The following is a 272013-nucleotide window of genomic DNA, read 5'->3' as shown; positions in this document are numbered from 1 at the left end:
CAGTGTCTCGCTCTCCATGTCCCTCTCGCAGCTGGATAGGACACACACAGGGCTGTAATGAGAGCTCACAATGATGTCCGCAGGAGGCACGCTTTCATAGGCCATCCTGATCACTGTAACCATGGAAATAAGTACTGCACACACACGCACACACATACACACACACACACACACACACACACACACAAGACATTCACTCTGAAAATCTTCACTCTGAACTATTTGTCTCAGCTCGGGCTCCTGAGAACATGTTAATGTCTCGAGGGACAAAAATGGCAACAACAACAACAACAACCTGTCAGACTAATGTTGTATTTATAATTTATGCATAAACAAAGAAGACAAATCTGGGAAAATACAAACAGAACGTACAACGCAGCTTTAAAGGTTAAACAGAAGACGACCTGGAGGTTTCAGACGTCGACCGTGAACCACAACACGGATGATTTACGTCCGGATGACTCACATGAGGTCTCTGTGACCTTTGACCACTTAAACATAATCAGTTAATCCATGAGACGAAGATTTGTGGTTTAAGTAAGACGGTACTACAGATCGTGGTTATATATCCACAGATGTCAGCATGGCTACGCCAAGTCCGACGCATCATGTACGATGGGGGGGGGACGTAAAGTTACTCCTCACATCTGAGAATCAACCCTTTCATTTAATCTCATGTGTCGCTCATGGCTGAAACACCTTAAAATCAAATATTTAAATTCTAAAAGAAATAAAAGTTAAAGGTTGGAATTGATCGGGTTTGGTGCCATTATTGATTTTACTTGTATGTTCGATTCTTAATTGATTCCTCTAACATGTGGTAACAAGAGTCTTCTCATCACTCATGTGATTTAATTCAAGCTCTGAGTAAAAGAAAGAATTGACATATTTCTATGACATGGGATCATTTCCCTCAGTAACAAGCTGCTCGGCCGGTAAAACTGGCTCTTGAATTTCCTCCTCGACTCCTCAAGCTGCTTTCAGACATGAACTGAACTCTGCAGTTCCTCTGTAGTTTCTCTGGAGGAGGTGCACGTGTGAAAGCTAATGTCAGAATGAGACGCTCTGGACTTTCTCCTCCTGACCTCCTCGTATAAAGACGATGTTGGTAAACTCTGTAACCAATTCTCCGGATTTTACCCCCAGGTCTGAAAAACTGCTTTGATGCACGAGTTGGACGTTGATTTTATGCTTCCTTTTATACATCGATAAAAGGAATCAATAAACTCGGAGACAAACGTTTTCCTGAATGTTCGGACGAGTTGACGTCGAGTCTCAGCTGGAACTGGCTCGATTCTGGATGCGGGGAAAAGAAATTGAGAAAAAAAAAGACCCTTCTGGCAATTTATTGAAAGTTTCTATTGGAGGTAAATTGCAGCGCGTGACGAGAATATGAGGCTGACGTGCACTGCTGCACAGCTAATGGTTTAGTGCGACAATGTTGTGGGTCACGCCGTATACGAATTTCAATTACATCGGGTGAGGACACATTCGAGCGCACGCGCACACACACACACACACACACACACACTCTTTCTCTATTGGCCTCTTGGGGATCTCAGGTGTGCAATAAGACTATTTGCATTCACCCCAGTTTCATGCTTCACAAGCTCCAGACCAAAGTAGCTCTAACACAGAGCTCAGATAAGACCCCACTTCTCTCAGTGAGGGAGGAAACGGCTCCAAACAAATTACCAAACACACGCACGCACACACACACACACACACACGCACACACGTATGTTCATGAATGGACACATGCATGAAAATCCACAGATTCACGTTTCCCAGACACAAATTGCTCCGGGTTCTTAGGGGCAGAGCAGTCGCCTCCAGTCATCTCTGTTACACAGTCGCTCCATGTTATTGACTTTAATGAGACGTCTAGACGAGACGTCCTCCAGCAAGGAAGCGGGAAATATAGTGACAGACAGAAAAAAGGAGATGTTAGAGAGACCAAGCAGAGGACATGGAGACGGTCATTCTTCTGACTGCTGCTCAGGCCCTGTGCACATTTCAATCTTTAGCCACAGCTTATTTTGTCACGAGCATTAGTGAGCAACTTGTTAATCTAGGTTTATATCAGGGGATTTGTTTTTGTGCTTTTTGTGCTTTTGCAGGATGAAGAAATCGAAGCAGCATCGACTGAGGTTAACGGAAACGTTTTAATCATTTCTACGGCGCACTGACACAGTTAAATGATTCCATTCAGGGTAAATTACTTTTTATCATTGTTTGTTCCGCTGAACAACTCAAACAATTCTTGCAAATAAAATCTCAATAAGTTCAGTTCTCATCATTTGCAAGTAACCAGACGTAAAGAATGAGGTGGATTCAATTTGGAAAGAAAACTTTCAGATGAAACATGTCGCTGCCACCAGCTGCTGGAAGAAAAAATAATCGTCTCTCTGATGATAAGACACGAAACAGCAGAGATCAAATAGTAAAACTACTTCAAGTACACAGCCGTGACACAAACTGACGAATATAGAGCGATTCTTTGCACCTTTATTCTAAATACGAGTTAATCATGTGAAAGACGCACACAGAGAATCAAACGTGTGTGTGTACACTACAGAGAGTGAACCATACTTTACTGTGAGAGCAGCTGAGAGGACACCATGATGGACAGAGTGGAAGAGGAGGGAGAACAGAGAGAGAGAGAGGGGGAGAAACTCCTGATAAGATAAAGCAGACAGAGTGGTGGGACACACAATGGCAACCGGACAGGAAGAGAGATGGAGTGAAGATGGACGAGAAGAGACAGTCCAGTGTATGTTTGTGTACGTGTGTGTGTGTGTGTGTGTGTTTGTGTACGTGTGTGTGTGTGTGTTTGTGTGCGTGTGTGTGTGTGTGTTTGTGTGCGTCTGTGCCGGGCGGCGCTGTGAGCGAGCAGTGGTGACAGGCAGAGACGGAGATGGAGGGGACAGCTTTGTGCGCTGGCAGACACAGAGCAGCGCTCAATAAATGAGCCAGCGCTGCAACTAAGTGTGACTGAAATGTTTACGATACGGCAGCATAATGGAGAGACGGGGCGAGAGACAGAGAGAGAGAGAGAGAGAAAGAGCGAGAGAGAGCGAGGGGAGGCCCACCTGTCATCGGAGAACGAGAGAGAGAGGAAGAAGAGTATGTGGGTGTTTAATGTGTGAGGCAGACAAAAGAACAGGTTGAGTTAAGAGCTCGTCTCGGAGTCGTATAGACCCACGCAGATCATTTTCCCACACATTAGAGATGTAGAGGTGCAGAGACGTAGAGGTGCAGAGATGTAGAGGTGCAGAGGTGTAGAGATGTAGAGGTGCAGAGATGTGGAGGTGCAGAGATGTAGAGGTGCAGAGACGTAGAGGTGCAGAGATGTAGAGGTGTAGAGATGTAGAGGTGTAGAGATGTGGAGGTGCAGAGATGTAGAGGTGTAGAGATATAGAGGTGCAGAGGTGCAGATATGTAGAGTGTAGAGACACAGAGATGTAGAGGTGTAGATATGTAGAGTGTAGAGACACAGAGATGTAGAGGTGTAGAGCTGTAGAGATATAGAGGTACAGAGATGTAGAGCTGTAGAGATGTAGAGGTGTAGAGGTGTAGATATGTAGAGTGTAGAGACACAGAGATGTAGAGGTGTAGAGATGTAGAGCTGTAGAGATATAGAGGTACAGAGATGTAGAGCTGTAGAGATATAGAGGTACAGAGATGTAGAGCTGTAGAGCTGTAGAGCTGTAGAGATGTAGAGGTGTAGAGGTGTAGATCATTTCAGGAGAATATCCAGAGTTCAGGTCTGAAAGCAGCTTTAACGTCTTGAAGAGACAAAGTCTCGGAGCTCTCTAGGTATTTGACTGAATTTCCAGGGAGACAAACTTCAGACACAACTTGAAGTCATACTTTATAAACTTTATAAAAATCCTCGTCAGGTTTCAGAACAGCAGCAGGATTACATTTCACAAACACAATCAGATAAAAACTTCAACTTTACTTTAACGGTGAAACATTCTGTAGTGAAAACAGACTGATCTTCAGTGAGGATTCACTAAAACACTGTTTCTTTAATTCCGGGACTTCCGACTCGCCACGAATCCGTCCCACGCGGTGCAGGTGGCGAGGTAAACAATGTGATGCGGCCCTGCGGCGCCAAGGTGCAACAGTCACACACCAGCCGGCTAATTAAACTAATTGGTGACAGAATGTCGCTAACTGTTGCGGTTTTGATTTTTTGACCTTAACTCTCTGTGTCATCAATGTTTAAATTTATCCCAATTAGTGTCCGTGGTCAGTGGAAGAACTAAGAACCTCAGGATGAGAAAAGACGAGCTGGGATTTATAAACATGATCTGCTTTAAACCAGGTCCGATAGTTCAGGAGGTTTCTGCCGTCTTTTTTAAGACTCGGCTATTTTCAGTGTCACTCTGAGCTGAATGTTGCCTCAGGTCATCAACAGACAACCACAGCTACTGATCATCGATATTTCATTATTGATTCATCTGTAATTAGTTTCCATCTCTGTCCGACACAGTGAAAAAAATACTACAGATACAACCTGACATTTACTATTTTAAAAAAGACTTTATTTTATTATTAGTGTATTTTTACATCATATATATATATATATATTTTTTATTATTGTATTTTTAATTTCTCTATGACATTTGATTTGATCTTTATTCTCTTTTAGTATTTCATCTTTCTTTGTTTATTTCTGCCTTTGTTCCTTTTTCAAATGTAGAATATTTAAGTTGTTTATATTGTTTTGCCTTATTTAAGAATGGTTTTAATTGTTTTATTTACGTTAGATGTATGAAAAGTGAATTGTTTGATTTGCTTTAAATAATTTATTAAATAATTATATGATGATTCCACAGATTTCTCATCAGAAATATTGACATTCGTAAAATTAAAAACAAGCGTCGCGTGTGTTCAGGTTTGACCGACTCTGACACGGAGCACGATGCTTGTGCACGTTTCAAACACAATAGAATCATAATTGCCTCCATTAGCTGCTCGACACAGCTGCTGCTGACTGAGTCCAAATCAACAGGAGAAAACATAGAACATGTCGTTTACAGATGTTTTCAGAACACTGGGATACACCTGATGATGGATGAAGGATACGTGCTTGATTCATTAATTTGTTTTCTTTTATTAATATAGTGTGAATCTGACCATTATGGTAAATTAATTAAATTCAGATCTAATATTTACGAAGGAATGACTCCGAGGTACTGACGGCTGCTCTCTCTCCGTTTATCTCTTCAGTTTTCTGAAACGTGCTTGCGGCAGAAGAACCTCGTTAATGCGGAGAAACACGTCACATGTTTCTTACATGTGTGGAAACATAACAGACGACAACCTGCAATTTAAAATAACTACTAAGAGCGAAAAGCGTGTTTTCTGCTGCCTGATGGAGCGGAGGCCTCTCACACCATGCCACATTCCTCGAATCGGAATAAGAAGGTATGCAAAGTGAATAGATGAACTTAGCCCGCGTCTCTTTGTAATCCTGTCAGAGTTAGCTGCAGCAGATTATCTCTGGGACACCATGACGAATCATCAAATCATGCTCACTGCTCCTCAGGTCAAAGTGTCAGGACAGGAGACTAATAGGATTGAAAAGTCACGGACTGCCGCCTCGTTTAGAGCAAACGACCGACATAGCACGAAGGCTCGCTAATGTAGAAGCTGTAATGACAGAGCCCCGTTACAATGAAGCACCGAGACACCAGCTTGTATCTGAAATCACTTCGTGTCCCCACAGCAATGTTTCCACTGGTGTCTGATCTGACCTCAGCTGGTTTCACTGACGGATGAATCCTCGTGTCCATTAATCTGACACACACACACACACACACAGTGAGCTATAATAGGAAACTGTGTGTGTGTGTGTGTGTGTGTTGTATCATCCAGTATTGTGACCATCCTGTCAATGCTGCTCGTCAATAAGTCACATGTGATTTGAAACCTTTCTGTTACTTGTGTTCATTTCACACAGCGTTGTAATTATCTTCCTCTCTGACGAGTCTGAACGGTTACCTTAGCGACGTGCTTCTGATTGGACCACCACTCCGGTCCACGATAAATATTTATATATATATATATATATTATTGGATGAATTTCTATGCATGATGGAGTATTAGGGTCATAACTACCAAACTAAATTGCAGATTTCGAGAATAACCTCAACATTAGGAGAATGAAGTCGTGATATGAGAAGAATAAAGACGTAGTTGAGAACAAAGATCTAATATCAGGAGAATAAAGTGGTGATTGTAAATAAAGTCGTAACATTTTGAGAAGAAAGTAATATTATGAGAAAGTGGTAATTGGTTGCTAACAGTGAGGAATTCAATCACGTGTGCAAGGAAGTGTTTGTTTTTGATCTGAGATGTTGATGCTGTAGTGAGACATCTAGTGGCAGTGAATATCTAATCATCAATGAATGAGGTTTATATGGAGACACCTGAACTTGATGTGTATTTCTGTACGACTCGCTCAACAAAAACTGCTGAAGAGTTTCCGTTCAAAACATTTTTCCTTCCTGAAAATATCTGAAATGTCGACATTTAAACATTGAGACGCGTCAAGAATTTAAACGATTCTAGTTGTCGATGGAGTTACAGAACAAACTATTCTCCTCAGGGTCAATGTCATACTGGAGAACAAAATATATATATATATATTTTTTTTTTCTGCAAATTGAATTCCTCCACCTTGAAAATATAACGAGAGTTTGTACAACGAAAGAGGCAGAAGTGACCACAGAGGCCAATGTCAGCAATTATGACTTAATGAGAGGACTGAAAATCTGGCAGGAGAGAGAGAGAGCTCGAATTGAGCGATCAAGCTCCTAATGAAGCCTCGGCTCCTGCAGCAGAAACAAAAAAACAGCAGAGGGAAGATTTCATGCAGGAGAAGTGGTGATTATTTTAATTAGCCCTTGTTCAAATGTGAATAGTTTGCAGCAAAGACGTGGGGTTCACGTGTGTGTGTGTGTGTGTGTCTCACTATCCCCAAGTGGAATCCCTGCTTTGAAAAGAGTGTGTTTACGCCCGGCCACCGAGTGGACCAGCCGGGCTCCCCGTCTCCGTGCTCATTAACAAACCTGCTAACGTGACGCCAGCTCCGTCCATCACTAAGAAAATGTCCCGAGTGAATCCCGATGATGAAAAGCAGGAAAAACTGTTTTAGCTTCCTTTCTATTCAAGACTTGGGGAAAACTTTCAAAGGTTTAAGTTTCCTCTGCTGCAGATTGTTGGGCAGCTGTGACTGAGGCAAAGCGGGTTGTGGTTCCATCCCCAGCTCGTCCAAGTTTGCGGGAAAGATACTGACGACTGTGCCGAACAGCAAATCAACATCAGAGACATTATAATTCATTATTCCAGAGATAATTAATAAACATTTGTGTTTTATCGATGCACCGAATGTTTCCACCTCAGCCAAACAAAAAAAACAATCGATAAAAATGTCCACTCTCGGTTTCTTAAGCAGGAAACTGAAACCAGGTGGAAGTTAACGCATTCATCATGTTCTCCAATGAAATCCTCGGCTTCCTGCATCCACAGAGGAACTCGCTCGGCTGAAAGCCTCCACAAACCGGCCAAGACTTTAAAAAGGGGCGCGGGTATGAAAAGAGGAGCCAGATGGAGGAGTCGCAGAAGCCAGGATTTTTCTCTTCTTTTCCCTTCTCAGTAGCCAAGGAAACCAACTGAAAAGACGTCCTCACCCAAGGTCAGAGGTCACGGGTGGCGTCCAGCAAATGGCTGCTGGAGCTCAGAGGAGCTGATGGAGAGAGAGGGAGTCTTTTACATTTCGGTGACGGAGACGAGGAGGAAAGTCTGAGCCAGAGTCTTAACGAGGAGGTTTTTATGGCGTATGTGATGTGTCCACCCACTGGGACCAAGATGACCTCACCATCTAAATCCAGAGACTGATGTGAGCAGCGGTGAGGACAGTCCGCTGCAGCCGGACTGAACATCTGTTTACCCAGATCACACACAGATGAAAAATAAATATCCCATTTAAGTCCTTATGGTATCGACTCGTGCATCATTTCTACTTCGTGTAGGTTTTGTCGCTGAAACTTTTCGAGGGCTGGAGCGCGCGCTGTAAATAAAGATGGACGACACGACACCACTCAAATGTGAATGGCTGCAGTGTAGGTCATAAATCCTCCATGTTAGCAGATGGGACATGAAAAACACTGAACGTCCTGCTGCACAAGTTACATCTCCGGGTGACTTTACTCAGCAGCATCCTCATTGTCCTCCAGAGGAGAAACAGTCCGCATGAGAAGTCTAAATTTAATGTCCACTCACATGACCACCTAGCACAGGAGCATTCTGGGTAAACCTGTACTTGTGATACACAGACAGGCCTCTCCGTCGCAGCTCACAGCACAAATAAAACCACGTTGGCCGTGTGTCAGTTTTCCACAAACTGTACATGATGTCACGCAGCAGCTCAACATGTGGAGAGGTTTTATATAGAAATTATAAATCATGCAACACAAGTCATGGGCGGGAAATGGCGAATTCTTGCATGCGATGTCATAGGAGGCGGATTAAAGACGACAGAGAGCAGCAGAACATCCCATCAGTGCTGAGGGCAGCAAACACAACACACAGGATGAATATTTCAACGTAGAGACGGAGGATCGGAGGACGTTTGAACCTTTAAATGAAGCTGTAAACACCGAGCACCAGGAGGCAATTAGAGAATTATTCTGCTTCTGAAGTGATGAGGATTATGAATTGTTCAGTTTATGGGAAACAGCAGAAAAAGAGAGAAGACAAGAAGCAGATTATTATTTAACAGAATAAAGCAGAGTGCAGCGTCGCTTCTTGTTTTTCTGTTTCTACATTTTTTTGCTCATCGTATTCTGCTCTCGTCTTTTTTCCTCTTTCGCTTCCTCCGCATGATGATTCACAGCGACTCGGTGCCTTCAGAAGCACCTGACTGTCCCTCTCCACTTATGTCACGCTCACTCTGGATCCACCACCCTCCGCGTCACTATCAGCGCCCCGCACCTCTCCCGCTCTCCGACGATTCGTTGTGCGAGCCTGAATAAAGGTGGCGACGGGGCGGATGACACAGGGAGAGATAACGAGAGCACTGGTGCTGTAACTTCAATAATATCTGAAATCATTTCTTCACATTTCCTGGGATAAAACGTTGAGAAATTACATATCATACTGGGAGGCGGGACAACTTCAGACACGCCCACCCTCTCGTCTCCAGACGATGTCGATTTTCTTTGTAAACTTAATTAGATGAACGTGACATTAAATCCAGCTGAAATATATTTAAAGAAATATTTAGAAATGTAAAGTTTGCAGCTGAAAAAGCAGATTGAAGCGTTCGGAGGCTCTTTAAACTACGACAGTGTCTCTCCTGCACAGTGAAGACGTCGTGAAGCTCGTTTTGCCGTCGCTCATCACGACTCTCATCACAGCAGATATGAAATCTTCCTGTTCCTCTGTTACTTCCTCTGTTTTCATATCAGTGGTGTTTGCACCACAGGAGGAGACGAAAAACCCCACCAGCTCTTTATCTGTCAGAAGACTCTCTGTATTTACTCGTGTATTCACTCGTGTCTGTTGTTTTCAGGGGACGCTTCCTCCGCTGGTGCAGCAGTTAATGTGAATAACTGCTGTTTTATTTTATGAAGCACATTATGCATTTTAATAGACTGTAAGAAATAAAGCAGAGCCCTGCTGTGTTTCCTCTTTCAGACACGGTGACATTGTTAAATTAATAGTTAAATATAATCTTAAAATAACTTCCTGCAGCACATTTACTGGAGATTCCTCAGGATAATGTAAGATCGTGTTTTGGCTTTATGAATAAATTAAATCAAATGTTGTGTGTCGTCCTCTGCGGAACATAAACTCACCCGTCTGAAGCGACTTCTGATCGTTCAGATCATAATCACAACCACAAGATTTCACAAAAGGTGACTTTTTTCATCTCTCAGCATCTGCTGCTGTGTATTCATCACGTTTATTCACTTTCATTTCATCATTTATTCCTCAGCTGCAGAACTGTGCAGGAAGCTTTTAGTCACTTTACGTAAATTATTGCAGAAATAAAACCATGACCAGTTTTTAAGTATGAATTTACTGTTTCCTCTCATTCACAAAAAAAAAACTAAATGTTAAGTCAAAGTGCAGAGTTTCAAAGAATCTTCATCAGCATGAACATGTAAAATGAATCATTTGGGAAATGATGATGTCACAGTTTACGTTACACATGCCAACTGTTGCTCTGTGTCAAGAGCCAGAGTCGACGACAGTGACAGCTTTACGCTTCAGATGAAACAGACTCTGCAGTTAAAGAACTTTGAGCTGAAACTTTCGGATAATTTATGATCCCAGAGGGTGAGAGAGAGAGAAACCAGACCAGGGACAGACAGATGTTGGACAGATGTTTGTCCCTAAAGGACGTCAGCGATGATAAGTGCAGTAATCTTGTTAGCGACCACTGATGGCTGCATCCAGGAACCACACCTGCCTGTGTGTGTGTGTGTGTGGGTGTGTGCGTGTGCGGAGGGGATGAATAAAAACAATGAAACTACTATTAAAGGAATAATTCAACATTTAAAGAAACTGGTTTATTGTATTTCTTTCTCAAAGCTTGTAGGTGCACTAATTACATTTAGAGTTAATCTTTAATTGTCAATCAATTAATCAATTAACTGTGGTTTTATGGGTCACTTGCAGGGAATCCAGCTCTGATGCAAATATAAAATAAGCTAAAATAAGATAAGCTAATCTGCAGCAGCTTCATACGTAGCATGAGACGCTGAACCACAACTTTAATATTTTTCTACCGCCCGTGTTGATTTTGGAATCCGTCGAGGTGGAAATCTGCAACAAGCCACCGAATAATAAGGCATGATCATTTGTTACCATGGAAACACACGTGAGCGTCAGCACAGAGAGAGAGAGAGAGAGAGAGAGAGAGAGAGGTTTTCCCTGATCATGAGAAAAAGACGTGGTTAAAACCGAGCGGCGTCGTGTTGGTGTGTATCACCTGATGGTCGAAGCACCACACCCAGTGATTATTCAGCACGAGGCCTCAGGCTACACTCACAAACACAATACGACGATGACAAAGAGAAACAGTCACGTTGAAAGAAATGTTGCTCGTCTGAAAACTCCTCATTGAATCACAATTTAATCTAGAATCCGTTCTTCATTCAAAACCAACTCCTGGTGGAATAAAGAGACAAGACTTCATCAGACTCTTGTTCCGCTGAAAGAACACAGCATCCTCAACGTGCATCTCCGAACCTCGCAGAGCTGATTGTGAAGTTACTGAATCCAAAATGTGCACACACCTTAACTAAAAACATTTCTACATGTGTCTGTGTTTCGTCATTGCGGGATAGAGAGAGAGAGAGAGAGAGAGAGAGAGAGAGAGAATGTCATTTCAGTCGTCTGTGACCTGTTTTCACTTCAGATCCAAGTTACTTTATGAAAACAGTGCAGGGCTGGGATGGGGACGGGGGTGGAGGGGTGAGGGGTAGTCAAGGCGGGTCTTGTATGTGGTTGTCATGGTAACAGGTGTGTGCATCTGCGGTGCCAGGCATCTCCTCTATAGTCCCGATGAAGTCAGAGCAGCCGACTCTGGCAGCTGCACAGCATTCCTGCTCCCTGCCCCCCCCACCCCCCCCCCACCCCACACACACACACACACACACACGCAGCGACACACACACACACACACTCAGCAGCTCATAGCTACCTTTAGTGTGTGTGTGTATTGTAATAGACGATAACACCACACAGGCCGACACACCCGGCGGCTTCAGAAACCACCATGTCGGCTGCAGCGGAGCCGGCTCATAACTGATGCAGGACGTCTGCAGAAGAAGTTCAGATAAGAGCTTCACCTGAAACATGGTCATTCAAAGGTCGAGGCTGCGTTAACCACCTGAGAGAGGCCTGGTCATAAGCTGCAGCTGAACTATCGTCCGTAAGAAGAGAATTCACGAGTGCACGTCATGATAACATCGTTAGTGACATTCCTGTGCAGCAGCAGAGATAAAAATGCCTCAGTGCCCAACGTGATAACACAACATTTTTCTAGTGGGATCGTAGAGGACGATCTTTTTTTAACTTCATTCCTCTGCTGACCTCTTTTAAACAAAGACCCAGGAACAGACGTGTTTTAAAACCGATGAATTTCACAATAAAAGCTCTTTTCATCATCAACGATGAGTCAATCAGCAGCAAAAACACTGAATGTTTCATGTTTTATTTTGGTTTTGGACAGTTGATCAGACAAAACAAGATATTTAATAATGAGTTTTTTTCACCGTTTAATTAATTAGTCAATCAATCAAGACAACAACTGGCAGATTAATCGATCGTGAAACACTTGGAGCCGCTGTGCTTCAGTCATGAGAGCGGAGTTAATGTTTCGTGTCGTGTTCAGGTCATCGATCAGTCGCAAACCGTCTCGACAGAGCTGACGGAGCAAAGGGCGGCGAAGACGAGAGTCCAAAACATAACAAACCACTCATTTGCACCAAACTTTAAACTGCTGCTCAGGTGAGAACAGACGATGGATTTTCATATCGGAACAAAAAGTTAAACCCTGAAAAGAAGAAGACAAAAAGAATGTGAAGGAAAAACCTGAAAATAACCAGAGAGGAGCTCAGCAGCACCCTGAAGAAGCTAAAAAACAAACAACCAAAAAGTGGAAGATATATCCACCCTGAGTTTAGCTCCACGTGCCGGTGACCTCTCACACAAACACAGAGTCTGCCTCCATCACGTCTTCTCTCTCGTCTGCACTTCACTTCACTACAACCTGTCCAAACACATTCCTCCATTCAGGGGAGGCAAAAAAAAAAAAAAAAGGGCTGGCGGCGATATTAAACAGCTGTGTGACACAGAGCTGTGTTAATACTGATGTATGTGTGTGGGTGTGTGTGTGTGTGGGGGGGGGGGTACAACAGGAAGTGATTTGTAAATATAAACGGCGTGCACCCTACCCCCCCCCCCATCCCTCCCTCTCTCCTCCGCCCCTGCCACAGTCGCCCTGGCAGCCTCTCGACTTTAAACTACTTTGTGTGTTTTCAGTTATTCATTTAAAAAATGCGCCTGTGTGCTCGGGTGTTTTAATTCCCGCGCTGGTGAACTTGCCGCCTCTGGAGTGAAGGTCACGGTTTAAATCCCACATCAGTCGCATTAACTCTAATAACAGACATGAACTCTCTCTCTCTCTCTCTCTCACACATGCTTTAAATGAGTGTCTCTCCCTCTCTCTCTCTCTCTCTCTCTCTCTGTGCAGCAGCAGCAGCTGTGATGAGGTGGTGCGTTCCCGCAGAGACGTGGCACCAGCAGCAGAGTGACACTGGAGACAGAGGACCCTCAGTGGCCCTAATGGCTCTGCATGCTCATGCACACACACGCACAACAACAACAGAAAATCACAAGGGAAAACGTTTGTCATTTCTCTTGACCCGTTTCCAGGAGAACGTTGCGAACAGATCATTGTTCACTTCTCGGCACAGCGGGGAGTCAGACGGACGATTGTAGCGAGCGGAGCAGAGCGAGAACAATAAAATGAAGGAACACGACGGAAAAAACATCAAAGTGGAGCTGAATGGAAGAGAAGGAGGGATCGGAGAGGAGCAACAACACAATGTGGAGTTTGAGTGCAGCTGGTGGAGGAGGCAGAGAGGGATAAGATACCCACGTGGCTCGGTGTCTGAGAACAGACCAAAATAAACTCACTCACATCAAACATAAACAGAGATCCACCGAGGCCTGCTCAGGAGTTTTCATCACTTTCAGACAACAGGAGGCTCATCTGTGCACTTTTCATTTTAAAACTAGTTCAGGTGTTTAACGTGAGCGCCGGCAGCATCAGTCAGAGGGTCGGTCCAACGCACTGGACCAGAGGGAGCAACAGCATCTCAAGAGGGAGAAGAGCTTCTGCATCTTTGGAGAATGAATCCTGATGATTTTAATAAATCTGTAACTTCGGCTCCAGTTCGACTGCAGCGTTAATGGTGTTCATGTTCTTCGCTTTAAAGTCGAGGCTGTGAGCCTCCGTCTCTGTGAGGAAACATCGGCCTCTGCTTTACGTAGCTTCGTTAGGGGGGGGGGGGCGTGTCAGATCATACAATTGGTGACGTCACGATGACGGGGGAAGTATCAGCAACTCTCCCGACGAGATGTTTCAGTGTTTCCTTCAGACTTTTTAAATCTGCAAAACTTCTACATCCACAAAAAATGTCAATGAGCCTCATAATGACATCATCAAATTCATCACAACACAAAAGCATCCAAACACACATTCGTCACGCTGCGACACCGCAACAAGAGGAGACACGATAGTTTCCGTCGTGATCGTTTCCAATACTTTAATCTCATGGATCTGTTGCTTCACCATCACGCCCTCATATTTCACATCCAGCCTCACTCGGCTGCTTCGGGTCTGAATTCATCCTCCAGGTCTTGTTTCTGTGACTCATGCGAAGGTTTTGATAAAACCAGATCGATTCACCGACCCGAAGGACCAGTGGAGACTCTGCACCGATGCGTCATGGCTCTACACAAAAGCTGGAGAGACAGCGAGCAGTCAGGCAACGCACAGAGCTGTCAGGGACACGTCCAACCATGGCCGTCCCCCGAGCCTCATCCTGGAAAACCTGTCCGTGTGTGTGTGTGTGTGTGTGTTTGTGTGTGTGTTTTCCTCCACTTGTGTGCAGGCTCGACTGTTAATCCCACTCCGGCGTGTCTGCGGCGAGCCGGGTGTTTGCCTTCTGGCCTGTTACGCAGTAATGCTGTAAGCTAATTGCTGGTGGTTTGCTGGTGGAAAATTAATATAACAGCCTGACCCTAATGTGTTTAACTTGATTGAGATTAACGTCCCTTTAACTGGCGTTTAATATGAGATGAGGCGGCCGCTGCAGCTCATCCATGCAGAAGTGGCTGCGGCCTGAATAACAATGCATGAATGAGGGAAACGATCCTGAATGAGGAAATGCAGTTCGAGGTTTTTCATTTAGTTTTGAAGCATTTGTAGGAGCAGAAATGGGAGAAACCGCCCAACAGAATATACACGAGTCCATTAGAAAGATATCCCCAGAGTCACAGATCAATTTTTATTAGCTACAGAGAAAATGGGAGTTTGAAACTATTCACTCTGCTGCAGCTCGACGGTTTTCTCTGCTTGCCGTGCATCCTCCAGGATTTCCAGAGGGCCTTTCTCCAAAGCCGGAGTACATATAATTGTTTTCTTATTAAACTGGAGAAGGAGGAAGAGTTATTTCTGGCAGAGCGGGTCAGGGGGTGACTCTGCTGCTGGAGCATTCTCAAGTCTCGGACTGACATGAAACTTTCCCGCATGAATCATCAGTACAAAAGATCACCAAACTCACAGAAAACTTTTGGTTTGGTTTAATATAAAGTTTCAGACACAAAGTTTGTGAAATAAAGTGCATGAATTAATGCACGCTGCTGTTTGAATCCAGTCAGATCCTGGGTCAGTTTGATTCTCTAGACGCTCAGTCTGGTTTTTCCACCATAACAGCATCAGTCTCGTCACCAGAGGCTCCACCACCAAACAGACAAACTGCCCTCGAACCCCCGTGGTTCGTCCCTCTCACTCACTGTGGCCACGATGAGTTTAAAGAAGAACGTCAAGTGATCGTTCTGCAAATCATCCAACCAACTTTTTATCATTTCCTCCCTCGAAAACAAAAAATAACTGATGCAACTGATCAATCGTCAGTTACAGATGAATCCACGACGTGCAGGATGTGACTTGAATCTTTTCCATTTCCACGAACTTCCATGACGAACACACGAACGGTGACTCGTCTCTGTGTGCGTGTCCCGCATGTGCGTGTGTGCCGACGCGTTCTCAGGTTCAGGTGACTCTGCGATTATCAGCTCCACCGTGTCAGTGATTAACGTCCAAACTGTCTCACATTCCTTTCAGAACTGTAAATAAAATGTTATCTGCTCTCGCTGGTATTTCAACACACAGTCAAGAAACTATTAGCGATTATCATTTCTAACCAAGTCTGTCTCGTCCACGCACAGGAGATCCACAAACATTATTCAAAACGTCAGGTTGAATTTGAGGAAATGTGCATAAAACAAGGAGAAAGTCTTGGGCATGAACACCATGAGGAGCTGGGACAGAATGATCCAGAGACTCAGACAGTGTGGAACAATAAGATTTGAAAAACCTTGAAGTGGAAACAAACAGTATGAAAGTATGATGATGATGAGGAGAGACTTCTTCTTCATCACACCCACTCTACATGCAGACTCTTGCTAAATATGCAATTATTACCTTCGTGCAACAGTTGAGAGCTTGCAGACTGAACAAGGACGGCCTTAACTGCCTGCATGTGTGTGTGTGTGTGTGTGTGTGTGCAGTAGGTAACGTGTTGTCTTAGTAATCTGAGCTGTGCAGGAGCAAACCTCTCCCTCTCAACTGGGAACCTCCAAACGAATCCCCCTAAACGGAGACGTTTAATCTCAAACCATCTCATCCTCCGTCACCAGGGCTCCACACTGATCGAGTGACAGTCAAACTCACTGAAGGTGCCTGAACATGGATTTCCAAGAAACCTGGTGGAACATTTTTTTGTGATTTTCTCTAAAACAGAAGTCAATACAACTATTATCTGCGCAACGTCCCTTTAAAGTCTTATGAATTCAACCGGGCTGCGACAAACTGCACAGATTCATCTGAATATGTCGTCTCTCTCTCGTGAACCTGAAAGTTTCCATGTGATCTGGTTGGTTTTGGTTTGACGTTGTAATTTAGGGAGCAAACTGAAGAATTGGTTTGTAGACGTGGGCGTGTTGACAGTTGGTTTTTTTTATGTAGCGTTTCTGTTCGAATGGAGAAAATGACTGAAGCTTCATGTGGTTGCCATGGTAACATCCTGGTGGTATTAGTAGCAGCGTCAGGTGCAGTACTCCGCAGTACTACAGTACTCCACGGTACTACAATACTCCACACTAGTTCAAATGCACCAACTGAACGTCCCTCGTGGTTTCAAACATTATATATCGTCGGAGGTGAGGACTGCAGCTGTTTCCTCTTCTGTGTCTTCTTCTATTGTTTAATGCCGTCTCTACTTCCTGTGACTGGTCCAAAGGTCCAATCTGTCCACTCTGCAAACCAACAGAACCATGGTTCAGTTTGATCCAGACCCAGAACACCTCCTCTTCTGGTCTGGCTAGATTTGGTCTGGACGTGGTTCACAACACTGGTGGAGTTATTAGGAAAGGAATTGTTGTTACAGATTATATTTTTAATAATGACTAAAATGACTTAATCACTTAAATTCAACCTAATGATCTGACTTGAGATTCTCAGACTCTCAAGTCAGATTCTGAAAGTTACGGAGGTTCGACTCCGAGCCCCGGCTGTCACCGCTCACCGGCGCCTGTCAGAGACATCGCTCCCCTCATCTGCTCGGTCTCTCACTCACTTCCTCCCCCGGCCGCAGTCAAAGGACTCTCTGTTCCGTCTGGTTCTCCCAGATGAGGCTCGCTGGGCTGAATCACCAGCCGCACACGGAGAACAAGACCTCGGTGAGAACCACAACCTTCCCTGTGACCTGAGCTGAGAGCTGGAGCCTGATATCAGCGTCAGATGTGAGACGGACTGAGAAGGTCATGAACCTCCGTCAGCTGCTTTTAACGTCGCATGAATCGGATGACCTCAAAGTCAGGGTCCTATCGAGTGCTCGGATCATCTACTCAAGTAAAAGTACTGATAACAGAGAGTACAAATACTCCGTACAACTTTTGGCATATACCTACTGTTATACCTTCATAAAGTATTTTTCTGCTGTAGCGGCTCGAGATGGAACAACTTTCACATTAAGTTGATTTATCACCTTGCTCGCCCCCTGGTGGCTGGCTGCAGTATAGATCATAAACCACGCCTCCTCCGTGTCAGTGGATGGAACAATGACAAAACCTTAAAGTCAAATACATTCTGTGAGACGGTTTCTGTCATTTCAGTTGGTTCTTATCGGACTGATGTTTGTTCAAGTGTTCATGTTTCTGATAAGTTTGGTTTTAATTCGTTATTTGAAGAAAGGAACACAAGGCGGAAGATCGTGATTGACAGCTGACAGCGACTTGTGATTGGTCGCACCGGGGTATGGGTGGGACCTCGACACCACGCCACATTCACCAAAGTTGGCAGCACCTGTATCTGGGATATTATGGCTTCATTTTTGTCGAATGCAGGGAAGTGGAGACATGTCCTCCAGCTTAGAGAAACAAGTCGTCAACATGGCGGACTGATCAAATAAAAATGTCTCATTCTGTGGTGATCAGGTGATTATTCCCTCATGAAAACATCACTGTCGTCAATGGATCCTCCTAAACCCTCGTAACTACAGCCGTGAGACATAGCACAGGAAAAACTACGACAGCAAAGTACAGATACTTTGATTTTACTCAAGTGCAGCACTTGAGTGAATGTACTTGGCCACATTCCACCACAGCGGCCGGTGGGAAAGGTGATAACCTGAGGTGGAGAGGCTGATCCCCAAACATGATCCTCCATGTCCAGTGACCTGCAACCTGAGCACAGGTGAGGAGGCTGGAAAACTACAGTATGACACCACAACGCTCAGTATGTGAGAAACTAAACTATCAAGATAAATCCAGTTACAGGAGTCACTGTTTTTTTCAGAGACTTCACTGCCATGGTGCTAAATCCTTGAAAAAAAATGTCTGGAAGCTCAGTGTTGTAAAAGAGAAAAAGCTTTAATCCTTTAAGATGGTTTTAATTTGAGGTGTCACACAGAGGCCAGAGTTTCCTCTCACTAACACAGTTATCCTGTCATCTGAGAATGCGGTGAGGCCACTTTCAACAGGACAAAGGCATTCGAACCTTACGCACATGTGATGCGCGTCACTGGAGGAGAGGGGACGAGTTATCAGCTGCTGTCACACATCTGCTGCGTAAAACCAGAGTGGCCTCGGAGGACGCAGGTGTGGACTGGTCTCACTGTCCCTCCTATGTTTACTCCAGATTCTTTAAGAGACACTTTATTCCACTTGTTGCATCATTTGTCAAAAACGATATTATCACTATTTTGGCATCATTTCTCCCAATGCACTTTTTTTCTGTTACACCATTATTTGGCTATTTGAGGGGATGGATGGCTCCAGCAGGAGTTTGGAGGGTTCACGTGCAGGATTCAAAGTGGTTTAAAAAGCAGTTTGGTTTCTTTACCTTTATGATGCTGCTCCGGCGCGGTGCTGCCTTCACCGACTCCAGGAGGATGGTGTCGGTGTCCTGGCCGCCGCCGCCTCCGGGGAGGACGACTCCGCTCCGCCGGCCCCGGGACGCTCTCGGCGGGATGAACTCCGGAGCTCCGTCCCCGCACAGCGCGTCTCCGTTTCCATCTCGCTCAGACATGTCGATGAGGAGAAGCGGCTCGACGAGGAAGAAGAGAAATGATGATGATGAAGAAGCAGAAAGTGACTCTAATGAAGTCGGATCTGATAAAGTTTGACTTGGCAGAGAGTCGGTGCCATTTACAGGAGGAACTGGCTCCGTCACACTGAGGGAAACTAATCAAACCAGATTTGGTTTGTTATGATCGGATGTTCTCATCGTCACCGGGCGCCGAGAGGAGCTGGGTTCAGGCTGCGACTCCGAGCTGCTCTCGGTCCCTTCCAGCGCCGCGTAAACGTGTCCGTGCTCAAATCAAAGCATCGCAGGTACAGAAACCACTTGGATGAACTGGCGCGCTCCGCCGAATTACGCGCAACAAGTCTCCAGCGTTCCCCGGCGTTGCTCGTCTGGGAGGCGGGCTGGACTTCTGGGTAATCCCGCTCCAGCGGCTCCAGCGGCTCCGGGAGGTGATGGGATGGAGGTGAGGCGGTGGGAGAATGTTTGGAGACACTCAGGCGTGTGTGGCTGCAGCTCCCGGTGGATCCCCGCTTCTTCCGCTTCTCCCCCCAAAAACACGTCGATGTTAAAGTGCAGGAGTCAAGTTGCGCGCGTCAGAGAGAGGATCCGCTCCTGTGGCACCGCGGGGCGCGCGGCTCGGACTGGACTCCTGCAGCCTCCGGTCGCGTTTAAGAGCAACAACAGACGAGTTTTGACGAGGACATGGAAGACGACTGACAGCAGCGCCGCCTCACACCCGCCGCCCGGCTCCTCCTACACGCTGCCCCCCCACCCTCACTTGGAATCGTGACTGACGCGCGGAGCGGCCAATGCGCGCGGCTGCTGGGAGATTTGGAGGCAGCCGGAGCCTCTGATTGGTGGAGCAGCGAGTCCCTCAGGTGAAGAGGTAGCCGCCCACTGGTGTATTAACGACCACAGGCCAGAAACTGTGAGATCAGGGGGTGAAATGGAGTTTAAACTATTTCTAAAAAATAATCTAGAGACATCAGACTCCTGAACTCCATTTAAATGACTCCCCCACTACACACACACACACACACACACACACACACACACACACACTAACACACACACCCTACCTGGATATATTTATTTCATCCATTATGCACAAAAACTCTCTCGTCTGCTTAACATCTCATGTTTCCTGTTTCTGCCACTTCATTTATTAATAACTTTGAAACCACAGATTTCTAAATCTGATCATCGAATGTAATTCTACGCTAATTAAAAAGGAAATAAATAGAGAAGAACGACATCCCAACGTTTAAAACACACAACCCTCCTCTCTGTAGTGAGTCTGTGTCACATTCCCATGATGCACCTGCCTCTAGACACACGTGGTGCGCGGCTGACCTCTGACCTTTGATTATTGTCCAGTTGGAGTGACAGGCCGAACAGTAAAGATTGGTGGTCAGCGTGGAGCTACAATAAACCTGCGATACATTATTCATCGCTCGGACACAATTGCCTTTTCTCCTCGTGGGCTCCAGAGGTCGGGGGGGGGGGTCAGGGTCAGGGAGACAGCGGCGCCTCTGGAGCTCGCAGCGATTTAGTGACTTGCACAAGGACGCGTGTGCAGGGTGGCCGGTTGAACTCTGCTCGTCTTGATGATGTAAACGGTAAATGCTTTTATTGAGAATCACTCAAAACCCATTGACACAACGCACAACCTCACAGAGCGATGGTAGAGCAGCAGCGTCTTTGTCTGGAGGTGATGATTCATCCTGAGCTGCAGCAAACAGCACCTCCATTCATCCTGGATACTTCCTGCAAAGATAATGCACCGTCTCATCGGTAATTCAGAAAGTACTCAAACATTTCACTTAGGTAAAAGTACAAATACCTCGTTAACTTTTTGTACTTGACAATGTCACTTAGTTTTTACAGAGACGATGATGAGATTAGATCCAAGTTTATAAATATAATATAATTTTATATAATATAATTAACGCATATATCTTCAAAATACTACAGCACATAGAGGCTCCCACAGTAAGTCAGTACCTGCTTTTAAAAATACTTCAGGTACTTCAAGTAAGTACTTGCTGAGTGTCGCCTATCCCATAATGCAACATCATAATGTATTTACTGCACTTAGTTATTTTACACACTTTAATTATACGGTCTGACAAATATCTTGTGTTTCTATTTCCTGTTATTGTCGTGGTTTGTATCTATTCAGATTCAAATCATGTAAAAACATGAGGCAGAAACTTAAAGGAAAGTTTCAGACGGAATCTTTGACTTGAAGAACTGAGGCAGTTTAACAGCAAAGGGAGGAAGTACAGAGCATTAGTGTGGTGTTCCTAATAAACTGCTCTGTGTTCAGCTCAGTCGTACGTTCAGGTCGAACTCTGGTGTTTTCACAGGACACGACTCCCATCATGTTGTAAAACCTAAAAACCACTCGCTGCAGTCGAGATTTCAGTAAAATAATTAAACGCATGAGCAGTTTAATAGTAAATGTGATGATGAAATAAACCATGGACTGTAAATTAAAATGGACAAAGACTCAAGGTCCAGATGAGAATTAACTGTTGAATTAATTAAATTAGCTTAAACTCTAATCCTGGTGTTGATGAAATGGTGACTGACGGAGGAACTGTCAGGTAGAAAATAAGAACAGACCGAATTCTCAAATCACAGAGAAAGAATTCTCATTAAATCTCAAGTGAAGTAAAAAAAAAACACTTTCATCCATTAAAGTTTGAACGAAGTTTAGTCTCAAATCTCTCGTGAACTTTGAGTCACACTGAGAGAAGAAAAGACTTTGAAGGTAAAGAGGCTTAAACTCCCTGTGTGTGTGTGTGTGTGCGTGTGTGTGTGTGTGTGTGTGTGTGTATGTGTGTGTGTGTGGACCTTGAGCCACACAGCTGTGGAATGTGGTCAGCTGGTGACGCCTATTAACGTGCGGAGCTCACCAGCCTCACCTCACCGTCAGAATTTGTGAAACTCATGTTCATTCGCAGGAAGAAAGAATCTGACGCGTGTTTTTCATTTCTCATAACGAGTCAAGAATAAGACGTGAAGCCAGAAGTTCATACAACTTGTTACTTTACACACATAAATACTTTTACTGTTTACAGGTACATAGTATTACATTTAAATCCACTGTTGCGAGTGAACAGCCTTTTTATTTAAGAGATGCAGAAACAGCCTGATTCTGAATACCATGTCATTTACTATGATTCTTATCATGTTGCGTACTAATATGTTTTTTCTACTTGTATCTTCACACAGAGAGAATCAGAGAGAAACAGAATTTAAATCCTGTCCTGTACATGTTGACAGTTCTTTGTGCTACGCTAATTTGTTAGCTGGCTGCGGACTGTGGCTCCTCACAGCACCGATAGAAAAGTGCTGTTGATCTGCACAGATTTTTAAAAACTGAGGAAGACTCTGGGTCCAGAAAGTGAAGCTGATACTGTGAGAAACTTGCATTCTGTCCTTTGACCAGCAGAGGGCGACTCCACTGGTAGTTCCTATTGAATCCTATGAGAAAATTACACTTTATAACGTCAGGAAACATTTTCCGAAGGAGTTCATGTCTCGATCTCTATTTTTCAAACAGCTGATGTTCATTCAGTAAATTACGATCAATAGACCGTCCGATGGATGCAGGTGGGCGTGTCCTGCAGCTCAACACGTTTCCTGAAAACTTTTCCTTGAAGGTGTTTTTTTCCATTTATTTCACATGAGTCTCTAAACAAATCTCACCGACGTCAGTTTATCGGAGGAAGAACCTCGAACTGCTCGTAATGGTTCATGCACAGTATCATTGTGAATAACGTGGATTCCTGTTGCCTTTAAATCCTTGACTGTTTATTAAATGTCTGTGTACAAAGCAAATGAATGTCCCTCAGGATTACAAATACAAATATCAAAGTTTCTTCTGTTTAAACTGGAGATAAACTGAGCTTCCTGTTTATTTCTTGGAGATATTCTGCTCTTATCTTTGACATTTTAACACCAGGTCACAATCCACCGCTGCTGCAGAGCAATAAATAGATTCCAGGATGAATAAAGGACTAAAATAACTGCTGTTTTGATCTCAGGGTGAAAGAGAGTCCCTCTGCTGAAAGTCGTGTGTTCCCGCGATGCTGCCACCACGGTGCAAGAAGGCCTTCCAGAGGTCTGTGTGTGTGTGTGTGTGTGTGGTCGTGCACGTGTGTGTGTGCCAGTGTGTAAAATGTGGTCAGCACACAGGTGCACGATGTTCTCTTGTCGTCTGCTCGTCTCGTCAGGACCTTGAAAAACAAACGGCTCATTCTCTTCTCCACGCTCCTCCCTGCAAACACACGTTTATCCTCTGTTTACTTCACAGTTATTTTTATTGGAGCGCATCAAACATATTAAGAGAAGCTACTTTCCCTCTGCTCACACGAGGATTTCTCACTGTGCTGTGAAAAACATTTATCTGTAGAACAGGCCTCAGGAATCCTCTGCCCTTTGTTTCCCTTGAATTTACAGCAGCCGAGAGAACTCTGAGCCGAGTCACAGATATAAATCAACAGGATTGTCAGCAGCGGCATTGAGGAGAGATTTTTAAATTCTCTGTAAAACCACAAACGTGTTGGACGCCTCTTATCCTTTGTCCATCAGATTATGTTCCACTCTGCAGGTCGACTCGTGCAACAACTACAGGAGATTCAGAGAAGCAACCAAAGACTTGATCAAACTCCCACCACATTCAAATGAAACAAAATTCTGTTATCTAACAACTGCTCAACACTCTTTTCTTTTATCCTTTAACCCCTCTATACAAATCTATTTGTCTTATGTTCTGCTGTAAAACCTCTGTTCTATGTAAAACACACAGAGAAACGTTCTATATAAAGAAAGTTTATTGTTGCGTCGTCTCCTCTCGTGTTTGTAGCTCCTGTTTCTCTGCAGATGTTTGTTTGCAGATCCGACACTTGTCAGCACACACACTCCGAAAGTGTGTGGTTATGCATGTTAGCATGTGGCAGGTGTGTGTGAGGAGTAGTTGTGCGTTCAGGATGTAAAGAAGAACATGTGCCGTGCACTGGTCCCACACACGTCCCGTGGTTTGTGAGTCTGGGTCAATGGGACAGAGACATCTCACACCTGCACTGGAAAAGCTCCAAATGTCTAAAGTACTCCTCGTTCACTGAACTGATCAAAACACAGAACACTTCCTTCATTCTTGGGTCCGGGTCTCATTTCAGACAATATTTCCCATATAAGGTCAGAGTTACACCAAGGACTCATACGTTCATACAAGGTTGTACAGTCATAAAATATCACTGGGGTCAAATGATGCAATAAATCATCTCCGGTAAACACAGACCTGAACATACACATATAATGATATAATGATATGATAATATGATGATATGATAATATAATGATATAATAATATAATATTATGATAATATAATAATATGATAATATAATAATATAATAATATGATAATATGATAATATGATAATATGATAATATGATAATATGATAATAATAATTTACATGACAACATTGTTCTGTTCATGACACCTTCAGTGTCAAAGGAGTAAAACTATTTTTTTAAATCACACAAATCTTTTTTAATGCAAATATGAATATTTCATATTTGTGTTTATTTGTATTTTCATATTTGTATTTTTATATTGATTTTTTTTTTATTTAAGATTTAGCCTTTTTTAACTTCAGTGGATTTTTATTTAGCATTACCATGATTCCTCAACTTTGACATGGATCACCACTAGATGACGCCATCACCAAACAAATCTACACAGACGAGAGGGAGAGGGAGAGAGAGAGAGAGAGAGAGAGAGAGAGAGAGAGAGAGAGAGAGAGGGATAGATGGATGGATGGATAGGCAGACAGACAGACAGACAGATAGATAGATAGATAGATAGATAGATAGATAGATAGATAGATAGATAGATAGACAGATAGACAGACAGACAGATAGACAGATAGATAGATAGATAGATAGATAGATAGATAGATAGATAGATAGATAGATGGATGGATAGATAAATAGATCCTCTGAGGATCCATCCAGATACAAATCCCAAAACTCCAAACCTTTGTTGAGATGAGTTTGTTTGAGTTTGTTTGAGTTTGTTGAATTCGTTTGTGTGAGACGTCAGTGTGTGTTTGTTTTGTCTCTGTGTTTGTTTGTGTGTGTTTGAGTTTGTTTGGGTGTTTCCTTCCATTGTTTTAGAACCTAAATCATTTATATAAATGCTGCGAGACATGTGAACAGAATGAAAGTCACCTGAGAATCTCCTGTGATGTGATGGTGGTGCTGGAGACACAGGAAGTGAGGTCAGAGGTCGCCCTCAGTGTTCAATGCTCTGTTGAATAAACGCTGCAGTTCCTTCCAGCTCTGTGTTTAGTGAAGAAGGGCCCCGGGTTTCCTCCCCAGCGCGTCTGTGCCCGGGTGGAGCTCCTGCATGTCGGTGGTTTCCTGTCGGAGCCTCGGTCGAGTTTAAAACGTTTGCAGTTATTTTCATGTGCAGGGCCCACGTGTGTGTGTGTGTGTGTGTGTGTTGTCTTTTATGATGTGATGTTCATCCTGTCAAATGTCAAGACTTGGTTTATGTTCTATCTTAAAATATAGAAATAATATTTGTAGAGATTCTACCTTGTGACACACTGTACGAAAATAGAAATGCAGTTCTAGAGAAGAGTGAAGAAACGCCTCCTCCTTGAAGAGCTCCTCCAGGAGTTTGGTCCTTCAGTTTCTTTCATGCTCTCCTCTTGATCTTTCTTCTCTTCCTCCATTTGTTTCCTTTCTTTCTGTTGCTCTTCTAGTTCGGTCTTGTTTTTATTTAGTTCCTCCTTCTCCTCCTCCATCTTTCTTAATTTCATATTCCCGTTCTTTCTCGGTGAATTCTGCTCTGCCGTCTTCAACGAGGCTGAAAATAAGTTTGAATTGTTTCCTGTTGTTTGCCTCCGTTCTTTATTTTTAACTTGTGAAGCATCTTTTTATAAGGTGCTATATAAATAAAGTTCATTATTATTATTATTACAAATGAAGAGTTTATAGACAGTAAATATTTTTTAAAGGATTTCCCTCGTTCCGCTAATAACCTGTCTCATCCACCCAGCTGCTTCCTTCCTTCACCTCCTTCCTTCCTTCCTTCCTTCCTTTCATTCATTCATTCAGACAAAAGATGGTGGTTAAAAAACATCTCACAGGAAAATGTCTCCGCTCATTACTCAGATAAATCACAGCAGAATAGTGAAGTTTAAACCCTCTGATGTCATTTAATCACTTTAATCATCCTCTTATATATTAAATTACTTCGTGAGGTCAGAGTCAGGTTCAAGAACAATGAGAGCAGAGGAGCGATGACTGGAAACTGAACTGGATCCACTTTGTGTTTGACAGGCAGCAGCTGTGGATTGTGTTTGAGGACGTGAAGCTTCTGTTGCTGCCACTTTTAATTCACCTCCGCTCATAAACGTATTATTTCATCTTGTTTTATATCCTAAAGAAACAGATTCACATTAATAATAGTAATGTTGACTGGCCCTTCCTTCCTGTCGCTGTCTGTGAAGCTATATTATATTATTAGCTATTTAACTATATTATCAAATGTTTTTTATATCACACCTGTAATCATCAGTGTGAACATATGTAACCCCCCCCCGAGTCCAGATGCAGCGCTGGGCCGACCGCTGCGCCTCCATCTGACACTCCGAGCTCATTATGGCCTAAAGAGGAAATCAGTGAGGGACGGAGGTCAGAGGTCAGTGGTGTAAGTGTGTCACAGGTTCGACTCCGCCGTTTGATGCCACATGTAGCCTCGTGTTCCCCCCCCACCCCCCGGCTCTGCTCCGGATGTCATTGACGTTAGAACATGAAGAGCCAGCCGTCAGGGTTCGAGTTTCAAGAGCCGCAAGTCAAGAAAGTTCATCTGCTGAGCCACGCTGAGAATCGGTCGGTGATTGAATTACTCACTGGTAATTAAGTCAGAGAAGAAGAAGAGAAATGGACAGATGGTGGGGGCACACTGAAGAAAGATGGGGGGGCAGGAGGGAAACAGTGAACAGTTGTTCTCAGGGAAGTTGAAGACGTTCTGACCAACTCTTTAACCTTTGACCTTCAGAGGATGCGAGGAGACATATTGGATATCAAGCAGTGTGGTTGTGATCATAGTCCACGATCAGCTGCCTCCACCACCAGGATCAGGATCCATCATCTGGATCCACCATCAGGATCCACCACCAGGATCAGGATCCATCATCTGGATCCACCATCAGGATCCACCACCAGGATCAGGATCCATCATCTGGATCCACCACCAGGATCCACCACCAGGATCAGGATCCACCACCAGGATCAGGATCAACCACCAGGATCAGGATCCACCATCAGGATCAGGATCCACCATCAGGATCAGGATCCACCATCACCATCTCTCTCTCTCTCTAACTAACTTTTCTTCCTCTGAAAACTTCAACAACATCAAGTTGACGGTCGTTAGTCACTTTGAGACCGGACGTAAAATGAGACTTCAAAATAAAGGTCTAAATTTACAGTAATATTGGTTAAAACCATGCTGTGAAGAATAATTGCATATTATCGTCTATTAAACTGAAATATAAGTAATTGGTGCTGTACCATGGAAATGCACAATGACGCAAAATGTCCACAAAGAGATTCAAAACATGAAAAGTGACAAGTACAACAACCATTAAGAGACAAAATATGAAAACACACAACAACCCCAAAGAGACATTTCAGAGAGACAATGACCAAACAGAGATGCACAACTATCATAAATACATCTAATCATGTATAAAGACATGAGAGACAACAAAGAGACACAGAATGTCCACAGATACATGCAGAGTGATGTAAAACCAGCCAGAGAGAAGATATAATACATACAACTATAATTTAGAATATATAGAATATCAGGTGAATGTTTTTTATTCAGTGTTTTATCTCTGAGTGTCTGGAGGAAGTTGTGTAGCTCGATGATGGAGGAAACTTTCCTCCAGGGAGCGCTCCTCCTCCTCTTCCTCCTCCTCCTCCTCCTCCTCCTCTCCACGCTCCAGACTTGCAGTCTCTCCAGCGGGACACTCTCACAGCAAACACCCCGCCGGTGGTGAACCATCCTCCGGGCTCCTCTGCTGCCGCTCACCGGCCTCCGTGTGTCCCTCATCCCGCCTTTCGAACGACTCTCCCCGGCCGCGTGTGAGGAACCAGAGGCGGGGACGACAGGGATGGAGCTGTCCCGGTAAAAGTTGGTTTAAGTCTCGCACCGACCGGAGCCAGCGGCCGTGCCCGCCTCAGAGGCCATGGGCTGCGGCTTGAGGAAACTGGAGGACCCGGAGGACAGCAGCCCCGGGAAGATCTACTCCACCCTGAAGAGAGCCCAGGTGGAGACGAAGACAGACACCGTGCTGGAGTATGTGCTGCTGGACTTCAGCCTGGAAGGTCAGACACGTCCTCCATTGCTTTCTACGGTGTTGTGGATAATCACGATTATTAGAGATTCACCGGTTTATCAATTATCGGACTTCACCAACCGAACCAAACTTTAAATATATATTCATTTCATTCTCATATGAACTGAACAGAATATTCTATTTCTTCAGCTGGAACCAGAAAATATTTGGTAAAACTAAACTCAACTTTTCTGTTAATGAACCCTTCGATGAATCGACCGATCGCTGAGTCAAACTGTTTTAATGTGTGACTCCTGAATCAACAGCTGATCCACTGATTGGTCACTGGACAGGAAATAGATCTACACAGTTAGTTATATTGATCAATTGGTGATTATTTTTATGATCAGTTAATTGATCTGGTTCCATCTTCTCCAGAGTGAACTTTTGATCCTTTTCTTTAGTGCGTATGAGGGTGTTTTTCTAGTTTTTTGTGGCTTTTTCTTGATCAACAAAATGATCAATCATCAATCAATGTAGACTGAATGATCATGTAAATAGGCTTTTATTGATCAATCAAGTCATTCATCGTGCAAAGAATCCCACACTCGATCTTTGTTAATTAAATACATTTCACTTTTGTCACAGATAACAGCTTGAATTAACTTACTCATTAAATGGATGAATGATCAGATGATATATTGATATTTTCAGTCATTTTGATTCCTCTTTAATTAAATAATGATTAATGAAATAAAATAATCAGTAGATTAAGTCAATTATCAGCCGTCTAGTGTCTGATTGACGATCATATCCATCATAGAAATCTCTTTTCTTTTTAAAAAATGACTCAAAACAACTGACTGATGTTATTTTTCTGTGACAGACCAGTGCCGCTGTAGATGTGTGAGCATTAAAAGATATAATTAGTTGCTCCAGTTTATTTATGACTCTATCTGCAGAATCACAGACCTGTTTGTCATAAAGGAAACTGTTGTTCCTCGTGAAATCTTAATGCAGATAAAGGCTCTTGAGTTTTATTCAGTTTTTCCGATCCCTCACTTTAAAATAGACTCGTCTTGTTTCCTCATCGGACGAAAACTGTTCCTCTTTGTTTATTTGGCTTCAAAATGCTCCTGAACAGACAAACAAACTATTTACGACACAGTGTCACTTTATTATTCCCACGGGAGCCGTGTTTCACCGTGCTGCTTGTAACGTGCAGTAAAAAGCCCTGTAGCCAGACGGCAGTTACGTCGAGCTGGAAGAAATCTAGAAACATTCGGTCCACACATCTTCTGGAGTTTGTGTTTCACACGTGAAGCAGCAGCAGCAGGAGATTGTTCGGGGTCAGACTCGTTCACAACATCAGGGACATGTGGGGAAAATGCAGCGGGAGGCAGGAGATGACGAAGAAATTCCGCTGTGGAAAATCATGTGTTTTTGTTTACAGCACATCCACACCGACGAAAATGTGGAATCTCCTCATCTTTCCAGGTTGACGTCTTCATCCTGAGATATTTGTGTTGTTTCACTTTCACCTGATCAACGCCACTTTTACCAGAGCACTGAAAGGAAACGTTCGCAGCAGCCGACTCGGACGTTTCATTCGAGGTGTTTTAAATGTTACGTTTTTATTCTGAAGTCCTTTCACGTCGTCGTTCTCTTCACCTTCACAACATCACATCATCAACTCTGGACCTTTCCTAGCAACAGGCCTCGTTTGTTCAGCCTATCTAGAAATAGGTCACAAGGTTTTTTTTTCCTGCCCTCGGCCAGTAGCCCATCTGCACACACACACACACACACACACACACACACACACACACACACACACACACACACACACACACACACACCTTCTCATGGTGAAAAAAACCCACCTGCTGAGATCTGGAATCTGATTTGAACATGTGTGATAATCTGAGCGTTGCCGTTTTTTTCAGGGATAATCCTTCATCTGACGCTGCGGCCGGCTGTTTTTCACTCTGACCTATTTGGAAGGAAATGGTGATTAAGTTCTGAATGGAGGCGTCGCCTGTGAACAGCAGCCGACAAACTAATGAATCACAGAGGAAAGTTGGCGGGGGGGGGGTCAGGGAAGTTTAGTCTGTTTCCCGCCTTCTAATGACTTTCATCACGTTCTGTAACTTTGTGACAGGAACCAAAATGGTGGCAGGAAGTCAGAGTCTCACATCAGTGGTGAGGCCTCCTGTTCACTTTCAGTCTGCCAGGTTGCGTGGTTGACTCCACTCGGTCGTAGTTGACGCATCTTCCTCCTGCTCGCTACAACCCGTCTCCTCCTCCTCCTCCTCTTCCTCTTTTTATTCACTGTACATTTTCTCGCACCCCACAAAAAAACTCCGGTCCAACGTGCACACCCTCAACAGGACGACAAACCACACGACTGATTTCCGTCTGCGTCACATGCTGCACATCTACGACACATGATGTGTTTTGTTTTTGAAGCCGATGGAGGATTAGCTCACCGAGCACGTTGTTCTCTGGTATATGACAGATGGTCGATGTGGAATTTAGCACCACCTACTGGCCCGGCATGTTTGTTCGAGGTTCACGACCTGTGACGTGATGAAGAGGAAACTCAGCGGATAGCAGCAGTGTGAGCGGATGAATGTGACTTTAAGAACTTTGAGTGGTTAATAAAACCGAACGCCTCTGGAGTCATCGCTGCGTCCTGAGTTCGTCTGTGACTTGATCTGTTAAATCACATTTTATGAGGGAGAGAGAACACGTGAGTTTTCCGACCTCTTGGATCGTGTGATTGTTCGATGGTGAATGTGTGATGACACATCTCAAAGTGTGAGGACTTTAAAACCACAGTGATTCCAATCTCAACCAGTCATGTGCAGTCTGCTGATTTATCCTCCGAGGCTATAAACTGTTTACTTCAGGAAAACCTGTGTTAGGATTTGATTCAAAAACAAAACTCTGTGTAGGTTCAGACAGAAAAGTTTCTTTTTGCCAAATAAAAGATGGAAAAAAAAAGCCTTTAAGTGTGTTTCCCTGGCTGTGAACCAGATTCAAACCACCAGGCTTCATTCTCACTTCAAACCACCTCCATGGCTGAGAGGACATTTGATGTCCTCCCAAATAGACTGAAGGTTTTCTCACCTCTCAGAGGGAGAAGAGCCAGAGGTGTGGAACTGCACCGACAAATATAACTTTCTGTTCTCAGCAGAAAAGCGCAGATAACACAGCTCAGTAAACTCAAACAGATTCTGGCTGACGTGAGAACGATGGTGAAGGTGCTCACGTGTTTTTTGTTTTGGAGCATGAACAACACATCTGTCCGTACATTCCTGTCGAGCAGCTGGTCTGCAGACGCCCGTCAGGTATCAGAGCTCTGAACGTCTCCTGCTTACCATTCCTGTTGTCGGGAAACTTCCCGTTGAGCAACTGGACGTGTAGTTGATGAGGTTTCTAACATGTGACACTGGAAGAACACAAATATCTCAGGATGAAGAAGAGGAACTGTACACGCAGAAGACGAAGACGTCAACTTGGAAAGACGAGGAGATTCCAGAGCGTTCGGTGATAAGGGCGGAGGCCGGTGTGGACTGATCTTCCCCCGGTCATCAGTGAATGTTTTTATTCCGTCCAGAAGATTGAGGCTCATAATATTAGTATTTTACAAATATTTTATCTTCCCACAATAAAAAAATATGCTGATCACCTTAATGTAAAATAACAGAAATGGAAAATTATGACTCCTCTTATAGAGCGTCACCATCGGTCTGTAGTGGCCTCGTCTCTCCTTGACATTGAGACACACTTTCATCTGCCTCTCACACACACACACACACACACACACACACACACACACGCTCTCCAGCCCCCCCATGGATCCCAGCACTCTGCCCAGTAGCAGCAGCAGCGCTCCCTCTCAGCTTGGCCTCATTTCCCTGCGTCCGAGCGGAGACTGGATGTGAGTCCTGGAGCCACAGGCAACACATCAAAGTAGCTAATGGCTAATAACTTCCAGAGCTGATGCCTGTGGGCTCACGGCCACTGAGCTGGAGAGAGAGGATGTTTCCGTGGGAAACGTTTACCGTTATTGATCTTTCCTTCACTCCAGTCAACAGAAGCATCAGTGCTTTTTCAGGTGACGCAGCCTCAGATTAAAACCGTGCGGGACTGTGGAGGAGCGTGTTCCTGGGAAGACGACAACAGAATCTTGTGTTTCTTCCCTCGGCAAGTGTTTTAGTGCCCGAGGGTGGACGCTCCGCACTCGGAGCAGTGTTCATGCAAAGACGTCAAGGATTAGAGGAGGATGTGAAGGGAGCGCAGCAGAGGCAGGTCAGGAGGAGAAGGGAGGAGACGAGCTGGTGTAACCTGAAGTGACGTGTGTTCATCGCAGGCTGGATGAACCGAGGGAGGGACGGATGAAATGTCGGTTAGAAAAAAAAAAACGAGAGATGAATCGTAACCTTCTTTCAAATCCACCGAGAGACGATTGTAGGAGAGCGTCGGCCTCACATCCAGGGATGATTCAGGTTCCTCTAATCTCTGTCTCATCTGGAAATGGATTATTTCAGATTAAACTCAGTATTTTGATGATTAAATTCTAGAGGAGATTTGAAGTCGAGGCAGAACAAAGCTGATTAATCTCATTCAGTCATCATGACGCCTGATGCATGTTGAGCTAATGATCCGAGACAAACACATGGTTCAATGTCTCTGTATGAACATTTGGTGTTTCGCCTTCTCCTCAGAGGAGTTGTGAGTTTTACCTTCATCGAGCCATCAAACTGATTTTCGATGAATTACTGTGTTTTGTACTAGATTTCATCTTCCACACAGTATGAACTGGAAAACGTGAAGCAGCTATTTCAATATTTTTACATCCGCCACAGAGGATTAGGATTACGCAAAACAACTACTGGACGGATTTCGATGAAAGGATGTGGTGTCAGGAAAGAACTCAATACATTTTGGTGTGGATCTGGATCAGGGGGCGGATCCAGGAATTGTTGATGTTAAATTAACTCCAAAAAAATGCAAAAAGACCAATTAAAGATAGAAAACAGCCACAAACTTCACATAAAGAAGCAAAATGTCTGCACACAAACAAAACCACCAAGATGCAAACTGGTTACAAACACGCGGGAGTGAATCCAGACTCTTTTTTTTTCACTTTCTTTGACATTATGAGACGTTTTTTTCAACATTTACGTTGATTTATCAGGCAACAATTCAATTATCTTAATATAAGAGATATAACTAAATATGATATTTATGAGTTTGTGAAATCTGCTGCAGAATCAAATAAAAAGAAAACAGTTTCACCAGGAGACTGGACGCAGGAAGAGTTTCTTTCAGATCTGGAGGAGCGGTGGGCGATCGAGGTTTTGCTGCCATTTCCCCTCCGTTCCACTGAGTGAGGATTCAAACGTGTGTTTTGGTCTAAACGATACGACGTGAGCATGAATATACGTGCTCGTGCTAAACGCCGACATGTCGCTGCTGCGTCGAGCTTCAGCGTCACAGAGCCTCTTGTTTTCCTCCTTGTTGCCAGGCAGCTTTCTCTACCTCACACCTTTTTGAATTCTCTCTCTCTCACAGACTCGTAAAATCCATCTTGTCGCCTGTTTGGCTCTGAACCCTCCTCGGTCACCTCCCTGTGTCTCCGTGCCCTCCGTCAAAGACTCACCCCCCCCCTTCCCCCCTTCCTCACCCACCAGTTCCCACATCAACCCCCTTTTTTAGCCTCTTTGCTGGTCCTCGCTTCCTCCTCCTCCTCTTTTTTTTTTTTCTTTCCCTCCCTCTCTGAACAGAGGCCCGAGTGTGTGGGGTGGTCAGGCTGAGTGGCAGCAGGATGGGGGTGAGGGGGTGAGGACTGAAAGCAGGGGAGGAGAAAAGACTGAAACAAAAGCTTTGGTTTGAGTTGTGTTGAACATCAGAGCCGCTGTTAGTGATCCACGGTTAACTAAAGGAAAGGATCTTTTTATTATTTATACACTTAATATACGACAACAAAGAGACACTAAGGGAAGAGATACCCACAAAGTGTGTCTCTTCTAGAGAGAGGGCGGGTGGGTGGGGGGGCTTTGGATATTTCTCTCTGTGACCGATCGATTGGTTGAAGAATCTGAAGGATTCCAGCTCTGGTTTAACAGAAGCTTAATCACTGAGTTGAACAGGTCTCATCGTTCCCTCAGTGGTTTTTAATTTAGAGTTCGTGAGATGTGAACAGATCTGGGCCCCGTAACCTGATCAGCATCAGTTGCACCTTTCAACCTGCGACCAGACGCCCCCACTGTCGTGCACGAGCCAGAAAACGGTTTCAGATTTGTTTGAATCTCTTGTTGATCCCTCATTCCCACACAGTCGTCCACACGGAAGCATCCGCCGTGTCCACCAGCTGCAACATGCAAACCCCGTGTTAAATTTAAATTCACCTCGAGCGTTGTGCAGTTTGGGGTTTAAACCCACAGGAATTCCAGTAAAGTGGAGCTGTGTCTGTGCGGCCTCTGGTTTACTGGTCTCATTCAGGTCTTTAGTCTCATAATGGAGCCAGGCGGCTCATTCAGGGGGGCAGCGATCTCAGCTGTGAGCTGTTCGCCGCCATCTCTGGGGTGTTTGTCCGTGAGAATGTTGGGGGGTTGTAGTGAGGAATGCTGCCACACACACACACACACACACACACACACACACACACACACACACACACACACACACACACACACACACACACACACACACACACAGGGCTTCCCAGTCTCATTCCTGATTTGTCTTTCTTAATCTTGCTCCATCCAAAATGCACAACTCAGTGGAAATGCTTTAAATGGACTTTCCGTCTGTGTGTGTGTGTGTGTGCGTGTGCGTGTGCGTGCACGGGGCACTCAGCCAAGCCTCTCTGTGAACAGCCACTCTTTGTGGACACAGGAAGTTTGATGGTCACAGAGTTTTAAACAAACAGCTCGAGTCTCGTTCAGCGCACAAACAACCCACTGAGCTCCTCACACCTCCTACTGGTGAGGGCAGGGGTGACACACAGGCAGAAACGACTTGTGACGCAAATAGATTTAACAAAAACTTTTTTCTGTGCATCTTCTTACAACTTCAGTGAAACCAGGATAATGACACATGATTATCTGCTCTGCAGTAGAAATGTTCCTCCAGCAAGATAAACACAAACACATCGATCTGAAATGTTTCTAAATGTAAAATCACGAACTGAATATTTGGCCGTTGCTCCTCTTACAGGGACGTGTGAGCACCGGTCTGAGAGCTGCAGCGAAAACCAGTCTCCCCACATCACAGGCCACAGCTGCAGCTCCTGCTCTAAAAATAAGAGAGAGAGCGGTGATGTGGTGTTTCCCTCAACATGCCTCCTTTTCTTTTTTAGCTCAGACAGACCTGACATCAGTGTTTGAAGCCGACGGACTCAGGATATTAAAACTCTCCGACCAAGCAGGCGACGTCTTTAGTGGCGGTGTCTGTGATTTAGTCATTACACAGGAAGTAAGAGATTCCCACAGTTTGTGATAAAACTTGTGAGGTTTGAAGCAACTTCAGCCTCTGCACAAGTTCAAAACAAGTTTCACATCTGACTTCAAACTCGTGGTGATTTCACTGTGACCACAGAGAAACTCTCTCCCGTCAGCAGATGAATTTTAAAACAGTCTTCGAGTATCAAACTGTTCTCGTGCATCTTTCTGCTGAGAGAAGGAGGAAGAGGATTTTTAAAAAATGATATAAAACTGAATTCTCACATTTAACATGAGCACTAAACAACACTCTCTGTTTCACACCCTTGTCGTCCCTCTTTCCCTCCACCCCTCGCTCCGTCCCTACAGGCAGCCGTCCGACGGTCCAGTACGTGTCGTCGCTGTCCGAGCTGCCTCAGGCCCTGCAGCCGTACTACACGCAGGGCTACGTCCTGGCTGCCCTGCACCCCATCATCCTGTCTGTGGGTCGGACGCGCTCGATGCCCTTCAGCCTGTTGTACCGCGCCATCCTGGCCCGACCCAGACCCAGGTACACGAGTCCCGATCCTGAAAATGTTCATCTGGTTCTTTAAACTTGACCCTCAGCGGATGTACAATAATCAACACCCTGTCAGTTCCGGGGTTAAATCCTTTTCAGAGATCGATACAGATTATTGTACACGAGCTGTGTGCGACACACGCTCTCCCACTGCGCCCACACACACGCCATCACACTGTCGAGTAAATCGATGAATGATACATGAAGTCAGCTGCATATTTAATGTAAACCTCTGGTAGGAGGTCAGACGTCTGGAGAGGAGGGGGACACCGTGTTTTGACTCGTGATTTTCTATTGGCTGGAATCAACCCAACAACAGAGGTCCCTCAGCCAATGACGTTAAAGTGTCTCTGATCGCTGTGGTTTGACTGGATGAGATATTGCAGCCATGATAATTAATAATGATGATAATTATTTGTTAAGTACATTTCATACAGGGGGTGTGGCTAAAAGTGTCTCACAACAAACTGAAGAGAATAAAAAACATTGAAACTGTTAAAAGAAGCATCGAGCAGAAGGAATAAATAAAAGAATAAAACGAACTAATGAATGTGATCTTAGTTCTTTGTGGAGAGAGTCCCATGATTTTGATCAGTTAAAATATGTCTCTGCTGCTGATTTTCTTATTTATGTGAATGTTTGTTCAGAAAATGACTCACTGACTTAATTATCTGGTTGAATTTTAGTTTTATTCGACATTCTAGATTAATTAATTATTGGAAGTTTTATGCCGACGTTAGTCCAATATTCTCTCTGAGGCAGATTGAATTTGTGAAACTCTTGTTTACTCTCCGTATAATGACTTTGACAGTAGCTGCTTCTCGTCTCCGGCTGAGTTTGTAAATGATTCATGTTTGTGTCTGAACCTCAGCGACGATTACAAGTGAACTATGAACTCTACAGCTGGACCACTTCTGTGGGTTCGATGCCACAGAGAGGCTCACTGTGCGTGTGTGTGTGTGTGTGTGTGTGTGTGTGTGTGTGTGTGTGTGTGTGTGTGTGTGTGTGTGTGTGTGTGTGTGTGTGTGTGTGTGTGTGTGTGTGTGTGTGTGTTCAGTAGGCAGACGGCGTCCATGTGTCACAGTGTCCCGGTGCTGAAGGTGGAGGAGTGGCCTTTACCCGGCGACTCGCTGACGGGCGACACTGTCAGAGCGCTCATCGACCGGGTCAGTGATGTTTCCCCCTGCCTAGCAACCGTGATGATTTCATATTTTTATATATATATATAACACATGCAGTATTCATACTTTGTACCCATACCTGCCTATATACATATAATATATAATAATATAATATATAATATATAATATCTCCTTGTACATAATGCACTGAGTAGTTGGTTGCAATCTGCAGCTTCACCTCTAGGTGTCACCAAATCCAGACACTGAACCTTTAAATAAAGTTTCAGTAAAAGTACTGGCAGCAGAATGGACTGTTTGTTTTTCTCTCCTGCAGGTGAACAGCAGCGCTCGAGGGGGCGTTCGATTCGTGGGCTCGGTCCTCCAGCAGGTGAGCGGGATCACGAACGGCCGGGTGCACAGTCCGAAGAGGGGCTGTCGCTCTCCCCCACGCTCGCCTCCTCGAACTCCGCCTGGAGACGCAGAGCTGGAGGAAAACACCTACAGTCCTGGTGAGACCATCGCTGCTCGTCATCACGTCGTGTTTGACGTTTTATCTTTGAGTCTAAGTTTCCTCCTCCTCTCTCCGTCCAGACTTGAGGTTGCTGGTCTTCTTCCACTCCTGGGCTCCAGGCTGTGCTCCTCTGGACTCGCTGGCCTGTCAGTACCACCAGGGGGCGCTCTCCATGCGGGTCTCCAGGAAGGGTCAGGTGGTCAGCGCCCTGGAGGCCGACTGGCTGGAGCTGACCACCGCCTACTACCGCAAAGGCTGGTCGCTGGTGGACTCCTTCGTCTACTGGGACACGCCGAGAGGTTGGTCTGATGTTGGTCGTGTTCATTGTATTTTTATTAAAAAAAATTATTTTATTTTTAGAGTCACTGAAGAGAAGTCTGTGTCTCGCTCTTGAGAAAAAGGTTTTACTCTTTCTTCTCCTTCTTTTCTCTGCATTTTTCATCTTTTCTTATTAAAACTGATTCACACACGCTCGTATAAAAACATCTGTCTCTTCCTGTTGGTGCTTCTCTTATCCACTGCGTCTATATTTGGAAACGTCTTCCCGACCTTGGTGACCTCACTTCCTGTTCAGCAGATCATCTGAGGACCTCAGAGGCCTGGAAATTATATATATATATATATATATATACACACACACACACACTCTGACTCTTTCATACTGGAGCCTGACTGGTGCAGGATCTTTGAGACTGATGCAAAAATCAATATTTGAGGGTTAAAACCATAAACCTGCTGATTTTGATTCATTTTAAAAGAAACCAGAAGGATATGAGGATCCGTTATGTTTGCAGAGAGAGTCAGAATCAGCTGTCACAGTCGATTACGTCTCATGTGCACAGCTGTTGAGAAATGTGATGTCAGACTCTGAGAGGGAAGTTAAACCTCCTGGTGTAATACCATCGATCATCTTCTGTGCAACACACTCACTGTGTCTGAGATGTGAGTCTCAGACAAATTCACCATTCAGAACTAATCCCCCATCATTTGATGTCATGTGATCAGTGACGTCATGAAGAAGTCAGAACGTTGTACAGGGCGGAGGCTCGTCATCATCTGTTTAAAATGATGTCATCATCAAATAGCATGATTACAAATATAAAACAGTTTTTCATTCACGTTTCACTGACAAAGTGAAACAATATCCAGGTTGTGATGTCACTGAATACTACTATCAACGCCTCAGCTGATCTGTGATCAGGGATCGGCGGAGGCGAATCACTCTTCAGGGGATCAACAGTCCAATCGTGATAGATGTGGAGCACCTCCCCTGCTCTTATGAGTTATTATTATTAACTCTGACACAGATTTGTCTAAAATGAGGTTGAATCAACCCCCCACCCCCCCCGCTCCGCATTCACACACAGTCAAATCTCTTTCGAAGAACTGGGTCATTATCAATCCAGCGTCACTTCCATTCTCTCACCGACGTGTTCCTCAGAGCTGAGAACATGTGATGTGTTCGCTTCCCGACAATGAAGGTTGTGTAATTAATTGTGTGTGTGTGTGTGTGTGTGTGTGTGTGTGTGTGTGTGTTTCAGGTGAGCCGGTGCCCAGATCACTGGAGGGTTTGTTTGTTTATGAGGAGAGAAGCACGTCTCCTCCTGCCAACGACACCATCGTGGTCGAGCAGTGGACCGTCATCGAGGTCAGTAACAGACCGATGTCAGTTGACCCACATAACGAAAAAAAAACACATTATCATCATAGTTTCTTTTCTCTTTTGTGCTAAAGCGACGGTTAAAGATGTCGTTATTCAGGTGAACTGAAATTAATCTCTAGAGTCTGATGACGTCACGGCAGTGTTGGTCTCCCAGATGTTTTTGTGCAGCACTGAGGAAGAGGAGATGCTCCGTCACCAATTTGAAAATGCTGACCTCTACTGGCCAAACCCTTGACACTGCAGCCCTTTAAAACCAGTGGCAAAAACAAATACATTCGTTTTAAAAATTTTACAACATGTATTTCTATGTAACATCTCCACCTTTAGGTTTGAGTTTTAGAGGAACCGACACAAAAACGATCAAATTAAAAAAGACTCGAAGCAGCTAAGATAGTTCAGTAACTTTTTATTATCTCCACGTACGTTTCTGTATCTTCTTCTTCTTCTTTCGACCCATCTGTCGGTGTCTCCTTTATATGTTTGTTTTCCTCCAGAGCTCCAATGTGAAAACAGACTACGGGCCCCTTCTTCACACGTTGGCGGAGTTCGGTTGGCTGCTCACGTGTGTGCTGCCCACGCCCATCATCCGACACGACAGGTGAGCTCAGGACTTCCTGTATCCGCGGCAATGATTCTGGAAAAATATATCTCTGTGATCGTTTACGGGGTCTGCTGCGAATGGATGCTGTTAACATCCCTCTGTGTTCAGTGAAGGGAACCTGGCCACCAAGCAGGTCGTGTTCCTGCAGAGGCCCGTCAGAGGTCCGACAGCCGGACAACAGAGGAACCAGGTGAGAGGAATGATGGGATATGGAGTCCGAACATTTAGAAGACTGCTACCAACAAATTGTTTAAAACCTTCGTGTGATTAGTTTAATGGAATTTGGTGAAAACTGTGATTATTATTTGAGTCGTCTGTCACCAGGGACAGCTGTTCCTTATGTGGCATCACTGCGCCCTGCTGGACAAAATCCAAACTGCACGTCACAGAGTCAAAACATCCTAAAGTCTGTGTAAATCCTAAATCTGGTCTGAGTGGTTCACAAAGAATTAAGTATCTAGAAGAGGAGAGTTTAGACGTAAACCAGGGAACTAACAAGGCGTTAACATCTGTCCCGAGAGTTCAAGTGATTTCCAGGTGAGATTGTCGAGTCCTCAGAGTTGTGATCTAACGTGCGTCTCCTGTGTCCAGACTCTACCCGCGCGCAGCGACGTGTCCAGTCGCTCTGTGAGCCGCTCGGTCAGCAGCAGCGCCGCCGTCCCGCCAGAGGAGCTCTCTCCCACCGCGGGAGGCATCGGCGGCTTTCCCGTGTTCGGAGGGGGGTATCCCAGCGCCCTGTCCCACCTGGAGGAGAACGGCTTCGAGCAGGAGGAAGGGAAGGCCGAGGTCACGTGTATGTGAGCAGGAAAACGGATTTAACTTTTCCTCCAGGAGTTTAACTTCAGGATTCAAACAGTGTTGGACTAACGGAGAAAAAAGACTTGAAGTCTCCACAGACATCAGCCGTTGTGTTACTTTTAAAGCTCTGCACTTTTTAAAATGTTTTTATTGAAGCCATGAGGTTTTGTTGAGATGGATCTGTATCTGAAACTTTACATAGAATCACACACACACACACACACACCTATGAAGCACAAACTGATTTCTGCACGTTATGGAATCAACACTGGTGAACAAACGAGGGATTCACCTTTTTTTTTTTAAACAATATCACTTGTTGTACTTTTTGTTTTTTGTTTCACACATTTTTTTTCTCAATTGAACAGAGAGAAAGTTCTTCTCATCTCCATCCAGGCTTTTGTTTTATGCTTGAAGAAGTTTCAACACCTTCATATCAACCTCAGGTCAGACTCCGCTCTTCTCCTCCAGAATATTTGGTACTGACAGTTTGCAGGCTGAGGTCTGAACGGTGCCGACAGTTACTACGACCAGACGATGTTAGACTCCTCGTCATGTTTAATCTGACTGTTTGAATCATTCTGGAAATGGTTTATATCCACTCATGCATTTGTTTGACAGTATTATTTAATATTTGTTCGGCTGCTGTTGGTGTTACGGTTTTTTTTTTTTTTCCTTGTTTAATCTGCTGCTTTTTTGCTTTAGAGCGTAGATGGTACTGACGTGTCCTGTTCAGAGAAACCCACCGAAAACATTTTATATTTTACTCAATGTTGGACCAATCCACGATTATACAAAATCAACTTTGAGTTGATCTGACTGATGTATTTTTTGTGCTTTTTAAAAACTAGATTTTACACTTGTCTTGTTAAAGGTTTATATCTTCAGCAGGAACCTGTGGGCTCAGTTTCACAGAAGAATTAACTCAACGCACTGACTTACTGTTGGTTTTGGTCATTTCTTTGGACTTGTTGACAACAAGAAGGTCAAATAACAGTCGTAGATACGTTTCCAGTTATTTCTCAACCAACACAAAGTTCAGTCTTTATTCAGACGACAGCAGTTGAGCTACAACTTGAACAACTTTACCTGCGATTACTATAAAGTGTTTTTCTTTCCAGGAAAATATTAAGAGATGATTTGGAGAAGGGCATTAAAAATAAATCGTTTTTTTAAAACCATTCATCATTAATGACGTTATGGCAGGAGAGCAAATGTTAGATCTGTTCTTCTAATGCTATGAAAGGGATTTTTTTTGTCTTTTTGAAGACACAGTGTTGAAAATATCTTCAGACATTTTCCCTCACAACTGGGTTTGAACTAATTGTGATGCAGGAGGAAGTTTAGTAAAACTAATAAGTCTTCGTTGATGAATCTGCAGAAATCTCAAGATGTTAACGTTAACGATGTGACCAGAACACTGACTCCTCCTATTTGAACAGCAAATATTTGGCTTTATTTTTAAATGATTATTTTATAATCAGAATAATTAAATTTTCTGTCCACAGAAGAATTAACGTGAGATTTTCCAGTGAGTGACACAGTGCCCAGGTTTAAAGTGGTTTCATGTAACCATGGTTATATGTATATGATGTGTTCATCATCAGGTTTAATAAATGTCAGTATTAATGTTGACTTTGTACATTTTGCTTCGTTTATTTTTTTTAAACTCAATTATCTCAGTGTTCATTAAAATGACTCATTTACGTCCTAATCAATCTGCAGTTTGACGTCAGTGTCATCACATTCACACAAATGTTTTCAATTTCAATCTACATCCATGCTCACACACCTGCAAACAGATCACATGACCATTCACATACACGTGTCATGTGGTGTAAACAGGAAGTAGCTCGTTCACTCTCTTTCCAGAATTCTTTGTTTCTAGGATTAAAACCAAATATCACCAAAATATGAATCCCTTCAAAATGCCAAATTTTTTTCAAAGATTCACCAAAACGTTTTGGTTCGTCTCTGACCCAAGCCACGCCCTTTCAACCGTTTTCATGGTAATAATAATTCTGCTAAACAGACGAAAACATCAGGTAAATAAAGTGTGGATGTATCCTCATTGATATAAAAACCAGCGATCTGAATAATAGGTCTTTTTTATTAACAGACATCATGTAAATGTCGACAGTAACAAAATTTTTTAGTCCATTTAAAAAAAAAAAAAGTGGGTTGGACTGACAAGACTCCTCCCACAAAATAACTTAATGAGGGAGGGGGTAAAAGACGGGAGGTTGTGCTCAGATACTTAAATGTCGCCGATGTTCAGAACTTCCTTGTGGCATTTACTCGTCAAATGTTTAGATCGGTAGAAACCGGCTGACAGCAGCAGCGTCAAGGAAAGTAGAGCATCAGGCACATTTCACACGGTTTTAAATGGGGGCATGTCACAAAGCAGGATCAGAGTTAGCCAACAGCCTTCTACACGCTCCGAGACGTCACCTCAGAGACCGAGGAGGAAGAATATCCGACTGCTAGTACACGTACGAAGCTAGAGAGATAAAGATTTTTCTTTGTTCACTACCACACAAGCCACACACCTACATCGTGTTTTAAAAGCATTTTTACGTGAGCGGGCGAATTTAGAGATCCGTTTCATGGGACACCCCCCAAAACAGGCCGGTGGGCAACACAAGTGAACAGAACAGGAGCAGACACAAGAAGTGAAGCACCATCAGAAAACATGACAGTGAATTAAAAGAAAGAGGAGGGGGGGAGGGTTATATACAGAGGGGGGGGGATGTCAGTGTGTGTGCCTTTGTCAACAATACAGGTCACCATGGTTACGTAGGTTTTTTTTGTTTTTTTGCAAATCCAGCTGCTTATAGTAGTTTAAAGAAAAAAGGAGTGGGGCTGTATCCAGAGACACGGAGTGAATCTGAAAGAACGAAGAGTGAAACAGAAAATATGTCGTCCTGCAGACGTGACTGAACTCTGCTCCCGCTCTTTAACTTTACTTCCTTTGAGATAGACACAGGTGACGGGGGAGGAGGGACATGAACAGTGTTACTGGACAGGAGCCTTAATACACTGTAGTGTGTGTGTAATGTGTATACATATATATTCATGTGTGTGTGTGTGTGTTCCGTGTATGCAGGTGTGTGAATGCGTCTCCTCTGTAATGTGTAGATATTTCGTTTTCACACATCTCCCTTATGGCAGCAGCTGCATCTCAGGCCTCGCTCTCCCCAGCTGATGACGTGTTCTGCACCTCCTCCTCCAGGATGGGCACGATCAGGTTGTCCTTAGACATCAGGTTGTACTTCATTACGAAGCGTGTGAACCGGTGACACAGGAACGTTTCGTTCTGCACAGACACACACACACACACAGATCACAACTATGAACCTGCATCCTGATTCTTCACCATTCTGCTGGGTTGACACTGTAAAGCTGCTTTCAGACACGCACTGACATTTCCGACATTTTCCAGTGGGAAAGACAACACAAATGTCCAAGTCAGCTGCTTGGACATTTTCCAAACTTTTCCTGCCAGGCCCTAGAAAATTGTCCATGTGAGAATACAGCAGCAAAACGGCCGGAAAATTCAGAGTTAGCAAGTGTTGTTTACGTATTTAACACAACAGATGCATGACTGTTCAGTATCTTGCCCAAGAACACGCAGACGGGGAAGTCTGGGATCGAACCGCCAACCTTCAGTTTAGAGGACGACCGTTTCACTCCCTCAGCCACAGCCGCCCTAAGAGCACTGCATTCATTATTAGCCGAACAGAAGCCTTTTCCAATGACACCTACCTCATACTTGTCAAATATCTGGCGGTGGTGAAAGTAGGCATGAGAGAATATCCTATAGATGCGACGACAGACAGAGCCAAGTTTAGCCACCGATGACTCTTTGATGCTCACCCTAGAACGACAAATCAGACACCGAGCTGTTAAAACTGATTATTCTCTGTTGGTTCATCACTACGAGCCAAAGCTTTCAACTTATCACAATGACATGTAATACTCTATGCTGCAGGTGACTGACCTGCTGGGGAAGTATTTGTTGCTATTGAGAAGACAGGCAGCTCCGTCCAGCGTGTGCCTGGTGTAATCAATGGCAGGGCACTATGGATGCAGCAGAACAAAACACACACACACACAACTGTGAGTAAGAGCGGTTTCTACTTGAAATGTACACAGAGGCAGATACGAAGAAATCCGACTCACCTCTTTGGGTGTCTTGTGGGCAGCACATAAAAAGATCCACTGCTCTGTGGCCGTCATCTGGGTGCAGGTGTCTGGGTGGCACTCGCTCTGCAGGAGGACAGACAGACTTCACTGCAGCTGAGAGTACACAACATACCTCTGAACCACTCCCTGCACAGGTAGCAAAAACTAACTCTGCTCGTTCCTTAACAACAATGCCAGGCACAAAGGTTTGTTCAGTGTGATCATTTACCTGCAGTTTTACAGCTAGTCCATTGAGCTCCAGACAAAACTGCCTGCAAACAGGACATAACAATGAAAGGAGAGAACATTCACTCTCTTATCTATCTCTTGCATAGACCTGCAAATTTCCTCATATTTGGCATATCTGATTTCTTCTACACATCCACAACTGCTGCTCCGTGTTCTTCAAATGTGGGTTGACTAACGCAGGCGAACGAGACCATATTAAAACATTTACTAAAAATGTATTATTCCCCCACTTACCTGAGGTGTTCATACTTCCACACCCCCTCATCCTGACCCTCCGGAGGTTCCAGGATTTTGTCGATATTGGAGCAATCTGATCTAATGTTCTGCTGGATGTACTGAAACAAGAGCCATCAAACACGTATTAGTAGACACCCTCATTCAGCCACAGCAATGTATCTCTACTGACTTCTATCTTCTTCTGACCAATTTCTTTTATCGTTAGTATATTTTTAAAATTTGCTTAGCATTATGTCTAAAGGCACCATAAGCTTTTTAACAGTAGGATCTCCTAAATGTAACGTACTTGAAAACAGAGGGGCAGACAGACTTATTACTCCTACAGGGACCGTCACTTTTTATTAAGTCTATCTAATAATACATCAACATAGACAGTAGAGAAGTATAGAAGCTAACTTGTGACTACTTTAACAGTTAATTTAACAATTTTGGAACAACAGTTACTACCCTGCAACTATCTTAGAAGTAGAACTATCCTAAAGCTGAAATAAAAATCCAAAAGAGTCACATACAGAGTGCAATGTTCAGGTATTAAAGTGCAGATTAAAACCTGTTATCAGTCTAAACATTAACATTTAACTGTGTTGTTTATGAGTCATGTATTAGTATTCATCAGCTAATGTGCTTTTAGTGATGAGATTGTTTTTTCATCTATTCTGCAATAGAAACAGCAACAAATCAAAACTCATCATATAAATATAGATAAAATGAAAGAAAGGATTATGTAGCAGCTGACTCATGCATGTGACTTTATAGATTTTTACGTCCACTCCAAATGAAAAGACTGCACTAGTGTGCCATTCTTTAAAAAGACCCAACATCGCCACACACCTGTTGGACAGCCAGCGTGCTGTCCATCTCCTCGAATGATTCATCCGGCCAGTTGTAGAAGTCCTTCACATGGAGGGAGGACAAATTTAGTCTCCAGGCAAAGAGAACAAAGTGGACTGAGGCTGAGTACATAGCTGTTGCACAATATTGACCCACAATCACTGAGCAAACACATGGACATAAAGTTGGTGTCTGATTTGTCAGATAAGGAGAAATTTAGGGGGAAAATGAAAATACAGAGCAACTGATTGAGACACGCTGGTTAAAAGCTAAACATGTTCGGATGTATTTCGTTTGTGAGGAAACTACATCATCTCTACAATAAACAAGATAAAGCTTCCTGTTCCTCAGACATCAGATCATGTGCAGATGAAACCAGACTCTTCAGATCTGGACTTTAAAACCAGAGGAATGAGAATCTGACTGCAAATGAAATCACAGGTTGTCAACTGAGAAAGTTTGATCCCACATTAAAATGGTGATTTCACAGCTTCTGTCTTGAACCCACTAAAGTAAAGAACCTGGAAGAGTCTGAATAATGTTTAAAAAAACAGTTTCGTGTCAGTGACACTTCGGAATCAGAAGCTAACTTCAGAGACGTTTATCAAAGCTGGTGTGAATTCACTACGCGACGCGTGAACACGGTGACTGGAGGGAGGTGGAAGAATCTGTCTGGAGAACTTTAACGAGGAAACTTTTTTTTTAAATCAAATCTGACAATCTGTGTTTCTCTCAATCCCTCGCAGCTAAAATGCTAACTTGTCGCTAGCTGGCTCGATAGCCGGGATGCGGCTTCTTCCTGTAAAGCTAACGAGCATACGCGGCTAAACACCAACATGGCTAGCTTCGTGTGCTCGTGGGGACGTTTCTATCCTTCAAGATTTTACTTCTCGATTAAACTCGCAACAACGAAACCGAACAGGTCTCCGGGGGGAAGAAGCGCAACCTCGGCTCGTCTTCGACACGACTCCAGGAACTAGACGGAGGAGCAGCTAACGGTGCTAACTTGGCCGGACGCTTCCAGGTCCGGGCCCTTCCTGTGTTTTGTCCGGGACCGAGTTGGGGATCGGGGACGTGTGGAGCAGAAACACGGTTCAGGTGAAGCAGCGTCCCCGCGTCTGTGTGAGCGACGTGCGGGGAACCACGCGGCGAAGCTCCGGCGGCTGGAAACAAACCTTCGCCTTGGTTCCAGGCCGATTCCTCCTGAGAACTGCAGAACCCTCCGCCATGACCATCTCGACAGAATACCCGGATGTTCGTCAGTGGCGCTGTTGTCGTGTCGGTGATTCACTTCATGGTAACTGTACTGTACTGTACTTCATCTGTGTACTTATACTGCACACCAGTGTTTGACTTCGTGTGTACTTATACTGCACACCAGTGTTGTACAGTGTGTGTACTTGTAGCGAAGGTATTTTCATTATTGACAGGTCAGAGAACTACAGAGAGACAAAGACACAAATCAACTAAGAGACAAATCCACAACAACTGGAGACTCAAATCAACTAAGAGACAACTACAGAGACTCAAATCCACAAAGAAGCAAATCAACTAAGAGACAAATCCACAAAACTGGAGACTCAAATCAACTAAGAGACAACTCCAAAGACTCAAATCAACTAAGAGACAAATCCACAACAACTGGAGACTCAAATCCACAAAGAAGCAAATCAACTACAGACTAAAATCAACTAAGAGACAAATCCACAAAACTGGAGACTCAAATCAACTAAGAGACAACTACAGAGACTCAAAGACACAAATCAACTAAGAGACAACTCCAAAGACTCAAATCAACTAAGACATAAATCCACAACAACTGGAGACTCAAATCAACTAAGAGACAACTACAGAGACTCAAATCCACAAAGAGGCAAATCAACTACAGACTCAAATCACCTAAGAGACAACTACAGAGACTCAAATCAACTAAGAGACAATTACAAAGACTCAAATCCACAAATCAACTAAGAGACAACTACAGAGACTCAAAGACACAAATCAACTAAGAGACAACTCCAAAGACTCAAATCAACTAAGACATAAATCCACAACAACTGGAGACTCAAATCAACTAAGAGACAACTACAGGGACTCAAATCCACAAAGAGGCAAATCAACTACAGACTCAAATCACCTAAGAGACAACTACAAAGACTCAAATCCACAAATCAACTACAGACTCAAATCTACAAAAGGAAAATCTACAGAGACTCAAATCTACAAAAAGACAACACATCTACAATGACTCAAATCCACAGACAAAAAACATTTCCATGGAGATAAAACTGTCAAATTGACAGAGACCCACCAGAAGCACAGAGAGAAAAACATTCATAAAAAAGACTTAAGAGACAAAACTACAGGGACACAAAAATGTATGACTAGAAGACAAAAGGAGTCAAAAATCAACTTCATATCGATGTGACAGACACAATCAGCTCAGGGACACAAATCGTCTCAAGAGACATCAAAATCAACACTGGATTTATAAAGTTTACCACAAAGACACAAACGTTCGGTGTCTGTGTCCAGGGGTCGTCCACATGCTTCTGTAGAGCTGTTGATCTATTATAACGGTTAGTTTACATTCTGTTGTTTGAACAAAGAACAAAAACTCTTGCATCAGTTTGTCCAGTTTTATTTGTCATTGTTTTGAGATGTAGTCAAAAACTACAGAACAAACTTAATACACACAGCTGTAGTGAATATTATCAGGAGCAGCATGAAATCAGGAGACAAGACGACAACGATCGACAGTTCAACTTTATTATTGTAACAAAATGTGATCAGAATTATTTACAATTGAAATAACATAAAAAAGGGAAAAGTCAGACAAATGAGGCAACTGAATTTCTTCTCTCCGGGCGATGACAGGGACTTGATGTAAAACAGACTCATTCAGTGTATTTGCCGAGGATGTCTGCATCACGGAACAGGAAATAGTCCTGGAGGACAGAATTATAAAGCGACAAATTAAACCAAGGAAGAAGACACAACAGAAACAAATCCTAACTGATCCAGTTTGAACTTTACTGTACCTTGTCTTCCAGTACGATTTTAGTCCCACCGTACTCTGGTAGGAGAACTTTCTCTCCAACCTTCACACTGACGGCCTGAATGTCTCCTTTCTGAAAAAAGAAAAAGTACAGCTGGTTGAAATGGGGTTCATTATACTGAGCTTAATAATATTATACTGTAATTTATATATACATATGTGTATTTACTAAATAAAATAATTCCTATAGAGTCGTTATTAAATCTGTTTGACAAAGACATAAATCTCCATGTGTATAGAACTTGAACATGATAAAGATAAAAACTGAGAATGACCTGGTTGACAGATCCAGGTCCGACGGCCATGACGGTGGCCTGCAGCACTTTGCCTTGAGCCTTCTCCGGCAGCATGATGCCGCCCTTCGTCACAGTCTCCGCAGTGAGGCGCTCCACCAGCACCCGGTCGAACAAGGGCAGGAATTTCCTGAAGGCCTGGAAGAAAAGAAGGAATGAGCCGACGATGATCAAGTTACACTTCAACAGTGAAACACCAGAGGCAAGAGATTTGATGTGACAACACAAAGTGACCACTAGGGGCTGTGTTGAGTTAAATACTGGCTCTGTTACACAAAACCCACCAAAGTACAAGTTTGAAGTACTTTAACTCCTGGTCTGTGTAATGCTACTTACAAATCTCACTCAACTAAAGTCAAGACAGATATAATCAACACTACATTCATTTCACAAAAACTGGAACTAGTTGCTTTAAAAAATAAAATGAGATTTTGTACTCAAACGAGTGATTTCCAGGATTGTTGCATCCACATTTTAAGTACATTTCCAGTTAATAATCATGTACTATCACTTTTTTGAGTACCAGTACATAGTACTTCATAGTAATTATCCACAACAATATGGCTGCTTCTACTTGAGTGAAGCTCTTAGATTCTTGAGTTAATCGTTAACAACTGTTAACAGAAGTATTCAGATATTAACAAACGTTCCGACTGAAACAATTAAAGTCATCCACTAATCAAACAACTACAATAAAAATGAACAAGTTTAAGTTTGACTTAAAATGTGCTTGATTCCACAGATCAGGGTAAAACTCAAAAATGATTAATCAGCAATTGTGGCTGCTCTGTTGTGAAAGAGGGAGGAAAAGAAAGACGAGTGATAAGTGTACAGTCAGTGTGTAAACATTAAAGTAGAAGCTGCCTGTGTGAAGACAACGTTTCTTCATTCAGTTACATTTCACCGAGCAGTTTAATCTGATTTAAAACAGCAGCTGACGGCAGTTCAAACAGCAGCAGATGCAGCAGTGGCCTTGGTTGAAGGTCGTCTGGGGAGGAGCTGGAGGAAGGTGGGGGGGTAGGTCTCAGTTTACTGAGGGCGGGGGTCACTGCAGTTATCCTTCATGGTGACCTTTAACCCTGCGGAGGGGGAGGACTAGGCCTGCTGACTGATAACCTGGAGGCATCTCAGGATTTCAGTTTGAACGACCTCAATTGTGATGAAATGTCCTTCAGGATGTTACCATCGCTAGATAACAGTCAGGGCCGGTCGGTCTGGTTTTCCAGAAGCTTCTCTCTGTTTGTTACACGAGGTGGTTTGAGGAGAACCAGTTGCATAAAACAGTTATGAAGATGATTCATCGGCTTTATTTTAATCATGATCAAGTTATTCTGGATATTGTGCAAATATAATCAAGCATTAACATCGATGGTTTGTTAAATTGTAAAAGCAGCAATAGCACAGAGCAGAAAACTCAGTTTCAAGATAGAGTCCTCCATTAAGTACATCAGCATTAAAATACATTTAAAGTACTAATGATTATCGATATTGTTTATTGGATTATAATTTTTGCTGCATTCATGCACATATTATCTGAACGCTGCTCAATGGTTTCATTAATGTTGGGTTATTATCTAAAACAGCATTACTTTTAAGTATTATTAAGTAACTGACAGTCACAGACGTAACGGAGCAGTTATGCAAGTAGAACTTTAATGGGGCTCCACATTAGACAGTTGTTTTATTAAAGGCAGCAAAGAAAAACAATCTGTTTTAAAATGGAACATTAAAAACAGTTTAGTTTCCTTCCATTTGCTGCAAACATTTCCTCCATCACACCACGTGAGAACTGGTTTCTCTGTATGATTGTTCCAATTTATTACAGTTTTATCAACGACTCTGATTCATAAGTCAATTTCCACAATAGTGGCCAATCGGTGGACTTATGGATGAATCAGCAGATTCAGATTTCAGTTCTAGATCTGACATTTACAAGCAAAGAGGCGTGTGTGTGCAACAAGCAGGACGTTCTTAATTCTGCCTGACAACATGTTTACTGCAGATCAAGAGATTTTTAAAAAGAATACTAACTGTGATGTGTCCGGACACTTCACTCACTCATTCATTCATTGCTCCATGTTTTTGCTGCAGCGACTGAGGAGTTTAATTCTCGGCACATGTTCAGTGGATGGTCCCGCAGGATCCACTCGTCACGAGGTTGTCGGTTCGATCCCCGGTGACAGACACCGAACCCCCCCCCCATACTCCCCTTTAGTCTCCTCCGTGTCTCCACAGTTTATTCAACACGGTGATAAACGTGAGTTTCACCTGTTTGACCTTGTCGGTGGACGTTAACGGCAGCTAACGTTAGCCGCTAACGCTAACCCCCCGCCGCAGGACGGATGCGGGTCTTTTGTGTTCCTCGCCCTCTAAGCGTCACGGTTTCTCAAACGTCTCTTACCATGTTTCTCTGGACGTGTTCGCGGGCTGAGAGTCTTCGTGGAGCGGCTGCCGGGTTCCGTGAGGAGCGTGGATGGTCACACTGAGCCGGTTCACGTCCCACACGTGAGGAGGAAGGTTCCAGAACGCGCATGCGCAGTGAACGAGGCGGCCGTTTCTCTGCCTGACTGAAAATACCCGGAAACCGGCAGAAAGCGTGAAAAACCCTCATTTAAACAATTAAATCTCATCGAAATCAATCAAAACATTCACAGACGGGTCTGAAAATATCATCCATTTGAGGATTTTTGACTTTTTTAATCGTTTAAAGCTGGAGCAATATTGCACAATGTCAACTTTGACCTTTTCGTCCCCTCCAATGGTAGGCGAGAAAATTCTGGAAGCGGCCGCCCCGGAACGAGCATAAACCGAGTAACATGAGGTTTAAACACTATTTAAAAATGTCGTTTGCACAAAACAAACACACATGGAACCGTGTTAACGACACGTGGACACGTGAAAAGACGCGGGTTGACGTGAACAGCTGATTAAACGCAGACATTCGCAGCGGGAGTGTTGTTATTCATGGTGCGGGGCGTGCCGGTAAAATCCCCGGATGTGCTGGACCATGTGCGGTCCTGTCTGTCTCACACGCTCCTGTCCTCCCTGCGTCGGTTATATCACGGACTCCTGTCGCAGCTCCAGCGTCTCCACACCTGAAGTAAGTCCCGACATCGCTTTTAAAACATCATCGCACCGCTTCCCCGCGGTTTAGCTCTTAGCTAGCTCTGCACATGTCACGCCGTCCCCCGAGGACACGACGACGATCGGCTTTTAATTCCGCTCGGAGAAGACATTTTTTTCCATCGCGAGCTACAAGGACATGTTGGTTAAAATGTCCGGTTGTCTCTGTTTAAAAGTGTGAATGAAATGCCAGCGCGACGTTTAACGTCATTGAATCGGGGTGTGTGGTGTTTTTGGACCGACGAGCAGCTGCAGACCGGTTTGGAATCAACTCTGTTATTAATATTTAATAATTCCACCGGTGACATCCACAGTGTCCTTCGTTTAAAAGCACGTGGGTGATGATTGATCGGAGGATTCCACTCGGGGATCTGATCAGGGATGAGGAGGCGCGTGCTTCTGCAATTTGACCTTGTGACTCGCGACCTGACGAACGCACGTGGGTTCTCTAGGAAGTGGGTTCGGGGATTAATGTAATAATCAGTTTAAAACCTATTTACTGTGATCATTCATTTCTATGAGCAGATCCAGAGACTTACAGCCTTAAGTTCTTTTTACTCGCGATGTGAAACGAGTGTGGTCAGTAGTGTAATTAAAACCAGGTCTTTTCTATTAGTTGCTTCTATGAAAACTTTGATAATTTACTTTCAATTAACAATTTAATCAGAGATCAACTTTATAGATGAACAATTATATCAACGGACCGGTAGAAATTAAGTAATCAACTTTCCAGAAGCTGTGAAATCTTCACATCATCAAAAGTGAAATGTTTCGCAATGACTGAAACATTTGATCAATCAATGTGTATTTTCTTTTTAATGAATGAATGGACTAATGCTCCCTGCTGTCAGCTGAACCTTCACTTACCTATTGAACAGGTTCTGTCCAGTTAGAACCACTTTTTCTTCTATCGTTTATTTAGAACCAACCAAACAGCACTTCTACAAACAGAGGAGCCTGAATAACATCTGTGTCATTTAAGATTTCTTAATATCTCTGTAACGCAACACTTTCGTCTCAACCTCTGGATTCGTTTGTTGTTGCTTTTATTTGGAATGGAAAGATCCATTCATCCGAAAAGCGTCTGTCAGGTAGAGAACGAGGTGATTTAGATACCAGATGACAGTTTTTCCTGAGGGGCTTTGGGAAAAACTGCCAGATCCAACTCTTCTTTTTAATTCTAATCTTTTTGTTTTTATGGTTGACTTTGCTTTTTAATACTGGTTTCATGCACTTTTCAATCAAACACCAAACATGTTGTTACAGTATATTTAAATGTATTTAGCTCTTTTTCAGTTTTACTCTACATTATTGCTGCATCATTTTAAAGATCAACCATGTTTCCTTATTTCCTGACATTAATTTCCTGAGCAATTTATGAAACCCGGTGAATAAAACGCCTCCACTGTGCCGTAAGTGCAAGGTCATCCTGGGACAGAGTTTCTCCATCTCATTGATTCACTGGTGGGTGGGACGTTCTTCCACTGCTGACCACCGGGGGGCAGAGTACCCCTCTATCATAGATAATCATTATATAGCTGCACATGTTCATCACACAAGATTTCTGTGAACTTTCAGGATTATAGAAAAACAATTGTGCAGATTTATTTATTTACCTCCATCCTTTGTCTTTTTCTCTCCATAGAGATGTTTCGTCTACCAACAGTCATGAAGCAGGTGAGGCCTGTGTGCCGGGCGCTGGCCCCGCACCTCACACGAGCCTACGCCAAGGAGGTGAAGTTTGGAGCTGACGCTCGCGCCCTCATGCTGAAGGGGGTCGACCTGCTGGCTGATACTGTGGCCGTCACCATGGGTCCAAAGGTGAGCTTATCAATTAATCAAACTTGGGTGATACATATGTTTTCATGCAAGTTAAAGATGCTCAAATAGCTTAATCATTTTAGGCCCTCTTATGTTCACTGTTTTTAAAAAAAAAATCTTTCATACTTGTGTGAAATGAGAATAATTGTCTATCGTCTCTACTGGTTTTCCATCAAACTTTAACATCTTTCTGCGTTTCAGGGTCGTACTGTCATCATCGAGCAAAGCTGGGGCAGCCCCAAGGTCACCAAGGACGGAGTAACGGTGGCCAAGAGCATCGACCTGAAGGACAAGTACCAGAACATCGGTGCCAAGCTGGTGCAGGATGTGGCCAACAACACCAACGAGGAGGCCGGTGACGGCACCACCACCGCCACAGTGCTGGCCCGCGCCATCGCCAAGGAGGGCTTCGACACCATCAGCAAAGGAGCCAACCCGGTGGAGATCCGCCGTGGCGTCATGATGGCCGTGGAGACCGTCATCAACGAGCTGAAGGCGCTCTCCAAGCCGGTGACCACACCAGAGGAGATCGCACAGGTACACAACAGTTTTCAATGTAGAGCCCGAGTGATGTGGACTTTAGGGAACAGATGCTATCGATATTTAGCAATAAAAAAATTATACTTGTGTAAAATAGAGCAGCAGCTTTTTTACTTGCTCAGGTTTAACAATGAATTTTGTCTTTCAGGTCGCTACAATCTCAGCCAATGGAGATGTGGAGATCGGTAACATCATCTCCAATGCCATGAAGAAAGTCGGCCGCAAGGGAGTCATCACCGTCAAGGTGAGTTTCCACATTCAGTCACTGATGGATGGAACAAGACTTGAGGTTGCGTCACTTAAAACTGGTGAATAATCTGTTGTGATGTCTCAGGATGGGAAGACGCTGCACGATGAGCTTGATATCATCGAGGGGATGAAGTTTGACCGTGGCTACATCTCCCCCTACTTCATCAACACCACCAAAGGTAAAGATTCTCCTACGGTCGTCTGGTTTATATCATAATTTATTGCACCCGACTCGGTAACAAACACCATCTTCGCTCTCTCAGGTCAGAAGTGTGAGTTCCAGGACGCCTACCTCCTGCTGAGTGAGAAGAAGATCTCCAGCGTCCAGAGCATCGTCCCAGCTCTGGAGATCGCTAACCAGCACCGCAAACCGCTGGTTATTGTGGCGGAGGATGTGGATGGAGAGGCCCTCAGCACCTTGGTCCTCAACAGGTTCGTCCTGTTTGTTTACTGATCCCATTTAAGAGATCAGCTGTCCGCTCATGCTCCAGGTGTTTGACTAAGAAACCGAAAGCAATGAAATGTCAACGTCTTGATTTGTAGGCTGAAGGTTGGGCTTCAGGTGGTCGCTGTTAAAGCCCCGGGCTTCGGAGACAACAGGAAGAACCAGCTGAAGGATTTGGCCGTCGCCACTGGGGGCACTGTAAGTCAACTTCTGAAGTCTTTAAAAGCAAATTCCCTAAAAGGAAAAAAAAGTTGTAATATTGTTAAATTATCTGGATTATTTCAAATTATTTCTCTTTTCCTTTCTGCAGGTGTTCGGGGATGAGGCTCTGGGTCTGACCCTCGAAGACATCCAGGCTCATGACTTCGGGAAAGTTGGTGAGGTGCAGATCACCAAGGACGACACGTTGCTGCTGAGGGGAGGCGGCAGCCCCGCGGAGGTTGAGAAACGTGCACTGGAGATCGTTGAGCAGCTGGAGAGCACCACCAGCGACTACGAGAAGGAGAAACTCAACGAGAGGCTCGCCAAGCTGTCTGACGGAGTCGCCGTGCTCAAGGTGCGTCTCAATCTGACGTTCAGACAGTACGAGATGACGACCGCCACCGTGTTTCTCTTGAGAACAAGTTGCGATTCCTTTTGTTCCTGTTTTAGATCGGAGGAACGAGTGATGTGGAGGTGAACGAGAAGAAGGATCGTGTGACCGACGCTCTGAACGCCACCCGGGCAGCTGTGGAGGAGGGGATCGTACCAGGTGGAGGCTGCGCTCTGCTTCGCTGCATCCCATCGCTCGATAGCATCAAATCTGCCAACTCTGACCAGAAGATCGGTCAGTGAAACACATGCACACGCTCAGAACTAAAACTAACATTCTGTTCCTCTTGTTTAATAGTAGTAAATAATAAGTTGTTTGTTGCTATGACAGATTTCAGAAGTTTGGCTCCACAGAGAGATCAGTGTGGATTTTAAGGGGGGGGGGGTGTCACACCTTGAGATGTAGAATTTAAATTTCAAAGTTATACAGTTAAAAAAACAAATATTCATGTAGACTAAGGGTGTGTTCATGCATTTTGTTTTCTTAACTAACTACTATTTTTACATGAAAACACGAGAAGCTACAAAAAAGCAGCTTAACTGGTTTCAAACAAAAATCCAAATTTAGAAGTTGTACATTTTTCAAATCCTCAGTTCATTACGCTTATAAATTAAAGTCCGTCCCAATAATTACGAGCGAGTTAACGAGAGTTAAAGGGCCTGAAAAGATAACATGTTTTTAGTTTTGTGAATAAGTTCAAGTTTACCATTTATCTGCTTCCGTTCCATCCAATCAGGTGTGGACATCATCAGGCGGGCGCTGCGTATCCCCGCTATGACCATCGCCAAGAACGCGGGCGTGGAGGGTTCACTGGTGGTGGAGAAGATCCTCCAGGAATCAGCAGAGATCGGCTACGACGCCATGCTGGGAGAGTTCGTCAACATGGTGGAGAAGGGCATCATCGACCCCACCAAGGTAAAGTGCAGCCAATCATATGTTGACTTTTTAGTTTGTATATAATACATTCTTCTGAGAACTCTAGAACTCTTAACCTAGTCAACACTGCCACCTAGAGGTTAAGAGACATACGGCCTCTAAACTGAGCGAATAAAAGTAATTTCTTTAGCAGTAATGTTTTATTTTGGGTTTTTTATGAGTCAGCAGCTCTAAAGTTAATCTTGTGTAGTGAACATACAGAATGAATGAAATGCAAATAAACCTCGTATCGTCCGTCTCTACAGGTGGTGAGGACGGCGCTGTTGGACGCTGCAGGCGTGGCCTCGCTGCTCTCCACCGCCGAGGCCGTCGTCACGGAGATACCCAAGGAGGAGAAGGAGATGCCAGCCGGTATGGGAGGCATGGGTGGAATGGGCGGCATGGGAGGAGGCATGGGCTTCTAATCCGACTCTCCCGCCTCGATGCTGTACAGACTCGACGGGCAGAGTGATGCTGGAGGTGGCTGAGGAACACACAAAAAAACAAAATCCTCCCGAGAACCTGCAACCACCTCCACCGAAGCTCTGCCCACACTGACTGGCCATGAGTGTGTCGGAGTGCGACCCCTCCCCCCCCCCCCCCCCCGTATTTAACTCTGCCTCCTGCCTCTCAGTCCGGGTTTCCAGAGGATCCGACTAAGTCAGGAGGAGGAGACGCCATCGAGTTAAACCACCCGAACCGTCTTAACAACGAGCCGTCAAAAAAAAAACAACTCATCGTTCATCATGTCATATGTTCACACTGCTGTTCACTGAGAAGTCAAACGTCCCAAGAAGAAACTAACACAGTAAACGTATCTGATGCAAACAGAGCAGGGCCTGAATGAGAGAAAATACTTAGCTAGGAATGTTTGTCAGTAATTCTTTTGTCTTTGTAGCTTTTTTGTTAATTCTTTCTTATTTTATATAAATATCTTCTGTCTTTTTGTTTTCTGATTTTCCTCATATAATGATGATGTGGGTTCAAATCTGTCTTTTGATGTAATTAAACCAGTTTTCTTACAGAGCCTCAACATTTTCTGTGTCTCTGAAGTGACAAAAATAAAACCCCTTGTTCTTGACCACAGTTGGATGAAGTGTGCCTACAGTGTCACCGGGAGCCTGTTGAAAAATCTAAATGTTTACAGAGACGCCTGACGATCCTTGATTCGCTCTCGTTGTCGTGCCTCACGTTGCAGACGATACACTTTACAGCACACGTGTGATTGTTTGAGCTCTCAGGTACGAAATGAAAACCTGTGGCGTCGTCTCGCTGTTTAAACGCTGACCTACGTTTGTGTGACTGAGTTCACTCGTCTCCCCTCAACCTACAGAAAACTGCAGATTACTCCACAGATGTGTCAGTAGGGGGAGCTGTTATTCAACATAAACATTATTACTGCTGTGTTGTACGATGTAGACGTTGATTAATGGTGAATCTTTCTTTTTTAATTTAATAAATTCAGTTCTGATGTTGAGTTGTTTATCCAGCTTCTTTTTAATCAACTTGTCTCTTGTTTAAATCACGAGTTGAGCTTCAAACATCTTTGTAAACATTAAGTGGTCAATGAGTCACAGCACGAGGTCCATTAAATCATTTATGATGATCCTCAACCATCAAGTTTGTTTTCATGTTGACGTTTCTATTTTCATTCGCAGTTTGAAGGCTCAACATTCATGTGTGGTTAAAAGCTGAAGTTCATCTTAATCTTTTAAGATGAACTTCAGCTGTTTGAGAACAAACCACAATGTCCAGTTGAGTTTGAACTAAATCAGTTGTTGAAGGGACGTCCTGTTAAATCTAAGGTTTATTTAACCTGTGGAAAGAAGTCAGTCCCACTTTCATGCTTTATATCAACTGATGAAGATCATGAGAAATGATCAAAAGCTGCCACAGCTCTCGATCAATCCCTGAGTGCAGTGAAAGAAAATATGTGGAAATGATAATAATGAGAACAAGATTCTTTTCTACAGGAAGTAATTTTAACTCCAGAGATCCACGTCACTTTTCTCAGGAGATAAATCACTACAAGCTTTGACGTTGCTTCGGTGACGCAGGACAAAGGTCAAATCAAACTGTCTCTCCTCGGCTGTGACATTTAAAACCTTGAAGACTGACTTTAAACACAGCCGCGCTTTATTACGTCTATTCTTACCGCTCACATGCTCAAACTATTTCTGTCCAGTCAGGAGGTGACTGGACCCCCCCCCCCCCAACAAACACACACATAAATAAATCACACGTGAGTCCAGGTTTTTCTTTTTTAGAAAAAATACTTTATAAATCATGCAGTTGGTAAATCTTTCTGAACTTGTTCCAACTTTCAACACATCATCTTCCCAAGAAGTCCCGTCCCCCGTCCCATCGAGCACACGGACACAAACCCAGTCTCTTTAAAAGCAGTGTGTATTTACGTCTTGTGATCTCATTACCAATATTTACACTTTAAACTAAGTAATAAATACGAGTCTAATGTTTAAAAATAGAGATAAATATGCTGCCAGTCGGTCAGGAGGCACTCTGTGAGCGACGTGGGTTCAGGGCCGATGACCTCACTGAAACAACGTCCTGACCGACAAGACACATGCACGGCCTGTATTTGTTCAACCTCTCACAGTCTGAATCTGCACGGACACATTAACACTCTAATCCTTAATATCAAAAATAAAGATTATTTTCACTTACAAATGCAGAAGTGTCTTCACGTGAGTTTAGAGAAGACGCTCGATGTTGGCAGTTGAATAACGGCCTCTGTTTTCTGTTATTGTCATTATTATTGTTGTTGTTGATAACAACAGCATCAAGAATAGAGTCATTTTAGTGTTTTATCAGCATTTGAAGATCTGTCGATTCGATTTTCACTCACTCAAATGTGTCTCGTTGTTCACGCTCAGAAAACAACTGTGACGTTCAATGAACACAGGCCGGTGTCTCTGTGTCGTCAGCCAGTTTGGGCCCTTTACATGGACAGAGGGTTTAAATGTTTGTGTATTTAAAAGAACGCTTACACAGCTCATATTGCACAAGAAGTAAAACACCCTTTGCTGGATAATTCAGCAGCTCTCATGTCCAGCATCGCTCTCTGAACAACGAGATGAGCATAATATTGAGAAAAAAAACAGAGCCCTCTAGATAAAAGTTCAGCACCCAGAGAAGGTGTGTGTTTCGGATTGTGTACAGTTCATGTCGTATATATTCGTATATATGCGTATATGCGTCGTTTCGTTGTCTACACGTCCTCCTGCTCGTCCTCTTTATACAAAATGTCCAGTGACAGTGTCTCCACTCACTACGTGTTCTCATCATGTGTCTGCAGTGAAAAGCCTCTGAGCTCATGTCACTTTGTTGAGTTTCAAGTTTTAAACTTTGATGATGGAGATAAAAAAAACAATAATTTAGTCTTTGATCTTCAATATTCTGCTTTGTTGCTTTAAGTCATCACAGACGAGCATCGAGGTTTTAACACTTGGACCCTGGTCTTACAACAACTAGAGCTGCTGCTCATGTCATCACATCGTGAGAAGACTTTGACCTTTGACCTCGCTCCTGTACGACGACCACATGACAGTCACATGACCCAGACATGAGGACACAAGTTCTTGTTTCCATTTAAATGTTTTGTGAATGTGTCGTAACGAGCTGCACTGCTGTAACTACAGTTTGAATCTCCGCGGTTTGAAAACAGGAAGTCGAGGTCTTGATTACTTCCATTATCGGTGAAAGAATTTCTCGATTGATCCATTGATGAATGAACTGATGCAGTAGCTTTTGAAAGTGAAGTCGACAGCAGCTCAAGTGAAACAGTCAGTTAGAGCAGTGAAGTGAACGACTGGTGTTTACAGGTGTGATGACCCGACAGAGCTGCCACGGTTTCACCTCAACGCTCACAACCTGAGAACTCAGATTAACAACCAGGCACAGATTTATCTCAGAAAGTGGAAATGACTGAATGAAACGTTGAGCATGAAGGTGAAAGCTTGGCGCCGGATCCATGTCACTTATTAGGTATGAAATTGTTGGGAATGAACTTGGTCGTAGCTGTGAGAAAGGCACTGTGACTCTCAGTTAGAACACGGGTTGTCTTTCTAACACTTTCTCCTCCCTCATCCTTTCTGGCGTTGGCATCGGATATTTGTGTTTGCCTTTGGGGAGGCGGCGCTACGTGTGGTGAATCTCGTGGAACATGAGCTCGCGAGGGATGGGCGTCTCTGCGCCGTATACCTTGGAGGCGCGGCGCTCGAACGCAGACACCATCTGCTTCACCACCTCGTCGAAGAAGACGTGAGCGAGCTGAGAGTGGATGAGGGAACGGAACTCGAAGGAGATCTGAGGAAGAAGCACAGAGGATAAAGTTAGCAGCTGAATTTCACACTCTACCCACAGCAGAGGTCCTCAGAGAAACACAACACCTGCACGCATGACAAACTGACGCGCAGAAGAACCAACACAGGACAAACATAAGCCTCTCCAGAGTTTGTCTTTCACTTATGAAGACACACGCAGGACATGAAGTATAAATTCCTCTGTGTTTTTGTTTATAGCACATATTTAGCACATTATTATTAAAAGCTCTCAAATCTTCTTGTATTTCCACGTTTACATCTTCATCTGTGTCTTATCATGTATGTCTCCTCTTTTTCCTCCTAAGATATTTGTATTATTTTGTTTGCTTCCTAAGAAACTGCCCCTCTGGATAATTAGATCATCCGGACTTTAGTACAGGTCTGAAAGCAGCTACAGAGAAAAGGTTAAACCACAACCGCTCCCTCTGCTTTGAGGAAACTTTGACGAACTGTTAATTCTGAATCTGATTGATTCTCAATTTAAAACGATTCTGGATTCAAACATATGTGGACTCAGCATTAAAGGATCTTACATCTTCTTTCTTCTTCTCAAACTAATCAAATGGAATTTATAGCAATAAATGTTATCACCAAAATTACTTCTTGAAATTTGAGCAAAAATAGAGAAATGTTAAAGATCTTGATACATTTTTTTCACCCACCCCCACTTTTCAACCTCTCATAAATCTTTTTGTTCTACTTCTACAGCACTGCCTAAACTTACAGCAAAATCCACAGTGCAGGTACGAGGGTAACCCGGGAGACCAGGGCTGAAGCGCCAAACCGTCTCCAAGTGGTTGAAGAGTTTCCCATCTGAACAGGACGCCTGACAAGAAACAAAAACACCTTTACTGCATCTGGACTGTTAATGAGAAGAAGAAAGTTAGTGTGTGGTGAATCTGAACGAGCCTCAACAAGAAGAGAGATAAGTCGAGGATTATTTAGCTAACGAGAGGTGGGAGGCAGTGCCGTACCTTGACCAGGTGGGGGCGCACTGTAGTGACAAGAGAGTTGTAGTTCTCCACCACAGGAGGAAAGCCCACGCTGAGTTTGGCTTTGCAGAAACCAGATCGCCTAAACACCACGTCAGATTTCTTACACCAGGGAACAAAGAGGCGGTAGTTTTCCACGCCGGCCACCACTTCATATATCTCCTGCATGGAATACCTGCAGAGCGGAGGACGGGAGGAACGAGTCGTTAGCTCCAGTGGGAAAATACCAACATGCAGAGCTGCACGTCAGGAAGCAGACGAAGGTCAGCGTCTGTGACGTAACACGAAACAAGACTGACAAGGAACACGACTCACGACCCTGTTAAGTTTTCCACTAGGTCAAAAACGAACAGACAGAAAGAGAGGGAGGGAGGGGAGAAAGAATTAAAGAGGAAAACTAAATAAAGACAAGGTGTAGTGAATGAGAAGCAGATAATACGACTAGTGTTATATAAGTGCATTACTTCAGTTGAGGGAAAATAGCACGCTGCCACTTGCGTCTATTTATACAAGCAGATTTAGTGATTATGAGCTCTCTATGGAACAGAGGAGGACATTCAGTGCGTCACACAGAGACACATACGTCGGGTCTCAGCTGGTGGAGGCTGCGACACGCAGAACACGAACTCATGCTCGAAATGATCTTTCTGTTTGTGTTGTTTTGTGATTACACAACAGCAATAAACTGCTTTAATTGTGGGTTCATTACCATCAATAATAATAATAACATCAGCAGGTGTGTTCAATATAATTATTCCTGCTGTTCAAATCATCAAAGGTTTATTGTAACAATGGGGAACAAACTCCTCCGCCCTTGTTCTGTGCAAAAATAGATTTGAATTATTGTTACCGGTGAAGTGCCCATTGTAAACCTGTCTGTTTGGAATGTGCTGTTGGCAAAGCTGGTTTCTTTTTTTAAAAACTGTACGGAGAGCTTCCCACCTGCTTATTCAAAGTACGTAATTATTATTTCATGTATCACGAGTCAAAATGGCACCAAATTCGATTTTTGCATTTCCTTGGACCCTTAACAACACACGTGCCAAGACTTCCCTTTAGCATTGCATTGACAGCTAGCGGCGCACGTTAGCAGGAGAGCTGCAGGAAATGCTTCATTGGTTGCTGCTGCTGCTGCTGCTGTTGTTGTTGTTGTTGCTATGACAACAGTGGCAAGCATCAGGCATGCCCACCGTCAAAGCGTTACACGTCAGAGTGAGAGCTCACAAGAGTAAGAGAGCAATAAAGTCACAGATTACAGCAAGATAACACAATGTCCTGCATGCAGAGTACCATGATGTCCGTCTCCGGTGGACACTCTCGGTCAGAACTCTCAGTACGGACGCTAACACCAGGTCATGTTAAAAGCTGACGCGATAGGCTCACCCAATGATGCGTCTCTCTGAGTACTCCTTCCTCTTGGAGAAGGAGTCAGCCAGGTTGAAGAAGCTGCGGGCCGGCAACACGACACCACGCCCTGGCATGGCCGCACTCAGGAGGGGAGGCACCCGTGTCATCAGGATCCCACATGACGACAGATACCTGGTCGAGAAACAAACCAACAGGGTCAGGAAACGATCAAGATCTGGTTTATAACAGTTCTCAAGCATTTGTCATAAAACAGGTCAACAGGAAATGCCAGGAAACCAGAACAGAACAAGCTCCTGGACGCCTCGTTAACTTCAGAACTGGAGACATAAAATCTTTTATAAATACAGTCTGTGTCTGAAACCCCGCGCAGTCAAACCACCTGGACTCACTCGACCCTGTCTTCGATATGACTTCTTGTCTGCATTCATTTCTATATGTGTCTGCCTGCTTTCTGTTTGGCCTGAGGGAGAAGCTGCAGATTTAGATTATAGATAATAATGACTTCACTCTTTCACAACCACACGGTGCAGAAAGAATCTCGATGTCCAGCTTAAAAACATCACTTTTTCTTTACTAACGTTCTGACAAACTGAGTCCTGGATGACAAATCACCACTTTACTGGAGCAAATGTAAAAAAAAAAAGATCTGACTGACGACCGACTAATTGATTAATAAACCAATCCTGAGTCAAAAGCTCTGAGTCAGTTCCTCCCTGACACCATGAATGGAAGGACTCCTTAATCCGGGACGGGTCACTGAAGTTCATGAACGGACTCAAGTCACGCTACTCGTGACAGAAGCCTCCTGCTGAGTTCTGGCTGTGACCCACGGCACCTGTGACCCACGGTGTCCCTGGCAGCGGACGGTTTGGAAGCACACGTCTCTCAACACGTGGGTTCAAATGTACCACTTGTTACTTCACCGATTCATTTGATGTGATAAAATCACATTAGTCATTTGCCCAAATCCACGAAACTGAGCTTGACTGATATTTTTGGGGTCAGTGGTTTGATACTGATCGTAGAGAGTAAGAGAAAGGTCCATAGCTGATTTATTGTTTTTTTTAAAGAATTGCCTCTGATTTCTTAGACGTCGTTACAAAACCCTTATGACAAAGAAATATAATTGAGGCTTGATATTTTAAGTTTAACCATAAACTTTAGTTTTAAACAACCAGGAATAAAAAGAAAACACAAATATAATCAGATGTGAATTCAGATAATTAACATCTTTCTGTAGAATGTTAACATTAATACATATTTTGTGCATTGTTGTGTGCATATCAGCAAACACAGATATAAAGTCTGCTGAAGCCTCAGACCAGCAGAATCTATGATCCAACTGTTAAATCCTTCGTGTTCTACATGAAACCTATTGTGGTCATATATCTATCACATCATATCTGTCATCACAGGTCTGCAGAACTCTCCAAAGAAAGTAAATTCACTACGACCTGAAACGTGATACAGCTGACACATGGCAGTGACCTAAAACTGGCAAGTCCACTCGGGTGTGTAGTTACAGTCTGGTTGAGAAATACTCCTTCAGAGAACAGCGTGCACAAAGTCTGACCCCGATACGATGAAAGAGCAGAACCAGCATGTGACACAAAGAGAAGTGGATTAGAAACTGAACGTTACAAGTTCAAACATGTTTGATGAGGACGCTTTAAACTAACTATGTCACAGTGCAGACCATCTCCCCTTTCACAGACAAACTCTGATCAGCAATGTGTCACCTTCTGAAACATTGTGCCAGAGGTGAACTTTCAGTTGAGTTCTCCCTCGGGAGAGAAATGGCAGAAAGGTCTCATTGAAACTTACACCTGTTAGATGACGTGGAAAAACAGCCTCTTCTGCAGGCTGTTAAACCACAGATGATAATGGATGTGCCGAGATGATAGAAAACACGCTGCAGATGAAGCAGCTCTTAATAGATTAAAAAACTTTCTGACATTTTCACTAATTGTGATGGTTACAAGTATTGTGAAGTATTTCAATTGTCTGCAAAAATTACTTTTTACTCCATTTATCTGAAGGCTACAGTTACTGGTTATTGTGCAGATTACATTACAGTAGACCACACACACAAATGAACAGTTCATAAAGTAGTTTGTAGTAGTTCTTATCTTGATGATAACACATCTGCACTTTAAATGAGTTTGGATTATTTTATGATAAATATTACAAAGGGTCTGTTTGAATACTTGGCTGCTTCCACTAACCACCATTAAGCCGTGCTGCGATTCCCACGTGTTAAATTATGTGTAAGACCCGAAGTGACAACAAGAACAATGAGTAATTATGTTCCACTGACAGAATTTCTCCTCCTGAATAAAACTGCTAATATAACTAAATGCAAGGTTTAAGGTTCTACGGCTCTTTTACTTTCTGTTTCGCTCTGATTCCCCATGTTTGCAGTCTGCACATTGTGCTGCTGCTGAACTAAGCTGCTGGTTCTATTAAATGACTTTATGCTGTCAACACAAACACCTTTCTGTACAATGCAGAACAGTTCAACAGCAGCACCAGGTACATGATGAGCAGGTGTACCTAATAAACTGCACACTGAGTGTCTTCATGTTATCACAGCTGTGTTTCACCACATTATTTTCACTTTCTTGTTATCACGTGTCAACAGTTTGATGCATTCCACCACTTGTGTCCAGGATTATTTACAGTATTCATCAACATAAAAATTTATTTTTACGTTATTGCAGCTGTCGCAGTGCTGAGAAGTATTTATTAAAAGTTCGTACACAGTTAAATGTGGTGTTTTTTTGAAGTGTTAGCATGTTAGCATGTGCTCAGTTGAGATGTCACCAGTCGGTTTTGAGTCTCCTCCTGAATAAAAACTTATTCCTGCAGTTTCACAAACTTGACCTCGAGCTGTCTGATGCAGGGCTGAACTCTCTGACACTCTGCAGACTGACCGGGGATCAGCCGTGGTTTCAATCTTTACCTGACGTTGCTCCTGCTCGGAACTTCTCTGCTGACAGACGGAAACTGTTTCAGACACTGAGCCACTCTCCTCAGACTGTGGCCTCTCGCCATCTTCCTCTTCTTCCTCTTCTTCTTCCTCCTCTTCTTCTTCTTCTTCTTCTCTCTCCTGACAGCGGCTCCTTGGTCACTAAGACCCGCCCACTCTATCACACCCGCCCTAATCTCGGCCTCCCATTGGATGACGCGTCTTCTCCGAGCGTCCCCCATTGGTCGGTTCTGCCTTCCGTCACAGAGGCAGCTGTTGACGTCCGTGCCAGGCGCGTACACGAACGAGGACGCGCAGGAATGTCACGAGATGTTGGCTCGGGTTGCAGCGGTTTAAAGGGATGGTTCACCGAAAAATGAAAATTCATGATGTACTCACCACTATAGAACACTTTACTATACTGTACTGTACTAAACTATACTATATTACACTATACTATACTATACCTTACTGTAATATATTATACTATAGTGTACTACACAATACTATACTACACTATACCGTACTAAACTATACTATATTATTATATTCTGTACTGTGCTATACTATACTGTTCTAAACTATACTATAATGTACTAAACTATAATATAATGTACTATACTACACTATACTGTACTAAACTATACTATATTACACTATACTATACTATACTATACCTTACTGTAATATATTATACTATAGTGTACTAAACTAAACTATATTATAATATACTGTACTGTGCTATACTATAATGTAATGTTCTATACTGCACTTTAATATTCTATACTATAATGTACTAAACAATAATATAATGTACTATACTACACTATACTATACTACACTATACCGTACTAAACTATACTATATTATAATATTCTGTACTGTGCTATACTATACTGTTCTAAACTGTACTATACTATATTGTACTAAACTATACTATAATGTACTATACTACACTATACCATACTAAATTATACTATATTATAATATTCTGTACTGTGCTATACTATAATATAATCTACTATACTGCACTTTAATATTCTATACTATATTGTGCTATACGATTAACAAGATCCATTAAAGGGATAGGTCACCTAAAAATAAAATGTATTATGTACTTACCGCTATCATCAAGCTTTCAATTTAGCAGTAATACTGACGTACAGATGAACATGTGAGGATAGATGCAGCTAGATGAAAGTACATTTTAATTTAAGAGATATCTTACTAGATGTGTTATTGAATGCTAATTAATTTTCTCAGAAAAAACAAAATGTAGAGAGTATATGATTTTTAAAAACCATTATACATAATATAATCGGAAGAAATTCTCATTTACATTCCATACCAGCTGGTGGCGGTCATGCGCCAGATCGTCAACCAGCCGATAAAAACCCAGAAGAAGAAGAAGACCGAGAAGAAGAAGGAACACACTTCCGGTCTCAGGCTCCATCATCCACCACCAAAATGGCGAAGATCGCCAAAACGCACGAAGGTAAATCTCTTTCACGGATTAAACACGAACAGCGTCTGTTTGCAGAAGTTTTTGCTCGGGGGAAGAATCGCGAACTGTTTGTGTAACTGCTGCAGTGTCGGATCCACGTGTTGGTGTGTGAACAGGTCGGGTTTTAACTCGATGAGCTTCGGGCCGTGATGCGACACAACGCGGACCCGGAGATAATGGCGCTGGGTGCTAGCTTGTTAGCTTCAGTTAGCCTCCACCACCCCCCCATGCACCACTTACCGTGTTTATCACTCAGACTGAGGAAGATGTAACTTTAAACAGATGTCGATGTTCTCAAACACGTGTTCTCCTGCGCGCCCGTCTCTGGGTGATTCACATTTTATACGGTTTCGTGAATTTTAATTTCTGGCCCGGTTAGCCCAGATTAGCACCGCGGCTACATCACACGGGGCTAAAGCTAGCAACCGTTTCCCTCGTTACACAAACCTGAAACAGTTTGATGTCGTACTTTCGTTTGGTCGATGTGGACCACGACTTATTTGTATTAAATGTTTTTTTACAATCTAGATCTCCTCTGGTTGGGAAAAGCTTTTCTGTGATTTCAATCTGAAACCGTGTTTTGATTTGACTTTTCCTCAATTTTCAACAAAACAAGCAAATCGTAACCCCCCCCCCCGCTTTAGCATCAATAATTATTTACGATGTAATGCTGTTGTGTAAAGCCAGCATTATTAATAACACATAATGTCAACATTATATTATGACTAAAAGTAGCAGCGAGTGGTTCTTCCTGTTGCCTAAATGCAAATACAGGTGAAGAAAACAAAACTAAGCTGAGCAAGGAGGCAGCCACGGTGTGTTTCAGAGGATCTAATGTGTTTTGACTGGATGCCCATTGAGGACAGTTTAGATTATGATAGAGACAATGGGAGGACTTCAGAGCACATGTGTCTGTTAAATGACAATTTCACAGCAAATGCCAAGACTTTTCTGCATTTGAAGTCAGTATTCATACAGGACTCCCGGTAGAATAGATGAACTTTATTGATCCCAGTGGGGAAATTGTTGCGTCACAGCAGCAGGTCGAAGACATTCACAAAGAGACAAGGTGCCAAATTGCAGTATTTGTTCGACATGACTAAAATAATAAATGTGCCTCAGTGATATTACACCAGTGAATCCAGGAGAAGGACTCTGATCAGCCAAGGAAACTGCTAATGGTTTCCCCCACACACCTGAACCCAATCAACCTCTTCCTCTGCCTGTTCAATAATCATGCCAAACCGTCCAAAATCTGTGGATAAGAAGCATTAAAGTGAGTCAAGTTCTCAGAAACAAACTTGAGGCTTTTCTTCATGGTGCAACACATGGCAAAGGTTACTAACATGGAAGGAGGCGCTAGCTGCGGTTGGAACTTATATCTGCTAAGAGGTGACCTCAGTTGGTCAGTGCGGCAATAGACTTGCGACTGCAATGAGGTGAATGCTTTTGTAATTTTATAGTTTCTCGCCCTCACTTGTTTTTGTCTCCATTTTCCTGTAGATATCGAGGCCCAGATCCTGGAGATCCAGGGGATGAAGGCTACACTGCTGGAGGAAGGAGAGCAGGGTGTCGGCCTCGTTTCCACTGGCTTTTTTGACCAGGAGATTTATGGAGGCAGCGACAGTCGCTTCGCTGGATATGTCACTTCCATCGCTGCAAATGAACAGGAGGATGTAAGTATTTCCTTACCCAGAGCATGGATACATTCCCTTGCTGCTCCCCCCTCAGGTAGTTTCAGGGTCTTCCTAAACTACACACCAGAGCTTAGTCTTATGACCCAAGTCAAGTTGCAAGAAGCCACTTAGGCAATTTTATATCCTTCAATATTTGTGTGTTACCAAGTCAGTGAGTCTCTAAGCAGCTGAGTACTGCTTTGTAAAAAAAAAAAAAAAAAAGTTGTATCAGTTCCACATTTTTTTTCTGGGGCTTGATTGCTCCCCTCTGCCTGTTGCATGTGAGCTAGGAGAGTCTTGCCATTTCGGTGAGATTTGACTAGACTCTTTTTCTCTTTCTTTCCTCAGGATGATGAAGATGACACATCAACAAGCTTGTTGGGACAGAAGAAGCCGGGGTACCATGCACCTGTGGCAATACTCAATGCCATTCCACAGTCAGATGAGCAAGTACGTGTTTGTTTGCTGTCTCTCAGATATTGATTTTCTTTTTTTTTGTACCCAGTTTTTAAGGCAACTTCAAAGAAAGTCATGTGAAATAAAAAATTTTGCTCTGTGTCTTTGTTTTGCAGTACGACCCCTTCGCGGAGCATCGTCCACAAAAGATCGCAGAGCGTGAGGACGAGTACAAAGCCCGGCGCAGACAGATGATCATCTCCCCGGAGCGTCTCGACCCTTTTGCAGACGGTAAATTTAGCTATTTTTTTGTTTTCATTAATCATTCCCTATGTCCTCCCCCTTTGAATGGTTGACTTTTTGTGACCCCCCCATGACTACCGATGGTTTTACACTCTAGTTTTGCTGTTCAACCCTTCGACCACAATGCAATAGCTTGCTTCCCAGACTCAATGCCTTCCCTGTGGTCAATCCTGTGTGGTCCAGGGAATTCTTTTTACCTTGTCTTCCTAATACATGATCTACATTTGCATTAACTTGCAACTCAGCAAGAAATGTCGGCGTGGTCTCATAGTTTGTCGTCAGTATTTTTGTTTGGGAAAAATTGTTGTCATCATCCTTTTGTGCAAAATAAAAGTTTTACCCTGGTGTGTGCAGTAAAGTAAAGCAAAACTACTACTGTAGGGTTACCGTGCTTTTCAGTGGGAGAGGTGGTTAGGTGCTCAATGTTTTTAAACGGGCAATTTTCCTAACACACATGGGTCGCAGATGGGTTGTGTGTGAGTCGAAGGGTTAACAATCACATGTTAGCTTCAGCAATGGGAAGGTGTGCAGGATGAGGAAGTTTGAGGATTCGCTTTGGTGTAATTTACCTGCTAATGATACGCCGTGCTGAGCCCAGTATATTATGCCAAGTATTTTCCTGTTCTGTCATCGGCAGAGCTGTAGATCCGACAGACAAGAGAAATATACTTTCGCGTAGCCGTTCCAGAATCAGTAGCGTAATAAAAACATGAATCTGATCTCATTTATCGTCCCAGTGTCTTTGTCTGGGCTATAACTTGCGTCACGTGCGGTAACAGGACACCATATCAAGATAGTTCTAGGTCGATAAGTATTATCAGCCTTTCTTCCAGATTTGGAATCATAATTTCAAGACGTAGTTAAATGTTAATCTACCTTTTTTTCATTAGATGCCAAATATGCCTTTAAATGGCAGCACAAGAATATGCTATGTTATATTCAGTATTGTGTAAAACAAATAATTATAAGTCAGCCAATCTTTATTTCCATTATTATTGAATCTTTACTTCGGCTGACAGTGAGAGCTTAAATGGCCTGAATGGCTCAGGTTGGGTGTAGGTAGGGCTCATCTGAAGCCTGCATGTAGAGAGAGCTCTTTGTACAAAGTTGTTAATGTAAATATATTTTTATTTTACAACTCTCTCTGTAAAATAGAAATATGTTATCAAGAAAAATTGTGTACCACAATACCACAGGCCCATACTAACTGTCCTTAATTTCTCTCCTACAGCAGTACTGCTTTGCCAGTCCTGTACTGCACTCTGTTAAGGGTGCAGCAACTCATCCTGTGTAGGTTATGGGGAACACAGAGAGCTGTGAACTTGTCAGATTGGTCAGGGTCCACTGGCTGCTTGTTTGGGGCCTTTGAGGGGAATCAGATGCAGCACAGCCACGACAAACCTCTACACAGAGAGACTCTTTAGTTTTCAATTTGGCATCAACATCTAAAAAACAGCTAAAATATCCCATGCATTCACAATAGAAAATTGCTGCCCAAGTATTTAAAGGATTATCTCTGCCTTTTGATTTGATCAGCTACGTTTGTCCTGAAAAGGAAGTCCACATCTAAATGTGTGATGATTCAGTGCTGCTGTGAGACACTGACAACGGCCTGTTGTTATACGACAGCTGAGCTTGATTTATTATTGTTTTCTCATTTTAATGTGAATGCAAAAGTAGATACTTCTATTTTTGATTGTACTGTGGTAGTTTCATTCCATGGTGTAACCTCACTTTATTTTAGCTGCTAGTGTAAATTGGGAATCTGGACCACAGGGTCTCAAATGAAGTTTTTCTAGTTTTGAGGTTACGCCCCAAGAAGATGCTTTGCTTTTTTTTTTTGAGTGCCATAAATCAATGCAACACAGGTGGTATTCTGTTGTGTGTGAGTTCAAACCCTTTTCCAAAGTGTTACTAATGGTAAAGAGAAATTTTCTAGGCTTCTTTTCTGCCGGTTGAAGTCTGACTGCAGAAGGACCCTTGGCACTGAAAGTGTACGTATTCTGAAGAGCACAGCCCAGGACCCCTGCATCAGTGATGGCTATAACTTCTTAATCCACTTAAAGAAACACCACAACCACAGCTCTTCTCTCTATGTATCTGCTTGTTTTCATTAGAATCCTATGACTGTATTTAAGAAAGCCAAATGTATATTTGTATGTAACTCAGTAGGACTTTGTTTTGTGAATCAACTGTTTAAAAAAACTGGAACATTAGTTAATATGTTGGTAAAGAGTCAGGGTTAGCTGGCTGTTTGTTCTTGCTGTGATTGTAATAACTTGGGTCCCTGGAGTGTGTACTGATGAGTTTCCTTTGTTCTTGTTGGTGCTCTCTCGCGCAGGGGGCAAAACACCGGATCCCAAGATGCAGGTCAGGTCGTACGTGGACGTCATGTTGGAGCAGAACCTGTCCAAAGAGGAGGTAACCGACCTGTCGATGTTTTTTTTTTTAACATACTGCAAACCTGTCCTGTGCTCTGTCTCATTTACCCTGACCTTTGTGCCTTTTTACAAACAGAGAGAGATTCGTCTGCAGCTGGCAGAGAAGGCCAAGTCAGGGGACCTGAAAGTTGTTAACGGGTCAGCTGCCGCCCAAGCAGCCACAAAACGCAAGCGTCGCTGGGACCAGACAGCTGACCAAACCCCCTCGAATGCTACACCCAAAAAGATGTCCAGCTGGGACCAGGCTGACACTGGTGCTGAGGTGAATCACAGGAATTTCAGCTGCTTGATTTAGTGTCTTACCTTCAGTGCCATACTGTGTAACTTGATGGAATCCAGTGATGAGACAGCTTTTATATTGTTTCACTCTGTTTCTAATCTCGTCTTTCTTTGTTTTCGTCCCCTGTAGACTCCAGGACACACCCCTGCACACACCCCCTCAAGCACCCGATGGGATGAAACCCCTGGCCGACCTAAAGGCAGCGAGACTCCAGGGGCCACTCCCAGCACCCGTATGTGGGACCCCACGCCCAGCCACACACCTGCCGGTGCTGCCACCCCTGGCAGGGATACCCCCGGCCACGCCACACCTGGCCACGGTGGAGCCACGGGTAGCGTTCGCAAGAACCGTTGGGACGAAACCCCAAAGACAGAAAGAGAGACCCCCGGTCATGGAAACGGTTGGGCTGTGACCCCACGAACAGACAGAGGAGACGAGTCTGTGGGCGAGACTCCAACCCCAGGGGCCAGTAAGAGGAAGTCCAGGTGGGATGAAACCCCTGCCAGTCAGATGGGATCCTCCACACCTCTTCTCACCCCTGGAAAGACTCCCATTGGAACACCAGCTATGAACATGGCCACCCCAACACCAGGTTTGAATGTTTACCTTCCTTGCATCCTGTTGTCTGTGTATTCGGCGAGAATCATAAATTACTCCCATGGATCCTCAAGCCCCTTTTGTTGTTTCACATGTTTTTGAGTCTGTGCCCTCTTCTGTTTTTTTGTTCAGGTCACCTGATGAGCATGACTCCAGAGCAGCTGCAGGCGTGGAGGTGGGAGAGAGAAATCGATGAAAGAAACCGGCCTCTCACAGATGATGAGCTGGATGCCATGTTTCCAGAGGGATACAAGGTCCATGTCCATTTATTACATTTAAAAAGAATAAGTTGATGCGATTTTAAATTTTGTCACAGCACTGACATATTATTTTGCTTTTCCACAGGTCTTGCCTCCACCAGCAGGTTACGTACCAATTCGTACTCCGGCCCGCAAGCTGTCAGCCACACCCACGCCTATTGGAGGCATGACGGGTTTCCACATGCAGGTGGAGGACCGCACCACAAAACAGATGAATGACCAGCCCTCAGGAAACCTCCCCTTCCTCAAACCTGATGACATCCAGTATTTTGACAAATTGCTGGTGAGCATCGACACACACACACACACACACACACACACACACACACACACACACACACACACACACACATATAAGACGACATAAACTCAACAGCTGAATTTTTGCCCTGTCTGAAGATTAACATGTCTGACTCTTTTGTGTTAGGTGGAGGTGGACGAGTCCACGCTGAGCCCCGAGGAGCAGAAGGAAAGGAAGATCATGAAGCTTCTGCTGAAAATTAAAAATGGAACACCACCCATGAGGAAGGTTGGTCACTTTCTGACTCAGATTAATTCTTACACCACCTTTTCAAAACATCCTTTAAATCCTAAATCTGTTATATTCTCCATGACTTTCTCCTGATCATTGTCTCTTGCATTTTAAATCTCCAGCAGAGGCTTGTAACAGCATTAAGTTAAAAACCCCTTCTCTCTTTTCAGGCTGCTCTGCGTCAGATCACAGATAAGGCTCGTGAGTTTGGAGCAGGCCCGCTGTTCAACCAGATCCTGCCACTGCTCATGTCGCCCACGCTGGAGGACCAGGAGCGCCATCTGCTGGTTAAAGTCATTGACCGTATTCTCTACAAGCTGGATGACCTGGTCCGGCCGTATGTGCACAAGGTGAGCTCGGTGTCAAAGATGTGTGTTTTAGTTACGTGAAGTGTGCCTGAGAAACTAACTGTCTTCTTGTGTTCAGATCCTGGTGGTGATCGAGCCGCTGCTGATTGATGAAGATTACTACGCCAGAGTAGAAGGCAGAGAAATCATCTCTAACTTGGCGAAGGTAAGATTTGATTCATAGGTTCTGTGTGCTCTGGGTCCTGCGAACCATTCTCGCCTGTACGACCAGTTTGTGGTCAGGTCAGGGCTAGTCGTTCGCTAAATTGATTCCAACATGAGAATTAGCAGTCCGGACATTTGTTCCTCGTCTGTTCTCACCCTGCACCTGTTGGATACAAACACATCAGTGACAGACGTGTTATTTGTTGAGTCCCTAGATATGAATTAAAATCCAGATCTGCACCAAAATATAATGGATTCTTGGTTTGTCATGTCTCTGGCCTTACCTGAATCTATGTCTCAGAGTTTTGACGTGTGTCCTCCTGTCTGTCCCAGGCTGCTGGTTTGGCGACGATGATCTCCACGATGCGACCTGATATCGACAACATGGACGAGTACGTCAGAAACACCACAGCCAGAGCCTTCGCTGTGGTGGCCTCTGCTCTCGGTATTCCCTCTCTGCTGCCCTTCCTCAAAGCTGTGTGTAAAAGCAAGAAGTCCTGGCAGGCTCGACACACGGGCATCAAGATCGTGCAGCAGATCGCCATTCTTATGGGATGTGCTATCCTGCCCCACCTCCGCAGCTTGGTGGAGATTATTGAACACGGTCAGTCGAGTCTTTGTGGACCTCCTTGTCAAATGACATTCTTTTATAAATACCAAGTTCAGTTAATTACAACTAGAAAAAGGTGAACATGTGTTTGAAACCTGCAGACACAGTTGATAACAATTCAACACACCATCACATGTGTATGATTAAATGTGCTCACTGGTGTTAACTGTGTCCACAGGTCTGGTGGATGAGCAGCAGAAGGTGAGGACCATCAGTGCTCTGGCCATAGCTGCTCTTGCTGAAGCTGCTACACCCTACGGTATCGAGTCATTCGACTCCGTCCTGAAGCCGCTCTGGAAGGGTATCAGACAGCACAGAGGAAAGGTGAGAAGTGAAAATACAATAAAATATAAAGGTATAAACTGTTTTCAGTGCAAGAACCACACCCATCACCTGCACATGGCGTCAGTGTGAATATTTACTTGCTGTAGTTGCCTTTAAGGGGCTGTTGTTGTCATTAGACATCAGATTAAAGACGACTAAACTCTGCTGGGAGCAACAGACATACATGGATTATTATCTACAGGCCGGTCAGTAAAATAAGTTTGTATTCACAATTGTTTTCTTCCTCTACGCCACCAGGGTCTGGCTGCTTTCCTCAAAGCTATTGGCTACCTGATCCCACTGATGGACGCAGAGTACGCAAACTACTACACCAGAGAGGTGATGTTGATCCTCATCAGAGAGTTCCAGTCCCCTGACGAAGAGATGAAAAAGATCGTACTCAAGGTAAAGTGGGAATATACATCTCAGTATGTGATGCTAAGTTCTCGTCCTGCGACTCATTCTCGCCTGTTCAGCCACCTCATGGTTGCATCAGGGCTAGTAGTTCGCTATAATAACGCCAACATGAGAATTAGCAGAGCTGACGTATATGTCGCCTCTGTTCTCACTCTGCACCCGTTGGTTACATTTGCAAACCCAGACTTATCTGACCTGTGGTCTAAAGCTGCATTTCATCAACCTCGAAAAATCTCCTCCCCCTCTGACCTCCGCTTGTGTTTTTGTCTGACAGGTGGTGAAGCAGTGTTGTGGCACTGATGGTGTGGAAGCCAACTACATCAAGACTGAGATCCTGCCTCCGTTTTTCAAGCACTTCTGGCAGCACAGGATGGCTCTCGACAGACGCAACTACAGACAGGTCAGCAAACACAGACGCTCACGTTCAGGCCCCGTTCACACCTGGTATCAACATCAGTATTTGACAGCTTTAAATACATGAGCATTTACATACTAACGTTTTCTTTCTCTTCCAACAGTTGGTGGACACCACGGTGGAGCTGGCCAACAAAGTGGGAGCAGCAGAGATCATATCTCGCATCGTGGACGACCTGAAAGACGAGGCTGAGCAGTACAGAAAAATGGTGATGGAGACTATTGAGAAAATCATGGGCAACCTTGGCGCCGCTGACATCGACCACAAGCTGGAGGAGCAGCTGATCGACGGCATCCTGTATGCCTTCCAGGAGCAGACGACAGAGGTGAGAGAGAAGTCAAGATTTTCCAGAACAGGACCTTTATTTTGTCAGAATGTTTTTTTATTAATTTCATCCCTTCTGATTCCTCCAGGACTCTGTGATGCTGAACGGCTTCGGCACTGTGGTGAACGCCCTTGGGAAGCGAGTGAAGCCCTACCTTCCTCAGATCTGCGGTACGGTGCTGTGGCGTCTGAACAACAAGTCAGCCAAAGTCCGTCAACAGGCCGCTGACTTGATCTCCCGTACGGCTGTGGTCATGAAGACCTGTCAGGAGGTACGCTGTGAGGTCTTTAACACACAGATTCAAAGACGCAGATGTGTAACTTAGAAACTGACCTTTTCATTTTCTGCCACTGCAGGAGAAGCTGATGGGTCACTTGGGTGTGGTGCTGTACGAGTACCTGGGAGAGGAGTACCCCGAGGTGTTGGGTAGCATCCTGGGAGCTCTGAAGGCCATTGTGAATGTTATTGGTACGTCACCGCACTGGTTTTCTCTGCAGGAAATTCAGATGTCAGAAAACAAAGGTGATCAGCTAATGAATTGTTTCCCTTTCTCCTCAGGTATGCACAAGATGACTCCGCCGATCAAAGACCTGCTCCCTCGTCTGACTCCCATCCTGAAGAACAGGCACGAGAAGGTGCAGGAGAACTGCATCGACCTGGTGGGCAGGATCGCTGACAGGTCAGTAGAATAAACTCATCTTCTGGAGCGGTGGTGGAACGTGGGGGCGAACTTCTCGTGTGTTAAATTTTTTGATATTGTAGGGGTGCTGAGTACGTGTCAGCCAGGGAGTGGATGAGGATCTGTTTTGAACTGCTGGAGCTGCTGAAGGCTCACAAGAAGGCCATCCGCAGAGCCACTGTCAACACGTTCGGTTATATCGCCAAAGCCATCGGGTGAGTCTGTCCACTCCTCATCAAGACCCACAGAAAATGTGTGTTGTGTATTTATTCTCATTCTTCAGAGTTTCTGTTTCTCTGATCTTAACCCGATCTCTTACTCCCTCTCTCCTCTCAGTCCCCACGACGTCTTGGCGACTCTGCTCAATAACCTGAAGGTGCAGGAGCGTCAGAACAGAGTCTGCACGACTGTGGCCATCGCCATCGTCGCCGAGACCTGTTCGCCTTTCACGGTGCTGCCTGCGCTCATGAACGAATACCGCGTGCCCGAGCTCAACGTGCAGAACGGCGTGCTCAAGTCCCTCTCCTTCCTGTTTGAGTACATCGGAGAGATGGGCAAAGACTACATCTACGCCGTCACGCCACTGCTGGAGGACGCACTCATGGACAGGTGAGTTTCCCCACATTAGTTTTATCTGTGTTCCTGATTAACTGTCAGCTGTTTCTGTATCTGACCCTGTATCTCTGTCGTCCTGCAGAGACTTGGTCCACCGACAGACGGCGAGTGCTGTGGTCCAGCACATGTCTTTGGGCGTCTACGGGTTTGGCTGTGAAGATTCGCTCAACCACCTGCTCAATTACGTGTGGCCCAATGTGTTTGAGACGTCACCTCATGTGATCCAGGCCGTCATGGGCGCCCTGGAGGGGCTGAGGGTCGCCATCGGTCCCTGCCGCATGTTGCAGTACTGCTTACAGGTGAGGACGAGCTCTGTTCGTTTTTAAAGATGTTCACGCTGCTAACCACTTCCTCACAACACCGAACCTCTCGCCAAGTGTTTGAGAAATGTCTGTAATTACTGTAAACTGACTGTGATAAGTTTTTGTATCTGTAAAGTGGCGTCTGTTAGTTTGAAGGGAGCAAAAATAAATCCAGGTTGTTATTGGTACATTATCATGTATTAAATCTACAGTTTTCTTTTCTCCAGGGTTTGTTCCATCCAGCGAGGAAGGTGAGAGACGTCTACTGGAAGATCTACAACTCCATCTACATCGGCTCACAAGACGCCCTCATTGCCCACTACCCACAAGTCTACAACGACGAGAAAAACATTTTCGTCCGCTACGAGCTCGAGTATGTCTTGTAAATATGAAATTTTTGCGCTCTTTTTGATTTCTCCTCCCTCAACTATATCGCCCTCCACCGTCGTCTCTGTTTAAAATCAGAGTCGGTTTTTATTCAGCAGCTTTATGTTGGTCTTTCCCGAGGGGCTGAAATAGAAAATCCACGTCCTGAATGGCGTTTATCGATTCTGGAGAAACAAGAGTGAAAACTGGGAGTTTGGGGGAATTGAAGAGGGAACATTGTGGAGTCTGTATGTTTTGTTTTTTTATTTTCCCAGTAAGGAATGTTCAGGGTCAGATGATCCTTGGTTGAAGAACGCAGCACCGTCATGATGATGTTTTAAATACTTTTGATTGTTTTTTTGCTTTTTGTGTATCGCTAGTCTTCTGTATCAGCCGTACACACCCTGTCCAAGTTTCACACCTCCTCTGTTCTTAGGGTTGTTGCTTTATTTAATCAAAATAAAATGTTTGTGTATAAAAAATCAGTTGCTGTGTCGTATCACGTTTATTTACTCCCCCGACATTTACAGATGAATATGTGATGAACTAACGATAATAACATGAAACGCATACGATACAGAAACCAAAGAAAATGGCACAAACAGAAACTCTGCATTAGTTTTGTTGACATTTAGATTTTATATCATTTTTCTGATTTTATTTTACATGAATGAATGGAAACAATAGAAGGTAGAAACACATGTAAGGTTTAAAAACAGGTATAAATTAGTGATATGATTATTTAAAACATGCTACACTGAAATGTTCCAGTACAAGTAAACTACAACTACTTATGAAGGTGGCCACAAACTACAGTGTCTCTCACTATGTTTCCAACAAACAAGGACCCGACAGTTAATTAAATTCAATTAAAACTACAACCACTTAAATATTCCTGATTGTTTTCATACATATGAAAGAAAAGATCTCTGAGAAATCAGTGAAATTTTCAATATTCAAAAGTTCTTTCTCGGCCGATGTCACATCTGTCCACCAAGTTTAGTGGAAATCGGTTCAGAGGTTTTTGTGTAGTTGAGTTCTGCCGACACAACAAACCAGAGAACTCCAGGTTTGTCTTAAATGTGCGTCTCTACGTGTGCGGCTGCCATTTTGTTAACAATGTGGGAGAAATGTCGTCAGTTACAAAAAATTTTCATTTTATTTCAACACATAAATAAATAGTAAAAGCAGATAAAGAGATTGTTTTGCAGTGGTCTCTTAATTATTTCAGTTTTATCATCGACAACATAATCAAGTGGCAGAAGCTGTCGTATGAGGCTGAATAGTTTTTGGGAGGACTGAGCTCCAGCAGAGTCAGACTGTCTACGTGTGAGTGAACTCCGTCATCCAGCCTCCAGACTCTGCTTCTCCTGCTTTTCAATATTTCATACTTGACGTGTATGAGCGTCGTGAAACACAGAAGAGATTTAATGACACACGACTGATGAAGGAATTTCACTTTCACTAAAAATAAAAGCGAATGAACGGCTCCCACACACGAGCATGAAGAAGAACCTCCCCCACTCTTCCTCCCCCTCCGCTCACACACACACACACACTCACATTGACCCAGATTTTCCAGGCAGATGCCACCAGGCCCTGGGCCGTGAACCACTGCTACTCATGTACAAATACATGTACATCTTTATGGACATGCACTTACACAGTTTGATGTACATGCACATACAAATATTCATTCATACGTTTAAAAAAAAAAGTTGAGAAATGCAGCCGTTTTGTTTTGTAACGTGTTTTCTAAAACGTTGTGTTGTGAGTTTTGAAGTGTTTTGTGAAGTCGTATTTTTGTGTTTCATAAAATGTTACTTTCTAGAAGAGGGAGGTTTTGTTTTTGTCATGAAATAATGTTGTTGTCTGAATGTTCTATCTGGAGTTTTGTGAGGTGAAGTTGTGTTTTCTCTTAATTTGCTCCTCAGGACTTGAACATGCAGCGATGACCCACATCAGTCTCTTCTCTTCACTTCCTCTTCTCTGTCTATTCATTTTTCATGCATGTGTGTGTGTGTCTCTCTCTTTGTGTGTCACCGTGTGTCTGTGTGTGTGTGTGTCTGTATGTGTCTGTGCGTCTCTCTCTGTGTGTGTCTGGTTCTGTGTTTGTGTGTGTGTGTCTCTCTCTCTCTCTGTGTTTCTGTGTGTGTCTCTCTCTCTCTCTCTTTGTCCCTCTCTGTGTGTGTCTGTGTCTGTCTCTCTCTTCTGTGTGTGTCTCCCTCTCTGTGTGTGTATATGTGTCTCTGTTTGTGTGTCTCTCTCTGTGTCTACGTGTGTCTGTGTGTGTGTCTCTCTCTCTTTGTCTGTGTGTGTGTGTCTCTCTCTCTTTCTGTGTGTATGTTTGTGTGTGTGTGTGTGTCTCCCTCTGTCTGTGTGTGTGTCTCTCTCTTTCTCTCTCTCTGTATGTCTCCCTCTCCCTCTGTGTATGTGTGTGTGTGTGTATGTATGTGTGTCTGTCTCCCTCTCCCTCTGTGTGTGTGTGTGTGTGTCTCTCTCTCTCTGTCTGTCTCCCTCTCCCTCTGTGTGTGTGTGTCTCTCTCTCTCTCTGTCTGTCTCCCTCTCCCTCTGTGTGTGCGTGTGTGTGTGCGAGTGTGTGTGTGTCTGTCTCCCTCTGTGTGTGTGTGTGTGTGTGTGTGTGTGTGTGTGTGTGTGTGTGTGTGTGTGTGCAGTAGTGTCCAGCAGGTGGCAGCAGAGAGAGGAGCCGCAGCTCGTTGTTGATGCTGAAGCTTCTTCTGCCTCTGGGAGGAGAGCAGCGACTTCCTGTGAGATCCTGCCCGGCTGCCTGGCTGCTTCTCCGGGAGGCTTGTGTCTCAGCACACCGGGGGAAGAAGGAGCTACCCCCGCGGTCCTGAGTGGGTTCGTGTACGGCTCTGGAAGGCAGCAGGGAGCCCAGAAGAACCGGCGGCGGCAGAAGCGGTCATACATGTGGGCTGTTCACACCGGAGGACCCGGCTCCTGTTCCTGCTTCCCCGCCTCCCCGCGACCCCGGAGCGGCCGCACATAGCGTCAGTGGAGCGGGGCTGATGGCCCTGGTGCTCGGCCCGGCCTTCATCATCATCCCCCGCCTGTGCCGCCGCTAGGGAGCTACGAGCGGCCGTTTCCGTTAGCGGGGCGTCGAAGAGCAGCGCGGGCACAGGCGGCGGAGGAGGAGCAGCAGCAGCCCGGGTGTGGGGCGCAGCATCGCCCGGTGCATGGTGCCGCGGAGCCGGCGGGAGTGGATGAGCCGCCGGAGCTGACCCGGAGATGGCGGTCCTCAAACTGGCCGAGCAGGTACCGGAGCTAGCTGCCGTTAGCTTAGCATCTGCTCGGGATACATGTTGTTATCTTCTTCTTCTTTTTTTTTTGTGTCTCTTTGTGTTTTCACTCCGAGCGACACACGGGAAATAAAAACCTGATTATTATTATTAATATTTAATTTCTTCACGGAGCGGAATCAAACTGTTTCACACACTTCCTGTAACGGAGTACTTTTACTCAACTACTCTCCCCACGTAGTACTTTTACCTGAGTACTCTCAGTACACGCTGCAGTGAACTCCTGCAACAGAAACTCAGAGGGAAGCTGCAGTGATCGGTTATCAGTGTCGTCGTTGATTAATCTGCTCATTGCTCTTTTAATTGATTAATTGACAGGGCCGTATTAACCTCCTCCAAGGCCCCAGGGCAGAAACTTGTCAAGGGGCACCCCCACTCACCCAGACTATCGTCATCAGTTTCATTATTTCCTCGGGCGTGATCACAGTTACTCATCAGTTTTGGCATAAAAATTAAATAATTAATTAAATAAATCTGGTGCTTCTGCTGCTACTACTCGATTTAATGAAGTGGTTGAGTTTTTACAAATCAATCAGCATCTGTTTTGATTATTAAAAGTTTCCAGAGTGATGCCTTCAAATGTCTTGTTCTGTCCGACCGTCGCTCCAAAACACAAAGATATTCAGTTTAGGATGACGTAACTGAGAAACCCTCACTTTGTATGACATTATAAGGACGTGGGGGGGGGGGGAGGGGGCACACCCCAGGTCCCTTCACCTTAGTTTTGGAAACTTCTGCTGACTCACAGGGTGAAGCTGAAGTTTCCACCTGCTTCATAGACGAGATCCTGGTGAACGTGTTGGTGAATGAAGCTCAGCTGGGATCTGAGAGCGTCTTTGTAGAGCTGATGTGAGGCAGCTTCCTCGGCTCAAGTCAGATCAGATCTGTTCTAAACTTCAAGGAGGGAAGAGGAGTTTTTTTTTTTATAACTGAGGGACTTCCTGTTGTTTTCAGACAACGTGCTGCTGCTGCTGCTGCTGCTGATGATGATGTCTGATAAGTGGATTCCTCGGCGCAGCAGCTCGGCCTCATATAGATTCTTCTCTCTTGTGTTCGCTGTGTTTCATCATGTGCTGATCCAGTGTGAGTCACATGACGATGTGCCGTTGTTAAATCCCGTTGAGCTTATGAGAGTGACTCATAATACGCAGCTTGTGTCCCTAATGAAAAGTCTCCCAACAGCAGTGAATTCAGTTCTTTATTCAATTAAGGGTATCTTCTTAAAACTCCTGAATTAAATTTTACGATCGCCTCTCGCAGACCGAAGAGTACTTCTAACTTTTGGCTGTTGTAGTAATTTTGTGGACGTTTGTGTCTCTCTGGCAGTTTAGTGCATTTTTTTTTTTTTTTTTTGGTCTCAGCTCTTTCACTTCCAACGATCAACTTCATCTACAGGCTCTGACTCGAGGGCCCCTGGGCCTGCACCTCGTAATCCTGCTCAGTAATTTAAACGCTGGTCGTGGTCATATTAATCGATGAGTTATATTACTTTGAATTATTGCTAATATCGGCCGCAAAGCAACAACTAAAACACACATACAGCAATTTTAAAGGGTTTTCTATGCTGCATTAAAAAGGCCACAGTGACTTAAAGTGTAACTAAAGCCACATTTATTCACTTTCCTTTGTAAAAGCAAGTCTCTGTTTACAATGTACGACTGGACGATGGCAACTCTCAGTGAATCACTTTGATTCTGAAGGAAACTTGTGATGACTCTCTGGCAGCGTCTGGTGTGATAATGAGTCTTTTGTCAGTGATTTGTCAGCAGGTTTTCTTGGTTGATTAATTGCGATGCATTTTGGAGAAAATGAAATTATTGGGAACTGTAAGTTGGATTTAATTGAGGAATATGTGTCTTCAGAGTTGTTCCTCTGATTTACCAAGAAATTTTCCAGCAAGCAACAATCAGACCGGCTCCGACAGACGTCCTTCACAGTTTAAACCTCTTAACTAATGTAAAACCACCAAAATCTGGTTTTACCCGCCCAGTTAAAAAATAAGTCGAGCAGCTGGGACAGAAAAACCCAACAAGCAACACGCTCTCCAAAGGTGACAGGACAAAAGTGTGTAAATGGGTTTAATGCAACAGTTTTCTGTTAATTAAATCTCAAGCTTAATTTTTAATTATAGAAATATGTGCCTGAGACTGAAGGGCGTTTTTGTGCATAGATAAAAATCCAGGTTTCCACTCAGGAAGCTGTTGACTCTGCACCACAGCGCTGCTCCAGTCCGTCTCTGCGGCGCTCTTTTAAAATTCAGGTTTCCTGTGTCGTATCATGTGCAGGTGAAACATCCAGACTCTCTTATTGTTATTATTAATAATTATTAATTCAGATTTAGCTCAACAGCACAAGTGTGTCGTGGACTCTTGAGGGAGCGGTAGACGTACAGGCCTGTCACCTCAGGCGTAAGACGAAATCAAGCTTTCTCGTGCGATGGGCTGGAGGCACATGACGTTTTTGTGTTGCATGTTCGTGTGTGTTTGAAGAGAGACTGTGGAATGAGAACGCGGCTAATCTGATGGAGGAAGTTTGTTTAGGGTAGAAGTGGAAATCTGTACGTGCTGCTCTTATATCAGCGGAGTCCTGGTGCAGTTCCCTAGAGACCAGAGGTGACCTTGTCGTAAACAGTTACTAACAGGGTTTGTGTGACACTGGTTAGGTGAGGGAGAAATGTGATTGTGTGTGATTGTGTGTGATTGTGTGTGTGTGGTGCAAAAATGAATTCTTAATCTGCTGGTGGAGTCTGGCTGAGAAATCTGTGAGAGCCACCACTTCTAAACGAAATGACGCCTTCCATGAAATGAAACTGCGTCTTTATCGTTACCTTTCTTCACATTTACTCAACAAGTTCTGTTTTAAAATCTTGTTTAGTTAAGTTAACGTCCCCTCCCGAGAGCAAATCTTCATCGTGTCTTTAAACAAAACAAATTTGACTCATCATTACCAGAACAACTATTGGGTTGTTTCGTCTGAATCAGTTTTTTCGTTGTTTAAAACGTTCGATTCACCTCGATGATCCCTGAACTGTTTGTTGTGTGTGTGTGTTGTAATTCATGCTTTCACGCTCAGTGTGTGTTTGTGAGTGCATGTGGAGCTGAAGAGGCCATATGCTGCTTAAGTGTCAGCTGCGACCCCCACATCTCTCCTCTCCTCGCTCACTACTTGTACACTTAAGTGTGTCCTTCCTCTTTCTCTCTCCTATCCTCCTGCTCAAGTTAACGCTGATTAAACCTGAGTCGCAGATTAACAGCTTTTGAAACTTCAGTGGAAACGTGGAGCGTTGCCTGATCACTGGGAGAAGGTGTGACAGTCTCAACCATCTCTCCCCTCTGACCTTTGTCTTTGGAGGCTTTAATGTTTGAAATGGTGTCAACTTTATTTCTGAAGTCGTTTGAAATCCTTTTCTCAAAGAGAGAAAAGCGTTTTTTGTGGAGCACCAGGTTCAAATCAGTTGTGAAAACAGATTCGGTATCGGGAGCAGAACTCGGATACAAACATCTAAACCTGCCTGTTTTCCGAGGAGTGAAATGATGTGACCGTGACATGGCGTTAGACCAGAGTTAATTTTATCAGGTGAAAAAAAGATCAGATGAGGAAGTGGTGTCGTTGTGTGCCTTTTTTAAAGCAGAAGTGAAAAGCTGCTCTGCGGTTCCTCTCTCTTGTTTCTGAGAAGAAGCGACTGTGCAACAGGAAGTGAAGCTGGAGGCGACATGAAACATACAGGAAGTGAAGTGAGGCTCGATCTGCTTCACATCTAACCTGCAGCCCACGATTCAAACACTTTATTAAACAATTTGAAATGTAGGTTTTGTTACTGCCCCTTTATTAGAGGTGGAAAATAAACACTTGTACGAACACTTGCTCTTTGACATGTTGGCGACCCTCATGTTGAAGTTGCACTGCAGACATTTTTTTTTGCCTCTGCTCCTAAAAAACCCACAATGCTCTGTGTTTCTAGGGCCTCTATTTATGTCCTATCTGCGATCCCTGAAAGAAAATAAGGGCCTCAGAGACGTGGCCTCCGCACAATGCCCTTCATTAAAGCCTCTCCTCTGCTCAGTCATCTTATTTGTATGATCTGTATCTACAAAAGATTTTCTACAGCATTTATTTCTCTTGGCAGCAGAGAGGTTGTAGTTAAAGTCGTGTTGGTGATAAAGAGCGGATCAGGGAGCAGAGCCAGAGGACTACATGTTGGAAAGTCAGAAGAAGAAACACAAAGAAGTAAAAGCAGAAGCGTAACAGATGAAAAATGAGCTCAAAGACACGCAAAACAGGTTTGACTAGATGAGTCGGAAATGAGTAAAAATAGATGTAAAATAACCACGAAACAGGTTTGGCCATAAGACGTAAGTAAGTTCAATAACTCTACCGAGGCTGTTGTCCTATCTCGCCACGTAAATCACTGCTAACTTGTTCATAAAGTTTTTATTATCCACGCAGTCAGACCTCAGTGTGAGTCTGAGAACACGTCACTCTGTTGCGTGTGAGAGCGTCGTTCGTTATCCAGCCATAGATTGACTCGACTGAATTCTTTGGGGAAATGCTGCGGAGAAAGTTAAACAACTTCCTGGATCTGCACCAAGTTTGAATGAGCTCTTCCCCGAGCCGTACGGCTTCCTTCCACCAAGTTCCGTGGTAAAGTGTGTAATCGAATTTAAGACACACAAAGAAAACACAATTACAACCTCTGTGGTGGAGGTGACCAGCAGAGACGATGGGAAACAAACCAACAAGAGACTCAAAGCAACTGAAACGTTGAACAGAATCACCACTAAACTTAAAATTACCTCAAAACGACGTATTTTATTGATGCGAAGCGACCACAGAGGAACTCCGTCAGTCACAGTCGGTGCCCGGGGCCCTTTTTCTCATGGTCTGTCCATGTTCACAGTAACTAACCCTCTCTGCTCTGTCTGTAAAGTCAAGCAGCTGCACACACACACACACACACACACACACACACACACACACACACACACACACACACACACACACACACACACACACACACACACACCATATCGTGGGAATAAGGGTCACGCTCGCTCTCCTCTTATATAATGTCCAGGAGATATTCTCTCTCCAACATGTAGTAAAGTCATGTCGCCCCTCTTGTTTAGATCGATGTGTGTATGTTCCTCGTCTGTCTCACATGTTGTCCTCTGGTGCTTGTTGCTGAAAATCTCCCCCCCCCACCCTCTTCTGTCTTTTCTCTCTCCAGCCGCCTCTCGTCCAGGCGATCTTCAGTGGAGACCCTGAGGAAATCCGTATGCTCATATACAAGTCTGAAGACATCAATGCTCTGGTGAGGAAACACAGCGTCTAATCTCTGTGCGTGTGCATTTTATTAGACTCAAATATCTTATTTATACAAAAACAGATTCACACTTGTGTTGAAAATCATTGATTGTTTTATTTTTACTTCGAAATTTAGTTAAAAAATAAGTTTACACAAGCCCAGTAAAGTATTAATATCCTGTTTGTTCTTTATAAAAGTGCGTTCACGTAAAGTTTCCGTGTTTTCAGTTTTGGTCATCAAAACACATTGTGTGAATACTTAAGCTTAATTGCATTTAGTTTGACTCGTCATTCAGAGACCTGCTTAAAACTATTTCGCTTCATAGAACCACAAGTGATCAAAAACCTTTTTCCATGATTCATTTATTTCTGCACCTAAGAGTCTTGATTCCAAAATATCTATATAATGACAATACCAGTAACTTTGAAAAAAGATAATGAAGTGATTCTCTTTACTCAAAATGTTAATTATTGAAAAGATGCAAAGTTAAAATAATGAAGCACAGATTCAGAAAAATCTGCTCAGAATTCATTTAAACTGAAACTGAGCCCCCACTTCCTGTTGTAGCCGGCACCCAAGGATGCTTGGACGGGGGGAGGGGGGCAAAGGTCAAGAGCCAAAGTTCAGAGTTTGTGTTTGTTTACGTCAGCACATGTGGGTACAGATGTTTCTACAATGTCCACACATGGACTGGTCTTCTGTCCCACTCTCGATCTCTCGTGTTCAGTCTCGACCGCCATTGTCCACATGAGACGAGTTCAGTTGGAGAAGCTCGGCCCGGTCACGTGGACGTGTAGGGTGGACAGTGGGATTCTGCGTGAGGGGGAATCCCATTCGAGCTTAAATCAATTTCCCCAGATCCGGATCCACACGAAGATGTAACTCGTTCTTTCCCTGATCCATAAAAACATCCTTCCACCAAGTTTCACGCTGATCGGTCTCAGTGATGGGAACAATGGACGCGTTGACACTGACGTCACTGATCCTCTGCTCGGCCTCTTGTGCTCCAGGATTACGATCAGCTTTTGTCTATATTAACTCATGCAATCATATTTCGCAGGATGATATAACAACTTATTTATAGAGAAAGTTTTCAGCACAAAGTACAAAGTGCTGCACGACAGAAAACAAATAACTACAAAACAGACAGAAGCACGTGAATGTGTTTAATATGGTTTTGTGTTACGTTTTCATTCGTAAACCTCTTATTATATAATTTGGAGAAATGGGGAATGTAAAAGTAGTTTTTTTAATTTTCTGTAAATTACTCTTTTTAAATAATAATGTGTAGGTTCTTTATGCTTTGTTATATTTCTACTCCCTCACCTGTCCTAGGAAATATACTTTGATTTTTACTCCTCTACATTTTTCTCGCAGACTAAAACTAATTTCATAAAATGTAATCAACTAATAGATTATGATTATTGGATTAAAATTTTTTTTTTTTTATCCTGGGGGAAATTCAGAAGTGACAACAGTATTTAAATGAATTAAAATATATAAAGGCGATATTCTCTTATATACTTTAATAATGACATTCAGATTGAATATGATAATATTCTTTCTTACTATGCTCCCTCAGGATCCAGAGAAGCGCACGCCGCTCCATGCAGCGGCGTTCCTGGGCGATGCCGAGATCACCGAGCTCCTCATCCTCTCTGGTAAACTCGGGTTTCCTCTTCACCTCCTTCCTCCTCGATACGTCTTTAACTTTTCTTCTCTTGTTTTCAAACAGCCTGGAGATGTGATGTTCTTTTTTTAAAATGATATATTCGTCCTGTGATATTTTAGATTCATATCATATTGAACGCTACAGTGGACATGCAGGATCCTGAGGCTCATCAGCTAACAGCCCTCACCTGTGCTGATTGCTCCTCAGGTTCAGGTGGAGGTGCTCTCCCAGACACCTCCATGTCCACAGCTACACTCCCAACATGCCGACTTATATTTGCCTGCTATTAAAACGTATTAATGTCAAACGTCCCATGACGAGACTTTCTAACTTCCCGTCCTTGTGGTTTTAAACATGAAAAAAAGGACGAGGAACAGTTCAAAGTTTCTTTTTTTCTAGAGGCTGAAAAATTTCTCTCAACACCTACTCGCTCGTTTTTACAAAAGCTAACATGTGTTGGATGCTTTTTTTTCCACAAAATCAGATTTATCAAAGTCTTGAGTGATTCAATTTTTGCATCATGTCCATCTCTCCGCTCTGCAGGAGCACGGGTCAACGCCAAAGACAACATGTGGCTCACCCCTCTCCATCGCGCTGTGGCGTCCCGGAGCGAAGTGAGCGCACACACACACACACACACACACACACACACAGCTACACAATCCAATCCTAAAACAACTCAGGCATTGCAGTGAGTGGGACACAGAATTCACGGAGCTGGTGATATTTACCTGTAAACACGCCCCTCCCTCACTGCTCTGTCACATACCAAAGTTGTATCTTTGTGATCTGTGTCAAAGTGATTGTCAGCCACTTTCACTTTCTCCTGTCGTCCAAACAGGTAAAACAACATGACTGGAATAAGTGACAGATGGAGATTAGAGGTGGAGTGTAGTTCCTTCACAGTGGAGGAAGATATGAAGTGTTGATTTAAATGGTTTCACCTGTAAAACCTGCGTCTGAAATGATTTACTCATTCGTTCGTTTGCTTTACCGTGGTGGAGGACAGGAATCGCACTGTGTGACCTTTTAACCGGGGTAGTGTACAGACAGCAGGTTTTTAAACTGCGTCAGATCTCGTTTAAGTTTTATAAAATATCATAAACATGGAGGTAAATTGGAATTTGTGCAGAGGGAGCACAGACGTATGTGTAAAACACACACTCTCTTTGATTCTTCCTCAGGACGCCGTGCGCGTTCTGATCCGTCACTCGGCCGACGTAAACGCTCGGGACAAGAACTGGCAGACGCCGCTGCACGTCGCCGCGGCCAACAACGCGCTGCGTTGCGCCGAGGTCATCATCCCGCTGCTGAGTAGTGTCAACGTGTCGGACCGCGGTGGACGCACCGCCCTGCACCACGCTGCCCTCAACGGCCACACTGAGGTACTGTCACAGTTTCTGGGCTGGAACACACACAGCTGGCTTTTCCTGTGTTAACCTGTCAGGCTGGTCGTCAATACGATGCAATGGAGGCACAGGAGGAATACAATCCACAACCACATGAAAATAAGATAATGACTTCTGCACAAAAAGGAAACAAGAGGTTACGATACAGAAGGAAGTACATGGATATGAATTTAATAATAATGAATGAACAATAATAACCTGGCACACTGAGTAAATTCAGGAATGTTCCTTCTGAAAAAAGTAGAAGACGCCGTCTCAGAAAGCCTTGTTTCCTCAGGCAGGTAATTCCAGAGCGTCGGGGCCCTGAAGACGTTCACAGCTGCACAGAGTGAAACATCGTTAACAGACAGGAGACATTAACTGTTCTGTAAAGCTCTTTGAGTGGTCATCAACACTACAGACCATATTCTGGGGTCGGACCATGAAGAGCCTTAACAATTTAAGATCAATCCCAAAACAAGCTGTTCAAACGATTCGAAGGTTGTGAGGAGATCGTATCTATCACAGCGTTACTGGTGGAGTGTTCACTGATGCGTCCCTCCTCAGGTTGTGGTTAGTTGATGAGTTTGAAGGAAACAGGTGGGTGAGTGCAGCTGCATCTCTGAGGCCGTTCATTTTAAAAACACTCTTCATGGAGGTGTTGAATCTAAAATTAAGAATGGGAGGCGGCAGATTTCTTGAAATCTGAATGGACAGCTTCTCTTTTATCTCCGGAGTGTTTACGCAACAGCTGAGCCGAGTGATGTGTTTACAGTGTTGTTATATAAAGAGCGTCGCCCACACACAAACATCCTCACATTCATCCTCGTGCTCGTTCAAACTCTGAATATCTGTTACACTTCTCTCTGTCAGATGGTGAACCTCCTCCTCGCTAAAGGAGCCAACATCAACGCCTTCGATAAGAAAGACGGCCGGGCGCTGCACTGGGCAGCTTTCATGGGTGAGAGACAAAGACAGTTTGTTAAAAAGATCTCACACACCCTGCTTTTATTTCCTGGAAGAAGGCTGATGCAGATGTGCCCGGAAAAATAAATCATCTCATTGTTAGTCTCTGAAAACCCCAAGGACCTATTTTATTTAAGCTGGAGCAGAGAAACGAGACAGAGCGGAACGAAGGAGGTGGTTTGACACATTTAACAGGACAAGACGAAATGTGTTTTACGTAAAAAAAAAAACCACTTGATCGCAAATTATGTTTTAAATAAGAGACAATAAGATAATCCTTCATTAGTCCCACGACGGGGACAACAAGAGTCGAAAAGACATCAGCAAGTAACAAGACAAACAGAAATGATTGATATTCACATACTGCCAATAAAACTGTCAATATTAGTTAATTATATAAATATTAAGGAACATCCCGTTTGTATATCTGATAATTCATCGACCAAATAATCAGGAAATAATTATTAGTTTCAGCTTTAATATCTTTGTGTGCCGTTCTGTCACGAGCCATAAATATCGAGAGCAGGTGAGAAGTTTGTTTAACAAAGCAAAGTTAAATAAGCAAACACAGATTTTAGTCTCTGTTGCAGTTAACTCGTGTCTCAGCCAAGTCACTGAACGGCTCTCTGGTGCGCCCCCTGCAGGTCATTTGGACGTGGTGTGTCTGCTGGTGAGTCAGGGGGCAGAGATTAGCTGTAAAGACAAGCGGGGATACACCCCCCTCCACACGGCGGCGTCCAGCGGACAGATCGCTGTGGTCAAACACCTACTGAACCTGGCTGTGGAGGTCAGGACACACACACACACACTGTTCCTATTGTTTTCACTCTGAGCTCTGAAAAGACAAACACTAATTCAACTCTGCTCATGCTCAAAGTTTAACAAACAACACTGACTGGGACAGATTTGTGTTCTCCTCTCGGACGACAGATAGACGAGTCCAATGCCTTCGGGAACACTGCGCTCCACGTGGCCTGTTTTAACGGCCAGGACGCCGTCGTGAGCGAGCTCATCGATTACGGCGCCAACGTCAGTCAGCCCAACAACAAGGGCTTCACCCCGCTGCACTTTGCCGCCGCCTCCACACACGGGGCGCTCTGCCTGGAGTTCCTGGTCAACAACGGGGCTGACGTCAATGTCCAGGTATGTGTTCGACTGGACGCCTGCCTCACATGAGAGCTGCTCTCCTCGGTTTCTTCTGGTCTGCTCGTGAAACACTTCTGTCCAGGGGTAGATCATATCGATTTTCACAAGCACCAACCAGTTCTCTACACTCTACACGATACGGTTGTTTTTGAGATGAAATGATTCACTAATTGTTTGTTTTTAATTATAAATGCAAGAAATTCACTGTTCCCAGTTTCTAAAATCTGAATATTCTCCACTTTCCCAGTCATCTGTGTGGATTTGTTGAAATGTGTTGAGGCCTCAGAGAATAATGAGAGAATTTCAGTATATTTTGACTTAAAATTCACTTTACAAACAGAATCAGTGATAAAAGAATCATCACATCTATTGATTATGAAAATATTTGTTGGTTAGAACCTTTAAAATCAAACTTTATTAATTCTGGTGAGTAGAATATGAACGATATCCTTTATAGCAATGTAGATAAATTAATGTAAAGAAATAATTAACTCTGTGACACGTGTGTTCTCTCCGTCAGAGTCGGGACGGGAAGAGTCCTCTTCACATGACGGCAGTTCACGGACGCTTCACTCGCTCTCAGACCCTGATCCAGAACGGTGCGACCTCGTTGTGCGGCGTCTCTCTGAAACACACTCGAAACGTATTCTCCCTTATTTTTGAACGAACGTGATATTTTCCAGGTGGGGAGATCGACAGCGTGGACAAGGACGGTAACACCCCTCTTCACATCGCCGCCCGCTTCGGCCACGAACTCCTCATCAACACGCTCATCACCAGCGGAGCAGACTGCACCCGGTTGGATTTTATTAACTCTTTGTGTTTTCAAACGCTGCGATGAAACGATGTTCAGTGAGAGATTGTTCTTCTTCTCCGCAGGCGAGGAGTCCACGGCATGTTTCCTCTGCACCTGGCTGCTCTGAACGCTCACTCCGACTGCTGCCGGAAGCTGCTGTCCTCAGGTAACGCACAGGAGCACGAAGTCGTACAAACCAGATTCAGTTTCTGGCTGTAAAGTTTGGTAACGGAGCGCTTCAGCTTTTAATTTGTATTTACACCGACACCGACTTTTATCAATGTTTAAGTGTTTAAGCAGAATAACCTCAGCTTCCAGTTTATTAGGTACACCTGGTTAATAATGATCAGAGGTGTTGACTGGACTTGATGGTTCTTTAATATGTTGAATTATATTGATTTATGTAAAGCCTGTTCTTGTTTTACTTAATGTTTAAACTCAACATTATATGTTACGTGGATAAAAAACAAAGCTAAGCTCAAAACAGATTCCAGGAAATAAGAAAAAGTTCAGCTAAAGCTAATTAGCTTGTGTAGCCAGAGTCACGGTTTGGTTTGGTCTTCATACAGGAGCTTTAGCGTTTGTTTTGCGTCTTTCGTCATTTTTTCCGGATTAAACATTTGCTGGTAAAATAAATGTTATGGTTGTTGTCTCGCTGTTTGGACTGATGCTAATGTTTCGCCTGAAATAAATATAGCATTAGCTGTGGTGTTGCATAATAATCTATACACATCATCGTCATTTTACCACAAGTCACATAGATTTGAATCATTTATTTTAATGTTAGCTCAAACAGCTCCGAGTTGTCGTTAGCAAAACGTCTGGGGAGTGAATCAGTGAATCTGCTGCGGCTCACTTTGGTCTCTAACGTGAACTAATTTAAAACTTCAGGTTTCTCATTAATAATCCTAACTTGATTAATCAACCATGAGGATGTTGACCTGGATATCTCAGTTAGAACATGAGCTGTAAGTGTATAAGTGTAGTTTTCAGGAAGTCTTGGTCCTGGTCGTGGTGAATTCACATATTTAAACTCAAATTCAAGTCACAATGCTCCAGAGACAGACGAGGCCTCGTTAAGACTAACGACTCGCTGCTGGGACCTTCTCCCTCTGGACAACTCAGTGTTCTGTCTTATTTACATTTCCTGAAAAGTTTCCCTGTTGCTTTTGGCAGTGAAATATGTATTTATTTATTTTAACAACCCGTGTAGTTTTGAAAAGAAGAAGATCCATGAAACGAATGTGAAGTAGCAGCAGGGGAACGACCACAGTTCTTTTTGGCTCCAGATCTTGTTTAACGACTCAACGAGGTCCAGCCTCTCACGTCTGGAGCAGCTGTCGTAATTAATTCTCGCGATATCTAATATTCAAGATCATGTTTTGGGCCCTAACACGCTGACGTTGTGAACCTGCCTGGACTTTATGAAAGTTTTTATATTCATTTTGAAACATTTGCCGGACAGACTAAAAGTTTCCTGTAAAAGAAGCTGAGTTTCTTTGAAGACACTTTGTCTCTGTGACCTTATGACGACGTGTTTTACATCTCCGCATGTGTTTTCCTGTGAATGCATCTTGCACCAGCTTCACCCAACCCCCTCTGTGCACCTGTCGCACTAACACCTGTCTTTCTCTCGTCTCCCTCCTCTCTGTCTCTCTTTCTCCGGCCCCTCCTGTGTTGTCTGGCCTCCCTCCGCCCTCCCTGCGCCTCCTCTTCAGGTCGGAGGTTTAGCATAATGTGTAACGACTCAGTCCTTTCTGCAGGCTTCCAGATCGACACCCCTGACACCCTGGGGAGGACCTGCCTGCACGCTGCTGCCGCCGGAGGGTGAGAACCACCGTTCATTATGGGACACATAGATTGACAGAATTTTTTTTAAAGTGAAAAGAAATAAATAGAACAGCTAAAGACTAAAAACTGAAAACATAACCTACATAAAGTACGTCATTGTAATTCTTACATAGTCTGACCTAGTGTGTGTTTCTGTGTGTGCAGTAACGTGGAGTGTGTGAAGCTGCTCCTGAGCAGCGGAGGAGATCACAACAGGAGAGACACATGTGGCAGGTAAAAGAAAATATACTCCAGTTAAAGTTGTTCGTGACACCGTTGTTGAGATAATTATACGCTGCTGATTACTGGGTAATTAACTCATACATTAGGATTATTTAAGAATTTATTTAAGAGTATTTTGGGTGATTTAAAAGAATCTTCTATTTTTATTTATACCAACAGATAACACATGAAATCATCGACAAACTAGATATCCTCATTGTTGAGAAAATATTCTACACTTATAAACGAATGTGATGAAAACTGATCATCCGCCGTGTTGTGAACATCCTGAGTTTATAAATCAGAATCACGTGTTCCTCCTCAGGACTCCTCTTCACTATGCAGCCGCCAGTCGTCACTATCAGTGTCTGGAGACGCTGGTGGCCTGTGGCACCGCCATTAACGCCACCGACCAGTGGGGGCGCTCCGCCCTGCACTACGCTGCTGCCTCGGACCTGGACAGGAGGTGAGAGACCGAGGTGGACGAACTTTACCGTCGATAAAAAGTCACTGTTACGACTCATAGAAACCTGAGCGATCGCACCTCACTGTTTCCATGGTAACTGCCTCACCGGATGAGGTTAACGATTCAGCGCTCGGCCCCGAAACACTGAGTCGCTCCTCCCACTTGTAGTTTGACAGTGTTGATGATTTCCTCCTCTTTTTGTCTCACCCTTCCTCCCCCTCTCTGGTGCCCCTCCCTCCCACCTCCCCCTCTCAACCTTCTGTTCCACAGGCGTCGTGTCGCTCTGGAGCCGGAGAGCGACGGCGTTCAGGCGGAGAGGGAGAAAGAGGCGGGACTGTGAGTTCACACTGACAGAAACACACAGGAGATAAAGAAACATTCGTCCCAACTGTAGAGCACATTGACATCCGACAGCTGTGAAACAATAAACTCAGGACCAGCGACATAAAGTGTATTTATACTTAATTTAGTCGCTATAAATAAATTGGGAGAGAGAGTATGAAATGTCTGCGTCGGTCGATCTTTGGTTTTATTGTCTCAAAAGCTCGTTAGACGTGTGTGGGATATTTAATGTATTGAAATAATTGGACGTGAGAGAGCGCGAGCAGGCTGACGTGTTAGATTCACACATGTGAGCTGCGTGCTCTGAGCCGCCATCCTGCCTGTTCACTGTGACGTGTTTGTGTTCCAGATGTTTAGAGTTCCTGCTGCAGAGCGGAGCGACGGCCTCGCTCAAAGACAAACAGGGCTACAGCTCCGTCCACTACGCCGCCGCCTACGGACACAGGCACTGTCTGGAACTGGTCAGTTTACTCACTCGGGCCACATGGAGGAAATATGTGTGTTTAATATGTGAAGTATTTGTGTTGTTGTGACTGCAGGCGATTCTCTGCATCAGTTCTCTTCACATTTTCACTGCAAACACAATTCAGGGCCTCGTTTCCTGACATTATCTTTACGCTTAAATGAGATTAAAATCATTTTTTAAAAGCGTCTTAAGCTTTAAAGCTGTTTCCCTCAAACATTATTAACTTAGCATAAAATAAAAACCTGCTAATGCAGATTGTGGGTTTAATGAGTTCAATAATCACTTAGGTTCAGAACATCTGCAGGAATTATTATTTATTATTTTAACGTTGTTTCATCGTCCGTCATTTGATGTGAAGTGAGTGGATGATGTTGTCTTAAATCCTGCGTCTCACATAATATCTTCTTCTCTTCTGGCTGAAACTTTCCTGTTGTGTCCTGCAGCTGTTGGACAGAGACGACAGTCGCCATGACGACCCCGAATCTCCGAGCGCCAGGAGCCCGCTGCACCTCGCTGTGAGTCTCAAACCAGTTTCCAGGTTCAATGCGAAAACAATTCTTGACTTAAACTTTAAAAACATTTTCCACAGAACTCTTGTTTTTCCGAATATGTGAGAAGAACTGAAATAATTTTACTTTGATCAAAACATTTTCTTTTCTCTCCGGGAAGTTTAGAGTTCATGTTGCTCTGAGAGGCGATCAAACGAAAAGTATAACAGATAAAATGTTTTTTAAAAATTCCTCCTGCAGTCGTACCACGGCCACGCTCAGGCTCTGGAGGTGCTGCTGCAGGGGGAGAGGGAGGTGGACCAGGGGGACGAGGTGGGGAGGACCCCCCTGGCTCTTGCTGCCCTCCGGGGCCACACTGACTGCGTTCACACCCTCCTCAGCCAGGGGGCGTCGCCGCGCACCACGGACGCGCAGCACGGACGCACCCCCGTCCACCTGGCAGGTACGTTCAGGTTCATGTTTCTGTGTCACTGACGCTCATCACGTTCAGCAGCATGTTGTTTCCACATATATTTGAATATATACATTATACACACGCACATTACAGTATTTTTTCTATTTCCTGACCATTAATAACGTTTCTCTGGTTGTGCCCCTCGCTCTGTTCCACCCTCTCTCTCTCTCTCTGCAGTGATGAACGGTCATACGACGTGTGTGCGCCTCCTGCTGGACGAATCCGACAGCGCAGAGCTTGTGGATGCTGCTGACTCTCAGGGACAGTGAGTGATCGTCCCTTTTTTTCCTCTCTCCTCCTGTTTTCTCTCCCCTGTTTCTTTCTCAAACACACAAACCGTCCTCGTCGCTCGTCCGCAGGACTCCTCTGATGCTGGCGGTGGCCGGAGGTCACGTGGACGCCATGTCGCTGCTGCTGGAGAGGGAAGCAAGCGTCAACGTGGCGGATAACCACGGCCTCACTGCTCTGCACCTCGGGGTGAGTTTTGTTTTTTTAACTAACAAATGCATTAAATTAAAAATGGAAACAGACGAGACATCACGTCCTGCTTATCCTCTTCAATAACACACTTGACGTTAACGCTGTGTGCAGCTGCTGTGTGGTCAGGAGGAGTGTATCCAGTGTCTGCTGGAGCAGGAGGCCTCCGTTCTACTCGGCGACTCTCGGGGTCGTACGGCCATCCACCTGGCGGCGGCCCGGGGACACGCCTCCTGGCTGAGCGAGCTGCTGAGCATCGCCTGCTCTGATCCGCCGTCCCTGCCGCCGCTGAGGGACCACAGCGGATACACGCCGCTGCACTGGGCCTGTTACTACGGTCAGTGTCCACACACACACACACACACACACACACACACACACACACTCTTTCCATTACTACACACGTGTGTTGTGTGTGTGCAGGTCAGGAGGGGTGTGTCGAGGTCCTGCTGGAGCAGAAAGGTTGTCGCTGCATCGATGGAAACGCCTTCACACCTCTGCACTGCGCTGTGTGAGTCTGCAAACTTTATTAGCATCGTTCATGTTTGACAATCAGACCCCAGTCGCTGAACTCTCGTGTTCAAATCTTCAGGGTGAACGATCACGAGCCGTGTGCGTCTCTGCTGCTGGACGCCATGGGGTCAGACATCGCCGGCTGCAAGGACGCCAAGGGCCGGACTCCTCTTCATGCCGCAGCCTTCGCGGGTCACGTCGAATGCGTCCAGCTGCTGCTTTCGCACGATGCGCCCGTCGATGATGTGGACCAAGCGGGTCGCACGGCGCTGATGATGGCGGCTGAGAAGGGCAAAGTCGGGGTCCTCGGTACTGAGACGATTTTCTAGGCTGATTTATTCGAATCATTCCGGTATTTTCCGCTCATGTTTTACATATTTGTGTTTCCTGTCTCCAGAGGTGCTGTTGACCAGCGCCAGCGCCAAAATCACTGCGACGGACAAGGACGGCAACACGGCGCTGCACCTCTCCTGCAGTAACGTAAGTGTCCACAAGGGGAAGTTAATGTTTCGTTCATCTCAATCCCAACATGTTTCTCTGCAACGCTGCGATCAGACCTTCCTCTCTCTCTCTCTCTCTCTCTCTCTCTCTCTCTCTCTCTCTCTCTCGTTATAACTCGTCGTCTTCTCTCCGCAGGGAAAAGAAGACTGTGTGATGTTGATCCTGGAGAAACTTACGGACACTTCGCTCATTAATGCCACAAATGCAGCGCTGCAAACGTGAGTACAGCAGGTAGACGTGGAATCAGCAGCTGATCAGACACAGTCCAGAGACACCTTACTCTTTAACAACTTGTTCAACTCTTCCGTTACCCACAGTCCTCTCCACCTGGCGGCTCGCAGCGGCCTGAAGCAGGCGGTGCAGGAGCTTCTGTCCCGAGGAGCCAACGTTCAGACGGTGGATGAGAACGGTAGGATGAAGCCGCTCTGGTCTGATCCAGACGACTCAGTGCTTTTAGATCAGAGCTGCACGTCCGGTCGGCACGAAGCGTTTCTTCAGCTTCAGCATGAACTCGGCTTCAGTGATGAAATGTGTTTGTTGTTTGCTCTGCAAATTAAGAGGGTTCCCACTGGTCACATGCAGGTCAAAGGATTTTAAAACTGCGTCGGAGCATTTGATCTGAGACGCAGAACGACAGAGATCTCGTGTTGACGACAGTAAAAACTTTTTTTAAATTCAGCATCTGATAAATAATCTCAGTTCTGATGAATTGTATCAGAGTCACGAAGACGCTGTGGGAATCCTGACTGAAGCTGTGTCTGCGCTGCTCGCTCGCTCGTCCTGTGTCATCAGATGTTTTAAAGTCCAACTGAAGTTTTAATATGTAAATAAAACTTTTAGAAAACAGACAGTCACGTGATGCGTGGGGCAGAGCTCACGTTTCATTCTGCAGCTTCTCTCCTCGTTAACGACCCGTTCGTCAGACCCTCGTCGCAGCTGATGCTCGACTGCAGCGCGGTGGACAGCACGAAGACATCTGGACACATCTGTCATAACCTGCCGGTCCTCTCCTCTTCTGTCTCGCTGATGATCTTCAGACTTTATTTCCTCCGTTTGCAGAATGTTGTGTTTGAGGAAATCAGATTTCAGTTGGACTTTATTTGAATGTGTTTGTTGCCCCCCCCCCCCCTCCCCCCCGACGTCAGCTGGCTGAACTCTAATGGAATGCTGCTCCGTCCCTTTGTCTCCTGCTCCTGCTTCGCCTCCCTGCTTCCTCCTCGTCCACGTCTCCTCTTCCTCCCTCCCTCCCTCCCTCCCTCCCTCTCTCTCTGTCTCTCTACCTCAGGTCTGACCCCCGCTCTGGCTTGCGCTCCGAGCAGAGAGGTGGCTGATTGCCTGGCTCTCATTCTGGCTACCATGATGCCTTTCTGCTCCCCTTGCAGCTCCGGGGCCCCCTCCCCAGGCGCCCTGCTGAGGCACCTCCCCCACCCGGCAGGAAAAGGCCCCGGCCCAGGCGTCGGCCCCCGGGCCCCGCGGAGCCAGAGGAACCCCTCCCGACCCTCCAGCGAGGGAACCACAGAGAACGACTCTGAGGACTCGGAAACCTTCTGACCCTCCTACCTCCGACCTCAGCAGTTTTTTTTTTAATCTCCTCCCTCGATGTGGAGACTTGGTGGTGACACAGTGACGATGATGCAGCTCCGGAGCAAAACGTCAAATATTAAACCAAGAAATAATCACATGAAGAAAATGACAGAGAATAAATAATTCTTAAATTATTGAAATTCTTTTAAATAAGAATTAATTATTAGGATTTTTTATATAAAACAAAACCTCATCGATTTTCATTTGTTGATTTTTTTTAATATAATTTAATATTTTTTTACTTTAAATCGATAAATAAATAAAAAGTACAAAAACATTAAATTTGTACTTAAATAAACACTGAATCATTTGAAACTAATAAAATAATAAATTTAATTTCTTAGAGTTCATTCATGTGATCGTTTCTCGTGTTGATTGAATATTGAAAGTTTGACTCTTGAAAACTGCAGCGTCTGAATCTTTTCATGGGAACATGTAAAGAATCGTCCTCAGGCCGGAGGAGCGACGACATCGTTTTTTTATCAGAGCCCTTTTACAAAAAAGAAAAATATATAAAAAAAAAAAAAAAAAAAGATGGGAGCAGCCGCAGACTGACGAACGAGCGGCTCCGGCTGAAGAGGAACGGGATCTGGACCGACTCTGGTCTGCATGCTCGTGTTCTACCGACGCGGTTCGGTCCTCTCTCCTCACGGGTGCTTAAATCCAAACCGACCTCGGTGCTCGGCCTCTGATGGGCTCGGCCTCAGAGACTCGTTTTGTCTTAAAAAATGAAAAAGAAAGAAGAAAAAAAAAGCCATTTTTAACTGTTTGTACAAAATGAAGTAGATCGTTAGGAAGGTTCGATGTAACTTTAACCTCTTTGTGAGTTCAGCTTGTCGTCGCAACCAAATATTCGACTTCCTCCCAACGAGGAGGTTCACATGCAGCAGAGCTGGTTTTTAACAACTGAAGCACAAAGTAGGATTTTACTGTGTGTGTCGTCGCCACTTCAGGAAAGAGGGAAACATCTCAGTTCCTTCATCACCACTTTTCCACGCGTCTGACACTTCAGATTGAAAATATCTAACATCGACTGTGATGAAGGATTGAATGTTGTCGATCCTCATTTTGGTTTTAACTGAACTTCAATCTCACTTTGTCATCCATCTTTATTTACAGTCGATCAACAGAAATGAATGAGCTGCTATGTGGATAAATGAGGAATCGTTTTTCAAACATTCGCAGTTTCCAGATTCAGGATTTGTTGATTTATTGAAGTAATTTCAGTCTTTGTGTAACTCAGCGTGTACGATACTCGTGGGAACAACAGGAGGTCAATGTCTCCCCCTCTGTTTGACGTAGGAATTACAGGGTAACATCGGATGTGACCGCTCTGGATGTTTTTCTGTTTCACGGCCGAGGAAACGGGTTTAACGAGGGAACTGGGATGTTGCCCGCTGATGAACACAACTCGTGCAGACGTGACGGACAGACGAGCTCATGCTTTTTATCCCGTGGCCTCGTGCACACGTCTGTCGAGCAGCGTCAACTGTCCCAAACAAAAAAAAAACCCCAGATGGTCCACGAGACCAAGCTCAAGGTCATTGTTGTTATTTGTGACCCCCCCCCCCCCCCCCCCCCCCCCCCCCACACCTCTGTCCGTCCACCAGCTACGTGCCATCGTCTCCAACGTGTCCAGTGCCTTGATGTCCATCACGGTTTCTTTCACCACGCGTGTTAGTCGATTCTTACATTCACCAAAAGTACAAAATACTGTTTTTTTGTTTTTTTTTAATTCATCTCACTCAGAGATGACTCACAGGTTTTTCCAGGTTTTCAGATATTGGACCTGAGGGTGACACTGATGTTTAATTATGCAGAAGAAAAGTTAAGGATTAACTTTGAATTAACTTCATTTGAAGATTGAGGAAACATAAGAGATTTGAATCGATGCAGTGGAATCTGTTTTCAGTTTTGTCTCCAGACTAAATGTTTAGGTTTTTAATTTGAGTGAATCCTGAAAATAATATTTCACTCTGTGTCTCTGGGGGAAACTTGCAGGAATTAAATATCTCGCTGCCTCTGAAGATCTTTTTATTTTGTACTTTCGATGAAACGTGTTTTCACAATCTGAGCGGTTTTGCTTGAGGAGTTTGTCTTTTAATGATTTTCAACAAAACCGACTTGTTCCCTGATGACAAAAATCTAGAAGAAGAAAAAAAGAAAGTCCCCTCACAGATGGGAATTGTAGTTTAGCTGTTATGTTTTATTTTGAGCTGCAGATTAATTCACATTTTTAAGATCTTACGAACAGGAAACATTTCCAGCCTCATTCTTTTCAGTCGGTCGAGTGTGTTTGTTCATGTAGGTACTGATGTGAAACTAAAATTCTTTTGTACATAATGTCGACGTAAAGCTTTGTATGAAAAACAACGAGCACAGAGCGATGTCTCCATCCTGAACGAGTACGAACATTTTTTTTTTTATCTGAGTGATTAAACGATGTGTGTGAATATTAATGAATTCATCGCTGCAGACTCTTCGACGTCTGATGGACACATGTTGAGAAGCACAGTGTTTGTCTGCCTCCACTGAATCTGTCTGCCAGTATTATTAATTATTATTATTAATTATTAATGAGCTTCACCGGTCCTGACAATCGTCACGTATCTGATGATTTTCATTCCAGTTCCTGATGCAGTACGACACGTTGAGGGGCTGTTTGTCAGCTTCACTTTGTTTTATATATAAATTGTACGATTTGAAAAAAACCTGAAGCTTCTGTCGTCGATGTTTCCGCAGCTTTTTCTAAAACTCATCAAGTTGCATTGTCGTTTTTTTCTCATTTGTTTTGAAAGTCACAGAAAATAATCTTGATTAAAAGTTTTTTTTTTCTGCCACTAACTCAAGATATTTCTATTTTAAATTCAGCAGCTTTGATTACATCTATGGAAGCTGCAGCAACACGACTCTGTTTCACAATCATCTGATCAAGTTTCCTGGAAACAAAAAGAAAAAGTTTAAAGAACAAAACTGGACGATTTGTAAAACTCACTTATTGAATGAAATAACTTTGATTTCGTCTCAAGGGACAAAATTAAGTCAAATTAAACCAAAAATAATTATTTTATTTTCCATCATTTATAATTTTTTTACTCAGGCAGTTGTAATTGTTTTGAGCAGGAACGGACCTGACAATTATTTTCATTAATTTCATTTGAGCAAATAAAACAATTAGAAGAAAATGAACAATCTTGACGAAGCATCACAACCCAGAGATTTTAATTTCACACTCAAAAGAAAAATAACATTCGGAGGTTTGATCCGCTCGTGTCATCAAACAGTCACGTCCAGATTTCTACTTTAAAAACTCAGCGTCACTAAAATAAACACAAGACGTCTTCAGTGTTAATATTTTTTATAGTTACATCATCTCTGTACATTTACAAATTTTAAATTACATGAATTAGTTTGTTTCATCAAACTTTGACCACAGGACTGAAACAGTTGGACACTGAGATAAATCACAGTCTGATGATTCGAGAATTCGTCTCCGGGTTTTTAAAAAACAAAACAAGGTAAAATGTAATAATGCCGCGGCTGCAGAGCGGTTCTGCTTCTGTGGAATGGTTCTGTGCTGTGCGTGTTCTGGTCGAGCTTCAGTCCATTTTTCTTCTGGGGTCGTTCTCCGTCGTCGCTGCGTTTCTGAGTCCGGAGTCTTGTGCGTGGAGAGTTCGAGGTGGGGGGGGGGGGGCGGCTGTGAGTTCGTGAACCTGGACGCTCACGCACCGCTCAGCAGTTGACGCCCAGGCCGGTCCAGTGGTCGGGAACCATCAGGAAGTACTTGTCCATGGCCTCGCAGAAGCGAGCTCGATACAGCTCCGGAGAGACGACGGTCGGCATCTTCCCTGCAGACACACGCGAGGACATTAGAGGCGGAGCGGGACACACGCTAACACTCTAGAGCGCCAACGTTACATATCCAGTGGATTTATAAACAGGAAGTGGAGACGTACCTTGACCTCCCAGGATTCCAGTGGATTTGACGACCATTTCCAGTCTCTTGTCCCAAGTGAACGTCCGGATATAATCTGCAGCAAAAATAAAACGTATTTTCTGTTGCTGCGATTATTGAACGATAAAGATATAAACAGGACGACAACGCTAACGTGTCGGACTTCAGTCACCTATGATCCCAACCACCAGCTGATTGGTAGCATCGTCCCGCCCCACCAGCAGGGAGTAGTCGATGATGAGGTGGCTGGACAGGAAGTAGGCGTCGCTGTGTATGGCGGCGCGCAGGATGGCCTTGCAGTGCGAGCGGATGTACAGCGGGTTGTCGTGGATCAGCTTCAGGAGGTTCTCGTCCAGCAGAACCACTTCGCAGCTTTCCTTCCCCGAGTCCGTCTTCACGTTTCGGTTTCTCAGCGACCCTTTGAGGTCAAACACCTGCGGAGGAAAACAGGAAGTTGAGTAGAAAACCAGAGAAACAAACTTTAGTTCACAAAGTAAGGACCAGGACACATTCAGGATGTGTTCGATACTTTTAAGAAGTATAAACATTCTCGGCCCTGAAGATCTCACCTGAGCCATCTTGCGTCCGTAGAAGAGATTTTCCATCACAAGCAGATCCAGTTTCTTCTCCGTGTTGTTCTGGGAGTTTTTGTAGCCGATCCGATAAACTCCCAGGATCTTTGCCAGCGCGGTCGGCCGCTGTGGAGCGAGGGGGTTTTTAGTTAGAGTGTGACAGCGAACGCCGGATGACGAGCATTTCATTTAAAGTGCAAACCTTCTGCTGCACAGCTCCGGTGATGTAGGTGAAGTAGTGAGGAGCGAAGTCCAGGAAAGACTGAACCTCCAGTCTGGGCATCTGCTTCAGGATGAACCTGTCGTCTGTCACCACACACACACGAGGAGAAGACTTTACTTTAGAATTTCATCTCCAGCACATGTGGTGAAAAGTTCTCGCTGTCTTAAGAATGTTTGAAAAGTTTAGCCCAGATACCGACCCTCTGTGGCGTAGAACACGGCTCCAGATTTTCCACCTCGAGCCTGCCAGTTGACGCAGTGAGACAACGAGCGCACGAAATCCTCCTCGGCGCTCTCCATGATCTCCTCGCGCATCTTGTGAAACTCCTCGGCGTAGTAGATCCGGCAGTAAAACTTGGCGTTGGCGTCAGAGAACTCTGAAAATACAGCGACAGACGAGAGGTTAACGAGTTTTTAACTCTTCGATGATGTTAATTATTTTCAGAATTATTTCTCTTGTTGTCGTTTGTTGGTCTCGATGAAGCCTGAATGTTCTCGTGTTGGTGTTTCCACTTCAAACACTCACGGAGTTCAATGTGTGGATTCAACGTCTGTTTCTTCTGTTTGTCCGTCAGATCTGCGTCTTCTGCAAAAAAAAACAACAATTTAAAGTATAAAGAGTTTAAACACACGGAGAAAAAGAGTTTCTCTTGGACCTGAACTTACTGAGCGGATCGGCGTCCATGCTGCTGCGGCTCTGCAGGGACGAGGCCGACTCGCTGCCGGGCCGAGCCGGGCTGCTTTTCACCCGACTCTCCGCACTACTGCAAAACAGAACGATGACTTCAACATCGCAGACATCACGTCAGATCTGAATAAAACGAGTTGTTTCCAGGGAAATATACAGAAAAAACTTTATTTCTCTCTATTTAACAAAAGGTTGAACTGAGGCTGCTCCTGACTTTTGTTCTTTACTTTTGATTTTATTGTTTTGATTTGAATCCTGTACCTGACGACCTGCGGCGCCTCGTCGCCTCCTGCGTTTGACACCTTGGACAAATCATCCAGAGCTGTTTTATATTCTTTACAGCTGCAACGACAGACAACACAATGACATGGTGTTTTAGAAAAGTGAAAACTTTCAGGGACGCAGTTTGAAACTGAAACCAAATCTGTTGACGAACTAAATGTGGCTCATTGTCCGAGAGACGAAATGTAGGAATGTGAGAAACGATGGAAAACATCACATTTGACTCTGGTTGTTTAAAAGAGCGACGGACTGAGCCGGAGGGAGGAGTCACCTGAGAGCGAAGGCGATGATGGAGCTCGGCTCTCTCTCGCACACTGCGATGGGAACCCGCTCGTGCTCGTACATCAGGTAGTGTTTGTCCGGGTCGCTGTGAACAGAGGTCACATGACAGACGAGACACAAACTGTTAGAAGTTAGAGGAGTGGTTGAGATCCGTAACTCGTGACCTTCGTATTTGAAAGAAACTTTGTAAAGTTTATATAAACCGCTTCGGTCTGGGTTCATTTCTCACAATGGGAAGGGGATGGGGTTGTAGCTGTTGCCAGGCAGGAAGTTGGCGAGGATGGCCTTCATGGTGGACTTCTCCTTCACCTGACTGTCGGTGGAGCCCAGCAAGTGTCCGTCAAACACATCTGAGGACAAGCAGACACACAGATCATCAGACCGGAGAGACGCTGTCCCCTGAAAGAGACGGTTTGAGTGAATCAGAGCTTCTACCTTCCGGGATGCTGACAGAGTCCTGCTCAGTGAAGGAAGGACCGGGCGTCATGGGCTCGGCGCCGGGGTCTCCCGGTGACGGCAGCAGGGAGGAGGTGGAGGACGACGGCATCGCGCTGAGGAGACGGTCCTCTGTGCGGGGGAATTAACGTTAGGATAGAAATCAGCTTTGTTCAGAGATGAAACCGGGATCTGATTCGATCTGAGAGAGCGACCTCACCTTTTTCTCCGTTCTGTACCACGGGAGACGGGTTGCGAGGGGAGGACTCCAGGGCACTCTGGGAAAAACAAAACAATAATAAAAATCATCAAACTACATTAAACCTGAATTCTATCCTTCCAGTGTGGTGCTGGGACAGACGGCGTCCCTCTAACCCTCCTCCGTCCAGTTTCTCTGATCACATGAGATTTGTAAGAAAACAACTGTGACCCGGTCAGTGAACGCAGTGGCTGATGGTTACTGACCTTGCTGTCGTCAGCGGTAGTCTGTCGGTGCCTGCCCGGGCTGGGGGGGACGGACAGACGCTTCCTGCCCTTTTCCTGCTGGAACAAGTCCTGCAGCCTGAAAGAGACAGAGTCCATGTCCACAGTGAATGTTTTTGATTGAGTTTGTTCAGCTCTGTGAATGAATTACTTCACGATTCTTAACGTTATCTAAAGAAGAGCCGTTGACTCTGACCTGCTGTTCCACGACTGTAGCATCTCACACAGACCCTGTTTCTTCATCACCAGTGACTCCAGAACAGCCTGCAGCTGCTGAGGAGAGTCCACGCCGCAAACCTGCAGTCGAGCTTGAAGCTTCTCGATCCAGCTCCGCAGCTCCGCCTCCTCCATCTGCACACGCACAGAAAACCGCACAGTGAGCACGACAACACGCGGTCGTCCAGACCAAGTTAGAGTCGGGTCATAATCTCCCCCGTGTGTCCCCCATAGAGTCTGAGACCTTCTGTCGAGGGAGAACCTACGTCTTTCTGAGCAAAGAGGTCCTCCATCTTTTCCTCTCGCGTCTTACTGAAGGTGTCGGTCTTCAGGGACGTGAGCCGGTCATCGATGGCCAAGTACACCTGAGTCACTCTGAAGGGAGAGCAGAGGGAAGACAGAGGATGAGTGGATGTGCTCCAGATAAACGTCCGATGAGCTCTGTCACTGGTTTTCATTTACTTGAGGGAGAAGTCCTTCAGGTCCTGCTGCAGGCTGCTTTTGGACGGTCCCATGTTCCTGATGAAGATCTTGGGACGAGGAAGACAAATCTCCAACAGCCTCACTGACGTGTAGCTGAGAGGGAAACAGGAAACAGTGGGTGGTATTTTGATTTTTGCTGTTTGAAACCTTTTTTATTGATTTCATTTTTTTACTTTTGCCATTAATCCTGAATATCAAGGCTCATGTTTTACTATGAGCTCTTCTTTTTTCCTGTTTGATGGATTCTATACAAGCGACCACACAAGATCAAAATAAGAATAAAATGACAACACAAGACTAATGCCAGGATGTTGATTTTAACTGTAACCTCATATTTATATACTTTATTTTCTCTGTTTCTTCACATCAAACTTTCTGCCACAAACCGGAGATCGTTTCTTCCGACCAACCTGAAGGACGCCACCATCTGGTTGTATGAGAAGTACTGGTGGTAATCTTTGTGCATGGAGTGTCCGCACGGCTCTGCGTTCGCTCGTCTGGTGTACTGGTGCCCGTAGAAGCGAAGCTCCAGGTATTTGGCAAAAGACATGGACCACGAGTCGTTGGACAGAGGCACGACCGGAGTCACCTGACAGAGCAGAAGACAGTTCAATTCACAAACACTCTCTCTTCACACGGAGCAGCGGGAGCAGTGTTGCTGTTACCGACCTGTTTGCAGATGCGGCACCAGGAGTAGTTGAGAATCGTGTGTTGATAACCAGGTACGGGGGAGTCCAGCTCCTTCAACACGATCTGCACGCAGCCGCTGCCGTGCACGAACCGGCGGATGTGGTGCACCATGGGAGTCTCACAGAACATGCTGGGGCACTGATAAGACGGCCTGGAAACAACGGGAGCACAAACGCACAACTCATCAAACTGTTGAAGCCAAACTTAGAATCTCACATTATAGAATCTTATTTTTAAGAAGAATTAAGTTCAGTTTCAATGAACTTCTGTTGTCGTCTTACCTGAAACAATACCGCTCCAAGAATATCCCCAGAGAAAGGTCGTTCTTGCCGTAGAACTCCATCGTGACGATCCTGTTAAATAAAATCAGTGACTACGACTTGTTCAAAACAAGAAATGAGATTTCCTCATTCAATCCCTGATTGTTTACCACGGGCTGACGCAGGGGTTGGGTGCGTTGTTGGACTGAGCCGAGGAGCTGCTGAAGAGGACACACAGTCTCTGATGGTTGACCGGGTTCAGACAGTCCAGCTGAGGACAAGGACAGACACATGAGAACATCATGAAACAATGAAGGACCTCGAGCTGCATCTTGTCTTGTCTGACCTGCGGTCCAAACCCCAACCATCATACATTTATATATAAATAATATCATTTTATAAATATAAAATAAAACCACACGTTTAAGCAGCAATTCATTCTCTGTGCACTGGACACAGTGGTTGTGATTTGCGTTACATCTTTAGACCGATGGATTAAATCTCCGCTCACCTTGGGGGCCCAGCTCATATCGTTTTGTTTACTCGGCTTCTCCTCTTCGCTGTCGGCCTTCACCGGCGCTTTGACCGGCGCCTCCCCCGCTCTGCTCTGGCCACCGACCGGAGCTGCAGCAGCGACACTGCTGAAGGGGTCGGGGGCTTCCCTCTGCCGGATGCGTCCCCCCTTCGCTCTGTAGTCCGCCAGCATCTTGGCCAGACCCTGACTGCCGTTCAGCTGCTCTATGATGCGGGTGCTGGTCAGACTGTGACAGGGCAGGACCTCCGGAGGCTTGGGGGGTGCGTTGCCATTGGTCTGACCTCCGACCAGGGAGGAGGGAGCGGAGTCTTTAAGGAGCTGACGCTTTCTACGGCAGTCCAGTTCCTTCAGGTCTTTGTTTAGGAGAGGGGACAGGTAGACCTACAGGACAGGGACAAAACACAGACACCTTTTTATAAACCTCCAACACAGTTTAGAGAAGTGGTTCCTCGGTGTGAAACTGAACAGATGAACACCAGCAAAGTTCGGTACCTGCTCAGGAAAATAATCCCTGCTGGGGCAGTGCATGCCGGCGGGTATGAGGAGGAATGGTTCTTTAAACGTGATGAAGGGAGAAATGCACAGGATGATGTCCTTCAGCTCCTGCTTGAAGACAACGGAGATGGACTTGAGACGGTCGTCAAAAGAAGCCACCTGCTCGGCCACAAACATCCCTGTGTCGTCCTGCAGGGGGTCTCGGAACAGCCGAGGAGTGGGCGTCTCCGAACCGTCCTCATCCTCCATACTGAGTGAATCCTCCTTGAACAGGCTTCCCTCCTCCCTCGTATCTCCCTCCGACATGGGGACGAGTGTGTCCGACAGCGTCATGTCCTGGTCGTCCTCCATGAGAAATGGAGGAGACACGGAGAGAGGAGGTGCAGGTGGACTGGAAAATGGCGAGGAGATCATTCTCACTATGTTCACAGAGGAGGGTGATCGTGGTTTCAGTGCATCTTGAAGACCGTCCATCTCAACATTTTTGGACGGAGCCTCAGAGAGAAGCCCGTCCTCCACAGGTTGTCCGTCCAGCAAAGAGTCTTCACTCCCTGTCATCTTCTCCTGACTCTCCCCATTTGTCTGTTTCCACCCACTCTCGTCATCCACCTCTTCATCTGCAGAGACGCTCTCCAGCAGGCAGGGGAACGAGGTGCTTTGGGCCAAACTGGGCGGCATGGCGAACTCGTCCATGAGGAAAGAGATCTCCAGCTGGGAGTGGTAGGCGACACACACCATGAGCATGATGATCTCCTTCACCCGAGCCAGCTCGTAGTCCGAGGCGCCGCGCAGCTTGATGGAGCAGCCGAGATGAGGAAGACAGCCCTCGAAGAACATCAGAGTTTTCACCTCGTCTAGAGGGACAGACACAGAATGACACGGTGTGTTAATGTCGCAGCAGTGTCCACTGAGAGTAAGAGTGTGTAAGCACTCGTCTTACTGTTGGCCAGCGTGAAGGGCTGCATGTAGAACTTGTGGCAGGTCCCCAGACGAGGTTTGGTGAGGAGCTGGTCCATGGACATCACCAGGTCTCCCTGCGTCATGCGACTCACTCTGTCCAAGACTTGCTGGACAATGAACGAGGAATAAGAGATGATTAACAATCACTTCATGTCACACGGCACATAAATAATCAAGGTCCAGAACTTCTACTAACCGGTTTGACGTTGATGACCAGGGTGATGCCGTGCTCCAGCAGCATGTCCTGAGCGATGCGGGACACCGTCTTTTCCACTAACACCAGGTTCGGACGGACGTCTACGATACGCTGAACATAGTTCTTCAAAAACTCTCGTTCCTAAAGAAAGAATTCATCAGAAAGAAAGATTCAGAAAAACTCACAACAAACCAAAACCAAAGGTTGATTCCTCTATGATGAATTGTTGACTGTGGTCAGAGCGACTCACGCACCTGCAGCACAATGGGGTCGATGCAGGTAAACTTGGTCTCCTCCCTGTACAGATACTCTATGGAGCACTTCAGCAGCAGGATCTTGGGGTTCTTGATGTAGGCGTTCATCTGTTCGCAGGATGTTATATTGAATAATATATGAATCAATCAATATATGAGCATTTTAATAAATGTTCTACTTTACAGAAGAACGTGACTCTACCTTCTTGTGGGCGATGTTCTTGGTGCAGATGAAGCCGTTCACCACTGTTGAGTCAAACTTCCTGCCCCCAGAAATCTACAGCACATGAACAGATTCAGTTCAAAACACTTCAAGTCGACAGATGTCCAACGAATGAATGTGACTAAAGTTTGACTGATTCGATGACACAGTTCCTGACCTTCTTGATGTGGACCAGCTGTCGGATGTCCATGTCGTCGTCGCAGTTGCGAACGTCAGGCCGCACTGTCTGGACGACCTGTCTAACCACGGGGACGATGATGTCCCGCCAGGACAGAGACAGAGACTCGCTGTAGAGCAGCTGCTGCAGCAGCGCCATCATGTGGCTGTGGTTGGCCGAGCTGAACAAAAAAACCACATTTCTCTTTACCATCGTGTTGAAGGTTTCCCACAAACTGAACTGCGTCTCAATTGTACACAGATAAATGTAAACGTATATATCCAGTGTTGTTGTCTCCACTCACAGCAGCCTCTCCATGGCCTTCTTCTCTCCGTTCTCCTCTCTGAGCTGGTCCAGGGAGCTGTGGTGCCAACCCAGCGGAGTGAACAGCATCTCTTTGGCTTTTTCCTCCACACGACGGTTGAACAGAGACTCTGCATGAACATCGGAGAGCGAGCAGGTTTTTATAGCCGCAAGTTCTTCCTCTATAAAGCCAACGAGGAAAAGTTCTTACCCTTAATGAAAGCGTCGCTTATGATGATGTTCTGTCCTCCGTCCTCAGTGAGAAGGAACTCGGCTGAAAGAGGAGAGAGATCACACAGATATCTGACAGTGAGACACGGTGTAATAAATATGATGTGTGCACAGTTACCTGGACACAGCTGGACTGACAAGTTAAATGTACCTTTTTGCTCAGTAGCAGGAGGCACATGTGGATATTTGGATTGTTTCTTGATGTGGAAGTTAACATTGTTTTGCTCCATGTTGAGGTTGATGGAAGCTGCGGAGTCGCTGTCCACCACCGACTGGAAACTGCTGACAGACGTCCTCTTGCTGGGGCTGGCAGAGTCTGGACAGTGATGGGTCAGTGAGCCCACATTTATTTATTTCACTACATGTCTGTCTCTTTCTCACTCGCGGCCCACACTGAGTCTGGTTCTAGGGGTTTCTTCCAGTTAATGAGAGTTTTTTCTCTCCGCTGTCGCCAAAGTGCTGCTCATTGTGAGTTTCTCTATAATTGTTGAGGTCTTGACCTTAAAATTGAGCAGCTACTGGGATTTTAATTCACAGAAGTCAGACCTGTAGACAAAGAGTAACAACTTTATTCAAGCATTAGAGGTACATACTTGGCATGGTGTACTCGCTCTCATCTGCAAGCTGCTCTGTGTCGCTGTCGTCAAACTTGATGTCTTTGAACCAGGACGGCTCTGAATGTCCCTCCACGGAGTTGACACTGTCGCTGTCTGGAGACGGCGTTTCTGAGAACTCTGTACTCTAGAGATTAGACAGAGCAACTATTTTCACTGCTTCTGGAATGTTAAAGGTGTTTAAAAATGTTTCACTGTACAGATTAGAAGCCTTCGATCAAACCTGGAGGGGGCGGTAGAGAGCATACTCGTCCCTGAAGAGCTGGTCGTGGTGGGTAACACAATCCAGCCAGCGACCGTCCACTAACGCCTGGCCTATGGCGATGGCCTGGGCCCTGCAACGCAGAAACATCAGCATGAAAAACAAGATGAGGAGCAGCTTTCGACTTGTAAATGAAAGAGACGTGTGAGTGACGCCACCAATGAGAACCTTCTGCACTGAGGTCATTGATCAACCTGAACCGAGTATCGAGAATCATCGAAGATCAGCTGAGATCCTACCTGGTGGAGATGGTGCCATTCCTCAGCAGCCAGTTGACGAGCTCCTTTCCCACAATGCAATTGGGGTAGGTCCTCAGCCAGTATCTGTGGTCCTGAAACTCCATCCCTGTGTTGTTGTGGCAGATTTTCTTCCACAGGTCCTTCAGCTGAGAGGAGTCCTGTAAGAATCAATCACATTGAACGTCTCTGTGGATGAATCAAGATGAGAAACAAGAGGATAAGAGAAGGACTAGTCACCAGTAGGATCTTCCTCTCCTCCTCACTGTGGTCCAGCTTGGTGCCGCTCTTCGTGCCCGACATGGCTCGGCTGGTTGGCGGGCTGACCGAGCTGTCGTAGGACGGCGCCATGGAGGAGCCAGAGCGGTCCAGCGACAGGTTGGTCACACTGGCCGACCTGTGGTGGAGACAAACAGGGACCGTTCAGCCCGTCCTGTATCGAGCTGGAACACACTGAGCTTCACGATCAAACCCAAAGCAGCGCCTGACCTCTTCCTCGCAGGCGACTTGCCGACGTCCTCTTGTAGAGTTGTCAGTCTGGAGGTGAGGCCGCTGCTCTGAGGCTCCTGGTGAATCATACTAACGAACACGGACAGAAATACACTTTGACTGGTGTCCTCTCTGCTGTGAGCTCTACACTTCCTCTACGTCAAGTTTACATAGTCAGTGAATTTGAGCATGCAGAAAACCTTTTCTTCTTTACAGAGCTAGAAAGCGTTACCTACAGAAAGCTAAAGCACAGGCAGGTGTGAAAAAATTAAAAAAAACAAAACAGCGAGACTCACTTCTTTCTCATCCCAATGGGAGTTTTTCTATGCCAGGAGAGAGAGAGAGAGGGAGAGAGGGAGGGAGAGATAGACAGAGAGAGAGAGAGAGAGAGGATACAGGTTTTCTATGAGGCAAGTTGACAGATAAAATAAGCAGCGAGCACACCGATTCAAAACAACAGGCGTGGGGTTAAAAAGCTTAATTTAACAGTTAGCCTGTTTTATTCTGTGCATGGTTAATGAACTGTATAAGTCACTTAAAGAGGACGTTTGTGTGATTTAAAATTTATTTATTAATTAGAGATTGTTTTCTGCACCTATTGTCTGACCTGTTAGATCACAAGCTCTGTCCCTGGGCATCATACAGACGCCTGTAGTTTCTTATCAAATGGCAAAGTCTTGCAACTTGGATTTTCTCCCCCCTCAGATTCTATTTTGGCGGTTTAGTCCATATCCGTATCAAACATTAAGCACAGACGAGCCTTCACGGTGGATTCCCTTTAATGACACGGAGCCGCCGTCATATGATTCAGTGTCTTAACCACGCACAGAGTCCAGAACCAACAAAGCACACAGATGTTTTAAACAGCTGAAAATCAGAGAAAGAGCAAGAGCACAGCTGGTGAAAGAGATGAGGGCAGCATGTCTCCATCATGGACAAAATAATAATGTGATAAAAACTCTGTCCACTACTAAAAACAGAAAACGAATTAAGTTAGAAAATACAAATGATTTTGGTTGTGTGTGTGTGTGTGTGTGTGTGTGTGTGTGTGTGTGTGTGTGTGTGTGTGTGTGTGTGTGTGTGTGTGTTCGTTCACCTCTGCCAGGTAAGGTCTTCCTCCAGGAAGATGTTCCTGCTGGACTTACGCCCGCCCACAGGCGTCCGCGGCTCGCTGGGCTCCAACACGCACACAGAGCAGGGAGAGTCGGACAGGGCGCTCAGGTCCTCTCCGATGGAGCCCGACTCTGAGTGGGCGTAGTTTAATGCTATTTTACGACAGTACGTGCAGGCCCGTAGATCCCCTGGATAACGAGGGGAACTTTGGTTAATGGTGAACTCGATCAGACTAATCTACGACATTATTCATCTTGAATGCGTCACTCACCCGTGTAGCCCATGAACTTTCCGGGGATTTCCTGGTTGCAGCAGCGGCTGCAGAAGATCTGGCCGCACAGACGACAGTGGTGGCGACGGCGGAAGGTGGTGAACTTCTCATTGCAGTCGTAACACTCTTTACACTGACTGTCTGGCATCCAGTACTGCTTCAAATCGCTGTCCTGAAGAGGCGTGAATATCATCGATTATGAACAAATCGTTTATATTTTCACATAAACTTGGGAATAACTCAAAATGTTTGAGGCTTCAGAAACTTTAAAGAAGTTAAGTGGGAAATATTTAGAAATTAAATATATGCCAATTTAAATCGCTGACCTACTAAAGTCCTCTCAAGGTCACACATTCCTTTTGAATTACAACGTGAAACCCAAACTAACCAGATCAAATGGAATCAATGGAACAAACGCAGGAAACTTAGTTCAGACTTTCGAGTTGAAAAGTTTAGATCGCAGAGAGATAGACAACAAAGCTCAAGCACCGGTTTGTAAATCACGTCTCAGGAGCGGAAACAAGGTCGTGTTTGGGATGAGCCTGAATAAATACAAGCATTTCACAGTAGATGGGAAACAAGTCCAATTGACTGATGAGATGTTTTGTGTGGACGTAGCCTGTATTTTAAGGATGTTTTCATTGTCTTGAGCAAAGTTCTGTCACAGGACAACAACCACAGGGTTTTTCAAAGAGCTGTAGACTGACACGACTTAAACACTCGTATTTAAGATATAAAGGACAAAGGGTCGATGTGCAGTACCTGGCTCTTTCCCTCCATGATCTCCTTCAGCCTCTTCAGTGCAGTCCGAAGTTGAACAGCTGTACGAGGGTCATGGTTGCTTAGAGGTGCATCTGCTTTCCTGCTGCCGTCTAAATCATTCACATGTACACACACACACACACATAATTAAACTAACTGCATTTTTTTCTTCCATCCATCCTTCTGCATTGTCAAATGCTTGTATAAAATAAATGGAAGACTTGCTCTGAAGTCTGCTTCTTCCTCATGGTGCATTTAAAGATGACGGCTGAGTGACAAACATTTGACAAAGCACTTCCTCGTCTTATGAATAAGTTGTGTAAAAAAGTTGCAAATGTGCATTAAAAGTAACACATGATCGATTAAAAAAAAAAAACTGGCCGAGGAACAGAAACAAGTTGAGCATAATTGTTGTTAGCTTCAAAATCAATCATGACAAACATCATTCCAATCATTAGTACCCGAGTGGAAAACATCGGGGCAAAACCAAAGACCAAAGAAAGCACTGCATTGACAATGCAAATATCAGAACACACACACACTCACATGCACTCAGACACACAACACACTTTGAATGAGAACATTCTTCCAGAACGAGTTGTTATAGTCAAGCTAAAAAAAAAAAAAAAAGTGCAGAAGGCCCCTCACCTGGCCAATCCACTGAAATCAGAAAAGACATGAGAACCATTGTTACAGCGTGTTCATGCATTCATCCTCCTCATACATAATGCGACATGAACAAAACCCTTCACTCAACAATCTCCTGTGACCGAGTGTAAACTTTTTCCAAAATGAGATGAATTACAGCTTCGACTCAACTGACGTCGACGTCAGAGGACAAAGAATGAAGACAATGTTATCAGTGGCCTCTGATTAGTTCATTCAATACATGACAGAGGCCTTAAAATCTAATAACAGGACTTTTAAATAAGAGATAATGAACAAATGTGAGAGGCAGAGGCACATTTATCAAAGTGTTGTTGAAGCCAGATATAAAAACAATCTCCCATCCCAGAATGAACCCAACAGTAAACATTTACAGCCTTCCTCTAAACTCAAGACATTAAACACATAATTCAATTCCATTCAACATGTTGTAAAATTAGATTATGTGTCTGAACACTACATCCTGGCAGACCTTGTTACTGCAACAGTCAAATGAGTTGTTAAAACATGAAAAACAGGACAAGCTAAACTAGAAAATTAAAGTTTCCTGTTATTTGTCATAAACCTCGTTCCTGTTTTACCTGGTGACACACACACAAGCCTCTAATCTGCACTGCGTGTGTGTCCGTGTGCGTGTTTTACCTGAGGCGGTGGAGATGCGTCTGACGAGGTCACCGTGTGGTTTCCGGTGCGAGCTGGAGCCGTAGGGGGAGTGGGAGGGGCTTGTGGACCAGCTCCTCCTCTCTGACCTGGGAGAAGGGGACGGCACATCTGGCTTGTCTGCAGCTGCTGAGGGAGGACGTCCCTCCTCTGTACACACACACACACACACACACACACACACACACACACACAGAGAGAGAGACAAGAAGGGGATGTGATATTCAGTAAACACTGTTCGTTGCGTAACTGCCCTCTAATGTAATTCAATGAAAGTGCAGCCCCCCCCCCCGTCATCTCATCTGTAAGAAGCAGGGTTGTGAGGATTATAACATTCAGGTCCACGCTGCCGTGATGACGGCTGTTGTTCCGACTACAGGACTGTAGAGGCAGGACTATAAACTCACGAGTCATGCGGCTCCCTGGTTCCTCACGCCAGGCAGGCAATTCAAATCACATGACCTCCCAAGACTGTGGCTAATTGTCCTGGACTTCTTTAAACCGCCTGAACTTTGTAAACAGTGAACAAATCAGTGAGTTGTCTCATTACAAGGTTTACAGATACAGTGCTGCCCTTTTAAATGAAGTAAAGACAAGTTGACTCACTTTAAAGGTCACTTTCCATTTACTGCAGACGTCAGAGGTTAGGCTCAACAAATATATTTTTATTTTAAGGAAATATGTGTTAAACTTCAAAACAATCTTCTACACATGAATAAACTAATCTTTGCATGAGGAGGCTTCGGGTAACTTTGTGTGCGATTGTTAAATATTTACTGCTGTGACTTTTACATGTTGTACAGTTGTGGTCAGGACTAAAACTAAATCATCGCCCTCACGCCCTGAATCAGTCAATAATGAGAGTCCGCCGGTGACTGAGCCTCATCAGTCATTACAAGTTCTCACACACACACACACACACTCTCTCTTCACGGGTTTGTACCACATGTATTGATGGATGCAGTAAATGCTTTAAAAGATATAGACAGGATTTAGAAAATGTTAATTTAACACTATGTGTACACTAAGAAGGATAACTTGATAGCATGTTTTTAAGATGAATGTATGATTCTAGGTTTGTCTTGTTTGTCTGACATTTTTGATTTGCAAGTTTTTTTTAGGAAATGATGATCTCGGGGCGGGGCAGAGCAGCTGGTTCAACATTAAACATCACAGCAAATATGCTCAGTCCCCTTTATTTACATTTCACGTCCTGAAACGAGTTACCCACATTACAGCTGAACTTTCCCCAAAGACAGAAAATCTGACTCAGCAGTGATCTGGATGGGATGGTAATTACACTGCATTTATATAGTTTAAGACATTAACTTTATACACATATTCATTCAGCACTTTCCATGACTCAACCAGCCCACTTCCACAGACAACAGAGGACTGGAGCAGCCGGGGCGTGCTCTACTTCCTGAGTGTCATCTGTTCTGCAACGCTTCTTTGACACTTCTACTTTGGTTCCAAGTCACTTATTGTCATTCTGCAGGAGGTTTCAGATTGTTAGCGATTAGCTCGCTTTTTGTGACGCACTCCTCAACCAGAATATTGATACACAATGAGGCAACATGTCATTGAGTGTATTTCTGTGTAGACATGCATCTCTGACCTTTGTTGCTGAAACGAAACAGGTTGACGAAGGAGCTGTACGCGGAGCGCAGTGGAGGCTCATCCTGCTCCGGAGTCAGGGGTTTGAAGTGGGTGAGGTGGGAGGGGCTGGTGGGCGAGATGACGGGCGGCTCGACACTCCACTCCGTTGAGGACGAGGACTTGTCGTCAGCAGCCATGTTGCTGCTACTCCTGCGAGAGGGTAAAGAAAATACATATCTTAATAACGTGCATCTAATGATCCAAGTTTGAGATGCTTACACGTCGTCCTGACAGGAATTAACATCCGTACTGAGTTATCAGATGTGACTGGAGATCTGATCGTTACGGTGGTTGCAGGGATGAGTCCTGAGCCACAGGGAACACCTTCTCAGCTGATGGCAAAGTTTTATTACTTTGTGATCAGGTCTCTCAGGACAGATTTTAGACAACGAACACAGGTAGAGGCTCCTACAGACTCTTTATTCAGCTCCACCTCTGAGGTAATTTAAAAGTTGTTGTGTTTCCTGTTGTTTCTATCCAGCACCTGGAGCGTATCCAGTTTTAATGGGTCTGCTTTCATATATACTTTCTTCATCAAACTGCGACAGGTTCTCTAGACGAGCATCAGTCACTGAGCAGCTCCTAGATTAGCTCTGTAATTACATCAGTTATGGTAAAAAAACAAAACAAACCAACGAAGCTGCACGTCGCAGTCATGCTAGTTTACAGAAGTGGCCGTGGACATAAAATTTAATAACCAGGGCAACAGTCCTTCATGAATAAGAGCTGATAAACTTGCTTAACATCCGGAAAATAAAAAGTTCTTGATACGCACAGGTTTAAAACAGGGATGGGTGATGTGCCCAAAAATGATATCAGGGTAAACATTTGGATATTGATTGATAAAGATAATTATCACGATAAATGTCACATTATTGAACTTATGTTTAAGGACTTTTTTCTGTTCTAGGTATTGATAGTGTTATTGCATGTGTTTCAGTATAAATACATTCTTAATTAATAAATGAGATATTCACAGTGCGCATCTTAAAATACCACAGAGAATAAGGAAACCTGTCGGATGACAGTTTCAAATGATAATAATAAGATAAACAGTTTTACAGCAGATCTGTCGGACTCTGTTCCTCGTTGGATAAAAAGAGAACTGTCCTGAGTTTTCATTCTGTCAATCCGAAGTTTCCGTTTTCCTTCAACAGGAAACAGACTTTTAAGAAGCGAGCACCAGAAGCTGAAGAGGTTTCTTTAAAATGCACAAAGTGTTTTCTCCTGCTCCTCAGGCTGAACACCAGAACTGGCTTCAATGACAGATCGTCCGATACACGCGCTCATGAGGTGACCGGGCGGCAGACGGACATGTTCGGCTGAGTCGACCCGACGGAGCCGCTGCTCACATCGACTTCGTGTTCGGTTGATAAGCGAGTTAAAAAACCCTCCGAGCCTCCTCCACACTTACCCGCTGGAAGAAAAGAGGTGTCCGATTAAAGCCACGATGCTGAGACAAGAGACGGAGCAGGAGGAAGAGGCAGCAGCACAACCATCATGTGATCACAACAGGACGTGACAGCGTGACATCACTGTCCGGAAGTGTTATAGCCTGGAACTGCACCTGATCTATACAGTGTGTGAACCAGAGGCTGTGTATAAAGGTATATAAAGGTTTGACCTGAGCACTGTGCACATCATGTGCACAGAATAATATGTAGAGTATAATGTGCACAGAATAATATGTACAGTATAATGTGCACAGAATAATATGTAGAGTATAATATGTACAGTATAATGTGCACAGGATAAGTTTCACTCTTTCTGAAGGGTGTTATTAATGTTATTTTTAAAGCCTTAGCACTGTTTTAAACTAGTGAAATGATATCAATAATTATCTAAATATAATTTTCATTAATAGCAATATAACACATTAACAACCATGTGTCTCGTCTCTTCACAGCTGCTCGTTGCGGGAACTGTTTGTCTCTTATTCTTCAGGCCTCGACCTTCAGTGTAAAGAGCCTTCAGATAATGTACATTATGATCTGGGGCTTTTACAAATACCAATGAATTAGACAGACAGACAGACAGACAGACAGATAGATAGATAGATCTATCTAATTCATTTGTATTTGTAAAAGCTCCAGATTGTTGCTGTGAAAACTGTCATTGTGCTTTTTACGCGTAATCATCCACGTTTGTCAGAAGAGTCCTGAGCTGCTCTGATCTTCTCGAGTCGGCTTCAGATCAGATGTTCTCAGACTCAAACCTGCTCCGCGGCGTCGACAACAACAGAAAGTGGAACTGAACTGCAGAATCGCAAACCGACTTCAGATCCGTTGTTTGGTTTTCATAGCTGTAAACAGACGTTAGCTCGTTGAGTCCCACTTAGCATCGCAGCACTTTGGCTTTTTCTGACGGCGACATTTGCATTTCAACAGAAGCGGCGACAACCAAACAGCAGTTTTACTCACAGCAAACACAAACAATCGACCAATTAGACGCAAGCTAACATTAGCCGCCGGGGGCTAGCTTCACTAGCTAACGGTAGCCTCCGGTGCTAACCAGCCGCAATGATTTTACGCTCTGAGCAGGAAAATGACTCGGGATCGTCGCGACGGAAGAAACTGAGACTCACCTCAACCTAAAGTAGTTTCTGAAACATCGCTGGACGAAGCGCTGCGGCTCCGAGGACGAGAATCACACCGCTGAGCACACAGGCGAGCAGACCCGACCAGTCGCACCCGGAACACGCTCTGTTGTGATCGCCGCAGGACGAGCAGCAGAGCCCGGAAACATCGATGGGACAAGCCCCCCCCCCCCCCCCCCCCTTGTGGTAGAGCGCCACCTAACGTCAAGATTGACAAAACACAAGCAGACAACTTATTTTTATGTTTCAGACTCTTTGTTTATTAGAGTGAAACTTTCAGAATTAAAGAACAAGTGAAGCACGAGGGAAACAAAGTTTACACTCAATTCAACGCACACGTCTTCTTGTGGGACACGCCTCCTCCTGTGGGACACGCCTCCTCGCACATGCGCAGACGCTCGGCGGTCTTTTTCGATTTTGCGTTCAAACCGTGTGACGCGGTCGTTCGGCGAGGTCATGTGGGACTGTTGTTAGGATCGAACCCGCGGTGCTTTCGTCACAGTGGTACAGACCGCCGACCGAGCTCTCCGCCGTGTGTCGGTTGGTGTCGGTAAGTTTGAGTCCGACCGGAGGAATCGGGGAGTTAGCGTCACGCTACACCGCCGGTTACACCAGTTAGCTGCGGATTCACCTCAGCTAATGCTAACTGTGGCTAACCCAACGACAACAAGATTAGATTAGATTATATTAGATTAGATAATATAACATAACATAAGATAATAATTAATCCCTCAATGGGGAAATGGAGTCAAAATAGGAACAGGAAGTTATAAGTAACATACTGAATATATCTACAGGGACTGTATCGTCCATGAACCAGTGTATTGCACAGACAGAGTATATATATATATATATATATATATATATATATATATATATATATATATATATATATCATATTGCACAGACAGAGTATATATAAACACATATATATATATATATATATTATATCATATTGCACAGTTAAGGGAGTTAAACCAGTTAAAGAGCAGAAGTCCATCATGGCTGCATGTAGTTCTACTGGTGTTACAGTCTTTCTTTCTTTACTTTAGTGTCAGAGACATTACAGACCTACACTCAGGATATAAACTGTTAGCTTCATTTATTTCAGCCAAATATAGAGACTATGTTTACATATAAATAAAGATCATGAAGTCACACTCTATATATATATATTTACATAGATACTTAAGGTACAAAAGCTAACAGGTTTTTTGTGTGTCTTAGGTTCTTCATTTCTTCATCCAAGCGACTCTTCATGTTCATCGATCATGTTCACTGCGAAGACAATGACGCCTTTAAAAGCGTCCAAGCAGACTTCAGCCGCAGCGTCAAAGATCAAGAATAAGATCCTCAGTGAGTATAAAGCTGCTAACAAAGATTTTCCAGGGGCTGTAGTCGCTCTGGATGTTTTCCAGAACTTTCACTGCCGGGCTGGTCAGTTGTCAGGAGAATGTTTGACTGAGCCCAGGTGAGACCACGGCAGGAAAATACACAGAGAGCGAGTGGACGTGTTGATGAGGGTTCTAACATGCGGAAGATGTGAAACTCGCCCCTCGAATATTACAGACATTTTCCTGTTGTTTTGAACGAGTCGGACCCGGACAGTGTCCTGCTGCTGCTTCACATATGAAAGAAGACAAAATGTCCACACACGATTTTCTGGAAAAACACATTCATTTGACCACATTTACAAATAAACCAATAAACTTCATAACATTTTTATATTGTTCTCCCATTAAGAACTAATGTTGAAATCCTTCTTCATGACCACACCAGACACGTCCTCCTTCTTCAAGGTTTCTTTGAAGACCAACAACAAGGCCTTAGCTCTGGCTCTGGAGGCCCAGAAGGAGCGGAGCAGGCAGCTGGAGATGGAGATCGTGTACCTGCAGAAACAAGTGGAGGCTCTGTGCTTCGAGCTGGCCACCAGGAAATACAAGGACAGGAAACTGGTGGGTTTGAAAAGATCATTCCAGGAAAGCAAAACCACAGACTGAAATGATGGAAGAGGAAAACAGGTGTTCTTCTAACACACAGACGGTCTGATAAATGTTCTGATTGTTTTCTTGTCACAGCTCCTCATCTTGAAAAACCTTCATACAAACACTCTGCAGCACTTCGACATGGTGGCCGACCTTTTCTCAGACTGTGTGAGGATTCCTCTCGATAACTATTGAAATGTTCTTCTTTGCGTGGCTCCTTGCATAGACATGATCTATGATTGCCTCTGTATTTACCGCCCACAGGATCTTCCCAAACTATCTCAGGATAAAAAAACTGTGTTCTGTAACATCGAGGAAAATCCTGCAGTGGAAAGGTGAGATTACTGAAAATATTATTTTTTACACAACAAATAACCTGTTTTGGTGTTTGCAGCTTTGACTCGATTGTTTCCTCCACCCTCTCCTCTTTCAGTCGCACAGATCAGTCTCCTCCTCGCCCGGAAATCGCAAAAGATTTGTTGTGTCCCAGTAAAAATGTAACAACGAACCTGCCTGAAAAAAATATGGAAGAACATCTCTTTGGTAAACCCAGAAAGTCCACAGATGCTTACAAAGGTATGGGGGGGGGGGGGGATATACATTTTAAAGTTCTAGTGATATATTTCACAGTTATCTACGTGGTGATACCGACCAGGGTTTTTTTTGTTTTTAAAAAGACTGAAAAAGTGACTAGTTTTAACTAGTTGAAAAACCCTGACAGAGTTTTTACTGAACTTATAAATTTGCTCTCCCATCGATCATCAGATGCTGAGAAGAGGCGTGTGACTCAGCGTATTCAAGCTGCCGCGGCAGGAGCATCCCGTCCGTCCAGCAGCCTGCGGGCTGAAGTAGAAAGGCTGTCCATGATGTTCTCTCAGTCGGGCTCTGACATGAAGTTGCTCCCCTGTTCTCAGAACAGTCAAACCTCGTCCTCGCGTCTCAGCACATGTGAAGGATCCAAACCAGCCTCCACTGACGCGCTCTCTGAACCAGAACTGGACCAGAGTAACAAACTAGAGAAAACGGTGCTTCTGGATGCAACCATGGAGATGACGCAAAGCGACAACCCTGAGATAGTCGTCGTGGAAACCAAGGTCAAAAAAACAAAACCAGGCAACTCCAGCAAACAGAAACGCAAGAAGAATAAGGAAGACGCCTTCGGGTTGAGTGCGGCTGAAAACGCTCGAGAGAAGAACTCTGCAGATTCTGGGATGAGCGATGTTCAGACTGCTCCCACTGACGCTGAGTTACAGGCAGACGACCACGAACTAGAGGGAATCAAACTTCAGAGTGAGTCGCCTAAAAAAACGAACAGCTCTCGTATTCCCAAACTGGGCAAATCTGATCCGATCAGCTGTCAGAAAAAGTCCAAATTAAAATCATCACAAAACACCAAGTCCGGTGACATTGTCTCTCTGGAGCTGGACGATTATTTCACAGACTCTCAAAACAAAGTGAGAAACAGTGTGAAAGTACACGCAGAGGAAGATGCAGCAGGAAACGCAGGGTCCAAAATCACATGCAGGAGGACCAGGGGCAGGAAGGGGTCGTCAGCCATCAAGAAATCTTCCTCCACTTTGCCTGAACCGTCTCATGTCCGTGAGACCGGCGTGTCTGACTCGGAACAGCTTCATAATAAACAGGAAGACGTTGTTGAGAGTTATGAAGAGTTTTGTGTAGATGACATCATACGTCCAGTGTCTGCAGGACGTCACAAGTCAAAATGCAGAGGCACGTTTCTCGTCGCGGTGATGTCACCAGAAGCCGCTGAACAGGACTTCATGTCTCCCACTGGATCCTTCACCCGTGAGGCAGAGAAAGTGTCCTCGGTCACACCTGCAGGCGTCGTTCTGCAACATTCAAAATCAATTCCACCCAAACACAGCGATGAGGATACGCCGAGCTCCTGTAAGCGTCCTTGGGTGGCCACTCAGGATTCGGACAGCCTTGGAGAGGACATCAGCAGCGACGCCTACCACGATGCACTGCTCCTGCACCAGGAGTTTCAGAAACCTAAAAAAGCCAGGAAAGAAGAGACGGGGCGATCTGGCAAGAAGAAAACCACACAGAGGAAGGAGGGTGACGACCTTCTAAATGAGAAGAGGAAGAAGAAGAAGAAAAGCAGCCGCAGCAACAAAGGATTCAGATCTGGAGATGAAGCGTTCGGTTTTCTGCAGGACGTCACCGACGATCCTGAAAGACACAAAGAACGATTAGATGTGCAAGAGGTGGACTTACATTGGAACGTCAGCGAAGACGTTGACATCTTCGAACATTTCTGTGATACGAGACCCTCAGAGCCAAAGTCCACGGCGGAAACTAAACTAAAACTAAAAGAGCGCAGAGCGAAGCCCAAGCCGCAGACGCTCACAGGAACCAGAAATCCAAGGGAGACGTTTGTCGTCTACAGGCGGAAAACTCGAGACAGCAAGACCACGTCGGAACTGTCCGACGCCAGCAGTCACGTGGCGGACGCCAACGATGAGGCGGCATGTCAGACTCTGGGAGACCTGCTGACGGACGAGGTGCCGCCGTGGTTGGAGATGGACGTCAGCACCGCAAACACTGAGGGGGGGTCTTTCCTGGATAGTCCGAAGAGGGAGACATCAGGTGTGGGGGCTGCAGAGATCGAGGAGTCCGCTGCTGTCATAACCGAAGCTTCTCCAGGTGTGGTGTCAACTCTCCTCCTCATACATTCATGTGCTTAGAGCTGCGATAACGAGCTGACTCATCCATTTTATTCATGGTTCCGTCTTCACACATGAACTTGAACTTGAATTTGATCCTTTTCTTTGTGATAAATGAAAGTGAACTGAGAATCTTTGGGGGTTTTAGACTGAACAACTGTGTTCTGATTGATTGTGTGTTGCAGCAGGAAGAGTCTTAACATCACTGACTAACACCATCATGACCCCAGGCAGCGAAAGCGGAGGCAGAACCAGGAGACGTCATGGTGTCGTCAGTTACAAGGAGCCGTCCCTCAACAGGTGAGGACGTCTGGAAGATTGTTTCACTCCCGATTACACCAGAAAAACCTCTGTGAGTAACTATTGATATTTATTCTTCATTTCTAAACAGCAAAATACGGCGTGGAGATAAATTCACCGACAGCAAGTTCCTGAGCTCTCCGGTGTTTAGAGATGGAAAGAAGAAGAAGCAGAAGAAGACTGCAGCAAAGCCAGTGTTAGACAGATCCATTTTGGATGAATGATTATTTCATTTGTCTCATCTGGTTTATTTTATTTAATAGTTTCTTTTCTTTTGAGAATTCTGAAGGAGTTTTTTTTAAAATCAGGTTTCCTGGCAGCTGAACCTGATCTGTGTCTCCACTTGCTCTCCAGCGTTGCGTGCTTGTTAGTGGGTCAGAGAGATTGACAGTAGGTTGCTCATGAATGATTCAGCTGAGAAATCGGAGCCACGTTCCTGTAAAAGGCTCCGGTTCCTCAGAAACGTTCCCAGATTCGCTTCTGCACGACCGCGGCATGTGCAGGGTTTTGTGTCGTCACGTGAGCTGAGGTATTGTTGTGCGTTGGTCGTGCAGGACTGTGTGGTGAGTACACATTGTTAGATTTACAGGACTTCTTTTGTATTTTCATATAAAGTTGTTTTCTTTGTCTTTTTATTAAAGTTGTTCTTGCACAGACGAGCTGGATTCAGTTTTTATTTTTTACTCCTTACACTCACTGTGTATTTCTTCTCTATCAGGGTGTCAAGTTCATTTCCTGGCAACGTAGCACCACAACCCAGCAGTTAACCAACCTGTTACTGTTAGCTTCACATCATCTATTAGTTTTCTGACTTCACGTTTTAGATCCGTGATTCATAAATTCATGTGTGTTTAACCAAAATAAGATTGATGTCAACTAGAGCTGCAATAATAATTTGATTAAACAATTTGTCGATTGATGGAAAATCATCCTGCACCTATTTCAATATGAAGTTTGAGACAGTAATCTGCATTTCTGTTTGATGTGAAAACTTTAATTTTACAGAATAAACGATGCTGAAATCTTTTTTTTCTGAATTCAAATTCTATATGTTTGGTTGTGTTTCTGTTTTCTTATAATTAATAGTTATTTTGGTGTTTCTTAAACAAAGGGTTTGACGATGACATGTTGGGAATCTTTATTTTTATGTTTTCCATTTTTTAAATGAGATATAATTACCGGCTGGAGTCTAGTTGTTTTCCTGTGTGTAGGTGAAATCTTCTCCTGTCGTCTCTGCAGGTGTCTGGTAAAATGGGGGCTCGGCAGCTGAAGAGGGACGTTGAGGCTCTCATGTGAGTCGACAGAGGTTGATTAAAAACAACATGAAGTGTATTTTATAATAACAGGTTTTCATTTTCTCTGATTTGAACAGTGGTGATTACATCGGACACAAACTCAGAGAGAATTCATTTGATCCGAAGGGGAAGGGGACGTCCACGATGCTGGATGACCTGGTCACAAACTTTACACAGTTTATTTTTACTTAATTATCTAAATTAAACAATTTCTTTTCACGTTTTACACAAATTCAGCTTCTGTATTTTATTTGTTCCAGGCTCACTATGATCTTGCAATCAGTGTCGCCCTCTGGTGGTTGGACAAGGAAGAAGGAAGGGACGTGCTCCACAGTGACATCATGTAAACATGTTTTTATGAACTAAGTGAAACTAAAAACTATAACTTCAGCTGCTGTAGGTTGAAGTTGTTTTTATTTTTGAACACCTGCTGCAGTGATTCAACAGTTCATCAGGTGACTGAGAGAAATGTGAATGAAGCTGCACGAGACTATTAGAACATTTTTATGTTAAAACACAGAAGAGTCCTGAAACGAACAAAGATGTCATGCTCAGTTGTTTTGTGACGGCAGAAATATGAACACGTGTGTGAGTGGATGAAGTGATCAAAACCTAGAACACTGAATGAAATGTTATCTCACTCTCCTCTCTCTGTCAGTGGAGCAACATTCAGCTCAGGAAGTTCCAAGTATCCTAATCGCTTGGAGCGCGAGGCGATGATCCTGTCATCGTTTGCTGGGATTATTATGGTGAGTGTTTTTATACTTGAACGCAGTTTATAGTCCAACCTGACGTCCCACTAAAGGTTGAATCATAAGAAATCTTTAAACACTCTGTGTTTCAGAGTAGTCTGCCTGTGGAGGAAATCTTGGATCTGTACAAGTGTAAACCAGCAGCGTTGTATCCTAACCAGCAATCCAAGGTACGAGCAGAGTCCTGGACGATGTTTCACACATTAGAACAAACACAAACTGTTTGACTGATCATCATTAAACGTTTGAGGAAGTGTTGCATGGTTTTTCTTCATTAGAGACATGTTGTTAATGTTGAACAGTAAATTCTATGTTTTGTTTTTGAACTCAGGGTTCAATCGTCTGTCCCTTCACTCTCTCGTACCATCCGTTCGCCATGCTGGGTTCTTACAAGGCAGTGAGCCACTCCAAGAAGCACAGTGAGTTTAGATTAAACTCTGTTCTTCTCTTTGTCCACTTGTTCCCACACAACGGCCGAACAGGGTCGTCTCACGACTCTTCATCACAGTTTTATACTCAAAGTTTATGTTTAAAAAAAAAAAGTATATTTATTTATTTATATTGTGTGTGTATATATATATATATATATAATAAAACCTTAAATAAAACCTGTTGCAGATCAGAAGTTGAAAAGATGGCTGTCTGAGAGGGCGAAGGCGAACGCCGCGCCTCGGCCAGTTTCAGCTCCGTCCTCCTCCTCCTCCTCCTCTTCTCAGTCCTTCCTCAGCGTGAGTATCTTTGTACTTTTATCGTCTGACTTTATTCCATCCGTCCAGTGTCAGAGCCAAGATAAACCACAGACAGTGGATGGATGGATCAAATCCACAAGTGATGGGAGAGCACCAGAGGGTGGGACTCTAACACTTCCTCTCCTCTCCTCCTCTTCCTCTCCTCCTCTCAGGATAGTAGTGATGGACATGAGGAGGGGGCTCATCACTATGAGGGGTCACAGGAGTCTCTCCAGGACTAATGTCGCCCTCAGCAGCGCCCCCTGCAGCCTGGTCATCACATCTCATTCATCTCATCAACACTTTTCTCTGCTGTCTTTACTCTTAATGTCCGATTTACACTGAGCTGACGAACTGTGATTGAAACTGACGGATGATTGCTGATCAGTTGTGTATTTGCTGTGATAATGACATGTTCTGATAAAATGATCATCGTGTAAATGGTCCCTGATCAATATCTTGTGCTGGGTGCTGCATGTTGTCCAGTGACTCACAGCTTCAGGCTGTGTTGTTCTTTCTGATGACCGCTGACATTCTGCTGCAAACTTTAATCCACCTGACGATGGATTAGTGGATAAAGACGTGTGCATGTGACGTCCATATCAATAAAGAGGGCACGGCGGGTCAGTAATTTGCCTGGTTGGACTTTTGCGCTGATGACTCAGGGATTTTTGCTCTATGCCCAGGATCAAGACTTTTGGCAGCGATGCCAGCGCTTTAAATCCCCGCTCATTGAAAAACCAGCTAAAGTGGGATCTGCTCACCCTTTGATTGAGGTTTATAAAGCGGGGCTCCGGTCCTGCTTTGTGAGACCACCAATTTTCCGTCGGCGACCGGCTCCAGTACTCTTTGCAGGATGAGTAGTAAGGTAAGAGTTTTCTCTATCAGTCGTCATGGGGGAGAATAGTGATGTTTAGCCAGCGCAGCTTTTACTGGAGTTTAACTGAAACGTTAGGATGTTTTGCAAAGTTTCTGTAATTGGAATGAAACTTCTTGCTTCATGTTGAGGTTCTGGGCTTTAAGCGGCCCACTGGTAACTGGAATAACTTAAAATAAACGTGTTAGAATGTAAGAGGAAGGATCCGCTAGTGGCTCAACCACAGTTTCAACTGTCTGACTCGTTCACTGACTTTATGTTAAGCTACAAATCAAATGCTAAATATTTAATTTAACTCCACAACGACACTGTTGATGCTGCAGCAACTAAACTGTGGAGTCAAATTAAAATCTTGTCGGAGCAGGTAAATCAAAGATCTCATATATTTCTCACTGTGCTCTGGGACAAACTGAGCTTTGACTGCGAACCTCTCTGTGGTCTTCTCAGATCACCTTCTACGAGGACAGAAACTTCCAGGGCCGCTCCTATGAGTGCGACACCGACTGCCCTGACATGCACCCCCACTTCAGCCGCTGCAACTCCATCAAGGTGGAGAGCGGCTGCTGGGTCCTGTACGAGAAGCCCAACTACACCGGCTACCAGTACGTCCTGACCCGAGGGGACTACCCTGACTACCAGCGCTGGATGGGCTACAACGACACCATCCGCTCCTGCCGCACCTTCTCCTATGTGAGTACATGTTTGGGTTCATTGATGAAGAGTGAGGACAGTGAAAGACGATGAAGAAGAAGCTTGAATGTATTGTACTGTCTTTCACTGATGCCGCCCAAATTTTGAATTTTTCCTCCGCCATGTTCCTGCAGACCAGCGAGGGCCCCTACCGCATGCGCATCTACGAGCGGCCCAACTTCCAGGGTCAGATGATGGAGTTCAGCGAGGACTGTGAGTCGGTGCAGGATCACTTCCGCAGCCGCGACATCTACTCCTGCAACGTCATGGACGGCTACTGGACCCTGTACGAGCACCCCAACTTCCGTGGGCGCCAGTACTTCATGAGGCCCGGGGAGTACCGCAAGTTCAGCGACTGGGGGGCCACCTGCGCCGCCACCGGCTCCTTCCGCAGAATCACAGAGTTTTAATTTGATATCGTTTTGATTTTATTTATATTTTAGATTCATGAGAAAGAGGAAAAAAAACACCCAGTAACTTCTCTTAAAGTCTATTTGTGGAATCTGGTAATGAGATAATGTGGAGTGGGATGTTTCATTGGGCTGCGATCAACAAGATGTTGTTTTAAAAAGCTGAATAAATGAATCTATTGTAAACTTTTTTCTCTGCCTGTGAATAAATATTTTGCCTGATTCAACTCTTTAAAAAGCCGTTTTGGAAACATTTTAATATAATGACTGTTATTGTTTTTTCTTTGTGGATTATCGTGATTTCACCAGAGTGTCACTCGGTCGAGCTCATTCCGCCGCTGAGGCCCAACGGTCGCCTTAAATTCAAATGAATGAACACTTAAAGACACTGTAACGCCTTTAACTAGCGTCTCCAGTTAACCAGACCCCAAACTGTCTTTGGACAGAAGGAGGAAGCCAAAGAAAACCACTGTACCACCGTGCCGTCCCTTTTTAAAATTTTATTTTCTAAAATGTAAAAAAAAAAACATTCTTCAGTCTCACAATGTTAAAGAAAGTTTCTGGATTCTGAAAATACCAACATGTAATGAGTTGTTTTCTGATTCACATCCTTCCACCAGGTTTTGTGGAGATGTGCTCAGTTGTTTTTGTTTAATCTGGTTAACAAACAAACAAACTGAGTGACAGGGATGAAAACGCAACCTCCTCTGATTTAATCTGGTGATGAACGAGTCCTCGTCCTCTCTGCCGATCTCAACCACACACACGTAGATAATCTTATTTATTAAACTGTTTTGATGAATAAAATCCACATCGTAGAAAATTCCACACGTCAACAGAGACAATGGTTTTTTAGCGACACACAATAAAAATCAGGTTCAAAACATATTCAGGTTGACCTGGAGTTATGACTTCACACATCAGCGTCACGGTCTCGAATGGAGTGAATTGTCCCTTTTGAAAACAAACAGGAGACGGTGACAGAGCTGATTGGCTGATGGTTCCAGTTCCTGTCGCTGCTGTGGCTCTTGCTGGAAGCTGAGCTCTTGACAGAGGACGTGACAAACGGGAGCGGAGCGACTCCTGTAGAGTCTGTGCTGACACCAGGCCTCATCACAATGACAGCACACACACAGCTCACACACAGAGGACGGTATATAAACATGGAGGCTGCGTTCAGGGGGACGAAACAGAGGATTGACCCACAGCATCCAACATGGGGAAGGTTTGTGTCTTCTGAACGTCCAACACGTGTTTTCATCTTTGTGGATCGTCGTGTCGAGTGAGACAGACTTTCTCTTTTCCTCTGCTCCACCAGATCATCTTCTACGAGGACAGGAACTTCGAAGGCCCTCACTATGAGTGCATGAGCGACTGCTCCGACCTGCACTCCATGTTCGACCGCTGCCGCTCCATCCGGGTGGAGAGCGGCATGTTCATGATCTACGACCGTCCAGGCTTCACGGGGAACCAGTTCTTCATGAGGAGGGGGGACTACTCCGACTACCTGGGCACGACCAGCATGAACGACTGTGTCAGGTCCTGTCGCATGATCCCCATGGTGAGGCCCTCTGTAAACTAACATACACACTGTACTTCATACAATACTACATCTGTGTAATAGTACTCAACAATATCAAGGGAAATAAAAACAAAGATTATGACACATTATTAAAGTGAGACATGAGCATGTTTAAAAGGTTTATTGATGGTAAAATACTTATCAACAATAAGATGAAGATATATTTATATTCTGAAATCATTGATCGTCTGTTTATACATAATCTGGAAGAATACACTGTGTGTTTTAAACTATTGATTGATTTACTGTTTATTAATGATAACAACATTTTAAGGGTTTGTGAGTTCAGATTCAGACTTTTTTATTTTTTTACATTATAAACTTCTACTTTCACGAATCACCCGAAATGTTTATGGAACACTTTGTGTTTATTCTTACGCAACTTTCTGTGCATTTTTAACTGCAGCTGTTTTCAGACTGAAACGTTCTGGAGGTTCCGTACACGAGTCAAATGTTTCACACAGGAAGTTGAAATTCTACATGTACGCTTCGGGTCGGGTTTGTGGTTTGAAGAGTCTCGACAAACTTAAGTTTTAGTTCCGTCCAAGTTATCAAAAGTTAACTTTGCCTAACTTGTTTTCTCATGTTGGTTTAAAGAGTTTTACACTTTCTACTTTGGAGTTATAGCAGCCAGTGAATTTAGCTTAGCATGACACAGCTCATTTATTTAATATGTTAAAAAAACAAAGTGTGAAAATGCCGATTAACAAATTAAATTTCATGAGGGGGTTTTCAAGTATTTAATTTTTAAGCAGCACTTGGTTAATTAGTCTTAATTCTAAGTTAAGATAACGAGCTCCTCCATGTGTGGAATCAATCTCTATCGAGATAAAGATCTTTGACTTCAGGGTTTGTAAATGAGAATGAACACTTTGCCGGGATGTGACACTTTGACCTTCCGACCCCCCTCAGCACCGCGGCAGCTACAAGATGAGGCTCTACGAGCACTTCGACATGAGCGGCCAGATGATGGAGCTGACGGACGACTGCCCCAACCTCATGGACCGTTTCCGCCTGTCCAACTTCAACTCCTGCAACGTGATGGACGGCCACTGGCTGCTGTACGAGCACCCCCACTACAGGGGGCGCCACTACTACCTGAGGCCCGGCCAGTACAGCAGCTTCAGCGAGTGGAGCGGCAACAACTCCAGGATCAGCTCCGTACGGCGTCTCACGGATCTCTAAAGACGGAAAAACGGTTCTTGTGAAGTGTCTGCTCTTTGCCTTGTTTCACACGCTGAATAAAATGGCGTCAGTGCTCAAGTGTTTTCAGTTTTGTTCTTGCTCCCTGCGGTTGGAGGGCATGTTCTCCCAGGAGGACGTGACGGGGTCTTGGCCCGACGTGCTGACCCTCCTCAGCGGACTGAATAAAATACTCCAAGCACTGACACTCAACCACACCGAGACTCGAGCGTTATCTATTTAGAGCTGGACCGAGGTCTCTCTGCACATTTCACCCAATTACTTTTCTTTTTTTTGTGTCAATGTTGAATCTTCAGGTTGATTCGTGTCGTCCAATGTCCTGGTGGAGGGTTTTGATTTGTTTCCACATTAAATGAGCAAATATAAATATACAAAGGAAAACTTCATACAATATATTATGCAAATACTGTTTATGTAGCTGGACAAAAACATTCATCTCCACCAGGGGGCAGTGGTAGAGAGTTGGAACAAATAAGAGTACTGCTTGTACTTAGCAGTACTACACTGTACAACAAAGACTCAGTTAGATAATATTATATCTTCTATAACATGATAATAATAAAAAGGTATAAGGTAAAGTCACTGTTGACGATGTTACGGACACAAACACGAAATAGATTCAAATCCTCATTATTAAAACAGAAACAACAAATTAAATTTACTGGGTAAAAGAATAGGTGAAGAATATCCAAACCGGTGACATCGAAGAAAATAAAAGATCACGCTGTAATTTCAAAAGTTAGATTAAAACACCAGCCATTGTTTCATATAAAAAAAAAATCCTCTGACCACATCACAAGACCGAGCGCACACTCCTGCTCTCACCTGCACAAACATCAGAGCGTTACTCCTCTTCAGGAACAACTCCCGGGTATTTCAATATGAATGACACGTGCAGAGTCTGCACTTCACGTCCGCTATATATGTGACAGGTGGGAGTCTTCGGAAGCTCGATGATCACACGGGGCGCAGCGGCCGTCATGGGGAAGGTAAACACCACAGCTCATGTTGATGTGTGAAGCAAACAGGCCTCCAGGTTTTCACAGTTTGATTCTCTCAATTAAAGGACGAGGACTAAATTGTCCCGGAGGAGAAAATGACGAATTACATCGTGACTCACTCTCTGAACGTTGTGATTTCCACGTGTAGATTATCTTCTACGAGGACAAGAACTTCTCCGGGCGCCAGCTCGAGTGCAGCGATGACTGTTCGGACCTGATGTGCCTCCTCAGCTGCTGCAACTCGGTCAGAGTGGAGAGCGGCTGCTTCATGATCTACGAGAAACCCAACTACTCCGGAAACCAGTACTACCTGAGGAGAGGGGAGTATCCTGACTTCCACCACTGGATGGGGGTCAGCGACGCCGTCAGCTCCTGTCGCCTCATCCTCATGGTGAGACACAGTTACACGTATGACAAAAAGTTACATGTGTATGTTAGTTACGCTAAGGAGGTTATGTTTCCGTCGGCATTTGTTTGATATTTAGCAGGATTACGCAAAAACTACAAAACCGATTACTGTGACGTTTTGTGGAGGGGAGGAGCATGACCCAAGGATGAGGCCGTTAAATGTTGACGTTAATTATAACTCAATGCTAACAGCTACAAGGTCGTCAACAATGCTGTATGACATCAGTGCTAACATCCACGTCATGCTAACACGATCTCAATTACGCCGCCGGCATAATGACGCTTAGCAGGTTCAATGTTTGAGATCATCGTTGTCCTTCTTTCAGAAACTTAAAGGACAGAGGACACAGATAAAATCTGACTGACAGGTTGGTTGAGTAACTGATTCCCGTCTCTAACCAGGAGCCCGGCTCGTTCAACCTGCGCCTGTATCAGCGCCTGGAGTTCGGAGGCCAGATGATGGACCTGGTGGACGACTGCCCCAGCGTCATGGACCGCTTCCACACCAACGACATCTTCTCCTGCAACGTCACCAACGGCAACTGGCTCTTCTACGAGCACCCAAACTACAGGGGCAGGATGTACCTGATTCGGCCCGGGGAGTACAAGAGGTTCAGCGAGTGGGGGGGCAGGAGCGCCAGGGTCGGCTCCATCAGACGCATCATGGACTATTGATCCCAGATCTGTGTGGAGGGTCTGGAAAGGCCTCCTGTTCAGATAGTGGCATGTAAGACAATTAGGAAGTACAAAGTACTGCAGTAATACTCTGAAGCATCACTAAGCGTACCTGAGAGTAAGAGTAAGAACACTTGACATCAGGAGGGACTCGTGAAAAAGACTCATTGCAAAGAACTCACCTGAAACCACGAGGAACAGCAGCAGAACATTCCTGGAACCTGATCCGATACTTCTGACAACAAGAATTTTCAAAATGGAGTCGTCACGTTCGATTCAAAAACACGTCGGAAACCGAGATTGAAATCAATTATATTATTTGTATGATGTGTTGGAAAATGTATGTTCTCCATCTGAAGTAAAAACTTACATCTTTTTCAAGTCGCTTCATGTCCAGATTATTTGATAAAACATATTCTGTGTGATGGATGGATCGTACAGATGATCATGTGTCGGCCTTTGTTAAATATCAGTTTGATCTTGCTGATGCAGGACGCCCTCCATGCATCAGACCATTGTACGGTGGCATTTTCGGGAGGAAATTGTGATGAACATGGAGGAAAGAACAAAAACTCATCACACCCCCCACCCCCGGATTCATCATCACTGTGAGGGATATATTTGAATGACAATACTTTATGCTGTGCAATCACCCGGCCGCCCTTTCTTTCTTCTTTTTTTATAAAGCACAGTGGCTTGGCTCAGGGACAGCAGTCACCGGTGATGCAGTCTGATGCCAACATAGCCATGGGGAAGGTAAAGGAGACTAAACGCTGCTGTATTCTACTGCAGGATTGATTTGGTTTATTTATTTTTATGCAACCGTTGCTTTCGCAGATCATATTTTACGAGGACAGAAACTTCCAGGGTCGCTCTCACGAGTGCAGCAGCGACTGCGCCGACCTTCACTCCCTGTTCAACAGATGCAACTCCATCAGGGTGGAGAGCGGCTGCTTCATGGTCTACGAGCGCCCCAACTACATGGGCAACCAGTACTACCTGAAGAGAGGGGAGTACTCTGATAACCAGCGCACCATTGGCATCAACGACTGCGTCAGGTCTTGCCGTATGATCCCCCAGGTAGGTCGCAGAGCTGGTTTTCAGGTTTCATTTGAAAGTTATGTTAGAATATCGATAAATATTCGACCAATGTCGTGTTTTTGAAGATGTTAAGCGCTTGTTCTTTAAAGATTAAGAGTTTAAGTATGAGTGATGATTTCTGGACAACTATAAGAAGCGTTGTTTGTACCATTGGCAGTAACGGTTTTCTATCCTGTGCCAGCACCGAGGTTCCTACAGGGTGAGGCTCTACGAACGCTCCGACATGTCTGGCCAGATGCACGAGCTGGTGGACGACTGCCCCAACGTCCAGGACCACCTCAGCATGTCCGACTTCAACTCCTGCAACGTGATGGACGGCCACTGGCTGCTGTACGATCAGCCCAACTACAAGGGCAGGGCGCACTACCTGCGGCCCGGAGAGTACCGGAGATACAGCGACTGGGGGGGCGTCAGCCCACGGGTCGGTTCCCTCAGGAGAATCACTGACTTCAACTGAAGTCCAGCTTTGTTTCAATGCATCTCTGCCCCGAGTTCAACTGTCGTGTTCCCTGAATAAACTTCAGCTGCTTAATAAAACGTTAATGTTGTATTTTGGGTTTTTTGCCAGTTCTGGTTTGTCGTCTGCACTTCACATCTCAAGATTTGACAGTGACCAGAATTATAATCTTCTAAAATACTTATATTTATTATATATAATAATATAATCTCTCCTCTTCAGTCACAACACAGAAAATCTCTGCTGTTTGGAGTAAAGAACATATCGACATCTGTTTCTGTGGCAGCAGAATTCACACACACAATTAGTGTTAACCACAAAACACTACATGGAAAGTGTGAGAGAGGGAAGTGAAATGAAGAAGTGATTCTGATTCATGAAGTCTGATCCAACAGCAAACCACAGAATACAAAGTAAAAAGTAAAAGATCAGGATGGATCTGTTGAGGCAGGTGAGTAATAATATAACAAGCAGTATGAGATGAATATAATTATTATCATATCTTACATATAAAACAAAATAAAACTATAAAATATGAGAATCGTGGTTGTCCTAATATTAAAAAACACACATGTAACAATTAAAGACAGATTTTTTTTTTAAATGATAAAATTTTCTAATTAAATTAAAGTAAATTAAAGTTTCGTGTGTTTGCTCATAAGCTCCTTTTAAATATCATCCATTAAAAATGCAAAATGACAAATATAATGTAATATTGATTAAAAAAAACACTACAGACATCAATACCATTTGAACATTATGTGCATTTACATTTTAAGACTTTAACAACCTTAGTACTTATAAATAAAGTAATTTAAAATACAACTAGTACTTAGTAACATAATTGTTACGCTACATAAACTAGCACAGAAATCATCCAGTTGAGATACATATTGTATATATATATATATATCTATATTGATATATATGTGTATTTACAATATGACACAATAGAAAATATTTTTCAGTGTAGGTATATATGAGCAATTTAATGAAGAGATGAGTCACAGAACTTGGTGGATTCTTGTGGAATAAAACAAAATATAAAATAAATATAGAACAAGATTTAAGTTATAATGTGTAATTATAATAGTATATGTAATATTATATCTGGATTTGATGTTGGGATGACATGCAGATCTCATAAAGTGTTTTCAAAGTGGAAATGATGCTTGAAGGAGTCAAACACGGCCGCTCAAGGGAACTGTCGTCCACCGTCAGACGCTGAAACAAAACCATCCTGCAGCATCTGAGACCGAGAATCAAAGGTCGGAAAATGAAATAAAAGTTTGTTCCAGCATCTAATAAACACACAGATCACACAGAGTTCATCACAACTCTGTGCAGTGTCTCATAAAACCTTCATGTCCAGGGCAGCGCACAGAGGAACAGCACAGAACACACTTATTTATTAGCAGTGGGGCTGCTCAGGTAGAGCGGTGGCGACAGTGAATGGCTTCCTGTGCGGTTACGCAACATATTTAATGCCAGAGGGCTTTTCCATATTGTTCTGCAGCCATTGTTCACTGGATGTGTGGATACCATACTAGTCTTTTCCCTTGTCCATGCACGTCAAAACACTAAACCGCTTAATTATTTATCCCCCTTTTTTTTCAAATACAAATCCATATTTCTCACCAACAAAAAGGTAAACATGTACCGGAGAATTTGAATAACAATGCTTTGTTTGTGGAGAGGTGGTATAAAAAGCCCTGAAAACATGGGGAATCTCTCCAACGGAGACCATGGGCAAGGTGAGTACTGTTGTTCCTCTGCTCAGATTAAAAGTCATCTCATTTCACGTGGAACACACGTCCTCCAACATCAGGCTCGTGTTACTTCCTCCGCTCACAGATCATCTTTTACGAGGACAAGAACTTCCAGGGTCGGAGCTATGAGTGCAGCAACGACTGCACGGACCTTCACTCGTATTTCAGCCGATGTAACTCCATCAGGGTGGAGAGCGGCTGCTTCATGATCTACGAGCGACCCAACTTCATGGGCCACCAGTACTTCATGAGGAGGGGCGAGTATCCGGACTACCAGAGGTGGATGGGCTTCAGCAGCTGCATCCGCTCGTGCAGGATGATTCCATTGGTGAGTCCGTTCATATATACGCCTTAAGTTTGAGTGAAGTCTGAGTGAGATTGTTGACCGCACAATCTATTTTTCCCACGGTGCCTCAGTACCGAGGCTCCTACAGATTGCGTATCTACGAGAAGCCGGACTTCAGCGGCCACATGATGGAGTTCATGGATGACTGTCCCTGTGTGTCTGACCGTTTCCACCACCGCCACGTCTACTCCTGTAATCTTATGAACGGCTACTGGATCTTCTACGAGTACCCCAACTACAGAGGCAGGCAGTACTTCCTCAGACCTGGGGAGTACAGGAGGTACCGCGACTGGTGCGCCACCTGCGCCATCGTCGGCTCCTTCAGGAGGGTCACCGAATTTTAGCCATCAAGCGAAAACCTTGCTGTAAATACGAAACACTTTGTTTATTAAAGATGTTGAATTTTTAAGCCTCCTTGTGAAAGTGTTTTCATTGGTTTCTCACACGCCGGCGCTGAAAGGCCTGATGGGTATTTTGTTGCGGGGCCTTGAGTTGAGTAAAATTAGCCTTGAACGAGCTGCTCACACTTTAACTGTGTGGTCACAACATGTTGTATTTACTCTGTAATGACTGTGATCCAGACGATTCAATATGCACTTTAATAAAAAATAAAATACCAAACAACTGGGAAACACTTATCAAGTCATTTCCTCTGTAGTACTTGTACCTGTGTACTGTGTGTAAATCAAAAAATCATTATGTAATATTATAGTTTCCTTGTTACACAGTTACTTACTATAAACTATTAGAATCCCTAAATAATTAGCTCCATATTTCCTGTAGATAAATTAGTTAAAGACATGAAATAATTGCTTTTTGAATTCCTCAAAGTTAAAAACATTAAATACTTTTAACATGCTATTAAAGTATGTTCATGTTTTTAAGTAGTGGCACAAAAAGTTAACTGCAAAATTAAACTTTAAGACATTATTTACTTTTACTGAATTCAATGACGTTAAAATAGTTTCAACTTTTATTATATTCCACAAATAACAACAAAATATTTGAATGAATGAATTACTTGAGCAGCAGGACCTGGATCCATTCACAACTGTTTATTATTTTTATTTTATTACCATCACAGAACTGGAACAGTTCTAATGTGAAATCCGATGTGACAGAATAAACACTTTAGATTGTGACAGTGATGAAAAACAGGTTTTAAGTTTTTCAATATTATTTATTCATTTACACTTAAATGTCCTTAACGTCCCCTTCATCATTCGGTGTTTGCATTCGTGTGTTGTTTCCTTTGAGCTTCATGAGATTAAAAGAGTGAAGCTAACGCATGTTTCCTTCCAGTTCATCTGAATTTAATACATCTGGTGCAAAAACACGACTCTTAAAGAACAAGTGACCCGTGATGTTTGTTTGTTTCGAGCACATGTTCAGCTTCAGCTGAGCAGAAGTTTATTATCAATGTTTTCACAAATTGCAAATGAACATTAAAATATTTTATGTGGACCCTCAGGAGCCTGCAGTGGTTTGTATATATATATATATATAAATGTAATAAAAATAATAAAGAAATCAAACCAACAACTATGTCATCATGTCGTAGTTACTGAACCCCTGTGCTGAAAAATGTTATTTTACCTGATGTGTTTTTTAAATCCAGATGATGAAAGAAAGAACCAATAAACTATATTGAATAAGTAAAAATCTTTATCAACTTGTTTACAAAGTGTAAAACCTGCAGCAGCAGCGACTGAACACATGTATGATGTTAACATCCACTTTACACACAATCCTTGTTAATTTGAGGAGAATCATCACAAACATTTCACATTATCAGAACAATGTTTGATGGATTTTTGTTTTCACATTCACTATTTTCATTAAATATCTGCTGTCAGTTGTAATAAAGTGGATTCAACATATAAATCTGACAAACATCAGTAAATAAACACTGGCTCATATATTATATATATTTTTAACTATCATGTCATGTCAATGTATTTGGGATTAAGATAAACAGCAGATTTACACAGACATCTTCCTCCAGTATTACAGAAGCAAAACACTAAATAAAAAAAATCTACTTCTGCATTTCTATGAATCCTCTCCCAGCTCTTCTCGGTCTTCGTGCATCATCTATTCTTAAAACGTCTTTAAACAGCACATTGGACACAAACAGCATTTAAATTAATATATTGTCAAGTTTCCGCACACAAATATTAACTTTTTCTAAATGTGCAGTTTCGGTACAGGTCGACTCTTCAGTCGTTTATTCTGTGAAAACACAGATTCTCTAAACAAATGTTGATCTTTTCAGATTAAATCTTGAAAAGGTTTTTTCTTATCAATGGAGGGAAACTTGTGAAAACGGAAGGATACAAAGTCGGTGTATTCATTTCTTCATACTAACTGGATATCTGCGCAGGTTCTGGGTCTCTCATGGGTTCGTCAGAGACGCGGCCCGATGTCACGCTCGCTCCGTCAGTGAGGATCAGACCATATGTGCAGAACGTTCTGACCGAGAATGGACCACACATAAAGCTTTTGCTTATAACAGACAATGCACATGACCGCTGCCAGAAATGTATGGATGTAGAACAATTGTTGCACATTCATAGGCCCCGTTCAGCAAAAGTCGTACTGCTGACTCAGCAGCTTTCCGCATTTGAATAACAACACGTCGTGGGCCCCGGGACCTTGTATAAAAGGGCCCCGGAATCATGGAGTTAGCAGAGCAAGTTGAACCATCCACCAGGAACAACCTAAACCACCATCATGGGCAAGGTAATGAGATGTTTTCTGATCTTCTCACATATTTTCTCAGATTTCATCCAGCGAAATCAAACTAAATCCTCATGTCACCGTCACGGTCCTCTCCCCTGTTTCAGATCACCTTCTACGAGGAGAGGAACTTCCAGGGTCGCTCCTATGAGTGCATGAGCGACTGCTCCGACATGACCTCCTACCTGAACAGGTGCCAGTCCTGCAGGGTGGAGAGCGGCTGCTTCATGGTCTACGAGCGCCCCAACTTCATGGGCATGCAGTTCTTCCTGAGGAGGGGCGAGTACCACGACATGCAGCGCATGATGAGCACAGGGATGATCGACTCCATCAGATCCTGCAGAATGATTCCATTTGTAAGAGACCTCACCGGCATTGCTTCCTTTTTCTTGATGAATCTAAACGTTGTTGGTTTCAGCCGACCTCACGCTGTCCCTGTTTTGTCTTAACAGCACCGCGGCCAGTTCAGGATGAAGATCTACGAGAGGGAGAACTTCGGCGGTCAGAGCAACGAGCTGCAGGACGACTGCGACAACATCATGGAGCGTTACCGCATGTCCGACTGCATGTCCAGCCACGTGATGGACGGCCACTGGCTGATGTACGAGCAGCCCCACTACAGAGGCAGGATGATGTACCTGAGGCCCGGAGAGTACAGGAGCTTCAGGGACATGGGCATGAGCAGCAACAGGTTCATGAGCATGAGGCGCATCACCGACATGTGCTAGACTTCTGTATTTGACATCAGTAAATAAAAATCATGTGTAATTCATAACCATGTTTGTCAGAAGTTTTCTTTCTCCAAGTGGTTTGTCCTGAATTCTGAAAACAACATGTTGGCTAGATGTGTAAGATTCAGGTGAGAGGGAACAAGAGACAGAAATTTAATGTAGAATAATCCTCACGATGTTTTCACGAGTTCATTTCATCTAAATTGTACAAACTGTAGTTTTCTTTACCCCAGAAAAAACCCTTTATATTTAAATACTTTATATTTACATGGAGGGGACCCTCTCTACGGAGGCCGCCATGTTTTTTACATTAGTTTTTTACAAACTAAAACTTTTTGAGTTTTTATGACGACTGAAGCTTCCACAGGTTCTTTCTCATGTTTGGAAGGAGAGGGTGAGGTGAGGGGTGTTCAGCTGCAACATGACACTTCAACACTAGGTGTCACTAACTTCTACACACTGCACCTTTAAATCCAATCAAGCTGCACCAAATTTCATTTCACAAACTCATAGATATTAGTTCTCTGAATATTTTCATATCAAGATTTATGAATAATTCTCCAGATAATTCGTGAAAACACACAACAACAACAAAAAACCGCTGATTCAGCAATTTTAATAAAAGTGTGAAAAAAGAAAATCCTTGATCCAGCCCCTGATCTCGATGCACAACGTAATGAGTTCATTCCTGGCCCACAATGCATCATTCTCAACTGTTTAGTAGTAATTTGTCCAGGACAAACAAACAAACAAACAAACAAACAAACAAACAAAAAAAGGCTGATTTAAACATAACCTCCTTGGCGGAGTTCACTATCAACTCTGAGGAGAAAATAAAAAATCAATATCAATACGTACAATATATAGTGTGTGTATATAATATGTAATCTAATTCACAATATAAGATATTGAATTTACATATAAAAGGAACCGTTGATGGTTTTTAAATTCATCTGATCATCGTATAAGTTCTTCTTGGTCCAGTTGTCAAAGTTGAAGAAAAGTGGGTTTAAATGTTGTGACTGTCTCTGGAGTTGTTACGTCACGTGTCTCTTGTAGTATAGTTGCGTCAAAGTATTCTATTTGTAGTATTTTTTTCAGTATAAATGCAGTTGTGAATACATGATGTCTGCGTTAAATCATAACTTTTCATCATGGCGGCTGCGTAATCTGACGAAGCCTCCGTCTTTCATTCCTCTAACCAACGTGTTGAAAGGTTTTCCTGATAAATTGGTTTGTTTCTCTTTCTGTATAGAAGTTTATGAGTATGTGCATCTCAGAATAAAAGCTGAATTCAGATGACCTCACTGGAATATGTTGTTTTCATGATGAGTAAATTCTGAATATTCTGAATAATTCTGACTCCAGAATGTTTGATATATTTGGTTCTGTTACAAAACCACAACAGCAAAGAGTTTTTTACGCAAAATCAAAAGGTTGAGGAGATTCCTGTGACTCCCACTGAAAGCGAATTGTTCCATAGACAAAAGGACAAAAGGTAAAATGCTGCATCTTTCTCATTGTGACTCACAAAGTGTCAGCGGCTCTTTCAGGTTCATTCTAATGTTAATCACTAGTTTTTATTTTTTGTCTTTTTGAAATCAAACTTTATATGTTTTTCATTTATAAACAGGGAGACGAGCTTTAACCTCCGGACTGATTCTGTTTGATTGATTAGTCGTGTTTCAACAATACAACTAAAATCTAATTGAGTAATTGCTGGTAAATATTTATTGTTGAACATTAGTTGAATGAGCAACAAAGATTAATTTATAATAATATGTGATAAATACTTTTTGCTGGTGAACTTTTCCAAACAAAGTAGAACCAAATAGTTCAGGACTGAATCAAACGAAATCTCTCGTATCCAACACATCTATATGCAGTTTAGAATACACAACATGAATATGTATAAATCTGTAATCTGTCAAATTTAGTTTGTATATATATATTTATTACTTTTATTATTATTTTTATTTTCCACTTATTTTCCATAATTGGCTGATTCAGTGATTGTAAACTGTTGTTGTCAGGAATAAGTGAGAGATTCTTTTAAAAGAGAATTCTTTTATTTAAAACTTTGCTTTATACTCCGGTGCTTCAATAACAGGAATCCATGATGCGCCTCATGCTCATGAACCTGGTGCCGCTCATGCCCATGTCCCTGAAGCTCCTGTACTCTCCGGGCCTCAGGTACATCATCTTGCCTCTGTAGTGGGGCTGCTCGTACATCAGCCAGTGGCCGTCCATCACGTGGCTGGACATGCAGTCGGACATGCGGTAACGCTCCTGCATGTTCTCGCAGTCGTCCATCAGCTCGTTGCTCTGACCGCCGAAGTTCTCCCTCTCGTAGATCTTCATCCTGAACTGGCCGCGGTGCTGCAAACGGAAACGAGTGCATATTAGAAACAACAGAAATCCCTCTTCAGATATTACATCAGCTTCCTCTGGTCATTTGAAACTGCGTCAGTACCATGGGGATCATGCGGCAGGACCTGATGCAGTCGCTCATGCCCATGCGCTGGTAGTCGGAGTACTCGCCCCTCCTCACAAAGTACTGGTTTCCCATGTAGTTAGTGCGGTCGTAGACCATGAAGCAGCCGCTCTCCACCCTGCAGGAGTGACACCTGCTCAGGTAGGAGGACATGTCAGCGCAGTCGCTGCTGGTCTCATAGGAGCGACCCTGGAAGTTCCTGTCCTCGTAGAAGATGATCTAGAGGGGGATGAATAAAACCACACACCGTTAGACCCAAAAGTATAAATATCAAAATTTTGTTTTTTAAGCTTTTTACGATAAAGATCATATTTCAGAAGTGAGGAGCTGTTCACACCTTTCCCATGGTCATGGCTGCACTTTTACTGTTTTGGCTCAAAGGACTGCACAGTCTTCTCCACGTCCCCCTGCTGCTTTTATATCGGACCTCACAGCCCAAAGAATACACGACTCCATTGTTCAAACTCCTGACAGAGCAACATAAAGCAGAGGCCCTCGTGCACGCCTCAATTCAAAGTGACCTTCAACACACGGTGATTTGCGGTGGTTGCAGGTTGTGAGAGGAGGCCCAGCTTTGCATTGTCTGTCGCTGCTGAACAATGCAGAGCGTGTTTTCCACAAACATACCTTTATGTGACGGCTGCGTTAAACACGTTTCCCCGAATCGAATGTTTCTAATCAGTAAAACAATGAACCGTTAACATTACTTTAATCTAAATAAGATAAGTTCACGCACGTGAGCGATTAGACTGATGAAAATGAACGCTGGGAACGACACAGTAAACAGTAAACAAATCATTTCCCACGATGAACTGAACTGACTAAAAACTTTCTAATAGATTTTTAATAATCACAACTACAGACCAGATAATACGTCGCTGTCTTTTGATTTTGTTTTATTCTCAACTCAATCTTCAAATGATGAAATTTATTAATATAAACATCTGATTAAAGTTCTGGAAGCTGCATTTAAAAAGCACAGTTGAATAATAATAAACTCAGAACATTTATACACATGATGATATGTGACACAAACAATTTAAACTCAAACAAGCTCTTTATGGTTTAATGTTTTTATTTTATTTCATTGTTTCTTTCAAGTCCGTGGCACAATAATTATCTGATGTTTGGAATTTAGCTGAAAACATTTGAATTGTTAATATTTACTCACAAATGAAGCAACGCAATGTGCGCTACTCCAATCATGTGACACACTTCATGTGACATATGTCATGTGACACACCTCATGTGACATATGTCATGTGACGCACCTCATGTGACACATGTCATGTGACGCACCTCATGTGACACACGTCATGTGACGCACCTCATGTGACACACGTCATGTGACACACCATCACAACAGTCTACAATGGGGTTTGATGCTGTGAGGAGGTTTAAGTTTCCTGGTTAAAGTGAAACTGAGCCTTGACTTCTGAACTACTTTAACTTTTATTTAACAACAATAATTGTTCACATGTTTATATTAACAAACCTTTTTCATTTATTGAACTTAAAATGTCACGAATGTAATTTAACCCCTTGACTCTGCTCAGCGAACACTCAGACCTCTGGTGGTTTTGCTTCTGTACGAGAATTAACGCGGATCGTACGAGTTGATTTTACAAATAGTTAAATCAGAAATGCAACAACATAATCAAACAGCTCTTCATGTGTTGCTAACATTAGATTCACCTCGGAGCTAATCCAACGTAGCTTCCTCAGCTGTTCGACCGATAAGAAACGAGCCCCATCCGAGCTTTTCTGCAGAAAAACATTTCGACGGGATTTGTTCTTTTGGTTTCTAACAAATCGAACAAACCTTTTTGACGGCGTCAGGGTTGTGTGGGTTTGTGTTGCATCATGTAAAATACGAGGTTTATAACGAGATATTCAGATATTAAAGAAACACGCTAACACTAACTTTAGCTGAGCAGCAGCGCCCCCTGCAGCCACATGTGGGGATAGATTCTGCTGGGCTCTGTGGTTTATATGTAGAGAGAAAAACAAAGTGTAATTCTTCATATTTTAACAGTTTCCTGCTGAATATTGGAGATAAACTCTGTTTTTTTAACGACTTCTAAGTCTTTTTAACTGATCGACAGTTCAGCTTTACTCTTTAACTTATTATTATTTTTTCATCCTGGTACATTATGTTATATTTTATGTGAAAAATCAATGTGGAGCTCAACCTTCTGTTTTTATACTCAAAGTTACGATTCAAATGTTTTTCTGAAACATCAGCAATAACCTTTACCAGGTGATTTTATCTACAACTTAAATTATAAAACACTTTTTTGATAATTTTACTTTCATCTTAATTCTTAAAAAGACGAACAAAGACATGTTCGGTCTTATGTCGCTTTAAATGCCTGTGTTCTTTGTGAATGACGTTTGTGTGATGTGGAAATTGACAGTATGACATTAATGAGGTTGACTTGGACGCTGCTGTCGAGGATAAAACCAGTCATCAGCCAGCAAGTGTTTTTCTAATGTGTATTCAAATGTTGCAATCAAATTACACAATATACAAACAATCAAATCAAATTAATAGAAGACCAACATTCAATATTGTGAATGGATGTTGAATTTGGAAAAAAAATCCACTTTATTTATTTAAACAGAAGATGAATCTCTGAAGTTAACAGGAATCATTGATGCGTCTGATGGAGCTGAATCTCGTTCCATCGTATCCCATGTCCCTGAAGTTCCTGTACTCTCCGGGCCTCAGGTACATCATCTTGCCTCTGTAGCGCGGCTGCTCGTACATCAGCCAGTGGCCGTCCATCACGTTGCAGGACTGGCAGTCGGACATGCGGTAACGGTCCTGGATGTTGTCGCAGTCGTCCTGCATCTCGTTCTTCTGGCCACCGAAGTTCTCCATCTCGTAGAGCCTGATTCTGTAGGAGCCTTTGTGCTGTTGCAAAAACAATACAACAAAACAAGCGGTTAGTCGTTTTGATCGGAACCTGTGTAGCTCTCTGTGTTTCTTGATTTTTCTGTTTGGCGTCGCACCATCGGGATCATACGACAGGACCGCACGCAATCGCCGAAACCCATCATGCGCTGGTAGTCGGAGTACTCCCCTTTCCTCAGGAAGTACTGCTGACCCATGTAGTTGGGGCGGTCGTAGACCATGAAGCAGCCGCTCTCCACCCTGCAGGAGTGACACCTGCTCAGGTGGGACGACATGTCGGCACAGTCGCTGCTGGTCTCATAGGAGCGACCCTGGAAGTTCTTGTCCTCGTAGAAGATGATCTGAAAAACAGGACAGGTTTGTGTATTTAGCTAATTAATCCAAACCGCGATGTAAATGCTAAACACTGCAGCGAGCAGTTTCTGTGTATTCTCTTGACCGAACATCTCTTTCAATTCTTTATCTCGTGTATTTTAATGCGTTGTAAATCCATCTGCAGGCGCTGAACTAAACTTACAGAAAGACCAGTTTAAAAAAAACACGACCTGAATGTGTTTAAAGATCATAAAAAACAGCCGGTACCGTTAGGTATGAGAGACTCACCTTGCCGTGCATGGTGGCTGATGCTTTGAGTGACGCTATAGCATTTCTAACCTGGATTTAAACCTTTTTTATACCGAACGCTTCATCAGAACAATTGAGGGAAGAATTGTATGGAAGCCATGAGTCAGCAGCGTGCAGTGCTCTGGTCCCTCTGTTCGTGAATGCTGATGGGAGAAGCTCTTTATGCCTCCTCTCACAGGCTCGTTCTAGATTGAACGTCTCCTGTGTCGGTCATTTACGCTTTTTAAAATTGCAATAATATCTAGATGCTGTCTGAAATAGAATCTGAAATACGATCTGAAACATATGTCAGAGAAAAAACACAAAAGTACATGTACAACTTTAGTTTTATAACAATTTCACTGCTGGGCTGACTTTGCAAACTGTCGCAGTGGACGTACGTTATCTTTATACAAAAGTCAGCATTAATTCTGTGAACGACAACTAAATGTATTAATCTTAGATTTAAAAACTATTTGCTTTGTAAATGTTCCTACACACGACATCTTCATAACCTTATTGTTTGTGATACGGTTTGTTCATATATTATAATATTTGACGATGTGTAATGCAAACCAATACGTTTTCTCTACAGTATTATTATTCACATTGTGGAAGTGTGTTATAGATGAGAATCATCCTCCATCAGGTCAATGATACAGAAAAACTCAGAAACCATGAATTATATTTGAAAACATTTATTGACATGAGTTTATGCATCCAAATGTTTCATGACGCCTTCTTGTCCAGGTCTGTTTGGAAAATTGATTTGAAACCACAATCAAGCTTTTATCTGATCCAGTGACATGAATATTCAAAAAAGTTCATATTGAAAAGTATTGGACATAACTTGAATTGAAACATGGCAGGTTTGGCAGCTACTCCATAAATATGATGACGTTTAAAACAATAATCTCAAAAATGTAATATGAATACATTTGTTTTTATACATTTATTGAAACTATATTGGCAGGAAAGGTCCAGTTGTATGTGCATTTATTAAAACAGCCTCATAACCTGTGGCACAGATTAAGAATTTATATAATTCACTATAATTAATATAATTTATATCTCAATGTGTCAGTGTGTTTGATTTACAATGAATTACATTGGCCTCAATTGCAATTTGTGTAAATAAATGAATTTATTGGATTTTGAATAAAAACATTTCATTTGATTTGTAGTTTTTTATGCAGTTTGAGTTGATCATGTTTTTCAACTGTTTCTTTTATATGTTGTGAACATGCCTGTTCTGGCAGCTGTTGATCATTTGAATACCTTTTTATTATAATGTGTTCTTCTTCTAGCCGTGGATTTTATTATTGTTCCTGTGAAGCGCTTGGTAACTTTGTTTTTGATAAGTGCTATACTACACAAATACAGTTATTATCATTGTTTGTAATCCTCATTGCATTGATTCAATGTGTGAAATCAAACCACAGAAAAAGAGCAGAAAAAAGTCCTTTTTGTTTCATCTTTCAGTTTTTTATTTCAAAATGAAAATATTTAGCACATGTCGGTGATTCTCTTCATGCTCATGAACCTGTTGCTGCTCATGCCCATGTCCCTGAAGTTCCTGTACTCTCCGGGCCTCAGGTACATCATCCTGCCTCTGTAGTGGGGCTGCTCGTACATCAGCCAGTGGCCGTCCATCACGTTGCTGGACATGCAGTCGGACATGCGGTAACGCTCCTGGATGTTGTCGCAGTCGTCCATCAGCTCGTTGCTCTGACCGCTGAAGTTCTCCCTCTCGTAGATCTTCATCCTGAACTGGCCGCGGTGCTGTTAAAGGCACAGAATAATTCATTCAGTTAAAAAAACATCATCGTTCTGTGGATTTAAAAGTTGCATCGCTGTGTTTGAAACTCACCATGGGGATCATACGGCAAGACTTGATACCACCGCTCATTCCCATCATGCTCATGTAGTCGGCGTACTCGCCCCTCCTCATGAAGTACTGGTTTCCCATGAAGTTGGGGCGCTCGTAGACCATGAAGCAGCCGCTCTCCACCCTGCAGGACTGGCACCTGTTCAGGTAGGAGGACATGTCGGAGCAGTCGCTCATGCACTCATAGGAGCGGCCCTGGAAGTTCCTGTCCTCGTAGAAGATGATCTGGAAAAAATCGTGAAATTTAGATTTCAAGTTGAGTTCGATTACTCTCCGTGAACTTTTAAAAATTATTTTTTACCCCCAATAAACCAGAAGCTTACCTTGCCCATGCTCATGTCAGTGGTGGTCATACTTGTAGGTGAGCTGCTGCTGTTGCTACTGCTACTGTTGCACTGCTGTCCTCTCTGGTTTAACCCTTGCTTTTATACAGGACCCAAACCAGCGGGGTCAGTGGGCCCCCTTTGTTTAAAGCCCTGACCCAGCAGCCTGCACCAGAGAACTGAACAGGCCTGTGTTGCTGTGTGTTGGCTCATCACATGACCAGGCCCTCGAAGACTTTAGAAACTGTCTCTCTTTTGACAATATGAAACAAAGCTCTTTTTCAATTCTGAGCTCATTGTGTCTGAGCGCGTCACGGACGTCAGACGCAGTTCAGTGACAGTTACGTTAAAAATCTGCATTGATCGTTGATCAAAGAGCTCAACAGAGCAATTTTATCTCTCAGTTGATCTTCAGCTTGTGATCGTCGTTCCTGAAAGTGAATCATCATAGTTTTATCCTTTTAATCTTGGAAGTGATCAGCTGGACAATAAGGTGGAACGAGAGTCATGCGTATTGTCTCACACGTTGATTGATTTTGACTTCAAACATCAGCTCACTTCACAAGTGGCTCCGTTAGCTTCCATCAGACAGCGGAGTCCTCATCGCTGTCGGGAACAAAAGACATAAAATAAATTGAGCTTATCTTTAGCTTGTGCTCGCTGTTCTTGAAACTGAATTGTCATAGTTTTTAGCTTTTCAATCGTACAAATGATCCGCCGGACAAGATGAAATCAGAGTAATGTTTATTGTTTATAATGTTGATCACTTCATAAGATGCTCACATCAGCGTCCGTCAGATCATTACAGTCATTACAGTCGGTGGACAGCTCATCAAAATAAGCTCATTTGTCTTTTAGTTCAAATTTGTGCTCGATGTTCAAGAAGCGTGAAACTGAATTTTCATAGTTTTTGCTTCATCGTCTTAAAAATGCAGAAAGACAGGACGTGATGAAAGAAAAGTTTATTTCACAAAATGTTGCATTGACACCGAACATGAGCTAATGTAGGTTTACAGGGAAGTTATGTTCGTTTGCACATATTATTTACATGTTTACATGTTTACATGGCGACAACAGTTGCAATGATGTGTTGAATCGGCCTCTGGGGCCTTTCTGGCTTCTTATTGGTCAGTTCAGTCACATGAGAGTCAGAAGCAGGAAGTGTGTGTTTGAGTGGAGAAATGTGACGTGTGGCCTGAAGACGTGATCCGTATCCATCCTGTGGTTTATTTACATTAAGAGTGATTCAACTGCCCGGCATCGAACCGTCACGTCGAACCGACAATAGCTTGTTTGGTAAGTGGTTCCCTTTTGCTTGAGTGTTTTACTTGAGATTGAACATGTGGCCATATTGCTTCTGAAACAGAATTTTGATAGTTTCAGCTTTTCAATCGTACAAATCGTCAGCGAGACGTCACGAGAGTAACGTTCATTGACACCAAGCTAAGATTAACTTGCTTCATAGGAAGCTCAACAGGGTAAGTTTAGCCATTTTATCTTTTAGTTTATATTCACAGTATATGTACTTATATTTCTCATGTCCTTTCTGTTAATGTTTTGTAAAACTGTAGTTGTGGCCTGTTAATCTTACAAATGACTCAAAGGCTCTTTTTAAGTGGCTCCTGTTCAAACACAACAGCGCGTCTGAAATCACGTATTTCCAAAGCGTCTCAGATGCTGTAGATGTTCGTCTACGATTTGAAACTAGAAAAAAGATGTGACGAGCATGAACCAGTATTTTGTAGCACGGTTGTCAATGCTAACCGTGTGTTCATTTGATTTGTATGGTTCATTTGTACAGATCATAATTTAGATGCCTCACAAGTGAAAAGCCTACATCTTACTTTTCATCTCTGATAATCAGAATCTTACAAATTCCCCAATAATTATATCAAGGTCTGTGGTACTTCTGTCTATTGGGTCGATCTTTAAATTTTAAAGAGAATTGTGTCACGAAATTAAAAACGGCACAATGAATATGTTGGATTTAATGACCCATCATTTATTACTGTTTGGTCGTGAGTAATCTTGTGACAGGGCAGTAAGCTCAATACAAAATCATGCAGTGCAGCAATTTCTTTATTTAGTGACATTTGCTACAAACATTGAACATTGAGTGAACGTTTAGTTGCAGGAATCCATGATGCGCCTCATGCTCATGAACCTGTTGCTGCTCATGCCCATCTCCCTGAAGCTCCTGTACTCTCCGGGCCTCAGGTACATCATCTTGCCTCTGTAGTGGGGCTGCTCGTACATCAGCCAGTGGCCGTCCATCACGTTGCTGGACATGCAGTCGGACATGCGGTAACGGTCCTGGATGTTGTCGCAGTCGTCCTGCAGCTCAATCATCTGGCCACCGAAGTTCTCCCTCTCGTAGATCTTCATCCTGAACTGGCCACGGTGCTGGAAACCCCCCCCAAAGAAGTTACATGTCAGAAAAATGTCAGAGCCGTAGAAGTACTAGCGGTCAGGGGACGCTGTACTCACCATGGGGATCATGCGGCAGGACCTGATGCATTCTCTCATTCCCATCATGCTCATGTAGTCGGAGTACTCGCCCCTCCTCATGAAGTACTGGTTACCGATGAAGTTGGGGCGGTCGTACACAATGAAGCAGCCGCTCTCCACCCTGCAGGAGTGGCACCTGTTCAGGTAGGAGGTCATGTCGGAGCAGTCGCTCATGCACTCGTAGGAGCGACCCTGGAAGTTCTTCTCCTCGTAGAAGATGATCTGGAAAAAAGTAAAATCGTGAAAGTTAGATGGGGAAACAGCGGTAGATAGGCGAAATTAAAATAAGTGACTTCCAGTTTATTAAAAAAGAGGATCAGAAGCACCTTTCCCTTCATGCTCATGCCGGTGTTGCTCATGTTGGCTGTGGATGTGTTGACTCCTGCTGCGGTACTGCCTGACTACCATGGTTTAACCCTTTCCTTTTATACCTGACTGAATGTACAGGACGAGTGGCCCCCTTCAGAGAAGCCCTTACTCATCAACTCATTATTGAAACCTATAGAACACAGATTTCAGTAAAAAGCCCTTTCATCCGCCATAGAAAGCAACTTACAAACGTGTTGGTAATATGTCAATGGGCCGAGCCAGGTAACTGTGAACAATTCAGCAAATGACCTGTGTGGGCCATAATGTTTCTGTATTAGATTTATAATTTAGTGTTTTTATGATGTTATAAACGTACACGATTTAACTCAAAGTGAGTTATACTGTCTGTATGCTGCTGTGGGGTTTCCACATGTTTTCTGTGGTATTAAGTTAAATGTGTTTCGTGTATTGTAAATATTTGATTTACCCAAATAGATCCTGCTCAAAGTGAATCAACTGAAACACAAATCATAGACCTTTAAATAAAGATGGACGAAGTATCTCCACTTCCTCCTTTTGTGCAAAAATATCGAAATCGAGGTTCCATCGATACACGGGCTCGACCAATCATGACTCGCTCTCAGCTGTCGATGTTTTTATCAAATAAGTGAAACGGGAACAAACACGAGTGTAATAAAAACTCCGTAAATGAAGGAAACCAACATTGGAAAAATTGTATTTACTTGTACTTAGACTTTTTAAGTCCATGTCCCACATGGAGGAGGCAGGATTTATGACCTATGCTGCCGCCAGCCACCAGGGGGAGGTCAAGGTATTTTGGTTACATTTTTAGGGAGACGATTTCCCCCCTTGAAGGGCCCCTTTCCTGTCTGTAGTCTTTATTTTATTTTATAAATTAAAGGCCAGGTGTGCAAGATTCAGGTGAAAGGGTCTATCGGCAGAATATAAAACAATCGTAGTGACGTTTTCTTTTAAATTGTACAAATTGTTGTTTCCTTTTCCCTAGAATGAGCCTTTATATTAAAATACTTTATATTTACATCAGGAGCAGGTCCTCTCTACGGAAGCAGCCATGTTTTTTTTTTTACAGAAGCCTAAACTGGACAAATTAAACATCTTTTGAGTTTTTATAACAACTGAAGCGACCACAGGTTCTCTGTCATGTTTGGAAGGGGATGGTGAGGGGTGTTCAGCTGCAACATGTAACTTCACCACTAGATGTCACTACATTCTACACACTGAACCTTTAAGTGGTCACTTACTAACAATACATATGACAATTTGTTAAGAATAACTCAGACAATGTGTAACAAGGAACTATTTTAATAATATATTCAATGATTGGTGACTTTGCTCAAAGAGATAGAGCTAACAGTAAACAAGGAAATGTGGACTTTACAGAATCAGGAGTTGTTCACAGATGTTGTGCATATACTTGTATTTGGCCCCTTTGTGTAAACTGTGGCCCCTTCGTGGCCCCTGGTTTAGAAAGATCCTGGATCCACCACTGCAGAGGTTCATCCTCTCAGTCAATTAGATTTTAATATTTTGTGTGGCCTGATGGTGGTGCCACAGAAAAGGTCGGCAGAGGTCATGGGCAACAACAAAAGCTTTTGGATTCATACAATGTCAATGAAATGTCAGCGAGGTGCAACTTTGAACTGACAATGGCAGCGAGTGAAGTTCAAGAGGTCATGAAAATCATCCGACTCGTCTTTAGAGGGTTAACGAATATTCCTGTTTTTTAATAGATACAGCAGCTTGTGACTGAGAAAGTGAATTGATACCAAAACCAATGTGATCTTTGAAAACATAATAATGTGTGTTTTTAAATCATATTGCACATGAATGAATATTTATTTTAATTTTAAGGATAAAATCTGTGGAGACATTTATGATCCCTGGGTTACATTCATTGTTTAATTGTCCCAATTCACTGATGAAATTATCAAAAGTTAAATCTAATTATTATCTAATTATATTTTTAGATAACTTTATTCCAATTAAACACTAAGTTACAACCAGTGTTTGTTTTGAATGTATTTAAATGATGTAAATGTGATAATTAATCTGTGAATCACTTGATATCGGTGGAGAGACTTTTAAAACCAACATATAATCCCTGATGTTCAGGTGACGCACTGGCGCTGTATCATCGTCTGCAGAGTTGAAGAGAGGAAGGATTTTTCCGTGCTCAATGTCTGCTCAACAAATCAACACGAACAGGTAGAAATATTTAGTCCAAAAAGTTTTTATTCTTTCGGCTCATTCAGACACATTGTATGCAACAGTTTTTACATGTCCATGATGCGCTTCATGCTCATGAACCTGGTGCCGCTCATGCCCATCTCCCTGAAGCTCCTGTACTCTCCGGGCCTCAGGTACATCATCTTGCCTCTGTAGTGGGGCTGCTCGTACATCAGCCAGTGGCCGTCCATCACGTTGCAGGACATGCAGTCGGACATGCGGTAACGCTCCATGATGTTCTCGCAGTCCTCCTGCAGCTCGTTGCTCTGACCGCTGAAGTTCTCCCTCTCGTAGATCTTCATCCTGAACTGGCCGCGGTGCTGGAAAGCAAAACACGAGTTTACTTTGTGTCAGAAAAAAACTTGAGACTCACGTGATGCTAGCAGTCGCTACAGCCTGTGCACGGTTTCATGCTCACCATGGGGATCATGCGGCAGGACCTGATGCAGTCTCTCATTCCCATCATGCTCATGGAGTCGGCGTACTCGCCCCTCCTCATGAAGTACTGGTTTCCCATGAAGTTGGGGCGGTCGTACACCATGAAGCAGCCGCTCTCCACCCTGCAGGAGTGACACCTGCTCAGGTAGGAGGTCATGTCGGAGCAGTCGCTCATGCACTCATAGGAGCGACCCTGGAAGTTCCTGTCCTCGTAGAAGATGATCTGGGAAAAGGACAGAATGGGAAGAGTAGGAATTAAAAAAAATAATGTGAATTTGATGAAGATTCAATGAGAAACTGTGAGTGAGGTGTGTGTGTGCTTACCTTGCCCATGGTCATGGTGATGTGAGTTGGTCAGAGGATAGAGATGCTGTTGCACTGATGTCCGTCCTGTTTTAACTGTTACTTTTATACCTGACCGAACCCAAAGAATCTGTGGCTCCCATTGTGTGAAGCCCTGACTCAGCAACATGGTATAGAGGCCTATAGAGGGCTGAGGGGCGTTTGTCACGTTTGCATGTGACTCGAAGCCCGAGAAGACTTTGGAATGGATTTTTCCATAGGGAAATAAACACAATGAGCGTTTTTTTTTGAAGTCACAATACGGACGAAACAAACAATCGGCTGTTTTACACATTTCACAACAACAGGCCGTTTGGCTCACTCACTCATAAGTGAACAATTTAAAGTGTCCTAGTGCCTGACACATTTAAAAAGAAAGGGTTCTAACAGACAATGATTTTATCAGAAAAGAGAAACAATTTTCTGGGCAATAAATACGTTAATAGTGATAATCAGCTTTATTCACCGAGCACTTTTCTTATCAAGGTTTTAAAGCGATTGACAAGAAAGAAATAACACCAGACAGGCAGATAAACTTAATACATCAAAATAAATAAATAGATGATGTAGTTAATGATATTCATGAAATAAATAGAAAAGTGAATAAATAGTGTCATGAGTGTCATTTTTTAAAAGGAGCTCGAGAAATAGTCATGTTTGTCCATTATCAATAAATCAAATTTGATTTAAAACACTTAATAAATATTCTATAACACACTGTGCTGTGGTTGTGTGCAGCTATAGGCACATTTAAGTGGTTATTAATCCATTAAATGATCATTTCCTCACTGAAGATGTGTGTTATCTCATCACAAGTGTGTTTTACTACATTTGCTTCACTATGCTTGTGTCCACAGGAGGAGATAATGTTTGGAATTCATGGGTAAATGTTTTAAAACTAATATCTGATCTCAACCATATTGTAATGTGAAGTACACTATAAAACATTTATATACTATACGTCTAAATATCTTCTATTGTGTTGTTTCCATCCATCACAGTTATTTCAATTCATTATTTTGGGTCAGTATTAGTGTGAAAGTGCATAAATTGAAAAATATTGTTCTATTTTTAGTCAAATGTTCGAGAACAAAATGAAAAATGTTATGGTAGAGAAAGAAGACAAACACAAAATGTACCATGGGAACAGTTGTTGGAATTTTTATTTAAATCAAGCAAAATAAAAAAAGAAACATGTTTGCTTAAGTATCAGCGTTGACCTGAATTAACCAACGAATGATGGTTTTACTGCGTCACAAAGAACTTTAATGTTTCCCTGGTTTCTTAAAACAAAAGCAAAAATTACAAAGAACAACATTAACTTCGAACTTTAAAAGCGGATACCTGCTGAGATAAGGTTTTGTGATTTGCAGTTTTGATTTGCACTTCAGGGCCACCGTATCTCCGAGCGTCAGTCATACTATAATCAGAAACCAGCAAACAACAGTCACAAAGGAGCAAATGTTAATTTGATATGTTTCAGATTTATATGAACAACCTGTATTTCATGGAAATATTTAATCTGGATTCAAAGGACATTTTCTTAATTTCACTGACTTATTTGCACATGGTTTGTATCGTGTTTATTAATCTATATTTTATTTACGATTATGCTTGAAACTTAAAGGTTTAATCTGGATTTAACGACATTTTCATTTGTTTCTGCTGTAATTCTGGCAGATACATGTCTCAACATAACAAGCTATGAAGCGTTTCCAGAAGTTAATTCAGATTGCCGGGGTTTATTCACTTCATTTCATTTGTTGACAGGACTGTTGAAACCTGAAATGGGAAAAGAGAACGGGGAAGACTTGCAGCAAAGCGCCAAGTCGGAAATGAACCTTCAGCTGCTTCAGCAGGACTCAAACCCCCGACTGCGTGGCACCTACGCTACCAGGTGAGCAGGCGGAATTACTTCAAATTGATTATTTTGCGGTGGTCAAATGTAAAAGTCTGTGTGATCTAGGGCCAGGAGCACAAGGTGGATAGAGGATTCATACAAGTACAAGGTTTTTATGCGCTCGTAGGTTTATTAGGTCTTTTTAGGAGGTTTTGAGAATTCAAGGAATCACCAGAGCAATAAGATGCAATGAACGTCGGAGCAAAGCAACCAGCAGCTGTTGAGATATTTTCAGTCTGGACCAAAATGGTATTGACGTCTTTGTCCTTTTCTGATGTACCCTGTATTTAAGGTGTTACATATACGTCACTGGTATCAGGAGATGTTGTGTTGTATGTTTGAAGTTTTATTTTCTTGTAGTTTTCGAGGTGAGAAGATGCAGAAATAAAAATGAACCAAGTGATTTAGTAGAACAAATGATTATAAATAATCATATTAAATACCACAAAACCAGAGTTTAGAAAGTTTTATCATTTATTGAAGTCAGAATGTACAACTAGCACATGTCGGTGATTCTCTTCATGCTCATGAACCTGTTGCTGCTCATGCCCATCTCCCTGAAGTTCCTGTACTCTCCGGGCCTCAGGTACATCATCTTGCCTCTGTAGTGGGGCTGCTCGTACATCAGCCAGTGGCCGTCCATCACGTTGCTGGACATGCAGTCGGACATGCGGTAACGCTCCTGGATGTTGTCGCAGTCGTCCATCAGCTCGTTGCTCTGACCGCCGAAGTTCTCCCTCTCGTAGATCTTCATCCTGAACTGGCCGCGGTGCTGTTAAAGGCACAGAATAATTCATTCAGTTAAAAAAACATCATCGTTCCGTGGATTTAAAAGTTGCATCGCTGTGTTTGAAACTCACCATGGGGATCATACGGCAAGACTTGATACCACCGCTCATTCCCATCATGCTCATGTAGTCGGCGTACTCGCCCCTCCTCATGAAGTACTGGTTTCCCATGAAGTTGGGGCGCTCGTAGACCATGAAGCAGCCGCTCTCCACCCTGCAGGACTGGCACCTGTTCAGGTAGGAGGACATGTCGGAGCAGTCGCTCATGCACTCATAGGAGCGGCCCTGGAAGTTCCTCTCCTCGTAGAAAATGATCTGTAGAAGAGAAAAACAAATGAGAGGGACTCTGATGAATTTAAATATCTTGTCGGGAAATGATTTGATTTGATTATTCTGTTCTGATTTCCTACCTTGCCCATGGTGGTAGCGGTGGTTTGCTCAGATCTATGAGAGAACTGTTGGTGAACTGATACCCTGCTGGTCTGAACATGTGTCATTTATACCTGGACACAGACAAAGACCCTGTGCCCCCTCCATTGTTCAAAGTCCTGACCCAGCAACCAACTATAGAAGCCTATAGAGTTGTTTACTCATATACCAACAGGGTCATAACCCCTAAACAGAACTTTCTTTCCGAAAAAAGAGATGCAGGAGTTTTTGCTGTTATATGCGTTTTTTATTTAGAGCATTGAAATCGTTTCAGGAAGCTGCACAATACAGATATTGACTGAAGTAGATGAACACTCTACCTAATACCTCAACCTAATTTCCCCTTGGGGATGAATAAAGGAATCTATCTATCTATCTATCAATCAAAAGCTGCAATTCATTTAATTATAGGTTTATAATTATCTATCATTTATTCCATAATTCCACAAACTAACATTTCACCAGAGCTAAAAGATTCAGTCGATGAATGACAGACAATTACCACAATGACAGTTTTCAGGCCTTCAACAAGAAATTAATCTGAAGTATTCTCCATATTTGTGCAGATTTATTTTTACAGATTATTTTATTTTTCTCGGTTTTATGTTTCAGTAAACTAAATAATTGGATTTAAGGTGATGGTATGAGGTTTACAGTATACATGTTATATTCTGCCACTTTAATTGGTGCTAATTTTCGATCCGGACATTAAAAACATTTATGTTACATGTGCAGCCTTTACCCACAGTTCTATCAGTACCATTAGGGTGTGTGTGTGTGTGTTTCTGCAATCTGTTCCATGTAGCATCTTGCCATCATCATTGCATTCAGGGAAATAGTTTGCCATTAATATTCTAGAATTCAAAATAAAAATGTTTTATTGTTTAACACAGTTTTGGTTTTTGTCAAATCAACATTTCTGAGGCAAACGCTACGACTCCATTTATATTCTATCACATTTAAAACAGGAGAGACTTTCAGAGAAACACACGAGAACCAGTGACTTAGAATCAAATGAATTTATTGACAAGAGGATCAGAGTTTGATGCTTCGACTGGTAAAACAGAACCAGATGGAAACAGTTGTATGAAGTAGAAACTTCACACAGGAGCTGGTGATGACGACTGGAGCAGGAAGTCGGGACGTCTCATGAGGGCTTCTGATTGGACGGGAGACAACCCAGTATTCAGAGTTGAGGCGGTGCGTGGGCGGAGCTGAACGACAGGATGGAGAGAGGACAATTTAAACTTTGTCTGCTCGCAGGTGATTGGCCCGAGGCGACAGCGTCGGGTTGTGATTGGATATGAGAAGGAGCGGAGGTGGAGGAGGTGAATTTGCTTTTATGTAAAATCTTTTTATCTGCATTTGTGCAATAATCCCTGAGAACAGTGTGTTTACATGAACAGGGATCGTTTAAAATGTTACCATGGTGTCTTTTGTGATGTGTTTATTTCTAAGACCAAGTATTTAGCATGACGTCACATTCCACCATAGTTGTAGTTTAAGATTGAAATGAGTTTTTAAGGGACTCTGAGGTTTGACGGTGGCGTGCAGCTGCCCAGACCAACGAAAGTAGTTCACCCAGGGTCCGTATTAACAATCCCAACCATGAGGAGTCTAACTTCTTCAACCTCCAGCGCAAATCACACCTACATTATTTGACCTTGAAACTATTTTACTATTTTACGCACCAACGTTGAGTCCGACCAGGAGAGGAGGTGTTCTGGGTCTGGATCAGACTGAACCATGGTTCTGTTGGTTTGCAGTGAAAACTTTTTTATTTTGTGGAGATTTTGGACCAATCACAGGAAGTAGAGGCAGCATTAAACAATAGAAGAAGAAAAAGAAGAGGAAGCAGCTGCAGTCTTCACCTCCGACGATATGTTTGAACCACCAGGACGTTCATTTGGTGCATTTGAACTTGTGTGGAGTACTGTAGTACTATGGAGTACTGCAGTACTGTGGAGTACTGCTGATATGATTAATACCACAATAATTTACCGTAGCAACCGAATGAACCGGTTCATTGATTTCAAACCAAACAGACTACCCCCCCCCCCCCAACTGACAACACAGAGGTGTACAAACCATCAGAGTCAAGTAGGTGATGACGACGTACGACTGAGAGATAAAATTCTTTAGTCCCTAAATTACAATGAGAAACAAAAGAAACTCTACTTTACTACTTTGTCTATGATGATCTCTCTGCACCAGGACAATGATATATGTACATCTTGATTTGTTTTATGCAAGAAAAAAGCAAGACTCTTTTTTTTTTTATAAATTATAATCTTTATTTTGTTTTATCATGACGTTGTTAAATGCATCTCCGCATTGAGGAAAACATTTAGTGGCAGGAATCCATGATGCGCCTCATGCTCATGAACCTGTTGCTGCTCATGCCCATGTCCCTGAAGCTCCTGTACTCTCCGGGCCTCAGGTACATCATCCTGCCTCTGTAGTGGGGCTGCTCGTACATCAGCCAGTGGCCGTCCATCACGTTGCTGGACATGCAGTCGGACATGCGGTAACGGTCCTGGATGTTGTCGCAGTCGTCCTGCAGCTCAGACATCTGACCGCCGAAGTTCTCCCTCTCGTAGATCCTCATCCTGAACTGGCCGCGGTGCTGCAAAACCAGAAAACCAGAGGATCAGACAACCATTCAAAGATAAATTAAAAGGACGTCCAGAGTAGAGTAAATCTCACCATGGGGATCGTGCGGCAGGACCTGATGCAGTCGGACATTCCCATCATGCTCATGTAGTCGGAGTACTCGCCCCTCCTCATGAAGTACTGGTTTCCCGTGAAGTTGGGTCGGTCGTAGACCATGAAGCAGCCGCTCTCCACCCTGCAGGAGTGACACCTGCTCAGGTAGGAGGTCAGCTCAGGGCAGTCGCTGCTGGTCTCATAGTGACGACCCTGGAAGTTCCTGTCCTCGTAGAAGATGATCTGAAAGAAAAGGACTCATCAGAAACAGAAACACTCCAAAAGCAGCTTTCCACTATGTTGCTCAAAACATTATACATGTTACACTGCTTTTCATTATTCAATGTTTCTGCACGGATCACTCCCAGTACCTACCTTGCCCATGGTCATGGCTTTTACGGTTGTTCGTCAGGACTGATTCGTAGCTGCTGTGAATCCCTGTTGGCGCCAACCGTTACTTTTATACCTGCTCAATGTGAAAAAAAGTATTTAGGCTTCTATTGTACAAATCGCTGAGTCAGCAGAAGCCTACTGAGCAGTCAGGGTGCTAAAGGGTTATTATCCCGCACTGTACCACTCTGGTGGAAATGCATGTACTGTATACGTGCAGCATTGTTGTCCAGCATAAAGAAAATAAAGAGAAGCTTCCAAATGTAATATGACGCGTATCCTCCACAGTGAATGGGATAATCCACTTACTGAAAAATAAAAAAAACGATTTTATTTGAAATGTGATTAAAAATTCATTGATATAAACATATATCAGGTTAAATGTTTTATATGTAGACGTGTTATAACTTTACAGAAAACAATGATAAATAAAGGATTAAAAAAAAACCTCTTCTTGACTTGTACAGTATATGTTCAACATCTATGATATATCGATATATGTGGTATATGACATTATGATTTTCTATTTTACATATAACTTCATAAAACTGTAATACTCTGTGATTAACACAGGCTGATATTAAAAGAGATAGATTTCCTCAACAAGGGTTTTTTATTATCAGAACAGAATATGATTCACTCAAACTCTTCCCAAAAATACAATTAAATGCACAAATCAACACTGTGAAAAAAGGACAGGATAACTTCTTACATGTGAATATGTTCATTTGTTTTTCTTTGGCTCAAAGAAGGATGTTGTTCACAAATCAAACCAGTTTACATTTAGTTCAGAAACATTTTAATTCAGAATCGAAGGACGGTCAGTTCAACAAGAGAGATTAAAGATGTTGCAGTTCAATAAACTTGATTCAGCTCTGATCCCGCTGCTGTTTCACTTTATGATCTCATGAAGACGAGCATCAGTCCGGTGATTTATTCTTCTTGTTTGAGGATAAACTTCAGTCCTGCCTCTTCAGACAATATCACTGCGTTCACCTGACATTTCTCTTATCTGCACAATTAATCTAAAAACTAAAGGTGAGTGAATGTGTCCTCAGGGAACAGTGGGCTTGGAAATAAATTGTTGATAAGTTTGAAATTGGCACGAACATTATTCTTATTTATTCTCTTTTTCCCTGAAGAGACGTCACAGTTCATTTCAAACCCTTCCGCTTTCGTCTGTGACGTTTATTAGATCACGTTTATTAAAAAATTAAATCACCTTTCAGCAGATTAGTAAAAGTTTCATCTTAAAAACACGACCACACATTATTTTGTTCATCGTTATTCTTTATTTGGAAACTGCAAACAACAGTTTATTGCTGTGGCTGCTCTGAATGTTTCATTACTGAAACTGAAACTGATAAAAATGATATTTAAGAGAGAGGTTTTTAATCAAGATTAATCAAGGAATTAAATTAAATAATTAAAAATTACAACCCACTTTATAAATCTGTCTTTAAACAACATTCACTTTATCATTATTATCATTTATCATCAACCTTTCACATGTTTAACAATCCACAGTCTGTTTATCCAAAGTTAATTTGATGAGTCAGCCTCTGAGTTCATCTAATTATTATTATCTAGATCTTTTAGATTTGTTGTTCATGAATTAAACTAAAGTAAAAATAAAACTATAGATCATGTTTGGTGACGATAACATTCATAAAGGTGGAATTCAAACACAGCAGTGACAAGCTAGTAATTATTTATTCACTTAAAATGATTTATTTACCGAATCCTAATTGTTATGTATTGAAGATCTCTTCCTGCAGATTCATTTTTATTGTCACGTGCATCATGTGACGTATATTTTAAAGAAGGTGCCCGTACTCTTTTGAAAACACAAACTGACAAGATGTTTGATATGAAACATTTATTCATCGATCACATGTGTGAAGCTGGTTCAGTTCGGTCTAACAGGACTCCATGATGCGTCTGATGGATCCGATCCTCATGTCCATGGGGCCCATGCCCATGTCTCTCATGCTCCTGTACTCTCCGGGCCTCAGGTACAGCATCCTGCCTCTGTAGTGCGGCTGCTCGTACATCAGCCAGTGGCCGTCCATGACGTGAGCGGAGTGGCAGTCGGACATGCGGTAACGGTCCTGGATGGAGTCGCAGTCCTCCTGCAGCTCGTTCATCTGGCCGCCAAAGTTCTCCCTCTCGTAGATCTTCATCCTGAATGGACCCCTGTGCTGTAAAAAGACACGAACTTTACTTCAAGGCAAAAAAAAAAATCCTGTTTCATTTTCCAAGTTTCACAAGTCGTATGGAAGCTTCGTACCATGGGGATCATGCGGCAGGAGCGGATGCAGTCGCTCATGCTCATTCCCATCAGGCGCTGGTTGTCGGGGTACTCGCCCCGACGCACCAGCATCTGGTGGCCCATGAAGTTGGGGCGCTCGTAGACCATGAAGCAGCCGCTCTCCACCCTGCAGGAGTTGCAGCGGCTCAGGTAGGAGGTCAGCTCGGCACAGTCGCTGCTGGTCTCATAGGAGCGACCCTGGAAGTTCCTGTCCTCGTAGAAGATGATCTGAAAACAAAATACATTTTGTACAATTCGTATCATCCGTCATTTAATTTAATTTATAATCTTAAAAAACCCCCAGAATGAAAAACGCCCTCTCACTCTGCCCATGTTGCTGTCCGGTCCTACACCTGATTGCTCTGGTCCTTGCCAACCTGCCTGTCACTTTTATACCCATCACGACAGCTAAATGATCTATGGAGCCATTGTTTTGAACGTCTTACTCAGCAGTGCAGCGTGCGCGGCCATGATATTTGTTAAATCGCTCTGTAAATGGTTATTATTCCAGAATGCATTCATCTGGGGCAGTGCCAACTGCAGCGGCGCTCCTGTGGGGTACAGGTGGGTGACGCTCTCGGCTGGGACTCTGTGTTGTGTTGCTGCCACACAAACACAGGTCACATAGTGAGGACATCGAATCAGAAGTCTTAACTCACCAACAGCAGAATTAAAAAACGTATATTTTTATATCTGTGATCGTTTGGTGCGAGGGCGCTGAGGGCAGTTTTGTATTTTTACTCAGTTACACATACAATACATACTACTGCGCAGTGACATAACATTAATGGTGTGAATTCTTCATGTTGTATTCTGGTTTTGAAAGGAGCTATAGAATATACTTTGATACTTTACTGTCAGTACACTTTGCTGATCGTAGTTTTACTCAGGGTAACTTTTTGATTACAGGACTTTCATTTCTATTTTTACATTAGTATAATGTTTGGGTAGTACCTAGTCTTATTTCAATATACATACGTACTATACATACAACATACTATCTTTGTAAGATAAATTGAAATATTATGTTTATCCATCAGAACAAGTAGAAACAAAATAAAATGAAAAGTCTCTAAAAACTACAACCCTTCGTATATTTTGATCATCAATTTTAAGGGAAATTCAAATTAAAGGTTCTATTTACAGCTCACAGAGTGTCTCTATCACCCCCTGGTGGCTGGCTGCAGCACAGGCCGTAAACCCCGCCTCCTCCATGTTAGCGGATGGGACATGGACCAAAATATAAGTTAAACACATTCTTCTCAAAGTTTGCTCAACTGTTGATTTATCTGATGAGTTTGGTTTTAATTCGTTATTTGGTGGATATCATATATATCGTGACGTGTCATGATTGACAGCCGAGGCTGAGTCGTAATCGGTCGAGCGTGTGTACGGGTGGGACCTCGATACTGCGGCCCCACCCCCTGGTTGCTATCGTGCGGACTCTGGATCTGAATGACATCACATGATCAGACAGCGGAGCTGGTATCTGGGATATTTTTGGCTTCATCTCTGGATAGTGGGAGTGGGTGGGGATACGTCGTCCATCTTTATTTACAGTCTCTGATTAATTGTAACAGCGACGTGTGTTAAGTTAATACATTATGAAAGAAACCAGTGTGGATATGTGAAGCCATTTTTATTATTGTGGGAGATTCAGCCATTTTATACATTCAGGAAAAATCAGTGAAGCACAGGTGAGGTGTCCTGATGTTTCATTCTGTGACCTTTGACCCCAGATTATCTAACGATGTTTTCATGTCACATTTCCAAAAAACGTCTCTGGGGCCGCAGAGGAGCGTCTACAGCAGTTTGTTCCTCATCTTCATCATCATCTTCATATAAATATAGACAGAGACGGGAGCTTGGTAGACAGTTCCTCTACAGCCGTGTATCGTGAAGACACTTAAACTTTGAACAGCTTTTATTATCACAGTTTAACTATAATATTTAATCGTAATATTTCATATAACTATGTGCAGTGTCTTGTGATAATGGAAGTTATGAGTTTGTAGAGATAAACTTGAATTTGAATTGAATTGAATGATTTACGACAGAGTTAAAAATCCAGTTCTTTCTAATATGTAAAGTTTGTTTTAACGATGAATATGAAAATGTGTCTGTGTGTGTTTTATTTTTTGCTCCTTTATGGACAAATAAACAATTTCAAATTGAATTAGATTATGATGTTGAATCAAACAGATCCCAACGTGATGTTTTAATGAAGAATATAATAATAACATATTATTAACTGGTGGATTTACTGTACGATCATTGCAGATATATATATATATATATATATATATAGTGAACTAAAGGATTTGGCTTGTACACAGTTAAAAATATTACCATAGATATCCTAGTGTTGAAATATCTGTAGTTTACTGCGTTTTATTTAATTGATGTGATTATAAAAGTCGTACTTCTGCCTCACAGCTGTGTGAGTAAGGTGGAGTCTTCTGTTTGATATGAGACGACACGGTGACACGGTGGAGTTTGATTTGTCTCTCATTTTATTGGACAGCACATATTCTGTTCTCTGCTTCAGCAGGAATCCATTATACGCCTGACGGAGCTGGGCCTCATGCCGCTGTATCCCACATCTCTCATGCTCCTGTACTCCCCGGGACTCATGTACATCATCCGGCCTCTGTAGTGCGGCTGCTCGTACATCAGCCAGTGGCCGTCCTGCACGTTGCAGGACTGGAAGTCGGACATGCGGTAGCGGTCCATGATGTTGTCGCAGTCGTCCTGCAGCTCGTGACTCTGGCCCTGGAAGTTCTCCCTCTCGAAGAGCTTCATCCTGTACGAGCCTCTGTGCTGTTGATGGAAGCACAGAGGTGGAACAGCTCAGCGAGGCACCAAACTACAATTTGGCTGCTGCTCGTAAAACAGCTTCATTGCAGAATGTGTCAAAACCAGAGATGCAGTTACAGTTTTACTCTATTTACTTCCTAACCAACGTTTTAAAAGCAGAAAATATAAATCAAATCAGCAACTTTATTCATATTTCACATCATTTAGACATTAAAGTTGTTTCTCCCTGTTATCACTTCCTCTCAAAATCTCTACATACCTGAGGAATTAAACGGCAGGATCGGATAGAGTCACTCATGCCAAAGTTGACGTAGTCAGAGTACTCTCCTCTCCTCAGGAAGTACTGGGTTCCCATGAAGTTGGGCCGGTCGTAGACCATGAAGCAGCCGCTCTCCACCCTGCAGGAGTTGCACTTGCTCAGGTAGGAGGTCATGTCGGAGCAGTCGCTCATGCACTCGTAGGAGCGACCCTGGAAGTTCCTGTCCTCGTAGAAGATGATCTGTAGAAAAGAAAAACAAAACAAATTATGAGAAAATCTTGAAATTGAAATACCCTTTTGGAAGCTGACACTGTTTTGCGTCGCTCATTTATTCCTGAGTTGATGTTTTTACATTTAGTTTCTAGCTGCTTGTTTGCTGCTCTACATACCTTGCCCATGTTTGATGATCTGTGTTTGTGGGAATCTGTCCAACAACCTGTGGCTGCCAGGCGGCTTTTATACTTTATACGCGCTGTAACAGGGTTTTGTTATTCAAATTATCTGAAAGCTGATGAATAAGCAGCTCTGCGATCGCTGTTAATTTCATTTGTGCCATCATGATCCAGAACAAAGGGAGGGGAAATGGGTGGAAGACACAAGGCGGGAGAGGAGGGAGGAAAAACTGAGCTGCAGCTTTTTCTCAGACTGGGGAAGAGGAATCGCAAACTGTGATTTGATTTTTCTTCCATGTGTCACCAGCTCAGATCACGAGTGTCTTAAGAAAAAACAAACATGTTGCAAATCCCTGAAAGTCTCTGCGGCTGCATTTAGTCCATATTTTCAATTTGTTTCATTTGCAAAACCCTGAAATGCAACAAAGCACAATTAGTCATGAATTAGTGTTCGATTAGAGCGGCTGCTCACTTAAGGATAATCAGGCTTAGACCTGATTCGCTCCTTCTGACTTTCACAGGGACGTTCCAGATCAGAGGCCAATTATCTGAGTGAGGGGGGTTTACAAATGAATCGTGATGCTACTGACAGAATACTGAGTAAACCGGCTACTGCCAATGAGAGCGAGCCGATCGAGCAGCGTCCCCAACCGGATGTTGTGAACTTGTACAACTGTGACTAAAAACAACACATTTCCAACTCACGCTGCAAAAAAGCTTGTTCCTCCTCCTCAGCCATGACTTCATCCGTGTTCTTACACACAGAACACACGTGACTGTAGCGTGTAGCCGACGACGTTACTCCTCCAACGTTTGAAGTCGCATTTAGTCGGGCGGCTTTCTGTGAGATTCCTTATCTCTGGATAATATCTTGTGTGAGCTCTCTGAAGATTAAATCTCTTATGTGCACCGGGCCTTAGAATATATCATACAAATGATGAGTGCATAGAACATCATAGATTAATAAACTTCATGTGGTTCAAGTCCAGGAGCTCTGTCCAGTATGAGACTGACCGACTGAGGCTTATCGCAAGTACTGCAATACTTACAGTACTTTATAGTACGAGTCCTCGTATGAGTACAACACCAGTATCTTATTACCAGGACATTTACGTGTAACACTCGTCCTTTAATATGACTCATGTAGATGATTAATAAAGACGTCACATGTGATTTCCTGCTGTGATAAATGTCTTTATTCAGGATTGAACTCACGTCCACGTGTTGGTCAAACACGTTGTCTTTTAGATCTTTCATATATGACTTTAAAGTCAAATCGCACTCCGGAGGAGCTTCGTAGTTTAAAGGTTGTTTATCTTTTCATTGAAGTGAACTTCCTTTTCCGTGTCAACAGTGTGTTTTGAAGAATGCATGGATAAAGTAGTCTGTTGCTGCACAAATGTGAATTAATTATTAAAAAATCATGATTTAGCACCAAAGTTTGACTTTCTACTGCAGATTGAGAGCAAATAAAAAGTAAATAATCCTTCACAGGGCAGAGTTAGATGGAAGCAACACACACAAACACACAGTAATCAGTACGTGAGGCTGTTGGCTTTCAGAAGTTTCACGTCTCACTTTTGGCACTTCTTTGATACGAGGCCATCACATGTGGACAAAGGGAAATCAAACTTGACCAAACCATTTTGCTGATATGCAAATCAGCCTAATTTAGATGACAATAGCTTTCCCTCGTCTGCACATTCTGCTTTTCGATATAAACCACGACGCAGCTGCAGCTGGCTGGGAGACGAGCAACACCAGCAACAATGGGGAAGGTAAGGAGCAGATGTCCTCTGAAGAGATCTTTCAGGAAACAATTGCAACGCACGTTCACTGTCTTTAACTTGTAGTCATTGTGCTAAACCTGCTTCTAATGTCCCGTGTTTGCTTCCATCCAGGTTGTGTTCTTCGAGGATAAGAACTTCCAAGGACGGAAGTACGAGTGCAGCACCGACTGCGCCGACCTGCGCTCGTACTTCAGCCACTGCAACTCCATCAAGGTGGAGAGCGGCTGCTGGGTCCTGTACGAGCTCCCCAACTTCACCGGCTACCAGTACGTCGTGAGCCCCGGGGAATATCCTGACCACCAGCAGTGGATGGGATTCAACGACAGCATCAACTCATGTCGCTGTATCAAAAACGTGAGCTCGACTCGCGGAAGCTTTTAAACGTCGTTCAGCATTGAGCGTCTTGTTCTCATAATAATATTGTGAATTGTTGAACTAAGGCAAATGACCAAACGTCCAGATAAGGTACAGCATAATAACGTGAAGGGTAAATACATGATGTGGGGGATGCAGTTTATTTTTGAACATTTCTGTGTTATTTAGTGCAGGAGAGGGTCCAGCTGCAGTGAAATACCACAGAGTGCACCAACCAAACAGTAATCAGTCAAAGGCCAACAGACAAAAAGAAGAGATAAAGGGCTCATGATTTGGCAGCAGGTTGCTTTCTGTCCGTGTCTGTGCACATCAATTATTGACGGAAACCAGGAAAACAGCCAAGAAACCCATTTGTAGATGTGAAAGTAAACAAGGACTTGGAAATAGGTCAAATGATTCAGACGCTAAATAGGAGCATGATCTTATTAACTTTAATTCTCCGATGTGACTATTTGAAGGTGTATGGAAAGTCCTGGAAGATCAGATTCTACGACAAGCAGGAATTTGGAGGTCAGGCGGCGGAGTGTGTTGAAGACTGCCCGTCCGTGTACGAGGCCTTCAAGCTGCGGGAGTTCCACTCCTGCGTGGTGATGGACGGGGCGTGGGTCCTCTACGAGCAGCCGAACTACCGCGGACACCAGTACTTCCTGGAACGTGGCGAGTACCCCAACTATGCAGACTGGGGCGCCACCTCCCCCGCGGTGGGATCGTTCCGCATGATCAAACAGTTCTAGCAGCAGCAGAGACCCTGCAGAGTTCTGAGATCAGCCCGGTCTCACACCTGCTTTTTGCCTTTTGGACATTTTCTCCTTCTCCCCCACAGTTTCTGTTCTCACATGAATAAAAGTGTTTGTAGCTCACGGAGAAGTCGAGTCGTTCTTACATGAAGTCACCCGACACCTGCAGCCTCGTCTGTAAAGATGTTAAACACGGTGAACATCTCAAGACTGATCATTCAATCATGTGACGAAGAATAACTCACCACGCTCAGTGAGCCACAAAGATCTTCTTCTTCTTCTTCTTGAGTTTGATAACGATAAAATACTGTCAATGAGCCAGATTTAGATATATAAACGTAATAATAATACAATGAATGATTTTATTAAACAAAATAAAATAAAATGACTAATATTACAAAATAAATACAATAAAATGACCTATATTATATAATAAATTAAGATAAAGTGACTATTATTACATAATAAGATGAAATAAAATGACCTATATTATATAATAAATTAAGATAAAGTGACTATTATTACATAATAAGATGAAATAAAATGACCTATATTATATAATTTCATGTGGATATACATCATACAAACTTATAGCACAACAAACCCATAATTAAAACAGTACAGCCCATAAAGAAATGAAGCACATGTAAATAAGCCATGATCAAAATCATGCCTATAACATATAAAATTAAAGATTGTAAAAATCAATATTATGCAACACTCCGACAATATAAAGCCACAAATACACACGTAAACTGAACCACATAAGATAAAGTGGAATAAATACACATGATCACAGTCATGAAGTTATTGTACAAAAGGAAACAAGTAAATTTATTTGATTTAATTATTAACAAATCAAACAGATTTAATAGTGACTCAGTAAAATATGTTCTTGAAAAACTGATGAGTCAAAAAATATTAAAACGTCATGTAATTAGCTTATTGCATAATTTGATATATTATCATGTGACCGAACTTTTTACCTTAATTCTTAAAATACAAAGTAAAACAAAGGTTTCACACTGAATTATTCTCCAGGACTCTTATTGCTAAAGATGTTAAATCTAGGCTGAACAGTAATATCTCGATATATTTATCTGTGTGTTCTGTTTAATTATTGATATTTTACATCACAAAAATAACAGAAACATTCAGACACAGTTTTGGTTAAATGTATGACTGTGCAATGAATCCATGATGCATCACAATAAATATGTACTGGCTGGTTCAAAAGCTGCTTTAATACTTTAAATACAAGATCAGTTATGTAGTAAGTACATGAATAAATAATACAAATCATTGTCTATTAAACCACAAGTGTTGCATTTAGCTTTTTTTTATCACATTTCATTATAAAGGTGAGAAGCAGATCGAGGGAAAAACAGAAGACGAAAACAATCTTCACTCTGTGACGTTACACAAAATGTTTTTGATATAAAATGAAGTATGTTAAGTTGCTGCATCACATTAACACGTGTTTCGAGATACTTTTGTACAATTACTTGTTCTGGAAATATTTTTTCATCCCTGCAAATAAATACGAAGTGGAATCTATATCTATTGTTTGTCTTAATTTCACCACTGTCATCACATTTGTGTTTGTGATTGTTGTTCTGTCGGTGCGTTTTTTAATCAACGTTAATTAACTCATTGTTATAATTTAGTACCGAGAACCATTTAGACTCTATCTGACCTACATCAAACATTATGAACATATTAAATATAACTTTATATTTATAGCGGCCAAGCATGAAGGGGTACAAACACCAGAGTTTGTTGGTTCAGAGCAGCGACTGAGGGTTTGGGTACTTGGCACTGCGAAACAATCATTGTGTGTGGAACCGGCGATTCAGTGAGTAAGAACAAAGGGCAGAGTCTAGATGAGTATTTGAATTGTAATTACTGTTACATGCACTGCTAACCATGGAATTGGCAGTATTGTTTCTGCCTTGTATAAAGAGTGCTGCACTGGTCACTGGCTGAGAGTGTTTTAAACTCCAATGATGGATAAGGTGAGAATGTTCACTTTTCTACATCGGGTGCAGGAATCACAGGATCTGAAATGGTGCAGTGTTTGTTCATGAATCTATAATCTCGTTCCCAACTTCTCTTTCACAGATTGTGTTTTTCGAGGACCCGGACTTCCAGGGAAAGTCCTACGACTGCAAAGGGGACTCGGTCGACCTGCACGGCTTCATCCGCCGGTGCAACTCAGTCAAGGTGGAAGGAGGCTGGTGGGTTCTGTACGAGCGCAACAACTACACAGGCTACCAGTATGTCATCGGTCCCGGGGAATACAACGAGTACCGTCGCTGGATGGGCTTCAACGACTGCGTCAGGTCCTGCAGGATCATCAAGAACGTGAGTTACCGACAAAAAGCTTTTCAGGACACGTCCGTCGCCCTTCAAACCCAACACACGTGTCTGATTCTGTCGCTTTCAGGCGAAGGGCCCGTACAAGCTGAAGCTGTTCGACCGGCCGAACTTCGACGGTCAGTCTCTGGAGCTGACGGAAAACATGAAGGCGATACAAGAGAAGTGGACGAGGCAGGAAGTCCAGTCCTGCAAGGTCCTGGACGGGTCCTGGGTTTTCTTCGAGCATCCCAACTTCTGTGGTCGTCAGTACCTGCTGGAGAAAGGCGAGTACAAGCACCACTCGGAGTGGGGAGCTCTGAAAGCCGCGGTGGGCTCCATCAGAAGAATGACGGAGAAATGAAACAGGTCTATTAGAATGTGATGAAATAAATGTCTTTGATGCAACACTCATTTGTGCCTGTGTGGTCTTTAATCCAGATTTTCTTGATGATAATATTCTGTCAATCAATTAAGCGTTTTGGGCAAATATGTGTGAGTTTAAATCGTGTGATGAACAATCTTTTTAAAATGTCTCATCACGACAAAGACAGAAACAAACACTGAACATGACAACAACAATAAATACAAATAAACTCAGAGTCAGAAATGTGTTGATTCATCTCAATGCTCTTTTGGACGCTGCAGCTTTGAGGCATCTTTCTAATAATCGGTTTATCCTCACAGATAAAAACAGATCTGCAGATCAGCAGCTTCACTGATCCTCAGAGGCTCGTCCACGTTCACACCAGCGTTTAGTCTCAGTGCAACAAACGACCTCGCCTCATAAACCACATGCACCAGCAACAAGAGCCGCTCACAGTTCACGCAAAAGTTTAAAAGACAAAACATTCTTTCAGAAACTACAACTTCATATTAGTTGTTTTCATCATCACTTAATATCCCGGTGACTTAAACTTACTGCATCTGATGTTTGAGGCCTTTTTTTGATTCTCCTACATTTTTAAAGTTGTGTGAACTTATTGTCTTTTGTTCAGATGATTTATTTTATTAATTTTGAGTTTGATATGCAAAGAATTCAAAACAACAATTTGAACGGTTAGCCGGGGATCGAACCATCAACCCTCCGGATTTCCCAGTTTGCCTCCTGAGCCACAGTCGCACTTTATTTTTGAGATCATTGATTATAACATTGGATGGAACGGCTGCATCAAATTCTTCAATTCAATAAAATGACAAACAAAAACTGACTCTTATGATGACGGACTTCATTTAACCGGAGAGAGTGAACATGGAGTTCCCTGCTGAACTGTTTGGTAGACCCCGTTTTTATGTGCAAAAAGCCGAACATTGTGATTAACTTTATTGAATAAAACAAATTCAAGTGTTCATTTTTACAGTGTAAAAAATTCACTCAGGTGTAATTTCATCCAGCTGATAAAATACGTTTGATATGTTCTTTCTGTCTTTGATGAAGAAAAGTTTTCTCCTGCTCAAAGTTTTCACGTTCAAGTTGTTTTATTCAACCAAAACACACGTTTTTCACATCCTGTTCAAAACTGACTTCACTCATCCATCTGCTGATCTGCCCGTGCAGTCAAAAGGATTCACTTCCTGTCACCTGTCGTGTTTCGGACAGAGAACAAAGCCTCCATTTCTGTTTTCTCTCTGCAGATTTGGAGCAATGAACCGTGCCGGGACATCAACACACAATAACGAACGCTCTCTCTCCAGTAGAGCTGGTCAGCTGACTGCGCTGCGGCTGCAGAGGGTGGAGCGTGACGGCCTGATCCCACCTGTCCCCCTCCGACACGGACGTTAAAGCCCGCGCCGCCTCGTGCCACGTGGCCACAAGCCAACTTCGCCGCTCCGGCCTCGGCAGCAGCTGCAGAGGAGACACTTTATGTGGATCACTAAGTGTTTCTGGAATCAGGCGTTGGACGGATGCAGAGGTCAGCCGGAGCAGCAGCGGGCAAACACTGAGCAGTTGCAGCATCAGCCGTTGTGCAGATATAAATGCTGAGGCAATTAAAATAACAATGATGCCCCTGGCAGCGCAGACCCACATACACTGTATATATAAATCTGCAGCAGGCCTGGAGGTGATGTTGTGTATGTGAAAGAGGGTAAAAAACAAACCGTTATCAAACTGTGGCGTGAGGCGTGAACATGGACCGCGCAGGAAAGGTAGGCCGACGACGAGACGATGCTCGCGACCAATCGTTTGCGTCGTTTGATTTGACAGAGGAGCTCGAAACTTTATTGTGCAGCCGTGCAGCTCAAACAACGCGTTGGTGTTAAATTTCCACTTCCGCAGATCGTGTTTTACGAAGACAGAAACTTCCAAGGTCGTTTCTATGAGTGCAACAGCGACTGTCCCGAGCTCAACACGCACTTCAGCCGCTGCAACTCCGTCCGCGTGGAGAGCGGCGCCTGGGTCCTGTACGAGAGGCCCAACTACCTGGGCTACCAGTACGTCCTGACCCGGGGCGAGTATCCCGACTACAAGCGCTGGATGGGCTACAACGACAGCGTCAGGTCGTGCAGGATCATAAGAAATGTTAGTTCCTTTAACTTTTCCCTCGGAAGACGAATTAGTGAAATAAAATATAGTTTTTATGCGACATTATAGAAGATATTATAAAAACTCACATCCTCTGCTGAGTCTCTTTAAAATGAGCAACTCTGCAGTTTTCGTTTCTCCGAGCTGAACCCTGCTCTTTGTGTTGCAGTCCTCTGGCGTGTTCAGGATCCGTGTCTACGAGCGTCCGGACTTCGGCGGTCAGGCGCTGGAGGCCACCGAGGACACGAACAACCTCTCCGACCACTGGCCCCAGCGGGAGGTTCACTCCGCCCACGTGCAGGACGGCGCCTGGGTCTTCTACGAGCTGCCCAACTACCGCGGACGTCAGTACCTGCTGGAGAGAGGAGAGTACCGGCGCTTCAACGAGTGGGCCGCCATGAACCCCAACGTGGGCTCCTTCCGCCGCGTCCACGACTTTTAGACCGTCTTTCTCTCTGTGTTCTCGTTTCACGTGACTGTTCTTTGCTCATTGAATAAAACAGGATTGTGCTCAGTGTCCGACGCTCCACGTTTTGTTTTTGTGTTCGCACGTCTGGACCACAAGTGAACCAAAGCAATACCACACGTCACCCACAGGTGGCCCGAGCGTGATTTATAATATTCACATGCGCCACTTTAAGTTCACATCCAAATGACACTTGTTTACCAGAAAAGGCCGACATTTGTTTTGAGCCACGTCTTTCAGTTCGGTTGGCACGAAGGAGAGAAATCACTTTCTTTCTGTAAAGTTTTCATCTTCGGCTGAATCTCTCACGACAACACGATCTGTTCGGAGCTCAGTTTATTCTCAATCACTATTCATCATCCTCAGATTAATGAAACCCCACACAAATCGATTTTATTGTGAAAAATAAACGAATAAAACATTTTGAAAATACGTCTTCACCTGGAAAAGGTGGGTTTGAGACACAAGCTGCAATAAACTACGTTTAAAAAACAAACAACAGGCCCCACAAGTATTCAAACTGCTGACGTGATGATATTTCACTCAGTGAAAAGAGAAAACTGTGTTTTTTGTCTGTAGTGATCAATATATTATCAACATCAATATAAATGTGTGCAACACTGTATATTCTCATTGTACTGGTTGATGGTCATTTAAAGATATTGCTCTTAATTAATTTAAAAAATGTTAAGAGTGATTCTTTGGTTTAATCATTTGAAAAAATGCGATAAACACAAATGTTTTTAAAATGAGCTGATTGATTGATTGATTTCCTATCGTAGTGGTTGAATTTGGCCAAATTTATCTGATGATTCTTCGAGAACAAGAATATGATAGAGGACGTATATTTGGGAAAAGTTAAGGAAAAAAAACAGATACCAAAAATAAATGAAGGATTAATATGCATTTTGACTCAAATTTTCTTCATGAAATATAATGAATCTGTTTTTATTGAACTAAACAAAACATTTATACCTCAAATAAGATTTTCAGGTATTGATGGGATTCTTGCGTCAATATTTAATGAGCAGAACTGATCAACATGTCGTCAATTATCCTGCAACATTATCAAGAAGTTGAAATATGTGTATTAATTATGTATAGATGGATGTGTGCATGTCTCCCTGTGTGTGTGTGAGAGAGAGAGAGACGGGGCTGATGGGAGTTAGGGGTGATGCTGGAGTTGTGGGGGTCACAGAGATCAGCTAAACCTGTGGACAAAGACCTGGGCCCGCTGATGACTCAGTGGGATTTGCCAGTAAGAGCCCGGAGCACGGCAGCTGCTGTTAGTGCTGACGCTCGGCTCACTGGAACAACGCCGTGACCCCGAGACACACAAAGGGCGTCCAGCCAGCACGTTCTCCGGGCTGCAGTCATTCACACCCAAAGCCTCTTTGTTCACTTTGACCCCTGAGAGAGAGAGAGAGAGAGAGGGAGAGAGAGAGAGAGAGGGCCACATCACACTGAGCCATGTGTGCACCCTCTCGTGGAGAATCTCTGAAGCTGCAGTCCAGAGATCTCAGGCTTGTTGATACGTTTATCATCATCATGGTCGAGCTGCTTTTAATAACTTTATATATATAAATATCATATCTTTAAATACATTATTTAATATGTATTATATACTTCATGACATAACTACACTGTTCATTTACCTTCAGTGCTCTGAAAAGCCTGTATATATAAAATGTATTATTTTTATTATTATTATTAAATTAAAGTAAAGCTGAGGAGAGAAAAATATAATTCAGTAATAATTTAAAATCGATACAAATCTAAATCAAATACTTTAAATCCAGTTTTAAAACATTTTGAAATATTTCTTATTATAATATTTATATTTGTTTATGATACATATATATTTTATATATTCATGAAATATGTTCTCTGTACTTATAATCATTTCATATCGTGGTATTGAAAAATTGCAGGTAGGGATTCTGCAATCAGAAAAAAGACGAATCTCCTGCGTTCTTTCCACAAGCAGGTTTTAAAATGAATCTTCAGTCTTTGTGGTTTAAATGAACAAAAATATCTTTAATTTTCCTGAAACCTTCGTCCTCTTCCCTCTGAGCCCCGCGTCCTTTCCACCGGCTCAGTTATTTATAACTCGTGTGGACACGATTTGTTTCTGCAGCTCAGAGGAACTATGTTAATCCCGGGGAAAGAATGTGGGTTCTGGCTGCAACAGTTACCTTGTATGGCAACGATGGACAGAAGAGAGAGAGAGAGAAGAGATGGACGTGATGTAGGAAGAGAGAGAGAAACACACAGATCAGACAGATGAAACCGAGTAAAAGAAGAAACTCTGTGTTTTTACCTTAAAGCAGCTTCATTAACAAGAGTCTGATGAGAAGTGTGGATAAAGCAAAGGTCTGTTTTAACGAGGAATTGTCAAATATTATAGTCGTGTTTCTTTAGAATGCATTAAAAACACTAAATGTGAAGCTGGTGAAACACGAGTCAGCAGCAGCGGAGTCGTGTTTTTTTATTTCACGAGGGGTGTAAGTGGTTTTCCAGGAAACGTCCTAATGGATCCTTCAATAAGTGATGATGCATCGATGGCAGCTGATGAACTGAGGCACTGGAGGAGTTTTCACCTGAAGCTGATTCAGGACGACGACGAGTTCCACTGATGCTTCTTCTCAAATGTCTCTGATCTGTCGTAAAAAAAAATGACTTTAACAGTGAAATACTTTGTTTCATACAAATACCACTTCAGAAAATCAATTAAATACGACTTTGAAAAGTTTCTGAAAACGAATTCATTAACGAATTAACTTCAAATCAACCCAGATTAGACATTCAACAGTTATTGAATTATAATAAATAAATGCACATCACATGCACATAAATCCACCAGGCTTTAATAATGAATGGGGTTTAAATTTGACTTCACATCAATATAATCAATCACAAATCCGTTTTATTTATTTTTCCTCCTCCTCACCTCTTTTAATCTTTTGCTGAAGGTGATGAAGCTGCAGCCGATCTTTCCTTCATTTAGCAAACTGAGTGTAAAGTAAATGTTTTAATAGAAACGTTAGAAAAGAACCAAACACACAATCTGTTCATGTAGAAGATCCACGGACGGAAACTCAATTAGGAGAAGTGAAAAGTTTGAGATTTGTCAGTAAAATAAAAAAGCTCCTTCAGATCCAGGAGATAAATTTGCTCTCGGTCTCTTGTCACCCTCTCGTCCTCTGAGGAGACGTCCTGCAGAGACGTTGTGTCCCTGTGAGGTGGCGTTCAGCCCGTGACACCTTCAGCCAATATCCTCACAGCCTCGTTCACACACCTGCCACTCAAACACACACACACTGATGTTCACACCTTTCCAGTGTGCAACAGACACACACACACACACACAAACCTGCTGGGACCTAAATTTGGATCTGAGGTCAATGAAAGGACCACGTCACGAGTTCTTCTTCTTCTTCTTCTTCTTCTTCTTCTTCCTCTTCTGGCGTCTGTCTCCTTCCTACCCATCAGTTTATTCTGATTTATCTGAGGATTAAACTGATTTAAATAAAAAAGGAAAACATCCAGAAACAGTAGAAATGTCATCGTCGATCCAAGAACTTATTTTCACCATTTCATCATTTCTCAGATAATAATTCATGGATCTTGAACAAATATGTGTGTGTGTGTGTGTGTGTGTGTGTGAATTGAAATGTGGTTTCATCAGGAGACCCTTGTGCTCTAGTGGAGGCACGAGGATCAGTATGTTCTTTTAATTAATCATCCAACATATCATCAAACAACCAATGAACACGTTCATCTGAGGTCGTTAAAGAATTCATTCATTCAAGTTGTGTTGTTTGAGGGAAACATGTCGTGTGTTTCATGCTCTGTGAGAGTTATCGTGTCATTTTAACACGATGTCAGTGTGAACAATGAACTGTGACTTAACTGTTGACACGGTTTTTATTGTTGGGAGTATTTGATGCGTCTCTTTCCAGCTTCACGTGTGACCACTGTGTGGCGGTGTTGCTCTCAGAGTGATGTGCGTTAAACTAGGTTGAGTTTATAAAACCACATCACGTCCTGCAGCTGATTGATGCTCTTCACCAAAGGAACATCAGCTGTCAGGGTTTTTTATTTCTCCGCCTGAGTTTCAACCTTTACAAATAAAAAGAACAAATGACGGGACGGGAGAGCGGATTTATGTTTAATCAGCGTCACAGCAGAGATAAAGTCATTTAACTGTCAGATCAGTGTGAGACATGTTGAGTGGGTCAGGGTCCAGAGGTTGTCCCTCACCGGTGGACACACGACTCACTGTGAATGTGGATCTTTTACAGACGAGCTGTCGCCTGTTTGGTTTACACTGGTCCTGAGCTCTCGTCTGTGCACACACACCTTTGTGCTGAGGGCTTTAGCAGGAAGCCTGACGTGACGTCAAGAAGGGGAGAGGGGAAAAAAAAGAAACAGCATTGCCATGGAAACCCATCTCCCTCACTTTCTCTATGATCTCTGATCCGTCCTGCATCTGAGGAAACATGAGGGCTGCAGCACAGACATGCAGCTCTGCACTGAGGAGGAGACGGAGAGGAAGGACCGGAGTGACGTTAAAATGTCTCCGCGGCTGACACTGTGTTTATCTGAGATGATGGAGCTTTCATATAAATAGATTTTATTGGCTGTTTAAAGCACAGATGTGGATGAGTCCCATTTATAGACTCATAACATGAACCTGGAGGAATCACCAACAGTTTTCAGATCCGCCTCGTGATCAGGTGTTTGTTCTGGAAATCGGTTCTCAGACACGAACTCTGGAAAATGTCCAGAAAGAAAGAAGCAGCAGCAGGAGATTGTCCGGGTCAGACTGTGACTGCTGCGTTTCACTGGGCGGCTGCAGGACAAGTTCCAGAAAACGTTCAGGGCGACCGATTAGGACATTTTCATTCTCACATGCGGGCCCCTCCGGAAAATGTCTAAACCTCGGTGCTCGTCTGAAAGCAGCTAAATGTTAAAGTGACTCAAACCAACAAGAACATAATCTTGTTTTTAGAGCGAAGGACACTTCTCTGCACACTCAGACAGGAGGAGTCGGATTTTACACATCCTGAGAAATCTCACCTCATCAGGCAAATAGAGTGAAATCACCTGTGCGTGTTCCACAGACTTCGCCACAAGCGAGGAGGAGGAGCAGGAACCAGAGCAGGCCACCACACTAACGGACGTGGTAACCAGGGTGTGAAGAACGCCGCGTTTTCTGGAGCCCGGCAACGGGTGAGCCGTTCCGTGTGAGTGTTTGACGAGGCCTGTCAGGGTTTCAGTGTGAGCGGATGAGGTGATGATGTCACACACGTTGTGTTTGTGTAGAAACATTCGTGACGGATTTAACAAAACCAAAGACACAATCATTCGTTTCTGTATTTTAAAAACTGGCCTCGATGTTATGACGTCCACTTCTGTCAAACACTCGTAACGTGTCACAACCATAGATTGTGTTCAAGATTTAAGACAAAATCATCTTGAGCGCCCCCTGGTGGCTGGCTCCAGTATGGCTCGTTAACCCTGCATCCTCCATGTTAGCAGATGGGACATGAAGCAAACGAATTGGTCATTTCAGGCGCTTCTTGTCACCCTGATGTTTCTGATACGTTTGGTTCTAATTAGTCGTTTGAAATGAAATGTTCTGATTGACAGCTGAGACTTGTGATTGGTCGAGCTTGTGTGTCAGCTTGACCTCGATGCTGCGGCTCCACCCCTCGATCATTACCGCGCGGACACTGAACTGAACAGATCGTGTCCAGACATAAACGAAGGACGACCGGATCGTTCTCCAAGACGATACGAACAGGACGGCGGAAGAAAAGTGACGTGTGTCGAGCTGTCGCATCGCGTACATTTCAATACTTCCTAGATCGGCGGTAACCTTGGTTACGCACTTGATTGACTCAGAGAAGTTCGACCCTTTTCCTTCCTCGGGTGTTTCGGTCTCATCGATCCGAGTCGTCGATACCTCGGTGCAGTCACAGTCTTTCAGAAAGTTGTTGATGCAGCTCCTGACTTTTCTTTGGCTCAGGTTGTAAAAAGCTCATCTGGCTCTTTTCTCTCCGGAGGGGTTCCCGTTGTCTCCGGGCTGCGCCGCACGTGTCGTCCTCCTCCGTCACATGGATTTGATGTTGTTTTGGGCTTTTGAGACTGTTGACGTCATCCTCCAGCTTCCAGACGTGCCCCAGTGTCGTCCTTGTATCAGGACTCGTGTGAGGACACTCACACAACAATGCTGTCTTTTGTCTTTCAGTGCATCACATGCAACATCTATTTATAGCTCTGCTGCACCTTTTAGTACAAGTCTAAACGGGACGACACGAGTATGAGAGTAAATCATCTTCTGCTCGATTTACTGAGGATCAGTACCTGCTGCATGTGTGTACTTTAACTTTACCACATCGTATAATGTGTAAACACCCCGCAGAGTGAAAACAGACCCTGTGATGAGGGTGTCCGTCTCCTTAAACAACGATTACAGTCTGCATGTTTTCTCGCTCACGTAATTTAACATTTTTACAGTTTGTACTTTCAGAATAGAAACGTAGGTTTACCGTTGATTTAACAAGGCGACTGCTTTTCGTTGCCGTGAAGCAGAAACGTCCCTTTGACGTGTTTGAGTTAAGAAAAAAAAAAAAAACAGATGGCTTTGATTGTACAGCAGCTCGATGGAGCCAAACCAAACACTGGTTTATGATGAGGAGGGGAGGACGAGGAGGGACTGCAACACACAACGACACCAAACCATGCACACACACACACACACACACACACACACACACACACACTCGGAGGCCCAGGCTGGTGCTGCCTGTCGCTGGCTCTCTCAGTGTTTACAGTGCCGTATGAGGGGGGATCCTGGGAGGCAGCTATTTTTAGCCGTGGTTTCATCATTCCTCTCTCTCCGCTCTGGTGCAGCTGCAGGCTGGTGCTGCATTCTAATGAAGAGACGAGCGGATGGCAGTAAAACACCTTCTGTTTGCTCCGCACACACAGAGAGAGGCTCCCACGGCTCGCCGGAAAAACTGGCAGCTTCAAAACTCACACTAATAGGGCATCATGGTGACTCCTGTTGTCTCTTCTTTTGTCGACCGTCTTACACCTGAGAACTGACGTGTGCATCAAAGTTACATTGACATGAGCTGTGAGCCGCAGCCGACATCGAACCTGACCAGGCAGTGAACTAACGGTCTACTCTAACGGGTTCTTTTTGCCACAGCGAAACCCTTCAGTTCTAAAACTGTCTCAACCTCTGAGACAGTTGAGACTGTCCCTCCCTGTGACACGTTTACATGGACACAATATTAACCCGATCAGCGTTTTCGGATTCTCTTTACTTGGCCTTCATTGCATTAAGTCATCGACATTGACGACACGTGATGAAAAAACAATGATGAGTTGAAGCTTCTGTAAAATTAGACAGAAAACACTAAAGGGGAAATTAACTGTTTAAGTTTAAGGGTTTTAAAAATCTGTCATGATCAAACTCTGCCCTGTGACATGTAGATGGGAATATAATGGAATATTCTATCGGCAACACGCGTGAGCATCATACTGAGATTTTTGATGCCCTCTTGTTACCATAGAGGAAAACTAACTAATAAAAACAATGTTATCGTCTCTGTTTTTATTTCCACCTGCTGCTCTTACCTGCATCTTTATATCGTCATTCACAACGGTTGATTCTGCGCCGTGTGAATGTGGTCGTAAAGAATTATTATCACAAGTTTGATCCTCGATGTGCAAAAGTCCAAGTCTTTGCTGGACCAGAACCAGAGTTTGTCAACGGGACACAGTTGCACCAGAACGAACGATGCATGATACACTTACGCGTGAAGACCCTGGGAGACGGACGAGGGTCAATCCCCAGGAAATGAAGCCTGACCCAGGAGACCTCCGCTGCCCTCACGGTCCTTCCGGTTCGGTCAGTGTATATTTTTGGACGTTGGCTAAAGCTCAGCTAAGAAAATTACCATGGAGACAAAACAGTTTGCTGTTTTGGAATCAGAGGTTCCCAAAGCGAGGTCTATTGATAGCTGCTGCGGAGTGGAAAACGGACATATCAGGGATGAACTGGTGTGTTTTCCTTTCCTCAACCTTTCGTGTCAGCCCCTCTGGTTCCTTCATGTTTTCTGCGCCTCTCTCCAGCGTCACCAGATCTGTATTATGTGGTGGTTTCCGTATCTATTCTTGGAAATATAAACTGAATTTTTCTCCAAAGCCGCCCAGTGTGGTTTGTTTAGAGAAGCCGGTTGCGTCACAGCAGTCGAGATCCCAGTGAGAGCGAGTCGACTTTGAGCTGAGAGCTACGAGAGGCAGATAAATGGCAGCGTCTGGGCCTCGAGTCAAACCTGCACAGACGCAGTTTGGCTTTGATACACGCCGGAGATTTTCCATCTTGTGAGAAAGAGTCAAGTGTTTCTTTAATGCTCGGTTCCCTCCTGACTAGAGCTCGGTGGGTTCAACAGTTGTGTCTCTGCAGATATTGTTTGTGTGGATTCCATCTGGATCGATGTTTTATAGTTGTGAGTTACTTCTTGCATCGGTAGTATTGAATGAATATAATATCAAATTATATCACTGTGGCTTGGGAAGTACAGAGGGTCGACCACTAACCAGAACGCTGATGGTTTGATCCCCGGCTCTACAGCAAGATACCTAAATCCAAGTTTCCCCTAATGGTTGTGCTGACAGTGTTTAAATGGTGAGTGTAGAGTGACTGTGTCTGTGCTGGAAAAACTGAGATTCATCTCTGTGTTTTCTTTTCTCATTACTCTCCTTTATTTTCTATTTCTCCAACATCTATACTTTAAAACAAGTTTCCTTCGGTGCTCCTCGACGTCCATCGTCACCGAGCTGAGGAGCCGGAGCAGACGGGTTCTGCTTTGTGTCGGTGAGAGGCCCGGTGTGTTTATCTAACGTCCATAGGACGATGAATACAACGTTTCGCAGCGTTCGGCTGCTCGGATACTTTCATACTCTGAACCTGCTGGATTCTGTCAACTGTTCACAAAGGTTCAAGAGAGACGCTCATTTAACTTTGAGACACTTGACCTGAAGCCGCTGGTTTTAAACAACAGCCGTAACCAGACAGTCACGTTTGGTGAGGAAACGGGGGGTCAGCTCTCCCACTCGGTGCAATCACTCGACAGGACTGAGAGCGAGAGGAGCCGGGATCACAGCCTGCAGGGAACATGACACGGCCATGCGGCGCAGTGATGGCCGTCGCTGTGACGCGAGGTGAACGGCAGAGGAGCCGCTCGCTCCTCGAGGAAGGAGGGAAGTGATGAATGAGTCCCACAGCTCTGCAAACCGAGGTAAAATATTCTGAGACGCAACAATGCTGTGCTCAGACTTGTAATTTAAATTCCCACCAGAAAACCGACGGATGGATCGTCATTGTCGGAGCTGGGATTGGACCCAGGACGATCGTGAGCAATAACGAGCTGGAGAAAAGTTTTCTGTGACTCGCCGTCTTCAGTGGTGGACGTCTCTCCGGTTAAAGACAGACAGCTACGCCGGCCAATCATTTCATTCGCTTGTGTTTATTACAGATGAGGATTTTTAACAAATGCGCCAAAGAGTGTTTCAGAAACAAACTGCCCACAATACATTTAAACAATAGACGACATTTCAATCTGTGGGAGACAAAATGCATTCAAACACGGAGACGCTCCCTGAATAACAACGTGACACCAAAACTAACCAGATCACACGAAACTATGGAACAAACACATGACGCCTGGTTCAGACTCCTAAGGCTATGATGAGCTCCAGCCCTCTGCAAACCTAAAAACAAGAGATGTAGATAATGGACGGAGGAATTATTTATTTATTCTTCAGTTTGGCCCATGTCCCATCTGAAATATCACGTTTCATCAGGTTAATTTTCATTTTCTCCGTCCTCCTCCAACCTCAACTTTATTCAGAACAGCTCGGATATTTCGTTTAAGTCAAGGTTTTCAGTCACTGACAGTAAACGCGCCGGCATGTGTTGTTTTTTTAAAAGTCCTAATGAATTGCTGTGAAACAGAAGAGCTTAGCCAGCAGGGATGGATGCAGTAATTTATTCTCCTGTATTCTCTCTCGCAGGCAGCTGGGATAGGTGGCACAAATGGAGCATTTTTAATTAAAAACTGCTGAGACACAGCGATCCTGGAGGAAGACTTGGCAGCCGCCGACAAGTCTTCCCATTCCTATGGGCGTGTAGGCAGCGGCACACTATGGTGCGGCTAATTCAGCCGGAGAAAACCAACAACACGAACCCAATTATTGTCTTTACAGGGAGCTGGGATTCTCTCCCATTGTCTGCAGCGCGTCTCTGTTTCCGAGGCGTCATCAGCAGATAGTGACTCCAGGCCTGTGACGAGCACGGCGACAGCAGATTTAATTATGGACTGACGTGTCCTCACTCACACGTGGGACGTGTCTTTCACAAAACTTTATCCTTCTTGTCAATTGAAAAGGCTGGACCTGTTTTTTTGTCGGATGTTTTGTCACAGGTTTTATTTTAATCGAAGAGAGGCTTTGTTTAATCTTGGTATTGAGGAATTGTACAGAAATTAAGCTAAAGTATGCCGGACACGGGCGCCGCCATCTTGAGCTTTTGACGTCATTCGGATTGATCGTGGTGCGGAGCCACGGTATCGAGGTAATCACTCGACCAATCGCGGGTCAGTCTCAGCTGTGCATCATCATGTTTCACCAAATCTTCTACGTAATCAAACACTTAGACGTACATCACCTAAAATCACACAAACCATTATTTAGCAAAAATAACTTGACGTGTACTCCCATCTCCTAACATGGTGCAGCAAGCCACAAGGGGGCGATCAAGCTGGTTTGGCCATACTTCTGGGGAGAACACAGGAAGTGGGAAGAGCAGGAACAAGTGATGGATGGAAGTGAGTCTTGTGAAACGGGAGCTCGGCACTTTACCGACCACAGAAAGGCCTCAGTCAGAGTAACGTGATTTCACAAAGTGCAGCTTCGCTCCTCAAACAGCATTTACGCTCTCGAGGCTCTCGAAGTTCACTCACACGCAATTATTCACTTTGTCTCCCATTCACTTCAACTGGAGCACGTTTGACCCGCAGATTCAATCAGGCACTTCCTGTTGTTGGAGTTTACGCTCAAACTTTTGTTCAAATGTGTGAAATCACTTAATGGAACAACAGAAACATCGTCTTTTGAGAAATCACGGTTCCACTGAGACGCAAATAATAATCTGACCACTGGGATTTAAACTGTGTAGCATCGTTCTTTGTGTGATGAGCCAGCGCTCGAGTCCTCAGACAGTTTGAGATGATTCGATATCAGGCTGTAAGAGGTTTACGAAAACAGCACATAGATTGTAAATAAAGAGCGGCAGCATCAACGATCGTCTGACTCGTGATTGGTTGTTCGTGTTTCAGTTGTCAATCGTGATGTTTCGTTTTTATTTCATCGATTAACTAATTCAAACCAAACTTATTCGACTTTTTTAGTTTGGTCTCATTTGTCGACAGGGAGGAGGAGGAGTTTGTGACCTTCCTCAGCCAGCCACCAGGGGGAGATCAAGCTGACGTAGCTCAACTTTAGAGGAGCTGTCATGGAGGTTTAGGGAATTAACCTGAAATCACAGTCAGTCATATTTTTGTCGATATCAACATCCCTTTAGAATATATTATGATTTATAGACTTTTAAAATCAAAAAGAACAAAATATAAATATACATATTATATCATTCTTTAAACTCATTGACGATTTAATAAATCTCGTCTATTTAAGCACATGTGCCTCATATGTATTTTATATATTTCTTAAGTGAGCAGTATCTCCGCTGAAGATGATAATAATGATTTTAATTAAAACAACCAGAGAATCCTTGTGTCTGCTCATTGTTTAGTTCTTCGGGGTTTCCTCCTCGTCTGTGATTGGTTTTCTGGACTCGACAGTGAACACGTCAATCACATTACGAGCGCAGCGTCTGGGCGATGGAGGAAACATTAGTGTGTTCCCTCCCAGCAGCTGGAAAACATCCACGACCAGCGGCGGAAATGAAAGAAAATGATTCAGGATGATCACATACGACTTAAGGGCCGAAGTAATCAGATGACCGTTCAGCTGGGGATTCACTAATTCACTAATTGCCCATTCGGCCTTCTCTCTTTCCTCTCACGACGCAGCCTGTGCATGTCTGATAGGAGGAACAGGGTGTTTCACTGACGTTCAGTCGGCATCAGTCTCATTATTTCGTGTTCTGCTGTGTTGGGAACAAAGGGATTTCATCATTTCATAATTTTCATATGATGGAAGAAACATTCATGTACAACGAGCGAGGATGTATCTCTTGAAAATTATGAATTGAATGAGAGCTTTAATAATGTGTGTGAGAAGATATATATCAAGAGTTAACACATGATGACACATGATATTTACTTTATTGGGAGATTCGTGTTCAATTATACTGTTCACAAATACACATATAATGCAGTATAATGTAGTAATACTCGGAACAGAACTAACACAGAAAGACAAATCGAGTCCAAAAGCAGAGATGTTAAAAAATATATAAAAAGATTTAATTTAAGTGAATAAACTGTACAGAGTTGTGCAGAAATGAAGAAATGTTGATTTAAAGTGAAGAACAGATTGAAAGAGTCGCACACATCCATTAAATCAAGCTGCACTAAGTTTCACACACTCAAAAGATATCAGTCAAATTGTGTGTGTGTGTGTGTGTTTGTGTGTGTGAGTGTGTGTCGACAGTATAATTGTGTGTGTGTCCTTACGTGATTGCAGATGCCAACACTGTGCACTGTGGGAATCGTCATTTGGAAAAATGGCAAATGACTGATTTGAATGTCAAATTGTTGTGAGCACAAAGGTCTTGGTGACATTTCCATTTTGGATCGGCGCCCTCTCTGCTGCCGCTGCTCGTCTCACTTCACTTCACGTTCAGGAGAAACGGCAGCTTCTCCCTTCTCGGCCTCTCAGAGGTGAACAGAGCTGAAGTTTACAGGTGAGAAACCCAACAAAAAAGTTGTTCCCCTCCACGCAGACGGTCAGACCTCAGGTTATCTCCCGAAAGATCTCGTCTTTCATTCTTTAGTCTCGTTCCTGCTCGAGCTCCTTCGCTATGTTTTCATAAATTGAACGAATCCTGAGGGAAATGCTGCAGAGACAGTGAAACAAAATTCCTCGTATCGGCACCATAACTTTCCTTCTACTTAGTTTCGTGATGACTCTGCCCAGTGGAGTCGCCCCCTGCAGGTCATTTGGGAGAATGCAGGTTTTGGGTACTCATGGATCTTATGAGCAAGACGTCAAACTCGACATCCAGATTACGTCGGTGTGACTTCAGCTTGTGCACGTCTCCTGTCATAGAACGTTCTGCACATTCAAGCAGCTGCATCTCTGGAGGTCTCGTGCATTTGAATATTTTAAATCCAATTTATGCATTTTCTTTTTGAATTAAAGATTAAATAATTGAAGCTAGCCTTTGAATAATTCATGGGCTGCTTGGGAAGCTGAGGTCAGCACGATAAGGCCATAGATCTGTAATAGGAACAACTGTAATGCAAATTTCCGAAGAGCCACGACGCAAAGTGATTAAACAGACGACAGAGACGAGGATGAAAAAGAAAAGAGGCTGAAAATCTTTTTCACTTTTGTTTCGTGGCTTTAATGCACAAAATGAGAAAGAACGCGTGAGTGTGAAGCAGAATCAAATGAGCAATAAAATAGAAAATAAGAAAGTTTTTGTTTGATTACTCGCAGAACTCCTGAACGGATTTCTATGAAACTTGTTAGAAAGATGGAACTTGGACCAAAAAAAAGAGCAATTTAAATTTTGCCCTGGATCCAGGATTTCTTTGTTACGTCCTTCGTGGTGACATCTTCCATAATTCACCAGAGAATAATAATGGATCTTGATGAAAACAGAATCTGAGTGTGGGCAGTTTGATCTGGATGTTGGGGATGTAAACGAGGTTTCATAACGGGACTCTTGGGCCCTGGCGGAGGTGTGAGCTCCTCTGTGGGCTCCTCTAGTTTTTCTAATTTCCTCAGCTGGTGTGTCACTTAATTTTTACTACAAACAATTTTTGTGATTTTAAACCCCAGGGCGTTTCTCCAGCATGGAGACGACGCCTGATGTTGTGTTTTAAGGTTTGCATCTAAAGCACAGGTCGTAGAAAACACATCATATTTGTTTTTGATTTGACTCATTTTCCATGATGCACATTCATTACCGCCGCTAATGTGCGCGGCGTCTTCATTTGAATATGCAGCTGCATTCCTGCCTCCACTCAGCGTTGAACCCGTCGTGACTGAGGAGCGCGGCTCGTGTTTTCTCATTAACAGTCAGCATGTGAAAAGTGAAGTGGCTCAGTGGCATCAGAGGGATTTACCTCACAGGATCAAAGCCGTCCTTGATATTAGTGTCCTTCAGCGCCTCCTCTGCATCTCAGCGGCTCCCACATCCGCCCACGAGTCGGCCATCTGGGATGATTTCAAGAGAGAGGGAGCTCCCGATTAAGATTAATGAGGAAATCACTGCATCGTTTCATCTTCACATGCAGAAACTTCATGTGCATTGTTATTCTGCTTATTGTTTTAATGTACATTTGTCCTCAGTGATTTTATTTCATTCAACAGATGAGTGATTTGAACACGCCGCTGCTGTTTGGGGCGGAGCTGCTGCGTTAACCTCATGTGTGCAGATATAATTGGGCCAGAAAGTGTCACGACCTAAGTGACATGGATCGATCAATGTATCGATGAGTGATTCACTTCGTCTCCCTGCGGCTACGAGCGCTGGAGAAAAGAAAATGTTTGTTCCTGTGGACGCATCATCGCTCTGTCAGAGAACGTAATTTAGTTGATGAATCAAAAACTTTAAAGGAATTTAAGCTTCCGCTTGAATTAATTTCAAGATGTCGAGGAGGCAGCGTTGTGTCTCTGAGGGATATTTGCTTAATTGTTTCAGTCAGGAATAAAGAATAATGATGACAATGGCTTCTAATTAATCTCATAGATTTCTTTTTCTGGATATTGGGACGATCGTCTATTTTCGAGTGTGAGCACAGAGTGATAGCTCAGCGTTAGCTCTCCTCCCCAGACGAGGTCCAGGTTAATCAATATTCCAGATATGAATCCTATTATTGGCTTCCTGCGATGCATCTGGATTGGATGCATAAATTACAGCGGATCAGTCTGCAGTTAAAAAGCAGCACTGACAAGCGGCTGATTGAAACTGAAATGATTGAAACTGATTTCATTGGTTTGAAACACTTTGGACGACAGAAGACCTTTCTTTGAAATGCGAAAAATAAAAACGCTGTTGTGTGAAAACTAGATGCTTTTCAGCTTCTATTGAACAACCCTCAGTGTGTGTTCAGAAACGACAGCCGGCAGACGGAGGACACTTCTCTTGAAGTCAAGGCCACCGTGTAAAAAATCCCTCTCTCTTCAGTAACTGAGTCGTCAGCCACTTAGCAGCCGTGAGTGTCTCCGTTTTGAAATGTGCACAAATGTTACCCTCGGCCCTGGAGAGCGTTCCCTCACGGATTTTTTGCGAACTCTTTGATTCACACGTTGCGGGGGAGGTGTCGCTGCTGATGAGTGGAGCTCAGATCAGCAGGTTACACAGAAGTGAACGACAACTGCTGCTTTTCTTTTAAATGTTCCTATTGAGGACTTTTTAAAAATATTAGATTTGTTACTGTGGGAAAAAAGAGTCAGGGCAAAGGGACGGAGTGTTATTGTCCCTCGTCACTGCCTGCGCATCTGTTTTTTTATGTGTTACTGCCACCCACTTCCTGTTTTGCTCTTGTATTGATTGTTACTGTGTGTGTGTGTGTGTGTGTGTGTGTGTGTGTGTGTGTGTGTGTGTGTGTGTGAGGCCTCAATCGTGTGAGGTTTAAACTGAGCTGTTGTTGTGGTGAAACGTAAAGTTTAGAGGAAGTGAAACACGCGTCTGTGTGTCAGACCCACGTGGAGTTTTTTCGACCGTTGCAGACGTGTTTCCAGACTTTGAGGCGTCGTTTCTTTCGCCCTCGCCTCCAGTCTGAACCTCACGTCCTCACAGACCTCCTGTCAGCTCATCGTCCTGTTCCATGCTTCTGATGTTGCAACGGCAGGTTCTGTGATGAAACCTCACCTCATTTACTTTTCTCGTTTCACAAAAACACAATATCAGAGTTTTATCACACAATCATTGCAGCCAAAATGAATTCACAGTAACGGCATTCCCACAATTTCTATTTTAAGAAAACTATTTACTTGACCTTCTGTTAACTATCAAACCTTCTTTCTTTCTTCCTTCCACTGCCGATGGCTGATAATCAAGTTTTAATTGGTGACTGATTCCGTGCCATGTGACCTTTGCAGTTCCATCCTCACTGACACACACCAGACGCTCCTTCCCTCCACTCGCTCCCTCAAATCCACCAACCAGCGCCTGAAGGTTATCAGCCAGTGTCAGACATTCTTGGGGAAGCGGTAGAAACTTGGAGCGAATTGTGTTTTTCTCCTCCAACACAATCACATTCCTCTGAGCTACTTAGGAGAACCAAGGCAGCGGGAGAGCCAATTTCCCTTTTTAAGATTAGTTAGTGCCCTCAAGGTCCTAAAGCTTCCACAGGGTTCCCACCGTCAGGGCCGTCCCCATCTTTGGGTCGTAGCTGTACGCTGCACCCTGGCGTAACTTCCAGACGACGGCAAGATGGAAATATGAGGATGGGAGGAGGGAGGGGAGGGGGGGGGGAGAAAAGAATTAGGCTCGCTCCTCTCGTTTCTCTGGAGATCTGCCTCTTTTAGCTACAGCAGCAAGAAGAGACGCAGGATTCTGTGAAATGAGGCAAAACATCGCATGTGAAAGAGAAAGTGGAAAAATTTGAGAGAATTGAACATGTGCAGTAAACGTGTGTGTGTGTCTGTGTGTGTCTGTGTGTGTCTGTGTGTGGTTAGACAGGCTGAGGAAACAGGGACAGAAGATAGATGGACGGACGCTTTATTCATCAATGACTTCACTACAGAAATAGCCAGCAGCACAACAGGCCGACACATTTCAGTGACACCTTGTGTGACAGTGTGCAGGATGTGAGTGTGTGTGTGTGAGTGTGTGTGTGTGTGTGTGTGTGTGTGTGTGTGTGTGTGTGTGTGTGTGTGAGAGGGAGACAAACAGACAATGTAAAGTTAAAAACGGTAAAATGTTGATTTTTTTTCTTGGGTTTTGAGATTTATTCACTTTTTGATATGTCGTAGAATCATTCATCAGCAATTCAACAATTACTTAAAGTGGCAATAAAGCAAGTTTGATTATACAGATTGAAAAACTCAAACATTAACTTTTAAATAATAAATAAAATGTACAGCTGAAACTAATAAAGCATATATATTTTTACACTTGTACACAAGGAGGGATGGCATGAAAACTCCTGAAAAGTGAAGCCAAATCACCATGATCACCCCCTGGTGGCTGGCTACGGTATAATTCATAAAATATTGTAGTTTTCACCTCTGTCCATTTGTTGGACTGCTGCTTGACTGATTTCCAAGAAACTTGTTGGAAGGAAGTAGAACGGGTGCAGGAATAACTCGTGACAACGTTCTCGTTGATTTTTGGAGGATATTTGTGAACGTGTGCGATTTCTAATTGGTTTATTAAAATGTTCATAGAGCCTTAAAAGTTGAAAGAACTTGTGGGTGGTCGGGGGGTAAACGGCTACTTCCTATGAATAATTTCACGCCTCAGTCACAATTGCTGAAGTTTAGGCAGAAATAAAGATGGAAAATATGAAATCGTTTTTCCCGTTTCACCGACCTGATCTGAACAAACAGACAACAAAGGCGAGATGAGGAGGAAACGAGGAAGAAGAACATGTGCAGCTGTTGTTCAGTGAGTCAGAAAGAGGGAAACGAGCGAGAGAGGAGGCTGAGAGCAGAGAGAGAGAGAGGGAGAGAGAGAGGGAGTGTTAACCATGCGCACATGAGAAGCAGAGAGAGAATTGAGAGGGAGGGCAGCAGAGGGAGAGAGAGGGAGGGAGAGAGAGAGAGAGAGAGAAAGGTTTAATTAATTCAGGGTGGAAGGGAGGGATGTTACCGCCGAGGCTCCAGAGCTGCTGCTGCTGTTGTGCTGCATGAAGTGATCGTCTGAGCGCAGAGGACGACTCGGCTGCTGCTGGGAATCAAACACCAAACCGACCACATCCTGGAGCTCACTGACTCACTCAGCCTGGCTGGGTCTGAACAGGGATGTTCCATGGACTCATGTGTGAGCAGCAGTGCACAGAGGTAGGAAGACTTTCTCCTCCTGTCTCCATTCTCACGTCTCTTCCTCGACGATCAGCATGTTTTCGATCTGTGCTTGTCTCCTTCGTTATTTGCTTTTTGTTTTCCCTCCTTGTTCTCCATCTGATCATTCCCCTTACTTTGGCTTGAATGTGCAAAAAGGGGCTTGAACCTTTTAAAGTTTTTTATTCGAGTGTTTCAATCTGAACCACAGATGCTGATGAGGGTTTTTTATTTTTTACGTTGGTTTTCTCGTCACAACTTGTTTTGTAGTTCAGAGGCTTGAGAATGGATTTAAAAAGGAAAGCACCCGTTGGACACTAAACAATTCAACAAGGCATAAGATCAATACCAGTTAGGTCAGCTGGCTCCTGGGGACATCGGGTTAGGCGTTCTTGCTTTTAAAATATAATTCTTAAGACTAATGACCCGATAATAGACTCGAATATGTTTCACTGGTACAATGACCTTTGTCAGGGAGTTGCAGACCAAGGGTATAAGGATGGACTCTTGTTGCATCAACGTTTTCTCCCAATCAACTAATGATTACGACCCATTTTCCACCAGGATTCTCAAACACAAACAGAACTGACAATTTGTTTTTGATACTTGAGATATTTTTCTTGTCCCGAGAAGAGGAGGTGAGGCGCTGAGAGGTTGAGATGTTTTACATTCTTCATATTTAATTCTCTAATCATTGTTTTTCGAGGATAAGTCTCACGTCTTCATGTTGCTCTTTGAATCCCAGGCTGCCTTTAGCACGAGGCGGCTGACATCTCGTGATCAATCTCCAGTCTGCACGCCTAATTACATCTCATCAAGCAATCAGCAAATGTGATGGTTATTTATTCCTTGACGGCGTCCTCTTGGTCGCCGATAAGCGTGACCGGGATTTCGTCTGCGGCGGCGAGCGGAGGGGACAGAGCTGAGGATAATCAGGAGGAGAGGATCAATGGAGAAAATAAGCGAGAGGAGAGAGAAAGAGAAAGAGAGAGAGGAGGGTGAAGGGAAGAGAATCATTAAGCGGCGCTGGGATATTCAGCTCACGTTTCGAGTCCCGGGAAAGCACATGAGCACCAGTGTGTACAGCATCGCTCTTTGTGACAGTGACATGCGTGTTCATAACATGTTAGTCATGTTGAAATCATGTTAACAGCCCGTGCGAGGGTTCAGCCGGACGAGGGTCAGAGCAGGGCTGTGAGGACGGCGCTGAATAATGATAATGATCTGTTGGTCCATTAGACAGTAGTTTATCAAGAGGATTAAAGAGTGGACATGGATCTGTGTGAGGAGGACGGTCACTCTCGCTTATTCCTCTCGTTTCCGTTCTGACCTGGATACAAAGGACGACCCTGATTATCAGACCCCCCCCCCACCCCCACCCCCTCTTCCAACACCTGCACAGAGCGACGTTCTATCTGATCACGTAAATAAAAACACTGAGAACCACTAACAAACTAAATGATGGAGGAGTTTTCTACATGAATCTTTCATTTCTGAACTAAGAATGTGAGTCATTTTTGTCCCAGACTGGATCGGCAGTGGAGCGCCCCCCACAGGTGAACAGGGGGTGTCACTTCTGCTTTTAATTTGCGGTTTAATAAACTGACAGACTGATGATGTGATACCTCGGCTGCAGAGACACGGTCGTTCTCTGAGCTCACCAAACGTTGCTTGCGTAGTTTTTTTTTTCTATTCAGCTGAATGAAGCGGTTCGAGTTCGATCTGAGTTCAGATTCCATCTGTGACTTTCTGCCGTGCGTTTGATTCAGGACGAGCTGAACCTGCAATAACTTCTTTTACAAACCACACTTAGAAAATATAAACTGCCTCCATGCTGCTCCTGTGGTTTCATCCAAGAGTCTGTGAGCCCCGACTTTCATATTCGACTCAAACCGGCGTCATTTACGAGTGTTGAGGCCAAATGTCGGCTGTTGTCCTCCTCGGAGACACGTTCACATGTGGATAACAACAACATTATTTCCTCGTCCAGTGGAAATGAGTCCATTGTTTCTTCTGTTTTTGCTCCGGTGCTGTTCTCCACCTCCTCCTGCCCCCTGGTGGCTGGTCATAAACCCCGCTTGTTTGACGTCACCGATTGCCAGATGGCGACACCCATACCCAGGAGGCTTTGCCATAATATTTTTAAAGGGGGGAAGAAGTGGAGATGCATCGAGCGTCTTTATGTAGAGTCGCTGGTCAGCACAGACAAACAGTGATGAGTCAAGCGATGACATGAAAATTATCACATTGTCTTTACAGCTGCAAAGTAATTTGTATTTTCCTTTCGGGTTTTATTTCGTTTTCATAAATCTTTGTGACATTTCACAAAAAGACAACATGCAGTTTTTATCATACATCGTTTTCTGATGGATTGATTTATTCTGTGGGAGTAAATCCTGCAGCTGACGTGAACTGTGCAGCAGAAAATCCTGGAAGGTAAAACACAGCTCACGGGAAACTGGAAACTTTAAAAAATAATACGGCCCATAATGCAACTCCATCTCAAAGTGACAGGCTGAAGTTGGACCAATATGTCTTGTGATTAAAGGGCAGTCAGTGGAGTTTGGACAGGCCTGAATATATCGTGCACTCCAGACCTGCTGCAGCGCTTTCGTTTGGCTCAATGACTTTATGTGATTTGTCTTCGGAGCAGTTTTAAGTCTGACTCAGAATATTTATCTGGAGTTTATGGTTCGGACTTTTTTCAACAGTGCAGCATGAGGTCACTAATGAAGGGGAACTGAGAAGGATTCCTGGCATCTGTGCAGAAGATCCTTCGTCCAACTCATTTCTGTTCATTGAAGTCAATCAGTTGTTTTTGTGTTATCATGGGTGAGTAACGTTACGAGAAGCTGCATCGTGGAAAGACTCAAAAGTCAAATGACAAGTTCAACCATCTCGAACATGGAGACCGACAAATATGGATCTTTGTTACCCCGAAACTGATTTAGCAATTCATTTGAAGATGTTGTTATCTCACGTCACCATCTCACTGGATGAATCGTGGTTTCTCTCTGGTGTTGCACTCGCTCGCTCGCCCACATATCAAGTGTCAGAACCAGAGAAGAGAAATTCTAATCCTGTCTTAGCTTTACTGCCTCTGCTCTACAGTTCATCTGTCGTCAGGTTCTCTGAGGGATGAGACGCTGGAGACAGGTTAAACATACGTCACGTTATGGAAGCGTGAATCTGCTAAGAAGAAGGAATGTTTAATAAAAATCCAAATGCTACCCACACCAACAGATAAATTTGTGATGTGGTGTTTATGTGATACGATGTGGAAAATGATTTTCCTTCACTAAGGCTCAGAAATAGTAAAAGAAAGTCCTCAGATAAGAATAAATAATGTTTTTTATCGGCTGATGCAGCAGCTGAAAGAAACCTAGACATTTCTACAGGTCTGCAAATCACTGGGTTCTTCCCCAACCCATCCTGAGTCCTCCCACCACGTTTCTTTGTCCAGTGGTTTTCTGCATCAGTAAATTCTGATGAAAGCACAACTTCCTTGTTGGGAAATGACAAAGAGTGGTTGGGTAACTCAACTCTTCTGTGGAAAAATGGACCCGACGCACATTATTATTTAAAGCAGAGTAGTTTGAAATGTCTGAGGTGAACCTGTCGGTAAAGTTAGTTGCTCAGTTCGCTGCAGGAGAAAGGTCCTGGATCAGTGTGTCCAGGCTCTTGACTCTAAATACAGTGCAATCAGTCGTGTATATCTTTGGCCTTTTCATTCCCCTCTGCATTTTACACAATCCCCCAGTTGCCATGACACCCAGGCCTTCCATAAATACTGGTGGTATTTGTGAGGCTACATCCCCGGTAGGTTAGAACAGGAAGCCAGGGCCCTACGTGAGCCTCGCCTGCAGCCGAGCCGATCGCAGATCGATCCACAGCGTCCTCAGACAGTCTGAGTGTCTGCAGCAGCGCCGAGGTCCGTCTCCGTCTCCTCTCTTATCCTCGACACACCTGCTGTAGACGAATATCTGTGGAACTTCAGTAAATGACTGATGACGCAGATGTGACGTTCCAGCAGAAAAAACAGAAGTGTGGTTTTTGTTCTGGTCATGACTCAGGACTACGGGGGGGTCTCCCCATCGTCAAGCTGCATTTCCCAGATTATGACTTTTTTTGTCCCTGGCAATACTAAAGATACGTGTTTGTGAACTTTTAATGTTTCTTATAGTCGAATAATCACATTCCCGTTTGCAGTTTCGAGCGTAATCAGACTTGACATTCAGACCACTTGATTATCAGCAGTACAGCTGTTCTTGATGTGTATGAGAGGGCAGATACGCGACCGGACTACAATTTTAGAATAATATTTGGTTTCGATTCGGGTTCGGTCATGTTCAGCTATCTGCTAAAAAACAGACGTCAGGTCGGACTAATTGTCTCCTTTTTTTTTTGTCATTATCGTAACCTCATCACCTGCTGGAGACAAATAACAGAACTTCAGGAGATGACTGATGGTGCAGAGGAAGAGGTGATGATCAAGCTGTAAAAACAGAAGTGAAAACTGAGATGATTCACTTTCCTGTGAGGGAATCGCAGAGGAGATCAAATTTTAAAAAACCAAATGGAAACAGTGAGTTGTGATAATGGGGGTGAGAGGTGTAGATAGACCGGGACGAGGAGCAGGAATAGAGTGTGTGTCTCGTCAAGTCCTGACAAGGGATCAGCAGAAGACCTTTTATGGGTAAAGATGAGGCCCAGGCTGCAGCCCCTAAGGTTACACTTCATTCTCTCAAACGATATTAACCAGCGACTTTGTCTTTTGCCGCCTGGGCCCTTTTTGGACAAGACGTTTCCTCTGTTGTCACAGTCACCGCTGATTCCCTCTGTCGGCCCAGAGGAACGTTTATACAGACACGAGTCACCGCCTCTTATTTGTCACTTCTCCCGGTGGCTTTTCTTCATCGTTCAAATACTGTGAGCTTGTTCTTAAACCGCTGCAGAGAATCCGACGGGCCGTTACCGACGCTCATCCGTCTGAGCAAAGTGGAGGAAACCTGTCGTGGGCTTCAGGTGATTTTAAGTGACTCAGAAACCTTTAGGCTTCACAAACCTGAGCTGCCTGATGCACTTATTTTGCAGCCTAATCTAGAATAACATGCAAATCCAAAGGTATGAAGCACGAGGTTGTGCAAGTGCTCAAAGCTTTGATTGTCAGGAAACATGTCTAACATCCTGATATGTGGAAGCTGGACTGTACCAAACACAATTCACAGATGTTTTATATATAACAAATCAAATATCTCTTCTGTAATTAGTGGCTCTATATTATTTTACTTCACGTCCTGAACCAATCCTGACCTTTTTAAACGTTTTAAATAATCAAAGTTCTACCTGCCAGACTGAACGGTTGTTTGATTCATGAACGTTATATTCCACATGTTAAAGCTCAGCCACTGTTTGATCCAGATGCAGATGAACGCTTCACTTTCCTGTCAAACATATTTACATTTAAGTTTGTTTTATCCATTTAAAGCAGCAACTGACCTCCAGGTGATAAAACTCTCAAACCGATGCGATCTGCAGGATCTCACTACATAACGCAGGTGCAGACTGGAGCTTGATTTTTTTTTAGTTTTTCCAGAGTTGCTCTGTGAGCCACCGACCCAGTTATGGCAGCGACGTCTATATTTAGCCCGTGCTTGGATCATGAAGATTATCTGAGTGTTGTAAATGACTGATGTTTGACACAGAAAAGCTGCAGTCGGTATCCATTTAATCATATGGTCACACAGTGCTACGACTTCCTGCAGGAGACAGTTCCCGGAGTGTGTGTGTGTGTGTGTGTGTGTGTGTGTGTGTTTGGAGCTCGGTTGCTGCTATCAGAGCCTCGACACACTCTTCCTGCAGCGACCGTCTGCCCGACCCAGGGGAACGTCAGTTAGAGGCTCCTGCAGGACTCGTGGATCAGTCGTCTGCGTCGCTCCCCTGTGAATATGCAGTAATTATGTCAGAGCTCCTGCTTCTGTTTCCCTCCTCTCCACTGTCATCACTGTAATCACCATCAGTATCCTAATTTGGCCGTGCCGCTCTCTCTCCACATGCTTCACGTCTCAGGACAGCGCTCGGTGGTGGATGTGCACACACGGCAGCAGGAGTGGAGTGTTTCCCTCCATCTTAGGTTCAGTCGGATGAATTTTGAGGAGATTAAAATGTCTTGTGTTTCATTTGTCGCATGTTCCAGCTGTTTTCAATCTACCTGACAAGGTCATGTTGTGTTATTTGTCCGACTCGTGCGCAAATTGCAAAACACTGTAACGTCACCCACAGAGTCCTTCTTCGCAAACCCGCACCTGCAAAGCTCCGAACCCATAACCCGCTGTCATCTTCAATTAATGTCTCGACCGGTTAACTTAAGACCTGAGCCTATCTTCGTACACACTCACACCAAATGTGACCTGAGCTCCTGCAGCTGTCGGTGAGTTTCCTCAGGAATGACTTCTTCATCTTTATGTGATCATGTCGACGTACGGGCTCGTTCTGTTGGTACTGATAGCAGAGGTGAAGGTCAAAGGTGATGTCACACTGTAGTTCTCCCCTGCAGCCCTTTAATTTTTACCTGTGTGTACACATATATATATATATATATATATATATATATGTATCCTTTACACGACTGTACCTGTGACTCTTAACACACACAGTGCTTTATGTTCTATTTGACACTAAATAATAATTATTATTTACAAACTAAAATCAAATGTCTTGAAGAAGATTTGAGAGATTGAGACATAAACTTTTTCAGAAAATGTTTGCTGACGTTATAAAGTCAGAAGTGGAATCATTGTCTCATAGAATTCTATAGAAACAACCAGTGGAGTCGCCCCCTGCTGGTCATTAAAGAGAAAACAGGTTCACTTTCTGAACCCGGAGTCTACGATCGTTTTCTTCTGTTCACGTTGAAGGATTTAGATTTTGAATAAATGTGTAGAATAGATGTAGAAGCTGCACTAGCACATGTTGCACAATAGCTTTCAAACATAACCTGTTTCCTTTTTCTTTATTACAGCGTTTTATGAATGAATCGGTTATCTGGTTTCTTTCCACTGAAACAGACGAAGTGCTGTAATGAACATAATGTTGTGGAGGTGTCTCTTTCTTTTCAACACTGAGGCTCGGTGAGTCACTGACGCTTGTTGAAACCACAGCACCGAGGCGACAGACTCACACAGCCGACTGTTCTTTTGCTCAATTTCCACTCACTTATTATTGAGTCATCACTCGCAGCAGAGACGCTGTAAAGGAATGCTGTGATGTGTCGGGATGCGGAGGGATGTTCACGCCGCTGATGTCACAGATACTGAAAAGTGTGTTTTCATCCAGATGTTTCTTCACGTTTCACACGCGTGTGCACAGAAAATCCTGAGAGGAAACATGAATCTTTGAATGTAAACAAGTGAATAATTCAGTTTCTGAATTTTGTGTTTGGCAGAAATTATCAGTTTATGGCCAATTTACATTTAATGTGTATAATGTTGATATTTCCGGTTGATGAGTCAGTCTAAAGAATGAAAACCACCATGTTTTTACCCTAAATGTCCTCACTGCTGCTGAGAGTAAATGATACAGACTCCAAATCAGTTTAACATCCGAATGAAATCAAAGCAGCTTCTATATGATGAAGATTCAACGATGGTTCGGTGCAGTTTGTGGTAAAAGCAGACAAACTGAGGACAGGTGCTCAGCACTGGTGCATGTAGGGAAGTTACATCTGTTCATAGTTACCGTGGTGATGTCTCTCCCCCTCTCCGTCCATCTCTGTCATGGTGCTTCACTCCAGTGACGTCATAGTTGCCAGGCAACCTCACGAGCAAAACAGAATCCCTCTCCGCTCTGAAGGGGGGGGGGGTACACTTGATTGGCACGTGCCTCTCTCACAGTAAATACATTTACATCTCCCCCTGGGTTCGTTGTGAGCGAGTGAAGCAGCATCAGTGAGTCCTGTAGTCCAGGAGTGAGTCATGTAGTCCAGGGGGGAGTCATGTAGTCCAGGGGGGGAGTCATGTAGTCCAGGGGGGAGTCCTGTAGTCCAGGGGGGAGTCCTGTAGTCCAGGGGGGGAGTCATGTAGTCCAGGGGGGGAGTCATGTAGTCCAGGGGGGAGTCATGTAGTCCAGGGGGGAGTCCTGTAGTCCAGGGGGGGAGTCATGTAGTCCAGGGGGGGAGTCATGTAGTCCAGGGGGGGAGTCATGTAGTCCAGGGGGGAGTCATGTAGTCCAGGGGGGAGTCATGTAGTCCAGGGGGGAGTCCTGTAGTCCAGAAATTCCCCAGTCTGATTCCTATTTAACAATTTGAAAGTCATTATTTGCCCTTTTAGTTTCGACAGAATAACCACAACAACAACAACAACAAGAAAAAATAACTTAATAAAAAAACTTTTTATCCAAAGGGAAAAATCCCAGAGACCGAAACGTTACGACTCCTGAAGTAAAAAGCATCCGAACAGTTTATTTTGATTCCGGCTGATTCGCATGTGAAGCAGAATCACGAGTGTGAAGCAGAATCACGAGTGTGAAGCTTTGAAGAACAAATGAAAACAGCGTTTTTCAGCGTATGTCTTTAGGAGCAGAGCCGTTTCTAAAAATAAGCCGTTGTTATTCCCTCGGTGAATCGGAGTTAGTCGCCCATGCTTTTATCTTTTCTCTCCTGGAGTATGTGTGTGCTGTGGCTTCTCATCTCAGCTTCACACAAACACAAACCTTCCTTATTTACACCAGAACAACACGGACGTGTCGCTGTTAGAACAGAAACAGAAGAGCTGCATGTGGGACATTTCAGAAAAGCGCATCACGGTAATTATCCGAAATCAGAAAATAAAAAAAAGTCCAATATGTTGTAGCAGATGTTCTCCATCATTTTAATATATTATGATATATTTTCCACTCACTTTCATCTGCGTAGCTTCAGTTTTAAAGAGCCTGTCGCCTGTGGAATTTAAATGTGACATAAATAAAGGAATAATAATATAAATACAGACTGAAACATGACAGCTCCTCCACCTGCTCCCTGCTCCCTGTCTTTTTCAATGACTTCATGAAGTCACAGAGTTTTCACCGGGGGCTGTTGATATAAACCTTTTCATCCATTTTAAATTGTTGACATTGTGAGAAAGGATGACGAAGATCACTTTCATTTATACTCTGCTGTTCTCTCTCTCCTCTTCTCCTCCCTCTTCAGGTCAGCGGAGAAGAAACCTTCTAACCTCCGAGTCATGAGGAGTCGTTCCTTACAGTGACGGGCCGTCGTCTTTCGAAATCAGACGTATATCTACAAAAATATCAATATCTGGAATATTTGGATAATCTCAGTAATATCCAGGACCTGAGCCGGGACCAGGTTTCCTCCTCCGCCTCTTCTCACGGGGCCTCAGTTACTTCAACTCGAGGCCGAGATGACGTCCCACAACCTCTTGGCCTCAGTCCCATTGCACAGCTTGACCCAGGGATAACCGTCAGCTCCCCCCGGCAGCACTCGAGGCCCCTGACACAGAGCCCTGCACAGGCCCCTGGCTTCAGGCAGCATGGGAGACGGGAGCTGGGTGTGTCTGAGCCCAGCGGAGTTCAACCAGCTGCAGCAGTACAGCGAGTGTGAGTACCCACGGGCTCGATGGAGGGTCTCCACGTGTACCTGGGTTGTCTGTGCACAGTATGGATGTCTGCATACGATGCTGCTCTTCGTTTGCACAACCAAATAATGTGGCGTTCACGCCGGAGGGTACAGGCTCTATGCAAAGTTTTACCGGAGACGTGATGTTCGTGTTTCTGTCTTCGAGTGTGTTTTAAAGGTTTCGTTCAGGCTGTAAAAGTTAAAAAAGCTCCAGGTCTTTGGTAAAAGAAGTTTCTCTGAAACACACCTCACCTGTAAACCCACATTTGCATCATGCACGTTAATCTGGCACGTTCACGATCTCGAAACGATTTAAAAGAAGATGTTTGAAGCACAAATTTTAATAATGAATTATACATGTTCTACGTTTAACTCTCTGGAACCCAGGTTCATCAATGTTTAACTTTAACTCGTGTCTGTTGTCGTGGATGATGAATTGAGCGTCGCTGTCTCACACGAACGAGTCTCGGTCATGAAGAAACCGTTATATTTATAGACCTGTGTGGATTAAAGCCACACAGGTCAGATTGTCTGGTGGAATGGAACCGTCACTGACCAGAGGGGAGACTCCGACTACTGACCTCTCGTGTGAGAAAACAGCAGGAGAATGTCCGGAAATTCACCCAAACACGTGACGGACGTCAGAACTGGAAGAATCCAAAATATCTGAGCATGAAGAGGAGGAGCCATACATGCAGGAGACGTCAGCTTGGAAAGACGAGGAGATTCTTTGGGGACGCTGGAGCCGAATTATTTTGATGTGTTATCTTTTCTGAAGTTCAGTCCTCTTCGGCGTTCACCTTCAGTCCTCTCACGAGTCCTTCAGACACAATTAAGCAACAATTGAATTAACTCTCCGGGTCTTTGACTTTGAAAGAAGCTGTTTACGAAGAGGACAGAGGTGCTTCAATGAAAAATAACTTTTAAACGCTCTATGTTCCGTCCGAGTGGCTCCAGTCTGTGACTCCAGCATCACACGGCTGTGAGTTATAGTTTTTCATTTTTACCTGAGGCCAAATCCAAAAATCCATGATCTCCACGACCTGATCATTAGCACACGTCTCTTCTTCACCGTCAGCGAAGGAGAGGAAGAGCAGCTCGAGAGGGAACTTAGTGTTGATGGCGCCTGCGGCAAATATTTCCTAACTCTGCTCACACACGGACATTTATCAGATTATTTTAAATCCTGCATTTTAGCATTAATGATCCATACGGGTACAGCTGATTTATCTGCTGTTATAATGTGAAGATATATTTCAGAGCATTTACATAATTTCACTATACTGTAATTTATTATCTACACAGCCGACACAGATGTTAACAAATGAACCAACACTTATATCCACTCACAATGTCATTAAATGTCTTATTCTGCTTGTAAACTATCAACAGACACAATTAAATATTAAATATTCTCCATTAATCCTGACGTCAGGTAACTAATATGAATAATTAATCAACACCCTAATAATTAACTCAGTGGTCCTTTGACGTGTCGGTAAACTTTACCATGTCACATCAATTAGGCTCATATTTTTTATTTTTAGAGGATGAACTGATTTGATTGTTGTGGTCAAAGGTCAAAGGTGAACACGTTGTCTTAAGATTGACCGGAGACGATAATTTAGCATCAGGCACAAACATTCATTTAGATTTCACAGATGAACTGATTGACTGCTCTGGTGGGCGAAGGTGTGCAACCACAGGACAGCGATTGTAGTTTATAACGCTCTTGTTATTTATTTGCCGTAAGGAGGTGTCTGCGTGTGGTTTCCTGCAGCCACTGACACGTCAGGTGACACCACATCACTCAGAGGAGACGACACAGAAACGCTCGCTGCTGCTGCTGCTGCTGCTGCTGCTGCTGCTGTGGTCCAGTGGCATTTTTAGTTTATGAGTCAGGCTCCTCTGGAGAGGGACTGTAATCGAAACATGACAAATGTGCTCGCTGGGAAGATCCCTGCTGCCGGGAAGGTCTCATTTTCAGCCCCGGTGAGGAGGGGATGTGTATCAGCAGCCGATCAATCAAGGTCTTAATGAAGGACACCGTCTCTCTGTGGAGGGAACAGACACGATCAGGCTGAACGGGCAGTGTCCTTAATAAACCATGTGATCCAACAGAACTGAAATAGTTCGTTCACTAATCAATCACTTCCTTGATTAATCACATTTTGGAAAAACATTTACCGGTTGCAGCCGCTCAGTTTTCAGGATGTGGATATGAAGTGAGCGAGCTCTGGACTCTGGGAAGATGATGAAATAATCAATTAATTAACGGAACGCAATCAGCAGAAAAACTGAGAATGATCGTTAGTCGTGATCAGTCAGAGCTAAAACAATTCAACTGAAATGAATGAATATATTTTTTATAATTGTTGACTGAATTAAGTTTGTATTGATGAGATGATTTGATTAGTTAATCAGTTGAAAAATACCTTATTTTATTATTTTATTATTTCATTATTTCATTATTTGTCTGCAGACATTTTTTCTAAAAGCTTAGAAAGTTTAGAAAAATCTTTATTTTCCTTTTTTTGGATTGTAAATGAAACACATCTTTGAATTTTGTAAAAAATTGACAATGACATGTTGATTGTTGCTGCATGAACTAAATAACTTTCAAACAGAGACGTCTTCCTGGAAAATAAATAGATTAATGATTAATCAATGAAATGATCAGATGAGTAAAACATTATAAAGTTAAAAAATAATCTTCAGTGGAAACAGTTAAAGTTCTTGAACTGAATGAAGCTGCATCGACCGACTGAGACAAAGTCATTTGTTGATTATTTTCGTTCACGTGGTTTAATTGATCACAGTTGATTGATCAGAACTTTAACGTGTAAATAAAAACCACTGCGTCGGTCTCTAATGCTTCAACGAGACTTTTCACCGGATGTTCTCTGATCACGTTTTTCTTCTCGCCGGAGATTACACACTATCTGTCTCTGTCTGTCCCTCTGTCCCCCTCTGTCTCCCTCTCTCTCTCCGTGGACATGATGCAGGACAGAAATAGAAAAAGCTTTACAGGCTGCAAAGCTGCTGAGCACTTGAAATAATGAGGCGTCGTCTGCAGTTCATTATGACGCGACGGTGAAACCAGGTCTGTGTGTGTGTGTGTGTGGTGGTCAGGGGCGTCGCAACAGAGTCGGGCCGTGGGCCCTGAGTTGAGATGGGGCCCCCCGAGAACTGCTGGTTAATATGAAGCAGCAACAAATTTGTGAGAAATCCCAGTTTGGTTGAATGTGTGTGTCTGTCCCCTGTAGTTGTGAAAGTGGGACAGGGACATTACATCTGTGTGTGTAAGAGGATCCGAAAGTTTTCTGAAACCTCGTGTTTTACAACACGCGTGGCGTTTAAATGTCTTTTCTGGTTTGAGGCCGACGTTATTATTATTATTTCCCTGTCAAAAGAAAATGTGCCAGTGTCAAAGCAGACATGTCAATCAACCTGGAAACTGTGACAAAACGCTGAGGGACGTTTCGAGAGCGAAAGTGGCCACGCCTCCTGCAGCCTGAGGCTCCACCCACAGATTTCATACAGGAAGCGATCTGTTTCCTGGTTGTGTTTCCTGGGGGCCACACGGTGGAGGCCTCATCCTTTTAGGTTTATTTACATGAACGCGTGTGAGATTTATCATTTATACTTTAGTTCTTACTTCAGATGTTTGATACGCTGATATTTCTTCATTTTGTCAGAAATCATTGCAAACTGCTTAGAATTCAAAGAATGGATTGAAAACACCGAGTCCGCTCTCGTCTGTCTTCATCGAGCTGCTCGTCCCTGGAGCCAGAATATTGACCCTCTATTGCATCATGTTGCCAAACAAGCAACAATTCATCTAACTCGTGTGCGAGGCCGCAATAAAAACCAGATGATTTGGTGTTTGGTTTTGAAAAGAAGATCTTTGACTTTACTGAAAAATACACAATACTTATGACAGTTTGAACGGTTCTTTTATGTAATTTTACTTGTGTGACTTTGTTTTAAGAAGTGAATTTATAAATCAAGATGTTATCATTTATCGTGGTGATTAAAAAGTAAAAAGATTTCTTTGCGAGGTTTTTTAATAAATCTGTGAAATGCGTAAATGTTGTAATTGAAATAATTGTTTTCTTGTTTTCAGACTCCACCAAGAAGCTGAAGGACGTGCTGGACGAGTTTCACGGAGACGGCGTTCTTTCCAAGTACAACCCAGAGCACGTGAGTGTGCACGACACCTCGTCATCCTTCATCTCCTTCATCACACTCTGGTCGATGTTCTCTCTCTCACTCTCGCTCTCGCTCTCGCTCGCTCTCTCACTCCGACACAACCTGCACATGACGGTGTCACTCGCTCTGATTCAGTGCAGCATCAATCACGGGACTGCTGAGTCATGGCTCTGATTTTAGATAAAGGCCTGTGATGGAGACGCATCAACCGAGGCAGCTGACGTCAGCGGATCAACGCTCAGCTGTTCTGCTCGCACACAAGTTTCAGTTGTTTTTACACTTTACACTCTGTCCCAGACATCGTGGGGAACATTCACGGATGAAGATGAACAACTACAATTTCAATTTTGTGAAGTTCTACTTCGGTGTGTTCAGGTGCTTTGACGTCAGAGAAACACGGACGCTGCAAACAAAACGTGTCGTATTAGTATGTTAAGAGCATTTAGACACTCGGACACGTCAGAGAGCAAAGAGAAGGATCAGAGACATAATTTAAAAGTTTTTAACAACAGGTGACTGAATGTTGTGTTTGAAATTTAAATCTAAACCCTAACTTCAACCCTTCTCATTCTCACACTCACACACTGTGTGTATTTGAACTTCCTGACTTCTTCGCCTGCGATCACAAGACAACCCTCTGAGGTGATAAACGAGGGGAGGACGTGTTTGTTCTCGGAGCCACTAAATTTCCCTCGGGATCAGTAAAGTGTTTTGTCTCTCAGTTTATCTGAGGCCTCGGATTCTGTCGGAATCCTGTGAAGCTGTGAATGATGAAGTAAAATCATCTGAATCACAGATCCTGTATCAGTTTGTTTCACGTGACGACCTCGCTGATTAAATACGTGACCTCTGACCTTTTACTTCAGGTTCCTGCAGAGTTCATGACTGAAGAATAGTTTGTTGAGACGTTTGTGAGTAAATTTTACATGAAGATGATGCAGAAAAACATCCAGTCGAATCATATACGAAGGAAATGTTGTTTTTTAACTTTGCAGAACTTTTACATTCACTGAAAAACGATGAGGAAAGAAACACTGAAATATTTTCATACGTCTCCTTTAAAATTCATCTTAATGAGATTTTCAGTTTTATTATAAAATGTGTTAGAACATTTATTCTGGTTGTGATGGAAATAAACCGTTATTACATTTTTACCACTTCTACTGGAAATATTCCTGCAGATCCTGTTAAATGTTGATAAAATGAATAAATTCAAATATTTAAAATTTTACTTTTCAGTTTTTTAGCTCAGTTTTAATTCACTTCAAGACGTATTTTCACCCTCAGATCATTAGAACTTTGGCTGTGAACTCCATGAGCACAAGCAAAATCCATGAGCTGCTGCTGCTCGACTGTTGGGCCTTGGTTGACGTTTGAGCTCTACTAGTTTTCATCTCCAGTATTAATAATAATACTAATAATAATAATAATCTGTATTTATATAGCACCTTTCAAAAAACAGTTATATTTTACTTTATAACTTAAAAATGAAAACTTGAAGGCAAACAATAGGAGACTCTTACAGAGAGATTTAAATAAAAGTACAATATAATAAAATATAAAGTCATATAAAGTATTAGGAGAAATGAGTTTGTTACGTAATGTTTCTGTAGGATAACCTCACATTCATTAAATATGTAGGACGATGTAATTGAAGACTGTCTCTCTCTTTTTATCTCTGCCGTCTTCACATCTACGTCTTCTCTTCTTCCTCCCCTCTCGTCCTCCTCCTCCTCCTCCTCTTCCTCCGCTCTTCATTATCACCTCTTTGCCGTTAGCGTCTCCTCGCGTCACGGCTAACAGCCCGGCTGGACATTTGGCGCCACAGAATTAACGTTCATGTGCTTCCTGAGACCACACTGTCTGTTGGCGCCACGATGACCACCACAGCCCAGCTCACATTTATCAATGTGTGTGTGTGTGTGTGAGTGAGTGCTAATGACTCGACGCTCCATTGTGCTGCGGTGGAATCTACTCAGACTGAAAAAGACTCTGACCTCATGTCCTGCTCCGCTCTGAGCTTGAATTCATCTTATTCGAAGCCAAAGTGCAGCGCTGCCTCGTCTGAGGAGACGTTGACAAGACGTCTCAGGACAAAAGATGAGAAAAGAGAACAAGCCGCCGACACTTTGAGCCGTCGGCAGCGTTGGGTTTCCTCCTCTGAACAGGTTGATGAGTGACGGAGAACAGAGGCTGTGCCTTGCTCCCACAGAGTTTCCCTTCACCCAGAGTTCATTATTACATATTATTTAGCTTCACATAAAAACGTATTCCTTCACAAGTAGCAGAGCACGAGTTTGTTTCTCTAGCCCCTAAAACGGAGACTCTGGGAAACACTGTTGTCCTCATTGTAGTTTTGTGTTTCTACTCTGGCCAGGTGAAGGACTCCAGTTCTGCTCCCTGATTGGTTCTTGTAGGTTTACCACTCACTGAGCAGCGTTGTCACACTTCCTGTTCCAGTTCCACCTCGTGGTACGAAAAAAAACCCCAAATCCCTGCTCTTACTTTTCGCTCACTTTTTCTCGTCGACGATCCGCTTCTCGTTTATGACCAGTGTGTGCGGAGGGTCATGTGACGTGTTTCAAGTATGTTAGTATGGAGGTTATTACTGATACGGAGCTAGAACTCTCATCTGGTAGATTGTTTTCATCATAAAATAGCATTTTAATTCTAATCGATGTCACTTTCTGTTTCCTGAAACATGTTTTAAAACTGATCTGTGTTTAACCCCCCCCCCTCCCCCCACAGTTCTACCTTTCTAATGCCAAAAGAAAGTAAATCAAATTCTTCTGGCAGCTGCCGACAAATATGAATAATAATAATAATGATAATAATAAAAAACAGATGAAAGGAACCATGTAGACGTGTCATGGCCGCCCGTGGGAGATGTTTACAGACTGGCAGCCTTGAATGTGAGCCGGCTCTCTGGGAATATAACCGTCAGCTACACTCTGGGGGAAACGTGTTTTCTGAAGGAGAGAAGAGAATTTCCACAAATGCATTTGGGGAGTGTGGTTTCAGCAAATTCAAGGCAATACATCAGACTGTGGAACGCATTCTATCATTCGGTCCATTTGCAGAGTGTGTTTTCTGTGGCGATGTGCACATCGGTGTGTGTGTGTGTGTGTGTGTGTGTGAACCTGCCGTGCACAGCAAATTAAAGCCTTGTGGTTTGTTTGTCCTAATAAGGAGAGAGATGGTGATGAGTGATGGTCTCTCAGGTTTGTGAGCTGAGCGAGGATCCTCATCATGCCGGTCTGTGATGGACGTCACTCACTGCGGCTCCTCTGCTCCGTATAAGAAGCATATTTCCTCAATGTCCTGACGGGATCGGCTTCACTCTCCTGCTTCGGTCTGAGGATGAGGGTTTATTTAGGTTAGAGCAGCTTTAATAAGTTTTCTTTCCTGCTCAACCTCATCTGTTTAAATCACCGCTATGAAACAGCGCCCTCTGCAGCCACACGTGGGGATTCATTCTGCTGGAGCGTCGAGAATAGTTTAAAAGTTTCCTGCTGAACATTTGGAGATAAAACTGATCTACAGTTAAAATTACTCTTGAGTGAGTGAACCATCAAACTTTCATCCAAGCTGATGAGGTGCTGATGTATGAGATAAATATCAGCTCACGTTCCAAAACTTGGAAACTTGCTTTGAAAAGTTTGAAATCTTAAACTCCAATAAATGTTTTGCATGATTAAAAGTTTTGAGGACTTTTATAACGTTTCGATTTGCTGAACTTTTCCTTCCTCTAATCTGCAGCTCTCGTTTCTCCTGCACTTTTTCAGACTTTCACATTCGTCACCAACCTTCAGGTCCATCACTTTGTTTGATTGGATTTTTTTGCAGCGTTGTTCCTCTGAGCTGAAACTCTGAAAACTCTGAGATCCTGGAGGCCGGGGCGTTTGCTCCGCAACCTCTGCAGGAGTTCAGTCATGTGACTGATTCCTCCGAGTGGAAAACGAGTTGATGTGTAGTCTGTCTGACAGAAGCAGGTCACAAGGTCACGGTGGTCACTCTGACGAGCAGATGGTGCTGAGAGGACGTCCTGGATTCTGGAGGTGTTAGAGAATAAAAACCACAAATGGGCTCTAGTCTAGAACCCCCCCCCCCAAACCCATCCCTCCGACCCTCAAAGGATAAACGATAAAGATGATGGATGGATTGAGAAGAGACGAAGAGATGAGATTCACGTGTTCAGTTCCTGCATCAACCAAAACCTAAATATCATCTCATCAAACCACAGAAAACTGTTGTATTCTCCGACAAAGACGGTAACCCCTTCTCTTCTTCTACCCACTTCTCCCTCGCTCTTTCCTTCCTTCCTTCTTTCCTCTTCCTTCCTTCCGCTCCTCTTCATCGTTCCAACTGTTTAACAGAAGCAAGACGTTCTCAGCCAAGTAAGCCTCCGCCCGGCGGCTCTGCATGCTGTGTGGTGTCTGTGTCGGCAGACTGCATGCACATCCTGTCCACTAACATGACATAACCCCGTCTTATCCGCCACAGATGGTCCAACGCCCTGAGGGGACAGGGCTCATGGGTGGGGGGGGGGGGGGTCCTGCGTCCAGTGCTCTTATATGCACCCACCACATGGCTGTGTGAGGGGCGGTGGGGGGGGGCTGATGGAGGTAAATGGAGGTTTTAACCTGGACGCAGCCTCCATCTTCTTCATTTGGTTCCTGGTGCAGGGGAGCTGTGTCATGTGACTTTCAGGTTTTCATTTCAGCGCAGATCAATGTCATCACACATTCGTCCGTCGTGATAAACTCACCGTGCATCAGTAGTTCATCTGTTGACCTCTCTCCTCTCCTGCGTTTCTCCCACACAGCCCATCGACTATGACGGCTTCCAGCTCTTCATGGCCACTTACCTGGAGAACGACATCCCAGAGGAGCTGTGTCAGCACCTCTTCACCTCCTTCAAGAGCAAGACGGGAGGCTGCTCCCCAGACCCGTCCCGAGCCGGGACCAGCTTACTGGGTAGGCCGCTTGTTTTTATTAAGACTTGTTTCATTCCTGCTGCAGCACCAGAATGATCCAGAGACTCAGGAATCTCCTCAGGTGTTTAAAGACGTTTCTGATTCTGATCCTTGTGATCTTCCATCGAGAAGTTCTTTATTTCATGGGTCCTGTCTTTTTTCCCTGCGTGTGTCATCACCAGGGAATTAGTGTGAGATCCCAAATAATCTCTTCACATTGAGTTTATACTGATTTCACACTGACCGCAGCAGAAGACAGAGATGTGTGGCGGTGGCGGCGGTGGCGGCTCCGGCGGCGTTGTTGTAGGTCGTCTCCTGCACCGTGCCCTGAGTGCAGGGTGTAAACTGAGCGAGTGATGCGTGGGCCTCTGGCACCAGACTCCGCTCCGCACCACAGAGCAGCTGAGCAGACAGATGGACGACTGAATTAGAAAATACTTTTCTGCGAAAAGGCCACAAGAAAGAGCGTCCGGATGTGAGCGACAGCATGGAACTCTGGGTAGCAGCATTTTGTCAGAGGTAGCGTCCAGGTTTGACCTCAGTGCTGCCAGATGTGAAATGGTAAAAAAAACAAACGTAGTTTATGCCAAATATTAATGTTTTTTTCAGGAAATTAGTCACATTCAGGAGAAAAATACATAAACATTAAAGTTTTTATTTAAAAATGACCACATCAATCATTTACCTACGACAATAACCATCAGTCTATCACGGTGGGCTGATTCATTTTCCATCAATTGGTTGAGTTTTGATTGATTCAGTCAGTTTTTCAGGATATCTGACGCTGCGTCTTTCTGTCCCGATGTCAAGTTACGTGATCTTTGTTCAAAATGAATAAAAGATGTTCTCATGTGGAACATCAGCCGGTTCCTCTGATCTCATCATGTCGACCTTACAAACATCTGAGCAACCTCATCTCATCAATCCTGCAGATGAAATAAATCGAGACACTTGAACGCAAACAAATCCACTTTAAAAACACTTCCAGTGACGCTGAGCGTAGAGCTGCACTGCCACCTGGTGACGATCCTGAATAATGCGACACAGCCAGACTGCAGAGATCCTGCAGTGACGGTTTTCTACTGTGAAGACGCTGAGACTGAATGTTTCACCCTGGCGACGTCCTGCTCTGACGTAATCTCTGTCCTGTAACACTCTGTATGATAGAGGCCTGTGTTGTGTTCATTGATATCAAGGCAAACATCAAAAACAGGGTTGAACCTGTAGACCTCCCGTAAGAGGAGCAGATGATTCTTTCTTCACTGATGTTCACGTCTTTCTTCCTGCGTCTTGCTGCCGTCTCCTTCTGTTTCCCCTGAAACCCCGTGTGACCCCAGAGGCTTGTTCCATTGACGCAGGCATCTCTATTCAGACCGAAGTGGCCTGTGCCCCCATCACAGGTATCGTCAGGGTCATGTTCGTCCTAATGGGACCAGATCCCCGCTGGCTGTGACCTCCTGCTCCGCTGGTGCTTGTTGTGCTCTTGTTGTGTTGTTGTGGTTCAGTGGACAAACGGTGACTTGATGCTTTGTGAATATTTGTTTTTTATTTGAGCATCCCTCTATGCTTCCTGGGTGTTTTGGTATTTGGGTTCTTGTTGTTGTGAACATTTCTCTCTTCGTCCTGCTCTGTTCTTCCACTAATGTCTTCTTCTTTTCTCTCTTTCCTCCATTATTCTATCCGCTCCCTCTGTTTCGGTCCCGGCGTCCCCCGACAGGTATGAACGGGAAAAGCATCCTGTCCGCAATGGGCCGCTACACTCCCGAGCACTCCGGCGTGGTGAGCACAGCCGGCTCTGGAGCCACCACCTCCCCGTGTTCATCCCGCTCCTCCTCGCAGCGTTCAGGGACGGGGGGCCACACGCCCGGGGGCCCCCACCGATCTCCCTGCAGCCACGTCAAAACCTCAGAGGGCAGCAGCAGCAACGTCCTGACCCCCAACGCTGGACCCGCCAGGTCGCCAGTGTCCCCCAAACTATCACCAGGTCTGATATCTCACAAACAAACTGGAAATGAGAATATAACCTTTGTATAATGAGCGTGTTCATCCCTGAACACTCTGTGTCGTCCACCAACAGAGAGGAGCCACTCTGAGAAGCATCTGTCTCTGCGGAGGAGCCCCTCGCCCCAGACAGGCTCGACCCTGCCGTCGCCTCAGGTGGTCTTTCTCAAGGATATCGTCTGCTACCTGTCCCTGCTGGAGAGGGGGACGCCCGAGGACAAGCTGGAGTGTGAGTGAAGGGGGACGGAGGATGTAGGGCGGAGGGTCGGCTCCCCTCAGAGGGGGCGTGGGATGGGAGCAGCTGTCGTTTTGCAATGTGTGTTTACGCTCAGGCCTCTTTAGTGCAGCTCCCAGGGACACGTCGCTCAGGGTGACAGCAGGAGGAGTAAGGCTGCTCCATCCTGCTCCTCCTCCCCCAGGGCCTCAGATACGCCCGTTGCACCTCCCACACCGGGCAGGTCAGTGACATGCTCAAGCCCTGCTGCACCCGGTTGACTTCTTTAGTGTCGGTCTATATCAGCACGCACCGACGAGGCTAATCTCTGCTAACTGATCCCCATGCAGAGGTACAGAAGTAGCTCGCTCCACTTGTTTAACCCTGAGGCCGTCTGGAGAGAGTCCAAGAGCAAATGTTACAGCTCCAGAGAGCCGCTAATTATCTGACGGAATCTGAGTCATCATGGGATCTCTGTTCTCCCGTTTCCCTCTAGTCATGTTCCGGCTGTACGACACAGACGGCAACGGGCTCCTGGACAGCTCGGTGAGTGGTCGCTCTGTTTTCACCTCTCTGCGTTTCTTCTGTCCCTTTGCACAAAGTGCGTCTCAGCGGTGGTGTGTACATGAGGTCACCTGTAATGGTTCTGTTATGTCATGTGCTGAAGTGATCACACATAAGCAGTCAGTCAGGGAACAACACACGAGCTCTGTTACACTTCAAACTTCACTTTTCTGACCCCGACTTTAACTCGGAGCATTTTGTTCCCGTCACAGTCAGGAGACGTTTCACTTCTCTCACCTCTGTCGTGTTTAAAATGTAATGAAGTTCAGTTTTTCATCTTCTCTCTTTTTGTAGGAGTTGGATCGCATCATCAATCAGATGGTGCACGTGGCAGAATATCTGGAGTGGGATTCTACGGAGCTGCGGCCGGTGAGCGAACAGACACACACACACACACACTCAGAGTCTGATGAATAACTCAGACACCTGCTCTCTGTGGAGCTGCTGCCAAGAGCTTTTCTTTTTTCTTTATTCACCAAAATCTACAACTGCATCAAAAGAAATTAGAAATTAAAACAGTGTTGTTGCACGTTTCGTTGTTTCTTTCACCTGGTGAACTCTGGTTTTCTTTTTTTGTTGTTGAATTTACAATAAAAGCTGTCATTGACACAGACTCTGACTTTTTCTGTCACTTTAGATTCTGAAGGAGATGATGGAAGAAATCGACTACGACCGAGACGGGACAGTGACGCTGGAGGAGTGGATCAGAGGAGGCCTCACAACCATCCCTTTACTGGTCCTGCTGGGCATGGACACGGTACACATCTGTGTGTGTGTGTGTGTGTGTTTTATATTGAAGTTGAGATTGTTTGAGTTCAGCAGGTGGCGCTCACGTCTCCTCTAAATGTAAACACGCTGCTTATATCTCATTCTAATCATTCATCCTTCTTCTTTTACTCTAAACCAAGATCTGAGGTGAATAAGTGTGATTATGTTGTTACGTCCCCTGTGAAGACGTGAGATCCATCAGGCAGCAGGTGATCAGTCTGATCTTGAACTTGAGCTTGAGGATCTGGGCGATCAGTATCTACTGAGAGGACGGCCGGTGGATCGGGGGCGTCCAGCGTTTACTGTCTGGCCTGAATGGTCCCGTCCGTCAGAAGAGCTGCTCTAGATCAAATTCCGAAAACCTTCATGTTGTATGGCTATAATAGAAACCTGCCCACAATGCATTGCAGCTACAGGGTCCATGCTGACCACCAGCTAAAGCTACCAAACTGGACTCGTCCATCAGAACTGGTCTGACATTGAAAGAGAATTCACTGTGCGTCCTCTGTTTGTCCTCAGAATGTGCAGGAGGACGGGCAGCACGTCTGGCGTCTGAAGCACTTCAACAAACCCGCGTACTGTAACTACTGCCACACCATGCTGCTCGGAGTCCGCAAGCAGGGCCTCTGCTGCTCCTGTGAGTCTGAGCCCGAATGTCTCCTCCACTCCATTATCCTCTGATGTCCTCCTCCCTCCTCCTGTCATTATCTCTCTCTCTCTCCGTCCCTCCCTCGTTTTCCGCTTTTCATTTACTCTCTCTGCATCTGACTCAAATTTTAGTGTCGGGCCTGAGTGCCTCTGAGTGGACGTTGTTTTTCAATACTACGTCCCGATAGTCACCATTAAAAAGACATCAGCAATCCCATTATGAGTAATTCCGTTACTGATTGAATTCTAGCAGGGAGCTGTTCTCGAGGTGGACGTCATTGTCACAGCTGAATGAAAGTACGCACTTATTGTCTGAAACCTTCTGTAATGTGATCCGGTCTTTTATTCAATTTCCCTCAAATCTGTGTTTTTAGTTCCGGTTGTTGAGACGAGAGTTCAAGTCAGATATAAAAACTTCGCCCACTGTTTCTCGTGGTTTTTCCTGCAGTATGCAAGTACACGGTGCACGAACGCTGCGTGTCCAAAGACATCGCCGCCTGCATCAGCACCTACGCCAAGTCTCGCAGACACACCAACGTGAGTACCAACCTGAACACGCCAATCTGTGCACAAGACGTTCCGTGTTGCTGGTTACATGTGCTGCTGCTGCTGTGTGTGTGGGGGGTGGGGAGGTGAAGACACGGGAAAACTCACGAGTCTGTTGAACACACTCCCACTTGTTACTGTTCCTGTTTGACGGAGCAGCGAGGATCATGGGACGGCCTGTGAGGTCGCGCAAGGTCTCTTATCTGGTTATCGTCCAAACCAGACCCTGAACCGACAGATGTTTACTTCTGTTTCTTTTATTCTTATTATTTCAATGAGCCAATTGTAATAATCAACTGCACATTTAATAAACATAACAATTATTAAAAAAACAAGTTTCCAGTCCCTCAGAATGTGAATTTACTCATTTTCCTTGTTTTAAATCAGTTTAAATTCCAAATGTTCTGCTGTCACTCAGGCAAAACGTTATTTTTGTCCGTAATATGAATTGTACAAAATTATTACAAAGATATGGTTGCAGCTTTAAACCTTGTAGTTTTGGAAAAAGTAAAGTAAAAAAAAGTTACGTTATTCCTGTCAAAGCTCCACGAGGATGAAATCATCTGAGATTTCTGTGCAGTGAAGTTTGAGGTGAAGAACAGAAACATGTGACTCTTTATCTCGGGAAGTCATCGAGTCTGTCAGCTGTTTTGGTTCCGAGCTTATTTTTAGCTCCAGTCGTTTATTATTTCTCACAGTGTTATAAAGCAGAAGCTTCTGTGATAGCTGCATTTGTGCAATAGTTAAAGTAAAGTTCAATTTTACTTTCACTAAAATAAAGATTTAACTTTTTTTGTCACGTGATAATTGCTTTTCATATCACAACATAAACTAAATGTAATAAAAAACACAACATTTCATTTGTATTTAGACTGAATGACTCATTATTATTATAAAAATGTGACCACACAGAGAACGAGAGAAGTGGATGGATGGATAGATAGAGGATTGGATGGATGGATAATTAGATGGAGATAGAAAAGAGATGTATAAATGTAGAACCAATGAGAACCAAGCAGACAAAGCAAAGGAAAAACAAGTGAACAAAGAGTGAAGAGCAGAATGAGATGAAAATAACAAAGGTATAAAAGTTGGATTGCACATTTAAAGCAGAATGTTGAACGTCTCCTGTGTCTCCTGTGTTTCAGGCTATGCAGCACGTGTGGATGGAGGGAAACTCTACCACAAAGTGCGACCGCTGTCACAGGAGCATCAAGTGTTACCAGGGCCTGACGGGCCTGCACTGTGTCTGGTGTCAGATCACTGTGAGTCCAGATATTAATCCTCTCATCAGGAAGATTAAGTCGTTCAGAGTTCTTTTCTTTCTTTTGAATTTGTTATCTGAAAGTTTTCTTGTCGCCAGAATCTCAGTATTTGAGACATCTGTGCGTTGAAACAGAAATATGAGCATTTAAAGATCGGAGGAGGATCAGACCGAGACCAGAGGGAGGTTGTTTCTCAGGAGGAAAATACGTCTGAATCTCACATTGATCTTAAATCGTTGAATTTAGTTAGAAAAAGACAAAAAAGTAAGAAGAGTTCTTATCGTGAATGTTTTCCCTCTGGGTGAAGTTTGTATTTATTTGTCCTCCACGTCTTTATTAATGAAGAAATGTCACCATGTACCGTTATCCTGCAGCACAACTGAACATTCATTAGGATACTGCTGTATTACTTTAACTTGGTGTCCCTAATAAACTGCAAACCGAGTCTCCTGCACATTCTCTGGAGACGTACTCATCTCCGCTCCTTCAGTTTCCAAAAAATTTAAAGTTTTTCTTGCTTCACCTCCGTAAACGAATCAAGATAAATCGTATATAATCTTAATTCTTCACAGGGATCAGTCTCACACGTCACACTGTGTGTTCCTTGACGTCCACTAGATGTCCCCACTGACTTGCAGTTTGTGCTGCAGTGAGGTTTCTGTTGAAGCAGCCACACACCTTCACCCTTATTCTCATCTCAGCGTGAAACACACATAAACACGAGCTGACTGATAACCTGATCGATTCCCATTAATCAGTCTGTGTTTCCTGTCGGGGGAACGAGCTCCTGAAGCGAAGCGTTCCGTCCTGGTAGCGTCTCATGCTCCCCACAGTCCCACAGATGGATGACACCCACCGCTCTTCTGTTTCTGCCTCTCTGCAGCTCCATAATAAGTGTGCGTCTAATGTGAAGCCCGAGTGTGATGGAGGAGCCCTGAGGGACCACACGCTGCTGCCCTCGTACATCTGCCCGGTCGTCCTGGTGAGAAAGCTCCTCCGCTCAGACTTCAGGAGAAATCGCTCAACGGTCGACTGTTGTGCTCGTACAGTCGGCCTCAATCTCACAGCTGACACTTTAAGAATGTTCATGTGTTCATTGAGAGCAGGGACTGAGGCCGATTTCAATAATATATCAAACTAGAACGTCTCGTACCTGCGCCAAGGCCCGACAGTCCCTTTATGAAACCACATTTACATTCACTGTATCCAGAGGTTTATAGATTTCAGCCCCTGATCCATGAAAAAAACCCACCAAGTCTCACAATGTTAAATAAGCGTGAGTTCGATGTCACAGCTTCAGAATCAGGTCCAGCAAGTTAAAAAACACTGAGAAGTTTTTTAAAAACCAGAGTTTATCTCCGACACTCAGCAGGAAACTGTTCAAACATGAAGAACTCTGAACAGAGTTTGGTGGATTTGTTTGCAGCAGCTCCTCTGGTTCAGGAAGCAGAGGATCATGTGGCTGCAGGGGGCGCTGTTGCTCAGTAAAAGTTACACAGTGTTGCTTTAAAAGATGGAGTCTCTGTAAATCCTGAGATTTTTTTAAATTCTCTTTCAATTGAATTTTTCCAGAACCGAATCACAACATCGCTGCCTCACTTCATGTGGTCGTGTCGAGCCCTCACAGGGTTACGGGTATCAGTCGTGTGGGATCAGTGTGTAATGTTATAAACGCGACTCTTACTCTTCCTCCTCTCGCAGGATCGTCACTCTGTGGTGAAGCGTGGCGAGGGGGAGTCCCCGCCCAGCACCAGCCCCGACGACGCCAACCTGACGTTCAAATTCTCCCCCGGTGACGGACAAGCGCTGCAGGTATGGGCCTGTCCTTCAGCCGGCGGAGATCCACCCTCCACCCTCCACCTCCGTTGATTGATTCTTCTTTGTCTGCAGGTCACTCCTCTCCCTGGTACTCACCCGCTCCTCGTCCTCGTCAACCCCAAGAGCGGAGGGAGGCAGGGGGAGCGGTAAGTTCCTGCTGAGGTCGTACACAGAATGATTTGACCCCCAGATTAAAACATTTTCACGGTAGAGGGTAAATAAGAAGGATGAGAAGCAGTTCTCCGTAAACATGATCACGTGACCTCTGCAGCAGAGTTGTTACGTCACTTCCTGTCTCTGTCTGCTGCACCGGGCTGCTCCACCTGAATAATGACGAGGATTTAATGCTGTTGTGAACACAAACTTTACTTTTTACATTTATCTTTTGATCCTGCTTTAATGAACTTAACATAATAACAGTTTATTTATCATTTATCTCTTTTCATTTCAAATCTCCTCTTAAAGTTGATCCTCCTGTTAAAAACAGATAGAGCACTGATATTTCATTTGGGGGATTCTGGAGAAGTCTGGACTCGTTCCTCATTCCCTCTTACTTTTATACAAACAACCTTAAATGTTCTTCACACATCAGGAACAACATGTTTCTCCAGTGGCTCTGAGGAAGTGAAATACAGGATCCCATGCTCTGTTTTTAGATCCGCACCGAGGTTTTCTCAAGTTCAAGTCTGAAAACTGCAGTAAAACAAGTGATCTTAGGGGCAAACATCCCTGTGGATGCACAGATATAAATATTAAAACACATTGTTATTACTTTTCAAACACAGAGGAAGTGCTGCAGCTCCCTGAACGCTGTAATGAGTGATTAAATAAATGTCATGCATCACTTCCCTCCACATTCTTCACAGCATCCGACCAATCACATCCTGTCGCACTCCTCATCCTCCAGCATCACCATAGCAACATGCTTTTTAGAAACATTAGAAAGGAAATTATCGTCTATTAATAGACATTACAAGATCAAAAAAAAACGTTTTGAAAAGGAAACCAGAGGCTTGTGTGCTGCTATTTTTGTCTGCGTGAAAACTTCTGTTTCATCTGATCAGTGCAGGAACACGTGAGAAGTTTTATACACTCCAGTAACTTTGAGGATTAGATATTTATTCCTTTTGTTTCTCGTCTAAATGAAACACACTGACCGGGCTCCTGTCAGCTTTTAGATTAACTGCATGATCTGTGAATGAGAATTATTGTTCGGGCTTCGGCGAGCGTTTCATCCGACGCTGTGCAAGGTTACAGGAAACCGCTGTGGTGACGCGTAGCTCGCTAACACGCACACAGTCTGAGAGGAGAGAGAGCATGGAAACTATTCAAGGCTGTTGCATCTAAACAATTCAGACAGAAACTGCAGGAGAGATGATTTAAGACGCGTGTCAGCGTCGTGCAGACGTCATCTCACTGAAGCTTTATGATGTTTGTACTGACACGATTGATTATTTTAAATTCCTTTATCTCTGGATGTCTTGAGCTTGAATGTTAAACAGTTGTAAAACATGGTTCGGCTGCACAACTTGTTCAGGTTGGTTTGGGAACGTGTTCGCACGCGTCCCACATCACATCTGAATCTGAATTCTGATCGCGTCATGAATCAAATGTTTTCAGACGCCAGGGACGGTCAGTCAGAGACGTCGTTCTCACATCCGTACGTTGGTACATCCGTCCCAGAACTTCTTCAGTTTGTAACCAGTTGATCAGATTTCATTGGCTGGAGTAAATTATGATCTTGTGAACATCAAACAAGTCTGTACAGTAAAAAAAAGCATGTATGAAACAGTATTTAGACAGGAAGTACACTGATTAATGGAGCGAACAACCACAGGACAGTAGATCCAGATCATGACGTGACCATTGCATGATTCAAACTCATGACAGACGAAAAGTTCAAACCTTTTATTTAGAGGAAGAAGAGGACAGAGCTGGTGAGAGCAGGTGAGGGCCGAGACGAGAGGAGACGTCAGCAGCAGGAGGAGGAGGAGGAGGAGGAGGAGGACAACTGTCAGACAGATAAAGTGAATACAAAGAAAAGGTGGAACGAGAAATGATGAGGGAACAGGTGGACGGGCAGAGAGACACGTGACTGGACGGCTCAGGTTACTGCAGGGGCAGTGAGTGATGGCAGAGCAGGTGGAGACAGAATGAATGAATCCAAATAAGATCAGGGAAGGAAATGCTCTTTTTATTTTAAACATAGAGCGCAATCTTGTTTGTAAATCAATTATTATTGAATGATTTCTATCATTCAACAAATATTCCTCTGACACTTTCATCACAGTCACTTTTATCCTATATAAGAGCTTTGACATGATTTTATAGACACACAGTATTTACCTGTATGGGAGAGCGTATTGTCCTTGTAGTCATACATGTACTATTTCTGTCATGTTAATCATTCTGTCCAAACTCACTCTATAATATTATAATTATAATAAACACAGCAACAACGAGCTGTACGGGTTAAAAATGAAATATGGTAAAAGTTAAATAACGGTTTTACATTACATTCGGAAAGGACTAAATTAATTAAATGTGTCATACATAATACCGGTTTTATTATTATTATTATTGGTTAATGTTTTATTGTGGTCCCTGTTTTTTCTGGCAGGGTGCTGAGGAAGTTCCGGTACCTGCTGAACCCCCGGCAGGTTTACAGCTTGGAGCGAGAGGGGCCGATGGTCGGGTGAGTCGGCTGCATTCATCCTCTCGTTTTCTTTATTAAGTGAATGAATAGAGAATCACTGAAGACACTGAAGATGCTTCTCAGTCGTGTCGACTTCTGCAATCAGAAAGCTATAAACTTGATTTGCAAGTAAACTTGTTTTTGTGGAAGACCAAAATTCATTTTATTACTTTAAATGTATGAAAGAAATACCAAAGTATCGGCTGTGGCTCATTTGAAGGGAATTTATTTCTTCATTTGAGGGCCGTTGCACGTCCTCATTAAACATTCATCATGTTGTGTTTGGGGCTTTAGAAATACAGACCTGCAGCAGCCAGTTAAAAACTCCACACACAGCATCTTTCAGAGGATAAATAACCGAAGAGCCAGACACACGGAGTTCAAGCTTTAATTTACTAATAGATGATTCCACGGTGACGGCGTCAGGAGGGACGATAGTTCAGGTATAGTTCAGTCATGGAGCTGTGTAACCCACAGCTCGCACTTTGTAATGAATGCTGTAACACCTCTCATAGAAGAAAAATAAAACAGCCCTACACAGCACAATAGAGTAAATGCTTTACGTTGAGGGTGAAGCTCTCCCTCGCCGTCCTTTCACCTTTTATGTAAATCAGTCTCCTCCCTCGCCCCTCTCTCCTTCTCTCTCTCTACACGAGGACGAGTAGAGCTGCCGCCCTCCAGAGCCCGTATAGGAACAGCGACCCGATGACGCACTCAGGTCTCAGGGGAGAAATGTGCAGATGATACGTGTTTGTGTTTAAAACCGTCGTGCGCTGCAGTGACACTGAGCTTAACTTCGATATCCAGCTTTGCCCACATTTCGCCAAATGTCGTCACTCAGGTCAAAAACAGTCAAGCGTTGTTTTTTTCCACCTCCACCTCATCCGTAGTTTTCTTGACGCCGCGCTTTTTAATTCCATTCATGCTTTTCACTCCTCTTGAATGTGCGTCCCGATGGTAATCATGTGATTGTTAATAAAGAAGCTCGTCTCCGTCTCCTCAAGTGCCCGCGCTCTTTTATTCGGATCATTCAGAGTCTGAAAGCCGCGGCCTCTTTCGTTCCTGTTACAAATGAGGTGATGTAACCGTGTTATTGCCGAGCAGTTTGAAGGAGAGACGCTCCACGCCGGGCACGAGTGAACGTAAACAGAGAGGCCTGTTGTCTCGTGGAGGGTTAACCTGCCCTCAGCTGAGCTCGCCACTACACTGTTACCATGCGCTCCCTAGCAACAGGCTCAGCTGGGCTTTGAGGTGAGAGGCAGTTTACTCCTGAGAAATTTGTTCAGGGCAATTAGCTCGCTGTGCTTCCAGACGTCGTTTCTGATCTTCCGCTGATGCAAAAACCTGCGTTTTGTTTCTCAGACACACACAAAGCATGGAGCCATTAAAGGTTCATGTTTGGGTTGGATGTGAAAGCGACTCCACGGCGAGCGCATGGCGGCATAGTTTCTCTGCACAGCATTAGAGGGGGCTGTGACCTCATCTTGAAATGAGATAAAATAATCCACCGCTTCCTCACAGCGACAGCCTCTCTACCTCCGCAGAGAGGTTATTCTCAAGCTGTCGTTTGTTTGTTTGTTTGTCAGCAGGGTTAGTCAAAGACTGGAGGGGCGGGGCGTGGCCCGAGAAACAACCTGTTCGATTCTAAGCATGCGAATAAACGGACGGATCCAGGGTTTAGTTTTTCACTTTCTTTAACGTGGTGAGATACGGCATTAGCCTTAATGAGGAATGAGATCTCACAGTTCCCTGTCTGGGAACGTAAACAAAGGTTTTCCCAGCTGATTTCCAAACACCAACCTCCCGGCGGGGGTGGGGGTGGGGGGGGTTAAAGAGACAGGAGCTAAAACCAAGTGTTTGAGACAGAGGCTGAAAAGAGGAGCTGCAGCAATGGACAGTCTGAGGACAGTGTTCTCTGAACTCAACATTTTACAGTAATAACACTTGTTAAAATTATCGATGGGCAGAACTCTCTCCTTTAACATATAACAGGTAATGAATAAACTGAATGACCCCCCCCCCCCCCCCCCCCCCCACACACACACACACACACCTTTTTTAAAATGTCGTCCTGGTGCGGAGGGTCTGCAGGCTGTTCCTGTGCAGGACCAGGTGGTGGGTGTGAAAGAGGCTGGTGGCCTGTGTGCAGCTGTCTCGTGACGGGGGACAGATGAAAGCTTCTGTCAACACCTTTGTCCCAACGCAGATTAAACGTCTCTTTGAAGGGCGCGCACTCTGTGACCACTCTGCGACTGTGGAGGAGGGAGCACCGCTGGAGAGGGCACACATCGATTCAACACTCTCTCTCTTCCCTCTGTGTCTATCGGCCATTTTCAATTAAATAATTCAGACATTAGAAAACGTGATGACTAAATATTTCCTTCTACACTTTGACACCCTATAAACCCTTATAACTTAAAACTGGATCGTCTTTTCTCTCAGGCTCAACTTTTTCCACGATGTCCCTGATTTCCGAGTGCTGGCTTGTGGAGGTGACGGCACCGTGGGCTGGATCCTCGACTGCATAGGTGCCCTTTTATTTATTCACCTCTTTAAAAGTAAAAATACAAGAAGGAACCAATAAGAGAAAAAATACTTAAACACAGCAAACAGATTAAAAACAAGAGTACGTTTTAAAAGCAATGACACACGAAACCTGATTTTCTCACATACTTTATTTCCTGACGCTTCTAAAACATCATTCCAGTTTATTACGACTTGGATCTCTTTATTTTTACGACCTCCAACATCTTTGCTGTAGTGATTACACTGTAGTGTAACTGCATAGACTTCTGCCATCTGTAAAAAAAAAAAAAAAGTCTGTCGGGGCGACAAACAGCAACAGTCAGCAGATCGGACGAGTTGTAAACAAAAGCCTGGGTCAGCCAAACTTTATTTGCCAGAGAAATAAAAGTGATGAGGTGTAATTATGCAAACATCACATTTACTGTAGTGCTGCTGCTGAAAAACAGCATCAATGAAAACAGGTCTAACCCTTAATGTTTTATGAATGAGTGACTCATGAATGAACATTTTCTTCGTAAATTTAGATTTGCTGAAGTTAGAGCTTATATTTTCGATGACTTTAAAATGTTCGATAGTAAACATCAGTCCACCATACTCTCTGTTATCATATACAACCAACGATATTCAAACTCTCTTCATTAAGAGTATCTGTAATTTACTTTAACTACTTTAACAATCTGGTCTCATGTTACTTGCCTCGTCTGACTGAATTGGAGTAGTGTCACCTTTTTACCAAACATTAGCATTTGGTGGATAAAATGGTCGAACCACCAAATGAATCATTTGTGCTTTTCCTTGAGTTCACCCGTCGTCATTTCAAGGTCTGTTCAACCGAGGAAATATAAGGTCGACCTGTTTGTCTCCGCAGATAAAGCCAACTTTGCCAGACACCCTCCGGTGGCCATCCTCCCTCTGGGCACCGGGAACGACCTGGCACGCTGCTTACGTTGGGGAGGAGGTGAGACACTCGCTCAATCATCTGTGTGTGTTTTGTGCGACCTTCCAGCTACGACCTCACACACAAACATACATGAATGCAACTTAAATCTGAAATAAATGGTTGTAACAAGTTTTTATCAGGTCAATTTACTGCTGTTGGCGTGTTTGACAGACGTGTACAGTTGTGTATCATCTGCGTAGCTACGGAGTGAGATGTTGTGAGTAATCTGTACGTGGGGAATGAAACAGGTCCTAGGACTGATCCTTGTGGTATCCCCGTGGATTCACCAAAATTTTATTCAAGAGTCAACACTTCCTGTGCAGACAAATACAGTTTATTTTTATCTATAAAAACATATTACATTATACGTATTCTCAATTTTGTTGGAAGTTTACAAGACACCAATTGTAGAAGATTACAGAAAGGTGCATAAGACAACACACAAAACATCTTAAATATTGGATGCGCTCATAAAATCCAGATTTTCTTGCAGGTTAAATATAATATCACTATGAAAAGCTGATACTGTCAGAGAGTAAAATTAGATCAGACATAAAACGTGTGAAATGTGATGAGACTTCACGACTAAACGCTGCTCATGTTCATTTCAGAGTTTAAAGAACGAGCGTAGCTCCAGTCGGGTCATATTAGGATACAAAATGCCGGAAAGCGTGAGTGTTTGGGAAATGAAGAGATGGGAAGAGGAATGTGGGAACTCTTGTGTCAAATTAAAAACTGTTAATATGCAAAGCACTTGTGCTGTAAATCCTCTGCCAGCCATTGATTTGTTGCAGTACTTTGGGCAAATGATCAGAACGGCTGTGACTGCTTGATTGTTGCTGCCTGAGAGGACCAGCAGGACACTTAACCAAGCGCATGAATGATATTCTGTCAATAACGTAGACACATCCAGGAGCTTTGGGACTTTGGGTGAATAGATCACGTTTCCCAGAAATAAAACACGGGGGTGAAGCAGCCGGAGTCTCTGCAGCTACTTAGCTTAACGGATATTCACTGTGGCAGATTGTGTAAGTGAGACAGATCGGAACAATGTTAACGTTGTGGCTCGAGGGACGAAGACATCGGTCGGTTTGTTGGTCCAACAGACTCAAGAGGAGCTGCAACGTTTTCTTGGACCTGCAGAGTATTTTTTGATTTGTCCATAAGTCTTCTATCATATCCAGTTTGCAACAATCGATCAGATATTAGTTGAATATTCAGCTCTGTCACAAAACCACTTAAACAAACCTCTGAGATGTAAATAAGGTTTTACACGAACGTGTTCATTTTCATCTGCTTGTACATTTACCTTAAGAACAACAGAGCAGCAGTGTAAGTGTGTGGGGTTGATTTCTGTGGGGAGTAAAAATACACCGTCTGTTATTACGTGTACGTCCCTCTGAACACGCTCGTACTTCACACATGACGCTCCCGGTGTGGTCGACCTCATTAATGCCTCGTGCCCTTGTGACACCCTCTGAAAGTGCAGTACTTTCACCTCTGATCAGTATTAAGACGGCTCCCGGGGGTCGTCAGGACTCGGCTGTGTCCTGGGTTCAGGGAGGGAGAACAGCCTTTGTTAAACAGCAGCCTAATCAGTGCCATTGTGTTTATGAATCCATTGAATCCACCAGTTTACCAGTTAAATAAATGAGAATATATACATGAGAAATCATTTATTCATCCTCTCTACGTAAGAATTAGATGTTTCCTCATTCCTGAGCTTCTATTTGAACTTGATATCAACACAAACCTTTAGGATATCGAGTTGCTGAGTTCATATTAACTATTATAGCACAGAAATGTTCACCCTCTCTGTCATGGACGTTAATCTGCTGCTCTGACGGCCTCCACTCTCCTCTGAAGGTTTTCCGAATGATTTAGAAACATGGCTGCAGGGTTTTGCTCCCTTTGGTTGGACACTGTCGCTGGGCAGGAAGTCGTGGCTTTAGTTTCAGTTCAGAAAAAAAGTGCTTCGATGGGTTTGAGATCAGGAGAAAGGTTAGAACGCCAAAGTAGACAGAAACAGTTTTATTCATTTTCTCTGCAGGTTACGAAGGCGGCAGTTTGCTGAAGTTCCTGCGGGACATCGAACACAGCACGGAGGTGGTGCTGGACCGCTGGAACATCGATATTGTCCCCGACGACAAGGAGGAGAAGGGAGACCCCGTCCCCTACAGCATCGTCAACAACTATTTCTCTATTGGCGTGGTAAGAAAACAATACCTGAAGTTTGTAAAGACATGAATCTGAACCATGTGTGTGATCATCAGGTAGATCATTCGAATCAGCGTTGAAATGTTTTCATGCTCAGAGAACACATCACTGTCCTCGGACTGTCCATCGCTGCAGCTCCTCTCTTCAGCCTCTGTCTCAAACACTCGGTTTAAGCTCCTGTCTCTTCAAGACTTTGCACGTTTGAACTTTGCAGAACTTCTACATTTGCATAAATCCTACACAACACACCAGAGGAAAGAAACAGTGAAATAACATCATTCGTCACCACAAGCAACACCTGAAAATATACACCGGACCCAGTGTGTGTAGACAGAATACGTCACACAGCTGCGGACACTTTGGTTATTTAAAACAGCGTCTTCATGCTTGAGACGATGTGATCGAGACGTTCTGCAGTTGTTGCAGTTACGACACGGTGAGAAAGATTAGCTTCTCTTCGTGGACAAAAGCAATTAACGGATTCATCAGTGGATTTCTGCTCCTCTCGGGAAGGTTTCTTCTTTTTAATTGGAGGAAAAGAAACAAGTTGCCAGGCTCCAGTTGCTTAGCAACCTCTTTTCGTTTTTTTATCACGACGGAGATACAGGTCCAAGGGCTCAGGGACGTTTTATACAGAGTTGACAAACAAGTCACCACAGTGCTGACTTAGTGATTGTGTTGCCTCAGTGTTTCTTCTTGGCAGCTGTGCGTGGATCCGCAGAGCTTCCAAACCTTGCACCCTGTGTCCCCCCCCCCCCCCGCCCCACCTACACAGAACTGCTCTGCACAGCGAATACACACAATCGTACTTAGGTGGAATTACAGGCACCGAGTATGTTTCAGTGGAAACCAGACTGGTAGCCTTGGTGTTTTGCCAAACTTTGAGCTGAGTCATCACCATAACAGCTAAAGTCGGAGCCATCTGCTGTTTTTTTTTTTCCTCCTGAACATTGAAGCATGATTAAGCTGATAAGTAGAAAAAAAACCTGTGCTTACACATACAACACGTATGACTATGAATAAACAGCGGTGACATCAGTGTAAAGACGACATGTGTGCGCAGGTTTCAGGTCAGGAGATGATGAAGCACAGTGAAATCTGCACATACAACATGTCGAGTATCTGTCTCCGAACAATGAGCCCCTATTCTCTAACATGGGGGGGGGGGGGGGAGCAGTGGCCTGGAGGGGGTGTCAGTGTTGTCTTTGTGGCCCGGCTGGCACTGCCAGTGTCCCACGGAGACAGACAATAGTGTTTGACAGGCCGTCTTGGATTGATGGGTTTTTTTTCCTCACATTCAATAGTTTGTGTATCATCATTGTGTAATCAGTATAAATTTACATTATTAAACGTCAGTGTGACTTTTTGAGGGGAAAGAAACGTTTTTTTTACGCTCAAACTTTTTCCGCCGGACGGAAAATTTCAGGAAAATGTCCAAGTGAGAATACAGCAGGAAAACTTCTGGAGAATTCATCGCGAGCGAGTGGATGATGAGGTTTCTAACACGTGACGGGCATGAAACTGAAAGAACACAAATATCTCAGGATGAAGAAGAGGAGTCGTACTCGTAGAAGACGAAGACGCCAACTTGGAAAGACGAGGAGATTCCAGAGCTCTGTAATCAAACACACAAAATAAAACTACTTAGTTATATTTGTGACCCATTTTGAATAATTGGCTTGAGGACATGTGGGGACTCAGTGAAACAGAGACAGATTCAAAGTTATTTATTTGTTTGGAGGAATAAACTATGACACCAACTTCACCCTTTTTAAAAAGGTTATTGATGTGATGCACAGATCTCCACTGCGACACGTTTGTTAAATAAGGCGACAGATCGCCGTGGCTCCGGGAGCCGCGGTGACAGATGGTCGAGTATCTGGGCGCATGCACCGTGACACCTGAGCGAACCCCTCTCTGACTCACGCCACTGATGTCGCCGTTAGCAACCCAGCAAATCTGGTTTGCTAACCATACATGGGTTTGCATTTCCTGCCGTCCCGTCCCGGAACCTATCCGCTCCGAGGCCGTTGGTTGCCATGGAGACGGGAGTCTGAAAGCTTCCGCAGTCGTCTGTCCTTTATCTCGCTGACTTAATTGTGGGTGACACAGTGTGGATCATTCGGTTGGCTCGGCCTGAGGCTGTCAGAGCTGTAAATCAGAGGGAGAAGCCTGTTGTGTGATTTCAGTTTCAATCATTAAAAACTTTATTGATCCCCAGGAGCAAAAAAATAAGTTTTTATTATAGATGAAAACATGTTTTATACTTGGACGATAGCTTTGAGCATCTTTAATATTGTTTGTGTCGTCGTTACAGGAGCTGAGGACTGAGTAGGTTCAATCACTGAGCTACTGGCAGCAGCAACTGGCAGTGGAAAAGGTGCTTTGAGCAGTGGGCTCAGTGTGGGGGCTGCAGCACAAAGCATAAAAATATAAGAATCCTCAGAATCCTGTTTATATAAATCTCTACTGTCACATTTTAAAGCTCCAGATATATTAAAGTGCTCGTTGAAGTCAGTTCGGCGGCAGGATGATATAAAATACTTTTCATGCACCAGTGGCGGCGGCGCGTTTGACCATCTGTGCACTCGACTCGGTATCGGAGCCGTCGTTTGACCTGCAGCCTGGAAAGAATCTTGTGAGAAGAATTTGAGAGAAGGAAATCACACCATGTCAGCAGCCATTAAAGATGCCACCTTATGTTACAGTGAGGAGGCTGATGCACATGTGTGTGTGTGTGTGCACGCCCTGCAAGACGATTCCCAGTGTTAATGACCAATTCCTAATGTGCACCGCAATCCCTGACTTGGCCTTTGGTCGGGAGGGTGTAGAGTTTCCTGCTGCTTCTGATGGTCGTATAAGTCGCTCGCTGAGTCTTTCGTCTGATGGGAAGGAGCTGAGATTGGACAACAAACATGACGGGTTCTCTGCAGACGGGGAAAAAAACAATCGCACATTTAGGCTAAATCCACATTACTTCAATTGAAGAAGTTTATAAACGTCGTGTTTGAGTCCGGACGAGGTAAAAACTGAGACGTTAGGACACAATGACACGAGCACGAGCACGAGCATTCTCTTTGCTGCAGATTTCTCCTCATCAGTCTCGAATGGACGATGAAGGAAAAACATAAATCTCTGTTCTTACAGGAAGCAGGAAAATACGGTCACGTGATCTGCGTCATGAGGATTATTAGGTTTACTGATCTCAAACAATTATCATGACAGAGATCGTTTTCATCTCCTCTACCTGGAATTCATCTTCACTTGTTACAGCGATCAGAATGAGACGGACAAGAGGATAGAAAAGGCAATAGAATAAATCTAGAAAATAAAAAACTGAATATTTAAATGTAAATCTGCTTGAGAAAAGTGGAATCGCACAAAAGGAATAACGGAGCGACACGTGAGCTCTTTCACAGCGTCTCACAAAGCATCTTCTTTACGTCGAGCAAAAATCAGACAGTGAGACCAGCGTCGAGTGAAAGAGAGTAAATATGTTGCTTCTATATGTAACTGAGACAAAGGCTCCATTAAATGTGTGTGTGTGTGTGTGAGAGAGCGAGCGATGCAGTCGTGCTGGCACAGGCTGAAGGTCAGGGGAAGTATCAGTGACAGGAAGTCGGTGTCTGCCAGGTTCAGACCAGGTTACCGCGGTAATGAATGACCGTGCTGAGTGACACCTGGCCGGTCTTAAAGACGAGAGGAACGCAGCTTCACCGCGAGGACGAACAAACACGTTGTCCGGATCCTCGTCGGTTTCTATAACATGAATTAATGTCACAGAGGAAAAAACGCGAAATAACCAAAACAGCTTCAATGTTGTGACCTCAACCTCAAACTTAACATCCCAACAGTTTATCTGAGGTCGTATCCCCTGCTGCTGTAGGGGGCAATCTGAGTCTTTCTTATGGTTCGGCTCAGTAGTGCCCCTAGTGGTCAAAACGTCATCAGGTCACCTTTAACCCACTCGTGTTCGTGCGTGTTTTTTACTTTTGAATATTTAAAAAATGTGACAGCAACAGAGTGAAAGAAGAAAACAATCCTCTGAATAAAGAGTATTGTTGATCTGATAAAAATCAAACCAGTGTTTATCAGTGTGACGCCGACGTCAGAATAACCAGGCCTCTAACCAGAGGCAGTGAAACACAATAGGTCTGAACCGAGAACCCGTTTCTCCGCCGGGTGCCGTGGGTCCCACTGAGGTGACATTTTCTCGTCTCTGTTTTTCGTTGTTTTTGTCGTTTTTCCTCCCTCTCTTTTTTTGCCGCTTCCTCTTTTTCTCATCGCACCCCTCCGACGGCCAAACCTGAAACGGCAAGATCACAACAACCTTCATCACGCAGGCGACTAAAAGGCGACGGCAAATGTCACATGTCGTTACTGCCGGATCTCTCGGGGGCCGGAGCGCTGGTGTGACGGCCTGCAGCACCGGACCGAGAGCAGATGACATGAAACAGCCCGTCATGTTCTGGAAATCTCTGCAGCCGCTTCGTGTCACAGCCTGGCTCTGATCCACAGGCTGTGCTGGACGCCCTGCTCACAATGTTCCAAAACCAAAAACACGTCTCCCCGGTGGTAAAAGAACCGCCCCTCTCTGAACGTGTATTGTAACCTTGCCACGACAATCAGCTCCATAGTTTGATCTCTTGTGGACAAACTTCACGTGTCTCGGGTTCATTGCAGAAAATCTGCTCGCCTGTGACGCTCCTCGCTCCCCGAGTGCCCGTATCGGATTCTGCGCCTGTGAGTGCAGCAGATGCAGATCTATTTTAAGATCTGATATTTGCTGATGCTGTGAGATCTCAGCAGCTCTGACTGGCTGCGGCGGAGCGTTGCAGCACCGCTGGACGGTTTTTTTTTTGAGGGGAGACAGACGAGGATGCATATAATTGCACCCGTCCACCCGTCCACCTGTCTCATCCAACCTTCCGTTCTCCTTGTTGCCGAGCGGCGAAACACCTGCGCGGGCTGGCAGGGTGCCGGCCTGTTAGAAGGGTTCCAACACTTTGCTGTGATTGTTCTCCTCGGAACAGAAGAGGAAGGTTTAACATGCACTGTGAAATGAAATGTGACGTAACAGACACTTCCAGCAGAACGCTTGTTGCCTCTTAAACAGCTTCTGTTTTTGTCTGTTGTACATCACTGACACTTTAACACCTCGTGTCGGGCCAGGTCGGTTATAATTACACTGAAGCTTAAAGTTCTCACGTTTCATTTTTATTTATCGATGTTTATTTTAGACTCCAGTGTTTCATATTATTACATATTGAAACACGTGCATGTAAAATGAACGATATATAAATATTGGTGCCGCCTGTTACATGATGTTGCTTCAAGTCGCTCTTAGTTTGTTGGTATGAACCTTTTATTTGAACTTGAAGGATCATTTATTTCTGTATTTGTTGATAACAAATGAACAAATTTCCATTCAACTGAGTGGAAGGATGTTTTTTTTTTACGAGTCAGGATAGTAGACGTTACATTTCGGTGCAGATCCAGGAATTGTAGACGTTGTTATAACATTTTCCGAAGACAATAATTCACAAATCTCGAGGAAAAAAAAGTCCATGTGTGTTTAAGGGACTGATGTTTGATGGATAGTGGTCATATCATCATCTCCATGACCCTCATCTGTCTCCACATTTAATTATTCTGGGCTTTTCACAGATCACAGATAATTATTCAAACAACCAGTTGCATTTTAAAAACCCCTGTTGTGTTCAGAGTTGGTCGCTCATTTAGTTTCTCATATTGTCTCGTGTCGTCTTTGTGCGTTAAGTGATGGAGGCAGGTCCGGTTGCGTCATGCGTCTTGTCTCTGTGAGGCACTTTAAAAACAGATGATGTTATTACACGGTGACAGAGTAAAGGGATGAGTCCTTCAAACGCTAACGTGGTTACGGACTCCACCGTCAGACACTTTCCATTCTCCATCACTCCGGCCACATCCAGCAGCCACACATACATCAGCCATATGACGTCCTTTGACATGTAGTCGATTTCGTCCCCGCACACATGCGTCTTGATCTTGTTTCGTATGTGCGGGGGACTGTTTATCTGTGAAGGACAGATCACGTCCTCGGGCCTGAGCAGACGCAGCTCTGGTCAAACTCAACCTGCAGGTCACGTTAGAGATGTTTTTAATTGATCACATCCACTCAAAGCTCAAGTGTCCAGATCTCCGCTGTGCGTCGCGTGAACGCGCACACACGTGGTGTTCTCATGAATCTGACAACTATCAGTTTATATTCGAGTCTCGGTGGAGATGCTGCAGACGTGTAAAACTTTTAAACATTTCCAAACGAGACCGGGGGACAAAACAAGTATCACATAAAGATGACGAGAGGACAGTCTGATTTGATGTGAAGGATTGTTTCATTCTATCGTGGCAGGATGTTTCTCTGCTGCTGTTTGTGTTTCTGCAACATGAGAGGGTCACTCAGAGTTTGCTCCTGTGACTGATCGGGATTACATTCACCTCCGCCCCGGGGGTCGAGGGTTAAACGCACAGGGGGGAGGAGTGGAGGGGCTCTGACCTTTAGCTGGATGCTGGAAGTTAGAGCAGCTCTATTGTACTTGGTATTTCACGCTGTCGTCGCAGGTTAGACTGAATTACTGCTCACGACGAGGAGATGGTTGAACAAAACAACAAAATACACAGAAGACAAGTAAGAAAAGTCACTTTTAAGGTCCGTGTCCGGTGGTTTGGGCCGAAATACAAAAATTGTGAAGCTGAAACCCAGCTACACGTGAATATGGTGCAAAATAATTAGATTGAACTGATTATAGATAAATGGATGAAAGGATGAAAGGATCCGGATCCCGAGGGAAATTCATCCACAAGCTGATTGTGACAAATAAAAGCAAAATACACCATAAACATTGAATATGTGGGTGAACTTACAATATAAAAACATTAGTTTTCAGCGGTTAATTGCCTCTCAGTCGATTAATTAAAGGACGAAGGTGAATCATTGTAAACTACATGTAGATTGGACAGAGAATTAGTCCAGTCGTCTTATGAAACCAGATTTAAATTCACTAGATCCAATTTCGAATTTCATCTTCAAATAAAATGAAATTAAAATCCTGCACCGGATCCACACGGAAATTGATGAGCTTTAATTCAAATGTTAATGCACGTCTTTTATTTCATGACTCGCAAGCGTGCACGTTTTAAATTCAAGCAGTCTTCTCAGACTCAGAACTGATGATGAATCAACAGCTGAGTCTTAAAGTCTGGTGGACACGCTCAGTTTGTCGTCCGAGCAGCTGCCTGATGATCTGAAAATGAAGCTAATTGAAGTGAGGAGCAGGAGAGGCTATAAAAAAAAAAAAAAACACGACAGAGCTTCCAGCTGGAAATTTCCTCTGTCAGGAATATAATTGAGAAATGAGAGAAAAGTCAAAACCCCCCTAATGAGCGTGGAGGAGCTGCAGGAAGGCTCGGCCGACGGAGGAGTGATGGCGCTCTGTTTACCGAGTTACACTAATGCACAACATCTGTATAAACCAGAGCTGAAACCAGAGCTGTGAACTGAAACACCGAACGTTCAGAGGGAAGAGCTCGTTTGAGTATCAGCAACCATCACCAGTTAGCTTTGAGGCATCTGGTGTCGAACAGCTCTGTTAGCAAACCAAAATATTCTCAAACAAATAAAATTAAAGATATTTGGACTAAAAAACTTGGTCCTTTGATCCCGAAGATGAAGGTAAAGCGACGTCCTGCAGGTAACGCTGTCTCGTCTCTTCTCTCCCACAGGACGCCTCCATCGCTCATCGCTTTCATCTGATGCGGGAAAAACACCCAGAGAAGTTCAACAGCAGGTAACTGGACGACGGACGCGATGGTGACACGTCACAGTTCCGCATGTCTCAACACCATTAGCTAACAAGAACCCTTAAAAACCGGCCGGTGACCTCGCACTTTAATCTGGAAACTCAATATCACACCGAGCCGCATTCGTCACAGGACAAAAGCTGCCACCGCGCTGGGATCAATACATCAATACGTCGGCAGCTGCTTAAACTGAGCTGACGTCAGATGAAGTCTAACTGGGACGCTGTTTGAAAATGTCCTCCAGCGTCTCACGAGCTGTTTTCAGATTTAAACTGGTTCCAGACAAAAGGAGTTTGCTATTCACAAATATTAGAGATTGTGTCTGTGGTTAGAAACGTCATCAGCACGCCCGCTCGCTCGCTGTGAGTGTCCGGGACGTTTTTTCCTGAATCTACCTAAATCGATCTTTCTCACACACAGATGCAGGAAAATGTCTGGACGTCGGTGCAGGTCTGAAATCAGAGACATGCAGACAATCGTTTACTTTACTGTTATAATTGTTCATTTAAAACGCCCCAAAAACAACTAAACCTATGATACATTATCATTTTCAAACTCAAACAACGTTAGCCGGTCGCGTATCCAACAGGATCTTTGTCTTCGTGCAGCTCTGCAGTGTGTGTGTGTGTGTGTGTGTGTGTGTGTGTGTGTGTGTGTGCAGCGTGTTCCGTGTATGTAGCTGCTTCCCTCTGCAGTGAACGAGTCCTACACACAGAAGAAGAAGAAGAAGAAGAGGAGGAGAGAGGAAAAAGGAGAGACGGGTTGTTTATTCTTTGAAATTCAATAATTAACTCTGAAGTTTCCAGCCCCGGCCTCGGGTCTGGTTCCAGCATCACAGGCAGGAGGAAGAGAGGTGATGAAAGAAAGAAGAAAGATTCCTCTGTTCTCCAGGGGCCGACTCTTTGATGCATCGACAGGGGCCCCGGATAAAAGACGCGAGGCGTTCACTGTTTGAGGAGAGCAGGACATATTTAGCAAACCCAGAGACAATAAACCATAAACTGTTTTACTGCTGCACCTTTTATTTCTCCTCGGCCAGTGGCGTTTTTGTTTTGGGGCCGGCGTCGTGGCTCTGATCCAACGCCACAGTAACTCAGTGTTCACAAAACACGAGCCCACCCCCAACACGGAATAACACCAGCAGTCAAATGTGCACAGTTTACCGGAAGCCGACACTGGAACTCTTTGTGCGTCTGCGAGTTCTCTCCGTGTGGACGTCCGCGGGGCAGCAGACACATGATGGACAGCTGCGACTGTTGCATTGTCGGCCTGACTGATGTTTTGGCAGCGAACGCGTCCATCCACCGTTACAGCAGCTCCGGCTGAAAGGAGTCAGTGTGGAGACGGAGCCGTTCTGTGAGCAGATGATAATCCACCTTTGACCCGGTGTGAGGGGCTCGCAGCCACATGCAGCCGTTACGGTCCTCCCTGCCACTCACAACCCCACGTTGTCTCTCTCTGTGTGTGTGTGTGTGTGTGTGTGTGTCTATGTGCTCACACCATCCCCCGCTCGTCCACACAACCCCCAGCGCCACCACCTCGTCCTGGGCCTGTCAGGACGGAGTGTGACTGCCGACACCTCGGCCTGTGGAGCTCCAGCAGCTTCTAATGGTCACAGACCTCCAGGAGACCAGAGCCCAGGTGCTAATGAGTCTCACCCTGGGGTCGATGGCGTCACGTATGTGAATCGATCGCAGAACGAGTCAGAGGAAGGAATCCAGTTTTCTCTTCATCATGCCTCTGGAATGTAGATCACATTTCCCGCACACGATTTTTACGCAGCGATGAATCTCCACGCTCGAGATTCATTTCATCTTCATCGATTTCCTAAAACTTAAAAACAATAATTATGTCGTGACGTAAACACGGAGTTTAAGATATTTTTCCACGTCAGTTTTCCTAAACAAAGTATTTTCCCCGTCATTGAAGTAACAAAGAACTTACAGAGTAAAGTAATATGATTATATTTATTGTCTGTTTTAAAAGTACACCCTGCTATGACCCCCGCTGTGCGTCGACATAGCAACGCTTCACATTAGCTCTTTTCTTAAGCAGCTTTGTCGGGTCTGATGAGTCGGTCACTGAAAATTATCACCTGATTGGATTAACAGAGATCAGATGTCAGCACCTTTTTGACCTTTGTTTCCAAAACACTGCAGCCACTGTCTCTGTTTCTCCCTTCAGCTCCTCTGCAGATCAAGATTGAGTCCTTTGTCTGTTGATCTGTTTTTTCTTTGTCTGTTGATCTGTTTTGTCTTTGTCTTACTGCTCCCTGGAAACTAAAGGTTTCCCCCGTCTGTAGAAAAGCCGATGAAAATACTCCGTTGTTGTTTGTATGAGATCATTTTCTTTAAAATGTTAAGTTTGTCGAATTGACTGTTTTTGCGACCGTGTGCTTCATGCTTGAAATATTCCCATAGAACTGTTGGTAAGTGGCTGCAGTAAGATTGTCCTGTAAATATTTAATCAGAGTTAAACATAGACGGCTACGAATGATTGTGTGCTCATCATTGTTTTTTTAAACAAGCTAACACTTTGGTGAACCACCCAACCACACAGGAAGTCGAACTCCTCTTGAAACGTCAACGACTGTTTTTAGCAGATTTACTCACATTCAACAAACCTGCGTAATCCCACTAGTATTGAAGTAAAATACATTTACGTGACCATTAATATGCATCAGTCAGTATCAATAGAACAAAATGCTAACATGTTGAAGAGACGAGACGTGATGCCGTCGAACATCTGAGGCGACTTCATAACTAAAACCAACCGAGCATGAGAAAGATCCGTCTCGTGAAATCAGTTTAGTTTAACAAACCTGTCCACGGATTCAAATATTCACTGACTGAGCAGGACATCGTCTTTCAGCGACATCGGAGGACGCCCCTGTGTCCTCCTGGTTTCACACCAGGTCTGAAGGAGGAGCAGAGAAGAGGTGACGGGTCAGGAGGTCACTGCTCATTCTGGGGATTAAAGGAGATGCTTATCTGTGGGGGGGGGGGGATCTGAGCCCCCGAGCTCCGCTGAAGCTCCTGAACCGTGTTCTAACAGCAACATGTGCCGCGTCTTCACTCGGATACTACAGTGACGTGTAGTACACTGTGTACACAGGATACTAGCTGCTGTAATATGTGTGAATTAACTGCACATGGGGGTTTGCTTGATTAGTCAACGGAACGATTTAACAATAAGTCGACAAGATGAAACCATTTCAATCCACTAGATGCAGATTTTGATTTTGAATCATGTCTTTTTGAGAAAATCCAACAAAATGTTGAAAAATCTCACAATGTAAAGGAAAAAAAATCACAAAATCTCTCTGCTGTGTTTTCACGTGTTTCTGTTTCTAAGTTTGGTTTTAATTAGTTAATTGAAGCAGTAAACATGTGAGGGTCTGGACGTGTGAAGGTTCTACGCTCCACTTTTCCACAGTGCCACTTTCTGTTCGGCGTCTGTTGGATTTTAAGCATATTAAACCCATTACCATCCCGTCACTTGTTAAAGCCCCAGGGTTCCGCTCACTCGGCCTCACGAGCTAAAAATGGCACAAAAAATGTCCTTGCTGTGATTTGGACAAAGACCCCACTCCGGCCTCCTGTGTTTGTTCCCTTCTGTTCCTGTTTCACATTAGTTTTCGTGCAGAAACACGGGAATAACTGTTGGAACGGCTTATGGAGGCATCGTCTCCCTGTTGCACTCTGTGTTCGTACGAGAGGGAAAAAACATGAGTTAATTGCATATTTTACAGAGCGTCTCAAGTGGAGGCGGCTTAATGAGGTCAGGCAGCTCGCCTCGTTGAGAATCGCAACTGCTCCTAATTGTGATCTCAAATATGCTCATAATCCCCTGATTTGACAGCAGCGCAGGTTTCAGGGGAGGCATTAAGGTGGAAGACAGAGAACGAGGGACAATTAGCAGGGATGAAAAACATGTCAAGTACAGCGGCTTAAGACTTTTCACTTACACTCAAAGTAAAAACCAGTTTTTAATGACTTTGTTGTTCTTTCTCCACGTTTATTTTACAAAGGGGGAAAGAATAACAGAAGAAGAACATCTGAAGTTCTGGAGGTCGCGTCTAAATGTTTCGTGTCCTCGGTGTGTCCCTGGTTCCACCTCGGAATCGCTGCGCCCACATTACGCACAGCTGTTGTGTCAACAGCCGTGTTGTCACTGTCAGCAGCACGTCCACATGCCAGCGAAGCCACGGACACATCATGAAATATTATCATTTCCAGAGCAGCGTGTAAAGAATCTGATGACCAGTGTGAACAGGTTCGGAAACAGCCTCGAGGCTCAGACGCTCTAAAAGTCCAACACAACAGGACGTCAACAACGCTGCGGCCGTCAGGTCTCCTCTGCTGAATCCAGCTGCAGGGCCCTGGTGCTGCTCCCTCAGTCCTGTGGGCTGGATCGAGTTTCCACAGTAACACACACACACACACACACACACAACTTGACCTCTCTGTCTCCACCAGCGATGTCTCACCCTGTGTCCCAGCCCGAGGACATGTTGACATCTCATCTCTTGTCATGAGGGTGTGCAGACATGAATACGTGTGCATCAGCAGAGAGGTTACAGTTCTGCGGTTCAGTAACAAACTGTGTTTCGGGGCCAGTGTCTCCACTTTAAGGCTTCAGTGGAGCTTTGACCTCTGTGTTCACATGGCCGCAAAATGCGAGATGACTCCAGGCGACCGGACAGTTTCAATATGTGTCCGCTGCACCCGATACAAATCAGCCCGGAGGCTCAGGACACTGTGCTCATGTGGAAAATATATGTTTTCATCTAATAACCAACCGTGTGTCCTCTGTGTCCCTCAGAATGAAGAACAAGCTGTGGTACTTCGAGTTCGGCACGACCGAGACCATTTCCGCCACCTGCAAGAAACTGAACGAGTGCATCGAAGTCGAGGTGAGTCACAAACTGGTGTTCACGCAGAACGAGTTGTTGCGTAGCTTTAAATCACAAACTTCGCCTGTACACTCAATGTTTGCTTTTCTGTCTTTTTGCCTCTGACAGGTTTTTAAGTGTTGTTATTTTTTCATGTTTTTCTAAAAGACGTCGCAGAATTTATACCAAAGTAGTTTTGCCACTTTACCGAAGCGTTTCTATTCATAGCACGTCATCAGGTTAATGCTCCTTAAAGTCACTTAGTGCCTCATTCTGTCAGGTATCGCTGTTTAATCTGTCACCCGGCTGCTTAGAGCACAGCAGGACGTCACAAACAGAAACCACACGCAAACAAGCTGCGTCCCTTCATTCTCCTTTCATTTATAAATCCCAGTTAGATCAACGTTAGAAAGTTATTTATGTTTATAGGGAAATAATCATGATGTCTTTATTTATTTGAGACGGATTTCATCGACTACGTTTTTTAAAGGTTGAGGCCGGTGCTGCTCTTGTGTTTGACACTCGGCTCCAAAAACAGCCCCTTGTCTTCTACAGGAGGTTTAATGATTTACAGCAGCAGGACGATGAACTGGTTTCAGGTAGAGTAAGTGACGAAGTAAATTTAATGTATAAAGCACCTTTCAGGCATTAAGATAAAAACAGGAAATAAAGACAAACAATAGAAGAATACAAACTAAACTAGTGTGAAGCTGTCCGCTCCTCTCTGTCCTGGTGATCTTCAGTTTGAAGAAGTGATATTTATATAAATATTGAACATGTGCTTTAAAGACAATAGCGTCGTCCTGAGTCTCCACTCATTTGTGTATGTGGTTGTTTCTGTGCATCACACTCCACATGTGTGACACGTTGTTTCACACTTTACTCTTCTTGCTTCCTCTTTGCGGGCGATGGGTAAAGTCCAGTGTTTTGTGTTTTGTGTTTGCTGTGTGACTCAGCTCTGTGTGAGTCACAGTAATGTGTCGTTGAAGTTCTCTGGTGTGTTTAAATGATTTGTTGAATCCAGATGAGGAGAAACACAATGTAACTCAGAGCCGAGCCAGGAGCGACAGATGGCGTTCCTTTATATCTGTTCATTTTTATACACCATGTGCAGATATCTGAGACTTACTGGGTTTTTATGGCCGTTAATAAAGACGGAGCTGCACTCTTGGCTCCTGTACAAGTAATGCATCAGGACAAAGTAAATCTCGAACTCATAAACAAATCAGTGGTGCACAAAGTGGCTCCAACTGTGATACAACACACACACTGCAGCTTGATCCGGCAAACTGTGTCATCTCACATCAACATCAACATATAAATCATGACTTAATTACCCTTAATCCGTCCGCTCCGGCAGTTGTTATCAAAACTGTGATAAATCCTCACTCTTCGTGTCCTCTCCCAACTTCTGCTCAGTGTGACGGGATCATCTTGGACCTCAGCAACACCTCCTTAGAGGGCATCGCCGTGCTCAACATTCCCAGCATGCACGGTGGCTCCCACCTGTGGGGCGAGACGAAGAAGAGGAGGCACTACAACCGCATGAGCAAGAAGCTTCCTGAGAGGATGCCGTCCAGCACGGTCACAGACGCCAAGGAGCTCAAGTTCTGCATGCAAGGTGAGTCGGGTTCAGTTTCCACGAGCGAGCCAGGCCAGTAGGTGGCGATAAAGTTTACATCTACGATTCGTCAGATACCAGAGAAGAACTGCCTCACTTCCATCACGCAAAGCAACAACGGACAAAGTGAACTGTGACGTCATCGATTCCCAAACGCTCTGTTTTACACGTTCGCGCAGAAACTAAAGAGTTTCTGGAAATCGAAGTTGGAAGCTGTAAAAAGGACGAATCCCACTTGTGACGCTGTTTTATATTTAAACACACTCATCAAATTCCAGATGTGAAGTCAGGACACACATGTTGTCGTCGTGTAGCGTCGCAGCTCCGCTCCTGTCGCTCCAGCTGCTCGATAATAAAAATCCGTCCACAACCGGAATGTCTGATATTAGCAACAGGGACATTTCAGCAGCGTGTGACGCCAGCAGGTAAACGTGCATGTTCACTGTTTATCTGCTGCTGCTGTTCGTGTAAAGGTCAGTTCTCCTCTCCTGTTGTATAATTTCTTCTCTGTGGCTCTGGAGCTTCTGAAATAAATAACTACACAGAAGATATATCACAAAATGTAGAGTTATTTTAGAATTAACCAACTTTATATCTGAGCTGTATCAAAAGCTGCTATATCGATTCAGTTTAATGAATCCTTCAAAGAAATAAGGTCCAAGTAAAGACGATATTTGTATTTAGTTTTATTTCACTGTTGAGCACTTTTTCTCTTTTGTATTTTCAAGGTGAAACGCGTCTTTGGTTAAAATCCTGTCAGCTAGTGGACGAGGACTTTTGTCAAATGTCAGTTCTCTTTTCTTCTCCGAGGATTTCATCTAAATTAAATTAGAGACTTTTGTTTGCGGATGAAGTCTAAATGTATAAAACTGTGTCCAGATCCATCCGATCAAACCGACGTTAAAAAGTTGAAGTAATTCTCATCGATGCTCTTTAATCGACTCTTTAGTTTTACCTGTTTGAGGAATCTGGTAAAATAACCGTCTCTCTACTCTCACCGAGGTTTTTTTTTCAATTCAACCCGACCTCTGTGTCTTTTTTCTTCGTGTGTTGTTGCGCTGATTGAACAAAACCTTGTTTCCATGGAGATCTCAGGGTTAGAGGCTGGAGAAAAGACAGACGCAGGAGGAGACGGACGCAGGGAGAGAAATTATTCTGCAGGAAGAAACAATGAGTCAAATCAGTCGCTGTGGGTTCTTACGAAGGGGCTGCATCTCCGAGACTGAAGCTTCGTTGCATTTGATCATTGACCTGTCGTGTGAGGCGGCAGCGGTCAGCCGTTTGTCCCGTTCCCTCAGATTCGACTTACAGGAGCACAGGATTCAGATTGTGGGGTTTGAGGAAAAGATCAGAAATAAGTTTCAGTGTCCTTCTTCCTCTCCTTCAGACACGTTCCCGCTGAAACTCCTCTAATCTAAACCCACACACGTGAATACGAACTGTTGAATGTGAATCTGAAAATCACTTGGTTCGTAGTAAAGTCAACCAAAGCTCGAAAAACAGTCACAACTATTTTAGTCGCAGACGTCAGCGACGTTGGGAGGATGTCAACATCCTGTAATGATGATGTCACGCAAACTTCTTTCCTATTTTTTTCAAATATTTAAATACGAATGTGTTTTGTTTCACTAATGTTCCCCTTCATACCGTCTATGGGGCCGGTGTCTCTCCCCCAGCTCCGCAGAGTGTTGTGTAGTTGTGTTTGTTTCAAATGATTGTGCACGTCCAAAGAATGAAACCAGATTTCTGGATGCTCAAACAAAATGTCCTGCATCAGATTCGGTCTAAATAACGGTGAACGAATCGATTCAGATCCTTTTGCAAACGTTAAAATATTTTTGTGACACTACATCCACATGTGACACATGTTTGAACGTGTGTGTGATGGAATCTCTCTCCAAACATTTGTTCCCTCTGGATTCGACCCTTATTGAATTAGCTTCTCCTGCTAATGCTATTTGGAAACAGGACTGGAGACGTTGCTCCAGTTTCAGGGAGACACTGTGCTAGGTATGTAGTTCTGTGTGTGTGTGTGTGTGTGTGTGTGTGCGTGCCTGCATGTTTATCACACAGCTAATTGTTTGTGGCAGTTTCGTTCTCTGGCACAATGAACTAAAGCTTTTAAATCCATTTGATGCAGATAATGCAATCAGCCAGGTTTACCCAGAGAGAGTGAAGGAAGCCCGGGGCGCTGGTGACCTCAGCGCCGAAGCTTCAGTCCTGTGACTCACTGTGTCTCTGCTCTGGTTTGTGTTCTGCACGGAAACAAACGACAGCTGACACACGGAGACAGTCCAGTTTAACTCAAGACTCTAATACGATCACTCGTGTCACTGCAATTTACTGATACCTGGTTTAAACAACTGGAGGAAAGAAAGTCCCGTCAATCTGCTGCGGACACAAAAGGGAAGTTTTACTTTCAAGTGAAACGTCAGAGCGCTGCAGTCTGTGTGCAGAGGACGCCACGCCTTGTTAAGCTATGAGACCATCTGTGAAAACGGGCCGTAGAAATAAAAATGTCATGAGTCAACTCACGAAACTCAGATTAATAATAAAGTTAAAATGCTTCACAAGGAGGAAAAATGAAAACAAGGGAACTTAAATACAAAGACAACAAACAAAATACTTCATCAAATTCAGTATGATGCGGTCCGCTGTGTAATGAATTGCGTCTGAAGTTCCTTGAAAAGCACTTTACAGATGAAACAATAGTTTTAATACAATAGCATTTAAGATCAGAGACAGAAAAGAAATGTGAAATCAAAAATAAAATATAAAAACCAGTAATCTGAAGCATTGAGCTGATTTACCGTCAGTGAGAAACTCTTTTTAACATCGGTGATTTTTCAACCCCCCCCCCCCCCCCGACTCGTCCCGTGTCCCTGCTGTTCTGACGTCATGGTGTAAATTGCATTCGCTAAAAACAAAATCTTGTAGTGGATAATTAGGCTGAGGGTTTCCAGTTGTGCTGTGATGAGCAGGAACACGCCGCCAGCGAGTCCGCCGCTGTCGGTGGAGTCAGAGGTGCAGAGGAAACCACGGCGAGGGAAAGAGGGCGCTGACAGGATTGATGTACGAAGGCCCTGGTGTCACCCTGCTCCTCCTCAACTTCTATCTGTGAGCCATCGCTCCGTCCCCCCCCCCCGGGTTATTTCCTCCCTGGTCCTGGATCAGATTTCCTCAGCTTCCCCCGGTGGAAGGGAAGGATGCACACAAATAAAGTGGATGTAGCTCAAAGTGCTCCAGGGACTGAGACCAGGGAATCGTGACTGTGACTGAGATGTTTGTATTCAACGTTTCATTTATTTTTAAAACTGGCGTCAGTTGATAGACCGTGGAGGTAGATGGACGACGTAGTGAAGCCATACGTCCGTATTGCCCCTGGTGGCTGGTTGCACTGTAGTTCATAAACCCCGCCTCCTCCATGTTAGTAGATGGTACACAGACCAAAGCTCGGAGTTCTTATCGGGGGTCAAACATCGCAGTTCGATTGGTTGAGGAGGTTCTCTTGTTAGTTTATTATTGGTTCGATTGTTTCTGAGCTTGGTTGCGTTAAGAGTACTGAATGCGTTACTATGAAACTCGGTGGGAGGATGTGATATGAGTCAGGGAAGACGCCATTGAACCCTCACCCAATAAAAGTCTGGATCTAAATGAATTTACATGAGGTTCCTTAAGTACAAGTAAACCTGTTTAAATTCAGTATCTGTAAGTTCAGTCCTCCATTTGAAAAAGTAAAGAAGTTATCGTACGAGTTACTGGCGAAGATTTCAGTCGTGCACGTAACTCGTGCACCCGGCTGCTCCACCCCTACTTCGCTCGTTACTGCTCCTGATGGTAAATTAGTATTAAGAGTTTTATTGAGTTGAAGTTGTGCAACACTGGCGGAACATGTTCTGTCTCCACCCTCCTGATTCACTTGTCTCCCCTCTTTTCCCACACTGTCCACCCCAGGCTCTCCCCCCTACCTCCCCTCACCTCACCCTGGCTCCACAGCCCCACCCCCCACCCCCCACCCCACCCCCCCCTTCCCACCCTCCCCAACAACAAGCTGTGACACACCAAGACGGAGGCTATTTCTGGACGCATCACGCTACGAGTCTGCATATTGTTTTCTTCACACACAACAGAAAACAGCTGACTGTAATTATTTAGATTCACCTCCCCCTCCTCTTCCTCCTCCTCCTCCTCCTCCTCCTCCTCCTCCTCCTCCTCCTCTTCCTCTGTGGCTGGAGATAGTTCTGGTCTGGAGCTACCGAGTCGCTCTGGGTGGACGGTGGGAGAGTGGACGACCTTCCAGTGATACATTTACTCAAAGTTAATGAATGGCGGCTCGTTAAGAGGCCACTCACTTTAAAGCAGGATGGGAATGGAAACGATGACGCAGGAGTTTTTCTTTAATCATCTTTAAAAACTACATATGTTCTTTCCCATGGTTCTTTCCTCCTGAGTGGAAAACTCAGACAGAATCTGACCGTGCGTGTCCGAGCAGGAACCCGAGCGTGCATGCGGTGTGTTTACTTTCCTCCTCGATCATAGTAGCATAATGTTCTTTGTCAAACGGCCAAGTGCTCTCCCCCGTACCTTTACCTCCGTCAGGGCTGGCGAGGTGAAGCTGCAGTTCCTCTTGACCATCTGCCATGGCACTTACCCCCCGGTGACAATAACAGGCCGGCGTTCGGGGGGGAGGGAGGGAGAGTGGGCGGAGGAAGGATGCACAAATATGCCTGCTGGTAATTATAGCCCGACACCTCGAGCTGATGCACAATGAAAGCTGCAGCTTTTCCTCGGGGGATTTATAATTCATCTTTCAGTTTCTAATTGAAGGGTTGTTATAAATAACTCGTCACTGGATTTAGAACGTAAAGAAAAAGACAAGAAATACTTTTGTTCGTGTCAACTGTTATCGTTTATTCTGTGCCATAGAGCTCCGTGGAGGTGGTTGTGTGACATGATTCTTCAGAACGACTTTATTTTGAGTTTGTCCCACATGATGTAATAATTAAACGACCCAAAGTCCCAGAATTAAGTGACTTTGTCCTGATTGAATAATGTTTGAGAGCTAAACTATTGTCGAGTCCTGACTACTTTTAGAGCTGAGAACACAAATGTCTGAGTCAGCTGCTCATCTGGACATTTACCACAACCTTCCACCGAGTTTTGTGTTAAACTATCCAGGAGATTTCATAATCCTGCTAAATAGCAAGCAAGCAGACAAACAGACATGACAACATAAACTCTTTAATGAAAAACAACGATCTCAGGATGAAGAGGGACCACACGCGTTTTACAGGCCGTCAACTTGGAACACAACGAAATATAAAAGAATCAAAGCTTTAGAAGAATTAATGAAACATATTTCTCTACATTTCTTGTTGTCTGATAATTCAAACCCCCAGTTTAGAAAATTTAAAGAAATCTCCATATTTGAAGGTCAGATTTTTCTGCATTTTTTAAAAGACTTCCAGATCGATTATCAAAATTATGACAAAGAGGTTTTCCACAGTAGCCGCAGGTTCATCATTTTTATTTCCAATATATGTAAACTGATCATTTATCTCTATACGAGTGACCTTTTCTGGAAAATTAACATTTAAAGAGCAATTTACACAGAACACACAACAGAAACTGACCAAAGACATTTACAGAGATGAAGTTATGATTGATGTTTAAATCAAATCAGAACAGAGATAAAGAAAAGGATATAAGTAAATTAATAAAACAATATATATATATATGTCTGTTTTATTTTGAAAAGTGCTCTGTAAATAGTTTAGTATATTATTATACATCCTGTACTTCAGATGTTAATATAATATTCAGAGACTTTATGATATAGAACATGATAAAGACAATAAATGAACTCTCCCTGCACAGCAGCACAGAAACTAGTGCAGCACAGCAGTATAACGGCTCTCGCTTGGTAAAGCAATGCCATCCCATCCCAGAATGCAGTGCGGCTGCGTTATGTAAGAGGCTGTTCTAGTCTATTCTTAGCTCTACCTCAGTGAGAAGTAACAGTGCCGGTTGCCTGAGAGTCAAAAGCGCAGGGATCTGATGAGGCGGGATCGGTCGGTGAGGTGAGAAGCGGCACAGTGGGCTGCTCCGCCATCAGGCTCCCACTCTGGGACACGGGCAGGACGCCATGACCATATTTGGTGCTTGGAGGAAGTGGGAGTGTGAAGGAGGGGGGGGGGGGGGGGGTTATATTTTTGATAGTACGACATGAGAGGCCTTCACAGAAAGAATGTATTAAAAATCCCAAAATACACTGAAAACTCCTAAAATAAACGTCCTCTCCTTCAGAGGACGTAACAGTGAACGACAGGCGGCCTCCATCTTTTATTTACTTGTTACCGTCCTCTTCAAAGTCCATCCGTCATGTGTCGTCTCCATTGTGTCGGTCGCCCTCGTCTTGATCCCCGTCTCCCAACTGTTTCAGATTCTTCTTAATTGCTGCTCAGTCCTGTTATGATTATTTCCTGGAAAGCTCTGCAGAGACAGATGTGCACATGGTGAACAGTCGCTGTCGGGATCATGTGATCGGGATTTGAGGCGGACTTCTAGGACACTGAGATCAAGTCCTAAGTGTTTGTTTTTTTTCGGGGAATTCTGTGTTTCTTGGAAACTGGTGGGAATTAATTCTTAATGTAAAAGAAAAACCATTTGAAAGACTGATTATAGCGTGAGGATTTAAAAACCTAAATAAATAAACAATGCGGAGTTTTATCCACAACGACGTGGTGAAAGCTTTGAAACATCATATTTAAAAACACAGTACTTTTCAAATAACAATGATTCAAACGTATCTGATGAGAAAATAAATATAAGAATAATCTGAATTTCACATTATGTTGTGTTAAAAACCTCGGAAGTATTCCGGTCACACATTTTAAACATATCTTTAAACATATATCGTGACTGAAGATACTTCATTGGTGACATCATCACAATAATATCAAGCTTTACCATGTTGAGTATATTTATTTTCGTGTCATTGAGCAGAGAGAAAGTTTCATTTTTTGTCTGTTATGAAATATTTGCCCCGGAGCATTTCATTCTAACAGGGACCGACAGAAGTGAAGACTTTGAGTCGTTTTAAAATGTTGGTTCTTGCTCCGACGTTTTCCTTTGAATTGTCGTCTGAAATATTAAAGAGCTCCAGTGACTCGGCAGCGACAAAGTTGTTCCTTTAGAAACCTTCATCGTCTTTGTCACCAGGCAGCTTTTTCCTTTATTTACTTTCACCACAGATAAAGAGGAATGACGAAGGGAATTTACATACATACGTCTGCAAAACACAGAAGAAGACGCAAACATCGAAAGACTTCGAGGTTCGAGAGCTTTTGATAAAATATCTTTGACGAGGAAGGACGCACGGAGGAGTCTTTGAACTGGGACAGTCTAGTCGTGATGCAGTCGACTCTGCAGTCGTCAGAAACAGTTTCACCTCATCGTTGGTCCTGTAAAATAAAAACCTGCTCTTTCTTTTCACCGGTGCTGTTCCTCGGTCGAAACAACCAACAGACAAGTGTTGTCAGGTGTGTTAACATGGACATCACATGTTTGTGATGCGTGGATATGGACGGAGACAGTCTTTAAACCCTGAGGCATCAGTGTGCACGTGGCCTCAGAATCACCCGATGACCCCGAGTTCATCAGCGAGTTAATGCTTCAGAAACTGATCACCTGTCACATTGTTTGCATTCCTTTGTTTTTCTTTACTTCCTCTGAACCCGAGTCATCCGGTGGCGTGTTGCATCAGACTTCAACGCAAAAACACCTAAACATTTGGAACATGAAAACAGAAGTAGACATAAGTATAAAAACACAGAATGCACAAAAATACATTCATACATAGAACAATGAGTGAGATTAGATAGGAAAAAAAAAAAATCAACAAAGACGTGGGCGAGTCTGAGATATTCAATAATCTCCCAATAATCAGATTAAACGGAATAATGAGAACAATCAGAGGAAAAACAAATAAAATCCAACTAAACCAAGAATAAAAGAAAAAAATAACTGTCAAAATAAAAGCTCATCTCATCCACTCTGGTCCCGGTCCCCACGTGCAGACAGGCTGAGGTTAATTAGACGGGTTTATTTCCTCAGCTTGTTCGAGCGAGGACGAGATGGATTCTGCTGCAGCGCCTCACAAATTATCACACGGGCTGTGAAGACGAAACGTTTCTCAGAATCCACTGATCATTTCACAAAGCATTTGTAAAAAAACCCGTGAAGTTTCAGGGGCCGAACACAAACGCACGATTTTATCAACCCGAGATTTTACTCATGAGCTCGAATGTGTTGAAAATGAAATGTTGGTAAATTCACGATGCAGTGAGAAACTAAAAGTATAGTTGAATATCAGAGTAGTATTTTAAATGATAGTTGTTAGTGTCACAGTTGACCTTGATGTTGAATAATTTATTTCCCAGTTTTAATCCTGTGACTTTGACCGAATTGTTAATTTATCTCTTGTTATTTGCAAAAATATGTAAAAACAAATAATGTTCCTCAGGAGGAGGTGGAGACCAAACTCTGAGCTAGAAGAGGGTGAATACTGGACTTTGAGTCATCAGGTGGATGCAGACAGGAATTCAAATGAATTGAAATGCTGCTCTGTAGCTGCCGGATGAGTAAATAAGTCAAGTGTTTGCTCACAAGTTCAACAGAGCAACTTAACAGTTGATGAAATGTCAATATTGTGTTGAGCAAAACAATGACTTTCTGCAGGTTTACAGCTGCATTCAGGTCTTCTCTGCAAAATGCAGTTAATAGTACGAGAGGGTATCGAACAGTGTCTCTCCTCTGGGTGTCCGTGGTGTTGTGCTCAGAAGCAGCTGTGTGAAGAACTGAAAGTACAAATTAGATTTTGTGTTCGTGCAGAAGTGAAAAAGCCTCAGTCCGAGTCAGACGGTCAGAGTGCAACAGTTTCCTTCTCTCAGGGTCAGGAAATGTTTTCATCGTCCTTCTCTGCTTTGTCACGGTGGTGAATCATGCTGATTATTGTTGGTGTTAGTAAACTTCCTCTGTTTCTCTGTCTCTAACGCAAACTCTCTCTGGAACCTTCTCCATCCAGACTTCAGCGACCAGCTGCTGGAGGTGGTCGGCCTGGAGGGGGCGATCGAGATGGGACAGATCTACACCGGACTGAAGAGCGCCGGACGCAGACTGGCTCAGTGTGCCAGCGTCACCATCAGGTGAGACCCTCCCACGTTCACTCCGTCCTCCTCCGTCAGGTCTCAGGTCTTTCCCCCCTCGTTTTGTTTCCGCCCTCTGGTCGACCAATTGGAACAATACGAATCCTCCTCCGCTCGTGATACGTGCGTGATCAAAAATGTATTTCCTTCTGAGTGTTTTTGTGCATCTGAAGGCCAAAGTCCCTGCAGGACCCAAACAATAACATGCATGTAGCTCTTCAATTATAGATTCCACCTTGCTTTAGCAAATGCAGCGGAGGACTGACTCACAGGACCAGAGACGAGCTGTGTATTCTGAAAAACACAGGGATGAATTCTTGTGTTTTTATAAGATTCTCGATATTTGTCTGTGAAGGTGAATTTATGGTTCACCGGTAAGTTGGGGTCCGCTGTGGTCCTGGGGACGAGAGCGTCATCATCATGTCCGCCAGGGTACACGCTGACCCCTACACGGTAGTGATCAAGCAAAAGGTGTGAAGATGAATTAAGACAAAAAATAGAATAAAATCGATAAAGTAAAAGTTAAAAAACTTAAAACTAGAGGAGCTCATTCCTCCATCAATGATGGGCCACGTTATCACCATCTTACCTCTGATGTGCATCTCACACACACATGGACACACCAGCATTATTTAATTCTTCTTAACACTTGCAAAGAAAAGTGCTTTTGTTGCTGTCAACAGACTCGGTTCATTAAACTCTCACATTGTGTCGGTTTCTGTACAGAAGAGTCGACACTCACACTTTTCTGTGTCTCATATTTTCCTCGACCCAAACTGAAAGAGCATTCATCACACTCATTCTCCCATACACAGTTTCTGTAGGCGGAGAGCCACGCATGAAAGTCTTAAACCAACTTTGACTCTGTGAGAGTGTGTGTGAGTGTGTGTGTGTGTGTGTGTGTGTGTGTGTGTGTGTACAGTGGCTCTGTGAGTTTAAAGGGGGGGTGGGGGGTGGGGGGGGGGCTGTCTGGGAATGGCTCTCCTCATGGGAACAAAGGGTGCAGTGTGTGACCCTGTCCTGGGACAGTGTGAACAGGCCTCTCGTGCCTCCGAGGTGTGTGTGATCTGACCTTCACAACCTCCCCTCCCTTTACTCACTCCCTCCCTCCATCTCTCTGCCCTACCCCCCACCCCCTCCCCCGGGCTCTCTCTCTCTCTCTCTCCCTCTCCACAGGACGTCCCGGCGGCTGCCCATGCAGATTGATGGCGAGCCCTGGATGCAGCCCCCCTGCACGGTGAGACTGAACTGCACCACAGCAGCGTTTTCAGTCACTTCTGTTTTGAGTCAACAAACTCGTAGGTTTCTGTTCAGTGGCTACATCCACGGTGGATGGTTTAATTTGGTGCCTGGCCCATCCGTTAACATGGAGGAGGCAGGATTCATGATGGAGATGCTTTGGCTTCACCTATTTACAGTCTGTGCTCAACAGCACGTCAGGCGTCACTGTGTCTCGATGGTGTTGCAGAGTTTTCACAGCCTGAACCTCTGGATGTGAACGCACATCTGCAGCCCTCGTCCCTGACAGCAGAGAAAGTCCGCTGCATGTGTCGGACTCAGCTTTTTCTCAGCTTTCATCCTGTCTTGGCTCATTTCTCTGCTCTTTTGTTCATCTCCCTCCTCTGCACTCCCCCAGCTTCAACCTCCTACACCGTCATGCCGTCAGATATCTCAGCCCGGCTATAGTCTTTTTAAAAAATCGACTGTTATTTATCCATCCTCAAAGCCTTTTTAACCATTTTTCATTTTGTCAGAGTAAACCTCCATGGAGGCGGAAGATACAGAGCTCCTCAGTTGTGTTATGTGGGTTATATACAAGGTCGCAGCGACTGGTTTTATAACGGTCTGCTGCGAAAAGCCAGGAAGTGATGACTGTCATCCTGAGAGCAGATTTCTGTACGATTGTCATCACTCTGTCTGATTCTTACAGATCAGGATCACACACAAGAACCAGGTCCCCATTTTACTGGGCCCGCCGCAGAAGACGCCGTTCTTTTTCTTCAAGAAATGCAACCGGAGCCGCGACTAGGACACATGCATGCACACGCCAAAAACACACACATTTTACAAAGCATATATACACACACACACACACAAACATCAGACGACTTGTTGGGAATTAAAATGACAGGAAGTGGAACGTTCCCAAAGTCTGGACGCCGACAGACAATTCATTCCCAAAGGAACTTGCATCAACAGCCTCTGAAACGAAAAGACTTCTCACACGGCACCGACCTATTCCTGTGTAACCGTCATCCACACATGGATTCAAGCCTCTTGCAACAGTCCGACCCGCCCCCTCCCCCCCCCCGAGCCCAGAAATTAGCCATACACCAGTACTGCACTGCCTGTTGGACCCGACTCTGGCCTCTGGGATCCCCTCACCCTCCCCTCACCACACGAGGGGAGCGACGGGGAGGAGGGTGGACGGGTGAAAAGGAGCAGGTCGTACGATGAGCTCCAGAAACACTACGAGGAGACAGAGAGGTTTAATGAGAGCAGACGAGGCTGTTTACAAGGCCGGCGAGTAAATAGAGTAAGAGCCGGCTCTCGGTTAAAAACACCTGTATGAATAATGAAAGAGTGGTTTCTTGTAAGAGCGCTCGCACAGGGACCGACGACACGGTACAGCCGAGCGGAGGAGAGGAGAGGAGAGGAAAAGCCTCATCCATTATTGACTCATTCTGTTTGTGGGTTGATGGCACTGGGGCGTAACAGAGGCCTGGAAACATATAGGGATGGTTTAAGCCCCGTAGCGTCACTGGCCTACAAAATAAAACACCCTTTAAACAACATTTACAGACTCTGCAGATGATCTGGGTTCATACTTCAGGCGGAGGAAGTGCCTGTCCAAGTTATCGCTTCATAAATTGACCCGGGGTCGAGATTGAAAGTAGGGACTGGAGCTCATCTTCGAACTGATTTGTCCTGCGAGGACGCAAACCGTCCAGAGCGAATCAACAGGACGCTTCCAGTGGGTCAGGGATTGAAATAAATCCCATCAAGGGTACACGAGCAGGGCCCCCACGGTTTTTATTTACCGCAGCACTGACAGGGGGAACTAAATTTATCTCTCTCCTCCAGTGAAACCCAACGCCTAATTACCGTGTCAGACACCGAGTCACAATGTCAAGTGTGCTGTCACAGTGTAAATCCCAGAGCCTGCCCCTGCTGGAAGGTGGCGGGCGGCTTTAACGCCATCGCCATTTGTCCATCTACCAAATAAAGACGAGATGTAACCGAGGAGGAAGATGTGGAAGATGTTGATCGTTCAGACACTGTTGAGTTCAGTGTTTTATAAAGAATGTATCCACAAACATGGCAGAGTATATTATTCAGTATGTGCAGACAGAGTATATGTATATTTCTGGGAAGTAGATGTAGCTCACGTATTCTGTACACACAGTTGTGTTTTTTATAATAATATCATTATTATCAATGTGGATCTTTTAGATTAGGGAAGTTCAGATCCGTCAGAGACGCTCACGTCTGGAGACGGTTTTCCACTTTGTCCCGTTCACGTCAGATTAGATTTGAATTAATGAGGCTGTCGTCTTTTCCTCTGTTTGGTTTTTCATTTTGTCGTATTTATAAAAATACGACAAAAATGAATCAATCAGGGTTTTTCTGTTAAAAAAAACCCCAAAAAAACAGGACATACATTTTATCTCTAGAACTTAAGTTGACTTTATTTCATTGATCGCAATAATCCTGACGACAAGACTGATCTCAGAAAATCTACATTTCGTGTGAGTCGGATGTTTGTGGAAAACTGTCGCCCTGCTCGGATCGTATTAATGTTGCAGGGCAGAGTGAGACGGGGTGAGACGGGGTGAGACGGGGTGAGACGCTCTGACGGGACAAACTGAACCTCGCTGATATGCAGGGTCGGGCTTCGATGCCTTTACACCCTGATTCCCTTTAAATCCCACTGAGTGGATCCTCTCTCCCCCAGGCTCCATGGAAACACACAGGACTTCTAGTTCAGGTTAGATCCAGCGTGAAGCCATTTCACACAAGTGGCATTAATTCAAATCTACTGAAACACTGTGGGAACATCCGAAAATACAAGATGCAGCATCATCATCTTTTACTAGTGGAGCCTGGGCGTCCAGAGGCCTCAGTGGTGACAGAGTGCATGTTTACAGTAACTCCACATTTATTGAAAGAATGGTTTTAGACAGGTCTATAATACCGAGTGTATATATTTGTTTATAATATTTTATCTGAAGTTAACTTACATCACCGCATGCCTGCTGAAACAAAAGGAGAGTGAACAAACAGAGAGTGTGGATCTGATTATTCTCAAAACTATTCTGAAACTTTAAATTCCACGTATCTGATGTTTTTCCTTGTTGTGGTTTTCTTTATTTTTATTTTATTTTGAAGGGGGGTGGGGGGGTCAGCATGTTTAAGAAAATAGGCAGAAGAGATTGTTATATTTAAAGAAGAAAGTAGAATTACCACATTTATCCTCCGTTTGTGATTTACTGTCGGATCAAAGTGGGACGACACACACAAACACACACACACACACACACAGTGAGTTTCCAATTGTGTCATGTCTCGTGTCCTTTAAAATAATCAATGTCCTCGACAGATGAATGGATCCACCCTGAGCTCGCAGTGACTCAACGACAGACTCACAACAGTTGTTTGTAGCATCAGTTTAGATTTTCATGCTTTAAATTATCGAAACGAAGATGCAGCTGATTCCGTCAACACTTTAAAAAAAAGAGCAGGGTTGTCACTTTAGTGTCGTCATGGAGACGGACTGATGGGATTTCCTGCCGCAGAGCTGAAGTTAGCAAACAAAGGGAGGTGATATCTGTTTCTGTGTCCGTCAGTGATGATGAAGTGACTGTGGCTGCTGCTCCGTCACAGCTCTCACGTTAAATTAGATTATTCTCCTTAATCAGCTGTTCACTGCAGTTTTTAACAAACATCACATCAACAGGAGGATGTGATTCATTCGCTTTTCACGTGGCGTCCAACCGATAGCTACAACGTTTGTGTTGTTGGCTAGTTTAACTTTGACTTATGAACAACGCAGCAGGAGATTCTCCGCCCAGACGCGTTCACAACAACAACAAATCTCCGGAGTGAGTCTTCGACGTGTAGAAATGTCCTCAACACTCGGTTACTTGTGGAGAATCCTGCGCAGGATGTGCGGAGAGCTTTTACTCGGAGGCTGGCAGGAGAAAATCCAGCCCCTCGGAGAATCTCCTGAGCATCTCCAGGGTTCGGTGCAGGTCTTAAAGCTGCGAGAGACAATGATGTTACTTATTGATGTCGGACATGAACGTTATAATCTGTCCCCCACGTTCTCCTGTTGTTGCGATTGAGTCGCACCCGGACGATCTCCTGCTGCTTCTTCATATGTGAAACTCCAGAAAATGTCCAGACCTGATTTTCTGCACATTCTCCAGAGTTCATGTCTTAAAAAACGTCTGAAATGTCCAACCTGTCTTTAAATCTCACATATCACTGTATAATAGTTAATATCAGCAGCACGTTCAGAAATCAAAAGGAATATTAATCAGAGCTGTCTGCTTCCCCAATGTGGCTCAGCCCCCCCCCCACCCTCCACCCTCTGTCCCACCTCTGAGGACGAGCCGCAGTGTGATCCAGTCCTCGTCCTGGGACTGATTAGTGCTACTGAGTGACATCAGAGGCCCGGATGCAGCGAGCCGTTGTTCCACATGTACATAAAAATCATCAAAGTGGAGTCATAGCTGAGAACAAATAACGAGTCATCACTCGGCCTCAGGGGAGGAAACCTGTACTGTGTGTAAACAAGAGGACATGGAATCATTTATGAATCTGTGATATGAGTCCTCTGCCCCCCCCCCACCCCCCAGGGTGAGTGTGGTGGTGGTGGTGGTGGTGGGGGCTCTCAGCTGACAGAGGGTCAAGGGCAGAACGTCCCCCGTGTTGTCCAGGATCTGATTGGATGGAGGAGGTTGAGGAATCAATAGTCCCGCCTCTGCTCCGTGTCTGTCTCTACGTCCCCTCACTGTCTGTTAGCAGATGGACATTTTACCAAATAAACACAAGAGCTCGAATACGAATTGTGTCCCCGTTGTTTTCTTTAACATTATCAATCGATTTATAATCAATTACTTATAAATCGGAGACATTTCACCACAAAGAGGAGTTCGTCTCATTCTACATTAAAAACATTGTTTAAGCAACATGGAAGTCACTGACTGCTTTTACATTATTATACGTTTTCTGGTTATTGTCAAGTTTTTGTGTTTAAACACGTAAACAACACATCCTGATTTCAGCGTCCTGCAGATAAGGACGTCTCGTGACCGCGTCCACGTCTTGATCTTCAGGATAAACACAAACAATGGTGGCAAGAAATAAACAAATCTATTTCACCACGATACAGAAAATAAAAAGGAAATTCCTGGATCTGCCTGTTTCTCTGGATCCGCTCCAAATTAAGTAATGAAAACAACCTCCTCGAAGGAAACCACTGGACATAGTCGCAATCAAATTTCATACGGACGTCAACAGTTCCCAGAAGACTTAGCTTTCCTCTGGCTTTTCATGCATAACCACCAGCAGGGTGATGTTTGCGCTTCTGAGGAAATTTTGCAATAAAACGTGTTCTGCTCATTATCCCCAACACCAGGCTGAGGACTTCAGGACAGAGGACAGTCTTTGTCTTTATCACCTTAAATCTGTCCTCCCTCAGATGTGTGAAGCGTCCTTGGGTCCCTTTGAAATGTGCTACAGAAATGTACGTTGTTATTATCAGGATTAAAATGATCTCTTCTTCCATGGCGACATCACCAGGTTTGATTCCCCTACTTGCCCAACACTTTAGATTTCTCCATTATTGCGACACTTTCATTTGTGGCCAAAAACCTGCCGAGGCACGAACCAACAGACGCAGACAAGAGAGTGTTTGACGAAGACATGGAATCGTGAAGAAAAAAAGAAGACGTCAAAGGAGAAGGAGGTTGAATCAAGAAGAGAGAGAACGGTAATAAAGGAAAAGCCTGGTTATACAACTCAGAGCCTCAGAAGATTCTGCCCCTGGCAGGCTCGAGTCCAGCTGCTAAGATAACAAGGCAGGAATTATCTCCCAAAGTGCTATTAATAGCAGACAAGTCACATCTTGTGCCTCAGCGAGAGCATCCTGCGCCCAGAGGCGCTGCTTTCCATTTTGAACTCTTTTTGAAATGTGCATTTTGACGGAAGCTGGGACGGACGGCCGAGACTCTGAGCTTTACGGTAATAATCTCCCCCACTGCTCTTCATCGCTGTGACTAGAAGTCACGCTCACTGATGGAGTGAGCTACAGAACAGAGTTTTGTTTTGCTCCTGGAATTTGCTGATGGGGAGTTTTTCACTCAGGTTGGTGGAAAAGTTCAAAGTTCTTTTCCTTGACAGAGACGCAACAAAACAAAGTGTGTTCAGCATCTTGTCCTGAAGCTTTCAGTCGATCTCTGAAGCTGTGAATGTGGAACGTACACATCAAAGTCTGATGGAAAATGAACGAGAAGCCTCTTATACACATGATTTCAGAGTCAGATTAATTAAACTCAATAACAAATAATACATTTGTTAATTTCATTACAGGTTAAATTAAGATTTTATTGATTCTCAAGGGGAAATGCACGAGCTACCAGTAGTAAAAAATTAACTCCACCTTTAGCAGCTGCAACATTAAACTTTAATGCATCAATAATTATGGTCCAGCGATTAAATTAAATGGAAAAAAATTAATAGTTAGTACTTTTACTTTTGGAACTTTAACTTTCATTGATGCTAATACTTCAGTACTTTATTTAACCCCCTGGAGTCTGTAATCACGTCAGCATGATTAAATCACGTGGGTTCTTGAGTCCATGATGTTATACTATGTCAAATTTTAAAAATAATTATGTAATAAAACATGATAATATAATATAATGGTTTACAGGAAATGTTTGAAGAATAAAAGATTCCGGACATTGACCAGATGAACATTTTTAATGTGGTTTATGAAGGAAAATCTAGAGTTTACACAAAAGACAAGAACTCTGAAGAACTTTTACTTTTTACTTTTAAATGTGACTTTTACTTATAAAAGTAATTATTTCTACACTATTTTATTAAATAAGTAAAACCGGAAGTGGGAAGTACAAATACTCAGTAACTATACTAGAATTTCCAAGTATCTGTATAAATTATTATGTCGACTTACTACTTTTGCTTCTGGGAAATATATCTGAACTATTGCTATTATTATATTTTATATTGGAACTGTATTAATGTGAAATGACTCTCAGTTTGTTTTGCACTGATACAGCCGGTAATGAAACTTTTTACTTTTATCCTGTGAGTAGATTTCAAAGCTTGTACTTTTACTTGAGTCTTTTCAAACACAAGCACTTGAGTAAAGAATGTGTTGACGTCACAGAGTAAAACATCTTCGTTCAGTGAAGCAGTCTCAGTACCGGGATTAGCCCACATCGCTCTCAGCAGGCGACACCTCTGACCTGGCCGTTACATCAGTGTCACACTAACCTACAGCGGTCGTCTTCGAGGGAACAGGACATTGGCGACTTAAACCTTGCTCCACCTTCACACCCACGGTCACCCGGAGAGAGAGAGAGCGAGGGACAGTGTATGTACACAAGCAGCGTGTCGCCCTCTGCATATGGCACATTTATTTAAGGAAAGCGTGAGAACAGCAACGCAATGTGCTCGCTCTCCACACGCCTCCAAATGACCACCCACCACATCCGCACAAACCGAGAGGTGCAGCGTGGGGCCTTCAGGCTGCAGCTTTAGAAATAGTCCGACTGAGACGTGTCCTCTGCTATTTAATGCTTCACACACATGTACAATTAAATTTGACGGTGGATATTTTTGAACAGTCTCACCTCCGCACTTTTCAGAGATAGCTCTCCGAGCGGAGGCCGTGTGGTGAAAGACAATCTGTTTGCCTTTGGCCTCAGACCTCAGAGACGTCCCAACAAACATAGCTCTGCATCCGATGTGACAGCTCGATGTGTGCTTGTCTGTTCTTACTATTATTGCCCCGGCAGCAGGCTCATAATCTCTGCATCGTGGCTGCAGGGATTTGTCGGGGATTATAGTTTTCATACCAGCTGCTGGAGTTTGCTTTAAACCCCGAGTGACGTCTGCAGTGATGTCCAGTTCATATGAGAGATTCCCAATTTGGTAACTGCAGGTGATAATGACAAAGGTTATTATTTATGACCTTTAACCTTTGGCCTCCAACAGCCGCTCCACACACACGTACATGTGAGTAAACAGGAAACGAATGGTGATGTCTCATTTTAAAACAGTGATATATTTTTATCACACATTAGATCAGTTTTAGATCCACCTCCAACATTTGGAACCAGTTTTTTTGTTTTTTTTAATCTTGACACTTTGCCACAAAAGTGTTTAATAAGATAAACAACACACCAGCTGCGTTCCTTTATTTAGAGCATGCGCCGTTAAATGTGATCGCGGTCTCGATAAAATCCAAACAGTTCATTCCCTGAATCAATGAGAGTATGAGTGTGCTCAGCAGATTTCACTGCTACAAATGTCTGATCCTTTACTTAAGTGATTAAGTGAGTGAGTACTAATACGACACCGTAAAGAAATATTATATCATGACTAAAAGTCCAGTATTGAAATTAAGCTTATTCTTCTCAGACTATGTTGTTATTATTATTGTGGACTTGATGAAACAAAGCTACCGAAGACTGAAGTCACAATTAAAATGTATATTTAATATTTTTATTTTGTTTGTTGACTGTTTTTTAAAATCTATGTTAAGTGTCTTTGAGCAATGTAGAGCTATAAATAACATGTTTTATTATTATTGTTAGTAGAAGTAGTAGTGGTAGTGGTTGTAGTGGTAATATCATTATTTTGTGATATTATTAATTATTTGGATTCCTTCAGCTGTTAGTGTTCAAACTACTGTCCCTGGAGTCTTTTGCTGAAAAGATTATGATAAAATTATATAATTACATGAATCTGAAGCAAATTTAAATATCGAACATACATTTGCATATATGGGTCACATATTCAGTATAATCTAAAAATACATGATGAAACAGGTAATATAAGTATGACATGATGAAGTATTTATCACACTACATGTTTGAAAACAGGAGAAACAGGATTAGAGACCAGACAAAAGATCCGTTGATCACCGACATTAATCACCGTCATCCAGAGTCAATGGTCTGAAGCACACGTTCTTCTTATCCGACCTTTTTCAGCCCAGATATCTTAATCTGGGTCGACGTGATGAACAGTGACCTCCTCATCTCCACTTCCTTCACAGAACACTTCAATGAAACCACTCAGATTGTGTGTGAATCAACACTGAGTGTGTTTGATAAATAGAACAATGGCTAGCTGGCCAACGTAAACGTCGTGAATGTCAATATATCTATCATCTCGGGGTTGTTTGGGTGTGACGTCGTTCGTCACATCCATCGACATCCTGTTAACCAGTTCATGCTGCAGAGCGTTTAATCCAAATCGTGTTGCGATGAATACAAAACAAAAGGAATTTAGTATTATCTACAAATACAATGTGTAAACAAAAAAATACTGTTATAACATTAAACTTATTTATTCCCTCTGAAAAGTGGAGTAAACAACAAAAATGGTACTGTCAGTTAGATATACGAGTATTTGAGAAAGTAATCGATTACAGTGTTGGTACTGTGGTATTGTGTGTTCTCAGTACATTTCCAGCTGCTGGCCCTTTAAGAGAATCACTGGGGGGGGGGGGGGGGGGGGGGGAGTGAATGAAATCCAGCCATTCATAAATATCTGCCCCTGCCGCGCTGTGATTGGCCGAACCGCCCCTCGTGCTCAAGTCACGACCTCCAGGGACGCCATTGGCTGCTCCCCTGACGGACGCGCCCGGCCGGCCAATCAGAGCGCGAGCCTGCGCTCCGCCGGAGCCCGGGGGAAAGGAGCGAGCGAACCATTGAGAAAAAGCTCAGTCAACTTCTGTGCGTCGACGGAGCAGCAGCTGTGCGTGATTCTGCGTGTTAGTGCGTGATTCTGCGTGTTAGTGCGCGGACCAGTGCGCGACGTTTTTTTTGTAAATTCATCCCTTCGTGCGCGTGGATATTTCTAACGCATCTTTTTGGACGCAGAGGACGTGGACGCGCATCGCAAGGTAAGCCGCTGCTGTGGGGAACTAGTTTTCACGGAGCCGCGGATGTGTTTTTTTGTTTTTCTCTAACGCGCTTTAACGCAAACGCCATTTTATTTAAAGGTCTTTTACTTTCGCAACCATTTTAAATGTCCAGCTTCTGTGCGCGTGGAATAAAACACAGTGCGTTTAAATACAGTGCGCGCGCGTGTGTGTGTGTATGTGTTGATTTATGTGCGTGGTTGTTGCGCGGTCAGGACTCTGTGATTTTTTTTATTTTTTATGAATGGACGGGCCATTTTTTTTCCTCCCTTGTTTCCACACGGATCCAGTTTCACTTCATTGAGAAAAACAAGGAGGGGAGGGGGGGAAGGGCGGAGGAGGAGGAGGGGTAGCGGTGTCGGATGACCCCCCCCCCCCCCTTCCAAAAAAAGAGACGCTAAAGTTTCACGCGAATTTGGATTTTGCGCATAAAGTTGAAAAGTTGCGCAGTTTGACTTTGAACCTTTTTATGAGCCTGTGAAGTGACTTTTTTTTTTTTTTGCAAACTTTGTCTAGTTTTCAAAAATGTAAACATCATCGTCTTACACATGTTCATGAAACTGTGACTTATGATAAAAAAATTTAATCAGAAATCACTTTGGAGTAAAATAAAGAAGTCAGAAATTCTCTTTTAAAGTCGATATCATTATGATAACAGTTGCTGTTTGTTAATCATGAAAACGATTTTAATAATTAATAAGTGTTTCTCTGGGCAAAAGTGAAAACAAATAAGTCACAAAATCATCAGAAATGGATTTGAAATATTATAATAATTGATATCTAACATTAATATCTGCTTCAATATCATGAAATAATCAATCTCCACAGGGCAACAATTAAAAAAAAGTAATGAAATCATCATAGAGTTAAAATATAATTCAATAATCAATATACATTGTTTAAAGATCGTTCTTGCAGCTGCTCCAATAATATTGAATTATAGCAGCTTTTAAAATACAGTTGCAAAGTGCTTTACTAGTTAAAATGGAGACTTGAAGACAAACAATAGGAATAACAACGTGTTTGAGGAACACATATTAAAGCAGATAAATTAGAACTTAATTATTCTTTATAATAAAGATCAGGATCATTCTTTACAGTCACTTTATTTTTTAAAAGAATCAAACCTCCATCTTGCAGGTACAACACCCTATCTCACCTCATCTAACTTCAGTGAGTGAATAGTAGGTCAGATTCGAGCCAATTAAACTGTCAATGTTAACTTTCTACTTTAGATTAACGTGCTATATAAATACAAGCTCCACTTAGAGACGCTGGCTCCTGCACGGCTGCTGTAATTATTGCCCAGCAGTCACTCTGTATTCGTCATCTATTAACGGGAGATGAAGGAGTGAGTCATATCACTGTGAGGACACAGGGCAGCTCCACTGTCTCGTTGTACTTCTCTAACTTTGTCTTTTAGATTCCTCAGCCTAACAGAGTTGTGCACGGGGGTCACTGTAACCGTGACACCAGTTGTTATAGCCAGCAATAGGTCCAAGCCTCGATAAGACACTAATCAGCTCTGTGATCAGACCTGTTTTCTTTCTATCTCGTTTGGGAGGCTTTGCATTGTGGGAACGTCACAGACGAAGTCTTTTACTCCACATCTCCGAGCCGATTATAGTGAGCGTAGCTTATATAAATGTATTACATGTGTTTCGTAATGACCGTGTGTGTTTATGTTGTGCTGCTGCCAACCCCCCCTCCCCCGCCCTTTGATTCGGCTCGCTTCAAAGAGCAGTTTGTTGCTTAAATAAAGGGCCGAGGGAAGATGGTGGCCTTGTTGCAGCATCAGAAGGTGAAGCATCGGACCAGTTGTGCTGCTGCATAAACACAAACTCATGTAGTGGAGCCCAGTTGTATAGAAAAATACATCGAATATGAAAACACAGTTTTAGCAAAACAACTTCAGGGTTCAGCATATTTAAGGTTTTAGTGCTCGTCCGAACTTTCCTTAAGCATGTCAATGATTTTGTTTCCTCTCCTCAACCTTGTTTTCCAGTGACCCACAAAGTGACGCAGGCGCTGTCGCTTGAAAGCGAACACCTCCCCCTCCCCCCAATACTGAAGCCCCCCCCCTCAATCGACCAGATAACATGGACGGATTCTACGACCAGCAGGTCCCATTCATGGTCCCACCCAGTGTAAGTGGACACACGCCAGACGGCATCATGTCCTTGCATTGTTGACCAATGGTTCCACAGTATGGACACTGGTAGCCATGCATCACTGTGCGCTGCCTCTTGTCTGTTGATGTTCTAACTTTTCTCCATCTTCTCCCAGCAGCACAAGTCTCATGTGGACGGACCATCTCACAACAGGCCTCTGAACGACAGGAAGAGGAAGTTTGTCGACACAGAACTCGCCCAGGACACGGAAGGTAACTTCCCCGGAGAAGCTCATCCCTGTGATCAGCATGTTTTCATTTATGGGATTCTCATCTTTTTTTCTTTTTTTACTTTTCGTTTTCCAGAACTCTTCCAAGACCTCAGCCAGCTGCAGGAGATCTGGATCGCAGAAGGTGAGTTATATATTTATTCTATAGAAAATTCATTTTTCAACAGTTTCCTGAAAGTTGTGTTTTCACTATAATGAACCTTCCACAACAAGCAGCATCTGAAAATCGTGTTTATCTTTTAGACCTTTGTTTCTTAAAGGTGAACACAATGAAATTGGGCAAGTTTTAAGGTGAAAGATTAACTCGGCCGGAGTGTGAAACATCGCTATTTTTCAGTTAGCAATTAGAGCAAGAAGAGCAGAGTCCTTCGCATGAGAAACTGCTGATCATGATCTTTTTGTTTTGGCTTAAATTGACTTCTGCTCACTTTCTCTTCTTTTGATCACAAAATCCGAAGGAGCAAGTTTTTGATTTGTGCCTTTTTCTCCTGTGTCTTCACAGCCCAGGTGCCTGATGACGAACAGTTTGTCCCTGATTTCCAGTCAGATAGCTGTGAGTACCAGACTTCTGTTGTTCATCTGTTGATTGTTGTGATTGTGTCGTCCTGAACAGATTCTTGAACTGCCTTGGTGCAGTTGATCCTGATCATGATAAGGATTATTTAGCCCAGGACGGTTCTTTTTGTATTCACAAAATTCAAATAACCGTCATTAATCAGGCTGAAAATCTTAAAAATTTCACCACTAAAGGACTTTTTGAATTACTGTCCCTGGAAAGATGTCACCCCTGCAATACACTAGAATTCTTCATCCTTTTGAGGACAAACACCATCCTTCGTCTTCAAGACTCGACTCTCCCTCTCCTCCATTTTGAGTTTAATCAGCCGATTGGCATGGGGCATCACATGAGCCAAGCTCCTAATCTGATTTCACACTTTCTCGCACTCGAGCCCTGCTGCTGAAGTGGGCTAGATTCCAGTGGATAGTGGTGACTTCAGATCTGCCGGTTTTAAGTCTCCCAGAACCAACATCCCTCAAAAACCGCCCGTGCAGCCTCCTGCTCTGCTCTGCACGCCGCCTTTAGGCTGCAGTCGGGGAGGGGGGGCATGTTTGAATTATGCCCAATGGAGCATTTTATGTGCTCCCCCTCCCTCGCCTATGTCTTTCTGAGTTTATGTTTTCGTCTGATGCGTAGGAGATGGAGACAGGGTGTGGTTGCTGCCTCCCGTCGTCAGGGCTTTTAAATCTTGGTTAATGTGGCACGTCGAGCTGTAAACTGAACACTGGCCTGCAGGGCTGTAACATATTATTGACGTTGGTGCTTTGACATGTATGTATTTTGTATAGAGTGCCTCTTCCAAGGTTCTGTGTGGGTTTATTCTGACTGTTGTTGGGTCACTGTTAAAAGCCGTTGTGGTTTTGTCCATGACCTTGTGCCGTGTGTGTGTGTGTACTCGTTTTTGCTGCCTCTGAAGGACCCTTTTCCAGTTTAAACACTGCCTTTGTCAGGAATAGTGGACCTCATGGGGACCGGAGCCTAATGAGGCATGTTTGAGGTCCTGGTTTAATTTTAGGGGGAAGATGTGAGTATATCCTGGTTACGGTGAGGGATAAGGTTTTAGTCATGCTGTCCCCGTGATTAGTTGTCATAGCAGTGTCCTTGATACAGGCCAGAGGAGTAATTTCGGCTTTCGTTGTTGCCGTTCTCTCTCTCTCAAATCCCTTATTCGACAAAACCAGAGCTTCAAATATGAGCTTCAGTGAGTAACAGCTCCTTCACTCTCCCTGGCCTGAACTGTACATGATTTACTTTTAGATGAAAAGAGAGAAGTTGCGGACGTGGATCCACTGAGATGCAACAGCACAAGAGTTTGTGTTTGCTGCTTTTTCATTAATCCCTTGCACCGTTCCAGAGTAAAAGAAGACATCTAATCTTCCCATTATTTACTTTTCTGTGTGTGTGAGGAGTCTCGCCCGAGCCATTAGGTTTTGCTGCGCACACAGGGGAGCTCACGTGCCCATTGTTAGCTCTGCTCAGGTCCATCAGCACCCTGGGTGATTT

General features: G+C 43.8%; 30 protein-coding genes and 3 long non-coding RNA genes across 68 annotated transcripts in view; 17 read left to right on the top strand and 16 right to left on the bottom strand.

Annotated features, from left to right (window-relative positions):
- The window catches only part of plcl1 (phospholipase C like 1), a 56283-nt gene extending 36124 nt beyond the window's left edge, over positions 1–20159 (bottom strand). The window contains exon 1 of one of the 2 annotated variants that reach the window (XM_069532595.1): positions 19223–20159. In XM_069532595.1, coding sequence (XP_069388696.1) covers positions 19223–19408 — 186 coding nt within the window. In that variant the 5' untranslated portion in view covers positions 19409–20159. Of the gene's footprint in view, positions 1–7085; positions 7803–19222 lie in introns of those variants that run through there. The other variant, XM_069532596.1, reaches the window with a different exon arrangement.
- An 8364-nt stretch (positions 20160–28523) lies between these two features.
- rftn2 (raftlin family member 2) lies at positions 28524–43126 on the top strand. The gene is made up of 9 exons (XM_069532561.1): positions 28524–28826; positions 36601–36781; positions 37848–37956; positions 38246–38420; positions 38503–38721; positions 39964–40070; positions 40580–40683; positions 40795–40876; positions 41278–43126. The coding sequence occupies exons 1-9, from the start codon at positions 28688–28690 to the stop codon at positions 41485–41487; spliced, it is 1326 nt and encodes a 441-aa protein (XP_069388662.1). The 5' UTR covers positions 28524–28687; the 3' UTR covers positions 41488–43126.
- Positions 43127–43576: 450 nt separating this feature from the next.
- mob4 (MOB family member 4, phocein) lies at positions 43577–48452 on the bottom strand. Its single transcript, XM_020105845.2, has 8 exons — positions 48162–48452; positions 46987–47049; positions 46153–46253; positions 45899–45941; positions 45667–45753; positions 45485–45564; positions 45250–45361; positions 43577–44800 (listed from the first exon to the last, which is right to left on the bottom strand). Exons 1-8 carry the CDS (start codon positions 48219–48221, stop codon positions 44666–44668), a joined length of 681 nt encoding a protein of 226 aa, XP_019961404.1. The 5' UTR covers positions 48222–48452; the 3' UTR covers positions 43577–44665.
- Positions 48453–49741: 1289 nt separating this feature from the next.
- On the bottom strand, positions 49742–53220 carry hspe1 (heat shock 10 protein 1). Its single transcript, XM_020105846.2, has 5 exons — positions 53080–53220; positions 52739–52904; positions 50320–50475; positions 50028–50117; positions 49742–49934 (listed from the first exon to the last, which is right to left on the bottom strand). The coding sequence occupies exons 1-5, from the start codon at positions 53139–53141 to the stop codon at positions 49884–49886; spliced, it is 525 nt and encodes a 174-aa protein (XP_019961405.2). The 5' UTR covers positions 53142–53220; the 3' UTR covers positions 49742–49883.
- A 77-nt stretch (positions 53221–53297) lies between these two features.
- On the top strand, positions 53298–59499 carry hspd1 (heat shock 60 protein 1). Of its 3 annotated transcripts, none has more exons than XM_020105844.2 (11): positions 53298–53437; positions 55106–55281; positions 55483–55818; positions 55970–56065; positions 56156–56249; positions 56334–56502; positions 56614–56713; positions 56826–57071; positions 57167–57341; positions 57844–58022; positions 58289–59499. In XM_020105844.2, exons 2-11 carry the CDS (start codon positions 55108–55110, stop codon positions 58445–58447), a joined length of 1728 nt encoding a protein of 575 aa, XP_019961403.2. In that variant the 5' UTR covers positions 53298–53437; positions 55106–55107; the 3' UTR covers positions 58448–59499. The 3 variants fall into 3 exon arrangements, with proteins under 3 accessions (XP_019961403.2, XP_069388657.1, XP_069388656.1); XM_069532556.1 differs by having other exon boundaries at positions 53429–53601; XM_069532555.1 differs by lacking the exon at positions 53298–53437 and adding an exon at positions 53601–53899.
- A 776-nt stretch (positions 59500–60275) lies between these two features.
- Positions 60276–67950, bottom strand: coq10b (coenzyme Q10B). The gene is made up of 5 exons (XM_020105154.2): positions 67688–67950; positions 64741–64896; positions 63340–63532; positions 63090–63191; positions 60276–62348 (listed from the first exon to the last, which is right to left on the bottom strand). Exons 1-5 carry the CDS (start codon positions 67933–67935, stop codon positions 62181–62183), a joined length of 867 nt encoding a protein of 288 aa, XP_019960713.2. The 5' UTR covers positions 67936–67950; the 3' UTR covers positions 60276–62180.
- A 1091-nt stretch (positions 67951–69041) lies between these two features.
- Positions 69042–80732, top strand: sf3b1 (splicing factor 3b, subunit 1). Of its 7 annotated transcripts, XM_020105157.2 has the most exons (24): positions 69043–69188; positions 70701–70873; positions 71222–71323; positions 71446–71560; positions 73914–73993; positions 74090–74275; positions 74423–74885; positions 75023–75144; positions 75236–75433; positions 75578–75679; positions 75853–76032; positions 76109–76195; positions 76528–76798; positions 76983–77128; positions 77387–77533; positions 77820–77945; positions 78064–78285; positions 78374–78556; positions 78642–78753; positions 78844–78964; positions 79048–79179; positions 79301–79573; positions 79662–79878; positions 80109–80732. In XM_020105157.2, the coding sequence occupies exons 1-24, from the start codon at positions 69161–69163 to the stop codon at positions 80265–80267; spliced, it is 3945 nt and encodes a 1314-aa protein (XP_019960716.1). In that variant the 5' UTR covers positions 69043–69160; the 3' UTR covers positions 80268–80732. The 7 variants fall into 7 exon arrangements, 3 of the variants coding, with proteins under 3 accessions (XP_069388643.1, XP_019960716.1, XP_019960718.1); XM_020105159.2 differs by lacking the exons at positions 69043–69188; positions 70701–70873; positions 71222–71323 and adding an exon at positions 73512–73566 and having other exon boundaries at positions 71495–71560; XR_011244270.1 differs by lacking the exons at positions 75853–76032; positions 76109–76195; positions 76528–76798; ... (9 more) ...; positions 79662–79878; positions 80109–80732 and adding exons at positions 72804–72862; positions 73512–73566 and having other exon boundaries at positions 69042–69188; positions 75578–75657.
- Positions 80733–82955: 2223 nt separating this feature from the next.
- ankrd44 (ankyrin repeat domain 44) lies at positions 82956–105048 on the top strand. 5 transcript variants are annotated; one of them, XR_011244272.1, is made up of 27 exons: positions 82956–83523; positions 88795–88878; positions 90455–90533; positions 91088–91158; positions 91729–91929; positions 92806–92893; positions 93543–93685; positions 93829–94041; positions 94565–94643; positions 94728–94842; positions 94924–95006; positions 96604–96667; positions 96836–96904; positions 97218–97358; positions 97629–97694; positions 98050–98161; positions 98610–98681; positions 98916–99117; positions 99307–99394; positions 99489–99606; positions 99721–99947; positions 100035–100117; positions 100199–100428; positions 100517–100599; positions 100756–100838; positions 100938–101029; positions 102003–102552. XR_011244272.1 is itself a non-coding variant. In XM_069532549.1 (27 exons), exons 1-27 carry the CDS (start codon positions 83497–83499, stop codon positions 102032–102034), a joined length of 2946 nt encoding a protein of 981 aa, XP_069388650.1. In that variant the 5' UTR covers positions 82956–83496; the 3' UTR covers positions 102035–105048. The 5 variants fall into 5 exon arrangements, 4 of the variants coding, with proteins under 4 accessions (XP_069388650.1, XP_069388648.1, XP_069388649.1 ...); XM_069532549.1 differs by having other exon boundaries at positions 99721–99943; positions 100030–100117; positions 102003–105048; XM_069532547.1 differs by having other exon boundaries at positions 99721–99943; positions 100030–100117; positions 101906–105048.
- Positions 91930–92496, bottom strand: LOC138411775 (uncharacterized). The gene is made up of 3 exons (XR_011244275.1): positions 92356–92496; positions 92152–92272; positions 91930–92067 (listed from the first exon to the last, which is right to left on the bottom strand). It is a non-coding gene; the product is annotated as an uncharacterized lncRNA (long non-coding RNA).
- Positions 105049–105545: 497 nt separating the features above from the next.
- Positions 105546–123635, bottom strand: pikfyve (phosphoinositide kinase, FYVE finger containing). 9 transcript variants are annotated; one of them, XM_020105237.2, is made up of 43 exons: positions 123443–123576; positions 120818–121008; positions 119182–119349; positions 117874–117983; positions 117112–117283; positions 116824–117028; positions 116024–116050; positions 115728–115817; positions 115479–115635; positions 115242–115399; positions 114964–115075; positions 114720–114867; positions 114278–114442; positions 114107–114169; positions 113897–114026; positions 113593–113773; positions 113415–113489; positions 113213–113320; positions 112959–113099; positions 112743–112869; positions 111800–112656; positions 111284–111688; positions 110943–111043; positions 110794–110865; positions 110492–110663; positions 110233–110411; positions 109802–109915; positions 109606–109714; positions 109320–109474; positions 109106–109202; positions 108861–108918; positions 108641–108772; positions 108435–108555; positions 108195–108290; positions 107903–107983; positions 107620–107717; positions 107480–107539; positions 107154–107330; positions 106934–107037; positions 106729–106857; positions 106332–106593; positions 106161–106235; positions 105546–106052 (listed from the first exon to the last, which is right to left on the bottom strand). In XM_020105237.2, the coding sequence occupies exons 2-43, from the start codon at positions 120993–120995 to the stop codon at positions 105937–105939; spliced, it is 6285 nt and encodes a 2094-aa protein (XP_019960796.2). In that variant the 5' UTR covers positions 120996–121008; positions 123443–123576; the 3' UTR covers positions 105546–105936. The 9 variants fall into 9 exon arrangements, with proteins under 9 accessions (XP_019960796.2, XP_069388638.1, XP_019960797.2 ...); XM_069532537.1 differs by having other exon boundaries at positions 107620–107714; XM_020105238.2 differs by lacking the exon at positions 123443–123576 and adding an exon at positions 122273–122394.
- Positions 123636–123850: 215 nt separating this feature from the next.
- Positions 123851–129083, top strand: sgo2 (shugoshin 2). The gene is made up of 9 exons (XM_069532550.1): positions 123851–124004; positions 124682–124810; positions 125234–125409; positions 125533–125607; positions 125704–125774; positions 125873–126015; positions 126205–128106; positions 128312–128426; positions 128518–129083. Exons 2-9 carry the CDS (start codon positions 124726–124728, stop codon positions 128648–128650), a joined length of 2700 nt encoding a protein of 899 aa, XP_069388651.1. The 5' UTR covers positions 123851–124004; positions 124682–124725; the 3' UTR covers positions 128651–129083.
- Positions 129084–129559: 476 nt separating this feature from the next.
- LOC109646452 (uncharacterized protein C2orf80) lies at positions 129560–131642 on the top strand. The gene is made up of 8 exons (XM_069532565.1): positions 129560–129718; positions 129799–129880; positions 129982–130064; positions 130380–130470; positions 130566–130643; positions 130805–130892; positions 131092–131201; positions 131375–131642. The coding sequence occupies exons 1-8, from the start codon at positions 129678–129680 to the stop codon at positions 131441–131443; spliced, it is 642 nt and encodes a 213-aa protein (XP_069388666.1). The 5' UTR covers positions 129560–129677; the 3' UTR covers positions 131444–131642.
- A 21-nt stretch (positions 131643–131663) lies between these two features.
- Positions 131664–133366, top strand: LOC109647315 (gamma-crystallin M2-like). Its single transcript, XM_020113104.2, has 3 exons — positions 131664–132069; positions 132526–132768; positions 132903–133366. The coding sequence occupies exons 1-3, from the start codon at positions 132058–132060 to the stop codon at positions 133176–133178; spliced, it is 531 nt and encodes a 176-aa protein (XP_019968663.1). The 5' UTR covers positions 131664–132057; the 3' UTR covers positions 133179–133366.
- An 866-nt stretch (positions 133367–134232) lies between these two features.
- LOC109641376 (gamma-crystallin M3-like) lies at positions 134233–136023 on the top strand. The gene is made up of 3 exons (XM_069532567.1): positions 134233–134403; positions 134497–134739; positions 135673–136023. Exons 1-3 carry the CDS (start codon positions 134395–134397, stop codon positions 135943–135945), a joined length of 525 nt encoding a protein of 174 aa, XP_069388668.1. The 5' UTR covers positions 134233–134394; the 3' UTR covers positions 135946–136023.
- Positions 136024–136792: 769 nt separating this feature from the next.
- Positions 136793–139698, top strand: LOC109641381 (gamma-crystallin S-1-like). Of its 2 annotated transcripts, XM_020105828.2 has the most exons (5): positions 136813–136952; positions 137113–137355; positions 138735–138803; positions 138885–139127; positions 139330–139698. In XM_020105828.2, exons 1-5 carry the CDS (start codon positions 136917–136919, stop codon positions 139603–139605), a joined length of 867 nt encoding a protein of 288 aa, XP_019961387.2. In that variant the 5' UTR covers positions 136813–136916; the 3' UTR covers positions 139606–139698. The 2 variants fall into 2 exon arrangements, with proteins under 2 accessions (XP_019961390.2, XP_019961387.2); XM_020105831.2 differs by lacking the exons at positions 138735–138803; positions 138885–139127; positions 139330–139698 and adding an exon at positions 137775–138428 and having other exon boundaries at positions 136793–136952.
- Positions 139699–141256: 1558 nt separating this feature from the next.
- Positions 141257–142129, top strand: LOC109641379 (gamma-crystallin M2). The gene is made up of 3 exons (XM_020105827.2): positions 141257–141359; positions 141460–141702; positions 141792–142129. The coding sequence occupies exons 1-3, from the start codon at positions 141351–141353 to the stop codon at positions 142062–142064; spliced, it is 525 nt and encodes a 174-aa protein (XP_019961386.1). The 5' UTR covers positions 141257–141350; the 3' UTR covers positions 142065–142129.
- Positions 142130–144323: 2194 nt separating this feature from the next.
- LOC109641384 (gamma-crystallin M1-like) lies at positions 144324–145234 on the top strand. 2 transcript variants are annotated; one of them, XM_020105835.2, is made up of 3 exons: positions 144324–144462; positions 144567–144815; positions 144912–145234. In XM_020105835.2, exons 1-3 carry the CDS (start codon positions 144454–144456, stop codon positions 145185–145187), a joined length of 534 nt encoding a protein of 177 aa, XP_019961394.1. In that variant the 5' UTR covers positions 144324–144453; the 3' UTR covers positions 145188–145234. The 2 variants fall into 2 exon arrangements, with proteins under 2 accessions (XP_019961394.1, XP_019961393.1); XM_020105834.1 differs by lacking the exon at positions 144324–144462 and having other exon boundaries at positions 144534–144815.
- A 2003-nt stretch (positions 145235–147237) lies between these two features.
- On the bottom strand, positions 147238–148170 carry LOC109641389 (gamma-crystallin M3-like). The gene is made up of 3 exons (XM_020105840.2): positions 148022–148170; positions 147664–147903; positions 147238–147569 (listed from the first exon to the last, which is right to left on the bottom strand). The coding sequence occupies exons 1-3, from the start codon at positions 148034–148036 to the stop codon at positions 147291–147293; spliced, it is 534 nt and encodes a 177-aa protein (XP_019961399.1). The 5' UTR covers positions 148037–148170; the 3' UTR covers positions 147238–147290.
- A 2083-nt stretch (positions 148171–150253) lies between these two features.
- On the bottom strand, positions 150254–151361 carry LOC109641390 (gamma-crystallin M3-like). The gene is made up of 3 exons (XM_020105841.2): positions 151205–151361; positions 150700–150942; positions 150254–150601 (listed from the first exon to the last, which is right to left on the bottom strand). The coding sequence occupies exons 1-3, from the start codon at positions 151214–151216 to the stop codon at positions 150326–150328; spliced, it is 531 nt and encodes a 176-aa protein (XP_019961400.1). The 5' UTR covers positions 151217–151361; the 3' UTR covers positions 150254–150325.
- A 1306-nt stretch (positions 151362–152667) lies between these two features.
- On the bottom strand, positions 152668–153570 carry LOC109641385 (gamma-crystallin M3-like). The gene is made up of 3 exons (XM_020105836.2): positions 153416–153570; positions 153075–153317; positions 152668–152986 (listed from the first exon to the last, which is right to left on the bottom strand). Exons 1-3 carry the CDS (start codon positions 153443–153445, stop codon positions 152711–152713), a joined length of 549 nt encoding a protein of 182 aa, XP_019961395.2. The 5' UTR covers positions 153446–153570; the 3' UTR covers positions 152668–152710.
- A 129-nt stretch (positions 153571–153699) lies between these two features.
- On the top strand, positions 153700–171188 carry LOC138411828 (uncharacterized). Of its 4 annotated transcripts, none has more exons than XR_011244310.1 (4): positions 153700–154711; positions 158387–158479; positions 161051–161177; positions 170356–170485. It is a non-coding gene; the product is annotated as an uncharacterized lncRNA (long non-coding RNA). The 4 variants fall into 4 exon arrangements; XR_011244308.1 differs by having other exon boundaries at positions 170353–170485; XR_011244309.1 differs by lacking the exon at positions 170356–170485 and adding an exon at positions 163506–164852.
- Positions 155477–156390, bottom strand: LOC109641391 (gamma-crystallin M3-like). The gene is made up of 3 exons (XM_069532970.1): positions 156250–156390; positions 155903–156145; positions 155477–155818 (listed from the first exon to the last, which is right to left on the bottom strand). The coding sequence occupies exons 1-3, from the start codon at positions 156280–156282 to the stop codon at positions 155540–155542; spliced, it is 555 nt and encodes a 184-aa protein (XP_069389071.1). The 5' UTR covers positions 156283–156390; the 3' UTR covers positions 155477–155539.
- Positions 158489–159419, bottom strand: LOC109641388 (gamma-crystallin M3-like). The gene is made up of 3 exons (XM_069532972.1): positions 159263–159419; positions 158919–159161; positions 158489–158820 (listed from the first exon to the last, which is right to left on the bottom strand). The coding sequence occupies exons 1-3, from the start codon at positions 159275–159277 to the stop codon at positions 158548–158550; spliced, it is 531 nt and encodes a 176-aa protein (XP_069389073.1). The 5' UTR covers positions 159278–159419; the 3' UTR covers positions 158489–158547.
- Positions 161637–162536, bottom strand: LOC138411826 (gamma-crystallin M3-like). Its single transcript, XM_069532969.1, has 3 exons — positions 162379–162536; positions 162041–162283; positions 161637–161952 (listed from the first exon to the last, which is right to left on the bottom strand). The coding sequence occupies exons 1-3, from the start codon at positions 162463–162465 to the stop codon at positions 161677–161679; spliced, it is 606 nt and encodes a 201-aa protein (XP_069389070.1). The 5' UTR covers positions 162466–162536; the 3' UTR covers positions 161637–161676.
- On the bottom strand, positions 164666–165638 carry LOC138411827 (gamma-crystallin M3-like). Its single transcript, XM_069532971.1, has 3 exons — positions 165479–165638; positions 165104–165346; positions 164666–165023 (listed from the first exon to the last, which is right to left on the bottom strand). The coding sequence occupies exons 1-3, from the start codon at positions 165491–165493 to the stop codon at positions 164745–164747; spliced, it is 537 nt and encodes a 178-aa protein (XP_069389072.1). The 5' UTR covers positions 165494–165638; the 3' UTR covers positions 164666–164744.
- LOC109641386 (gamma-crystallin M3-like) lies at positions 167358–168269 on the bottom strand. Of its 2 annotated transcripts, XM_020105838.2 has the most exons (3): positions 168129–168269; positions 167784–168032; positions 167358–167694 (listed from the first exon to the last, which is right to left on the bottom strand). In XM_020105838.2, exons 1-3 carry the CDS (start codon positions 168135–168137, stop codon positions 167413–167415), a joined length of 540 nt encoding a protein of 179 aa, XP_019961397.1. In that variant the 5' UTR covers positions 168138–168269; the 3' UTR covers positions 167358–167412. The 2 variants fall into 2 exon arrangements, with proteins under 2 accessions (XP_019961397.1, XP_019961396.2); XM_020105837.2 differs by lacking the exon at positions 168129–168269 and having other exon boundaries at positions 167784–168068.
- On the bottom strand, positions 170300–171384 carry LOC109641392 (gamma-crystallin M3-like). Its single transcript, XM_069532974.1, has 3 exons — positions 171270–171384; positions 170881–171120; positions 170300–170624 (listed from the first exon to the last, which is right to left on the bottom strand). Exons 1-3 carry the CDS (start codon positions 171276–171278, stop codon positions 170349–170351), a joined length of 525 nt encoding a protein of 174 aa, XP_069389075.1. The 5' UTR covers positions 171279–171384; the 3' UTR covers positions 170300–170348.
- Positions 171385–171486: 102 nt separating this feature from the next.
- LOC109641377 (gamma-crystallin M2-like) lies at positions 171487–174278 on the top strand. The gene is made up of 3 exons (XM_069532973.1): positions 171487–173050; positions 173174–173416; positions 173896–174278. Exons 1-3 carry the CDS (start codon positions 173042–173044, stop codon positions 174169–174171), a joined length of 528 nt encoding a protein of 175 aa, XP_069389074.1. The 5' UTR covers positions 171487–173041; the 3' UTR covers positions 174172–174278.
- A 1748-nt stretch (positions 174279–176026) lies between these two features.
- LOC109641378 (gamma-crystallin S-1-like) lies at positions 176027–176932 on the top strand. Its single transcript, XM_069533105.1, has 3 exons — positions 176027–176189; positions 176296–176538; positions 176621–176932. Exons 1-3 carry the CDS (start codon positions 176178–176180, stop codon positions 176891–176893), a joined length of 528 nt encoding a protein of 175 aa, XP_069389206.1. The 5' UTR covers positions 176027–176177; the 3' UTR covers positions 176894–176932.
- Positions 176933–178318: 1386 nt separating this feature from the next.
- Positions 178319–179572, top strand: crygs3 (crystallin, gamma S3). The gene is made up of 3 exons (XM_020105833.2): positions 178319–178677; positions 178808–179050; positions 179223–179572. Exons 1-3 carry the CDS (start codon positions 178660–178662, stop codon positions 179493–179495), a joined length of 534 nt encoding a protein of 177 aa, XP_019961392.2. The 5' UTR covers positions 178319–178659; the 3' UTR covers positions 179496–179572.
- A 17841-nt stretch (positions 179573–197413) lies between these two features.
- LOC109643705 (diacylglycerol kinase beta) lies at positions 197414–260709 on the top strand. Of its 6 annotated transcripts, XM_069532884.1 has the most exons (27): positions 197414–197801; positions 206989–207398; positions 211544–211620; positions 216006–216026; positions 216455–216605; positions 217942–218004; positions 218322–218588; positions 218682–218834; positions 219316–219365; positions 219678–219752; positions 220021–220140; positions 220671–220788; positions 221248–221336; positions 222494–222610; positions 223494–223592; positions 224312–224422; positions 224501–224574; positions 227049–227123; positions 229566–229651; positions 230518–230607; positions 232640–232800; positions 240568–240632; positions 245470–245560; positions 246959–247160; positions 256246–256366; positions 257543–257603; positions 258297–260709. In XM_069532884.1, the coding sequence occupies exons 2-27, from the start codon at positions 207332–207334 to the stop codon at positions 258393–258395; spliced, it is 2703 nt and encodes a 900-aa protein (XP_069388985.1). In that variant the 5' UTR covers positions 197414–197801; positions 206989–207331; the 3' UTR covers positions 258396–260709. The 6 variants fall into 6 exon arrangements, with proteins under 6 accessions (XP_069388985.1, XP_069388986.1, XP_069388987.1 ...); XM_069532885.1 differs by lacking the exon at positions 216006–216026; XM_069532886.1 differs by lacking the exon at positions 217942–218004.
- Positions 241394–241941, bottom strand: LOC138411822 (uncharacterized). The gene is made up of 2 exons (XR_011244301.1): positions 241809–241941; positions 241394–241592 (listed from the first exon to the last, which is right to left on the bottom strand). It is a non-coding gene; the product is annotated as an uncharacterized lncRNA (long non-coding RNA).
- Positions 260710–267352: 6643 nt separating the features above from the next.
- Positions 267353–272013, top strand: part of etv5a (ETS variant transcription factor 5a) — a 10887-nt gene continuing 6226 nt past the window's right edge. For 2 of the 4 annotated variants that reach the window (XM_069533128.1, XM_069533126.1), the window contains exons 1-5: positions 267353–267533; positions 269557–269698; positions 269838–269934; positions 270028–270075; positions 270454–270504. In XM_069533128.1, coding sequence (XP_069389229.1) covers positions 269651–269698; positions 269838–269934; positions 270028–270075; positions 270454–270504 — 244 coding nt within the window. In that variant the 5' untranslated portion in view covers positions 267353–267533; positions 269557–269650. The remainder of the gene's footprint in view (positions 267534–269556; positions 269699–269837; positions 269935–270027; positions 270076–270453; positions 270505–272013) is intronic. The other 2 variants (XM_069533129.1, XM_069533127.1) reach the window with 2 other exon arrangements.

This window comes from Paralichthys olivaceus, chromosome 10 (genome assembly GCF_024713975.1).
Source record: "Paralichthys olivaceus isolate ysfri-2021 chromosome 10, ASM2471397v2, whole genome shotgun sequence".
Classification (NCBI taxonomy): Eukaryota; Metazoa; Chordata; class Actinopteri; order Pleuronectiformes; family Paralichthyidae; genus Paralichthys; species Paralichthys olivaceus.
This window is presented reverse-complemented; position numbering and strand designations above follow the sequence as displayed.

Coding starts and splice junctions, on each gene's coding strand:
- coq10b (XM_020105154.2), bottom strand. CDS start 67,935: ATGGGGGACGCTCGGAGAAGACGCGTCATCCAATGGGAGGCCGAGATT. Junction 64,897..67,687: donor CCGAGCAGGAGCAACGTCAG/GTAAAGATTGAA, acceptor TTTCTCGACCAG/GTATCTGTCGTCATGTGGGA. Junction 63,192..63,339: donor TGCGCCCCCACCTGGTCAAG/GTACGGCACTGC, acceptor GTTTCTTGTCAG/GCGTCCTGTTCAGATGGGAA.
- crygs3 (XM_020105833.2), top strand. Junction 179,051..179,222: donor CGTGCAGGATCATAAGAAAT/GTTAGTTCCTTT, acceptor TTTGTGTTGCAG/TCCTCTGGCGTGTTCAGGAT.
- LOC109641391 (XM_069532970.1), bottom strand. CDS start 156,282: ATGAGCAACACCGGCATGAGCATGAAGGGAAAG. Junction 156,146..156,249: donor GCATGAGCATGAAGGGAAAG/GTGCTTCTGATC, acceptor ACTTTTTTCCAG/ATCATCTTCTACGAGGAGAA. Junction 155,819..155,902: donor CCTGCCGCATGATCCCCATG/GTGAGTACAGCG, acceptor GGGGGTTTCCAG/CACCGTGGCCAGTTCAGGAT.
- LOC109641381 (XM_020105828.2), top strand. CDS start 136,917: ATGATCACACGGGGCGCAGCGGCCGTCATGGGGAAG. Junction 137,356..138,734: donor CCTGTCGCCTCATCCTCATG/GTGAGACACAGT, acceptor TTTTTTATAAAG/CACAGTGGCTTGGCTCAGGG. Junction 138,804..138,884: donor CCAACATAGCCATGGGGAAG/GTAAAGGAGACT, acceptor TTGCTTTCGCAG/ATCATATTTTACGAGGACAG.
- mob4 (XM_020105845.2), bottom strand. CDS start 48,221: ATGGTCATGGCGGAGGGTTCTGCAGTTCTCAGGAGGAATCGGCCTGGA. Junction 45,565..45,666: donor CCCACAAGACACCCAAAGAG/GTGAGTCGGATT, acceptor CTGCATCCATAG/TGCCCTGCCATTGATTACAC. Junction 44,801..45,249: donor AGATATTTGACAAGTATGAG/GTAGGTGTCATT, acceptor GTGTCTGTGCAG/AACGAAACGTTCCTGTGTCA.
- LOC109641379 (XM_020105827.2), top strand. Junction 141,703..141,791: donor CGTGCAGGATGATTCCATTG/GTGAGTCCGTTC, acceptor ACGGTGCCTCAG/TACCGAGGCTCCTACAGATT.
- ankrd44 (XM_069532546.1), top strand. CDS start 83,497: ATGGCGGTCCTCAAACTGGCCGAGCAG. Junction 99,118..99,306: donor CACCCCCGTCCACCTGGCAG/GTACGTTCAGGT, acceptor CTCTCTCTGCAG/TGATGAACGGTCATACGACG. Junction 100,118..100,198: donor ACACCTCTGCACTGCGCTGT/GTGAGTCTGCAA, acceptor TCAAATCTTCAG/GGTGAACGATCACGAGCCGT.
- pikfyve (XM_020105237.2), bottom strand. CDS start 120,995: ATGGCTGCTGACGACAAGTCCTCGTCCTCAACGGAGTGGAGTGTCGAG. Junction 109,715..109,801: donor CTGAAGGACTTCTCCCTCAA/GTAAATGAAAAC, acceptor CTCTCCCTTCAG/AGTGACTCAGGTGTACTTGG. Junction 107,331..107,479: donor GAATCCACACATTGAACTCC/GTGAGTGTTTGA, acceptor CTGTATTTTCAG/AGTTCTCTGACGCCAACGCC.
- LOC138411827 (XM_069532971.1), bottom strand. Junction 165,024..165,103: donor CCTGCCGCACGATCCCCATG/GTGAGATTTACT, acceptor CTGGTTTTGCAG/CACCGCGGCCAGTTCAGGAT.
- hspe1 (XM_020105846.2), bottom strand. CDS start 53,141: ATGCTCGTTCCGGGGCGGCCGCTTCCAGAATTTTCTCGCCTACCATTG. Junction 52,905..53,079: donor CCATTGGAGGGGACGAAAAG/GTCAAAGTTGAC, acceptor GGGTATTTTCAG/TCAGGCAGAGAAACGGCCGC. Junction 50,476..52,738: donor AACACGTCCAGAGAAACATG/GTAAGAGACGTT, acceptor CTTTTCTTCCAG/GCCTTCAGGAAATTCCTGCC.
- LOC109647315 (XM_020113104.2), top strand. Junction 132,769..132,902: donor CCTGCCGCACCTTCTCCTAT/GTGAGTACATGT, acceptor ATGTTCCTGCAG/ACCAGCGAGGGCCCCTACCG.
- LOC109641389 (XM_020105840.2), bottom strand. Junction 147,570..147,663: donor CCTGCCGCATGATCCCCATG/GTACTGACGCAG, acceptor TTCCGTTTGCAG/CACCGCGGCCAGTTCAGGAT.
- LOC109641386 (XM_020105837.2), bottom strand. CDS start 168,068: ATGATACGAATTGTACAAAATGTATTTTGTTTTCAGATCATCTTCTAC. Junction 167,695..167,783: donor CCTGCCGCATGATCCCCATG/GTACGAAGCTTC, acceptor GTCTTTTTACAG/CACAGGGGTCCATTCAGGAT.
- LOC109641388 (XM_069532972.1), bottom strand. Junction 158,821..158,918: donor CCTGCCGCATGATCCCCATG/GTGAGCATGAAA, acceptor TTTGCTTTCCAG/CACCGCGGCCAGTTCAGGAT.
- LOC109641385 (XM_020105836.2), bottom strand. CDS start 153,445: ATGACCACCACTGACATGAGCATGGGCAAG. Junction 153,318..153,415: donor CTGACATGAGCATGGGCAAG/GTAAGCTTCTGG, acceptor GATTTTTTCCAG/ATCATCTTCTACGAGGACAG. Junction 152,987..153,074: donor CTTGCCGTATGATCCCCATG/GTGAGTTTCAAA, acceptor TGCCTTTAACAG/CACCGCGGCCAGTTCAGGAT.
- LOC109641390 (XM_020105841.2), bottom strand. Junction 150,602..150,699: donor CCTGTCGTATGATCCCGATG/GTGCGACGCCAA, acceptor TTTTTGCAACAG/CACAAAGGCTCCTACAGAAT.
- sf3b1 (XM_020105157.2), top strand. CDS start 69,161: ATGGCGAAGATCGCCAAAACGCACGAAG. Junction 76,799..76,982: donor GGTGGAGATTATTGAACACG/GTCAGTCGAGTC, acceptor CTGTGTCCACAG/GTCTGGTGGATGAGCAGCAG. Junction 79,574..79,661: donor GAGGACGCACTCATGGACAG/GTGAGTTTCCCC, acceptor GTCGTCCTGCAG/AGACTTGGTCCACCGACAGA.
- LOC109641392 (XM_069532974.1), bottom strand. Junction 170,625..170,880: donor CCTGCCGTTTAATTCCTCAG/GTATGTAGAGAT, acceptor TTCCATCAACAG/CACAGAGGCTCGTACAGGAT.
- LOC109641384 (XM_020105834.1), top strand. CDS start 144,534: ATGTCACCGTCACGGTCCTCTCCCCTGTTTCAGATCACCTTCTACGAG. Junction 144,816..144,911: donor CCTGCAGAATGATTCCATTT/GTAAGAGACCTC, acceptor TTGTCTTAACAG/CACCGCGGCCAGTTCAGGAT.
- sgo2 (XM_069532550.1), top strand. CDS start 124,726: ATGTTCACTGCGAAGACAATGACGCCTTTAAAAGCGTCCAAGCAGACT. Junction 124,811..125,233: donor GATCAAGAATAAGATCCTCA/GTGAGTATAAAG, acceptor TGACCACACCAG/ACACGTCCTCCTTCTTCAAG. Junction 128,427..128,517: donor AAGGAGCCGTCCCTCAACAG/GTGAGGACGTCT, acceptor ATTTCTAAACAG/CAAAATACGGCGTGGAGATA.
- LOC138411826 (XM_069532969.1), bottom strand. CDS start 162,465: ATGACACATGTTCAGACCAGCAGGGTATCAGTTCACCAACAGTTCTCT. Junction 162,284..162,378: donor CCGCTACCACCATGGGCAAG/GTAGGAAATCAG, acceptor TCTCTTCTACAG/ATCATTTTCTACGAGGAGAG. Junction 161,953..162,040: donor CTTGCCGTATGATCCCCATG/GTGAGTTTCAAA, acceptor TGCCTTTAACAG/CACCGCGGCCAGTTCAGGAT.
- LOC109646452 (XM_069532565.1), top strand. CDS start 129,678: ATGGGGGCTCGGCAGCTGAAGAGGGACGTTGAGGCTCTCAT. Junction 129,719..129,798: donor AGGGACGTTGAGGCTCTCAT/GTGAGTCGACAG, acceptor TGATTTGAACAG/TGGTGATTACATCGGACACA. Junction 130,644..130,804: donor ATCCTAACCAGCAATCCAAG/GTACGAGCAGAG, acceptor TTTTGAACTCAG/GGTTCAATCGTCTGTCCCTT.
- LOC109641378 (XM_069533105.1), top strand. Junction 176,539..176,620: donor CCTGCAGGATCATCAAGAAC/GTGAGTTACCGA, acceptor TGTCGCTTTCAG/GCGAAGGGCCCGTACAAGCT.
- hspd1 (XM_069532555.1), top strand. CDS start 53,842: ATGAGGAGGCGCGTGCTTCTGCAATTTGACCTTGTGACTCGCGACCTG. Junction 56,250..56,333: donor CTTCATCAACACCACCAAAG/GTAAAGATTCTC, acceptor TCGCTCTCTCAG/GTCAGAAGTGTGAGTTCCAG. Junction 57,072..57,166: donor ACGGAGTCGCCGTGCTCAAG/GTGCGTCTCAAT, acceptor TTCCTGTTTTAG/ATCGGAGGAACGAGTGATGT.
- rftn2 (XM_069532561.1), top strand. CDS start 28,688: ATGGGCTGCGGCTTGAGGAAACTGGAGGACCCGGAGGACAGCAGCCCC. Junction 37,957..38,245: donor TCAGAGCGCTCATCGACCGG/GTCAGTGATGTT, acceptor TCTCTCCTGCAG/GTGAACAGCAGCGCTCGAGG. Junction 38,722..39,963: donor CTACTGGGACACGCCGAGAG/GTTGGTCTGATG, acceptor TGTGTGTTTCAG/GTGAGCCGGTGCCCAGATCA.
- LOC109643705 (XM_069532884.1), top strand. CDS start 207,332: ATGGGAGACGGGAGCTGGGTGTGTCTGAGCCCAGCGGAGTTCAACCAG. Junction 219,366..219,677: donor ACGGGCTCCTGGACAGCTCG/GTGAGTGGTCGC, acceptor CTCTTTTTGTAG/GAGTTGGATCGCATCATCAA. Junction 240,633..245,469: donor CCAGAGAAGTTCAACAGCAG/GTAACTGGACGA, acceptor TGTGTCCCTCAG/AATGAAGAACAAGCTGTGGT.
- LOC109641377 (XM_069532973.1), top strand. Junction 173,417..173,895: donor CATGTCGCTGTATCAAAAAC/GTGAGCTCGACT, acceptor GACTATTTGAAG/GTGTATGGAAAGTCCTGGAA.
- LOC109641376 (XM_069532567.1), top strand. Junction 134,740..135,672: donor CCTGTCGCATGATCCCCATG/GTGAGGCCCTCT, acceptor GACCCCCCTCAG/CACCGCGGCAGCTACAAGAT.